The 288,358-nt window shown below is 42.9% G+C and overlaps 3 protein-coding genes and 1 long non-coding RNA gene across 7 annotated transcripts in view; 3 read left to right on the top strand and 1 right to left on the bottom strand.

Annotated features, from left to right (window-relative positions):
* The window catches only part of Atp2b1 (ATPase plasma membrane Ca2+ transporting 1), a 104,866-nt gene extending 26,936 nt beyond the window's left edge, over positions 1–77,930 (top strand). For 2 of the 3 annotated variants that reach the window (XM_052165986.1, XM_052165987.1), the window contains exons 2-21: positions 24,367–24,795; positions 34,877–35,074; positions 41,875–42,129; positions 42,227–42,352; positions 45,706–45,846; positions 48,534–48,572; positions 49,317–49,478; positions 50,794–51,008; positions 52,886–53,128; positions 54,414–54,655; positions 56,305–56,542; positions 62,469–62,648; positions 63,263–63,350; positions 63,721–63,827; positions 67,244–67,435; positions 67,656–67,869; positions 68,256–68,467; positions 69,682–69,789; positions 71,465–71,647; positions 74,619–77,930. In XM_052165986.1, the coding sequence (XP_052021946.1) occupies positions 24,588–24,795; positions 34,877–35,074; positions 41,875–42,129; positions 42,227–42,352; positions 45,706–45,846; positions 48,534–48,572; positions 49,317–49,478; positions 50,794–51,008; positions 52,886–53,128; positions 54,414–54,655; positions 56,305–56,542; positions 62,469–62,648; positions 63,263–63,350; positions 63,721–63,827; positions 67,244–67,435; positions 67,656–67,869; positions 68,256–68,467; positions 69,682–69,789; positions 71,465–71,647; positions 74,619–74,930 (3,663 nt within the window). In that variant the 5' untranslated portion in view covers positions 24,367–24,587 and the 3' untranslated portion in view covers positions 74,931–77,930. Of the gene's footprint in view, positions 1–24,366; positions 24,796–34,876; positions 35,075–41,874; positions 42,130–42,226; positions 42,353–45,705; positions 45,847–48,533; positions 48,573–49,316; positions 49,479–50,793; positions 51,009–52,885; positions 53,129–54,413; positions 54,656–56,304; positions 56,543–62,468; positions 62,649–63,262; positions 63,351–63,720; positions 63,828–67,243; positions 67,436–67,655; positions 67,870–68,255; positions 68,468–69,681; positions 69,790–71,464; positions 71,648–72,003; positions 72,118–74,618 lie in introns of all 3 variants that reach the window. The other variant, XM_052165988.1, reaches the window with a different exon arrangement.
* A 53,950-nt stretch (positions 77,931–131,880) lies between these two features.
* LOC127671354 (uncharacterized) lies at positions 131,881–146,410 on the bottom strand. The gene is made up of 3 exons (XR_007974723.1): positions 146,130–146,410; positions 142,831–143,020; positions 131,881–132,290 (listed from the first exon to the last, which is right to left on the bottom strand). It is a non-coding gene; the product is annotated as an uncharacterized LOC127671354 (long non-coding RNA).
* Positions 145,760–251,789, top strand: Poc1b (POC1 centriolar protein B). Of its 2 annotated transcripts, XM_052166065.1 has the most exons (12): positions 145,760–145,875; positions 146,405–146,489; positions 161,040–161,211; positions 165,238–165,417; positions 184,445–184,552; positions 184,682–184,797; positions 192,831–192,964; positions 195,228–195,296; positions 196,130–196,279; positions 206,315–206,395; positions 245,445–245,660; positions 250,745–251,789. In XM_052166065.1, the coding sequence occupies exons 1-12, from the start codon at positions 145,861–145,863 to the stop codon at positions 250,847–250,849; spliced, it is 1,431 nt and encodes a 476-aa protein (XP_052022025.1). In that variant the 5' UTR covers positions 145,760–145,860; the 3' UTR covers positions 250,850–251,789. The 2 variants fall into 2 exon arrangements, with proteins under 2 accessions (XP_052022025.1, XP_052022026.1); XM_052166066.1 differs by lacking the exon at positions 206,315–206,395.
* On the top strand, positions 146,752–152,140 carry Galnt4 (polypeptide N-acetylgalactosaminyltransferase 4). Its single transcript, XM_052166064.1, has one exon. It carries the CDS (start codon positions 147,020–147,022, stop codon positions 148,754–148,756), a length of 1,737 nt encoding a protein of 578 aa, XP_052022024.1. The 5' UTR covers positions 146,752–147,019; the 3' UTR covers positions 148,757–152,140.
* Positions 251,790–288,358: the final 36,569 nt, after the last annotated feature.

Raw genomic sequence — 288,358 nt, 5'->3', positions numbered from 1 at the left:
GATTTTTTTTTTCCTCTGTGAGTGACTTCATCTGGTTTGTGTCATTTAGTCTCATTTCACAAGATTTCTTGAGCCTCTCTTCTCCCGTGAAAGGTGCCACAGACTCGGGGTGGCATGTGATTAGTGGCCCACAGACTCATGGAGGGTGGGGGCCCTGGTGGTTTGTGGTGTTTATTATGCACAGTCATTCGAAGTCTGATATTCTCCTTATAATATTGGAAGCTATGTGTGGCTTTGCACTTCCTGTGGTTTTAAGCTTTGAGAAGGAGAGATTGGGATTTAGGGTTCTGCAATTTATCCTCCTGGCTCAGAAGTGGTAAAGGAACCTTTCATAATTAAGGTTTTCAGATACTTTCCTCATGGAAGGCTTTGTGTCTGAGTCTTTGCATTTCGTATGCATATGCATATGCACGAATGCAGATGTAGACATTGAGTTGATATAGAGTTAGTTTGACAAATGGTTTACCATAGGCCAAGGATAGGCAGACTCCTCTTTGGAAGGTCATTTGTTACGGAAACCAGATAATCTTTGTGAAATGCTTGCTCCTCCCTGTCCTCCTTTCCCCTCCCTTAGAAAGAAAGAAAAAGACAAATACGATGTGCGATTTGGACCAGCTTCTGCCATTTGCTGTCTACGAAAGTTTTGATTATTTAGTTGGGATTAATGTTACATTTACTTCCGGTGATTTAAAATAATGTTTTTAATGTTTCTAATAGCCTTAGACCAACTCTGGCTACAAATCACTAAAAACAAGCCAAAAAAACAACTGTAAATGCAGGTGTTAGCTGCTTATGCAGCCAAGGACCTGTCTAGGATTCCTAGACAACAGCTTAGTTTACAAACCCTCGGTTTAAATGGACGCCTTGCATAGTGACCGGACAACACTGAGAATCTGCTGTCCTTGCAATGCAAACGTGACAATTTTTTAGAGAATTATGTGTGAGTATCCTTCCAGAGTTTTTTATTTGAAGTTTAAGACTATACCAAAATGATGATATTTTACTTTCATATGGCAGAAATTGAACTTTTCTGACAGCACACAGATCCCATTGTTTCTTAGTTAACTCTTAGTTGTGTTATCCAGACATACAGACAGACAACACCCAGTAGGCTCCTCTTTCCCTTAGCTAAAAGGCATGAGTCTAAAAGCTCAAGCAAATTGTCTTTTCAGTGTACTGACCGGGGCGGTGAGGGCAGTGTGACACTTCCTTGGGGTCATAGCTTCTAACAGATTGGAAGAGGAAACCCCGTGAATAACCATAGAGATGGGAACAAATAAGGCTCGGTTAACAGATCCACATGAAATCGTCCACCCACAAGTTCTTACTATACCCACTAGAGGAAAACAAGCGGAAGCCAAACGGTCAATCTGCAGTGTAATTCTTCTGTATTTCATGAAGGGATTGATTTCCATGGTGGCATCGCTGTGGTTTGAATGTGCTTTGTTTTCCCCCCCCCCTTGTGTTAGTCACCTCTATTTTTGGTCACTAGTCATCCTATTTTTCATGATTCACTGATGTCCACGTTTGAAAGTTTTTACACAGACTGGCTTGCACTGGGAGTAGGAAGGCAGTGGATTAGAGTTTCGGTTGTCCTAGGTCACCTGCTAAGAGTGCTTACTGCTGAATCATGGTGACCCTAGGACTGATCACAAAATCCGCACAAGCCAGGTGCAAAGTACCTGCAACTCCAGCACTAGGGGAACAGACTCTGTCTCTACTTTCATATACACCTGCTCATACCAGTCGTGCTCACCTGCTTCTACACATATAGGAATAAACCAAGCAATCTTGCTTCTAAGTTAAACTTCCAAGTCTACGGAATACTTCTACCCTCCCTTACTCTCACAGAAGCCATAATAATCATAGCCCCAAATTGAACTGGACATAGCAGAACAGCAGTCAAATTCCTTGTTGTTTTCTGTGAGCTCCTCCATGTCTGGGCCTTTCTAACTCACCAACTAATTGGCAGGTGGCTTTTGCTTTATGTGTTAGTAGTATTGTAGCCTTATTCTTACCTTTGGGACCTTGTTAAATTTTTCTGCTAAGAGTGCATTGCATCCATGTCTTCTTGAGGGGGCTTCTTTTTCTGAAGATGAAAAGCCTCATCTTCTCATTGAGAGCCCTTGGCTTACTAGTATACTTCTTATACTCTTCATAACTATTTGTGTTCTTTGAAATTATAGGGAGGAGACAGACAAATTAATGGAATTTTAAGGCTTCTTTAAGCCAGGGGCATGGCTACCGTGTTGACCACTGTTCTGTGTTTTTCCCCTCTGTATTTTTTAGCTTTGGTTATTTCATTTCCTATGGATAAAATATGAATAATACTGAGGCCCCCTCAGAGTAATCCCACATATCTTCATGGAAGTTAATGGGTCGTTGGTCTCAGTTTGGAGCCTTACCTGGTGATCTCTCTTAATGTGCTGATCTGTAGACTTGAGGGACAAGACTTCCTTAAGGTTTAAGGTGGACACATGGTTGTGTACTTATAGTAATTTATTATAACCAGGAAGGTTGTAGTTAGCTACCATAAGAGTAATTGATGTTCTGTGACTTAGAGTACTACGCATGCGTGTACTTCATTTTGAATGACCGGAAATTCAAGTGTTCTTTGTTTTTAAGCAGAATGATTTATCCTGTGGTCCTCCCATCCCTGTCCCCACCCCCATGTGCACCACACACACACACACACACACACTCACCCCACAATCCTCTCAATTGTACTTTCTCTAGGAATGATTTCCCCTCCCGCTGGCTGCCTTAAGCATTGACCCATTGCAGAAAGGGAGGGGTTGGTTGGGTTGGTTGGGTTGGTTGGTTGGTTTTGTTTTTGGTTTTTGGTACTTTCAAATATTGTATTCAACCTCCAAGGTTGGCCAGGTTTTCCTGGTATCAGAGACATCTTCCAGCAGAGTGCTTTTCCTTAATTAATCATGGGGGGGGGGGGGGCAACAGTTTGGTGTCCTTACTGCCTTTCATACTTAAAGTAGTTTATTATACAGTCAAGCTTAGATTTGACTTGGTGGTAATCTGCAAGCCCTTCATTTTATTGAGATGACTCTATTTCATATTTATATACTCCACCCTTCTAAGGAGTCCAAATACAGAGATTAATATTTTAAAATTTCCATCCCCTGTCTTTTTTTGTGCAGTCTTTGAACATATAATCCACCATTTGGCATATAAACTCTCTTCCTTGCCATACTCTTGTTTTTTATATTAAAGAGGATAGCTATAGATGTAGGTATAGATATTACCACGGTGAAATTCTGAATAGCTACACCTGAGGGTTTGATGCTGTAGAAAAGAAAGAATACTCATCTATGGTTTGGAACCCGGAGGTAGGAATCCCCACAGAGTTGAAGGAATTGGTCTGTGCATTTCAGGGAGTAAGTGGCTTTCCGTCACCATCATATTCTTTTGAAGAGTGTGTGTGTGTGTGTGTGGGGGGGTGTGTGTACATTGGTTCTGTGGCATTTTCAGGTTTAAAATGAGTGAAGCGTAAGTTCCACTGTAAGCTTGGTCTGTGAACTTCCATTTAAAGTGTGGTGGATCAGTGATTGCCATTGGAAAATTAAAAGGAGAATATTTGCTAGACAAATTAATCTCAGTTGGAGACTATTCCTTAAAATATTCATTAATGTGCTGGAAAGATTTGGGGAAGGTATAATCACTGCCTCCCACTCCCCTCCACACAATTGAAATTAAACTCCTGTGGATAAATCACTCAAAACAGCTGGGCTCTGCACAGGAGCGTCTCAGAAGCTAGGCCCAAGATCCATGTAAAATACAAGGTGTTTAATGTCCTGCAGAGTCTGTATTCACTATCATTTGGCAGTGATTAGGAAAGTTGCTCTCTGCCCTCATATACTTTCTTGGAACTACTGGATATGTAAGGCCGTTAATATTTTAAAAATCTGAAATAACTTTCAGAGTCGCACTGTGATTTGGGGGAGATTTCCTCCTCCTCCTCCTCCTTCTCTTCTTCCTCCTCTTCCTCCTCTTTTGTTAAGAGAATGACTTGAATTTAAAATTCGTATAGATAATAGTTCTACAGAATTCTATGGAGAGAATGATTTGCCTCTTTGTGGTAGGGGTGGGGATGGTGCTTTTCTTTGGTCTTGTAATAATAACAGTTTTAATTTTTGCTTTTTAAATCTGGGAATTTGGGAATTAGAATTGTTTCAGAAATGGCAAATTAGAAGGGTAATTATGTTGTATAAATGTAGGGCTCTGGAAGTTTTGTTTTGTGTGAATGTGGCAACAGCTGTCAAATGAATGAGTTGTTTCTAGTTGCAACTTTATACCTTTGGTTAAGTAACAGTCTCAGGCAGGGAAGACTATATTACACCAGCTTTGCCGGTGACTTTATCCTGTAATGCCAATAATATATACATAGTTACCCATGGTCAGATCACTCTTGTTTAAAGCTTAAAATACAGTGTTTATATTTTAAACCTTATCCAGGAGGCTGTGGTCTTAGGGAGTGCTGCAAGCAACCAGATGGCAGCTGTAGCTGACACCACCACAGGACTATCACCACAAGAGCATGCATCACCAGGAGATCTGCGGCCATCCGATGTGAAAGCTTGCCTTGATTTCTTTTGTAATAAATACCTTCTGTGGTTTAGTACATTCACAATAACTACAGCAATAAATTGTTGAGAATACACTGAAAACCATCGTCTTTAAGTGCATACTTGTTATGATTGGGAGAGACTGGGAAGTTCTCTGTCATTGCCTCTCCCCCAGCTGCCACCACCTAATGATTCTTATGTGTAAAATGTCAAAAATCTAAGCTCCGGGGTTTTGCGACTTAGATAGCAAGTCGCCTCTTCCTTGTGAAGGAATATTTTATATGTAACAACATTAATCTGAGATTACTAAATTATATTCTTCTGCTTAAATAGATTTCTATATTAGTTATTCTTAAAGAGCAAAACAAACACCTAAACAAAAATCAACCAACCAAACAAACAAAACCCAAAGAAACCAGGGCTTCCCATCAGCCAGACAGGCTTTGAACTCATGTTTTTCCCAGTCTATACATGAATGTAGGGCAGTCCTCCCTGAGCCTTAGACACCTGCATGCAAATGACCCAGCATATTTTTCAACATTGTTTTCAAAACTTTCTGTTCTTTAATTTGGGAAATACTGACACCTAAAATTTAGCCCTGCCATGTCATAACTTTCAGGTAAAGCAGTCTTCTTTTCCATACTGAAATTACCCTGGTGACTAGGGCAGTAGAAAGGGTTCTTTTCTAATATTTATCACAGTGTTTGAAGCAGAGGAATCAACTGATAGACGAGGTGTAGAGGCCACTTCTCCAGAATGCAGTTACAAGGACATCATTGCTTCAGCTCTACGTTAGGTGATAGTCACACACTAGAGAGGTTGCAAAAATCTACATTTGTGGTTCTGTTGATTCATTTGGCAGGTGTATGTCAGTCTCGTGCTATACTACACTCTCCAGGGGTCTACTGCTGATCAAGCAATAGCAGAAATGTTCTTAGAGTTCAGAATCATAATTTATAAGACTAAACAGTAGTGCTGCCTTCAGAATAGGCGAGTTAGCATGGCAGAGATGTTTTGACACTGAACGACATAAATTGCTGCATACATGTTTTATGAAAAGCATGAACATAGACTTATTGCTAGAACAAACTGATGCTTCCTAATCCATTTTTAATGAAGGATTCTGTTCTTGGACTGTAAACTTAATAGGACTTTTACCCTCTGCCTCTTCTTGTTTCTATAATGTAATATGATGCCTTTTACCTAATGAGTTTCAGTGTAAATATTGATGATAACAAAAGTCTCTTATTTTTAAAATGGAGATGCTTCAAGATTAGAACTCTATGAATTTTAGTATCTGCTTTTAAAATAAATATTAGCCCTCCCTCTGTGTAGCTAGGGTTTCTGTAATACCTGTAAAAGCATTGCAGATTTGGGGTTATTATAGCATTTGACCATTTTTTTAAGTGCTCAGATATCTGATTCGAGTAAGTATGCTTTCTGTAATAGCATTTCCAGTAATGCAGGGCAATATTTCACATTAATGGTAGGCTATTTTTATTTTAGTGAATTGCTGTCTTTCCAAATAGATGTTCATCTCAGAGAGGTCAAGTGTCCTTTTAAATACATGCAAAGACCATAGAGATGTGGAGGGATATGTCACAGGAACCGAATGTGAATCCCAGCTCTGCCCTGTGTGACCTTGCAAGGATTAATTAGCCTACCTATCTGTACTTTCATAAAACACATGGTGCTGATTGAGTCTCCTTTATCTGGAATGCCTGGGGCCAGAACTGTTACAGTTTTTGGTGTTTTTTTATATTTTATATTTTGTGTTCAGTAGACAGAATATCCCTAACTTGAAAATTATAAATGCTGCAGAATCCAACGTGACCCTCAAAATGTTCAGACTTAAGAACATTTCAGAACTTTGTACTATATGTTCATCCTATGGTACCAACCAAATAAGGCAAATTGAAGACCATGTGAGTGTTAGCTATTGTTATTATAGTGTCGTTATTATAATTATTATATTAGTGTCCTTATTATAATTATTTGTTATATAATAAACTGAGAGGTTTTTCTTACCTCAGTAAGCCAAAGGAATGTAACACAAGATATCTTTGCTATGGCAGGAACAGTTCTTAAGAATTTTCTTCTAATTCTGACTTGTGCTCACAGTTTACCTCTCCCTATGTTCATTCAAATTCCTTGCATTTTCTTGCCAGTCCCCAAAGACTCTAATCAGAAAGGTGGTATTACCATCACCACTACCCCCTTATTCCCTTTCAATTTTATGGAACTGTAAATAACCATGAAGAGAAGGAAGGAAGGAAGGAAGGAAGGAAGGAAGGAAGGAAGGAAGGAAGGAATCAGGATATGCATCTGGGCTGGGCTGAGACAGGAGGATTATGGGTTCCAGGACAGCCTGCCATGCTTAGTGAAATCCTATCTAAAGCAAACACTACAAACAATTATATACTTACTATACCTATAGTAGGAGGCAGTTGTTCTGGGTAACTTTTTTGGGGGGTGGGGGTGTCTTCCTCTCTGCCCACAATACCTGGGACTAAAGAGATAATATTTAAAGATCTGTGCTCTTCTTGTGTTAATATGCATTCATAGTTTAACACTAAATGGGCATGATGGTCTTGAAATATATACACTAGTTGAAAGAGGCACTATATTGTAATAAAGTATTAGGAACATTCAGCATTAAATATTTGATAAATGAAAAACTACCTGTAAATTGTTATCTTCTATGTATTTTCTTACTGCGTTCTAGTCACCTTGCTTGCTTACCTATTTATAAATAACATCAGCACTGGCTGCTTCGTGTAAATAGAAATCCTTGTGCTCTCGGAATGGCATTTGCCATAACAAGAAGGATTTTTAACTGCATCACACAGAAATGATGTCCCATTCAGTTCTACTCCTTACGGCACCCCTGAAGTGCTGATAGCCACGTATTTAGTGGACAGGACCTATAACTCTTATATAGGAGATAATATGAAATTTCAATAGTTCTAGACAGAATGTACAGAGGAGAATTTGATGGGCCAGGGAAATGTGCTCAGCAAGTTCAGATTCTGAGGGCATACGTAAAAGGTTGGGTCGGGCAGCACACATCTGTAGACTCAGCACTGGGAGTAGTCAGGACAATCTCTGTGGCTTGCTGGCCAGGCAGTCTCTAGCCAAGTGACGAGTTCTGGGTTCCGTGAGATACTGTGCCTCACAAGTAAGGTAGAGAGTTAGAGAGCAGTGGTCCTTGACCTTCCTAACGCTAAGAGCTTTTAAAATGGTTCCTTGTGTTGTGGTGTCCAGCAATCATAAGATTATTTTATTGCTACTTCAACTGAAATTTCACTACTGTTATGAATCATAATCCAAATATCTGATGTGACCCCCTTACACGCCCAAGGCTTGTGACCCACAGGTTGAGAGCCACTGTTATAGACGGACTGGACTGGCTGAATATTGAGTAGATAGAGCAGGAGATCCAAGAGTTGCTTTTGCTGGTAAGTGTTAGTAGATACATTGCCTGGAGGAGCATTTCTGAAATATTCTATGAGACACTGGCTCCAGAGTATATTGTTGATAGGGGAGGGGGGGTGTTAAAAATAAACTCTGGAAATGCAACATGTACTGGGCTGGTAGAAACTCTCTCTGCTAGAGTGCCATGCATTACTCCCTCTTTAGGACAACCAGAATCGGCTACTGGAATGAATTGAGGCTTAGAGTTTGAAATTTTAGTGTCAAGCAAGTGAAAGCAACAGACAGAACTTGGAAAGGAAAATAGCAGTGTGTAGTTGCAGTGTGAACTTAGCACTGACACACACTCTTACGTGGAGTGTAGAGGTGTGCACTAGCCTTTAATACCCTGCATGTGCAGAGATACACACGACTATATTCCACAGTGCATATAGAGTAGGGTAGGAATCTAAGAAAGTCCTAAGTGGGTACTGAACCTTGGACTCTACTGAGGAAGTATAGAGGTAGTGGTTGGGAGAGAGAGAAAGTGGTAGGGAAGCCAGTCAGACGCAGAGAAGGAATTGCCCACGGGATGCGGAAGGAGTTGAACCTGAGAAGTGTAGGTCAGGAGGGGAAGATAGTTCGTCTTATTTGCACACACATAAGAAAACTGAGGCCTGCAAATGTGACCTGCTAAGGATTAAGGGCCAGGATAGCCTAGCTGAAAATCTTGTTCCTCTGATGTTCATTTCTACACTCAGATTTGGAGAAGGAACACACAGCAGATGATGGTGTGAACGTGTCTCATCTTGGGAAGGAGAGGACTAGCTGTCCCTGAGAGGATTTCACAGGATGGGAATTATCATATCCTGTAGTAGATTTACCCTGTAATGAGTCAGACTGGGAGGCGCTGTAGCTTGGGGCAACTGTATTCTAGATGCCTCACTCTGACTCGTCCTGACAGCATCGGTGAGATGGATATAAAAATCAGAATGCCAGTTACCTGATTTATGGTGTTTAAATTCCATTTATGCATGTGTTTGTGTGTGTGTGTCGGTCTGTCTATCGGTCTGTCTGTCTGTCTGTGTTATATGAGTATGCCTGTACTCGTGGTTTTGACTGGGCACATGTATGGAGTGGAGGCCAGGTGTCAGCATTGGGTGTTTTCTCTGTCACTTTTCACCCATTTTTTTGAGACAGGGTTGCTCACTGCACCAAGAGCTCCCATGTCAGATGGACTGACTGACCAGCAAACATCTGAGATCCTTTTTAATGGTGGGCAGTTTGAAAGGGAGGATTACAAATGGTGCCTCCACCCCTGGCTTTCACATAGCACTGAATATCCTGGGTATCTGGACCCAGGTGCCCATGGTTTCACTGCACACACACTACCCACTGTCCCATCTCGGCAGTCCCACTTGAAGTTTTTTTTAAAGGTCATCATCAGAAACTCTCCATTCCTTCCTATTTTTTCACTACAGACAGCTTACATAGACAAAAGAGTAAGAAATTACTAAAGAACATATTGGAATATATAATATTGCACCTTGTGCATGGGGGTTGGGAGGATCACCTAGCATGAGCCATATTATGTGTGTACCACAAATGACTTAGCACACAGTACCTGCTCAGGTGTACGCTTTAAATCTGGTAACTACTGTTAGTGATTCACCTCTTTCCATCTGTGGCACAAAGACTACCAAACCTCACTGTGTGCTTAGATTGCTTCGCGCTGAATGACTAAGGCTGGGTTTTCCTTCTCCAGCCTAACCAGTCTTGGCTTGCTTTGCTCTGGTTGACCAGCCCTATGTGATGCATCCCCCATCGAGTTAAACTAATTTATTCAGTGTATCTAATAATCATAGATCTTGGGCTCTATTTTATTCTTTTGAGGACATTTGTGCAAAGTGTTCTTTCTGTTCCCCTCCATGTACTGCGTTCAACCTCGTGAAACTGCTGCTGTTGTACTGGTTTTCATCTCTAGAAGTGGCGCTGTCACTTGGCTTGACCTAATACAAGGATTTTACTTTTTAATTCCTCCTAGATGTTGCTGCCAAGACAGACTAAGTCGATCGAAGTCTGAAGCTTTTTCTCTTCTTCCCTAAAAAGACCTGGACGTTTATACTTGGTGTTCTGTGTTCAGATTCTAAGAAGGTTTTTCTGAAGGCCGTGTGTCCCATTTTCCATTTTCCTTTCCTTGCTCAGACAGGCAAGGCTCTTGGTTTATTCGTAAGTGTATGGGAGATGTTACTCAGTACTTGCTGTTCATCACTAAAGTGGCCACAGGACATACGATTAGGACATTGATGCCATTGTACATGGCATTTTAGTAAACTGTTAGTAGATTAAAATCAGAATGCCAAGCAGTTAATAAATACAGGATTTTGACTTTGTGTGGTACAGATGACATTTGAAACATTAGGGAACTGTGCTTACTGTTTATTTTTAAATGTATTCATCTTTCATTTGTTATTTAAAATGCCACCTGGAAGTTGCTGCTCAGTGCTTCCTAGGGTTTGCCAGTTCTTGTCTCTTTACACATTTGGTTATAATTGTTGGGTGCCTATATTTCTGTGCTTCCTCCCTAAATATTGTGCAGCAAAGAGTTTTCCAGGTTTTGGTCTTAGTTTTCTTTAATGGTTATTTTTTTTTCAAGAATCGTAAATATTTAATAATTTAAATATCTGATTTTGACCACAGGAAGGAAACTTTTCTTCCCCCTTTAGGTGATCATTTACTGTTCTTTCAAATATGAACCAGCCTAGTTTGGAAATTAGCTGTTATAAAATTCTTCAACTTTTTGAAATTTTTAAATTTTATTTGGAGTCACTGTATAAAAGGACTTCACCTTCAAAGACCAAAATTAACACATTTGTCTGTTTAATAAATGTATAATATGCACGCTCCATAGTACAGGGTTAATATTAAATGTATAGTAGGAAACTAGTTAGAATATTTCGTTGCTAGTCAAAATCCTCACAATAGCTTGAGCTCACTAAGTATTCACTATTCTGTATCTGCGCTGGCTCTAATAGCAAGCTAAGTCCAGAGAGTTAAAATGAACAATTTGCTCACGTTTTAAAAATTAAGAATGTACAACAGTATTTATTAAGGTCACTCTGCTAGTTCAAGAAAATGTGACATGGGGTCTGTGAAGCTGTGGAGTAACCATCATTCCTGTTCTGGTTAGCTGGTGGCCCACATGGCCTTGTGAGTGGTGAAGGAATCCTGGCTTCTGTGAACTGTAGGCCGTCCTGCTGGCACCGGAATGAACTTCATAAAGGGCCGTGCTGTCTTTATTGGTGTCGCCACGTGTGTGCCAGTCCAGTTTAATTAGCCTGTGTTGAACAGTTTCTATGGACAAAGGACTGTTGCTGGAGTGGTCACTAGGAGATGCAGAAATGAATGACTCTGCCTTCAGACCTTCGTGGGGTTTAACAAGGAAAAATGCAGTCTGCACACGAGGTTGCAGTGTGCGCTGCATGTGTTACCGAGACCCTGGAAGACCATGGGGGCACATAAATGGATTGCTTCTGTGTTTTTAGGCCAGAGAAGGGGGGCAATGCAAGCATCCCTTGAAGGAGAAGCCAATTAATGGGAAAGGAATAGGTCAGCTTTCATTAGGTCAGCATGCACCAGTGTGGTAGTGGGGGCCCTTCGCTAGCATGTAGGTCTGTTAGACCTCTAGAGGGCTTCCCAGTTTCTGTCACTGTCCTCAAGGTAATCCTCATCTTCCTTGTTCATTCACTTCATGTTCTTTACTGCTAAGAAGGGAAATGAAACTTGGTTTTGGTCTTCTCAAAAGATGGCACACAAATATCTTTAGTCTTATAAAGTGATTTCACTTGTCTTTATTAATAGCAGAGAACCACAGAGTCAGCAAATTAGAGGATTATGTGCTTTCTCATTGGTTCTATGTTAACCCACAGTTTCAGTTATTTTTCTTTATGTTAACCTAAATGTGTGTGCCTCTGTGTGGGGGATGGGTGGAGTATGCTCCCACTTGCAAACCAGAGACTCCAAGATCCCCTGGAACTAGAGTCGTGGGCAGTTACAGGTGTGGGTGGGTCCTGGGAACTGAACCCTGGTCCTTTGGAACAACTGCTACAGCTCTTAACTGCAGAGCCATCTCCTCCACCCTTATCTTCCTTTTTATGTGAGTGCTGCTGTTATTTTAGCATTCTGTAATGGAAGCTCAGGTTGTACTTTAAGAGAGAAGATTAATTTCTGTGAAATTCTTTGGAGATAGAAATAATTCTTTTTATCACAAGACCAGCTGTTTCTTGTGCCACCTCCTTGTTGGCATGCTCCCGATGGCATCAGAGTGTCATGGCTGTTTTTTATCTGACTACCCTGCACTCCTGGTTCAAGTGAGCTATATATTCTAGACAGTGAAGCCGGAAGTTGTTCTTGAAGTCACGTGCTCATTAATATTTTGTTGTTTGTTCACCATTTCCTTTGTGAGTCCTTGGGTCATGTTTGTACTTGCTTGTACACATGTCTTTTTCCTTTGTAGACTGTGAACAACCGTCAGGTTGCATTGAGCACAGATGTTTCTAGTAGGTGTGGTAGAAGGAGGTGGAACTGGATAGCTTGTGGGTTAAGAGAATCCAGGAGAGGTAATGCTTCTTAAGGGAAGAAAAATAAATGGTCTTTCATGGGGTAGAGTGTTTGTGACTATTGGACATAGGGATTTCTCAGATGTCTTTGGGACCGATATAGAAACTTTAGGAAGAAACTGTTTAGATGAGACAGGGTTAAGTATAATATTTGTGATTTCACTTGAAGTGCTGCAAAATATTTAGATGTGGGTCCACAGCCGTAATGTAACCTGGAGCAAGAGGGCAAGGTAGCAGACGGAGGCCATGTTGTTATATGAGTTGCCTAGAGAGTCCTGCAGATGGATGCAGTCAAGCCTTTATTTAGGATGCTGTAAAGATTGAAAAAGCCAGTGAATCTGGTTAGAGACGTATGAGATCTGAGTGATACAGTGAATAGAAGAGAGGAATGCTGGGTAATGAGACAGCTCGGTAGAGAACGGTAGGGCCTGGAAAGCAACCTGAGATCATTAATCACTGTAATCTTATCTCAGTAGTATATGCTTAGGGATGGATCCCGTTGCCAGTCTCAAGGAGAGAATCAGGGATGAAGTTGCATTGAGGACAGATGTTTCTAGTAGGTGTGGTAGGAGGAGATGAAACTGGATAGCATGTGGGTTAAGAAAATCCAGGAGAGGGATGCTTCTTAAGGGAAGAGGAAGAAATGGTCTTTCCTAGGGTAGAATGTGTGTGACTGTTGGCAAACCGAGTGAGAAACCTAACTGAAAAGGCTTTGAGACGCTGGCCTGCAATGGCAGTTAAGGAAACAGGCTTACTCCAGGAGTGCCAATAACATAAGGGAGTCGTGAACTCAGAATAGGACTATTCTGGGGAGATAAGATGTCAGTCGGTTGTCTATTACGGTGACTCATTTAAGTTATTAATGAAATAAAACCTGATTCTTTGTGTGTGTGTGGGGGGGTGTATTTTAAATTTAGTTTGGGTTTGGTTTTGTGGTTTGGTTTTCTTTGGTTTGGTTTGAGACAAGGTCTCATACAGCCCTAGCTGGCCTAGAACCTGTTGTGTAGACCAGAACTCAGAACAGTTGGCTTTCCTCTGTTTCCCCTGCTTCCTGAAAGCCAGGATTAAAGGCGTATCGCTATGTCTAGCCTTAAGAAGTGTTTTATTTTGGTTTTCAGTGGGTATGGTTGGTGTGAGCAAACCAGAGACAGAAACAGGAGGATTATTACATCAAGTCCAAGTCCAGCCAATATCTAGATATGCATACTGAGACCTTTCTACACACACACACACACACTCTCTCTCTCTCTCTCTCTCTCTCTCTCTCCCTCCCTCCCTCCCTTTCCCTCTCTCTCCCTCTCTCTTTCTTCACCTACCTCAATTAAAGATATCTTTTATTATAATAATAATAATTATTATTTATTATTATTATTATTCCTTATTCAGATGGTTTGTGTCTTCAAGGAGTCATTAATTAACCAGATGGGCATAGTAGAAAGATCAGAGAAAGCCATATATTAAGACACTGGGACATTAGCTTTTGAGGGAAGCTAGTATTGCTAAGGAGTCTGGTGGCCTAAGAAGTCAGAATGTGTGACAAGATATGGTAAACTAATGAGAAAAGTTGTGCCAGAGAGGAAATCTGAAAAATAGAGCAGTTCTAAGTGATGACCTTACTGGGTGGCACTGGCCTTTAGTTACAGTCAGAACAAAGGAAGGCCAGGAATTGATGGGGGTGGGGGAGTAAAAGGAGAAAGATTCGGAAGAGCTTAGAGGACCATTGGGGATGTGATGGAGGGCACCACAGTTAACACATTCCTTTGCACTTTATTGAGGTAACCATGAATCAATCAAACGCTGCCTATTATCTTCTCAAAATATAGCTTATTTTTCAAGCTCCTCTTCAGTACCTATAGCTAGAAATTGCAAAAAGGCCATCTACAAACTTCATAAATACAATAGAAATGACATGGGCAAGTGCCTCGCCCTCTTAGCTTGGTGCTCAGTTTTGAAGTGCTGGGCCAGATCTTTGAAATACAGAATTTTCAGTTAATAAAACAGAAAGCTCATATTTACAGAAAAGAGTTAGCCTCCCTCAGCACTGCCAGCTTTATTTCTGTGAGGCTGTCCAGTGACATAATGAGCATCCTGTTTCCTTAAGCATGTAAGTGTAGGTTCTTGTGAATTGACAGGCTAGAAGCTCCTAAGCACTGAGTAGGCCGGCGCAGCAGCTGGCGTGACATTCAAGCGATCATGGTGCCTCTTAGCTTCTGAGCAGAAGGGAAAAACACTGTTTTAAATTAGAAATCTCTTCCTTGACTGTAGCTAAAAATCTCAACACCAGAGAGACTAGAAAATGATAGAACATTTGGTTCTCATATTTAACCGGAGATATAGTATGTTCTTATATTTGTTAAATTGCACAGGATTATATAAAATTAACCTTATTTTGGAGCTTTTCAGAAGCACCCTTCCCCAACCAGAAATCTTTGCAACCAAGAATGTTACTGTAAAAATGAAAGGTTTAAAATGCCTAAGTAGATCAATAGAATGGGGGGGGGAAAGTATAGTTTGTCTTAGCGATATGAATGAGGTAGCTATATCTAAATTAGAACATTTCTTAAATTTGTTAAAATCGGTGCCTTAAGGTATTTAAATTTTTTTAGTTTGAAGTAGAAAAGTATTCACAGTACTTGTGAAATATGAGACTTAAGTAGAAAAATATCAGTTGTACTTAGTATTAAAACCAAAAAAGTCCAAAGTACCAGCTCACAAAATATTTTTAGAAAATAATCTGCCTTGACTTATTGATGCAAATTAAGACTAGCACCATGTGGAATTCATGAGTAATTTGCCTATTATGCCCAGGAACTTTTGGTTCAAGATGGACATACAACAGTTAATTCATGAGTCAAAAGTTCAGGGCACAGTCTCATAAAATAGTGACTTACCAGCGTGACAGCAGGATTCCATCCTCAGCATCCCAGAAGTAAGAAATGTAAATTTTCTTACTGTGTGCTGCATCAACTGAAGACATTTCTGAGGTGGAGCCCTACTAACGTTACCAATAAGTAGGCAGTGTGACTGAGAAGCATAGATTTGCAGGACATAGGAGCATTAACCTTAAAAGTGTATCGTGGTTAGTTAAATTGAGAGGGTGTGGTTTGTTGATTTCGTAGGTACGTCCTTGCAAGATTAGGCTAATCTCCTCTATATCTATATCATAGATATAGATGTCACCTGTCCACTGGATAAGATTCTACCAACTTACCTGATCATAAGGCAAACGGGTCTCTAGTTATCATTAAGATATCTGTGCTTTGGTTCATTGACTTTGAAAATTTCATTGTATACACTAAGTGTTGTGTTGTTGTGAACATGTAGTCTTAGTATGTGCTGGAAAGCAGTTATCAAAAGCCCAGAAGCGTGGTTAAGTGGCCAGCCTGTGCCTTGCCTTGTTGAGGCTGGCATACACTTTTATAGATGAAAAGTTGGTGGGAACAAGATGTGCTAAGGGGAGATAAAGATGCTTTTTCAATACTTTCTCTGAGCCAGACTCGTGTGTGTTTTAATTTATTTGTGAAATTCTGAAATAAGAGGAAAAACAAACGAAATTCTTACACTTGCACTTGCAAATACATTTTGATTATCTAAAAGCCAATCTCATTTTCTGTGACTAAAACCAGATGAAAACAGTTACTATCACCCAACCCTGCCCCACTGACTGACTTTCTTGAAGTCAAAGAAGCAAAGCAAGCTGTGGAAAGTGAAACCGTGAAGCCAGAGAGAGAACTGCAGTGGAAGGATTAAAACAGAGACTTCAGGAATGGGGAGGGGGGCGTGGCAGAGAGTAGCAAAGGTTGCCGGGAAGTCAAAGAAGGACTGTGTGCTTTTCAGGTTCAGGAACATGGGAATCACCGGTCACTGAGGAAGTGCTTTCTCCTGCAGAGAAGCTGGAATTTGATTAAATAGCCTTTACTAGATGGGAGTTGGGAGTATCATAAGGAGCCCTTGCTAAGTTAATTCCTCTACTGATTTGATATATTTCTATTTGGCACGGTTAACTTTAACAGCTTATTCCTCAAATGAGCGTGCCATATCCTCCAAGGTTTATGAAATGGGAAGGCTCAGAATTGTTGTTTGGCCGGCTCTCAGTGATCTAGGACAATTGTTCAAAATGGTTGTCAGTAGGGGCTGGAGAGATGGCTCAGTGGGTAAGAACACCGACTGCTCTTCCAAAGGTCATGAGTTCAAATCCCAGCTCACAACCATTCATAAAGAGATCTGATGCCCTCTCCTGGTGCATCTGAAGACAACTACAGTATACTTACATATAATAAAATGGTTGTCAGTAGTGTATAATTCATTTGAGACTCTCTGAAATGTATGTATGTATGTATGTATGTATGTATGTACATGTATACATGCTTGTTTGTTAAGCCGGGTCTCACTATGAAGCCTTAGTGAAGCCTTAGCTGGCCACTCACTGTGTAGATGAGGCTGGTCTTGAACTCCTAGAGATCCTACGTCCTCGTTGCTGGACTTAAAGGCATGTGTCACCAAGCCTGGAGTACTTTTTATTTTTTACTGTCTAAAAGGATTCAAAGGGAAGTAAAAGCGATTCATTTTTAATACCAAGATGGTTTGAAAACTCATCAGATGCTAACCTTCTCAGGAATTAGAATATATTTTAAACATGTTGTAAGGTTTTTTTTTTGTTGTTGTTGTTGTTCTGTTATTGAATTGCCATTACTTTATGCAGAGCTGCCTTTTCAAATAGATTACAGCTCAAGGCACAAACTAAAAGCATTTCTACTCAATAAACATTGAACCCTCACTATATCCCAGACACAGATGAGGGTTAAAAATCAATAGGACAGATCCTATCCTGAGGTCACAGTTCACTGGGAAAGACACAGAGAGGTGACTCAAATCGTTAGAGATTTGAGAAAACAGCTGAGATGAGAGAGCAGGTTAGATCCTCTTCTGTTCAGAGAATCCGCCCCCGCGCCCACCCTCGCCCACCCCCACACATTTGCCGGAGCATTCATGCTGGGCTTACTGTTTGACACAGCTGCAACTACTTTTACAGTACTCAGTCTCTGCCTGGAATAGTCTTCTAGGAGATAAGTAAGTTACTGAGGGAGTGAGAATGGTAGGCATGAATCTATTGAGATTGATTAATCAGGCATTGTGAACAGTGCTTGTATTCTGCTGTATCAGTTCTGTATAGATGATATCTTGCTTGGGTGGGTAGGTGTGTGTGTGTGTGTGTATGACAGAGAGAGAACATGCATTTAATAGGAATTAACGTCTAAATAAGCTGTGTAGACCATGTTCTTTTAGATGAATAGGTTTTCCTTAAGTTCTTTTAAAAGTATAAAAACAGAAGTTCTGAGTCATATTAAATTTAATTTTTCCTTTGGCTTCCTAATTCCTAACCCAATTTCTAACTGATTTAATGAAATAATTTGGATGCACTGTAATTTGTAAAGGAAGCTCCCACCAATCGTGATTTTTAAATCATATGCTGTCTGAAACTATAGTGTCAGATCACATGTTCTTCCCACTGTTAGAATTATATCTCCTAGTTAGCAGTAAGGAGGTACTATCACTTCTTAAGAAATATTTCAGTTGTTGATAGATTTCAGGGTTTTAGGGCAGGAATCCGATGAAAGGTGTTTTGCACTCCTGCTGTGGAAGCATCGTGAAGAATTATAGTTTTCTTGTTGAGACGCAAGTCAGCATAGAGCATTTCTTTCCTTTTTGTAATTTTTCAGTGAGGTAGGCACTTGGTCTGGTCTAACATGTGGTGATTATCTGCCCACCCCCTCAAGGTACCTTTAAGGCTGCAGTTGTGATCATCTAAGTCAAAGCCCTTTTGGTCATTGAATGACCCTTTCACAGGAGTCGCTTAAGACCATTGGAAAACCGAGATCTTTATATGTTGATGAATACTAGTAGCAAAATTACAGTTATATAATAGCAATGAAAATCATTTTATGGCTGGGGATCACCACCACCTGAGGAATTCTTGTATTAAAGACTCCCAGCATTAGGAAGGTTGAGAGCCTCAGCTCTGGGGGCTGAAGTTCAGGTTGTCCACACTAACTTGAATGTAATTGAGGAAGACTTGCCGGGGCAGGTTGGTTCTCTAAGCTACAAAGCAGCTATGGATAAAAGGCTGGTCACAAAGAGAAACAGTTACAGAGGTTAGTGATCCGACTCTTAACTGCTTGTCTGGGTACAAAGGAAATGGAATTGATTTTATGCTGATACACTCATGGGCACGCATATTCCACACATGCTGAGGTAGGAGAGTGTTCAGAAGAAGGAGTTCTCTCTACATGTTCTTTTGTGAGAAAGCTGTAATCCCAAACTATTTTTGAGTTCTTTGATCTATCTACTGGTTAAGTTTACAGTGTAGTGACAGTTATTTCACTGGATGGCAGGTAGACCTTAATTAATATCAGCATATTGTTAGGACATGTACCCTGATTTCAGGGTTAGTCATTGACTTTTGTTTTAGTGATTTGGTGTTTAATACTTGGTGATCAAGAGTGTTTAGCTTCAGTATCTGTAAAATGGGAAATTGGATTTTATCTTTCATATCCTTTAAATTATATGACTCCTTTATAACTGTTACTTAACAGAGTGAGGGCTGTGCTTATTGTTAATATTATGTTTAAATTCGTTTTACAAAATGTAATATTATTCCAGAAAATTGGTGATTTTGTGATTAAGGTTGACACCTTACCATTAACTTGATAAAGCCAAGTAATATCAATTTAACACATATTTAGCTTTGATAAATTTGGCCTTTGTTGTTCATATATGCTGACACATTTTTATACATATTTGTAAAGTTGTGTTTTGGAATTAAATATAAGATGATCATACATGTGTGCCAATTAAATTTAGCCTCATTCCCATCTGTCTGTTTGGATCCTGATCCATTATCTAACATATTTTCCGATTACTCAGCTTTAAATTTTGATAGATTGAATAAGCACACTTCTCACATCTTCAACTCACTAGCTTACGTTTAGAATCATCAAAGAGCTGGGAAGCCCATTTGAAAGGTAGTCTTATTGCTGATGTTCTTAGTAATAAATAACAGCCTATGGTTTTGGCTGTAGGACTCTTATGTTGGTATATGTATTAAAATCACTTCATCGAATGCTGTATATGACTCCATGTTTCATTTCATGAATTACTCGGCTCTTGCCTTATCTTTCTTTTAGTTCATGTAAAAGATTCTTGAAATCTGGAGTTACCAGTATTAGCCATTTACTGATTCTAGACAACTTTCTTAAAACTTCCCCTGCGGTCTCTAAGTCAGTCCACCTTGTGAAAGAAAGAAGGAATTGAGATTGTGTTATTAACAGCAGAGTCTCTTAGCTTACTTAGCAAGTGGACTAAACAATCATCCTCTGTGTTCTCCTGTTTCTCTGTTTCCCATTCCTGGGAAAGCTTGTGTGTGGGAAGAATCCACCTAAATTTCTCCATTTGAAGATTATGGCTATTCTTGCCCTATGTTGGGCAGCAGCTGTCTATTTCCATAAAACCTCAGACAACGAACAGTGTTTTAGTTAGAAGTGTCATTTGTTCTGGGATATATTTTATAGGCTAAGTGTCCTAAATAGACTTGTGTGTCTTCTTTAAGACATCACCTTTCTGAGGTCTCAGCTTCCACTTGAAAGTTTTTTCTTAAAACCTTTAAAAGGGAAGGTGAAATTTCTTTGAAGAACAACGAGGATCAAAATAGACGATCTGGTTTCTAGTTTGTATTTTATTGGAATCCAAAATGAGTTTGTCTCTTACATGACTATAACTTTAAGGCTAACAAATAAAGCATTTTGGTTGTTGCCCTGGGCGTTGTTGTTCAGGCTTAGAGTGAAGACGGTAACAGCAGCAGGTGGTACTGGATGATCTAGAAGAGAACCGGCGCAGCTGCTGTGTAATTAGTAGGTCATTGGTGAGCCAGGTAGTAGACTTTGGAGAACGAACGAACGGCTGCTCTGTGTTTCGGGGCTTCTCCTGAACAGCCTCTTCTCAAGCTGTTTCCTCAGTGTAATGAAACTGAACTTAATCGTGTACGAAACCAAAGCTCTGGACTCATGCAGTAATAGAAAACTCAACTTCTAAAATCAATTTCTTGATAAATTGTTGGAAAGATCAAGGACAGGACAGACTTCACTCATTGTTTAAGCCAGGGCCTTAGACGATGCCTAGGGAGGCCTGGGAGGCAGGCCCAGGCCCAGCCATGCCCATCCGTTCATGCACTCACCTGTCATCAGCCCTCCTGAAGGCCTGCCCTGTTGGATCACCTAGTGCTAGGTGATCACAGTCCCTCTTCGTGGTCCTCACAGATTTAAACACAGTAAGATGAAACAAGCTGGTAGAACAGAAGTCTCATTCACACTTCCGAAGTAGGAAGGGCATGGGGGGGGGGGGCAGTGGTTTCTTCTCAGGCAGGAAGACCATGGGGCCAATGGTTTTCTGTGGAACTCAGTTCAGATTTAGTAAGGGGGGCGGGGGGGAGGCTGTTGAGGTGACAACCAAAATCCACAACAGTTTCTTTTTAGTATTGATTTGATTGTAAAGATCATGTATTTGGTGTTATTTGGCTGCTTTTTGACCAACAGAAATGTCCGTGGTGACCTAGTAAATAGGAAAACTCGGTGGAGGCCATATTATAGTGGTAGGAGCGTGGTATAGCACTTCCACTCCTAGGTCAGCTGTTATCCCTTAAGATACTTAAGAACATCCAGTGAATAGCGTTCTTTTATCTTATTGAAATCTGTTCAGAGAAATGACACATATTGGTACCTATAAAGAAAAAAATGTGAGTGCTACCGTTGCTTCCCTAAATAATAAACAAGTTAGCAAACTGCCTTCCGTAGGCCAGCTTCCACAGTGCAGCTCGCAGCCTGGGACAGAGAAGTTCCTTTTTTGCAGAGACAGTTAATGCAAACATACCTCATATATGGTCAGTGTTGAAAATAAATGACTCATACACACTCAGCTTTAGATGGAACATGTATATCACCACACACACACACACACACAAACATTACAAAAGAGTGTCATGAATCACTGCCATCAATATAATGACGTTGTCATTGCAACCATGAAAACAGCAGCTGTGGACAGCTGCACAAGATCAGTCCCTCTAACTTTCACCATGGATAGAGGGGATGACAGCGAGGCTATGAACACAAATGCTGATGGCTCCTGAGGTGGAGAGAGGCCATTGTATTCTAATAGAGGAAGTAGTCGCTGGGGGACCTGGTGAGAGAAAGAATTCAGAGGGGAACCAGAGGCTAATAGGGAGTGACTAAAAGTACAGTGTGTGTGTGTGTGTGTGTGTGTGTGTAACTCAAAAAAGAATAACAATGTTGTTACTGACTAAAGCTAAAGGGAAGATGATTTTGTGCTACTGAAATAACATTGGTCCCCGAGCACCGCTTTCCCTTCATTCCAGGCACCTTAAACAACAGGGTTCTTTCTTGATAACTTGTAAGTCTCTTCATTAAATCTCAGTCTAGAATATACAGGACTTACAGCCATGCTGTTCCTTAAAAAAAAAAAAAAAAAAGCAGTCAAGTGAAGAAACCTCTCTGTAGCAAATACCTTAGACAAATCATCACATTCGTGATGATTGATGGGGGTAGCAGGCCAGCAGTTAAATGGACACACGTACCCTTGTCACAACACAGACAAGAATCTTAACTTTATCTCTTACAGTAAGTCATCTATATATTAGGGCTAATGTGATGTTCTAGCGAACAGATTTTGAGTATGGAAACTGAAGATTTTCAAACAACTGCACTCTTGGGGGGGGGTTGTTGTTGTTTGCTTGTTTTTGTTTTTAAGTTGCTTGTTATAATAATTGGTATGAGTAGGTGGGAACTCCCTTGGCCTAGGAGATGAGTAAAATGGAAGTGATTGGGCAAGTGTAGGATTTATGAAGTGAGAGGAAGAATGCAGTGAAGGAAACAGCCGTATAGAATCTTTCTCTGTATCCTCATGGATTTAACACAAGGCCAGGAAGCGTTTCTTAGGCAGGCATCCTCAGCACAGCAGATGGATATAAATGTTTACCTCGCCTTTACAACCAGCTTCCATTCCATGCCAGGAGTTGTCAGATGCTCCCTGAACACATAGCACTTGTATTGTCTGGAAATGTAATAGAAATGTAAGTCATGGAGTATATACTTAGTTCTACTGAACTTAACACTCTGGAAGGCGTAGGTCCTTCCAGATGACTTTGATGACTGCTGGTGTCTATGACCACAAACTGTGGTATACATACATACATCCTTCTAGCAGTTTTATAGGTAAAAAGTAATTGTATTTGCCAGGGTCTTTTCCAGGTGCCAGACACTTTTAGATTGTTTGAGAGGCAGCAAGGTTGATTCAGTTAACTGAAGCTTGACCTTGAATGCCTTTAAGAACAATGCAGGGGCAAAGTATGCAAGGGACTGAATGGATGCAAGAGGTGCTGTCATGGAAGACCTCACCAGACTCGAAGATTGAAACGGTCAAGGGTCAAAGATGATATGAGTTCAAACCCAGGAATCTAGGATAATGACGATCATGGAAGACTGCAGTTATCAGGGAATATTATACATCTGATCTTTAGCATGTTAGATGAAGGCTTGACAGGTCAGTTTTAGGTACTCTTACAGGGATGAATTGAAAAAAAATAGTGAAGAAATTAAAATAGTATATTCGTTCCTCAAACTTCTATTATCTATTTCATTTTTTACACTTTTATAGTTTATTATACTCATTTTTTTATTATCTGTCATAGTCTGCCATAACTCTTGATTCTAAGGATAGAGTAACATGCAGACTAATTAGATAATCGGTGAGAAAATGAAGAAACAAAAGATGAAGGCATAGGAAGCAACTTTAGGTAGATAAAAGTCCGGAGGTGGTGACATGAGGGAACTGAACGAAGATAGCTTTAGAGTCATAGGATGACGGAGTCAAGGAGTAATGCAGGAACACGCTTACTCGGTTTCTGAGGCTCGTGCCCTTTGACAGACAGTTCCATATGAAAAGGTTTAGCAAGCTAAGTGAAGCCAATGTATGGCAAGGAGTTCTGGCTTTGAGACCAGCTATTTCCATCCATCGAGTTAGCTGAAAACTCAATTTATCTAGGCCTTAGTGTTCTGGATAGAGTAAGAGATAGTATTATTTAATTTTAATACTTAAATGAGAAGATGGGTTTAAGGCAACTAACAGAGTTGGAACTAAGCACTTTATAACTGAATAATGGTAATACAACACACATACACATGTTCAGTAACGATGCACTTTCATTTGAGACTGAGTTCTAATTACTAGATAAACCCTTTTTCTTTTTTTCTTTTTCTTTTTCTTTTTTTCTTTTCTTTTCTTTCTTTCTTTCTTTCTTTTTTTTTTTTTTGTTATTGTTCTTTTAGAAGTTATACCATTGGCTGGAGAGATGGCTCAGCAGTTAAGAGCACTGACTACTCTTCCAAAGGTCCTGAGTTCAATTCCCAGCAAGCATATGGTGGGTTACAACCATATGTAATGAGATCACATACCCTTTTCTGGTCTGTCTGAAGACAACCAAAATGTATTCACATAAAATAAATAAATAAATCTTCTTTAAAAGAAAAAAGAAGTTATACTATGATCCAAATTCATAGTTCATGAATATTTGTAACTAGTGTACTTTGTTTAGCTACCTGGTAGCATTTAAAAAGTACACTTGCGAGCATGGGTAATCAACATTGTTGAGAATGAACTATTAACACCTAAATCTTTTCTTCTTACAGATGTATACATCTCAAGATTGAGAGGAAGAAACAAGTCATGGGCCAGTGGTCAAGATACTTCTCTGGGAATTGTTGCTGCTAATACTGCTTTACAGAGTCAGACAATGAGTGTTTGGCTTAAGGAAGATTTTCATATTTAAAAGATTTTCATCTTGGAAATATATCAAGTGAAAATTTCATTCTTTTGGGAAACATTTTCCTCCTAATAAATTATCCTTGTAATGGGCGACATGGCAAACAACTCAGTTGCTTATAGTGGTGTGAAAAACTCTTTGAAAGAAGCTAATCATGATGGAGACTTTGGAATCACGCTCACAGAGCTGCGGGCTCTCATGGAGCTCAGGTCCACAGATGCATTACGAAAGATACAGGAAAGCTATGGAGATGTCTATGGAATTTGCACCAAGTTGAAAACATCTCCCAATGAAGGTAAGTCTTGGGTTGATTAGTCACTGGAGCGGAGAATAGTGTTTATCCAGCTCAGATGAAAACATGTCTTGGCTATTGTATGATCATGTCATGATTTTAGTTATCAGCTTGCTACAGTTCGAGTCAGTTAACTTACTGTTTTCAGAATGGTAAGCTGAACTATTTTGTCCTTTTGTCTGCAATAGTGTTCCAGTTTACAATAACAACATTGCCCTTCACTGGCAGTGTAGAAGACAGAACTGAGAGTGGCACCCCCCAGGGGATTCAGTGGAAATAAACTGCTCACTAGCCTTCAATTTGCCCAGGTCTTAAAATAGTTCTCACTTCCAGTAGCCATCAAAGTTGTTTTTGCTCATGGGACTTAATCTAAACTTTTAATAATCAGTCAGCTGAGGTCTGGATGCAGATTTTTAGATTAGATGGCCCTAAGCCTCTCACTAAATAAACATTTATGTGGTCAGATTATGTCAAATTTCCCTATGTTTGAAAAGGCGTTAGTTTCATGGAATCCCTTGTTTTATAGCATGGACTTCCCTGTGCTATGGCCTTTGAAATGGTCTGACAAAGTTAGTCTTCCTGTTCGTAAAACTAAGGGTACAAAGTTTTCCTTATTAAACTGTTTTCTCAACATTTTCATACCATTACTGCTGGTGGCATATGTTATGTAACAGCAAAAGATGATTTCCAGAATTATTCAGGAATTTTAACTCAGATCAGCAAAGTTCTTTGAAAGTATTTATGTAGCCGTATGTGAGTGTGCTTACTGCTGGCTGTAACAGTAGGCCCTTGGCGTTCTCTGACGGCCACAGTGCTGAGGATCCCAGAACCCCTAAAATGACATCATCTCACTGCATGATAGCTTAAGATTTATTTGTATCTTTTCAAGTCAGAACTGCTAACATTGTGGACTTTTGGTTACGCCTTAGTAATGTGATAAAGCTTGAGACTTGTGCATTTGTAAACATGCTTTGAGATCGCCCTACTTTTTGACATGGTAGATGTATACCTGCATGTGCTGTTTTCTGTCATTAGGTTTATGGTTTCCTTTACTCATATGTACTGTATTGCATCTAAAACCCAGCTGAATGCTTCATGATCACCAAATCAATAGGAAATAATAGCATTGAAGAACCCTCCTTGTCACGTATGTTTATTCATAAAAGGAATAGTGAGTGGCTAGGGACATAGCCCCGTAGCAGAGAGCTTACCTAACACACATGATCCATAGGTTGGATGTTCAGTACTGCAGAAGGTGTATATTGAACTTCAGTTTCATATCTGAAACTGAAGTTCAATATATACATAGAAAACTATGGCCCTACACCCAGCCATAGTTTTCTATATTGTTGCTCTCAGTAACTAGAGTCTTTTTTCCCAATTTCTGGATATACCTCTCCTACATCTTGTGTGTGATTTCTCATTAATTTGTAGTACAGATTCCTTTATTATTTTGAGTAGTTTGTTAACATTGATTTTGAATTTCAGTTAATGAATTAATTGGAAATTTTGCTTCTAGAAATTCTGGGAAGAAGAGATTATTTACTCTTGACAACATGGTAGAAGCCATGAATGGTCTGTGGAGAACTGACTTAGTTATTTTATCTTTATTGTGTGTGTTTTGAGGCAGTAAGTGAAATTACACACTGTTTTCCCCTCTTCTAATTTTGCAAAGTTCTTGATCATGTTCTTCACAATACTGTGAATTAATGTTTCCTAAAATGTGTGTGAATTGATCTTTATAGTTTACATATAAATAATTTTTCACCTTGAAATACTCTTTTAAAAGATTACAAAACAAAACAATTACATTGTACACATATTTGTGTTTATAGTCACTGAAATATAACCAAAATGGCAGCAAACTTCATAGAAATATTTCCAAAGGACTCTTTAAACTTTCACTTATTAGGAATATTTCACTCCAAAATCTTAACATTTTGTCACTGATCAACCAGGCAGATCATAAGTGAATCAGGATCAAAAATAAGCAGTTGGGGTTTGTGTGGCCAGGGATGTGTCTAGACAGTAAATACATGCCTTTTTGTTACAGTAATCTGTATTCAGGGAACGTGAGAACTGAAGTGGTTCTTCACAGTACATGGGTTTTATTGCCTAAAGTAAAGGGGTCCCCTGTCCCTTCAGTGCATTTGTTTATGAGTCACTCCCCACACGGCCTTTGATCTGATTCTGTGCTTCCTGTGTTCCATAGATTCCATATATCTCCCTAAGACGAAAGGGTATTGGCAATTGTTGGAGGAAATTCTGAGTCTTAAATTAAGTTACATCTGGCACTCAGAAATTTTACTGCAATATGTGTGCCTTAGAAAGTGTCTGCTACGTGACGGGTGCTCTCTGGGCCCTGGGCACGTACCCATGAGTAAAGCAAAGATCTCTGCTTTATTCTCAGAGGAGCGTGACAGTTCGCCATGTTAAATGCATAGTGTCTGAATTAAGTACACAGTGTTAGTGTATTAGACTTAAGAGAAAAATGAGTGGAGAAGAGAAATTGTGTTGGAGGTGCCTGTCTTAGATTGTGTAATGTCTGAAGGAGCAGCTCAAGATTTTTCTTAGGAATAGCAACAACAAAAACATTGACACTTACATTACGTAACTTTTTTGTCCTAGATTGGTTATTAGTGATTTCTTACATATGTAAGCCCATTTTATCCTTAAAATTCCTTTATCCTATTTTATAGGCAAAAAAGGTTAAACAGCTTCTCCAGAGTGAGACTTCAGCTGTTGTATCTCTGAGTAGATGCTTTTAACTGGCACAGGGGACTGCTCTTTATAAAAGTTCAGTCCGTATATCTTACAGAAGGCTTGAGATACCGAGAAAAGAGCTGCTTTGTTCTGTCTCTTAGTTTTTCCCTCGTTGGGAAAATAGACTTATTTTTGGAGTTACATGGTGGATAAATGGTTTTGTGTGTCAACTTTCTGTCAGTTGACAAAATACCTGAGATGTCAACACTGAAAGGAAGAAAAGGTTTTAAGGACGTTTATCATGATTACTTGGCCCATTGGCTTGGGGCTGGAAGGAAACAGAAATTATTAGCAAAGAGTATACAGCCAGGAACTTCAGGGAAGGGCCCTTTGGGAGGCATTCAGTAGCCAGGCTGGGACGCTCTTCTTAGCACTGTGGCCTTTAGAAGCAGGCCCTTCCGCCCGGGCAGCTGGGTTCCTGGCTTCCCTACTCTTCCCACAGCTTGCTACCTGGTCTCTAAAAAGGTACAATTTGAGCTTGTTCTCAGGAATATTACAAATGTGTTGTAGAACATGTCTGGGCCAGATGAGATTTTCCCATCTTTTTGATTATCATAATTCCTAAAGGGGATTGAAATTAAAAGTTTGAGGTAAAATGAAGGTATGACTTGGAATGTCATATTTTTAGCTGTATCTTTTAGAACAAGCATCTCATATCCCCTCAGAGCTTTAGATCGGTTTATGCCAAAATAATCTGTTTATAACATCCTAACACCTAAAATTATTTTAAACTGTTTTTCTTTCGTGTTTTTCTTTCCCACGTTGACTCTTTTATTCCTACTCTAAGTCCCATTTCTCGGTCCGCTAACTTTCACAATGGCTTCGGGTCCCTGTCATCTTTCTTGTGCTTTGATTGGGTAGCAGAGAAGACTCTGCTGTAGATTTCTGGATGCATGCCTCTTGCTCCGGTATCATATTTGTTTGCACTAATACTGTACCGACCATATAAACGTGAATTAATACAAGTTAAAGACAGATGCTGAGGTACCAGGCGTGGCTTCGTGCACCACAGAGGGAAGAAGTCAGGTAAAGCTGAGTTTTGTGAGTGATGATTATCAAAATGAGGCAAAAGAGGAGCTCGGGTAAAACCGGCAGAGGAAGGGAAAGATGGCGATAGGAACCATAGAGGTGCATGATGGGAAGCAGGAGAGGCTCAGTAGCTGTCATTGGTTGCCTAGTTTCCATGTGTTAAGTGACAGCTTATATTTGCACTCCCTTGAAATAAGTCCCTGGTCCTGGTGTACTTTGACCTTGCCTCCATGTGGTGAGATAGCTTAACTCTTTAGGAAATCGACCTTTTCCCAGGGATCAATCATTATTGACTTAGGGGCTCGTACAGAAATGCTCCCATGCCCCATGGCTTGTGCTTGGCTTCGCAGATTAGCACAGATGTTCAGCCAGTGTTTGCACGGCTATGGTGTGTTAGCATGTACGGCTTCAAGCTTCCAGGTTCTGTGTTGCTCCTGCATGACCTCGTCCAAGAAATGTATTGCCACTGCAGTAGAGACTTAAGTGCTATTTGGATTCCTGCTGGTCACTTGCTTTCATTGCTTAGAGATTTTTTTTAAAGCTGTTTTAACTAGTTCTCCGACTCTGTGGCGTGTATATGATTTTAAAAGCCATACTTGAAAACCTGAAGTAGTATGTCATTGGCTTTCTGTTGTGCGTCTAAGTTTCATTGTTAGGTAACCACTGAGTTCCCTTTCAAAATACTCCCTTTCTGTCTTCCTAACATACTTCTGGAGTTCTCTTTCTTGTTACTGGACATTCCTCTTCTCCTGTACTTTCCTGGGCTGTTACTGGTCTGCGAGTTTCTGGTGGTTGGTACACCCTTCTGGGCAATGCCATCCAAAAGACAGTGACTTCACAAGCCATCACCTGGGTGCTGGTAGTTTCCATATTAACAGATCCAACCCAGGATTCCCCTCAGCCTTGAGAGTGAAGCCTCATTCTTTTCCTACTGCTCTGCTCCTGAACCTCTCCAGCCCTTTCTGCTGAAACTATTAACCCAAGTAGGAAACTTGAATGGCTTTGACTTATATATGGGTTGTTTTTAACCCATTCTCATGTGGTTGTTAAGCCCTGGGAATTCTAACTCCTTTTTTACCAGCAGTGTCTCTTTCATTGTGCCCTGTGGGTAGGAACCACTGTCTTGTCTTTGAAAAATTCAGCTGGGGTAGTAATTGGTGTCTTTTCCACACACTGCCTGTCGTGTTTCTAGTCTTAAAGCCACCTCTCACTTGGCATTGCTTAGAGATGAAGCTTAGTCCTCTCCAGTAGACCTGGAACTCTCCTTGTGATCAGAGTCTAGGTTGATACCTGTTCCTATGTCTGGTTCTTAATGTTTGAAGCAGCGAATCTTTCGTTTTTCTTAAAAATAGTGTGCCATGTTAGCTCCTGTTTCTAGTCTTTTTAGTCTCTAGCACACTTTACCTCCACCTACAACACTGTGTAAGGAGAGTATCAATATTGAGATACCAAAAATTAGTATATTGGAATTCCTTTGCCTACCACACCCCTTTACATGTGGAGTCCGTTTCTTTGTGTATATTCTGGTAGTATCCCTCCACTGCCATTTACTGTGTATACACAGGGTGTGTCTGAGTGGTTGCTTATTAGTCATCCCTACCAAACTCTGAGTCCTTTAAGGTCAAGAACCAGAGAAAGGCATCCTGCCTGTCCATGTGTGTGTGCCGTGCCTTCCCACAGGGCCTGGCACATGGTGGCATATGGGAATGAGTATTTAAGTCTGACTTTGGATGGATGGATGGATGGATGGATGGATGGATGGATGGATGGATGGATGGGTGAATAGAAGAAGGAAGGAAAGAAGGAAAGCTTGAGGGCCAATGAAGAAGGAGGGTGTACATGAACACACTTCCATATACTCCTCAGTCTGTGTCCTTCTGTCCTACATAGGAAAGTCACTTTAGCTGCTACTCCCACCCCGCTACCGCACGCATGTACACATATCCACATCCATAGTCACACGGTTCCCAGTGGTATGTAGAATGGATTATCCTTGATTCTCAGCTAAATCTACCTGCACCAAACACTCCAGTGAACCTCCTCTGCCTTTCCTAAGTTAGTAGCAACGATTGAGATGCCACATTGAAAGTCACAGTGGCTTGATATAATTGGTTTTGATTCTCTCTCTGTCTCTGTCTCTCTCTTTCTCTCCCCCTCTCCTGCCCTCCCCATCCTCCCCCGAATCAAGTATAAGATTGTGCTATTACTCTATCTTACCTGTTCATAGGATCGGTTTCAGGCTATTTTTTTCTCCCGACCTTGGCAGATGCAGACATGGAGAGTATGTAAAGTTGGAGCTTTCTGCGGATCGTGGTTTTATTTTCTCTTTATGAAGCTGACTGTGCTTGACTTTGACCAGTGTGCTGTAATCAGCCAAGCTCACAGGGCTCCACAGAATTTTCATTATATTTCTTGATATGTTATCAGTAATAATTTGCTATTTCTCTAATTTAAAACCCCAGAGCAGGTAGGTTCTTCCCTATCTGGACTCTGCTTGGCAGTGGCAGCATCTTCCTGGTGTCCATCAGACTGACACCCTCACGTGGATTGCATCCCCTTCACAGGTCTTCCTCTAATAATATCCACCAGTCCTATATCATCCTGTCATCTCTCCGTTCTCCTCATTTCCTTTGGTAGGTAACCTGCTTTAATATCTGCCACCCATCTTTGAGAAAACAAACCCTACCCTCTGTAACTCACCTTCACTAAGTTGTTTCTCCCCACTCTATTACATTTCTGGAAAAAAACGAGATGATTTCTACTCATTCCTTGCCATTGTCTCTTCAGTGCTTTCTAACCAGACTTTCTTCCACACGTGCAGGAAGGGTCTCATCAAGGTCATCATCTTTTGTATAGTGAGAGAAAATGGGCCATTTTCTACCTGTATCCTACTCAGCCCTCACACTACCCCAGCATTTCCTGTCGTCAGCAGTATCAACTTTTAAACCTCTTTCTTATGGAAGCTTCTGTAGTACTATAAGCATTCTGTCCTGGGTTCTGTCATAGTGCATCCTTCATGGTATCCTTCCTGCCTGCTCTAAGGAAGCTCTCATCTAGCTGGTGTCTCCAGAATCCTTACATGTTGCTAACCCTCTGACTCAGGCTTTGCAGAGAATTCTGAACATGACTAGCAGTCAGCTTACTAGACATTACCCCTTGTTTGCTCAGATCTACAAAACAGAACTATTAATTCCTCACCCCCCTTCCACCAGCCCTGTGGTTCCCAAAGCCTGCCCTTTCTTGGTAATTAACTACCATCTATCCACCCACTCGAGTGCACACACGTTAGCTGTGATTTTCAGTTAAACCCACCTGCTTCAGACATTCCAGTAAACCACCCCTACTCAAGTCCTTGTACCAAAAAAAGAAAAACAGTTAAAAGTTAAGGCTAGATGCCATCCTCTCTTGGCCGCTCTCCCTTTCCTCCTGCATCCCGTCAGTCCCGGTGTCTGTCTGATCTCCTTCCAGGGTACCTGGCAGATCCAGTTACTCCTCTCTCTGCCTCGCCATCGAAAACCCAGAATCCAGTGCTTCTGTTCTCTGCACAGCAGCCTCTTGACTGGTCTTTCCCCTGCAGCACTCCTGCACAGCTGTGTAAATGACCTTTCTAAATTACACATTAGTTATCACTTCCCTACTTTAAAACCATCAGGTAGTTTCCATCACAGTTAAGGTGAATAACGATTATCTTTTCTATCCTCCTACAACCTTGTCTTTTTTTTTTTTTTTTTGACCCATTCTTCTTTCTTTCTTCCTCAGTCCCTGGACCCTAGCCACACTGCTTTGCTTCTTGGTTACTAAATCTTGTAACCTTGTGTTGATCTCTGGCTTTTGTGGTTACTCTGTTGGAAGCACCCCCTCGGGTCTTCTTGTCACTGACTCCTCCTCCAGACTCATTCCGATGGTAGTTTGTTACAAAGGCTGATGCAGTCTACTCTGAATTCTGGGGGCCTCTGGAAGGTCATTTGCCCTGACTTCCAGGTATCTTTAAATTTCTTAAACATATCAGTTTGTGTCTCTCGGATATAATTTACACTTGCCGAGTGTAGGACTGGCCTCCAGCATATAGAGCAGTGTCTGCTGTCTTCAAGCTATTTGATGATCAGTAAATAACATCTTTGGGCAGCTCACAAAACTCTTCGCTTCATAATACCAAGATTATTAAATCTCTAATTAAAGTTTGTGTTCCAAGTGGGCTTGACACTTCTAGCATTCAGATTTGTACCTTGTCCTCCCTGACTTAATGAACATTAAGTCATTTTTTTATCTTCAGAGTTAATGCTTTCTGCTTTTTTTCTTCAACCTTGTCAGTTATTCCAACAAATAGTACTGCTGCTTCCTCCAGGACGAAAAGTAAAATAAGATTTCAGTATGGCACCTGCATCTGAGGTCTTCTAATTCTCCAGCAGCTCCAGTCTTGTATGGTGTGAGCATGTGCTTTGCAGCACATGATGTTTAGAAAAATCACAGAAAGCCTTACAGCTACCTGCTTCTCTTGATCTCTTTAATTATGTGTCTTTTCTTTTCAGTATTAACATGAAACATCATAGCTCATAAAAGATCAAATGTGAGATGGGAAATGGTGGTGCATGCCTTTAATCCTAGCACTTGGGAGGCAGAGGCAGGAGGATTTCTGAGTTCGAGGCCAGCCTGATCTATAGAGTGAGTTCCAGGACAGAGAAACCCTGTCTCGAAAAAAGCAAATAAAATAAAATAAAATAAAATAAAATAATAAAGTTGTGACCTATTTTGTGATTAGCATGATAATGTTGAAGGTTATCAGGTCTAAGTTGTGTGATCAATGGTAATCTCCATTAGGGAAGACTTTAGAACTGTATTCCCATTTCTAAGAAAGTGGAGAGCAGCATGGAGCAGACTACCACTCTGCCTTCTTCCTCCTTAATGTGAGGTCACCGAAGCATATTAAACAGTCACCCAGACTTCCCTCTTTATTGCTGTAGTCTTGTCTTATCTTCGTTCTGGTGGCTCTGTCTGAGTAGGTTGATTTGTCTCTAAGGCTTCAGAAAGCCTGTTACATAGTTACGATGTCTCCGCAGTCTTCCTTTGGTGCATTCAGCAGTGGTGACCTCGGGCCTGTGTGTTTGTATCTTGTTCTGGCGATGTAGGCAGAGATGCACGGGAGCACTGAAAACAAGAGCCTTCGCTTCTAGTAGTGCAGTCCTTTCCTGATTTCTTTCTGGACTCTTACCGGATTTGAAAAATAAAATAAAAAATTTTAAAAAGTTTTGAATTAAGGTCTAATTTGACACATTAGAGGTAGTATTTTGGTTCCCCTGCACCTTCACCGTTCTTAAATAACTAAGAAAAGCTGAGCTCTGTGGGCGCTCTGACGCAGTCCATGCTCGCTCGCCGGCTCCACCGGCCATGTCCGTGCGGTCTTCGTTAGAGGATGCTTTATATGTCTGTGTTACATGTCTGGATGGATAAGATCAGAGTGGGCTGAGATGTGGTTGATACAGTGAAGGAGAGGAAAGGTGGAGTTTATCAACTCTCTCAGGCTTTCCCTCCTGTCTATCACATCCCACGGCCTAAACAACGAATGTGCCATCCTGTGATCCCCAACCCCACCCCACCCCCGAACCCCCCACAGCAGTCGCAGCTCTAGTTCCCTTTCCTGAGAGGCCCTTGGGAATCTTCTGCTTCATGACACAAACATCCCACCAGTCTACTTAAAACCAGCATCTTAGTAGAGATGCTTTCAGAGGTGGTGTTAACTCTTTGTTCCTCCATAAATAAGCATTTTGCTCATTTGCAGATTAGCAAGCCAGTGTTCGCTACCTAAGCAAATCTGCCTTGTATCTTTTTACTGAAATTTCCCCGTTTTAAAGGGAAGCATTCCTAAACCAGGGAAGCGATTAATTTTAACATTAAAAAAACCTATCAAACTGGCATAAGTGGTTCTGACGTCTTGGTGTCTATAAAATGTATGGCCATGGGAGGCAAGGTAAGTAAGGTAAAGGTGAAAACTGTAAAGCCATTGGAAAAGGGTTTCTTGCAATGCTGTTCATCGGGGAGCCTTCCCTTGTGACCCACACTTTAGTTAGCTACTTAGAAATGTGTACTTCAAGTAAACCTCCCTATGTTTCTCCCTGACTTAAACTCTATGTGTTTAGACTGAAAAGAAGAAAGGTAAACATTCCGATACAGCCTTGGGACTTAACAATCTGAAGTGGAACAAATTAATATGCTCTGGGTAAAGTGGGTGCTTTCACTTACAAGTCCTCAGGCGTCACCCGAACTTGTTTTCTTTTCTTTTTCTTTTTTTCATCAGGTTTAAGTGGAAATCCTGCAGATTTAGAAAGAAGAGAAGCAGTGTTTGGAAAGAACTTTATACCTCCTAAGAAGCCAAAAACCTTTCTTCAGTTAGTATGGGAAGCATTACAAGATGTCACTTTAATTATACTAGAAATTGCAGCCATAGTATCATTGGGCCTTTCTTTTTATCAACCTCCAGAAGGGGATAACACACGTAAGTAAATACAAGGGGTTGGGATTCTGTGTGATGCTAGCTCAGCCTATTTAATATGTTGTTGTAGTAGCAGTAGTAGTGTGGTAGTAAGGCCAGAGATCATTTATTACTGCCATGTGATAGGCTCTGTCTTAAGCACTTCAAGGATATCATCCCAAATGATTTTCACAGTAACTCATGAGTTTCAGTGTTGCCTATGTCATATAGGGAGACAAACTTTAATTGTTCTTCCATGTATGTATACTGAGTGGACATAGTTATGCATCTGGCCACTACACGTGTATGATACAGCCTGGTAGCAGGAGTTTCTCAAGTCTTTAAATTTTATTTTACTTTATATAGAAATGCTTACACATAGGTTTAACACCCTTCATCCTGCAGTGCTTGAGACCTAGGTGTTGGATTTCATGTCTTTGAATTCAGGAGTATTTGCAAAATGCATATATAATGAGATTCCTGGGGAAGGGGCCTGGCCAAGTGCTGCATGTATTTATGGCTCAGATAGACATTCCCTGAAGGTAATTTTATACAACATTTTAAAGAATTTTCTGCGTAATTTACTGGCTAGAGTTTTCCAGCGTGGCATGGTGTCTATGCTCAAAACGTTTCAGATATTTGAGTGTTTTGGATTTGGGGGAGGGGTGTTCAGTCTGTGGGAGCGTGGTGACCCAAGAGCACATGTAGCACATAGAGAGAGCAGACCGGCCTTCATGTCTATCCACAGGCGGTTTGGGTGTGCTCTGAACGTTCTCTGCTTTTCCTTTACCCTTCCAACGTCCTCTTTGCCTTTGTAGAGGCTCTGTTAAAGTGAGGATTAGGATTCCTATAGTCTATATACTCGTGAGTCTAGCCTGGTCATTTGGATACTATATTTAAGTCATCCTATAGTAGTTTGTGTCAAAAGACTGACCCTTCCAGGTCTTTGAGTTCATGGAAGTTTCATTCTTATGCATTCCACACTGTGAAGAGTTTAAAAGAGAAATATATTGGTAGCTTTAGAAGCTGTTTATGTAATGATACAAAGACATTTCACAAAGGTGTGCGTAGGACTTGTGTGGACATCTGATTTCTAAGCAAGTCAGTCAGAGAATGTGTGTGTTTATCTTACATAATGCAGAACAGAGCTTCCGAGCAGTTAAAGCTTGATCAAAACCAGGTCTCGTGGTTCACTGGGCAGTTCCTCCAACAGAGGCACCAAGGAAATGCATCCAGATTTTGCATTATGTCTCAGAGGGACATAAAATTGTCTTACTGGTACATACAGCAAGTACTTTGATGATATACTTATCAATATTTGTACACCATAAACAATTTTTATTTAAGTAAATAATGTATTCTTTTCTATGGAAAATATAGAGGGAGACAAGGTAGTAAGAAAATAATAGCCATGTTTTTTGACTCTTGGTAAATCTAAATATTTTGTTAGTGAAATTTAGAATATAAGCCTATTGCAGTTGGTACATTTCATGGAAATTCAGTAACTCCCCCATCTCTACATAAATAGTTTTGAATGAAATAATGAGAAGAGTGGGACTTTCTGCTCTTAAACATTCCTGCTGTGTAGCTCAGACTGGCCTCAGTCTTGCCCTCTTCCTGCTTTTGCCTCTCAGTGCTGGGATTACAGACACACCCTGCCACATTCTCATTTTAGTATGTCTTTTATGTCTGGCTTAAAGAGAGCTTGAGATCTCATGTTTGTGTCTGTGTCCACTGTGTCTCAGCCCATGTGATATGATCTTTGATAAAATAAGTCTTTAAAGAGTATTAAATAGGGGCTGGAGAGGTGGCTCAGTGTTTAAGAGACTGGCTGCTCATCCAGAGGTCCTGAGTTCAATTCCAAGCCCCCACATGGTGGCTCACAACCATCTGTAATGGGGATCTAATACCCTCTTCTGGTGTGTCTGAAGACAGCAACAATGTCCTCATATACATAAATAAATATATCTTTTTAAAAATCATTATTAAATAAAGAGTTTTTAAATGAAATACTTGTCTTGAGGTAGATAGATGGATGAAATGTAGACTGCATGTCTATCATATGAATATATTTCCAGGAGAACACTTTTGGTAAAATGTATTTACAGTAGGACTGAAAGCATTAAACTCTTTGCATTTTTGATCATGTATTTACTCTCTTTGCTCTTAGAGCCTCCAAAAAGTTTGCAGTGGTCAGCAGCTGGTCAGCAGCTGGCAAAGGTCTCAGCTTTTTGGGATACTGTACTACTTCCTCTCTGTCAACAATCATTATGATCTTAGCTAATGTCGAGTGGGGCCATATGTGAAGCAAAATATGTCACTGTTTCATGTTTTCTGTGAAATACTCAGTAGTTTAGAGATAAAGATGTTTCAGTTAAAACTGATAATTATATAATTGTTTCACAGTTCCTTCCCCTTACCCTCTATTGTCTGTAATTTTTTTTTGTGGTTACTCTTTCAGGAAAAAATTGAACACATACCTCTAAGTGGTAAATTTAATTATATGTATTTGCAACTGTATCTTTATAATGTATAATTTCAGAAGTAGAAATTTGAGGAATAAAATGAAAAGAAAGGTTAAATTTTTATTTTATTTTTATTTTTTTATTATATAGTAGTAACTGTAAGACTTCATTGACTTAATTCTGGCCTATTTATTTATTTATTTATTTATTTATTTATTTCCATGGTTTTACTTGGTGGAGTTATATTGGAAAAACATATTTACCAAGTCTATATTGAGTCTCAGTCCTTTCTGTCGATTACACAGAGGCTTTGTTGAAATAATGATGCCATCTTTTACTTTTATGCTTTTTTAATAAATAAATGAAAGCTAATTAAGGTATTTCATTTAGGCTGAAAGTGTTCAGCGTAGTATTCTGACCTTCATGTGTCCTTGAATCCATACTGGAACTGATTCCGAGAGTCTGTCTCTTACTATCGGTGTGTGGGAGCTATCTTACATGTATAAATCATAAATTCATTCAGTTGGTTATTGTATATAATACAATTTCTTCAGCTTAACAATTATCAAAATGTAAGTTCTGATAACTGAGTCAGGGCAGGCTCAACACAGCACCGAATAAATCCTTCTGCTTCCATGTCATCTTACAAAAATGCTTTGCGCCCTCTGAGAGCTGAGTTCTAATGGCTTTCAAAATACTTCCTGCCCTTCCTAATTTCAGCCAGGTAGATCTGACTCTCACTCTTCTTCCTGAGCATTTTACATGTTCCTCTCCAAGACTGATCATTATCCAGTAACCTCACACTCCAGATTCTTTGCTCTCTGCACATGTCTGGAATATGCTCAGTCATTTCTGGAATTACTCATTTATTCAGTTTTATTTTCAGTATTGTTCTCAACTTTATCCAACCAGTAGCTTTGGGCATTTCAGTTCAGCTCAGAAGACGTAATTTTATGTAATATTCCAAAGAATATATCCCTTTTGGTGAACTTGTAAATGCCCAAAGCAAAGCTTCAGGAAAGGATGTTGACAGTGGCAGCGTTGAGCACACACCTGTAACCCTGACTCCTGGGGACACTGAGCAGGAAGATAGAGAGCTAGAAGCCTACTGGAGCTCTGTAGCAACACAGAAACAAGACAAGCAAAGCTGAGACTCCCCGAATGTGTGTTCTGTTTCTCATTTCTTAGATCCTCACCATGGGCTCCTGAATCCGTTTTAGACTTGAGTAGAATACAGCTCGAAATAATAAGGACTAGCTCTGAGACCTCTCTGTGGTTTTAGGGACTTGAGGAATCCCACCGCAACCTCTTCAGACTGCTTTTTTTCTGCGTTGGAGCATTACTACTGACTTCAGTTTCTCCCTGGAATTCTCTTCCTTTCAGTCTCTATGCTGGTGGCCCCGTGACCATGTGACTTGTCGTGGGGACCTTAGAGCAGCTTCCTTGGCTCATTTAACCTCATTTTATTTTGTAATATACAGATATGTTTGATTTTTCTTCATCAACTTATGAAATCTTTTTTCTTTTTCTTTTTTTTTTTTTTTTTGGTTTGGTTTTTTGGATTTTGGTTTTTTCTCTATAGTCCTAGCTGTGCTAGAACTCACTCGGTAGACCAGGCTGGCCTTGAACTCAGAAATCCTGCCTCTGCCTCCCAAGTGCTGGGATTAAAGGTGTGCACAACCAACGCCCTACTTATGAAATCTTAACGGTTGATGTCTTATCTGAAATTCTGTATTTCATCCCTAACTACCTTGGATTCCTAAAGCAGCGTCTGCCACCCAGTCGTTGTTGATACCGTGGAACAGACCGTGGAACAGACCGGTAGCAGTTAGCTTAAACGTGCATGCTACAGAAGCTAAACTGTGGCCACATTGTAATAGCATGGATTATGAATAATGGAGTGTATTTTCTCCTTAACGTTTTACTTATATCTTGTCTGCCATCTGTAATAATAGCAGGCAGCCTCTTGACACTAAACAGTCACATTGTAAATGCAAAAGAAAGTTTCTTAAGGGGAAACTGCAAAATGCTGCTATAGTGAACACAGATAATCACAAAGTGGAACTGTTTTAGTGCTGATACGGAGAAAGTTTCAGTGGTCTGGATAGAAGATCAAGCCTCCCACAGCATTCTTGTCAGTCAAAGTGTAATCCAGAGCAAGGCCCTAATTCTTAATCCTGTGAGGACTGAGAGAAGTAAGGAAGAAAACCTTGAAACTCGCTGAGGTTCGTTCATGAGACTTAAAGGGCCCGTCTCGATGTGTCACAGCCTGGAGCTCAAGACCTGAGTACAGAGTCTGAGGCACACTGTCCCAAAGGCAGAGCTGATGTCGTGTGATGAGAGTGACTGCGTCTGCTGCTGTACATGAAGCAGCTTGAGTTAGAAGGAACTGCTGTTGCAGACTGGCAGCTGGAGAAGGTTTCAGTGCCGCCTTCTTAGGGCAGGCTCCTTCTTGTGGGAGGTTAATGCAGTCGGTGGGAGCCAGCGCTCTTTTACCATTCCCCAGGGAGCTCAGTGTACTCTACCTGCATTCTGTAAATGCAAGAGCAAAACTTGGATCACAGCGCATCTGTTCCAGCGTGTTTTACAGAGTTTTAAGCCCACCGTTGAGGTTTGCTGTGCCTACTGTTTTATATGCGCATGGACATTAGCTATCAGCAACACTCCACCACACAGAACAGGAGCTGCTCAAGACTCAGATGATCATTGACAGTTTAGCATAAAGGAACCTATTTTTAGACTACATATATAAATAAATCACACACATATATATATACATACTATTTTATTTGTATTTTATATTATATAAAAATTATACACACACATACACACACTCACACACACACATACACATACACACACACACACTATTAGCAACAATGCGCCTGTTCACCCAAGTGCTCCAATGGATGCTGAAATGAACATTCTCACATCTGCTTACATACCATCTATTTTACAGCCGATGGACTCAGGAAGTAATATTGTCTTTTGGGTATCTTTATTCAAGAAATACATTTCCTAAGGCTATGGATACCGTAGGCGATTTAACAGGAAAAGTGAACTGAAAACCTAAGGAAAGAACTTACACGAAGAATCCATCACCGCATTCATTCACTCCATCACCGCATTCATTCACCGCGGTCCGTAAGCTCAGCTTCTGCTGTGTGGATGGCTGCGTGGTCCTTGACCTTAGAGGACGTAACTGGGCAGAATGTGACTGACTGGCTTAGGACCACCAGCCCGAACATGTCACTCAGTTGCTGCCTGTGGATGAGCAGAGAGAGCAAGTGTGGTGAGGCGGGATCGGCTTGTAGAGTTAGAGCGTTGTGTGTATCCAGTGATAAAGAATGAGAGGATTGGCTTCAACCTCCAAAGTGACTCTTCTGTTGAGAACATGGTCCCAAGCAGGCTAGCATGCTCCAGGAAACTCATCTGATGGGACACGCCTCATTTTGGGCCTTTTTTTTTTTAAAACTTACCATTTTTTTATTATTTATAATTACATTCTTTGTCTAGTCCATTTCCTCCCTCCAGACCCTTCCATATATCTGTTCTCTCTCAAATTCATGACCTCTTCTGTTATTGTGACATGCATGCATGTATCTGCATTTATATCCTAAATAATACAACCTTTAATCACAGCACCAGGAACACATAGAGAGAGGCAGGTGGATCTCTGTGAGTTGGGGCCAGCCTGGTCTACATAGTGAGTTTCAGGCCAGCCTGCACTAGATACTAAAACCCTGCCCTTTATTTATTTGTTTATTTATTTGTCTTTATTTTCGTATGGCTTCTTTATGGAAGTTGCGTTCTCCCTGTCCCTTCAGCACCCACTACCCTGATGGGACAGCAGCCACTGTTGGCAGAACAGCACACATCCCACCACCACCACCAAAAGTTAAGAGTTGCTATAGGCTCAGATGATCTTTGGCAGTCTCAGCTACGAGGCTGTTTATGATGATGGAGTGTGCCCTTTAGATGTCACATTCTTGCATACTTTATAAACTGTAGTATGGATATAGCTGACAGGCACTTGAAAGCTGAAAATCTGTATAAGTAGAGATACTGACTTCATTGGATTTGCCAGGAATGAAGCCCTAGAATTGTAGAGGTATGCGTGTAACTTCTTTTCAGGCTGAAGTCTGGTTTTCTCCGCATGTTCACTCGTAAACGGCAACCTGGACTGCCTTATTAAAGAGCCTGAGTTTGTAAATCCTAAAGGCGGGGAACCTGGAATTGGCAGAGTGTGGTTCTGTACCTTAGTAGAAGGGTCAAAGTGTTGAGTAAAATTGATCAAGTAAAAAACTGAAAACATCCACTCGGTTTTTTTAAATTGCCATTTTGTTTCTTTCCGAATAGTTTGTGGAGAAGTTTCTGTCGGGGAAGAAGAGGGTGAAGGAGAAACGGGGTGGATTGAAGGAGCGGCCATCCTCTTGTCGGTGGTGTGTGTGGTGTTAGTGACAGCTTTCAATGACTGGAGTAAGGAGAAACAGTTCCGAGGCTTGCAGAGTCGAATCGAGCAGGAACAGAAGTTCACCGTCATCAGGGGCGGGCAGGTCATCCAGATCCCTGTAGCTGACATTACTGTTGGAGACATTGCCCAAGTGAAGTACGGTAAGCCAGGCAGAGCCCCGCATCCTCGTGCAGGATTCAGAGCTGGGCCGAACGCGTGGACGGGTGGCTCAGCCTATATCGCTGCCTTCTCTTTCAGGTGATCTTCTTCCAGCTGACGGCATACTGATTCAAGGCAATGACCTTAAAATTGATGAGAGCTCACTGACAGGTGAATCCGATCATGTTAAGAAGTCTCTAGACAAGGATCCCTTACTTCTTTCAGGTACGGATTTATAAACTTAGGACATTTGACTAAAAGCCAAGAAGACCTTACAGACCTTACAGGCCTTAGAGATTTGTATTAAAATGACAGGCATATTGCAGATCTTGGAAAACAGAGCCGTATTCCGTGAATGAGGACAGAGTCCAAAAAGTGAAGAAAATTGAAAGGTGGTGTTAATGTCAAAACTTAAATATATGACTAGTGGTATCTTTTCAACTTTTTTTAATTTAACCTTTAACATTTTTATGGCCTGTTAAAGTAAAACATTAATGATTATAGGTTTAAGACAAAGAAATAAACTCTGTGGTGATTGACTTTAAATACAGCTTTAAGTTTGCACAGTCAGCTCCGTCACTGAACTGGTAAAGAATTAGTGGGAACCGGGTGACAGTGGGAACCGGGTGCCGGGTGATGTGAGTGATGGGCAGGATACTGGAGTAACGTTCCTCTCCCCAGGTTGGGAATAAATCTGAATCTTCATGTCACAGGAAGGGTTTGCACAGGCGAGCGTGCTATTAGGAAGATAGTGTAGACAGACGTCTGCTTCGGACACTGGAGTAATCATGTCAATTCAGGTTTTTTGGGAATGAAGTTGAAAAGGATGATACAAAAAAGACAATCTGCTTTCTGAAACACTAAATGAAAACAACAACAACAACAAAACCAAAAAAAAAAAAAAAACAGTCATGCCACATGTTGCCTCTAGAAGCATGGTCATTCGTTAGGTTTAAATTTCTGAGACTCCCTACTCTTAATTTTATAGTAGTCTCTAAAGCATTTATGAAATTATTTGTCAGAATTATATTGTTAGATTAAGTTTTCTCTTGGTGCTCAGGAAGCTGAATGTTAGCCGATTTCTCTTCCGTTATCATTATCAAATGTTCACGGAATGCTAATATTTTATAAGTCGAAGATCCCTGCTGACTTAATAGTTAATGACTATTTAATAGCTTTGCAGTGATTTTTTTTTTTCAGGCCTTGATGAGCTCTGTATTTGAAAAGATTGAATGTGACTTTACTGAACCAAAGTCAGACCAGTATCACCTACAGAAATTAATGACAGCTTTAGACCAGAATCTAAAATTAACCATTATCTTTTTGAAATTTGTAACTGTGATGAAAAAAACTTAATATTAAAAAAAACTAATCAGTAACCAAGAATAACTAATTATAACATGAATTTCTTATTTAAAAAAATGGAGATTTGTATGTTGTTTGTTAATTCCCTAAGGCAATTAGAGTGCTCATCCTTGTTTGAGTGTTACTGTTGATGTACTGACAATTCATACTGAGGGTGTATATTTTGGATGTATAAGGATAATGCCTATAAATAATTATTTTACTACTTTGCCATGTTTCTAAAAAGCTAAAATCAGAGTTAACCAGTTAAGACCCCTAGTCCTTCCAAAGGGGAGAGGAGGTATCCCAATCATAGTCTTATCACCATAGACTCATTGGCCATCATATTGGCTAACTAGGGATAGCATTGTGGAGCCTTTTGGTATATGTGCCTCCTGGACATCTGTGTACATGTAGTTTGTTTACATAGTGCTTAGCTGTTTCAGGATGGTCCCTTTAACTAAGCTTTAGTCCTCCGACAAAAATGACTGGCAGACTTTACATACACTCGCTATCCTAACATGCCAAGATACCAAGAGAACTCTATAAATTTTCCATGTTCAAACAAAGATGGAAATAAACTTTGCACGGTCCCTTATCATAGTACGGGTGGGAAAGTTTCTCTGCATTTATTTCCCTGTTCCAAAAATGTACTGAAAACCATGACATGCATTTATTTTTAAATTTACTCTCATGATGCCATCTCTCACTGCTGTTCTTGGCTTCTTAAAATTAGATTTTTAAAAGCAGTGTTCGGTTAGTGGTGGGATAGGACCTGAACCAAACTGTTTACTTTTCCTGAGTGCATTGACTGAACGTTTGAGCAGACTTGGACTAAGGAAAAACAGACCCTAAAAACTGAAATCTGAAGAAAGCCAGAACTGTACAAAGAAATTGTCTTTTATACATACTTAATAAATATTATTCTCCTGAATTTCATGTGTTTACTTTGTATCTTCACTGACAAATAATGCAATAATTAGTAAAACACTAAGAATGTAGAGGTTTCTTACTGTCAGAAAAATCAAAGACTTTAATAGTGTGCATTAGATAAGTTGCCCCCCAGTAATTTGTAGCAAAAGTGATTCCTAGTGACTGAAGTAAATGCATAGTCTTATTTAGCAAATTACCCTTGGCATAGAAGATGGTAATAAATGCTGTAGACCCTGGCCTGCAGAAGTTTGTGCACTGAGAGACGAAATACAAATGATAGCTGTAAAGAACAACTAATACAGAGTCAAAAAGAGAAAACTCAGTTCACACAACTGCTTAAAATGTACATAGTAGCAGTATGGAAAGAGTTGCAGAAATACTCATACAGAAACTAGAGAGCAGTACTAAGCAGATTGCTTGTTGTAAGTATCCGCTATCTTGACAGCTGAATTAAATCCTTACTTTGTAATAGTTGTATAACTTCAGCCACATTTCTAGAAAATAATAATAATAATAATGATATTTGTCAACTTGAAAGATTATTTATAATGGGCATGGCCCTAATGTAGTCTTCCTTGTCTGTGTTTACTGGCTGACTGGATTGGAATTTTACAGTAGAATTGGGGACAAGAAAATCAAGATAGTTGGTTGGTCTCAAGACCAGCCTTGATTCAGTAGGCAGTATGTAGAGTCTGAAATTATTGAGCCCCAAGAGGGCTCAATAATTTAAATCACATGGTACGAATATTCAAACGTACCAGAACAAATGGGGAGGCGGGAAAACTAGTTAGGGAGCTCGGCAGTAATCTCAGCAGACTGAGTTGAAAGCTGGTTACAGGTTGTGAGGTTAAGTATGGGAATTTGTGTGCTGTGAACTTTTCCAGGTTATACTTGAATCTCCGTATGATCAGTGTGTTTATTAAATGCTCTCCCTCATGTCCTGCATGTTTGTACCTAATAGTGACTTTACTGAATGCATACACATTCTAAGCAGTGTGCTAATTTTTCATTTATACACCTTTTGGGAAATGTTATTTATAATGAATTTATGAAATATGGGTACTCTAATCTATATTTTATACAAGAAGTTGATACATTATTATTTGCCTTTTTATTGTTACTTGGTGATAAAAGTTTGCAGCTCATATATGACAGTCTGCAGACTGTTTAAATCTTAAGACTCAATGTTGGTCTGCTCTATTAAATACTGAGTTTATTTTTAAAAACTATTACTGAACTCTGAAATCGGGTAGCTGGAAGGAAACCTGTTAGAAGTTTTATAGAGTTCTCTGCTGTTCTAGGTACTCATGTAATGGAAGGTTCTGGAAGAATGGTGGTCACTGCTGTAGGGGTGAATTCTCAGACTGGGATCATCTTCACCTTGCTTGGAGCTGGAGGTGAAGAAGAAGAAAAGAAAGATGAGAAGAAGAAAGAAAAGAAAAGTAGGTGTGGCGGTTCACTGTAAGAATTGGTATTTGGAAAGAACAGCATCTGGGGATCTTGAAAACTAGTACCAAAATAGGTTTCCTTCCTGAGACTGTGATACAAAAGTGTCTGTAAGATGTTAATTACCCAATTCACTTTTAAGTAACACAGTAGTAGTCCTTGGGGGGTTTCGTTAGTATGTCAGTCCCCGCCACCACGGGGAGGGACAGTCAGCATATACCTAGTACTTCAGCCTGGCCTCAATCCTGATTTTCCCTGGTCGTTTGATCAACACCATGAACTGAGCTCTGGTTTCCTGGTTGTGTTTTTCTCCTTCGCTGGTAGCTTTCCATTCCAGCCAGAGCTGCATTGCACTCTTCCTTGGTTTTCAGTCTTCACACTTTGTCCTTCCGTGTTCTCCACTGTGTGCATACATGCTGAAGTGTGTGCACACAGTCAACAGCTATGCTTTGACATGCGTGCTTGTGTCTCTGTGTAGACCCCATGGTTACATGTCCATATCTTCCATTTGACTGTTCCTGCTATCCCTATAAGTGATGCATCTTTCAGCAGACTTCCATAGTGTAGAGTTTATCCACAAAGATCTTAGAGCAAACTGACCTACACAGTTTGCTTATATTCTCAGATTGTAAGTTCAGCATTTGGTCTGCCGAAAGCCCCCCGGCACCGTTTGCTGGTATCTTCTGCACTGTCCAGCTTACTGAGAGACGCCTGTCAGGACCCTTTCTTCGTCACCTGACCGCAGTTTGCTGTCCTATAATCATTTGGACTTGTTTAATTTTCTTCAGGTTGTAAGCCTATATTTTGTTTTCTCAATGAGAATATTTTAAGATCTTCTAAAATAAATGCCTGGCTGAAACTTTGGCTTGCCATAAGTCTATCATTGTTTTCTTTTGTTGAGTTTTTTCCCCTCTCGGGGTGTGGGGTTGTTGTGGTTTTCAATGCTGGGCATAAACCCTGAATCGGGCCCACAGTAGTGTTTGCTTCGACAGTTTTTAAGGCAGAGGCTCACATCCTGCCTCAGGCTAGTCTTGAATTCAGTGGGTAGCCCCGGCTGGCTTGAACTTGAGACAGTTATCCCTCTTCAAAGTATTGGTAGTACAGGCTAACACCTGGCTTACAGCAGAACTAGGGACTACCTCTTTAATCCCAGCACTAGGGAGGCAGAGGCAAGCAGGATCTCTGTGAGTTCAAAGCCAGCCTGATCTACAGGGTGAGTTATAGGTCAGCCAGGGCCACACAGAAACCCTATGTTGAAAACCAACAGAAAGGTTGGGTGGATTGTTTGTTCTTTGTGCATTATTTTTCCATATGAAGTTCTCATTTCAAACCAAATGCATTTGAGATTTCTTTGGTTGGGAGTGTAGCTCGGTGGTAGAGAGCTTCCTCGCATCCCCAGCCTCTGGGTCCACTTCTTAACACAGAGGGTGGGCAGATAGAAAGTTGTGGCTGAAGTTGAAGGTGGCTCACGTAGGACTCTGGACTGCTCCGTTCAGCATCGGAGGCAGCCCTTGAGAAGCCACCATAGGCTTCTTGAAATGTGGTGCTTGCAGGTTTCAAAGCTTGAAGCAACCGCTTTGTCATCTGCCTTCCTTCTTACTCTCAGGAAAGGGAACCTCACGAGGTTGTATAACTCGATCGGGTAGCAAGTATCTGATCAAAGCCTCTCTGCTCTTGTCCTAAGATACAGGAGTCTGGAAACCTATGAACACAACAAGTGCACTGGTGACACTGACCTACAGTAACTGTTCTAATAAGCACCGCTCCTAAGGTCTTACCCAACTGTCTATCAGTCCAGCCTGGACCAGCCTTAGGAATTACCTTCAAAACCATTATCCAGCTTTTCTTATGTTTTACTTCTTTCTCCGCTCTCCCTCCAGCCCTTCTTGTATCTTGCCTTCTCTGGCGTCTGGTCAGACACAGGCCGACCTGTCTCCATGGCTCGTGCATTGGCTTGCCAGCCTGGAATGTGCTTTTCTGGTCTCCAAACCTGAGCTCCCTGGAAGGAGCCAGGTATCCTTTTACTATCGCCTGCCTCATCTTTCCCAAGCTTCTGTTCTTTCCTGCCCATATTTGTTCCAGGTCTCCCAGCTTGAAGATGCTCTTCCTGATAGAGAAGCTGGAAGAAAATAGGCTGGCTGGCTTGCTCCGAGCAGCGGAGCCTGCCCCTCCTTGGTTGCTGCTTCAGATGTGTGCTTTCTGTGCCCCGTGAACCTGATGTGGGGCGTTGCTCTGACTGCTCACCATCCCGCTCGCTCGCTAATGCTTTACCCATTTACCCCCTCGCCTTCTGCACTCTCCATTCCCACTCCCACCAGAGCGCTCCTGGATGCCTGTTTTCTTTTTATAGCATCTCCTCCCTCCCTCCATCCTCCTTTTCTGCTTTCTCAGGGTTATGTCTGTATTTAGCTTGACCATCTCTTGCACCATATTCGGGCTTATTATGACTTAAAAAGCCTCAGGCAGAAATACAGTATGCATACCCTACACTGTTTTGGAGTATTCTTCCATGGTAAGACCTAGGAAGTGATTGCCGGGGTCAGCAAGCTGCAGTTTTCTGTTTGCACACCTATACACTGTTGTGTAACAATTCTCCTATAGAAATGTGAACTGCCTCTGCATAATTCAGCATGCCCGGATTCAGTTCTTTTGGAAAGCTTTAATTCCCATTTTGTTCCTACAGATAAGAAACAAGATGGAGCTATTGAGAATCGCAACAAAGGTAAATTCGGGAAGATTAAAAAGTACAGTTAGCTTGTTTTCTTTTACCTCCAAAAATAGATCTGCTGTGTACTATATTTATCCAAAATTAGGGACCATGTGACAGGGAGCATACACAGTGTTAACGTGGGCTACCCTCTCTGGCCAGTGCTGTAGTCATGCCACCCCTACAGTCCTAAGAGGGTGTTAACTGTGTGATTTGTGCTACATGCTTAGGTAGCGTTTCACAGAAGCGTTTCACTGTGCTTTAACATACCCGAGATGAAATGGTTGGTAGCAAAAATCTGTATAGTGTAAATTAAATTTAAAAGTCTATCAACATACATGTTTTTCTACGTGTAATCATTTGTAATATTCTGCCTTTGATCATAAATTACATGAGAGGGATCTGTAATGTTTATGTAACCTTGTACCAAACATCACATGAAAAGAAAGAAATTTAGTATTCTTAGCTCTTAGTTTAAGGACTATGTATGCTTCATTCTTGTCACTGAATGTGACATCCTTAAATCTAGAACAATACCACAGACTAATGTCACTGTTGTCTTATTCCCTCTGTGTAGCCACCCCCCAAAATACACACACACACACACACACACACACTTGAATGTTTTAGTTCAGCCTTTTTCTATCAAAAACTGATTTTGTGTAAAAGGGATGGAGGGAGGGAGAGAAAGAGAGAGACGTTTCAAAATGTTTGTCGTGCCTTTAAAATACAACCAAATTGTGTTTTCTCTGAATTTAGCAAAAGCCCAAGATGGCGCAGCCATGGAAATGCAGCCTCTGAAGAGTGAAGAAGGAGGGGATGGTGATGAGAAAGACAAGAAGAAAGCAAATCTGCCAAAAAAGGAAAAGTCTGTGTTACAGGGGAAACTTACGAAACTGGCTGTCCAGATTGGCAAAGCAGGTACGGCCCGGGAGAGAGGACAGGAGAGAGCGGTGTTTTCACATACCTGCATCTGCTCTAAAAGTGTCTTTGCCACAGTGAGGCCTGGAAATCGTCATTTTGCGAGAGTACGGGATATTAGAAGAATGTTTTAAACTTAGTACAGGGCCTTTTGAATTACTGTAAACTCATCACATGATTGCAGCATACAGGCCCTGCCTCCTTCTGCCGTGGTCAGGTTAAAATCAGTGCCGGATTTGCTTAACTTACAAGTCCATGCAGTCATCTCTCGTTTTCTAGGGTTAAAAGTAAAAAAGGGCTGTCGGGGAGATTGTTAACTACAGATTATTGGACCCTAAAAGCTCCTTAGCACACATTCTGCTCAGCCTTTTATTGACTGTGTGAAAAAAATGTATTTTTCTGAACATAATTTTGTTCATCTGAAAACACTTAAAATTGTGAAGCTGATTGACTAAAATGCTGCCTTCACTGGACAGCACCTATGGAACCAACACTGCTTTTCAGAGGAGCAGTAAAGGAGAGCCCTGGTTAGGCCGTATTCCCCAGCAGGGCTGCCTTTCAGCAGACACTGTATGTAATGCACATGCATTCTGAGTCACGCAGACAGCACTGCATCATTGAATGGCTAGGAGTGTAATCAGTGAAGTGGCCTGTACTCTATACTCAATAGGCTTGTTCCCTAGTAGCAGATTTGTATATTAATTGACTCCTACTGTTGCAAAGGGTAGACTTGCGTAGTGATAGCTAGCATTGAGTAGCTACTAGGTAGGATATTAGACCTAGATGTTTAGACTTGCTTTGTTTTAATACTCATTTGTAAGAAGCTATCTAACACACCTCATGGGGGCTCAATGGTTACTAATACATAGTGAACATCGCTTTTGGCGAGTTAATGAATCAGTGACGATAGACCAAAAATAAATTAGGAAATGATCCAGGAGGTGTAATTTTATGTGTATACTTTAAAATGTGGAGTTAATTTAACTTCAAGATTCTGTAGTCAACCCGGTCTTCCCAGCATCTTCTGAATGTTGAAGTTAACGAGCGGCACCCTAATTTTTTTCTCCACTTTAAACAAGGTGCAGTTACCACAGAATCACAGAAGTTTGTCTCAGTCCTCTGGGGTCAGGGTTTAAGTCTGAAGGGTGTCAGGTGTGATCAGTCAGTACACCCTGGGGATAACAGCTGCTTGGGAAAATTGAAAAAGAAATAATTTGGCTAGTTGTAAGGATAGCCTTACTGTGCGGTTGCCAAGTTGCAGTGGGTAGTGGCAGCAGCCATGGTTAAACAATTGTCCCGTTTCCTGCCTTTATAGGTCTGCTGATGTCTGCCATCACAGTTATCATCCTAGTGTTATATTTTGTGATCGACACCTTCTGGGTTCAGAAAAGACCATGGCTGGCAGAGTGCACGCCCATCTACATCCAGTACTTCGTGAAGTTCTTCATTATTGGCGTCACAGTTCTCGTGGTCGCGGTGCCGGAAGGTCTCCCGCTGGCGGTCACCATCTCACTGGCTTACTCAGTCAAGGTTAGTGAGGGATAGTTAAGTAGCCGTGCTGTTTAAAGCCTCGGCTGGGGTAGAAAACGCACGCCTGGGTGTCCTTCTCTGGCCTGGAAAGTGGAGGGTTTCCATTTCCATAAAGAAGCAGGCAGTGATTGCAGGATTCCTGTGCATAGAGCTGTTATTTCATGAGGAGCCTTGCGAGGCCTCATCACATCCTCTCCCATTCATGAAGCTGAGGTCAGGGTGTGTGCAGATGAGTATTTGGCCCAAGAAGAAGGATGCTGTGCTTGGGCCAGTCCCTGCACCCTCTTCTTTCCGCTTTGCTGTTCCTACAAGGAAGTCTTCCATGTGGGGGCAGATTTATATTTCCAGAAACAATTCACATACTATTTGCATGTGTAAAATCTCTTGGCTCCCTTCCCGTGGCTCGCAAAGTCCTCCTCATTCTGCCCTTTGCTCACTGTGCCCATCTGCCCCACCCACTCCCTCTGTCCAGCCTTCCCTGCTCGTCTTGAGACATTCCATCTAGGATTTGCCTTTTCTACTGGGTTTGCAGGTTACTCTAACAGAAGAATGCTGCTCTTGTAACTTGTGAAGTCAGTTACCATCTCTCCTTAAATAACATTTCTGACCGTGAGAAATCTGACAGGCATAGCTTCTGTGCTGACATTTTCCCTTCAGTGTTCCAAGTGGTTTACGAACGGCCAATCATAAGAACGTGTTCAGCTTACTCTTTGAGGGGTTTGTTTTTTTTTTTTTTGTTTTTCGTTTTTTTAACGTATTGTGTCTGCGTGTTTGTGTGTCACATGGTGTGCATGTGAAGTCAAGGGACAACTTGCAGAAGTGGATTCTCTCTGTCCCCTGTGCGGGACCCAGAAATCCACGCCCAGTCAGCCACTGAGCCACCCTGCCAGTCGGCATTTAACACAGATTTTATCATTGAAACCTTTGAATATAGTAAGGTGTTACAGAACACAGTTTAACCATGTTTATATTTTTTAATGCTTTAAAATGATTAGAAATAATTAGAATATAGGTTTTTTTTTAGGCAGTCATTCATTTTGTCAAAATTATCATTATGCGTAATCTTTAATGATGTTAATTTTTCAGCTGGTTAGGAAGATTTGTGTTCCTTGAATAGAGAAGTGAGATCATTGTTCCTAAAGTCCTTTAAGCTTGCATTCAATGTCTATTTGGTCATAATGGAAACCACATCTGTTCCTTTCACTATGGTGTGGTCCTTAAACATCCAGGCGGTGTTTTGTAAAATTGAACATGCTTCCTTATCTGCAGATTTCATTTTTTTATGGTCTCACCTTCTGATCATAATTTAGGAAGTACATATTTCTCTTTTCCACATGTATACAAAAACTGAATTTTTATTCTCTTGGGAATTGGTTATGAATTTGTGTAATTTATACCATGTATAATTTAAATGCCTTTGTCACTGTTGTGAAAACTCTTGGCATGTCTGCACACCTCTTTTCATTGCAAAGGAAGCAGTGAGGTACACTTGGATCCTAAGAGTGAAAACTTCCAGCATTTGGATTAGTGAGAACAGATCCGGTTAAGTCTTTGCACGTTAACTTAGCCTGGGAAAGCAGAGGGAAGCAGCCGCCACCCAGACAGCTTCCGAGTCAGTCACAGGTTCCATTCTGTCTGACTAAAGCTCTGTTTTTGTTGGAAATCAATAAAGGGTCTTCTTATTTGCTGCTTAGTAAAGCTTACTCCTTTATTTTGCATTACCATAATTATCACTACACCTGTAGTAAGATTGCCATAAGACATTTAACTAAGCACATCAGAGAGGCTTGTGGTACCTAATATCATGAAGTAATTGTCTTTCTGTGTAGTTTAACTGTCTTGGGTTGTGGTTTCGTTTTATTTTCTTGCCTCTGTAGAAAATGATGAAGGATAACAACTTAGTGAGACATCTGGATGCTTGTGAGACCATGGGGAATGCTACAGCTATCTGTTCGGATAAAACGGGAACCCTGACAATGAACAGGATGACGGTCGTTCAAGCTTACATAAATGAAAAGCATTATAAAAAGGTTCCAGAACCGGAAGCCATCCCACCAAATATCCTATCCTATCTGGTAACAGGGATTTCTGTGAATTGTGCTTACACATCAAAAATATTGGTAAGGTTCCTCTAATTTATATGCACGAAAATACTACTGTTCATAGTATGCTGACTACAAGATCTGTTTACTTGTTTATTATCATTGTGTTTGTGTGGGGGCACGAACACCATGGGGCACCCATGGAGGTCAGAGGTTAACTTTATGGAAGTGGTTCTCTCCTACGTTTCCATGTGTTCGGGGTTCTAGCATGCACGCAGTGCCATAGCCCCTAAGCCATCTTCTAGCCCACACCTGTAGGGTTTATTATCTTTAATTTCTGGTGTTCAGAAACTTTGAAGCCTTACAGTCAGAATGCCTGGCTATGTTCTTAATTTTATTATTATTTGCAGGGGGGGATCTACAGCAAAGGGCCCTGTACCTGTTAGGTCAGTGTTCTCCCCCCCTTCTACATTACTCATGTACTTCCCATATACTCATACTAAATTATCATTACTATGTTCATTTTGTAAAACACTGGGCTTACTCACAGAGAACATCCGTGTCCATTTTTAGAAGCCATTGAGAACTGCTGTCAGTGCATACTTTATATATGCTGTCCTGCTGGGTTTTTTTTTTTTTAAACATATAAAGTTGTCTTTGGGCATTTTAAAGGCTTATAAAGTAATCATAGATTTTGTGAGAACTTTATTAAGTTATTTTCGACTTTGCAAGCTTTAAATTTTTATTTAAGCAGAAAGTGTAACATGTATGTTTGACTTTTTATTGTCTAGTGACTTAATAAACCTGTGGGCAAAAATTATATTGCAAGTTGGCTAATGAAAACATGGGTGGGTGGGATAGAAAGCCAGACAGTGTGAGCCTAGGCCTGACCTTGCCATTTACTATCAAAAGTCTGATCTGGTGCTTTCTATAAATAAGGACCTTGTTGTGAATTACTTAATGTAAAAATATACCATGAAAGTGGGAAGGGAAAATGGACTGAAGATTAAGAAAATGGACTGTGTATGAGGAATCAACTGTAAGATCCATGCATCTTGTATCATTTAATTAGAAGGTTGTAAGTATACCTGTTTATAGCTACTGAACTCACCACCATAGCAGTTGGAAAACTTGACAGAAGGTCACTTGACTAGCAACTAGCTGGGTGTAGGCTAAAGTTACGTCACCCTTCCCCAAAATTCTTTCTCCCTTACCTGTTCCCTTCTTGGAAATTCTCATAGAAGACATTTTCTACATCATTTTCTTTCAGAATGCTATGATCTGTATTGCATTTTAAAGTTAATTTTTTTAAAGGGAAGCAAGATAAATGTAGCTTTTAATGTTTATTTATTGTTTTTTACAGCCACCAGAGAAAGAGGGTGGATTACCTCGTCATGTGGGTAATAAAACAGAATGTGCCTTGTTGGGATTTCTCTTGGATTTAAAGCGGGATTATCAAGATGTTAGAAATGAAATACCCGAAGAAGCATTGTACAAAGTCTATACCTTCAATTCTGTTAGGAAATCCATGAGCACAGTCCTGAAAAACTCAGATGGAAGTTTCCGGATCTTCAGCAAGGGTGCCTCTGAGATAATTCTGAAAAAGTAAGCATGAAGGGCTCAGAGGAGTGACTGTCGCATCGGGACACCTGTATGGTGGTTATGAGCATACATTTCGATGGCATCACAGAGCTCTGTAGCATCCTTTCTGGTGTTCTGCCTCGTGCACTCTAGCTTCTTAAGTCTCAGCGGTTTGCTCTAGGGAAAATAAGCCCATCATATTTAGTGTGGTAATTTCAATAGGCTAAGCTTTCATGGTTTTGTAAGACCTAGATTGCAAAGCTTTCTCTCATCCGCATCACAGTTACGTCGTTTCAGTGAGACAGGTTAGACTCCTGTTGTATCTCTGGCTTCCTTGGTAGCAGATAAATGGCAAAGTCAATCAGGCATTGACTTCTACCGTCAACTGAGTAGTAGCTGTGGAGTCTGAGGCAGAATTTTTTTCCTCCTTACTTTCCATTTTCCTTCATTAGAAAAGAATGGCAGATAGTAGCTCTTGAGAGTGAAGCAAAGCAATGTGTGTACGTATTTTTGTAGAGGCTGATTGGAGGTAGGTATACAGGAACTCACTGTAATGTTTACATTCAGCTTTGAGACCGAGCAGGTAAGGATGAATAAACCAGGTAATACCATTAAAACATTTCGTCGTCTAAGCTCCACGTCCAGAAAGCTACTTATGGTGGTATATGCATATTACCTCAGCATTTGAAAGTCATGGGGATGACTTTCAAATTCATTGACTTCAATGAATTCAAGCTAGACACCAGGCCAGATGGCATAATGAAACCTTATTTTAAAAACCTTGTTTAGAAGGCAGAAGCACAAAAGGTGTGACTGAACGTAATTCTTGAATGAGGAAGTAAGGTGGGTAGGGTGAGTGGAGTGCCTGGTCCAGGGACTGCTGAAGCTGTTGCTGTGACAGTAGCCCCTGGCTGGGAGTGGAGCAGTACCCTTGAGAGGAGGGATGGGGGCTTAGGCGATGATGGTACCTTGCGGGTGAAGAAGCAAGTGTTCAGGCCACACTGTTAGTTACCAAAAGCACTTGGGGTGGCACTGATGCCAAATGCGCGGTACGTGGGCAGCATTTGGTGTTGTGCACTAAGCGTCTGGTAGAAGGCTTCAGCCCTGATGGGAAGCCTCAGAAATCAAACCAGAAGGGGTGGGTCTAACAGGCACCCCCATGGAACCACGCAGAAGTGCATCCCCGAGAGAGGCGGATAGTGAGTACAGCCATTTACTGCAGGGAAGCTTGGGGTTAGCGTCACTAAAAATTAAAATATTTTGATGTAATGCTTCTCATAGAACACATGTTTTCTTATTTTAACAAAAAGGTTTCTTTTTTCTTTTATGGCTAAAACAGTATAGGTGATGAAATGACCTCGCAGGTAAGGGGTTGGTTGAACTTGAACTGTTTATTTAAAAGGGTAAATATTTTTGACCACTTGTGAATATGTTTTAAGAATAACGTTCCCAAAAGAGAAAGTTTAGAGGTGCCCCGATGTGTGAATAAGAGGCACGCGGAGGAGGAGGGTTTCAGAATGGGAGAGGGAAGAAGTCTAGAGAAAAACATGGACCGTTCCTGGTTTCCAGAAACCAGATCCCAGCATTTCCCTCCTGCCCTTGCCCTGGGCAGAAATGGCATTATCTCCTACTTTTGCTAATTATTAATGTTTTCGTTCAATGTTTCCTTTTAGGTGTTTCAAAATCTTGAGTGCTAATGGTGAAGCAAAAGTGTTCAGACCCAGAGACCGCGATGACATTGTGAAAACGGTGATCGAGCCCATGGCATCAGAAGGCCTAAGAACCATATGTCTGGCGTTCCGAGACTTCCCAGCTGGGGAGCCAGAGCCGGAGTGGGAGAATGAGAATGACGTCGTCACCGGTCTTACCTGCATCGCGGTTGTGGGCATTGAAGACCCCGTGAGGCCTGAGGTAGGGAAACGCCCGTTCCGATTGTGCAGAGTCCCGTGCCGTATGGATCTAGGCAGTAACCCAACAGTCAGTCTTCCGCAGAACTCCTGGTGCTGGTGATCTTTTTACTCTGAACCAATGACATAACAGCAATGTGACAATAATAGAGTTAACCTATAGCCTTTATGCTGTTCAGTGTGGCAGCTTCCCTGGCTTACTGTGGGTTTATAACACCATAGCCTAGCACGGTACCTTAGCTTGTTGATGATTATTAACTTAGTAGTGAATGCCTTTAGATGATTAGGCTGCATTCTCCAGAACAGGACCATCCAGAGCATTGAGGGAAAACAGAAATGCCTCATTTTTCTCAGTACAGAAGCCACTGCCTGTGTGCATCTGTTGTATTCTTGAGATGTGACTAGTACAGTCAGAAACCTTTAACTTCTTAAAAAGATCTATTCAATTTTATTTTATGTACATTGGCAGTCTGCCTGCATGTATGATGTCTCTGTGAGGGTGTCAGATCCCCTGGAACTAGAACTATAGACAGTTGTGAGCTGCCATGTGAGTGCTAAGAATTGAACCTGGGTCCTCCGGAAGAGCAGCCAGTGCTCTTGACCTCTGAGCCATCTCTCCAGGCCCAGAAAACTGAATTTTTAACTTAAATTCAAACATCATAACTGGTAGCAGAAGTGCTAGACTTTGTGCTTTTAAATTGATTGAAATTTGTGTTCACTTGCTGGCTTTTTGGTTTTGAGGTATATCCCAGGTACTATTGTAGGTACTAGAGACAGAAAGAGTTTAGAAATCTGGTCCTTGGCTTCAAAGAATTCAGTGTCTTAGGTAACAATGGACACAGTATTTAATGTTAGTCCATTGTCAGTTATGCAGAGGCCATGGGGTATCAACCTAATTTAAAGCAATAGTATCCTTTTATTAAGTTTTCTCTGGCTAGATACGTGTTAAGAGCATTTTACTCGTAACTTTATTTAGTGTTTACTCAGTGACTGGAATATTAATTGCTCTGATTTGACAGAGGGAAAATTTGAGATGTGCAGTGGAACTATAGGCAATTCACGTAGTATGTTCAAACCCCAGTTCTGTAAAACAAACATTAGAAAGACCACTAAGCTGTACTCCTGTCTGCAGGGCTCAAATAAGACTTTTTAAACATTGATTACTTGTCTGGGTCTTAAAACTCAGAGGCTATGGGCTAAGGAGAGGGGCGCGGGAACTTAGAGAACACGGTAAGTAGTGCATCTACGCCAAAAGGGAACAACACAAGAGCTGCTTTTGTTTAATGATTGTGTCACGTTATTTACTCAGCCTGTGATGCTGGGCAGCCATCTGAGAACAGGAAATACTGATCTCAGTGAGCAAAACAGTCAGAGAGTTTGTATTCTGGAAGAAAACACCCAACTTGTATAAGAAGAGATGCCTAGATAGACAGCCAGTGGGAAGGAAACACCCAAACAGGTACGAGGGTAGATTCCAAGGCAGTATCCAGTGGGAAGGAAAGGATTTGGGAGGAACACTACTAGTCCCTGTACTCATAACCCTCACATTTTAAATGGGTGGGGGTGGGCAGCTATGGGGATGGAAAGGTGACGTTAAATGGGACTTGTAAGAGTGTAAGAGTTGTAAAGGATATGCCCAGGGTCATAAAATAAGGTAGTCGAGGAAGACCATATTAAGAATTTGAGCTGAAATGAAATATGGTGGCACGCTATGAGCCAGGCATATAAATAGCTACAAGAAGAACATTCCAGGCTGTGTTAGTCATGGTTCTCTAAAGGAACAGAACTTACACAATGAATCTATATCTACATAGAAAGGACATTTTAGACCGGCATACAGGCTGTGCTCTGTCTAGTCCAACAATGGCTGCCTATTCAGCAGTCCAGGAGTCAGTCCATTAGCTCTTCAGTCCATGAGCCTGGCTCCCTCAGCTAATCTTCAGCATACTCCAGAATCCTGAAGAAGGAATTCGCTCTAATGCCAGTGAAGGGGTGAATTTGCCAGGGGGACAGGGAGAACAAGTAGGCAAGGCAGTCTTCTTTCTCCTCTGTCCTTTAGATGGGCTGCCAGCCAGAGGTGTGGCCCTCATGAAAGGTGGCTCTTCTCAACAGAAAAGATCCAGGTTAAAAGCTGGTCTTCCCACTATGAATGATACAGTTAAGAAAAATATCCCTCACAGGTGCGCTCAGCCATGTAGGTTTTGTTAATTCCATATGTAGTCAAGTTAACAACCAAGAATAGCCATTATACAGGCAAACAGCAAAATGTGCAGAGGACTACAGGTGAGAAAATAGTACTGAGCTATTTTAAAGACAGGGAGGAAGCAGCATGGGGCTAAGGGTAAAGCACTGGGAGATAAACCCCTCTGTGCCTTAACTAGACTGGAGACCCTCTGAAGTTTGTTTGTTTGTTTGTTTGTTTGTTTGTTTGTTTTCTAAAATTTAGGCATTATAGCATTACTTATGTGCAAAAATATTTTGAAGACTAGAAAGAGAGATATAGAAGGAGAAAACCAGTGAGACGTGTAACACCCATCTCCAGTAATACTTAGACATGACGGCAGAGAAGATGAACCTAAGGATAGTGTCAGGGGTGGACCAATAGGGATGTTGGCTTTGTGTGTGCTGGGTGAGGTGTCTGAGACATCCTGTGTGCATCACGTGAGCATTTAGACCTAGAAGCCACAAAATAGTTGAAGCTGGAGAAATCATGAGACAGAGACCTGGGGAATGTGTATAGCCAGAGAAACAGGTAGAAGCAGAGAGCCAATCAGAAGCCTTACAGAGGAAGAGGAGCCAGTCTCTACCTTGCATAATGTGATGGGTGGTAGAGGCTATTGCCATGTCCGAAGAGTGAAACAAAGCTGCAGTTTGAGAGACCAAGTTAAATTTAGCTTGGTTTTTGCCATTTTCTGGGCTTCCAGACCTTTGCCAGCCTTTGGTCATAGGAAGACCACTCAAAGTTCTGTGGATTGACCTGCAGCTTAAATTTTATCTAATAGAATACTAAGTCAGGATGTCTGTAACTTTGTCTGTTGGAGAAACTTAAGTCTTAACTCCATCATATTCTTGGTATTTTAGTTGATGGAAGGATTTGTTTTGTTTTGTTTTGTTTTGTTTTGTTTTGTTTTGTTTTGTTTTTAAACCAGTGGTTCTCAACCTCCATAATGCTATGACCCTTTAATATAGTTCCTCATGTTGTGGTGACCCTCAACCATAAAATTATTTTCATTGCTACTTTGTAACTTTAGTTTTGCTACTGTTATGAATTGTAATGTAAATATCTGTGTTTTCCGATGGTCTTAGGCGACCCTGTGAATGGGTTATTCTACGCGCCCCAAAGGGCTTGCCACCTACAGGTTGAGAACCACTAAGCTTATGATACATTAATTGGCCTTTCTTCACAAGACAAGATGGGTGCGGGAGAGATGGGATGGGCGGGTGTGAGCCAGCTGCTCTGATGTCTGGCCTGTGCAGTTCTGAACTGGGAATCAAAACAAATGTAGTTTTCCGGTAGCTGCTTGGGAACTCGAACAATATGCTTAAATCACCTTAAATACCTTACTTTTAAAAATGGAGGTACTGTGTGAGTTGCAACTTTGAAATGTTTTCTGTTTGCTGGGTAGAAAATAAACACTAGTTTATCATTATTAATCAGCTTAATTAAGATAATATTTCCTGTGTCATACAATTCTAAGTCTAATGGTCCTTCTCTTGCTTACTGACAGTTGGGCAGATATCAGGACAGTGAGAATAGTTTCATCACCTGAGAGAAACTTCATAATCACTGGTCCCCATCCCTCATTCTCCCTATCCTGCATTCTGTGGTGCCGGGCAGTCGCTTGTCTGCTGTATATGTCTACATTTACCTACCTGGAACTTTAAAAAACAAATTCTTTAGCTCATTATAATTAAATATTGACTGGCCTATATCTAGCCGTGCCGTCTACCCCTTAACTCTCAAGTTACGGGAACCAGCTTCCACTCCACCCTTCCTAAATACGACTCACACGTAGTTTTAAGCCAATTCCAATCTCTTCTTACCCCATCTAAGTGATCCTAGATACATTTTCAGCCAGAGATTGCCTAGATGTTTGAGATAAAACGTGCCTTAACCTTGGATGAGATATAAGGTATGTAATATTTAAACAACTGTCCGATGTTTTATAAATCAAGTTCTGATTTAAAAATAGATACTCCAAACAGTGCCGCTCCATTACTGTATCATCCGAATGGTACCTGGCACTTAGTAAATATTAGCGACGGTGAGTGTGGAGAACGTTTCCTTCCAGTGATATGGGTAAGGCCAGTGTGGGGAATAAGCCTTTCCGCTTAGATATAAACTGAAGTTGTTTGTAGTTATGTATCCTGCTGTTTGTGCCACCCTGGAAAAACATCCCTGTGGTAATTATTTCCCTAGAAATATCTAATTTAATAATGCAATAAGTACTAAGCTCTAGTTACTTACCAGGTCTTTAAATGTGTAAATAATGAAAGAAATTGCATTGGTGATTCAAACATAAAGACCCTGCCTTGAGAAAAGGATTGACTTGGCAGAAGACGTGAATAGGCAAGTATTTGTAATATGATAGGGTAGTCAATAATAGAGATGTGTAATAATAAATAAATGAAGGCCGAATGTTCAGCTAGGAACTCAGTTCAGTGGAGCTCCAGAGAAGTTACATTTAAGCTGGGTGTAATAGAAGTCACAGGCACACAGCTAGGGCACTAACTGAACACTCTCTCCTCTGTGTGCATGTGTGTGAAGTGTGGCACATTAAGAGATTACACACATAAGAGTTTTCCCTTTCTCTTGAAATCGTAATTGTGTTGACATTGGACTCTTCACATTCCGCCATGAAAACCAAGCCAGACAAGAGTTGAGTGACACTTGCATGAAGTGTTTCTCTTGGGCGTGTCGTTACCAGCATGTTGCCCTCACTGTTACTCTCGCATGGCCCTGAAGCCATTTGAATTTTTACCCCAGTAAGATCCCTGTGGATTTTTCCTCTAGAGGAGCAAGGAAGATTTTCTGAGCAAACTACCGTGGCGGAAGCACACCCCGCCGTGTCAGTCTATATGTGGTAAGAACAGTCTAGGAAACTGTTCTGAGACCGTCTGTTACTCCGTAGCCCGAGAGCGCCCTGCATTGTGTGTAACAGCTGAGGAGCCATTGTGTAAAAGAATTTTATCAGAAAGCATATCAGATGTTCTAAAGACTAAATGGCATAGAGAATAGAACTGACGCAGAAGTTTGAGGTAAAATATGTTGAGACATGCTGGTCCTTTCTGAAGCCTGGGGGGAGAAGTGAGTCCTAGGCTTTGATGGACACTGAGGTTTAAAAAGCGTGATGAACTGAACCGTGATGCCCTTGTGTAGACAAAACCTGGAATGTAGTTCTCCATGTGAGAAGGAAGGGTGATTGGGTGTTAAAGATGGATGACAACGGCGTTCCTCAGCCTTCCCAATGCTGTGACCCTTTAGTGAGTGCGGTTCCTCGTGGTGTGGTGACTCACAACCATAGAACTATTCCGTTGCTACTTCATAACTAATATTGCCACTGTTATGAATCGTAATGTAAATATCTGACATGCAGGATGTCTGATATACAACCCCGCCCCCCTAAGGTAACTAAACTCAGCTTGCCTCTGGCCTAGAATGGTAGAAAAATGCCGCTTAAGAACTGCCTGATGGTTTGCAGAGAGAAAGAGACCTTAAATCGTTTTGAGAAGCTAGTATACACAGCAAGGACTAAAAAGGACCAGCAGTAATAGAAACAAAGATGTTACCGGTGGTGATCGAAAAAATTTTGGACATCTTGAGATACATTTGTCCGTTGTGGTCTATGAAGTCATGTTTGTTCAATGAGATATTTTTCTTTGGAAAAAAATTTCCATCCTAATGATTTTTTTTTTCCTGTGTAAACCAGGTACCAGATGCAATAAAGAAATGCCAAAGGGCTGGAATTACTGTGCGCATGGTCACTGGTGATAACATTAACACAGCTCGGGCCATCGCTACCAAATGTGGTATTTTACACCCAGGGGAAGATTTCCTTTGCTTAGAAGGTAAAGATTTTAACCGAAGAATACGAAATGAAAAAGGAGAGGTAAGTTTTTTTTTTTCCTTTAAGTTTTAAATTGATACTCCAAATGAATCAGTAATTTCTTCAACCAATACGTATTGAATATACATTGGGACCATGCCTCAGTAATGCTGTTCAGAAGCAACACAGTCCTGCACTGTAGGGGACAAGAACAGAGGTTCTGGAAAGGCTTTTGTCTTGCAAGAATGTTTTATGAAAGGAGTTAACTGTATGTGTATGAGTACAGGACTGTGAGACTAGTTAGGTGAGCTGAGAGAAGGAGATTTCAGGAGACTGTAGTCTCAGAATTCTCATGCTAAGGAAGCTCATTTTCATAGACAATATGGCGGGGGTTCACAATTTAACATTATGGTACAGATAACAGTGTATTTTCAAACTTGTACAGAAATCAGAGCCACCAAGACAGTGTGTGACCACATAGATCGATGCATCCCACTCAAGAATATGTACTGTTTGGCCTGAGGCCACGCCCAAAAAACTTATAAATGTTGACAAGTTCCAAGGCATGTCTGTTACTCTTTGGACCATGAGTAAGGGACCTCTGGTCAATATGGCAGCTAGCTAATTTGGAATTGAGACTAGTTTTGGCACATTTTAACCTTGATAAAAATTTATAGATTGAACAAGAGAGGATAGACAAGATTTGGCCAAAGCTTCGAGTACTTGCAAGATCATCTCCCACTGACAAGCATACACTGGTTAAAGGTGAGTGCATTGTACAAGCTTCTCAGTTTCCTGACACAGAAACTAGTTCTGCTTCCTTAAGTTAAAACAAATCCTGAGTATTAAAGTGAGTTACAAATAGCATTTTTCTAGTAAAATGTAGAAATATTTCTTTCTGATATATTGGGCAAATTGCGTTTATCTTCAATGAGTACCATAAGATATTACTTCCAGGCAGCCTTAGTTGCTAGAATTGATTTTTGCTCCGTAGCGAAACAGTTTATATTTTTACATTTGTTGAAATGTCTATTTTTAACTTTGAGTCTATAAACCAGGCTAATGGGGATATTGTACAGAATCACTTTATCCATTCCTAAGGATTTTGATAGCAGTATATGTCCTTCTATTTAAGGTATAATTGACAGCACAGTCTCAGAGCAACGCCAGGTCGTAGCTGTGACGGGTGATGGTACAAATGACGGACCTGCACTGAAGAAAGCGGACGTTGGCTTTGCGATGGTAGGAGACCACGCTAATGTGTACACATAGCTTGTTCTCTGGCTTGTCTGCTTGTTTGTTTGTTTGTTGCCAAAATTACTATCAGATTTGAAACAATGTTCCTCAAAATTAGTTTTAAGAGATAGTGGATAAGCCTAAGTGAGTTTATAGATCTAATTATTTTATGTGATACCTTTATTAGATACTGTAAAGTCTGGCCAGAAGATGATTTCTTTGAACAGCTGTAACAGTGTCCATTTGCTTTGTACTCTGAGACATGTTTAAATATTAGTCAACTCACCTGCATCTTAGAACCACTTTCTTAAACAGACTTATAACAATGATGACCTAATGGCTTTTAGAGGATAGTGGAGTGTCATCGTTTTATATAGTGATACAGTCTCCTTCGTGTACAAGATACCATGTTTCTTTATGACATCCTCACACGTGCATATGACGCTCTCTGCTCATATCCACAGTTACCACCTTCTCTCACTGTCCCCCCTCCCCCCCCCCCGCCCGCTCAGCCTGTACCCTCCACAGTTTGCTCTTCTACTCGAATGCCTTACATAATTTTTCTATCTAGATTACACATACAAGAGATTTGCTTTAAGTGGGGGGAGGTGTCTGCTTTTCACAAAATCCTCAACTGTTCTGAATAGTTGCATGTTCCCCTAAAGTGACTGTTCATGGTCATTGTAGAAATATTAACATGTTCTAGAGGTGCTGAATTTGTCTCCTTATCCTACAGTGCGGGAGACACTGAATTCTGAAACACAGTGTGGCCCTACGGGCTTTGGGTGTGAGGATGCTTCTGTGTCCCGGGCTGTACTTGCATTATTACCCTCCAGTAGTTTCTTGCTAAAATGGAGCTATAGAAGACTGACTCTTGGTGATAGGATTTAATTAAGAGAGGTGGTAAGAAGAAATTCCCCTCAAGCAAAAATAGAGATTCCGAGGACTCACCCTACCCCACCCCACCCCACCCCACCTCACTCCTCTACCCTACCCCACCCCACCTCACTCCACTCCACCCCACCCCACTCTACCCTATCCCATCCCACCTTACTCTACCCTACCCCACCCCACCCCACTCTACCCTACCCTACCCACCCCTAGACAACTGTATTGACATGTAATGTTGAAACTTGTGAAGAGTCCCTTCTTGGACTGAGGAATACTTGAGGGTTCTGCCTTGTTCTTTAAGCAAGAGCCCTCATCCTCTTTGGGAACACTGCAGTCAGTAATTGTTGTTCCTCAGCATGTAGCAGGTTCTGGCTACTTCTGTGACCCTGATGCTTAGCCAGAATGGCAAAGCTAGGACCATGGAACAAACTGTTCTTTTCCTCAAAAATTGGGCACAAGACAGCTACTGAGGGTTTTAAGTAAATGTTACCAAAACTCACCAATCCAGGCCAAAAAAATATAGGACATAATCTATGTTGGTAGTGGGTTTTGTTTCTAGAGTTTTGCATAATTGGAAATTAAATTAGATTCCAAACATTAAATTTATTTCAAAAGTACAGTGAAGGGGTAAGCCTGGGCGGCTGGGACTCAAAACCAGATTTTGCTCAAACTTGACTTCTGGGAAAGCACAGACCGACTCAGAGACACGTGTGCAGGTGTCAGTCACACTAAGGAACGCAAGTGCCCACACTAAGTAACCTAACCATTTCTTAAATGTGTACGGCTTTGAGCAAAGCTGTGAAGGTTTGCATTCATAGCCGATAACATAAAACTAAGGCGATTGCATAGAGGCTGAAAGAGAGCGCCATGGCTTGTAAGTGAGTATTTCGAGTTAAAGCCCCACCTCAGCTTTCAGGGCTGATCCACAGAGAACATGCAACATTTATCAGATGTTCCTGCCATGTGCCATTTAGTTTTTGACTCCCAAAAGAAAACTTGACCATGTTAGCTGTTGTTTGGGGTTTTTTTTGTTTTGTTTTTCCCATACCGTAACAATCCGGGTGCTTTGTCACTGTAAGAAGCATTGTCGACTGGCTTTTCCTCAAGGAAGGAGAGGCCTTGACTCTCACGCAGATCACGGGAGCACAGGCACAGGTTGCCTCTGCTCCACGTGCTCGCTCGTGCCCGCGCCCACTCGTGCCCGCACTCCCGTCCTCCCAGTGGGGAAGTGTCGTCATTTTGGTTAGACCAGCCTTTCTAGATTGTGTCTGTATTGTGACTGTCAGCGCCATTCCACCCTGAGCCACGTGGTCTCCTACAGTTATTTTTACTTTTCTGGACAACTTTTTTTTTTTTTATTTCTTGCAACATATGTTTTTCTTATATAATTAATTTTTTTCCTAATTTTTAACGTACTTGGCACACACTCATTCCCAGATTCTCTTTGCAAGGACTCAGAGACAGTCAGTGCTCTTACCCAATTCATCTTACAGACCTCCTTCCCCACCTCTCCACCTTCTGTGCTCTGGCCTTGGATAGAAGTGACAGGTTACCTGACAGAATGAATTTGAGAAGGAACTCTGAGGATCTAGCTGCCTCGTGTTTTAGTTTTATTAACCTGTAGGACACCTAATAGAGAAGCATCTAAGTCATAAATACAGAAACCGCACTCAAGTACACACCCTTTTATGTGGGACAGGAAGTGCATGCACCAGTGACTCCTGGAGCTGTCTGCTTTAACCTATACCAAGTCATGTGCACTGCGCTAGCGTCAGTATATGAGCATTATCTATGATGTTTATAGTTACAATTAACTTGTTTTGATTAACCCACAGTCTCTTAACCTACCACCCTGCTGTTGACTGTCTCACTAGCCTGAGGCCTCCCATTGCCTCCTGTGTCTTCCATGTCTTCAAGAGTGCCTCTCTTTTGTTTCCAAATGTTCCCTGAAACTGCAGGGCCTGAGCCAGTTAGAAATGCTATGGGGGGTGGGGGGTGGAGCTTTCCGTTCCTTTGGTCTCCTGAGTTATTTGCCAGTCGTCATCGGCTTCCAGCCCGCCCGTACGGTTTTCCTGCAAGCACCCCCTTCCCTCACGTTCATCCCTTCAGATCTTCCCTCATTTCTCAATACTATTTCAAAGTCGAGAATCCATACACTTGCACGCGTGTGCTAATCATCTCCACCTCCTCCATCTCCTGCCTCCTGCCTCCCCAGGCCCTCCAACACGCCCCTGCCACCCTCACGGCCAGGGTTGCTCCAGTAGTATTTTTAATATATATATACTCTTTGCGCAACCTTGGAAGAGACATCTTTTTATTTGCAGCAGGATTTGCATTTTGCTTTGCATGCTTCATTCTTTATGCATAGTGTCAACTACCCCTGAATGTCCTCCTCGGTGCCATCTTAAAAGTGACAGTATTGTCTTCTTTTAGCATAAATGTTATTCTTTTTATTAAGTGTAATGGTGCACATTTGCATATGTAAATTGATATTTTAAACCTATAGTCTAATTCACAGACTTTTTTAACAGGGCATTGCTGGAACTGATGTGGCTAAAGAAGCATCTGATATTATTCTCACAGATGACAACTTTACAAGCATTGTTAAAGCAGTTATGTGGGGACGAAATGTCTATGACAGCATCTCAAAATTCCTTCAGTTCCAGCTTACTGTTAATGTAGTAGCAGTGATTGTTGCTTTCACGGGCGCTTGTATTACTCAAGTAGGTGACTGTTAATATTTATTTTAAAGCAAAAATTATATGCTCTACCTTTTTAAAGTCCTTAAGTATTTAAATAAGATGACGCTTTATATTGTAGGCTAATTAACATAAAATGTAATCTGTTCTGCTCCTTAAGTCTTTGTAACCCTAAAGGCTTTCCGAAAGTTGCTGCCCTCCCTGAGCAGTTGTGAGTGTCTATTAGGAAGCCTGTCTTTTCTAGGACTCGCCCCTGAAGGCGGTGCAGATGCTGTGGGTGAACCTCATCATGGACACGCTGGCTTCCCTGGCTCTGGCTACGGAACCACCCACTGAGTCGCTCCTGCTTCGGAAGCCGTACGGCAGAAACAAGCCTCTCATCTCTCGCACGATGATGAAGAACATCTTGGGCCATGCCTTCTATCAGCTCGTAGTGGTCTTCACACTCTTGTTTGCTGGTAAGAGTTCACGGTAGTCACGCTTCAGTCAAACCGTGCCTGTTGCACATTAATGTCACTCGTAAGCTTTAGTGTGACAGAATTTCAGAAGCATAAGTCTGTCCCTGACTCTACTGTCTAGCTTTAAATTTCACTTGCTTGGGTGGACAGTGGGGGAACTCTAGAGGCTTGGCTTCCATCTTGGATTCACTGCACTTAGATCTGTGGTCCTGACATGAGCCCATAGTGTTGGGGGCTACACCAGATAACCCCAGGGTCCACTCCAGCTCTCTCTGTGTGGTTATTGCACACCACACCCTGGCCAAGCTTTGTCACTATGCACTTTGTTAAGTTACATGTCGTGTGACTTCAGTGATAATTAACAAAATGGTGGCGTCTCGTTTCAGGAGAGAAGTTTTTCGATATCGATAGTGGAAGGAACGCCCCTCTGCACGCTCCCCCGTCAGAACACTACACCATTGTCTTCAATACCTTTGTACTGATGCAGCTCTTCAATGAAATAAACGCCCGGAAAATTCATGGGGAAAGAAACGTGTTTGAAGGAATCTTCAATAACGCCATCTTCTGCACAATTGTCTTGGGCACCTTTGTAGTGCAGGTGAGTAGATGGAAAGGTAGTTTAGATTTGATTACTATACAAGACATATTTCTTTTAACTATAAAGAATTATTTCACCGGGCGGTGGTGGTGCATGCCTGTAATCCCAGCACTCTGGGAGGCAGAGGCAGGCGGATTGCTGAGTTCGAGGCCAGCCTGGTCTACAGAGTGAGTTCCAGGACAGCCAGGGCTATACAGAGAAACCCTGTCTCGAAAAAACAAACAAACAAACAAACAAAAAAAGAGAATTATTTCTAATGAGACCACATGAACCAGTGACGTAATTATTGGTTTTCCCCAGTATCTTAATGACTTTCTTTCACACCTTAATTCCACCAAAACAAAAAATGTCTTTTACTTAAAAAAAAAAATCTAAAAACACTCAGCATTTTCTCATCCCTGTTTTCTTGATATACAAAAGAACAATTTAGTTTCATGCCTTTCTGGAAAGTCCAGACCTCATTACCACATCACCTGTGAGGAAACTGAATACAAGACTCCTAGCAAGCCAGTGACAGCTCCTGGATAAATACACAAATATTCTTGACATTTAAAAATGAAATTAACAAATAAATGCAAAGAGTGAGGTTTATAATGCTTTTAAAATATAAAAAATAATGATAACTACTGTCACATACCAAATTACTTTTTTTTTTCATTTCAATATTACAGCTACTTATATCAGAAAGAATTGTCATACTCAGACAAAGGTGAATACTTTGTTACTTAATACCTATTATTCCTAGGGATGCTATTATAGGACAACTAAAAACCAAGAAGGACTCACGGTATGGATTTTATGTATGTATGTATGTATGTCATTGGACCTCAGGTTCACTCCAGAGCTAGCCCACACCTCATAGAGCGAGACCAGGTTGCGTTTCTTCCGTTGCAGAGTATGTAGTTGGCCTAACATCTAAATGTAAAGTAGGAATGAATGCAAGGTGGATGAGAAGGCAAGGTGGTATTCTCTCCGTCCGTGTCTCCATGACACAAAGCACTCCCTGCCTTTCCTGAAGGCATAAACAATTCAAAGCATAGCCAGGAATGGCGCTCTATGGGAGAGAGAGAGAGAGAGAGAGAGAGAGCATACAGGTGTTCCTTTGGTCATGAGATTTTTATTTTTTGTGAACATATATATTTAAACCTTGGGGCCAAGATTTTACTTTATTTTAGTTGTCATTTAAATCAATTTACTCTTGATTATTCCTCCAGATAATAATTGTGCAGTTTGGCGGGAAGCCTTTCAGCTGCTCAGAACTTTCAATAGAACAATGGCTGTGGTCAATATTCCTGGGAATGGGAACCTTACTCTGGGGCCAGGTAAAAATCTCACTGTTTTTGTGTTTTGTTTTTTTTTTTAAACATGCACCTGTTTCTGTTACTATTCTGGTTACTACTTGAGTCACAAATGGGGAGACAGTGTGACACAGGATTTGTCTCCCTTCCCTAGGAGGCTTGTCCAGAATGACTGTTGTCTGTTGTGCTCTGGTCTTTTGCCGGTTAATAACGATTTTAAACCAGGTTACTGCAGTTACAAAGGGTGTATACATGACTGGTTAGGATGCCAACGCCTTTGTCTTTATCACCTACTTTTACATTTTCAGAATAAACATACTTCTGTTATTTCACTATGTAAGTTAATATTTTTAAAAGCCTAGGAGAAGTTTTGAGTCCTACCTAGCAAACAGTTCTTTAAAATCATGGTATTTGGAAAACATGACCACTTAAAAGGGATCTTCGGGCACTGGGATGGTTTTAACAGTGCGTCTGTCAATGAAAAGGCCAGAGGAGCTCTCCACAGCACTCCTGGGAGCCGGCTGACTCGAAGTCGCGTGCCCGTCTTCTTCTAAAGAAGAGTAGTAGCGCCAGGAGCAGTGCTCACCTCTGGGCTGTCGTCACTGGTGTCACACCACTGCTGGAGAATCAGTACTGACTGACACGACCATGAGCAAAGGGTAGTGAGTGACTGTGGAGCTGTGTGAGCTCCGCCATTGTGCAGGGCAAACCAAACTCAGGTTATGTTTGGCTCAGTCTTCCTTATTATCTTTTTCTTAGTAGTGTCTCTGGGTTCTATGTGTCTTCTTACTACCTTAAAATTTTCCTTCTCTGTGATCTATGATTGGTCCACGTTTCTTTTTTGATTTCCAGTTTAATTATTTTGCAATGTTCTCTGATAGGCAGAGCCCAAGCCTACAATCTAAAAATCTGCCTAATGTTGAGAAGAAGAAGAAGAAGCTGAGTGATGTGTAGCAGCGGGCTCTCTGTTAATTTTGTCTGTTGATTTTAATTGTGTACTACTAAAAAAAATCTTGGCTTTGGTCCCAGGAGACCTGGCATCTTAGCCAATCATGAGCAAGTCACTTCACATATCTGAGTCCGTTTTGCCTCTGTGGACTCAGGAGGCAGGAGTAGAAGAGCTACAGCCTCCCTTGGTAAATTGCTCCATACATACTGCCTGCTAACCCTCAGTTGCTAAGACGTACTGTTGATGTTTCTGATGCTCTTTTTTTTGTCTTAACGGGGGCATTCCTTGCTGGGTACCGATATTATCAATCAGTGTTGATCCAATTTTAAAAAGCTAATTTTTCTAAAAAGTAATTAAACTATTTCAGTGTAACCGTAATGATTTTTCTGAATTCTGATGTTTTCATTTGTTGAATTTTTATAGCACTAATGGATTACAAGCTTGTTTTGCATCCAGTAAGACCACTTTTTATTTGAAGCAAATATAATTAATAAGAACTCAAGTGGAAATTTTATATCCTTACACATGGTTGTGCAAGTCGCCGTCGTGAATGTCTCAGATATGAGGAATACAAGCAAGTTAACTCATATTCAGAAAACATTTTGTCCTTGCAAACTTATGTCTTTTGTATAACTGAATAATTTTTGTTCCGGGAAAATCTGACTGCCAAGATCTCATTGCTTCTCTGGTAAAGATAAACGAATACTCGTGCAGTTTTTAATACCTTAAGTTCTTTCCCCTGTGTTTTAGCTTATTTCAACCATTCCAACCAGCCGCTTAAAGTTTCTAAAAGAAGCTGGTCATGGGACGCAGAAGGAGGAGATACCTGAGGAGGAATTAGCAGAGGATGTTGAAGAGATTGACCATGCCGAAAGGGAGTTGCGGCGTGGCCAGATCTTATGGTTTAGAGGCCTGAACAGAATCCAAACACAGGTATGGGTCTGGTAGAGAGGTAGGAGAGCTAATGGGGGTAAGGACGTTCACGTGGGAGAGGTCCGCCTGTGCCTTTCCAGCCTTCCCGACCCACAAAATGTATTCTTTTGAAAAATACTACCGGTGGCTGAACTGAGTGAACCTCTTAACTGATTACGAAAGAAGTCTCTTATATGCCCTCAGCTTCTCTTCCCTAGCTTTTATTTACCCCTCTCATCTCAAAATGCTACATCTTGCCTATTTATCTGCTCTGTAAAAGTGCCTTTTCCTTGACGTTGTAAATGTTGGTTGATGGAACGGTCCTCTCTGTTCTCTCTCTTGCTGAGCAAGCTGTCACGATCTCTGATTCCTTGCAGATGGATGTAGTGAATGCTTTCCAGAGTGGAACTTCCATTCAGGGGGCTCTAAGGCGACAGCCCTCCATCGCCAGCCAGCACCATGATGTAACAAATATTTCTACCCCTACACATGTAGTGTTTTCCTCTTCTACTGCTTCTACTACTGTGGGGTGTGAGTGTGTGTTCCTAAGTGCATGAAATTAACATTTCCTACTCCACACACCTAACGTTTCTCATTCTCTCCTTACTGTTTAAACTCATTGTTTGGGCTTTTCATAAAGCTTTCTTTTTGTAAAGTGGACTGAGACCTCAAGTGTTACCATTGTTATTGTTTCGTAGAGGGTTAGAGGAAAGGTGGGTCAGTTGCAACCAAAGATTACACAGGAAATCTGGGAGCTTGTCTCTGTGCTGACTCTTAGAGTTCATACGGGGAATAAAACGACAGCTTAGCATTTATGAAACGACTATACATTTTTGAGTATATGCCTTTCAACGTGTGCATACTGCATGGTTCCCAGAAGCATGTGATCTGAAACTGAGTGAACAGAACCAGAAAATTTATATTTATAATGCACAAGAATGAATTTGGTGTTTCCGCTTTTCCACTGTCCATTTAGAAAGTAAGTTAGCAGCATGAAGTTAAAGCTCTTGCGTAACTAGCCAGTTGCTTGCCTTCCTAACTTGAACTCTGTCAGCCTTGATCCTGTGAGCCACTGAACAAGCTGTCATTATTTTTATGCTCTCTCTATCTGTTGGTTTCTTGGGCTCTTCCCTTTTGTACAACCAGTTCAGCTTGAAAGTGCGTCATAGATAATATTCTGATGTTACAAATGTGACGGTATGTTCACTGCTGAATTCCAGTCAGTCTGTCGAGTTAACATAGAAACGCATGATGAAGGAGAATTATAAAAGAAATATGTAAATAGGTACATTTCTGGCTACATTTGTGGTGTGTGTGTGTGTGTAAGCATGAGCGTGTAAGCACGCACACGCACATGCATGCAGAAATGCAGACTGTAGGACCTCTTCCAGGGCAGTCTGTCTTTCCCAGAATCCTCAGTCAGGTGAAATGCACATGAGACTCTGAGGTCTTGGGGTTGATTACATATGCTAACACTGCACACATCCCCGTCACAACCCCATGGAGTGTAGGGGCATTACATCTGGTGTACAGGAAAGAAGTCCAATTTGGCTACACCTCCTGGTCCTCTAGTAGGTGTGAGGGGAATTAATTTTGTGCCTCCCTTTCTCACTCAGCTGTATTTACACTCTGTGTAAAGGGCCAAGTTAATTTAGAGATGTGGTTCTCAATCTCGCTAATGTGTGATGTGCAGGATATCTGATACAGGATTCCTTCCCTAACACACCCAATAGAATTTGGGACCATCAGGTTGAGAACCACAGATTTAGACCAACACAGCATTCAGATGGGGTGGGAAATCCAGAAAGACAAACATGAAGAAAGATGGGAATTTGAAGGGACACGTGACCTAACCATACAATTTTTAAATATACATTCAGTTGTCTATTTGAATAAATGTCCTAGCCATCATGATAATTTTAGTGATTATAATTTTCTTCCAGAATATTGGTATCAGGTCTCAACTTTAAGAGTAAATGGTGCCTTCATTCTTAAAGTTATTGAAACTAAGGTGAACATTTGTGTTATAAAAACATTTATATTTTAACTAATGTAAGTGCTCAGCTGAATTGATTTTATCCTCCTAAAAAATTTTTTGGAATGACAACGGTTTATTGAGCCCAATTATTGACACTACAGTGACATTTTTATGCTTGTCTTTTAACCTAGTTTCCTGTATACAGCATACACCCAAGAGAAAAAGTAAATTGTTAGGCCATATAGGTCTAAATAGTTACTAGAAAGAAAACTTTGAAACTTGGTGTCTTTTCCTTGAATTTTTTTTTTTTTTCAGAGAGTGTGTGTTTGGAATCTGTTTTTTCCAGAAAACTGTAGTGATTAAGTTACGGTCTTTTATACAGAAAAACAAAGCACTAACACTTTTGTAGAAAAATGGCATATACTCAAATATTTATAGCTGTTTAATAGCATTTTATAGATACATATTTGGGTTCGTCTTTATTTTTAATTGAGGAAGGAGTGGGGCAGATGTGACTTCATTGTGGCATTCAGCTTCTATTGCTTGGCTTGTTCATAGTTGGTGACGCCCTAATTCCTAGCATGATAAATAGAACCCTTTGTGCCTGACATTGTGTAGCTTGAGTTGTTTTGAGAAGTATGTGCTTTTTGATTTAAAGATAATTCAAGTAAGCTTGTGTATGGCTAAGTTCTCATTTTGTTTTGTTTTTGTTTTTGTCTTCTTAGGGAAAAAAAAATCCTACACAATGGCTATTAAATTTTTAGCCAATGACAATGAGATTTTGTTAGTTTTTCTTTGAGTGTATACCTCTCAATTAGAGTATGTGGTTTTGTTGTTCTGTAGTGTCCTACTAAAATTTTCATTTTTTTACAGTGTATTGCAAGTTCCACTGCATTACATGCAAATACGATTCACTCATACCTAGCTGTTTGTGGATTCAAACTCATAAGTGAGCCATTCCTGTGCTTAAGTCCCTGTGTTCTGACATCTTCCTGTGTTTTGTGCTGTCCACAGATCCGAGTGGTGAATGCATTTCGTAGTTCTCTATACGAAGGTTTAGAGAAGCCAGAATCAAGAAGTTCAATCCACAACTTTATGACACACCCTGAGTTTAGGATAGAAGATTCAGAGCCGCACATCCCCCTTATCGATGATACTGATGCTGAAGATGATGCTCCTACAAAGCGCAACTCCAGTCCTCCGCCCTCTCCTAACAAAAACAACAATGCTGTTGACAGCGGGATTCACCTTACAATAGAAATGAACAAGTCCGCTACCTCTTCATCCCCAGGAAGCCCACTACACAGCTTGGAAACGTCACTCTGATTGTAAGCTGAATGTTAACACACTAGCCGCATCGTAAAAGAAACAAATCGAAACTGAGTCTTTTCACATATTGTGACGGACAAGATAGTATTCTTGTCTCCGGACTTCAACAGAAGACACACTTGTACGAATGTAGATTTATTTTTTTAAAAAAAAAAAAAAGCAAAGCTTTCTGCCAGACTGAGGGTGCTTTTTTGGGGTGTGGGAGAAATGAACTGACAGATAAACAACGGTGGCTCTGGCATGAGCGGCCTGTGGGTCGTCAGTGGTACCTAATGCTGTCCCGACCGACCGCATTCCAGCAGAGCTGTGGTTTATCTCAGTACTTGATGGGAGGGAGGAAGGAGGAGTGATGCTGGATGAGACAGAGAGCCCTGGATCATTGAGTGAATACTTTAATTTCTGCTGTTGGCTGTTAATAATTTGGATTATTTATGTTTATAAATGATACAGATCTGTTTACAAGGTTTGTAGATACTTTTTTTGTTCTTCATAGATGGGAAGCTTCCTTATAACTAATGCAGAGAAAAATTAGTCCTTCAAATACTGCTGTATTTTCAGGAAAAAAAGGGGGGGGTGTTTCTATTGAAACTGTACTAAATTTTTGCCTACAATTTATCTTGTTAAATATGTAGATAAATTGCTAATACTAATAGCCAAATAGATAACACTAATGCTTTGTTTAAAAAACAAAAAAGAAAAAAGAAAACAAGACAAAAAAAAAAAAAACAAAACCATGAGCAGTGGTGTTCTAATGAAGTTATGGCATCTGTCCTAATTAGTTTCTTAAATACATTTACTACTTAATGGTTTTGAAAGAACTGTTTAATTTTTAAATTTTTTGAAAACTTGCTAATAACCTTTTGTTCAGAATTTAGTAGATTGTTTATTGCAGGACATCAAATACACAATGAAAGATGCTTGAAATGCCTTTCTTATTTCAGGCCAATCAAATTAAACTATCAAAGTACAAGAGAACCTTTAGTCTTTTTTGTTTTTGTCTGAATATGTTAGTTCAGTGATGTCTTAGTGAACTGTGAGTGACTGTATTGATTTTTCTAACAACTCCGTAGAGCCCTTCACCCAGCGGAGGAGGGCTGTTGACATTTTGAGAAAGGTTAATAGGTAGAGGCATACATGTTTCCCTTTTGTTTTTGAAACTTGTTTGTAAACATAAATAAATATGCCCTTTTATTAAGTAAATACATGGCAGTGGTTCTTCAGACAGCTCAGCTCCTTGATTCTGTATGTGGGCCGCATCGGCCCGTCCCCTCTAACCACGACTAGAATAAATTTCAAGCTGGTGATAGCCCCAGGAAGGGCTGTTTGAATTCTTTCGTGGTCACTCCATAGAGTCGGGCTGAGACAGCAGTTTTGCCACCTAGCATACCCTTCGTAGAACCTAGTTTTATCTAAAGTAAAATAGTCTCACCATTCTATATGAAGTAATGACCACCTTTGTCTATTTGTTTTTGTTAAGTGGCCCAGTAACAGATTAGATTAAAGGGATAGCACATGAAAATATGAGGAAGTTTCTAAACGTGATCTATGGAGATGTAATAACCAACTCTACGCTGAAATGCACATCTCTGAGACAATTGAATTTCCGGGCTCTCTGCTTCTTTTCTGTGTACCTTCTTCCTTTGTTTGTCTCTTGTCTTGACCCTTTAGAAAGTGGCATTGTTTCAGGGCGCAGATCTCGCCAGATAAACAGTCCTCAGGCTGACATAAAGCTTACGAGGACTACTGCATCTGAGAATGCTGACCTAGCAAAGAAACATCTAGTTGATGGTGCTTGATATATATATATATTATTTTTTTTTGGACGGGTGGGAGGAATCTTTCTCTCCATCAGTTGCCTGCAGTAACTCTCTGCAAGTCTTAGAAACACATCGGCTCTGTCACATCGATCACTGTACATTTTTACTCATCGGGTATTTGTAGTTATTCATACTGTACAAAGAGGTAGCATGAGATGCTGGGAAGCATATTTAGACCAGGAGCCCACGCTGGGCTCCTTGTCTTGAATTTGCCATTAATGTGCTGCATGATTTTGGGGAATGACTCACCCTGAAGGAGGGTGCGGGGCTAGACTCCTCTTGAAGAACCCTTTCAACTCTAAAAATTGACCCTATCCACTGAAGAAGCCTGTGAGGCATAGGGAATAGGGAAAAGGGAAATGTCCTCGGCTTTCTTTTTTATTTTGGTTATGCTTAGATATGAATGTAATTACCAAGAGATTTACACGTGCATGTGCTTCGGAGGATTTGTGTCCAGCCTTTCCGGTCTTCATTTTTTTTCAAAACTCAAGGCAATGGCTTTTCACTCCACCTCTAAATCCATAAACGGGTCTCAGGACGTCTGTGAAGTAAAGCAAGACACGCTCGTTGTGCGTTTCTCTCGTTGAGACACTGTAATTTCTACCAGAAATTTCCAGAGCATTATGTAAGTAGGAAAAATTACAAGCAAGCTATTAAAGATCTTGGATCCCATTATATAGTGTGTATAGCTAAATCAACATCTGTAATTCACATTTTCTCTTTTATTCTCTAACCAAAATCAGAAAAAAAAAAACAAAAACTTGTTTAATTTTGCATCCCAAATGTTTTTAATCTTTGTATATTTTTTAGAATCCCTTTTCTCCTCATCATTGCCTTTCCGTGGTTGTAAATACTTGTCGCACTCTGAGGATGAGTTACTTCTTGTCATCTTAAATATGTGATATGGTAATTTTCATAACAGATTATCAGTTTTGAACCAAGAAATGGTGATTTGTTTATAAGAGGAAAAAAAAAACCTGGCTTCATTTCTGTGAAATTGCTCTTTGAAACTTTGATTTCCACATGTAAGCCAACTGAGATACTACCGTGATGGTGTTGATTTCTTTTAATGATGCTTACCATCTCTTTTAGCCACTGAGCCTTCTTTTATTATTTGTCTATTTGTAAAGTTTATTTGTCTTAACTCATTTAATAAATATACTGTTTATCTGTTTCTGAATGGGGACTGAACTTTTTGAAACTTGGGATGGTTTGAACATCATATTTCGGCATTCCTTTTTTTTTTCTACTCGAGATTTTTTTTAAATCTACATAATGCAGATTCTATAAAATACTTGGAATGTTATGACCGATACAGTGACTCCGTGTTCTCACGTACTTACCTGATTTCCCCTCTAGAAGGGAAGTGGGTGTAGTACCTCACTCAGCTCCTGCCCACAATGTCAGCCCTCAGCCGCAGTCTCAGTTCTGCAGTGCAGGGAGTGCAGTGTTTTAGTTTAGAACTTGTTTCCTACGTGATTAAGAACACTTTTATTAAATAGTCCAAACTTTTTAGTAGCAATTATCTTTAACTCTGTGATGGAAAAAAATAATAGCAATGAAAGTTACACTTTGGTGGTTTTCATAGTAAATGATTATCATCAATACACAGAAAGATGCCGAACCAGCAAAGTAATTCTGGATACCGTATTTTGATGTGCAACAGAAAGGGTATTTCTCATCCTGTCAGATTGGGAACTTATATATGTGTTAACTGTCAGAATTGAATTTTTAATTATGTTCTATTTGTAAAGCTAAACTAAATAAGAACAGGCAGGATTTTTAGCCTTTGTTTCTTGGCATTTTCCCCCTTAGAGACCTTGGTTTCTTGAACCTGTTCAGTCTCTTAACCTGGGCTGCTCTAGAACCATGCCTTAAGTGCAGGACACATTCCATTTTCAATGATTCTTACAAATACATGAGTGTCCGTGTTGCTATACTGCTCTCTCGGGTATGTGTCAATAAGAAAATTGCCTTCAACCAAATAATTTATCGACAAATCCTTAAACCCTTAATCCTATAAATTTTTGCCATGAGAATGATTTCTTTTCCACTTTTCATATTTGTTTCTAAAAAATACAAAAATAAGTTTCTGGTCACATGTAGTCCAAGCAGCCTTGTCTCTCTGGTTTCTCTGAGTTTGAATTGTCTTTATTGGACAGTTACATTCATGGCTGCAGAATAGGGGCTCCCAGTTAATGTGTGTTTATACAGCATTGGTTTCCATAACAGCACTGCACGACGAAAAGCACTATGTGCTTTTGGATTTGGGTTCAACTCAAGACTAAGCTTCTCTTAATTTAAATCAAAGTTTAAAGGTCATATAGGGTTTTTTTTTTTTCCCCATGCTAGCAATGGGGTTTTGGCCTGTGAGCTAGTAATTACGAAGTATTTTCGGTATGCCAAGCGGTTTATATGGATCATGTAAATAATATCCTGTGAACTCCCATTGTGCTTACGGAAAAACTGAGGCTTAGAAAGCTTACATCTCTTGCTTTGGCACAATGTCGGCCTCACCCTTGAGACAGCATTGACGCGCCCCAGCTGGTAGCACCTGAGTCAAATGTGTTATCAAAAAACTCCACTGCAGAAGCCTGGTGCTGCCTTTGCTGCTGCTCTTTCCTGGTAACAACAGATGCTTCCGAGATACCTTCTAAACACCAGCAGCTCACAGACTGAGGCAGAGAACCGCTGCTTAAGATGTAAGTAGGCCAAGCGTTCCTCATGGGTCAGAGGAAGATGGGACGGTGGTGCTCATCATAGACTTCCGTTACAGTTTCTGAGATGGGTGTTTTTGAAGTTTCATAGATAGCATTATAAGGTCAGCACTTTTATTAATCACGTGGGATAAAAATTGTCACATTAATCGATGAGTACTCTTATCTCTGTAAAGAAGAAAAACTGGAACTACAGAATGTACTACTTAACGCACACCTCACTCTTTTGTTCTGTTTTATATAGCCTTTGAAATTTTCATAGCTGTATTTGAGATTCCTAGCCACCCCTCAACCCCCCTGAATTTATTTTTACTGAGTTATTTTGTATCTCGACAGTATTTTCCTTGATGAAAATTCTCAATGCTTTCATATTTAGCCCACTTGACAGACACTATCGCACATTAGATTTCAGTGAGTCAATTCTAAGTAAATCACAACCCAGTCTTAGTACCATCTGTGGCCATGCAGTTTGTGAGTACATCCTTTTGTATTGTAAAAAGGAGCTGCTGCTAGCTGACTTCTATGGCCATTACGGTATCTTCATTGAGATAAACAGTACTAAAAGTCTTTTTCGGTTTTTCAAGACAGGGTTTCTCTGTATAGCCTTGGCTGTCCTGGAACTCACTCTGTAGAGCAGGCTGGCCTTAAACTCAGAAATCCGCCTGCCTCTGCCTCCCAAGTTCTGGGACTAAAGCTGTGCACCGCCACCGCCCGGCTCAGGATCTTTTTCTTAATAAGCTCGCTCTGAGGTGATTCCACTGCGAGTCAGAGGGTCTTTCATGGTTTGTTTTCCTGCTGTAGAATCGAGGGAAGAGTTCTTCTCCACTTCTGAAGTGCAGTAGGGGCAAGGACCATCAAAACAGAACAGCCACTCCAACTGTAAGGGGTTGGACCCTGCCGCACCATCTTAATATCACTGCCTGGGAATTAGCTGCTGTCTTCCTTCCTGCTAAATGAGCTGCTAACTGCTTTGATGGTTTTTTATTTTGTTCAAATCTACTCCTCTGGCATTCATTCATCAAATACTTGGTACCTGTGAGGAAGAATTCCTGCCTCTCTGACCCTAAGCAGAATCAAACAGGATCAGATTGGGAAGGGTGGGGGAGGGGGTGGGGAGAATGCTGTATTACATAGCCTGTTCACAGACACCCTCACAGGTGCCTAACTGGACTCGGGGAACCAGCCGCTATGCTATCAGGAAGTTCCTTTCACACAGCCTCTAGTAGGTCAATGTTTGTCAAGTTAGAGGGCCAGTGTAGCTGGAAGGGGGTAGGCCAATGGGAGAGTTTTCTAAAAGTTTGGATAGAGCCAGGCAATGGTGGTTTGACCCTTTAATCCCAGCGCTTCAGGGGCTGAGACAGGCAGATCTCTGTGAGATCCAGGCCCGCCTAGACTTCAGAGTGAGTTTCAGGCCAGCCAAGGCTACACAGTGAAATTCTGTCTCAAACAAAGGCTTGGCTAGGCAGTAGACAACCACTGAACGTCACACCTGGGGAGAACTAAGCTAATGAACCAGTTAGGTGGAGAGCAACTCAACAGAGCTGCTCCACTCCAGTTGTCTTCTCTGTCTTTATTGCCCCCTAGGAAAGGTCTTCCTTTGCCCGTTTTTCTTATTTGTGTTCCTTTACACTTGCCCTGCCCATCCAGTTGGCACCAGGCTGGTGGTACCATTTTTAAGCATCTCACTTCTTTCCGTTTGCTTCATCCCGTGTGGGTGTTTCCTGTGGATGGCAGTAACCATTCTCTTAGCTGCTTTTCATTATGGAAACAGATGCTCCTTCCCAGCACTCTGGTCTAACTAACATCCTCCAACCGCCCTTTGTTTGACTTCTTTTAAAAAAACCCTTTGCACCTCTGGTCGTATTTATCTATCCGTGACCACCATCTCTCATTCCTCGTCTTGCCTACCAACCTTGTTGACTTCATCTTTACCACGTGTTTGAGCTGCCTCCCTCATCCTGTTCCGTCATTGACCTGGGAGGCGTTGCCGCCTTGATGAACTTGAACTCCCTTCAGCGCCACACCTCGTCCCAACATTACAGCACACTCAGTCTTGACAGAGATGGAAGTGCACTCATCTCCTTGTTTCTTGACTGACACTCAGGCCAACTTTTTGTTACCCTTGGCTCCAGCATCCCAAGTCTGTCTGTGTCCTGAAAAATTGTGTCCAATCCATTTTGTACCATTCTGTCTATCATCTTGCTGTTGGCCTCTGGCCTTCACGTTTGAACAGACATCTGCTGCTCATTCTCACTGTGTTAGACTTTAGTCCAAAGCAACGTTTTATATCTGTCTGTATTAAGCCATATTAAGGGTTGCTCCTTTGCTGAAAACTACCGCTTTCCTGGGACGGGGAGTGGGGGAGGCGTAAGCAAGCAGGACCTTCAAACAAGCCTGGGCCTGATTTAAAAAAATAAAATAAAATAAAATAAAAACCTATCTACCAAGCTGATGATTAGAGACCCAATCATTGATTAGAGATCATCTGATTAATTATTCCATTATGTCACATGTCAGTAGCCATTGAATCCAACAGTAGATAGTGATTTATCTTTCTCAGCTGCTTTTCCTTTAGTTTCAATTCTTTTCTGTCAGTATCCTCATTTTTTGTTATTATTGCCCTAAATTCCTCGTATCTTGAGTCCCTATAAGGTAGTTTCTTGACTTTGTTGTCCCCTACCCTGTTAAATCCATTCCTTACCCCAAAAATTCCCCATTATCATGAGCTTCCGGGCTTTCCCTCCTTTGAGAAATAGTTATATAGATGGTCCCCAAGAAGCTTTGAATAGCCCTCACCTCCAGTCTCTGTTCCCCTTTGCTGGAGGCAATGTGTTATTCGTGTGTTCTCCAGCACCCCCACACTCCATGCTTGCTGGGCCCTTTCGCATTTTGTACCTCTTGGCGATGCACATCCTTCACACAGGACAGCGACAAGAGACAAACGGTCTCAAGTGAGGTATTTTTTTCAGAGTGTGGCAGCACTCAGAGTCAGAGGCAGGAGACACACACACTTAGTCGGATGCCCTTAACAAGACCCTTTCTTAGAGGCCTGGGACGTGGTCCAGCAGTAGAGCACTTTGGTAGCACCATGGGTTAGGTCCCCAGCATCACCCAAGATAGAAGCATCTATTGGGGGAGAATCACCTGGAAGAGGATGCCCAGGCTCTGCCTGTGAGAGTAGGACAAGGTAGCCAACTGCACCTGAAAAGAGCGATTACCCAGCAGTCCACAGACCTGGCTCTGGCCTCGACTCTGCTTAGCTCTGACAACCTCTGAATCCCCCAGTTTTCTCAGCAGGAACAGAGTCCAGGCCCCGCCCTTTGATGCTCACTTGAAATTGGGAGTCTTGCAAGCTCTTTAATGATTCCAAGAAGAGTGCACAAAGGCAGGGAGAGTTCTACCAGCAGTCAAGCCCTGCAAGGAGCTGTTCCTGCCTCCCTTGATTTACTTTAAATGAAAAAGTTGGAACTGCAAAGAATTTGCAGATTCTGACAGGGTCATAAACTACCAAGGAGATGGATCAGAGAAGCTTCCGTTCCTACTCTGCTGTGCAGTCAACAACAGAAACTTCTTGAAAATGGTATAGTGATTGTGTTGCACATCTGGGAAGTGAGGAGCCAATGAGTGCCAGTAGCCTAGTCAGGTTTTCCCATTTATCCTGTAACTAAATGGCACTGGATGCTCTGATTTGTTGGGTCTGTTACCCAGGTTTTATGGCCCAGGTATGTGATGAGATATGCCTCTGTTCCCCAAGTTTTAAAATGCTGTTGTTAGTTCCACCTCCAGTAGTCAATAGTGAGGCCAGGGCTTTGGCAACTTTTTAAAAAAAATTCCCACATGATTCAAGTATGTAGCAAAAGGTTGAGAACTTGGAAACATTGAGAATGGTAGTCCCCAGATGCAGATAGTAGCACGGAAGGGAAATGGTAAACTCACCCCAGGCCCTAGATGGATGCTTGGTGCCAGAAATACAGTTTGTGCACTTACGATGCTCTTTTAAAAATGAAAATGTCTTTAGTGCTCTTTAAAAAGTGTACAGGTTATAAGTTATGAAACTTAGCAGTTTGTGGTTAATGGTGCATATAAACTAACCTGATACCTGTATCGGGTGGAGATACGCTAGTAGCAAGTTTAGAATCTCTCAAATACAAATAACTTTAAATTTACTTCGTTACATGAAAACAAAGGCACTTTTAAAATTCAAGTCCTTTGTCGTCGGGGCTGGAGAGATGGTGCAGCAGTGTCACTCTTCAGGGGATAACGGCTTTGATTTCCAGCACGTAAATCCAGCAGCACACAACCACCCAAAACTCCAGCTCTAAGGAGATGTGATGCCTCTGACATTTTGGCACGCGCGCGCGCACACACACACACACACACACACACACACACCAGCACACACAAACACACACATTTTAAAATAATAATAAAGTTTAAAATAAAGATGCAGTCTGAAGCAATCTAAACTTCTAAAATTGACTTCTACAATGTTTCCTCTAACTAAGAGCAAACGGCAGTTACCCCTTGATGGGTATATTTTAAAGTTCATGGTTGTTAGTAAACACTAAGGATGATCAAACTATAAAGACAATGTACTTCATTGAAACAAGAGTAAAATGTAAAAATTCTTTTCCTTTCCAAGAAAAAAAAAATATTTGAATTTTTCTTTCTGCCTCGAGGGCAATTTCTTTTTTTCTTTTTCTTTTCTTTTTTCTTTTTTCTTTTTTATTTATTTATTTATTTATTTATTTATTGGATTTGGTTTTTTTCTAGACAGGGTTTCTCTGTGCCCTGGCTGTCCTGGAACTCAGTCTGTAGATCAGGCTGTCCTGGAACTCAGAAATCCACCTGCCTCTGCCTCCCAGAGTGCTGGGGTTACAGGCGTGCGACACCACCGCCCAACTTCGAAGGATGATTTCTAAGTCACTTTAATCTAAAAAGTCTGGCTCCGCTGTCCACTCAGTTAACAGCTGAACTCTCCCACAGCATCCTGCGCTGAGGGTGTGTTCCTTCCTTGTTCCTAAAGTGCACAACAGGTTCTTACCATGCTATGTTCCGTATCCCTCAGTGAGTGAGTCTTACCAGGCTAACTGAGACGCATCAGCTGTTTGAACATCCATTGCATCCTGTGAGGCCTCTTCAGTTTGGTCAGTATCATTGCACTAAAATGAGAATCCCATCAGCCACCTCATCAAGCCGACTTTTCAGATTCATGAAGGCACGTGTCCCCCAGTCCTGATCGCTAGCCTCACGTGTTCATCCCACACTCACGGATCCAGTACCAAGACCTCTGCCTCACAATGCAGTACCATCTGTCCCAATTTGCCAATGTGGTTCTGCTCCATAAGCCTGCCATCTCGGTGTGATTACTAATACACCCACCCTCCCCACCAAATCATTCTTGTTTGAATGATTAAAAGTTACCTTCCCAGGTTTCTTCATTGTCTTGCTCTGGCTGCCCCAGTAAGTGAGTGTGTGTGTGTATGTGTGTGTGTGTGTGTTTGTGATCTATATCTTCAACCTGTGTGTTGTGTATGTGTTTGTGTGCATGTATGTGCATGTTCTATGTCTTCAGCCTTTGTGTATGTGTGTGTGTGTTTGTGATCTATATCTTCAACCTGTGTGTTGTGTATGTGTTTGTGTGCATGTGTGTGTGTGTTTGTGATCTATATCTTCAACCTGTGTGTTGTGTATGTGTTTGTGTGCATGTGTGTGCATGTTCTATGTCTTCAGCCTTTGTGTATGTGTGTGTGTATGTTTGTGATCTATATCTTCAACCCGTGTGTTGTATATGTGTTTGTGTGCATGTGTGTAGTCTGTGTGGTTTGTGATCTATATCTTCAACCTGTGTGTTGTGTATGTGTTTGTGTGCATGTGTGTGCATGTTCTATGTCTTCAGCCTTTGTGTATGTGTGTGTGTGTGTTTGTGATCTATATCTTCAACCTGTGTGTTGTGTATGTGTTTGTGTGCACGTGTGTGTGTATGTGTATGTTCTATGTCTTCAGCCTTTGTGTGTGTGTATTTGTGTGTGTGTGTGTGTGTGTGTGTGTGTGTGTGTGTTGCAGATGGGAAGAGAAGGAAAAGAAGCTCGACAGTATTCTCAACCCACAGGTTGAGAAACCCTACTCTAATACTATGAAATTTGGGGCAATGAAACACTATGTAATTTGGGTCATTCCAGAAGTATGTTTTCTGACAGCTTCAAGGAGCTATCTAGCTTATTCTTAAGCTTTAGCTTTGTTGCAGTATTCATGTAGAGCCTATAATCTATACCATTAAGACCATAGGAGGAGCTAGCTCTTTGGGTCAGATAGATATCCATGCTTCCCTCATATGGATGAGGGAGTTAGTCTTGGAATGACTATACCTTTTTGCCCCAAGATCTAGTTAGAAACAAAGTGGAAGGTAATTATTTAAGGTACAGTAGTGTTTATATTTATATTTATGTTTATTGCCCTTTAAAGGGGCTTTCCTTTTTAAGTTTGATGTAGTGGTATACTTGTAATCCTGATATCAAGAGGCTAAGATAGAAGGATTACAAATGCAAGGCTAGCCTGGGCTCAATAGTGAGACTTTGCCTAAAACAAAAGTCTTGCAAATGTTTGCCTTCATTTTAAGTTACAGAATTGGTATGGGCTAATTCTCTATAGAACAAACTAGCCCTCTAATGTAGTAGTACTCAACCTTCCTACTGCTTCAACTCATTAATACAGTTCTTTATTTGGGGGTTTCCCCCAACCATATTTTCATAACTGTAAGTTTGCTACTGTTATGAATCATAATGTAAATACCTGTTTTTTCCAATGGTCTTAGATGACCCTTATGAAAGAGTCTTTTAATACCTTCCCCCAGAAGGGTCATGACCCACAGGTTGAGAAACACTACTCTAATACTATGAAATTTGGGGCACTGAAACACTATGTAATTTGGGTCATTCCAGAAGTATGTTTTCTGACAGCTTCAAGGAGCTATCTAGCTTATTCTTAAGCTTTAGCTTTGTTGCAGCGTTCCTGACCAAGGTGAGCCCTTGAGTCCCTGGTCTCCCTGTCTCAGCAGTGACTTGCTGAAGATACACTTGCCTAGTGGAGGCGCACAGCCATGATTGTAAGTGTGAGGTGCTTGAAGGCGTGGAGGCGTGATAGCGGTGGTGTGGTTATAGGTGTGGGGTGGTTGTAGTGTGAGATGATTGTGGGTGGGATGGTTGTAGGTGGGGTGGTCTTAGGTGTAAGTTGATTGTAGTTATAGGGTGGTTGGAGGTGTGAGTAGTTCTGGAGTGGTTGTAAGTAGGAAGTGATTGTCAATAATACATTACATCTAGTACATCAGGAAAAGCATGGTGGCTAACGACTTTCTGTGGATTGAGAGGCCTATAAATAACAGATCCACCTCCGCCTCTCATTTCAACTTTCTTCTCTAAAAGCTTGATGGAAGCAGATAGCAGTGACTGGATTGCTGCTTTATTCTTGCACACCATGACGTAGTTTCAGCCCAGAGAGATTGGGAAACTGGCGAGAGGAGCAGGTCACAGGTGGATCTCTAGCAAAGACACAAGCTGTTATTCTCATGTATAAAATACAAAGCTCCAGGACATGAAATAGTTCCGTATAATAATTTATATTATTATGTGTTATGATATATAAGGTGTATAATGCAAATATAACATAACATAATAATACATAATTACATTTATTAAATATTTTATTACTATTAAATAATTAAAACTCAAAGACCTTCTGAAATCTGTCATGAAAATATTGGAAGATATAACTTTAAAGAATGCTAAGAGTTTCATTAAGGAAAGATCTTTTACACTTTCTCTTTGGAGAAAACTTTCACGTGTAAGGAGATCTTTTACACTCTCTCTCTGATTTCTTTTATCATAAGACTGGAAGCGTAACCTAAACCTCCCCCCACACCCGCATCCCCCTCCCCTGCACATATGCAGCACATGTGCAGCTTGGTCTTCCTGTGGGTCCTGAACAACTGGAACAGGGCCTATCCCAAAAGCTGCTGCCTTTATGTGGGAAATGTTCTTCTACCTGAGCTGTCTTGTCTGGCCTCTGGAAGAGGAAGCACCTCACCTCACAGAGACTTGAAGTGCCAGGGTAAGGGAGATAACCAGGGGGCCCACCTGCTCAGAGAGAAGGGAAGGGGGGATGGGGGAAGGATTGTGGGAGGGGTGACCGGATGGGGGACAGCAGGATGTAAAGCAAATAAGTAAAAAATAAGTTAAAGAAATAAAAAGTACAACAAAAGAAAAATGGGAGAAAAAGTAAATACAATAAATTGAGAAAATATAGAGCATATTAAAAACAATAACAAAAAAGTTAAAGCATTTAAGGATTTGATCACACAAATATTTAATAAATAAGTCAAAACTAAAAAAAAAAAAGGGACTGGAAACATTTTTGGAGGAGATTTTCTATTCCATATAGGCTTAAAGGCGTCACTCATCAACCCTATTGATCAGGCCATCTCAGGGGAAGAGATCAAATGCTATCTGTGAGAAAGAATGAATAAATGTGTTGTGTCGTGTGATGCAAATTTTAGCAATCAGTCTGAAGAAACTGCTTCAGTCCTCAGGGGACTGTCAAAGAAAGCAAGGCCTTTCCCTGCAGCCCACCCCACTCTTCTGCAGGGTCCTTCTAAGAAAAGGAACATAAATAACCAGGGAGAGGAGATGAGGCAGGCGGCAGAAGCAGGCCAAACCAAAGGGCTTAGAGTTCAACCGTCCTAACGTGCAAGTTGGCAGAGGCACCCCTGAGCGAGCCCTTCGAGTCCACAGCACGAGAGCCACAAGCTGTCTCCTTACACGGAACCCTCGAAGTGGAACTTTTAACTCTGGGAAATGTGCACAGTGCTCTATCCTTTGCAGGAACATAAACCTCCTGTGTCCTAGGCAGGAGGAAGTACAATACTGTTCTAAAAGCCATGAGTGTTCCAAGCCAGAGCATTAGCAGGACGAAGTCCAATAAGGAGGAAGAGTCAGGCTTAAAGAGTTCTCGGGAGAGACATCCTCTAATGAGACAGAGACAGAGATACAGAGACAGAGAGACACAGAGAAACAGAGAGAGATGGGAGTCCGGACAGGAAATGGCTGATGCAAAGGATCAGAAAGCGATGATGTTCTGTTCATGGACGACGGCAGTACTGGGTTTACTTACCACCCTTAGGACTTACTGAATCACAACATGCTTAAAAGATAACAAAGACACCAAAGGCCGTATCGATTAACTAGATTCTCAGAGACACAGCGCTGAACTCTGTACAGACAGAAACCAGCATTCCGATGAGAATATGAGCTAGATGATAAAACCTTTGGAATCTGGCAATAAAATGCCGCCAGCTTGCTTGTAGGTGTGTGCCTCTGGCATTCAGCATTTATATGTGTTGTTTTGTAGGGTTCCGAGTTTCCCTCTTACTTTCATAACAAAGCTACGAATTCCTTCCGGTCACCTCCCTTCTGCTTCCATCCTCATGAAAGGCCGATTCCGATGAATATGTACTGTGCCATGTTGCACAAAATAATAATAGAAAGTAGATTGACCACCAAGAGAGTGCCTTCCTTCAAAAAGAATACTACATGTTGTAAATATTTTGTCACGCACGGCTTTGGCTCCAGAAATGACAAGAAGGCTTGCAGATAAGTATCTCTGAAGCTATGCCTTTAATGTCAGCTAAGCAACATCGTGTCAAGACCTAAAATAACTAGAAAAAGAATTCTCTGTCTTACTCGAACACAACTAAGTCCACGTAGTTCAGCTAAGCACAACTTGGTTTGGAATCCCTTTTCAACTGCGTTTTGCTCCGTTCTCATTCGTTCGTGGAATGTGGAGGCACATCTGATTTAATATTTTTATTCGGGCTGTTTACTTTGTAGTCAAACATTCTTCAAAAACATTAGAGTCTGCCCATATTTTCCATCCAAGGCTGTCAGTTCCTATTTGGAAAGGTTAATTGAGGCCCAGAGTCTCAAAGTCCCCGATACAGAAGCAACTGCTTCCGGCTTTAATAGGCATCTTTGAATTTGCTGCCAGGGCTGATTCTGCATGTAAATATTTAACTGACTTCTCTTTAATTTTTTTTTAACCAGAGACAGAGAACGCAGTTATGATAATGCAATGTGTGAGGTCGGGGAGGCAACTGTTTCTCCGTCTTTGTTTTGTGCTAATCTCTTGGTGTGGTGTCACATTTACAGATGTCTTAACCATTCTTTGTGACACCTTTGACATCCTTTCGAACTGCTGAGTGGAGCTGGAGACTTCGCAGCCTATCAGCCCCTCTGTGTGCCGCAGCTGAAGAGGATTGAACAGACACTTTGCCTTGGCTCCTGGTTTGAGGACCCAACATCTCTTTGGGAAATCTGCCTTTGATCTGTGTGTCTAGGCTGCTGACAGCAGTCTTTTAAGAACCTTCCCAAAGAACCCAGACTGCCTGGAATGTAATAGAACAACCCTCTGCAGAAGAAAAAATCACCCATGAGCTGAAGAACTCCCTGCAAGTGCTGTCTTTGCCATAGCTTCCTGCTGGGGAGGAAGAAAGTTTGTCCCTTCCCACTGTCTCTTCCTCTTTCCAGCCAGGGGCAGTGAATGTGGATGGGAAGGCAGCTAGCAGGAGAGCCAGGCCCAAGATGGCTGCTCTGTGCCCGAGGTATCTACTAATCATGACGCAAACCAAGCACACAACTTAAGGGTTCAAGTAGGCTCATTTCTAAAACTAAAAAGAAGGGACTAATTTGAATAGTATATCTTGACACAGAATATCAAAAATATTTAATATGCACTCTAAACTTGGGTACAATGGCACACCTGTAATTTCAGCTCTCAAGAAGTAGGTGTAGGAGGATCAAGAATTCAAGGTTATCTTCAACCACATGGTGTGTTCAAGACCAATTTGGGCTACAGGGTTCTGTCTTACCACCACCCCCCAGAAAAGAAACCCCAAGAAATTTTATCAGTGAGATATTTTAAGTATAATTATTTACAAACTAAGTGATCAAAATATGGTGTTTACTTTATACTTCAAATATATCTCAATTCAGATATTAAATTTTCATTGAGAACATGGATTTTGTTATTTGGATCTCATAAAATTAACAATTGAAACAATAGATACAAAACAAACCTTGTTCTGAATATGTTGAAATCTGGTTACAAGTAACAAATACAAATATCAGATTGTTTGTTGGTTTGTTAGATTAATTAAAATTTGGTAAAAGTAGAAATTTTATTTTTTAGATTCTCTACATATCACAGAATTCCATTCCAATGGCGGTTTTAAATATAGAAGACAAAAGCCATTAAGAGAAAAGGCAGATTTAGACCTGACACTGTTCTGATCCCTGTAACCTACAGGCCCATCTCACAGAATGGAGACTAGGTAATTCCCATAGTGTAAAATAGCTAATAAAGGCCACAGGGTTAAGAACACGAGATTTAAATCCCAGCCTGACTTCAAAGCTTAAGATTTTAATTACCCTGTTGCACAATCGATTCATAGAAAATGCAAAATTGGTAATAAAGACTGGTTTCATTTCATTTGTGTTGCAGGTAGTGGGCAGAGTGCGTGCCTGCTAGGATGTACGTACGTACATAGGTCAGTGGTCAAGCTGGGGGCGTCAGTTCAGGTCGGCCACCACGTAGGTCTTGGGATCAAACTCAGGTCATCAGACTCTGGCCGCCGGCTCCATTACCCACTGAGCCATTTCTCCTGGGACGATTCAACTTTTTATGCCTGACCACTAAAGGCTTTAGGTTCCAACTCTCCTCCTTCTCCTCCTCCTCCTCTTCTCCCTCCTCCTATTCCTCTTCCTCCTCCTTCCACTGTTTTCAGTGCATGCCATCACCAAGCTATATCCACAGCCCAAATCGATGAATCTTATTCTTGCATTTGCAAAGTATTTGGTTACAACCTTGTCTAATTATTGTGACTAGTATTGGTACTGGAAGTATCTTTATTTTTCTCTTCTTTGCAAATGTGTCTCAGCTTTTCTCTAGGCCACATCCCAGCTCCAGGGTACCGAGGCTGGTAATTTATTGGGTGTGTTCCTAAAGCTCACAGGGTGATTCTCAGGCATATGAAAGTTAATCCGTGCACCAAACACTCACCAGAACATTTGTATGTGTATATATGTGTAAGTATGTGTGTATGTGTGTGTGTATGTCTATATGTATATAAGTATGTGTGTATGTGTATATGTGTATAAGCATGTGTGTGTATGTGTGTGTATGTGTGTGTATGTGTGTGTGTATGTCAGGGGTAAGTGCACATGTAGGTGTATGTGCACATTTAAGAAGGACAGAGGTCAACACTGAGAGTCTTTTTTTTTTATTAGATATATTCTTTATTCACATTTCAAATGTCCCCTTTCCTGATCCGCCCCCCCCCCCAAATCCCATAAGCCATCTCCCTTCCCCTTGTTCCCCAATCAACTCTCTCCCACTTCCCTGTCCTGGTATTTCTCTACACTGAGGCATTGAGCCTTTCCAGGACCAAGGGCTTCCCCTCCCTTTGATGTCCAACAAGGCCATCCTCTGCTGCTGATGTGTCTGGAGCCATGGGTAACTCCATGTGTACTATCTGGTTAAGAGAAACTTCTTCAGTCACTCTCCATCTTAGTTTTTGAGACATGGTGTCAATGAACTCAGTAAGCCAAGGAACAAGCATTTGATTTAATAACATGGAGGTCACAGTTTCTCTGATAGCACAAAGATCTTAGTTTGGCTTCCCCAGTATCCACCTAAAAGGTCCGAGGCCTGGTGCTGCATGCCTGTGATCCAAATGCTGAGACCAGATCCTTGGGGCTCACAGGCCAGCCAGTCTTACTGGGGAGCTCTGGGTTCATGGGGAACTTACAGTGCAGGCTATGGGCAGCGGCCTTATGCTCAGCCTGCATTTTAGAGGCCAAAAGGCAGTAATCTCATACCTTTTCAGAATCATCAGGAAGTCCTTATAGCTCTCCTGGGTAACCATGACCCCTGAGTCACACAGCTTTTCATCAATACAGACATGGTTGTGAGGAGCTTGCTACAGAGCAGATACGCCAGACTCTGGGCTTATTACCCTTGCTGGCTGCAGGCATGGGCGCCCTCCCTAAGGCATGCCACTGCCTAAGACACACAGCTCCTGCTTGACATGGCCGCTCAAGCTCAGCAGCCTGCCATATTCCAGGGACAGCAACAGGAACCTTTCCGTCAAGACTGGTAGCCAGGCGAACTGAATACAGTGTTGAGTCTGTGGCTGTGGCAGAGTGGGCTCTAGGGCACAAAGAAGAGCCCTGCTGAGCAGTCCAGTCTATATCTTTCCATTTAAATCCTCAGGGTCTTCTAGGCCTTGTATAATCTACCTGCATCCTTTCCCTCTCCTTACCCATCTCTCTGGGCTACTCCTTCCATTGGCTTCCCCCACCCTACCCCCCCAGGACATTCCATGTAGCATCACACGCATGCTTTGTCCTGTTACTTTGCACAGAACACTTGTTACACAGACAACCACATAGATGATCAGCACCACCTGAGTCTTATTCAAACTTCACTCCCTCATTGAGACATCCATTCTTGGTGCCAACAGTGGTTGTGTTTCCCAAATATTCATAATAATATCTCTCAACCTGAGGCCTTTTTAAGAATGACCTCTGTCGTGGTTTGAAGTTGAAACAGGTCCATAGGCTCATATAGTTAAACACTTAGCCCCCGTCTGTTGGTGCTGTTGGAGAAGGTTGGAACCTTTAGGAGGTGGAGCCACCCTGGATGAGGTAGGTTCTCTGGGGTGGGCTTTGAAGCTTTGGATCCTAGCCTCACTTCCTCTTCATGCTCGGCCTCTGGGGTGTGGAGGCAATGAAACCAGCCAGCCTCCTAATCCTGCCACTGTGCTCACTCTGCCTATGACATGGTAGACTTAACCCTGCTAGGCCTATCGGCCAAACCTCTTCTCCCTTAAGTGGCCTTTGTCAGGGCACTTTATTGCAGCAACTGCAGAGGTGATCTTTTTGTGCATCATGTAAAGATTGCCATTGTATACAACTGTATTACCATTGGTATTGCTACTCATGTGGCTACATCATGTTTTGTGAACACTCTCACTCTCTCACCTCCTAATGGGTTTAATAAAAAGCTGATGGTCTATAGCATAGGAGGAGACAATAGGAGGGCGAAGAGTAAGGCATGAGAGAATTCTCTAGCTAGATACCCAGGAAGAAGCAGGCCACTGTGACTGAAAGAGAGATAGCTAACAAGCCATGTGGCAGAACTTAGATTAGAACAAATGGGTTAATTAGATTATAAGAGCTAGTTAGGAACAATAATAAACAAAGGCCTCAAGCATTCATAATAAATATAAGTCTTTGTATCTTTATTCGGAGCTGGGGCAGGCATAGAAAGGCCTTATGGTATAAACAAAAGAAGGGAGGAGGAGGAAGAAAGAGGAGGAGGAGGAGGAGGAGGAGGAGGAGGAGGAGGAGGAGAGCCTGGCATGTATGCCTTTATGCCTTTAATCCCAGCACTTGGGAGGCAGAGGCAGGCAGATTTTCTGAGTTTGAGGCCAGCCTGGTCTACAGAGTAAATTCCAGGTCAGCCAGGGCTACACAGAGAAACCCTGTCTTGAAAAAAACAAGAATAAGAAGAGGAGGGGGAGGAGGAGGAGGAGGAGGAGGGAGAGGAGGAGGAGGAAGAAACATCACCAGCTGCTGTACCATCTTTACACTGTACCCTTTGGTGGACCTCTGAAACTCTTAACCAGGAGCGTTTCTGTGCCGTCTGGCACTAGGTGTTATAATGTCATTACTCCATTTAAAGAAAAACAGAGAGGTGGGGACTTCAGATGGCTCAGTGGATGAAAGTTCTGGATGATACTTACAATGTGAGTTCAATCCCAGAACACACGGTGGAAGGAGAGAACTGATTTCCAATGGTTACCCTCTGATCTCTGGGTGCATGCTGAGATATGCACATCTGCATGCACGTGAGACACACACAAACACAACAGATGGCGGTGATGATGGTGATAAAGAAAAACAAAACTTTATAAATGCTTTGTAAAAAAATGCCTGACTTTGGAGGGCGTATAGAGAAAATTCAAGAGAAGTTAGAACCTCCTGAAGTGCCAGAATATAAGGCAATGGATGAAAAATTGAAATTTGAGATTATGTAAAGGGATCTCAGTTTAGTTCCAAACTAAAGGAAGCTTTGGTGCTCAAAACTGGAAATTTTTGAACTATAGAATAAATCACACAGTATTGGATTATCACTTAAATATACATGAATCCATAGTGATATAAATAAATGGAAGAAAAGACAAATCTTCCCTGTAGAAGAATTTCAAACAAGTTGTGTAGATGTCCCTTCTGCAGGAGGGAGGAAAGCCTTCCCTTTCTTTCCCTTTCAATCTTGCTTAGACTTAACAACTTGTTTCTAGGATACAGAGCATGGAGAGGAGAAATATACAGCAACTTTACTGATTGACAATGGTTCACAACATCATTGTAACCAGCAGATCAGTGTAACCAGCAAGGGCACCATAATGTTATGCCTCGCAGGTGAGATGTCCTAAGAGGGCCATGGAATAGACAAAAAACAGTGACTGATGATGTCTGAAGCACAGGAGCCAATGTCACACGAAGGAGAAAGTGATGCAGAGGAGAGATGGGGAAGATGTAGAAGCATGCACTGGAAAAGTACACCACAATGAATGCGGTACTTACAGATGAAAGGGCTATTCGGGCTCGACTTGCTTCCTTGTGCATTCTCTGTCTCTCTCTGTCTCAGTCTCTCTGTCTCTGTCTCTCTGTCTCTGTCTCTGCCTCTCTCTGTCTCTGTCTCTCTCTGTCTCTCTCTGTCTCTGTCTCTCTCTCTGTCTCTCTCTCTGTCTCTGTCTCTCTCTGTCTCTGTCTCTCTCTATCTTTCTGTCTCTGTCTCTCTGTCTCTATCTCTGTCTCTCTGTCTCTGTCTCTCTCTGTCTCTCTGTCTCTGTCTGTCTCTGTCTGTCTGTCTGTCTGTCTCTCTCTCTCTCTCTCTCTCTCTCACACACACACACACACACACACATACACACTGCTCTCATCCAGTGTCAACCTCTTAAAGCACTTGCTCTCAAAACAGGATACTGTTTAGGCAGTATGATGGACACACACACACCTGTCAAAGAATGCCAGCCTTGGATCCTGCTGACAGCCATATGATGGCCAGCATCAGTCGCCATGCTCGAATGAAAATGCCTTTGAAAGAACCCCAGGCTCTGAGCATGAACCTTCTAATGAGGCCAGTCAGTGCTCGGAATTACTAGACAGCATCAATGGTGAGAAACTGTTTTGTGCTTCTGTTGGGATGGTTCACAGATACCATCCCCAGAACTCTCAGTTGAGTTTCACCTTGTTCTTTTCCATCTCTGCTGTAACAGCCAGGCACTCATAATATTTGGGTAGATGACAGTGCTTCTTGTGCATTTCCACGAGGACATAGCAGAAGAGAATTCACTTCTACTTTGAGCTGTAGCTTCACACTAACGTTGGCTTATGCCAAATAGGCTTGAATTGGAGAAATATTAAGCATCTATTACATAGCAATCATTCTACTGTTTTCCATGTGTATAGCCCAACGGAAGACTAGTTCAAAGGCAATTCTGGCATGTTAAGCATGTCTGGGTTGTAGCGTACCACATAACCCTCATAATTCATCAAACTCCTCACCCTGCACAAACCTTCCTCGTGTCTGAGGACCAGGAGCTGCGGCTTATCTGATGTCGTGAAATTTGCCTATCTTCTGTACACTGTGGACTATACAAAGGCATCATTTAAAGTTTTCCTCAAATAAGTTTACCATCAGCTTTACCAATCCAATAAAAGATTGTACACAGTGAAGAATTCTTGGGATTTTGTTGTTTCCTGAGAAAAGATAAGAAACCTTTTTCTGGCTGAAATAATGATATCGAACCAGCTGAGATGGTTTGTTTGTTTGCTTTCGTCTTGTTTGTGTGAGCAGAAAAGTTATGCTTTGCTTGGTACATCTGTGAAATGCAGAGTGCTTTATAAATTGGTAATAAAGAGAATTCCGTTTATGTTCTTCTCAAAAGTCCAACATCCAAAGAGGAGTGGCAGCATTTAGGATGCAGATGAGTAAAATAATTGATTTTTAAGAAGTCCAACACCAAAGATTTACATCAAAATTTATCAATGCAAAATCTTAATCTTTTAGGTCACACTATGCTCTTGCATTCATTTCCTAATGCTTGAACTTAAATTTTGAATAAAGCCAGAAACAATGAAACCATCTCCACCATTCATCCAACACGAAGTTTCTCAGCATTCAGTCTACCTCTGTGGCTTTTGAAAGGCTCTCCTTGTAGCAGTGTGTCTTGGTCTGTGTGTATATGTGGGTATTTGGGGGAGCTAACAAACAACAGGCAGAAACATATTTTCTATTTCTAATACACACACATACACACACACACACACTCACACACACACCCTCCATTCATTTGCATTCAGTTTTTTTTTTCTGAAGAAAGGAGAATAGGAACTAGGAAAGGACAACTGTGTGAGTAATGTCACAGTGGCTATTGTGACTTGTGTTCTTTTGGCACTGGAGGGAGAATAGTGTGTGTGGCTAGATCACTAAGCTCCCCCCCCCATAGAAAATGACAGTATGCATAGGCCACACTAGAATTGATGAAATGAGATGGTTTGTAAGCAGATGACAGGATTCCATGCATCCAGTACCCACCAAACTGTCCCAGGAGCCAAGGTACCCCAGTAACGTTAGTGGCACATTAATTAATGTACCACTAATGGTACATATTGTGTACACAATTGAGACACTCTGGCTGTAAGTCATCAATCTTACTGGGAGGCATTATATAAACATTAGCCACCTGGAAAATTGCTAAATAGCTCTGTGGAACAGGGTGAAAAATAAAACATACTCCTTATCTCTTTGTCAACATCAGGGGTGTTTGAGCACCCCAAGAACTAAAATACTTTGAAGTGTTTCCAGGCAGTAGATATTGGAATGTAGATTTTTATCTTTGTGTGTGTGTGTGTGTGTGTGTGTGTGTGTGGTTTGCAGTGCCATTTACAAGTAAAGTCGTTAGCAAGCTAAAAAGAATAGGTTGAGCCTGGCACTAGTTTTTCAGAGACTATGAACATTTGGGGACACCCAGAAAAAAAAAAGAGAAACACTTAAAAAGATTTATTGGGAGGAAACTTTATGCCAAAAAGATATGAGTCATAGGAAAACATCTTAGAACAGTTAAAAAGATTGGGCAGGCTAAATCATGGGAAGTCTGGACCACAGCAAGTACTTCAAGAGTGGCTGCTGAGATTATGTGTATAAGGTCTCGTACTCATTAAAACTCCAGCTACAAGCAAAAGAATAACTCAAATGTGGTTAGAAGAATAGAAGAATTCTGTGGGGTATATATATATTTATATTAGTTAGGGTTTTACTGCTGTGAAGAGACACCATGACCAAGGCGACTCTTATAAGGACAACATTTAATTGGGGCTGGTTTACAGGGTCAGAGGTTCAGTCCATTATCATCAAGACAGGAACATGGCAGCATCCAGGCAGGCCTGGTGCAGAAGGAGCTGAGAGTTCTACACCCTTTATCTGAAGGCTGCTAGGAGAAGACTGGCTTCCAGACAACTAGGATAAGGGTCTTAAAGCACACACCCACAGTAACACACCCACTCCAACAAGGCCACACCTACTCCAACAAGGCCACACCTTCTAAAAGTGCCACCCCCTTGCCAAGCATGCATAAACCATCACAATATATATTATTCATTGTGAGAAAACAGTTACTGGCTGGTATTTACTGGGTGTCCAGGGGGAGCTGGCTCAAAGGACTTAAAATATCTTACATTTAGACAACTTAAACAGCAGTATTTCTCAAGATTAACTTCCTTTACTGCTCAGCCCACTTAGAGGAGAAATACGAATCTAGTTCCTGAGTTCTTCTCCTCTCAGACTCATATGGGAGATTTCTTTTTCTCCTTCCTTGGTGTCTGTTTTGTTGTTTGAGACAGAGTCTCATTCTCTCAATCAGTTTGACCTGGGATTCTTGACAATCCTCCTCCTCCATCCTCCTGAGTACAGGGATTACAGGTATGAGCCACTACAGTAGGCCATAGAGAATTTATTTAAATATTTTCCATTATCGTGTATTAATTATATAAAGTAATGGGTTTCACTATACCATTTCATACATGCACATAATGTATTTTAGACATATTCATCCCCATGCCTTCTTCCCACTAGTTCATCTCCCTTCCTCTTTTTCTGTGTGCATGTGCATATGTTCTTGTGTGTGCTTGTGTGCATGTATGTATTATGTGAGTGTGTGCATGTATGCATACATGTGCATGTGTGTGTGAGTTTTGCATATATGTGCATGTGTGTGCATGTATATATGTATGTATGTTGTAGGAGTGTGCATGTTCATGGGTGTATGTGCATGGGTAGGGGTGTGTGCATGTGTGTGTGTACAAATGCATGTGTGTGTGCATGTGTGTATCCCAATGAGTTTCACTAGAGCCGTTTATAGGAGCAGAAGAGACACTGATAAAAAAATGTTTCTCCCTCCATCAACAACCATTAGCTACCTTCAGATCCTCAGGGAAGGGCAGAACTTTATGAGTCATTCCACTTCTTATGACTGGACATTAATGGGTTAAACCTGGGCAGATGGCCACTGCTGCTGTGACCCTAGGAATGCCACATACATACGTCTGGAAGACCTATTCTGCAACATGCCAACCTGTCTTCCAGGTCTTATGTCCCTTCTGCGCCCTTTTCTACAATGACACGTAAAGTTTTTGAAGGAAATCTCAAAAATGAGTATCTGAACAGCCTAATTTAGATCGGGTATTCAAACAGTCTTCCGTGTCCTATCCGCTGGCCTGTGTGATTCCAAAGATGCTGCTTCCAGGATGGAAGTAGTGTGATACCTGTTGCTTCTCTGAACCAGGCCTGATAGACTGCCCACTCCAACTTGAGGAAGGCTTAATAAAGGAGGACAGATTTATAAAGAACTTCATACAGACGCGTGCCAGAATATGGGGAAAGCTAAGCGATGACTGTCCTGTGCCCACCAGAAAAGGAGCAAGACATGTTACCAAAAAAACAAAGCCAGAGAGAAGTTTTGAAATTCTCATCTGGGCTGCAACAGCCCAAAATGACCCTGAGTAGGCACCTAGAAAAATGATTCCTATCTCCTAGAGTTTACACCACTGGCTAAATCAAAGGGTGAAGACCCCTGATAACGCAGTCAGTACAGACCTGACAGCCAAGGAGGGGGGGTGGGAAGTGTATGTGAGCATTGAGTGTTCTACCTGATAACGTTCCTTTAATAATATGCAAGGGAACTGCCCCTTTGCCTAGTTTTTGATGGCTCCCTTTAGAAAGCATTCCAGTGTGTTTGAAGCAGCACACTGCCATGAGACACCCAATGCCTTCATTTCCCGTCAGCCAATACAGGCTGGTAGTAAACCATTCCACTCTTCTGAAGGCCCATTCCTTGCCCCAGCCTTGCTGCCCTACCGAACCTTCTAAGACCAAGTTTAATCCCGCACAGTCCCTGGGGCCATCAGAGTACAAGGCTCTTGCTCCTCCTGTGTGAATTTTGTGTGCACCTACCAGCAAATCACCAACCTAAGTGTAGTAACATTTATTTGCCCAGGTTAATGTCCAGTTACCTCTGTATCCCTCTGGAGACCCTGATAAAACCATTACCCATTGTGGATGCTGAGGAATGTTCGTGAAGCTCTTTGTGGCAGAAAGAATTTTGTAGATCTCATATTTTCTAGGGTGGTGTTCAGTGTTTCTCAAAGATTGCTTAACAGGCCCTGTAAGGTTCTAACTTGGAAATACATACTGTTCGGCAAGTTGAAACACTTACGAAAGGAATAATGCTTACCCCACAGACTGGAACGGCTCAGCTCCTGCCTGAGGGTTACTTTTGAAGAACTTTTATTTGTATTCCGACTATTCCTGAGAAAGGATTGGCTGGTATTAAATAACACAGAAATGACTCACTCTTCTATTTTGAGATAAGTTCTTTTACATAAATTTATTAGAACCCAGTGGATTTCACTGAATGGAATGAGATGTTTTGAACCATATAAAATAAAGTCACAAAAAAATAAGTATTGGAACCGAGTATAAGAAATACGAACAATATTCCATTGTATAGCTCCCTAATATTAGTCTAAAAATTCTTTTGAGGGTAGGGGGATCTAAAAAGTGTTCAGCTTCTCAAAAGAAAGACCAGAATAAGTAAAAAAAACAATCCAACATTTTTAGCCTTGTACTCTCCAAAGCTTCTCCAGGACTTCTGTGCTTGTGTGAAGGGACCCACCTCTGGATACATAGTTGCTATTTAAGTGCAAAGTATTAAAATCAAAGCTGTCCGCCATTCTCTTTGTTCAACCTGCTTCTTCTTATCCTTGCAATCACAACTTTAAACTTGTTATCATAGGTTCTCTGTACACTTCTCTGATCATCTATTCAGACAAACTCCACACCACGTCTCTCATAGCTGTATACAAATCACTCTTTAAAAAAAGATTCCCCCCGCCAAAGTTATCCTTAATAACAAAATACCAGGAAATCATAAAAGAACTTAGTAATAGGGATAATAAGACCTAGAACATGCCTTGGCATTTTAAATAAACTGACCCGCATAGGGCAGGGGGCCTGGAAGCTTGGAGTGACAGAGTAGACTTCAGTTTGAAGGCAGAGAAATCATGAGAAGAGTATTTACCCTGCTGCCCCCAACAGTATCCACCTTGAGAGATCAGACACCATACCAGCGTGGCATGCAAAAAATGCTGGACTCTGCACCGCGCCCCTGCTGGCTTCGGTACAGGACTTGCTTGCTGGTGGGATGAACACACTTGGAAGGGAATGACCTTGGGCTAGGTGAGATCATCTCTCCTACATCACCCGTGATAGCATCTAGAGAACAAGAGTGCAGTCTCCTACACATCCCACACCAACGCTAAGCGTTTCATTAACAGATCTCATCTCTCGCAGGCTTCCAAATTCTCAGCCTTCTAAGGTCAAGCTCCTGCGGCGGTTCCCCACCTCTGCACTTTAACATCCAAGAAGAGAATGTGTACAGAGAAAATGACCTCAATAGCCAAGGTAACTAGGATTAGAGGGTGGGGTATGAGGTGTGTGTGTGTGGTGGGGTGTGGATAACAAACAATGCAGAAAATCCAATGTTAAATTCTCTTCTTGATATGCACAAATTTTGCCTTTTAATCTCCACTTGTCATCAAGTATACTAATGAACTCATCCGTCTGTCCAACCCCAAAAACTTTACAGAAAATGATGATAATGGCAATACCACCAATTACCCTCTGGCAAGCCTTGCACCCATGGTCCTACTTGGTCCTCCAATTAACTCTGTGTAACATCAGTGCTAATATTACGCCCACTTTACAGTTGGCTCCTAAAGAGTAAGGAAGCTAGTTTCTCAAATTCAAATCACCAGTAAAGATGAAAGCAATATGTAAATCCATTTGTGAACCAAATCCAGTTCTTCAGTAAGACCTCGGGGCCTTCTCCACTCTATTTGGCATCCTCACCTAACCAAGACCGGATGATGCTTTCTTTGGATGATACTCACTTAAGTATCTTTCTTCTGTCATTAGCTTAGCTGCATGTTGAACTCAGTTCAACGCTATGGTGGGCCGTCTAATAGATACAAAGATTACTGCTTTAATGTTCCTGAACTTTAGCTTTCTCCAGCCAAAGGTTGATTCATGCCCCCTGAATTAACTATCCCAACTTCATCATCTAAACAAAATCAGAAAGCACATAGCAAAGTACCTGGCACAAGGCATCCATCTTTTGGTTCTTTTGTCTGATCACTCTATGAAAAGACCACTAAAGTAACCTCCTAGTCACTAGAAACCATGTTCATGTTATTGTTTATGTACCCAGGAAGAGTGGCTTCTTGGTAGACTCTTAATCATATCCTCAAAGAACTTCAGAGGTAGATACCTGTTGGACTTAAAAAGCACGTGTTACAATGACATTTTCAGCATGGGGGATCTGATTTGGATTGTCCCAGTTCTGTGATGTAATGATTGGGAGCTGGCAAGTTCAGCATGGCCTGGATTTTGAGGTGACTCTTGATGAGTGTCCCTTCGATAAGCAATTTGGTACCCAGCTGAATATCTTGTGAAGGTATATGAATTTTTTGAAATGAACATTTTACTGCTTTATCTTCATAACCCGAAATTACCCAAAAAAGAAAAGATATGCTGGATATCCCATCTTAGCTCGTGTAGATACAAGCACTTTTCATTCAGTATTCATGTCTCTTATCTGCAAATGGAGATGACTAAAAAGACTTGGAGAGACACCGTAAGATTTAATGAGTTAATTGACCTCTTAGAAGGTGGTGAGCACACAGAAAACTCTCTGGATACATTCAGTGTCTTGTCTACAACTCAATGGGTGTAGTCTTACCACAGACAGACCAAGGCCAAATTTTCTCTGATAAATCAATGGATTGTGGATGGAATCATGTTGCCTCAAATGTGTATGTGTTGGAGTCCTAACTTGAAATGTGACTTACTTAAGGACAGAGCTTCTACAGAGATAATTAAGGTTAAATGAGATAATCAGATTGGGGCTCTGAAGCAAAGGAACTGGTGTCCTTATAAGAAGAGTAGGAAATCCTAGACAGACCTTTCTCTTCATAGACAAGCAAAAATAACCATATAAGGTCATAAATAAGGTACCTATAAACCCATGAGAGTCCCCCACATTGCTTTGAGTTTAAGCCATTTTGAACAAATAAAACCTGGAAAGTTTACATCTTTGTCTCCACTGCAAAGGCTCAGTTACATTGCAGTGGCACCCCCTTACATTCTCCGAAGCTCACCTTGAAGTTCCCAAAGTTGTTCCCAATCAAAATGGAAGCCAAAAGGATCTCTGAATCCTCCCCTTACCCATCCACTCCCCTCCTGTCCACTCAGACTACTGTCCAAGGTCTCAATCATAGAGCAGTCGTCAACTGGGTATCTGTTATCTCCCAGGTATCTCTCCCACTTACATGGTGACAAACACAGGGACCTTTTCCACAAGAACCCATGGAGTTCAGGGACAGATGGATCATACATCTAAAGTTTCAGTTGACACATGAGCTGGGGAGGTGCACAAATGCAGGTGTGTCTTAAGAACTGAGCCTGCCTACAGCCACATTCCTCAGTTTAGGGTAAGGATAGATGCCACCTACATCACCATGACTTCATAACTATTTGTTCCTGTCAATCTTGCTCAGGGAGGTAAGGCCATCAACACCTTTATTGTTTGTTTTAAGAACTTTCTCCATATCTATCTAACTGTATCTTCTCAAACAGCCAATTCCTCAGGACAGAAGCCCATGTAACTCACTTATCCAATAGCTTTTCGCATATCAAGATTTGCTTCAGAATTCTCATCTCAGTCTGTTTCTAAGTTTTATCAGCTCCCCTTCAAATGGGTACCTGAATCTAGCCTTCAAAACTGTAGGAATATTGATTTCTGGCTACACCCTCCCCCTCTTTGAAATACTTTTCTATTTACCTGATCAACCAGCTTGAGGTGCTCTGTGGATAACCAATCACTGGACACCCTGATGGGTGCTAAAAAATCAAAGCACAGGGCAAGAGTGGATTTCAAAGACCAGATTTAAAATCTAAAAGGAGAGTAGATAAAGGCGGGGCTTCAGAGGAAGTAGATTTTTTAAAAAGTAGATCTAAAAGCAGAGTGGCAGGATATGGCTCCTGTGGTGAGAAGTTTAGAAGAATTCTGCTCTTTATGTCTTTATATCTATATAAGATCAGTGATCAAGGGATGGAATGAGAAAGCCATGCCTTCATCCACAGAATAAACAAGGTGGCTAACAGAAATCCAGGAAAAATCCCCTGACAAGAAACGTACACTTCCCTGAGAGCGTGTAGAAGGTAAGACAGGACAGGATTTTGACTGGCTCATGTATGGGATCTACGCATTTTTGTTTCGCCTGATCTTGATGTAGGATTCTGCCTTGTCCTAGACATAGTGTCCACTCCTGGGGTTGGAGTCGAGCTGTCAGACATCCTGAACCATGCACACTAAGCCATATTTCCATGGAATAATGCATGGGATCATTAGACCCCCAAAGTAGTGGCAGAACCAACCACAGCATGCCTGAAATAATTACACTGTACAGGTGTATATATCCAAATGATGCTCCACCATCCTATAAAGACACTTGCTCGAAATATGTTCACAGCAGCTTTACTCACAACAGCCAGAAACTGGAAACAACCCAGATGTCCCTCCACTAAAGACTGGATAAAGAGAATGTGGTTCATTTATACTATGGAATACTCTTCACTTATTAAAAACAAAGACATCATTAATTCTGTAGGCAAATGAATGGATACTGAGAAATATCATCCTGAGTAAGGTAACCGAGTCCCAGCAAGACATACGTGCATGGTGTGTATTCACTCAGTGGATATTAGCTGTAAAATACAGGGTGCCCACGGTACACTACACAGACCCAAGGATGCTGGATAGGAAGGAGGGCACAGGCAAGGATGCTTGAGTCTCACTGGGAAGGTGGAATGGAATAGTTGAGGAAAGCAGATAGAGGGAGGGAACTGGGTGGCACAGGGAATCAGAAGGGGAGCTGGGCAGGGGATGGATGGCCACCAAATTGATTTCCAACGTGGCTGTACAAGTTTTCACTCCCACCAGCAGTGGAGGAGTGTTCCTCTTAATCTGATGAAGATGCAATGGAAAATGGTGGTGAGAATTTAGACTGTCCACTGTGCAATAATAGGAAGGGGGGAGGAGACAATGAGAACATGAAGGAAGGAATTTAGCTGTTAATTCAAATGTAAATTAGCATAATCATTATGGAAAAGTATGGAAGTTGAAAAATATTTCTGTTAACAGGATCCAGCTAGCCCACTTCTGCATGTGTCCGAAATAAGCACAGTAAAGAGATGGCACACTCAAGTGTATTATGACCCAACGGCAAAGGCATGGAATCCAACAGGGCAATACCCAAATAGTAAGTGGATGCAGAAATACATATACAATTAAATACTGTTCAGTAATAAAGAATAAAATACCATCTAAATAAAAGTACACAAAATTGCAGAACATTATACTAAGTAAAATAAGCCAAACACAGAAATGTGAGTATTACATATTTTTTTCTCTCATGTGCAGAAGTTAAGAAAAATGATCATTGCTAGGGGTTAGTAAGGAGTTTGAGCTGTGTATGATGATGGCATGTGCTGAGCTGCCACACTGCATTTAGGCGTACATGTGATGGGAAATGGTCAAAAGTGTAAAGTAAACACTACTGAAAAGAAAGAAAATCACTGGGAAAAAAATACATGAGGAGGAAGAATAAAACCTAGGAAGAGGTCTGCTGTGGTGGTGCTCGCCTTTAGTCCTAGCACCAGAGAGGCAGAGAGGCACATGGAACTCTGAGTTCAAGGCCAACCTCATCTACAGAGTGAGTCCCAGGACGTCCAAGGCTGCGCAGAGAAACTTGACAAACAAAGCAAAATAGAACAAAAAAACCTAGAAAGGGACTTTAGTCTCGAGACAGGATGCTTCATCCTTTGGTATGAGAAATAAAGAGTTTGGGTGGGTATTGTAGAAAATATTTAATCTCAGTCAGGGATTTCTACCCTGATTGCCTTTGGTCATTCAGTTCCCAGATAAAAGATACAATGCTTTTATAGTTATATATTTATATTTTATATTTATGTAAAAGCCTTTAAAGCACTAGAGCTGGGCAGATAGCTCCCTCTATGTTATTATGCCTACTTCCCTGCCAGTAACCCCTAGATATGACTTGACATATTCCATCTGCCCTGTTTCATTATTTACCTACTGCATGGTGTCTAAAGTATATTATCATCTATCATATTTTGGTGAGTTCAGGGTTCTGTATCTAAATCAATTTCTATTCTAACTTGTATTATTAACTTAAAAACATCTTAAATCCTAAACAATTTAAGCTTATAGCAAGATTATGACTATCTAGTCTTCAACCTCATCAAAGAATTGAGAAGAAATATTACCTGACTACATCAAAAGTGTAGGAAGGCAGCTTCCAAAAACTATAGAAATGACAGAGACAGCTGATCACATAGATAGTCCCCAATATTCTCTGTTATGTTAGAGCATCTACCTTCAGCCTTTTGGCCCAGGATATCTGATGGACCTTATATGAAGCAGGAATTATGAAGACTTGCTTACTCTGTCTTGGCAGAGCTTGGCAGTTGCCTATCCCGTGTCCATTGTACTTTTGGGGCTACATTTTGTCTGCAGATGATGTTAGGGCATTTTCTTTGCCTAGTGGTTCACTTGCCACAATTGGAGCAATTCCATATGGAGGTATGTGACGCTCGTCATCCTTTCCCAAGTCAGATGGAGGTACTTCCAGAAGTTGACATGTCCCAATGTAAAAAGTAAATAAATAAATAATCTTAAATTTATAAAATTATATTTAAATGCCATATTCTGTAAGTTCCTGGGGTTTTTTGAAGACCATCTAGTAATTTATAGTATATCTGAACATGCAAATGTTGCCTGTTTCCAGCTACCTATTAGCCATTCAACCCAAGATGTATATTTCTGTGATAATTCTAGACTACTATCTAACACATCTATAAGTTTGATTGATTAACCCTTAATGTGTTTCACTTAATTATCCTAATCAGGTTGTGATAGCAGCTATTAAAAGGACTAGAACTAAACCTTGTATTTTGGAATGCACTGCATAGGCATAATATCTATATAAGAGTTGAAATATATAACATTGTAACAAAATTAACCTCAAATTTCAAATCAATATACAAAGATTCATATCAATGAAAACCTTAAACTCAAATATATATCAAAATCTCTACCAATATAAGATTATGGCTATAAAATGTTTATTGGTTTAGAATAGATTCAATATTCTACCTCTATTAATTTCTTATAATATTTCTATATTCCCTCTTTTTCTTTTCAACCACCTTCCCCTTACCTAAGGAAGAAAAAAGATAGAAAAAAAGGAAAGAGAAAAGAAATCTCTGAGTCTAACTTCCTATTTAGTTTTTTTCCTGTCCAAGACCATAATTACTTGTAAACCTCCCCTAAAATGACAACATATCTATGATTCATAAAATGACCAAAACCATCTACCACAACTTAAGAGACTGGGATGACAGCCTTCTTATAGGTGGGTGTAACTGTATCATATTTTCATTCCATTTAGTTTTGAGCATAGCTTGTTTTCCCATTAAAATGTTTCTTGTACAGGAATAATGTTAGCATTTGTCTTCCTTTCTCGTTGCTATAACAAAATGCCTGATGAAGCAATTTAAGGAAGAAAGGATGCATTTGGCTCACTAAGAGTCTAGTTCATCCCAGGTGGGGGCAGGAAGATATCCCTCACTGAGGGAAGCCAAGACAGGGTCTCTGACAGGAACCTGGAAGCAGGAGCTGGGACCTAATTCAGAGACCATGGAGGGATGCTGCTTACTGACTTGCTTTCCATAGCTCGCTCAACTTGATTTCTTATACAACCCAGGATCACCTGTGCAAAGATGCAGGCACTACCTACAGTAAAGTGAGCCCTCCCATATCAATCAGTAATCAAGAAAATGCCTGACAGATTTGACCACAGACCAACCCAATGAAGGTCATTCCTCACTTCGGTTCTCTCTTTCCAATGTATTTCTATTTTGTATTAAGTTGGTAAGGAAAATCCAGAGCAGAAGGCATGGCAGACTCCACGGCAATCTATGACAGCATTTAAAACCTCATGTTTGATAAGACCAGGAAACAGGAAGTGGAATATGTTAGCAGTACCCTTTCCATTTTTATTCTGCCCAAGACTCAAACCCATAGGATGGTGACACCCCCACTGAGGGTGGGCAGTGTTTCCTCAGTTAAACTTCTCTGTAAACACTTTCACAGACATAGCCAGAGCCGTGTTTTCTGTGTACTTCTAAGCCTCATCAGGCTGACGATCAAGACTAACTATTATAGCATTGTTCTATAGTTTTAATTACAGCATCTGTCCTTAGTTTACACAATACAAGAGTGTTCACTACATTGTAGAGTTGGTGCAATTTACCTGGGAGCTATGTCTGTAATCTGGGTGCTTTTGTGTTAGACCATCTGCATGCTCTGGTCTTCTAAGGGAATCAGTGGATGGGGTGAAGTAGTTTGCCAATAGATATTGGGTTGGACTTTGGATTCAGCTAGTATAGAGTCCCTTCTCTGTCTTGACCTTCAGTGCCACCAGTTACTAGGATGGTAAGCGTACTGGCTTGTTTTGTGTGTCAAGTTGACACAGGCTGGAGTTATCACAGAGAAAGGAGCTTCAGTTGGGGAAATGCCTCCATGAGATCCAACTGTGAGGCATTTTCTCAATTAGTGATCAAGGGGGAGGGCCCCTTGTGGGTGGTTCCACCCCTGGACTGGTAGTCTTGGGTTCTATAAGAAAGCAGGCTGAGCAAGCCAGAGCAAGCAAGCCAGTAAGAAATATCCCTCCATGGCCTCTGCATCAGCTCCTACTTCCTGACCTGCTTGAGTTCCAGTCCTGACTTCCTTTTGTGATGAACAGCAATGCAGAAGTGTAAGCTGAATAAACCCTTTCCTCCCCAACTTACTTCTTGGTCGTGATGTTTGTGCAGGAATAGAAACCCTGATAAGACAGTAAGCTACACAGAGTATAGCTGGGTTTTCGGTATCTATAAAACAGTCCTAGCTCAAACATTTGCTCATGCGTGTGTCAAGTGGGATCCATGTATTAGGGAAAATGTTGGGCCATAGAATGAACACATCTTAGCTCTGTCTCTTTTATTGTTGCTGCTGCTGTTTTGGTTTTTATGTTTAAGTGTGGGGTGACAGTCTGGAGTTGAGAGTAAGGCAAGGGAAGGTAGATGAGAGAGTGGGTGAAGAACCGTGCTGAGAACCCATCAGAAGGGTGAGAGAGCCCAGACCCAACAGTGCCACAGCCAACCTGATCCTCAACCTGATGGGGTGAGTTCCTCCCACAGGGCCGGGCTGATCAGGGACAGCTGTGGCCATAGCAGCTTGTGGCATCAGACGTTTGGCTGGGGGAGTGCAGCAACATGCCAATCATTCTGCTGCAGCTGGACCCTTGCTTGGGCTGTTCTCGTGCCCCAAACATCTTTCATCATAGCCATCACCTTCATCATCGTTCACCCTCACCCACACTTCAAATGCCACATCCCCGGGGACGTCTCCCTGACCATCCTAACCTAAAATAGCACTGTCTACCTCCCCTGCTTGACACCTCGTTAGTCAATGATGACACTATTGTACATTTTTGTTGGTACGTCTGCTGCCTGGACTGTTGGTGAGTTGAGGGGTGATGATTTAGCCTACCTCCCTCCAGGTCTGTGTGCAGCATATGCACAGAAATGATGACTGAGAAGACAAATCCATAAACAAAACCAAAGAGCGAGAGGACGTTAAGCGGGGTGATTATTAAAAGTTGAGCTTGCAGGAAAAGAAAAGAAAACTACAAGGAGCTAATGGCCTCTCATTTCCCCACATGTTTACCAAACTTGATTTTTATTTTTCACCTACTGCTCCCCTGTGCTGAAGGCAGGTCAATGAAGAAGACACAGATCTCCAATTCTCTAGGAGTTGTACTCAACTCCTGGAGACAGACAATAAACAAGATCAATAATTAATTATGCGCCGTGCTAGAGGAGATATGCCTCATGGAAAAGTAGAACAGGGTGACGATCAAGAACAGAGACTGAGCCGTTACAGGTTAAGCTGAGCAGCTGGAGACAGACAGTATGTTCCAGATCAGGCCTGCAAGACAGCAGAACGACTTTTAATAGCTATCAAAGGGAAGATTCTTCTGGGAGGAAGGCACAGCCAGCGAGCACAGAGTCTACGTTTGGGACATGACTGGCATCAGTGCATGGGGAAGAACCCAGGAGCTGGTGTGTCTGTAGCAGAGCCAGGAAGGAGGAAAAGGCCAGGGAAATGAGGCCAGTGGAAGTGTTGACGTAAGCATCTGGGATTTCCTTCCGAGCATTGGGAAGCTGCCTGCACCTGACGTTACGCAACAAAGTAACAAGATTTTGAGTTAAATATACTCAGAGAACTGATCCTGGCTTTATACCTAATAAAACTGACATTTAGATGGTTAGTATATGTTGAAAATTGCAAATCCATGTAGCTATGCCCTGGTTGGCACATCATTCATATCCTAAACCTACACCTCTTGGCCAAGAACTCTTTCCAAAAGACCTGTGGAGAACAAGACTCCCCAAATGCCAGGATAGCGGAGTCCATTTCTGTGTGGGAGGTCAGATTTCTCGGCCAAGGCCAACAATAAAAGCTCTGTCAAAGTCCTTCCTTTACAGATGAGTCCTTCCAGCTTAAAGAGAGCCTCTGCCCTCACCCACCCCGCCACCGGCGGGCTGTGTAATATAAGTGACTAAGAAGTGTGTCACCAAAGAACTAGTCGGCCAGAACTTAAAAATCTAGAGATTCTGTCCTGAGCATGCCAGTGTCTGGCCTTCGTGATCCTTAAGCAGGGAAGTGCCTTTTCTTAGTGCCCAACAGATAGTGTGCCCATGTGGTCACGTGTAAGTGCAGGTTTACTACTGCCATGGTACCAATGTAGAGATCAGATGGCATCTGTGGTTGTCGGTCTCTTGCTCTGCCTGGACCTTTCCATGCCTCCCTTCCCATCATGCTTACGGTATTGTTCTCATGTGTTGTGGGCAAAGGAAAACCAACCTAGTCAAGTCGAAGCTAGTCCCAGATCACTCCATCTTTTCAAACAATTTTCTTCTCCTGACTGTGACACAGGGAGTCAGTCCCTGACTCTTCCACTCCCTGAGTCTCTCCTCTGGACAGAAGAATCAAGCCTGGCTCTACCCACACGTCCCCCTTTCTGCCCTGGAAGACAGGATTCTAACATCTAAGACTTCTTCACCACCACCCATTTTGTTTGTTTGTTTGTTTGTTTTGTTACTGTCCTACTCTGCTTTTACTACGATTACTAGTCCACTTTATAAGCAGGGATCCTAAAACACAATGTTAACCAATTAAAGACACTTTTTAATAACCAATTATAATCTCCGAAGTCTTAACTGAACTTAATATCATTTCATCCTGGGCACCAAAGACAACTCTGCACAAGGCAGATAAATCCTTGAGAATCCTCAAGTTCTGAAAAAATAAAAATAAATGAATGAAACTGCACACCCCAAGTCTTACTTCGCCCTCAGTAGCATGTGCTTCTGTTGTCCAGAGAACTCTTTTTTGAGGAACGTCGGAAGGTAATAGTCTCTCTTTGCTATGAGCCTACGAGGTTGAAGTTGGTCATTTGCTGACCTAACAAACACTTGGAACGGCTTGCGGGAAAGCTGATTAAAAGTAAAGTGTGCCTCCCTGTCTCCCAGGCAGAATGCTTCCATTAAGGTTTGAATATCCTTCTTGTTCCTTTAAGCCATGGCGTGCAGCCAAGTCATTAACTTTCTGATAGCCTGTCCGCTCCGCGCTATCTGCTCCAGATCTGGACTTGGTGACTCAGGTTGCAGAGCTGCCTTGATGGAGACAGGAACGAGTGACCATGTAGAGTGCTAAGTCTGAAAGGCCTAAGCAGTTCCCTACCTCAGAAAACAAACAAACAAACAAACAACAACAAAAAAAAAATGAAGGAGGAAGACCTCACAAAGCTATTGTCCACTTTTGTCAAATGCCTGGACATTTCTGCATTGTCTTCCTACCCCAATTTTTACACTGTAGCCAACAAAACAACAGCAAAAAATGACCTTTTCTGTGCTCCGCACAGTAAGTTTGGACATGTGTATAAATTCATGTAGTTCCCATTACAACCAACATCATGAAAATACACATTTCTGGGCTGGGTGAGATGGCTCACATCTGTAATCCCAGGAGTCCAAAGGCTCAGGCTGGTGCATCAACAGTTTAGGCTAGACACAGTGAGACCCTGGTTCCAAACCAAAAACCAAACAAGCCGGACAAAGGCTTCCTTTGAGCCTTCCCCTCTGATGGGGGAATCCACTTCCATCTACTGCCTAGCTGTACTGTTCCGACTTCCAGAGACACTTTCCTAAGTGGAATCCACCCCCGAGACTGGCCCCTTTCACTGGGTCTAATGACTTTGAGACTCATCCAAGTTTCTGCGTGATTCAAGAGCTGGTTCTGCACAGTGCAGAAGAGAATTCCATTGTTGAGATGTTCCACTGTTTGTCTCTCCATTCTACTCGGAGGACATCTATATTTACCTCGTTTCCTATTGGGGTGACTATAAATAGAAGCAGTTATAAACATTTATGAACAGTTTCTTTTGGGGTGTACTTTTGGTAACATTTGTTTCTAGATGTGGTGATGGATACATGTTTAAGATAACTTTACTTAATAACTGTGAGGCCTTGTTTTTCCCTAGAGCCTGGATACTTTGCACTCCCGGCAGCAGAGCACTAAGTTCCAGCCAATACTCACTGACACTGACGCTATTTGACATTTCAGTAGTCTTTATTTTTTACCACCCCTACGGATGTGTTGTGATTTTAACTTACCTTTCCTTAACGACTAATGAAATTGTGTATCTTTTCATGAGCTATTCTTTCTTCCACTTTACAATTTGACTATTCTTTACTGCTCAAGTTTGAGGGATCATCACACCTTCTGGATCAGGGTCTTTTGTTTGAAATATGACTTTTAAATCATATTTTTATCCCCATATCAAGCTCATTTTTCCATGCTCCAAAAAGTCTGACTAGACACTTTTTCATTAGATGAATCCTATAAATTTCTTCTTTTACAGTTCTGAATTTTACTCTTCAAAATTTTTCACCTTGAATTAATAATGCAACAAACTGGGCAAAAAAATTTTTTTTCACCTTTATGTGTGAGATGCATGCCTGTTTGCATGTGTGCGGGCACATGTGTGCAGGTTTCATGTGTGCATGCTTGTGGAGGCCTTAGGTTGATTTTCAGTGTCTTCCTTGACTGACTTCCACATTAGTTATTGAGGCAGTACCTCTCTTTAGACCCCAGAGCTCACCCTACTCCCCAAGACCAGCTAGCCACCTTGCCCTGGGGCCAACTGTGCCCTCCCACTGTGAGGTGCTGAAATGGAGCCGCATTTAAGAGGGTGCTGGAGATCTGAAGCACAGGTCTCCTGCTCACACACCAAGCTCCGAATCCCCCGGGCCTTCCCCCATCTCCTGGCTCAAGCTTTCTGTATCACAGCAAGACTCTTTCCTTAACTTCAAGTCATGATGCTCTTCAGATTCGTTTTCTTCTAAAGGCGTTACAAGTGCATGTTAAATAAATTTTTGTTTGTTTTATTTGCTGTTGTCTTGGAGAGGATCTCACAAGGTATCCCAAGTGGGCCCGAAACTTGTGATCCTCCTGCCTCAGCCTTCCAAGTATAACAGGGATATACCACATTCACACACATTTATAAATTTTGTGATTGTGTCTATAATCTATGTGTTGTTTGTTTTATACTTTAGATGAATAACATGGTGGATTACACTGGATGGTATTTGGTGGTGATCAAGTTTCGTAGTCCCAGGATGATGTGTAAACTGGTTGGGTGTTGTTTGTTTTGGGGGTGTTGTTAGTTTTTTTTCAATTTGACACTTGCTAGAATGAATTATCCGAGGGGAAGGAAACATTTGAGACAATGCCTCCCTCCTATAAGCCTGACCTGTAGACAAGCTTGTGGGGCACTTCCTTAATTAGCAATTGAAGGGGGCGGACCCAGCCCATTGTGGGTGGTGCCAACCTGGGTATTGGAAGAAAGCAGGCTGAGAAACCTATGAGGAATAAGCAGTAGTCCTCCATCTTCTGCTGTAATTGCTTCTTTGAGTGCCTGCCTTGGTTTCCCCCAGTGGACTGAAGCCCAGAATATATAATCCAAAGAAACCTTCTTCTTTTTACAAGTGCATGTTAAATATATTTTAAGCACAAGCTGCTTTTGGCTATAGTCTTAGTTAGGGATTTAAGGCTGTGAAGAGACACCATGACCAAGGCAACTAACTCATAAGGACAACATTTAATTGTGCCTGGCTTACAGCTTCAGAGGTTCAGTCCATTACCATCAAGGTGGGAGCATGGCAGCATCCAGGCAGGCATGGTGCAGGAGGAGCTGAGGATTCTACATCTTCATCTGAAGGCTGCCAGCACAATACTGACTTGCAGGCAGCTAGGGGGAGGGTCTTAAAGCCCACGTCCACAGTGACACACCTACTCCAACAGGGCCACGCCTCCAAAGAGTGCCACTTCCTGGGCCAAGCATATTCAAACCCAAACCATGACTGTGTTTTTCACAACAGGAAACCCTAACCAAGACAGTGCAGCATACTCTTACTGTGTATTGTTGGATTTGATCTTCTGAAGGAGCTGGATCTATGTTTTCATCATGAATACCAGTCTATAGGTTTTCTCGAAGTCTTTTTTTTTAATATTTTTATTTTCTATATTCTTTGTTTACATTCCAAATGATTTCCCCTTTCCTGGATCCTCCCTCCCCATATGTCCCATAAACCTTCTTCTCTCCATCCATTCTCCAATCACCTCCCTCCTTTTTCTCTGTTTTTATATTCCCCTCCAATGCTAGATCAATCCTTTCCAGGATCAGGACCCTCTCCATACTTCTTCATGGGAGACATTTGTTATGCGATTTGTGCCTTGGGTATTCAGGGCTTCTGGGCTAATTAATATCCACTTATCAGAGATTGCATTCCATGTGTATTCTTTTGTGACTGGGTTACCTCACTTAGGATGATATTTTCCATATCAAACCATTTGCCTAAAAATTTTGTGAATTCATTGTTTCTAATTGCTGAGTAGTATTCCATTGTGTAAATATACCACATTTTCTGTATCCATTCCTCCTTTGAGGGGCATCTGGGTTCTTTCCAGCTTCTGGCTATTATAAATAAGGCTGCTGTGAACATAATGGAGCATGTGTCTTTATTGCATGCCGGGGAATCCTCTGGGTATATGCCCAGGAAAGGTATAGCAGGGTCCTCCGGAAGTGTCATGTCCAGTTTTCTGAGGAACCGCCAGACTGATTTCCAAAGTGGTTGTACCATCTTACAACCCCACCAGCAGTGGAGGAGTGTTCCTCTTTCTCCACATCCTCGCCAACACCTGCTGTCTCCTGAGTTTTTGACCTTAGCCATTCTGACTGGTGTAAGGTGAAATCTCAGGGTTGTTTTGATTTGCATTTCCCTAATGACTAATGATGTTGAGCACTTCTTAAGGTGCCTCTCGGCCATCCGAATTTCTTTAGGTGAAAATTCTTTCCTGAAGTCTTTAGTTTCCATATCAAGGTAATGGTGGCCCCTCTAATGGGTTGCTGGACAATATTTTTTACTCTCCTGTTTTACAGAAAAGAGTTTGTAAAGTTGGGTTATTTCTTCTGTATTACAGGTTTGGTAGACTTTACCAATAAAACCATTTATACCTAGAAACCCCCTGAATTTTTTTAGGTTTATTAACTAAGAATTAAATTTTCTTTAAATGTTATAAGACCCCTTATGTTATCTGTCTCATCTTAAAAAGTTGTTGATTGTTTGTTTGTACAAACTGATATATCTTTATGTCATATAAATATTTATAGTATTCTGTTATTATTCTAATATTAAAATCTATGGCATTTGTAGCAGTATTTCATTTCATATATTATATTGGCAATTGCTGTGCTCTTTTCAGTCTACCATTTATGGATTAAAAATGTTCCAGATCTATTGACTTCTGTGGCTTTTCTGTTTGCAGTTTCACCAGTTGTACCACCCCCACCCCCACCCCCACCCCACCTCCACCCCGCCGTTTCTTATTTCTTCATTCTAATTGTTTTGAGCCTATTTTAATCTTTTTTTGGTAGCCTCTTGAATTAGACATTTAGATAATTGATCTGAAACTTTTTCTATTATAAGTTTTCAGCATCATCAACACCCTCTAAGTGCTACTCCATCCAACGCTCACACGTTTCAACACACAGACTAACTTTTCAGATTGACTTAGAATCAATATTTTATCCATTGAAGTGGAATCCAGAAGCCTCACCCCACTTTTGTAGTTTCCTATCTATTACATCTGTGGTCACTAAAAACCCCATTATCTTTCATTCCTGCTGACAATCATGGAGCAAGCTCCCTACCAGGGCAGCAGAAGGCGCTCTGAGGTGTTCGCCACGCCTGTTCCCCTTGCTTACAAATGTCTTTCTAGTTTCCTTTCACGCCTGTCCCAACAACTCTCCCAGCCATTCTTTTGCTTGAGTACAGTGAATCTTCTCAGTTATTCTTTTCATGAAAAATGCCTGTATTTTTTCTTAATTCCCAAATGATATATTTATTGATTATAGATTTCTTTTTAGTCAGTTCCCCCCCCCCCCAGGAAATGTGTTTTAAATGTTTTTCTTGGGTGGGAGCTAGCTTAGTCAGGAAAGCACTTGCCCTGCCAGCAGAAAGATCCACAACTTATCCCAACGCCGCTTGAAGGAGTCAGGCATGCTGCTGTGTGTTATAACCCAAGTTGGCATTCCTTAGTGGCTCGCAATCACTCGGTCTTTACATGCTGCATTCTGGTTATTTTCAATCTTTTTCAAAGTTGTTTATCATTTATTATTGTTATTATTTATCATCATTATCATTATCACCACCACCATCATCATCGTGTGTGTGTATGTGTGTGTGTGTGTGTGTGTGTTATATGCGAATATGAGCATGCGTGTGTGAATGTCACGGGACAAGTTTCAGGAGTCAGTTCTCTCCTTCCACCGATGGGATCCTGGAATCAAACTCAGGTCCCAGGCTTTCACAGCGAACACCTTTCCCCACTGAGCCATTTCACCAGTCTGACTTGATGTTTTCAATTTTATATTATGAAATTTTAGACCTTATGTAAGCCCCACGAAGAATATTGATGGCTTTGTTTTAACAGGCAATAGACACTGAATGTACACGTTCCAGCCAGCCAACTAGGAATATGATTCCAATGTCAACCTACATTTCAAACCCTACCGAGCCCTATTCAGTTCTATCGTTAGCCAATGTGCAGGCAATGATCTTGGCTGTCCAGCATCCAGGCCATGGTCCTGTTGCTCAGCAATCAATGTCCATGTGATTTAACATCAAATCAAGGGCGAGATCACAAGTTCACGAACAGTTTAAAGGAGCAGCGATCCAAGCTCCTAGTCTCTGATTGGATTGGCGACGCCTACCATCCCATCCCCAGGGTTCTCTCTTCATGCTCCTGGTTGAGAAGCCGCGGTTTGCTAGACGTGTGTTATTTTGCATTTCCTGCAATTCTCTCCGCATCTCATGCCAAGTGCTGAGAGAACACAGAGTGAGAAAAGAAGCAGGCGTTTGTGAAGTCTCTTGTTGCCACGGCTACTCCGGCCAAAGATGGCCTCTCGCAGAACTTTGGCTCCTAGAGCGGCCACAGCGGTAGAGCTTCTTGGGAAACCAAAGTAAATTAGAGGGAAGGGAAGATACATGCAATCGTTTCCACTGGCCACTCTGGGTACCTGGAGTTGACTTTCCCATCCTTTTGAGCCAGCGCGCCTGATCCCTACTTATGCCTTAGAGTTCACTTCCGGCTCCATGAATCCTTCAGTTCATTCCAAGAAATGCCGGGAGGTTTTAACTGGTCATTTTGGTTTTCTTTTCAACCTTCCTGTTATTATTTACTTATTCTCTTTATTCTCTTCCTTTTTAAAATTTTTGTTTGTTCGTTTGTTTGTTTATTAAGGCAGAATCTTGCTATATATCCCAGACTGGCCCAGAACTCACTATGTAACCCAGATTAGATTCAAACTGGCCATGTCCCTGATTCAGCCTCCAGAGTTATAAGATTAGAGGAATGTGCCACCACACCTCACTTGGTATTAACATTTTAGAGTCCTCAAGTGTCCCACACATTTCTGCCCAGTTCTAGTGCTCTACTTAATGGGAGAAACGATGGAGTGCCTTGTGCTAATCCACTGTAGTAGAGTCAGAAACCCTACCACAAAAAATGAAATCCCATTAAGAGAAAAAAAGGGGGGAGGAGGAGGTAGGAACAGTTTCTTAGTCTAGATTTCCCCCCTAAACGGAGGTTTAGACTTATTAATGCTCAGAAGAGAAGAAGAAATATATATGTGGGTGGATGAGGTGGGACTATCATGTAGTCACACAGAACATTTTGGAGTCAAAGAAGAAGAGAAAGTCTTTTTGAGCATTACTTTCACAGGCTTCTGTTTTACCCAGTACCATCTGTGGCAGAGGAAATCGGAAGCGAAAGTCAAAAATTAAAATAAGTTGTGGAATCAGGAAAAGACTAAAGAGAGTTTGGGCAAGCTAACACAGACCTCGGGAATGGGAGAAACACAGTTCGCTTGCTGAGAGACTTTGTCCCATCTCCAAGACGGGGTTGGAGGAATTTCCCTTTTCCATTTACCCTGCTCACAGCCTACCACAAAGAGCAAGACTTGAGTTTGCCTAAGCCTACGCTTGAGACAGAAATAGAATCCTTTTAAGTACTAAGAGGACCGAGATACGCCACTCTGCAGGCTTCTTTCTTGCTTGTTTTTGTGGGGGTTTCGTTGTTTGTTTGTCTACAGCCGTCTTTGAGAACCCCTCATGTGGGTTCTTGAGTTTCTGCGTTCACAGGCTTAAGGTCACCGGAGAACCTGACCTCCACACAATGTGCTACTGTGTTAGCTGGCTTCTGTCTAAATGTATTAATTTGGCAGTGGGTGGGGAGGGCGGGAGGGAGGGATGTGTTTGGGGACATTTTCAAAGTCAACCTTTGATTAAAATAATAATAATACAAAGCCTCACATAGAGACTCTTTTGAGAATCTCGGTTTCACAGGTCCTTTCCACGTCTTTTTAAAGGAAACCTGACCTATTTCCAGTGAGGTGAGAAACACTGTTTTTCCCACTCCTTCAAGGCTATGCAGTGAGGAGAGGATTGCTGGGTACAATTTTTAAGAGAAGACAGAATATTAATCCTACACGAGAAACTATACTTACTTTGAAATCATTCATTTGTTGTTTGTTTGTTTTTTGCCTGGAGCTGACCCTCCTTGAAAGCACAACAGAATCACCTAGCAAGAAGGTGATGTTTGCCCAAGGTACAAAGTCCCTCCTGTCCAGAGCCTGGCACAGCACAGAAGTTTGAACTTGGGGAGCTGAACTCCGGTCAGCCTAACAGCCCACCAGAGAGCAGGCATTTTGTGAGCTGCACATCAATTGTTCTTTGCTTTGCTTCACACTGAGTACTAACCTCATTCATTTCAATTACTAAATTAACTGGTGTCTTTATCAGACCTGAGGAACTTGACTCATTCCTAGCCAGCATGTATTGAGCTGCCTGTTCTGGTCAAGGCATTTTTTCTGGACCTATATACCAGGGATAGAGAAAGAACAGGAGAACTCCCTGCTTCAATGCATTTTTAAAGAGGAGTCAAAGAGTAACCACCCTGGCAGAAAAACATGATGCAGTGACAGGAAGCAGTAAGGAGCATCCAGAAGACCATAAATACGGAGGAGAGGGAAGTCGTTGAGGATGACATGGTGGTCTTTATGTAGAGGCATTACTGAAATGCAGTGAATCCAGCACGGCAACTCATCCACTTAATTCAAGCCCTTGGGAAGACAAGAGGATTGTAACTTTGAGGCCAGCCTAGTGCCAGGCTATTCCAGACCTAAAAGAGCAGTGGGCTACTCAAAGTAGACCGACAGTGAAGGCTCATAGAAGGCAGAGATATGCTGCCTCACAACAAAGGAGTTGATCGGGGTGGATGGCGTTGGTGAGAGAGAAGGGACATGCGCAGTGCGTGTAGATTGCTGGGCTCCAGTGTCAGCTCAAATAGAAGCTTCCTTGCTGCCTCTAGGCCCCAGGAATCCTTGAGCATCCAGATGGGAGATTTCAGGTACTGGGAACCTCTAATAAGAACTCAAACGATAAGAGATTTGGCCAGCCCCCAGAAACTTGAAAACAACTCACTCAACAATTTGCAATAATTAGGAAGGGACAGGTACTGTACAATTACTCATAATTGTGTCCTGGCATGGAACCTGGAAAAATGTCCTTGGACTTATGTTCCTAGGAGAAAATTATTACAGCAGTGAATGCTGTTACATCAACCACTCTTGTAGCCAGTCTGGAATACCCTGGCACAGGACTGGCTGACCTCTCTTTGTGAAGCATTGAGTGCTCTTTTTGTTGTTGTTGTTGTTTGGTGTGGTTGGTTTGGTTTTGTTATGTTTTTTCAAGACAGGATCTTTCTGTGTAGCCCTGGCTGAACTGGCACTCACTCTGTAGACCAGGCTAGCCTTAAACCCAGAGATTCAGCCCCCTACTCCCAGGGTGCTGGGATTAAAAGCAGGTGCCACCATGCTTGGCTGGGTGTTCTTCTTAAAGTCCTGTGGGCCTTATTCCTTGATTCTCTTCCTGTCTTCATACTCTCCTCTTGGTTCCACTTTATCAAGCTTCTTCTAAGTCGAACAAAAATAGTCTCGGTAACTCTTGATGGGAAGTTGGCATCGGCAACCACATACTGATCCTGAATTCTAAGCTCATTAATTCCAACCTAACTGACTCTTTGTCTTCTTCACAGAAAGGACAGACATCACAAACCCAATGTATCCAAACCTCAGTTTCTAGTCTCCCTCACCTAAGCCAATGACAGCTTCAGCTGTTTAGGGCTAGAATCAGAAATCATGTGCTGTTCCTCTCTCTGCCAATCTCATGCGGTTGTTAGAACAGGAATGGCTCCCATAGGCCTCCATAGATTGGATGCTTGGTCACCAGGCAGTGGCATGATTAGGAGGTGTGGCCTTGTTGCTGTACATGGGGACCTGTTGGAGGAAGTGTGTCACTGGAGGATGGCTTTGAGGTTTCAGAAGCCTAAGCCAAACTCAGTCTCTCTCCCTCTCCCTCTTCTCTATCTCTCCCCCCTCTCTCCTCTCTCCCTTTCCTCTTTCCCTCTTCCTCTCCCAATTCCTCTCCCTCCATCTCTTTCTCTCCTCTTCCTCCTTCTCCTCCTCCTCCTTCCTCTCTCATTCTCTCTCTCTCTCTCTCTCTCTCTCTCTCTCTCTCTCTCTCTCTCTCTCTCTCTCTCTCTCTCTCTCTCCTTCCTGCAGATCTTGATGTAGAACTCATAGCACCTTCTCTAGCTCCATGTCTGCCTGCACGCTGCCATGCTTCCTACCATGATGATAATGGACTGAACCTCTGAACTGTAAGCCAGCCCCAATTAAATGCTTTCCTTTATAAGAGTTACCAAGGTGTCTCTTGACAGCAATAGAACATGCACTGTGATATCTCCTTTAGAATCTTTCAACAAATATCATTGGCTCAATCTTAAATTTCCTCACTCTACTGTTGGCATGCTCCCTGGCACAGAGTTATACAGATAATTAAAACAGCCTCCTTGGGGTTGGTGAGATGGCTCATCAGTTAAGAGTATCTGCTGCTTTTGCAAAGGAAGTGGATGAAACCCACAAGATGCTTCATAACCATCTGTAAGTCCAGTGTTAAGGGATCTGATGACCTTTACAGGCCTCCGTGGGCACCAGGCACACACATGGTGCATAGTATTCATGAACATAAAATCAAAATTTTAAATCTCGAAAAATAATAAAAATCAGCCTCTTGTCTGGAATGTCTTGCTCTTCTGGGATCTGTTTACAAATTTCCCCCCAGGGATACAAGCATCCATTGATGGATACATGTATCCTTATGTATCCTTCAACAGATACAGGTATTGTTCAACGGATACATGCATCCTTCAATGGATACATGCATCCTTCAACAGATACATGCATCCTTCAATGGATACATGCATCCGTCAATGGATACATTCATCCTTCAACAGATACATGCATCCTTCAATGGACACAGGCATCCTTCAATGGATACATGATTTCACACCACTCCTTCGCTTAGATTTCTGCTATGGTGACTTTATTAGCAATTTTTCTCATATCTTTTCCTCAATACCTGACAAAAAGCCACCTAAGGGAAGGAGGATTTCTTCTGGTTTGCAGTTTAAGAAGAGCTGCATTCGGTCACGGCATGGCAGGGATGGCAGCAGAAACGGGAGGCAGCTGGGCACATTTCCTCAGGAAGCAGAGAGAAGACAGGAAGTGATACCGCACTATACAACCTCAATGCCCCACCCTAGTGACCCACTTCCTGCAACCGGGCTCCACCCCCTAAAGGTTCCATCACCTTCTGAAATAGTACTACCAGCTGGAGAGCAAGTGTTCAGACATTTGAGTTAAAGATAAAAACTGACTAGTTAAGGCAGCCTACAATTGTCTTCTCCTTTATTGGGTGTCTGACATCATATCAGTTCCACCCCCTTTGCTGACTTGCCCTAATCATACCAGCCCATTTGCCTTAACATAACCTTGGTCTCCCGCCTCCCCATTCATTCTTCTTTGGCCACACCCATGGTTCATTTACTCTCCATCACATCTTTGCCTAAGAATCACTTCTAGGTGACAGCTGCCTGAACATTGTATTTAAAACCGCAACCTGTATCTCTGTTGCCTGCTTTATTTTCCTGACTGGCTCTTATTCCCTTCTAATGTATCTTGTAATGTTGTTGGTTGCTGTTAATTGACAGTCTCCTTTCCCAAGGGATTGACTCCACATGATGAGGAGCTCTGTCTGTATTGCTCACTCATGGACTCTCAAGTGTCTAGATGACTGTCTAGTGAATACATCTTTGACTTTTTTAAAGATCCATTTATTTATCATATATATATATATACATATATATATAATATTTGTATATGTGTATGTATATGTATGTGTGTGTGTATGTGTGTATGTGTGTGTGCGCTCTATCTGTATGTATACATGCATGCCTGAAGAGGGCATCAGATCCCAGTATAGATGGCTATGAGCCACCATGTGAGTGCTGGGAATTGAACTCAGAAACTTTGGAAAAGCAGACAGTGCTGTTAACGACCAAGCCATCTCTTCCAACCATATGAATAATTGTTTTGAGAATGGATTGATTGTTTTTATACTTCACCCCCCTGCTGTATAGCTAGGTGGTATTTAAAGCAAGTCCTTGTGTTCTAGTCAATAAGTAGCTCTGGCAGACTTGGTGATTCAGCTTTAAGAATGCAGTACTTTGTGCAGTCTTCCATGAAATTTTTCTCATCTAGTTTCTGTCTTATGGAAACATTTAAAGAAAGGTCATCATCAGAGAATATACTTCATTATTTCATATGGAATACTTATATACAAAATCATACATATCGTAAATGTACAACTTGTAATTTCAGAAAATAAAGTCACTCATAACTTCTCAGGGAGAAATACATTGCCACCTCCCGACACCTCCTCTTGCTTAATATCTTGATTTATAATTTCACATATTAGGCACATTTTATTTTATTCCTACTAGGTATCTGATAGTTTCATAACTCCTGGCATAAAGCCAGTCTTATAAAAATAGTGTGAATTTTCCCACCTTATTGACAAAATATAAAAATGGAAGTTTTTTTGTTTTTAAATTTTATCTTTACAGTTTCTATTAATATTATATTACAAAATATATTATGTCCTACATTATTTATGTTTTATAGATGTATGTGTGTTGCCTGCATGTATGCATGTACACCACATATATGCAGTGTCTGCAGAAGCCAGAAGAGGATGTTGGATCTTCTTGACCTAGTAGGGTTACAGACTAGTGTGTGTGTGTGTGTGTGTGTGTGTGTGTGTGTGCATCATATGTGTGCCCATGTCTGAGGAGGCCAGAAAAGGATGTTGGATCCTCTAGGACAGTTGCCTATCAGCTGCCTGGAATGGCTGCTAAGAGCCAAACTCAGGTCCTCTGGAGGAGCAAAAGTGCCTTTAACACTGAACTGTCTCTCTGGGCCCCCATGGAGTCTTTTTATAAGCCAAAGGAATTTATCAAAAGCTCACACTGAAAGGCAGGTTTCCCGGGGGATGGAGAGATGGCTCTGTTAGTAAAACACTTGCTGTAGAAGCATGAGGGGCTGAGCTCTAGTCCAAGCATCCACAGAAAAATATAGGCATGCTGGTGTGTGGTTGTCATCCCAGTGTGTGTGGGAGGGAGTGGTGGGGGGAGGAGAAAGTGGGTGGGGGTATGGGGGAGGGGGGAGGGAGGAGGGGTTTGCAGGTTGCAGAGTGGGGGATGGGAAAGAGCAAAGACAGGAAGTTCTTACTAGATAGCCAGCCTACCCTAATGGGTGAGCTCTATACCAGCAATAGATCTTGTTTCAAAATACAAGGCAGCTAGCTGATAAGAAACAAAGCCAAGGTTGGACTTGTATGCATGCTTGCCAACTGATCAAACATGAACACACACACACACACACACACACACACACAAACAGACAAAATATTAAAGACTTCCTAGCAAAATTCAGTCAAACACAGATCTTAGATATGTCTACTTCTTGACCTCTGGTTTATTTAATAAAGACTTGTAAGATATTTATCTGAAATATGTCAAGGTACGCTAAGATAATCCCTCATTGCCTTGTTGGCATCTTAAAAAAAATGTTTGAGGCTTTTATGTACGTGAGGATTTTTCTCAGTGAAAAGGAGGCTTGCTAAGGAATCGTTTCCCTTTAACTTAAGGGTAAGGAACTGCACATGTGTGGGCGGGCGAGCTGTTGCCCCGCCTCCCCTCACCTCTCCCGCTCTATTTTCGGCACTTCTCTGCATAAGCAGATGAATGACTCAGGCTCCTTGCTGCTTCCCAACGTTCCCTCCAACTATGACTCTGATGTCATGGGGAATTTCCCATGACCACTTGATGAGGACGAGGGGGGGGGGGGCACGGCTGGATTTCAAAAGGTGTCTCTCTGGGTTAGTCCTGAAAGTCTAAGGGAACCCTGGTCATGGACAGAATTTGGGGAAATGCACATAGTTAGTCACATAAGAGATGATTTGTGGTTTCCTGAGATAGGGACATTTACAGAGAGTGGCTAGTGAGTTGGTTGGTTTATCCAAGGCTAGCAAGATCGCTATCAAGATCATCTGAAAGCAAGGGTGATGACCCTCTAAGAGGCTGTTTGAGGTTCCTCCTAGTCTGCCAGAGGACATATACACAGAAGGCTAAAGAAGGTGGCAGCCATGATGACCTCTTGACTTGCCAGTGAGTCTCTCCCGGCTTTCATATTCTGAACAGTTGTAGACTCAAGATTCTCTCTCTCTTTCTCTCTCTCTCTCTCTCTCTCTCTCTCTCTCTCTCTCTCTCTCAATTTTATTTATTTAATCTGAGAGTTCTGCTGCATATACATCTACAGGCCAGAAGAGGTCATCAGATCCCCTTATAGGTGGTTGTGAGCCACCACATGGTTGCTGGGAATTGAACTAAGGGCTTCTTCTGGAAGAGTAGCCAATGCTCTTAACCACTGAACCATCTCACTCAAGACTCTTATGCTGAGACTTAATCATCAGTAAGGTGGCATAAGAGGTGGTGCTGTCAGAAAATGATTCATTCAGGAAGGAATTCCCCTCCCAGAAATAGGGGTATGACAACAGACTCCCCAACACTCAAGGTGACTGCACTGTCTGAAGGGCAAGGTCCCTCTCTACACACACTCTACCAGCATCACCATCTTTGTGGACTGGTTGGCTTAGTCACCCCACAGCATCACCAGCACCATTGCTGGTGGTCCAGGAACTCATTCACTGTTAAACTGTTAAACTAGAATCAGGCTCGTGCCATGGAAGTTTATTGTTCCGACATCGTGTAGAAGTCTATGGTAGAATGGCATAGTGAACTCTCTTGATATGTCTCTGAGAGATGACATCTCAGGATGTCAGGCCTGTCTTCTGAAGTGGTCAGATCAATGGTCAATATAGACTCTGGAAACCCAGGCATGGGTATGGGAGCAGTTTCCCTCACCATTACGCTTAACATTTTACTTGAAGATCACTGTTTACTTCTTGGAACCCTCGCCTTGCGGGGCTGAGGTTCTTGTACAACATGGAGACTCTCCACCAGGAGACCGGAGGCTGTTCCTACCCTCTCTGTTAGCAAGGGCAAACAATGGTCCATCTGAATACGCTAATGTGTTTGCCTTTTCTTATGGAGAAAGTGGAATTGCTGCTACAAAATAGGTGTGGCACTATTTAAACTCATTATACTGAGTGCCCAATATACAGAAGGAATAGCCAACTGCAGAACCGATGGAGATTTCTGGGGGCGGGGTGGGGGCGTGGTCAGCAATTCTTGGCTGAGTCGGAATCCAGGGCACTCCGCTTAGACCTGCATCTACAGAGTTGTGGCTTCTGGTGTGTTATTTTATTTCAGCTGTTTCTTTCCCTCTCTTGCCGCCTTACACCCTGCTAAACGACTGTTCAGGTTCCACAAAAGGGTCTGACTGGCCTCCATCCCCATCGGTGTTGGGAGAAGACGAAGCCGTTTGCCTTGTATTTGGGACCTGTGTTTCTATAGCTAAACAAGAGACCAGAATGGCGGCTGAGGGGCCGGAGCTTAGCCTGAGATTGTTATTCTTAGACGTGTTCTCTGCGTTGTCCTGTCGAGCTCTGTGGCCTGGGACCCTGACCTCCATTAGGGCTGCTGTTCCATTTGCCTTTTCTCTTTCTCTGCCAGGAGACCCTGGCACAGGGCCAGCCTGGTATTTGATGCCCTCCTCCTCTGTCATGCCGTCCCCCACCCCCTCCCAGAGTCCCTGCCGCAGACCTTCAGTGGTCAGGACTTATCCCTATGTGACGCAGCAAATGCTGCTTCTGCACTAACGGGGCCCATGGCTCTGTAAGCTGTCCCTGTGTGAAATGCTCTTCAGCTAGGTGCCTTGAGGGCTGCATGTTTCGTTCCAATCCTTCACAGGTCAGCAGGTAAAGCAGTGGAGAGGAGGGTAGGAGGTCAGTTGTTGTGGAGATCTGAAGAAGTCTGAATTCTTCGGGGTAAGATGCATGTTCACATGCTGAAACTGCCCAAGGCAAAACCGATGATCATTATTGATCAGATCTCACTTTTTCATCTCATAAGATCAGTGTGAAAAAATCTTATGCAATTGGCTCATAGGCACCAAAGTTCAGGGAGTTTCTAGGATGCAGTCGATCTGTGCTAAAATTGGAACAAACTAGAACTGCTACCTTCATCTGTAGCTATTATCAGGACCTTGTAGTCCTGCCCTGCTATTGCAGTGGAGGGAACATTCTAAGTAAAAGAATGCTGGTCTGACACCAGGTTCCTCCCTTATCCATCCCAATCAATGGCTGACGTCATTTGTCCCAGCATTCTTTAAGCCCATCCTTGCAATCTGAGAGTCTCTTTTTAACACATCTATCATATATCTTTTAACTATCAATTGATCAGTTAGAAGACCCAGTGGGAACCTCTTTGTCATTCTCGAATTGGAACTTTGGCCTCAAGTTCAGAAACTGAATTGGACCAAGTGAAACTTCCAGAACCTGTCTTGCTCCTACAGCCGTGGCCTTTGCTGACATATTTGTAGGTAGCCTTCTGGGTTCCCTTGGGCTTGGCTAAACCCCTGATTTGGGTGCTCTGTCTCCTGCCGAAAGAGCGTCCAAGGCTGGCAGTGTGTCAGAAGAAATACAGCACGCACCTCTGCACGTGAACAATCTGCTTGGCTCTTTGTACATTTTTGTTGTTGTTGTTGTTGTAGGTATTTCCTACAGATACTGTCCTGACTTTGTTGAGCCTTTGGCCCGACTGACTAACTCAATAGCATGGGGGTGACACAGTACAGGGCACAACCGTCCATTTGCGGACATTCATGATTGCAGGCTTGTAATTATTTTCTACCTACTTCAATGACTTGTACTTAGCAGAAGGCAGGAACTTAGCAAATAGCAGACACTTTTGTTCTGGCTTTGTTTATTACACATCAATCCCAGTGTGGTGAATATAAGTGCGAAGGGGGACCGTCTCTAGCCCAGACCTCAATCCCTTTATTCTTTTCCTCCAGACTCCATTGCCTAGGCAAAAGCTCCTTCCTTAAGCCCATAGCAATCTAGGGTCGCCTCCTGAAGGAGTAAAGTCCGGGAGCGCCCTCTAGAGGACAGCGGAGCTCAAAACCCCTGCTACATTACCACTCATAGCATGGGCGCTGTTATTTTGTTTGTTCCTCCAAAGGTTGGTACCTCCTGCCGTGCTGTGTTCTGTTTGCTCTTCGAGATCTATTTCCATTTCTCTCTACTTTGTTCTGGACCTCAGGATGATGACCTTCCTTTGCCTCCACCTCTTAGCTTGATTTTAACCAGTTAAAGTCACCCGTATTGACAAGAGAGGCATCGTTGGGAATATTATTTCTCTCAACTCCAGCAAGCCGGGCTGTTAGTGGTAGGTAGGCAGTGCTCCTACACCAAACCCCACAGCCGCTCCCATGCAAACCCATGGTGTCGGCTCCACGGACACAGAAGTGACTTCCTGGTGAGGCTAGCTAGCTCCGTGGAGGAAGTCCTGTCCCCAGCCTTGTGTCCCGTAATCCTGACTGTGCCCTTCTTTGTAAAGAGCCGGTGGATCAAGCTCTCCCCGATAGCCAGTCTGAGTAGGATTTATTTTCTGGTTCCTGCTGGGTTCCACTGATAACTGTATCCAAAATCTTTGACCTCCTACCTCCCCAATACCCTGTGAGCAATAAAGCAATTACTGAAGTTTGCACAATGTAAGCATGCTGCTTATATCATAGGAGTCTCTCCAGAATACCTCCGGCAGTCAGGCCATAGTGTCTCTTGTTCAATTCCTACATAGCCGGCTCTCTCTCTGGCCCCTATTCACCTTCGATCTAAAAGCCCTCCATTGAAAGGCTGTTTCTAACCAGGTCTTCCTAACCTTTGGTACACATTTCTTTCCTTGTGTGATTGACATCTATGCAGTTTCTATCCTATTAAGTAGCTGTCTTATATTTGGATGGTTTCACCTCTTCTTTAGTGTCTAGGAAGATCTTGGGTGGTTTCGTTACATTCTGTGACTAGATTAATTAATAATGCCTAATTCAACCCACACACATCTCCCGAGCCTTGGGGATTTCTTCACAGGTGTTCTGCTCGGCACTTTTGTTATAAGGTTGTGGGAAGGGATGTTGTCCCCTCCAATGTGAGGGGGCACATCCAGTTGCACCTGTCATTGGGAGCCACCTTGTCACTAAGGAGACTGCTGTGTGGGAAGGAAACTAGAAAAGAGGGAGGGTGGACTACAGAGGATCGTAGAAAGCAGAGTTGTGCCCTGGATCAAACTGTGTCCAACTGTCTTGCAAGCTGGTCTGTCTGGGATGGGAGTTTTGTTCATAACCAAGTAAATACATAACATCTGTGGTTAATTATTGTGGTGGTTTGAATGAAATTAGCCCCCAAAGGGTGACAGGAAGTGGCACTGAGTCTCACATACTCAAGCCAGGCTCAGTGTCTCCTTCCTCCTGTGGCCTGCCAATCCAGATGGCGAACTCCCTGCTACCTGTACATCACCATGTCTATTTGCATGCCAGCATGCTTCTTGCCATGAAGAATAATGAATAATGATAATGGACTGAACCTCTAAACTGTAAGCCAACCCCAATGAAAAATTTTCCTTTATAAGAGTTGTTGTGGCGTCTCTTCACAGCTATGGAACCCCTAAGACAATGAGGAAACATATACAACACACGATTACCAAGACGAAGGAGAACGCAGGTCGCTCGGCTGCGTGTTTGCCCAGAGTGTTCAGAGCTCTGGGTTCTGCCTCCAGCAGTGTACAGTGTAGTCCTGCAAAACTCATATCCCAGCACTTGGGACGTTGAGGTGGGAGAATCAGGGGTTCAGGGTCATTCTTGTCAGCTTAAGGAGTTCAAAGCTTAAGCTGGGGGGTGGTGGCGCACGCCTCTAATCCCAGCACTTGGGAGGCAGAGGCAGGTAGATTTCTGAGTTCAAGGCCAGCCTGGTCTACAGAGTGAGTTCTAGGACAGCCAGGGCTACACAGAGAAACCCTGTCTCGAAAAACAAAACAAAAAAAAACAAAAAAAAAAAAAAAAAAAGGAGTTCAAAGCTTGCCTAGGATGCATAAGATCCTATTTGAAGAAAAGGCCAACTCGATTACTGATTATTTTCTTCCTGCTTTCAGGAGCACTAGGTGAGATCTTGGCTGGGTATATGGGGGTAAGGAAGAAGACCTAAGCTTTAGGTAGGTTTTTGCTGATAGTAAGATATCCTCCTGATGCCTGTAATCTTTTTAAAAATTGGTTTGTCTGTAATTAAAATATTCATCTCAAGTGCATGCCTTTAATCCCAGCACTTGGGAGGCAGAAGCAGGCAGATTCCTGAGTTCGAGGCCAGCCTGGTCTACAGAGTCAGTTCCAGGACAGCCAGGACTACACAGAGAAACCCTGTCTGGGGGGGGGGGAATCATCTCAGGACACCCCATGTGTACATACCCTGTGCCACAACCAAAGGTCAGACTGATAAGTTGGCACAGCTGTCTCCAATGCCATGCTGGGTTCTTCTTCATTTTTTTATTATGTTCATAGGTGTTGTTTGCCACATGCATATGTGAAAACATCAAATCCTCCGGAACTGGTGTCACAAATGTGAGCTGACATGTGAGTGCTAGGAATTGAACCTTGGTCCTCTGAAAGAGCAGCGCGTGCTTGTAACCACTAGGCCATCTCTCCAACCCCACACCACCCCCATGTCGGGCGTATCAGCCATGAAGAAGGTGTTTCTGCAGCTCTGGTTGGAGGCTGAGCTCAACCACGGGCAGGTATCCCAGGCAGCTACAGACTTGAAACAGTTCTGTCTGCAGAAAGCGCAGCACGACCTTGTGCTTGGAGTGTCTTCAAATTCAGATGCCTTCAGATCCCAAAGACTGCTCCTTTCTGTAGTCATAATTCTTGAGGTTTCTCAAACCACTTCTTATGAACCAGAAAATATCAAGAGGACTAAGTTTCTCTGTAATACATGCCATTATATATATAATCTTCTACTTGCCAGTCCTTAACATCTACCTCTCTGAACTGTCATAGATTTCTCTTTCACAAGGTTTAACTATTTTATATCCACCAGCTGTGGCACATGATAAAACAGCATACACATTAAAAAAAAAAATCCATCTTTATGAGTTCTCAGACACTTGTAATCGTCTCAACAGATAAAGCAGTCACAGAGAGCAATCGATTTGCTGCTTCTTGCTCGGGATCTCTGCGTGGTGTTTCATCTCTTTCCCTCAGAACTGCGGAACAAGCCGCCTATTGTCTTGAGACCTCAGCAGACACCCAGAAAAGAAAAGGCAGGAAGAGTTCCTAATGCACAAATGTGCCTTGCAGCTGGTGGCATTCTCTATTGAAGCCACTGTCCCTACCCTCAACCCTCCCTGCCCCCCACTGCCACCCCCCTGCCCCTCACTGCCACCCCTCAAGCCCCCTCCCCCGCTGCACAGATGTCCCTTGGAGAGCCAGAAGCACACTGATACTGATGTCTTTGACTGATTTCATCAATCCCTCTGTTGAACGGCAGATGCTGAAAGCCAGAGTCTGAGACAGGTGGTGGAAAAAACAAACCTGAAGGGTCCAAGAATGAAGTTCGACTGACTTTAGGAAGCAACTGATTCCTATCCAGTTCTGGTTTCGGCATAGAAGGATGTCCTCCTAGAAGCTGACTTGAGTGACCTAGAGGCTCACCTTTTGCCTTTCTTCTCCCACGTGAAAAGCCTTTGGAGAGTTTGGAAGGAGTCGTGTATACTTGGCTCAACCAGGTGTGTCTGTTTCTGTCTTCAGAGAGGTGCTATCTGGTTTGCTCTCCTCGATGTAAGGTAACTTCCGTCTTGCTGTGGTCAGGGACTGGATTCAGGAAAAAGAGGTATTTTTAGTTCAACTCAAGAATCTACTAGCAAGCCTGTTTGGTGGTAAGGAAACCAAGTTTGTTGCTATTATAGAAATACTACCAAAGCCATGATGTGTGTGGCTCAAAAGTACTCAATATATTGGTTGGAAAAAAAAGCATTTATTGAAACCCACAGGCATCCTGTTGTTTTTAAATTTTCTTCTACAACCCAGTTTTTAAAAAAAGTTCCCCAACCCTACCCATACCTTTTACTAATAGTAATATGCTAAGGGTAGGAAGGTGTTTGAGTAAAGTTTGGCTTCCGATCTTATCAAAATTTCAACAATCTGCTATCATCAGGGCTGAATATCCTCTTAGAAATACTTTCTGAGGGCTGGAGAAATGGCTCAGAGGTTAAGAGCACAGACTGCTCTTCCAAAGATCCTGAGTTCAAATCCCAGCAACCACATAGTGGTTCACAACCATCCGTTAAGATCTGACTCCCTCTCCTGGAGTGTCTGAAGACAGCTACAGTGTACTTACATATAATAAATAAATAAATCTTAAAAAATAAAAAAAGGAAATACTTTCTGAGAGTGCACAGAAGTTGCCCCTTGTAAAAAAAAAGGGGGGGGTGCTTTCCAGCTATCCTTGTTCCAAGCCAGTCAAGAGTTGCCAGATTTGGCAAAATATAAACAGGCATCCAGTAAACCTGAGGTTGTTTTGCAGGGATTCCATTATTAGTAGAACAGGAACAGTATAACTATATCTGAGATAGTTCATGCAATTGAGTTAGGGCACACAAATTGCCTCTGGAAACTCTGCCTCACTTTTTATTCACATGGGCTACAAAAATGGATTGTCTATGTGCATCCACACTTACGAGTATTCAGTGCCTAATTTAACTGTGTGGCCCACTTTTGGAAAGAAAATATCAGTACCGGCCGAGAGTAAAAACTGTAATCTGAAAGAAACACCGGTGATCCAAAAAGATAAGCCAAAAGTAATTCCCTTTAGTGAGCTCAGGCTGGGTACAGTTGCATCTTTGTGACTGAGGGTCCAGCCTGGAGGCTCTGGACTGTCCCTGCCAGGCTGAACAGAGCTGGGTAAGTCAGTCAATGAGCCTCCCTGGACCCCTGGTTTCCTATCTCTGAAAGGATCTGAAATGCTTGCTCACCAAAGCTAGTATGTGTGTGTGTGTGTGTGTGTGTGTGTGTGTGTGTGTGTGTCTGTGTGTATGTATTGAAAATTCATCAGAAAGATCAGCATGTAACAGCATGCAATGTAACAGCAACATTGTTCAGCAGTGGGAGGAGGAAAGTCAGTTATTAATTATGTAACTGGTGGAACATATCAGCTTGTATCAATAGGTTCCTCTCCCACATCCCCAGGCAGTGTTTCAAACTATTCCCGATCTGATAACAGGAACAGATGCAAAGTAGCTTTGAGCAAGATACTGTGGAAGCCTTGCGGAGTTTGCAGGTGCCTTGCTAACAGCTCAGGATGCCAAGGCCCCCGGGATATGTGTGCCATGCTTGATAACCGCATCTTAGGGGGAAAGGCCGCACAGAATCACATCTTATGCCAATTTAAGAAATGATTGTTAAGACCTAGAGATCTCAGGAATACTAGGAAATCAACCAATAGTGAACTGACTTACAGTGAATCTGACAGATGTCAGGCTGGTAGCGAGTGCTGTCCTGTAAATCCAGATATCTCAAACCCACCACCATTGACACCTGAGGCTGGGCAGATCTGGATATGCTGTGCATTTGGTGTTCCACAATATCTGTGATCTCTGTTCCCCAGATGCCAGTAGCACCCATGCAGTAGTGATAAACAAAGTTTTCCAGACATTGACAAATATTCCCTGTGGGGGAGGTTGTCTCTAGTTAAGACCCATTGATTTAATTCATCCAAGGGAATTGGGCAAGTCCCAGCAACTCAGTCAGGACTCTGAAGCCTTGTCTGTGACAGAATGCACGGGCTGGGAGGGCCTTGCAGGTCCTCTTCTGTCCTCACTCCGCTTCTGACCTTGGCCATCAAACGCCTTCTGCCGCTGTTTCCTCTGCTCCCTCTCCTACAGGGCTCTTCACCCTGTTCTGGTGAACCCAGGTGTTGTAGTGGAAAGTTACTTTCTTTCCTCCAGTAACAATGTTTCCCTGGGGCACGAGATGGCTCAGCTGCTTACAGGCACCTTCTGCCAAGTAGGTAACCTGAGTTTGAGCCTCAGGACTCCAGAGGAAGACCCCCATAAGTTGTATTCTGACCCACATACATATGTGGGGCATGCACTGGGATCCGTGCTGTGGATCCTGATCTTTATGAGGAATACTCACAAAAATAAACGTTTCTTGTAATGTTTAAGCAAACATTAGTATGTCAGGAAATGAAAGGATAAAAAAAACAACTCCTGATAAACACTAACTACTGGGATGGTATGCGTTCTCCTTCCTGAAATGGGGACAGGCTCTTTGGAAGCCATCCTTACTTAGGATGTAGTCTATGATAATAATCCGCAATAGAAACAGTGTACCTTCCGCAGGAGGTAACAAGCAACAGGGTCCAGCAGTGTTTCCCAGAGAGGAAAGGTGAGCTAACTCCTGCCTACAGTGGGGTTTAATTTCCACCTTCTTCATACTTCCTAAAAGGGATCATATTTTAATGAGAGTCTGTGTGTGTGTGTGGGGGTAACATTCAAGACCCAAAGCAGATTAAGATCCTGGGTTTACACTCTAGCACTGATTCTTGACATGTTTTGAATCTAAAATGTCCCCTATGGGTTTATTTTGAACATGTTTCCCCTCTGATAGGACTATTCTGGAAGACCATGAAGCCTTTCAGAAGTGACATCTAACCTGAAAAAGTAGGTTAGCAGGGGAGGGCCTTTGATGGTTACACTTGCCTCTACTTCTGGCTTCACTCTCTGCATCCTGATCCAAGGAGACACAGTTACTCTGAGATAGAGACACAGTTACTCCGCGATACTGAGATGTATCTCTTAGAGCTGTGGTTCTCAACCTTCCTAATGCTGAGACCCTTTAATACAGTTTCCTCCTCACCTTGTGCTGACCCCCAACCCTAAAATTATTTTCATTGCTACTTCATAATTGTAACTTTGTGACTGTTATGGATAGTAATGCAAGTATCTGTGTTTTCCAATGCTCTCAAGCAATTCCTGTGAAAGGGGTTTGACGACACCCCCTGCAGGGTATCCAGACTCACAGGTTGAGAATACATTTTTAGAGTTTCTAATCACATAATAAGCTGGAAACCAAGTCATTATATTCCAGATCTAATAAATAACTCAAAGCATATATTCTAGAAAGAAACAAGCGATTGTATTTGCTTATTTTGAAGAAAGTCATATTTTATTTCCTTAAGTGTTAGAATCAGCAGTTTCTAGTACACTCAACCAAGCTACAAGACCATCTCTATGAGTTTTAAAATATTTTTAGCATCCCAGCAGGAAACCTCCTTCATTGTATTATATATATATATATATATAAAAGGGATTTATTAGAATGACTTACAGACTGTGGTCCAGCTAATCCAACAGTACCTGCCAATGAATATAAGGTTCTAAAGTTCAGTAGTTGTTCAGCGTTCAAGTTCAACATTGGATGTCTTAGCTGATCCTCAGTATACTCTGGGATGCCAAAAAAGTAGTCTCTAATGCTAATGAAATGAAAGCAGGCAGGCAAGGAGCAAAAGCTTCCTTCCTCTGTGTTCTTATATAGGCTTCCGGCAGAAGGTGTGGCTCAGATGAAGAGGTGGGTTTCCCCAGTGGCTCTTCTCACTCCAAATTAAGCAACAATTTCCTCACATTTTTGTGTTTTGTTAATTCCAGATATAGTCAAGTTGATGACGAAGAAGAGAGATCACAAAGAGTCTCCCTATTCCTTTCTTCCTTTGACTGGGACAACCACCAATCCACTTTCTGTCTGTGGTTCTCTGTATTCTAAACATTTCATACGGGTAGAATTACATATTGTTATCAACTTTATTATTCTATTAAATTTTTAAAAAAAGATTTACTTTATGTATATGAGCACTCTATATGTACACATGCATGCCAGAAGAGGGCATCAGATCCCATTACAGATGGTTGTGAGCCACCATGTGGTTGCTGGGTATTGAACTCAGGACCTCTAGAAGTCTTAACTGCTGAGCCGTCTCTCTAGTCCACTCTCAGTTTAACATGATGTTCTTGAGCTCCATTCACATTCACATTCAGCATTAGCAAGTGCTTCATTTCCTTTTATTCCCCAGATAGTATTCCCGTCTGCACGTGCCACCCCATGTTTGCTTCTCCCTCAGGGTAGGCGGCCCATCGTCCATCGAGCTGGGCTGAAGGAGGATGCTTAGCCGGGCCTGGGCTGGTATAGTACGGGATCTATGTCCTCAGTGAGTGTGTGAGCAACAATTTTCAACTTAAAGTACCAATAACTAGGCATTATAAATCTACTAAGCCTCTAATCTAATCTGCTATCTCTAAGCCAAACCCTTGAGATACTTGCATTTTTAGATTGGTCTGGCTCTTTGGGTTTCAGGAGTGTTCTCCCTTGATGTCTCTCCCTACCCCTTCCTCTTAGTGAATCCTCTCTTCCTCCCCTCTCTCCCTCTGCCTCCCCTGGCTGGTGGAATTCCTGCCCTATTCTCTCTATTGCCTAGTTATTGGCTTTTCCAGCTTTTATTGACAAGGCAGAGAGTAAATGGTGAGCACTGTTTACACAAACAGGAGACAGACATACACATTACAAGGCCGAGTCTGGATTGAATCCAGATAGTGTGATTGAGCAATGAGCACTTGAATAACACATGAGTAAACTTTACACTGTGCACAATAACATTATGCCTACAACTGGGGGCGGGGTGTGTTTAGACTCCTGAGGAGATGGCCAGGGTTCCTGGGATAAGGTTTCTGGGGCTGTGCCCACTGCCCTGGCAGGGGTGTTGGAAGATACATCATTTACAGACGAAGGGGCAGTAGGGTTGGTGGGGACCTTGTAAAGTCAAACAGGGAGTGAAGTCTGATAATGGTCGGGGACTGAATTTCTGCTGGGTTGATGGTGGGCAGCCAACTTCATGGCACCGGGTTGGCAGTGGGGAGGCAGCCAACTCTGCTGTCCTCACGTTTGAGGTATCTGGCCCCTTCTTCCATACATAACCCTAGGCTGTTACGTCCCACATGCGTGAACCTCACTTGCTTACTCCCCATCAGTTGAAAGACATCTGAGTTATTTCCAGCTGTTTTGAGTAATGTTGCTATGAACAAGCGTCTGTTTCCAGATGTTGGGATGTGTCCAATTGTCACAAAGAGAAACCAGGGAGTGGGAGTGCTTACTTATCTGCTACCTAACTTTTCTAATGTTTGAACACTTTTAGTGACCAAGGACAACAGACTATGGGCTTGCAACTGTTGCAGCAAAGTTAAACATGTTCCCATGGGGCCCAGACATCCATTCCGAACTACAGTCACTGCACCGTTCTGCACCCACAAAGCAACTTCCCCAGCTCGTTCACTTCCCCACCAGCTTTGGTTGTCAACTCTTTGTGATCATCACTCCGACATTGGATGTGATGCAGTATCTCATTGTGGTTTTGATTTACATCACCCCAATAGCTAAGATGGGAGTTGTCCTCTGTGCTTATTGGTCATTTATGTATCTTCTTTGGTGAAAAGTCCATAATTTGCCATTTTTTTTTATGCTGGGAGGCACAAACTTTTGAATAAAAATGGAAGAACAGAGAGAGAATGAGGCACTCCATTTAGAACAGGTGTAAGAGCCAAAGCAGAGGGAGTTGGGCACCAGCTGTGCAGACAGGCATTAGAGGACCAAAACTTCCTGGGACAGAAAGCCCAAGTAAACTGCAGGCTCCGAGAAGCCTCTTTTAGCACAGACTTGCCAGTCACCCCATTCCATCTTCACCCCTATGTCTTCTATATAGTCATTTGAGATGTCCTACTGATGCTTCACCAACAACAATGCCTTGTCCTCATTAAGATGAAAAGGAAAGGCAGGTATGATTTTCTAGTTGGAAAAGGGAGATCATCCCTTAAGTAGGAGACTATTGAAACTGCTAAATGCCACATGCACACACACACACACACACACACACACACACACACACACTTGCTGCCAAGCCTGATAACCTGAGTTTGATCCCGAGAACTCACAAAGGATAGAACTAATTCTCACAATTTGCTTTGACTTTTATATGCAAACACACAGACAGACAGACAGACACACACACACACATGCACATCTACACAAGAATATATAAAAATACTTAAATCAAATTGATTAAGTAAAACGTAGCTCTATCGTTTCTGACATATTAAAAAGCTACAGTGTCTTTATTAATGGGCTTAAACATCAAAACTAGAAGCCTTATTGAGGCGTTTTACATTATAAAAATTAGAAGTTGGCAAAGAAAAAGTTACTAATTTATCAGGACAGACGAGAGTCATTTGCAGGGAGGTGTTATTGGTTCAGGACCAAGGACAGCAATTCGATCCTTCCGCCCCAGCTTCATTTCTATTCACACCTGCACAATTATGTCTCCTGGTTATTAATTTCTCTCTTTTCTTCACACTCCTCCTACCACTGCTACAGCAGAGCAGAATCTCAGCCCTCTGTTCTCCGCAGCTCCTCCTCAGAATCTCTGTTCTCCGCAGTAATGAAGTTCATCCCGTGACTAACATGTCTGTTCTTCTAGCACCCTCTTGTTGGGTTTGTTTTTTGATTTAGTTTATTTTATATGGGTAAATATTTTTGTGTGTTCTTCTAGCACCCCCTTGTTGGGTTTGTTTTTTGATTTAGTTTATTTTATATGGGTAAATGTTTTTGTCTGCATGCATTTCTAAGCACAGAGTATATGCCTGGTGCCTACAAAGATGAGGTGTAGGCACAGGATTCCCTGGAAATGGCGTTACAGATGGCTGTGAACTACCACAGAATGGTGGGCAATAGAATCCCAGATCCTCTGCAGGAACACTAAGTGCTTGAGACATTGAGCCATCTCTCCAGTCGGCTTTCTTCTTCATGGTAGTAAAAGACATACAATATTTTCAACCAATTCTGTGATTACATCTCAGTGACATAAAGTGTAGGTATACAAGCGCCACTACGCATCTACAGAATGGTTTCTCCTCCAGACTGAATCTCTATGCCCATTAAGCAATGGCCTCCTTCCCACTTTCTCCTGCTCCCGGAAAATGCTATTTTATTTGGTTTCCTTTACCCCTACTTTCTGTTTAGCCCACTGTTCTCGCTGGAAGTGTCACATGCACCTTAAGCATTCCATTTGAGGATCTGCGCAGGTGTTAAGTGCAAAATACTGAGTGCCTTATTCCAGACCCACTAAAATAGAAGCTGGGTAGAACTCCAAAAATCTATTGCAACTAATCATTAGGAAGATTCTAATCTGGGAGTTGTGGTACATGCCTTTATTCCTAATTTGGAATCAGGTAGACAATTTTCTGAGTTCAAGGCCAGTCTGGTCTACAGCATGAGTTCCAAGACAGTCAGGGCTACACAGAGAAACCATCTCAAAAAGATAAAAAGACTCTAAAATTCACTAAGTATTTTTAGGATATTCATCTAATTCCAGATCACTAGCATCCCTAAATGAAGTTCCTTTCTCCTCAGGAATCATTCCTCAGGTGTTTACAATCTAACTCTTGTCAGGCATGACTTTTTAAATGATTATTGGAAAAACCCTTCTCTGATAAGATCTTTTCGAAGAACATCTCCAGAGACCAGTGTGTCTTCAGTACATCTGAGGCTATAAAGCAATATGATCACTGCATAGATAATTTGTGTCATTCCAATGATTACTATAGACTGTTCACAGCTTTACATAATTTAATTTCGTACTGACTGGTTTCCCATTAATCATTTCATGTAACCTCTCTCTTGGAATGATGCTAAGGCCTCTACTGTTTTTCAGGGGCCGAGAGTGTGCAGAAGGATACCAGAATGGACGCAGCCCAGCTGTCTGCCCTGGCCCTTCACTACGACAGCAGCCAGTGGATACATAACATAATACAGGCAGAATGCAGCAATGTAAACAATGCCCCGTGGAGCCGTACATAACATAGTACGGGAACACAGCAGAAGTGGGTAGAGGTGGTGTGTTATAGTGGGAACAGGCTAAGAGACCGTCATTTCATATAAGCACATGGGTCTCATTGTGTGTCCCGTTGGAAAGAGAGACTCGGGCATCTTCGACTTCAGGGAGTGTCTAGCAAAGCTTCCAGAGTCCGGGTGTGCATACTGAGAAGCAATGGCTTATGTATGGCCCCAGGGTACATGTGGCTAGATAGGAAAGAAAAGGAGCTAGTCCAGGTTACTTTTTAAAGACCTATATCCCAGCACATGCAGAGTTCCCAAATGACATTGCAACTTATAAATGGTCAAAAAAGCGTGTAAGTTTGGGGGACTCACACCAGAATCTTTGGTGGGGAGGCTCAGGGACCCATGCTTTGAGCAAGCTGTACTTATTTGTCATTAGTAAGTAAACAAGGTGGACAGAGAGAGGAAGCCTTGAAGTCAGGAAGCACGTTAGGGTTGCGAAAATACTCCAGGAAACAGAAAATGAAACCTGTCTAATTCCAAAGCATTTAATCATCTCTGTGGCAGGAACCAGAGGGACAGAAAATAGGGTTAACTAGAATATCTATGAGGACATAATCAGTCAGATTTAGAGGCTGAATTTTGATTGAAATAAATCATCCTCAGCCTTTCCAAGTGTTGCCAGTGCTTTCTTTAATGATGACATTTATCTCACGTTCTTCCCTTCTATGCAGTGTCCTACACTTTGGGAGCCCTTGTACCAAGAAGGCAGTGCCTATAAACAGCTAGTTAACGCACGTGCCATCCCATACTCTGAACAGTAGGTGGCACCACTTAAGCGCCTGAATTTCCAAAGTGCAACACCATTAACCTAGGAATGATCTGTGCTAAAAAAACAAACCTTTATCGGGCTGAAGCAGACATTTAATATCTATTCTGAGGGAGATGTGGAAAAAGAAGAGAAAACTAAAGACTACTTAGCCCTACCTAATAGGTCTCCAGTGACACGTTGTAGATTTACAAATATTGATCTGCCCTGCCGGTGGCTACTTCCATTCCAGTGCTAAAAGGGACATTTTGTCAAGTGCAAAATAATCACTATAGCAAGTGAGTTTCAGGAACTCATGCAGGTTTGAGTGGGGTTTCCGGGTATCTGCCTGTGAGCTTTTGCTGCTGGCAGAAAGGGTAGGAAGGGAAAAACCAAACACAAGAAGGGCCACAGGAGGAGCTTAGAGGCATAAGTGAGGGCTGTGTCAGGACGCTGGTGTGGTCAGAGGACAGCCAGCAGGGAGTGGCTTCTCTCCTGCCACTCAGGCTGTCAGGCTCGGCGGCAAGAGCCTTTGTGTTCTAAGCCATCATGCCGGCCTCATAGGAGGCAATATTTTGGATATTTTCAACATACACGTAATTGTGAGGCTAGGCACGATGGACATTCCAGCATTTGGGAGACGGAATCGAGAGAATCTGGCTATAGAGAGCATGGGCTATAAACTGAGGCCCTATTGCATTCATATAAGAAACATCAGAACTTTGTGATTAGAAGATGGTGGTTGAGCAGGGCGGTGGTGGCGCACACCTGTAATCCCAGCACTCTGGGAGGCAGAGGCAGGCGGGATTTCTGAGTTCGAGGCCAGCCTGGTCTACAGAGTGAGTTCCAGGACAGCCAGGGCTATACAGAGAAACCCTGTCTCGAAAAAACCAAATCCAAAAAACAAAAAACAAAAAACAAAAAACAAAAAACAAAAAAAAAAAAGAAGAAGAAGAAGACGACGACGACAACGATGATTGAGTGTCTAAAATGTTTTCTCCCTCCCTTTTCTGAGCTCTGTGCATCAGGAAACTATGTCTTCGTACTTCAAATGGGAAGATAAGAATTTCTAAAATGATTATTAAGATGATTAAATGTCAAAATGTAAGCAGGTACTTAGAAGCGTATCTAGCTGTAGAGAGCACATTATAGGATGTGACAGTCTCTTGTCTGCTTTTGTTCCTGGGAATATGACAAAGGTTTCAAGGTCAATTTTAGGTGATGAGACCATAATAACTCTTACCTCCACCTCTTATTTTTAGTATATTTTTACTCTGTAAGGAAATCATGCATGTATACAATGAACCATATCCACCCCTCACTGTGCCCTCGAACTTCCCCTAGAAGCTCCCCTGTGGCCCCCTTTTCCAACTTCCCATCTTCTTTAACAGTCCAGCGGGAGCGAGCTGCCCTATTTGCTCTATGTGCACAGCCTGGGGCCATCCACTGGAGGGTGGGAAAACAACTAGTAGTTAGAATGATCCCTCCTTCCTGGTAGCTACCAACAGCCAATAGCTCCTCAGTTTAGGGGTGGAGTCTAGAGGGTCCCGCCCACATCCACCCTAGAATTTTAGCCAGCTAGATCTTGTGCAGGTTACCACAGCTACTACGCATGTGCAACAGCCACATCCGGGCCAAAAGCCTGCTTTTCGCAGCACTCCTCCTTACCCTCTGGTTGCTCTTTTGCGAGGTTCCTCCACACTTAGGGTGGGGTGGCATGTGATAAAGATGTCCTGCTTACGGCTAAGCACTCATAGACTCTGAAGCCTCAGCACTTTGACCAGTTATGGGTCTCTGCATTGACTGCTGCCAACTGCGAAAGGCTGCTCCTCTGATCAATGCTGCAAGTAGCTCAGGCCTATGGGTATAGACATACATGCTTAGAAGGCAACTGGACAATGTGCACAGTTAGTAAAGTAACAGTAGCAAGCTACATCTCAGAGCCCACCTCTTCTATTTCATTTAAAGCAAGTCTTGTCTACGAATGAACTAAATAACAGCCCAGTTTGATGTGTCACTGACACTTACAGCCTACACAACATTATCAGGGCAACAGATGACTGATACAGGGGAACTCAGTAAGTAGCTATTGAATATCTACCACAGGTATAGGGGTGGTTTACAGTGGTAAAGGAGGATGCTTTGGGGGCTGGAGAGATGGCTCAGCAGTTAAGAGCACTGACTGCTCTTTCGAAGGTCCTGAGTTCAAATCCCAGCAATCACATGGTAGCTCACAACCATCTGTAATGAGATCTGATACCCTCTTCTGCCTATCTTTAACAACTCGTTTGTGATAACTGAAGACTTCAAAATCGTACTCAATTAGAAAAACCTCTGTTTGTAACCTCTTTGACTTAATCTCTCCAACCTCCAGTCTTTGAATCGGCTGTGCCCAATATTAGACATAGCTACGAGAGATACTGCAGCCTTCATTTCTGGTTCTAACATTAGAGTATTTCCCTGTGATCAAATATACAAGAAATAGACATCCACTTATTCTGCTAATCTAATGCAAATCTAGTCACATAACATGGTGTGTGTGTGTGTGTGTTTGTGTGTATAGCCTATTTACTTGCAATTATCATATAACTTGCATATATCAAAATTTCATCTGCTTTTACGACCAAGTGATATTTCTTTTATGCATATTCTATTTACTCACTCATTTGCTGGATACTAGTTGTCTCTAGTTTTTTGGCTGCTGTTTATAATGCTGCAAACTCTGGTGAATACAGAGGTTTGGTCCCTGTTTGGCTGGATCATGAGTAAATTATTTCATTTCTGAGTAAATGTCATATTGTTTTCCACAATGCAACACCATTTTTATGTTTCCATCAGCTTCCAAATCTAAACATTTTTTCAAAAGTGACCATAGAAGTGCAAAGTCACAGGTTGCTGGTACTGATTCTCATCTCATATTCTCTCTCTCTCTCTCTCTCTCTCTCTCTCTCTCTCTCACACACACACACACACACACACACACACATAAGGGATGGAAACTGACTTTATATTCTATTTCAAGAGATCAAATCCATGTTCTTCTATATTAACCAGATGTTCTTTCCCTGACCTACACCACTGCCCTGTCACAGAAAGATGCTTAACACATCACTTCCTCTATTAGAACAACATTCTTCAGGTACACAGCCAAGGCTCCTATAGCAACCACCTATGCAGTTTGTTATACCTGTAGGGCTCTAGGTTCTGCCCCATGTATGCTGAATCAGCATCTTTGGCAACTAAATGCACCAATCTTAACAAAGAAACATGAGACTCCTTAAGCTAGAATACAGAGGGGTTGTTGTCTGGTTTTGTTATTTGCATAACAAAGTCCATGTAGCTTAGACTGGCATCAAACTCACAGTATAGCCAAGGACAACCTTGAGTCTCTGATTCTCCTGCCTCTACCGCTCCAGGGCTAATAGTTACTGACACCAGGTTGGGTTGATGGGGTGCTGGGAATACAAGCAAAGGCTTAGTTCCTGCTAATCAGGCACTCTCAGGCTGAGCTGCATCCCAGCGCCAAGTTCTTAAGGGCAGGAAAGTATGTTGGCATTTAGGGGTTTGTTTTGTTTATAACAAAGGTTAGCCCTTGGGGTCAAACGTATATCAGATATTTAACAACCACCCATGTGTCAAACTAATACCGTATTGCACTTACATAATTACTATATAGTGGTTAAGGCTACATGCAAATACAGCCAGAGAACCTGTAATTAAGACACTTTTTCATTTACATACAACATGTGCCTTACCAGTCATCACAACACTCTGTTGCCAAGAACTTTTGCTCCATGTGTAATTTTCAGCTGCGTCCTTTATGCTTCAGGGCAGAGTTTGTTGCTGTTGCTTGTTGTCGAGGGCTGTGAGGAACCAGCAAAATGTGGCCGCCCTTGTGCAAACTGCCACTGACAACAGTCTGTAGCTTTCAAACTGTTTCTAAAGCACAAATGACAGTATGTGTGGAAAAAAAAAAGTCTAGCGTGGAAACCGTTATTGTACTCACGTGGTCTAGTAACTTTAAAGCATATGTTTCCAAGTCTACAGACCACTTCAGGTGTGTATGAGTTTAATAAAGTGCATGCAAATAAGCGGTTGAGAATAAAATAGAATACATGAATAAAAAACAGGTTGAGCATGTGAATAAAATATTATCCATCATGTGCTGCCAGCATTTATATCTACTATATGCAAAAACCATAATTAAACACAGGGAACTTAGTTCCTCTCAATGCCCTGCTACTGTCTTGCCTGTGCACCCTAGCTCCCTCTCCGGTCTTCACAAGGTGTAGCAAATTTGGGCGCTGTCTCTTTAAGGTGTAATAGATTCCTGATTGCATCGATCACAGACTCTGATCCGCCTCACCACCACTGATCGCATTTCTCTCCAGGTTACTACCCGCTTCCCGACACCAACTCGGGGAGTCCGCTACATCGGATGCACGCGGGATCCGCGGTGTGCGCGCGCGGTGGAGCCCCGTGGCGCGCTCCCGCCAGGCCCTCGGCTGTCAGCGGCGCGGGCGACCGCTCGGGGCTCGTCTGGCCACGCCTGGAGAGCGGGCTTTGATTGGGCCGCCGTTGTTGTAGTGACCGGGAAGCGCCCGCACTCCGGGCTGACGGTTCCGGGCGCCGCACGGTCCCCCCTCGTCCCCACCCCTCCCTGTTCCCCCGAGGCCCCGGGCTCCGTCCGCTCCCCTCATGGCCTCCGGCCTGGTAAGGTCCCCGCCGCTACCGGAGCCCACCCTTGGGCGGCGGGACCGGGGGAGGGGGAACCATGCCGGGCCTGGCAGGCCTGGGAGGTAGCCCCGGACCCTGAGCTCCGCAGCTGGCTCAGCTCCCCGGAGCCGGCCGCCGTGCCCGGGTTGAGCGGTGGGCGCTGCTCCCGGGGATCCCGGCAATCGGGGCTGAGCCGGAGCTGGCTCCGGGACCTGCGGCTGGGTTCGGCGGCGCGCCTGCGTCAGAATCACCTGGGAGGTTTAAAGGGCGCGGGAGGCTCGGCGCGGTAGGCGGGTCACCCCCTCGGCGGCTCGCACCGGAGCTCGGAGGCTGGGGGGTTCCTCTCGATGGGGACCTCTCCGGATGGGAGCTGGGGCAGTGCCCGGGTCGTGATGCCCGCGCCTCCCTTGCTGCCCGCCGAAGCTGCGGGGTCCTCTTCGGTCCCGGGGGACAAGCAACGTTGACCTCTGATCCCGAGAGCTCGAATTCTGCACCTGCTTTCAAACCTAACAACTTTCCATCCTAGGAGGATCCGATTCTGGAACGTTATTTTAAAGGTCACAAAGCTGCGATCACCTCCGCTGACTTCAGCCCCAACTGCAAACAAATAGGTAAGTTGTTCTTTTTTTTCTTTTTCTTTCCTTTTTATCCCGACAGTAACCAAAGCTCACTTAGCTGAAAGCCTTTCTTTCTTCCCTGCCTGGGAGAGCCAGGCGCGATGGGGTACACCGGGTCACTCCGAGTGCCTGGGTCCTTGCTCGGCAGGGACTCAGCTGGTCTGGGCCTGACAGACAACTTTCGTGAACTAACCACCAGGAGGAGTGAGTGGGAAGGGGAGGGGTTTGTGATCGGCCTGGGGAGGGTGGAGTATTGGCTGGAGAGTTTGTGAAAAGTTCTGAGAGAGCAGGAGGAAGTGGGCACCGACTGGTTGAGCTGCACCAGAGGCCGGGGAGCGACGGGGTCTTAAGTGATCCCTGGGAAACCTCCGTGTCGGGAAGGAGCCGAGCGCCTACATGAAAGGAGGGACCTTCTTGAAAGTTCGCCCCTACCTGAGCCGGGAAGTCCAGCTTCAGGATCCGCCGCACTTCCCCCGCGTGCTGGCTCGGTGGCCGAGTCTACACAAGACCCGTGGAGGATCCGGATGGCCGTGAGGTGGACCTGGGCGGGCAAGAGCTGCCTGCTGCTGGCGCTTTTAACACTGGCTTATATCCTGGTGGAGTTCTCAGTGTCCACTTTGTATGCCTCCCCAGGAGCCGGTCGTGCCAGGGAGCTGGGGCCAAGGCGGCTCTCAGACCTAGAGGCAAGCGAAGAGGATTTGTCTCAGCCTCTTTATAGAAAGCCCCCTGCAGATTCCCATGCTCTCGGGGAATGGGGGAGAGCCAGCAAACTCCAGCTCAACGAGGGTGAACTGAAGCAACAAGAAGAACTCATTGAGAGATATGCCATCAACATTTACCTCAGTGACAGGATCTCCCTGCACCGCCACATAGAGGATAAAAGAATGTATGAGTGTAAAACCAAGAAGTTTTCCTACAGGTCGCTCCCTACAACCTCCGTTATCATCGCCTTCTATAACGAAGCCTGGTCCACTCTGCTGCGAACCATTCACAGTGTTTTAGAAACGTCCCCAGCTGTGCTTTTAAAGGAAATCATCTTGGTGGATGACTTGAGTGACAGAATTTATTTGAAGGCGCAACTTGAAACTTACATCAGCAACCTCGATAGAGTTCGCTTGATCAGAACCACTAAGAGAGAGGGGCTGGTCCGGGCCCGTCTAATTGGGGCCACTTTTGCCACCGGGGATGTCCTCACTTTCCTGGATTGTCACTGTGAGTGTAACTCTGGTTGGTTGGAACCACTTTTGGAAAGGATCAGTGAAGATGAAACAGCAATTGTGTGTCCTGTTATCGACACTATTGACTGGAATACTTTCGAGTTCTACATGCAGACTGGGGAGCCCATGATAGGTGGTTTTGACTGGCGTCTGACCTTCCAGTGGCATTCTGTCCCCAAACATGAAAGGGACAGGCGGACCTCAAGAATTGACCCCATCAGGTCACCCACCATGGCCGGAGGACTGTTTGCTGTCAGCAAGAAGTATTTTCAGTACCTGGGAACGTATGACACCGGCATGGAAGTCTGGGGAGGTGAAAACCTTGAGCTGTCTTTCAGGGTTTGGCAGTGCGGGGGCAAGCTGGAGATCCACCCGTGCTCTCACGTGGGCCACGTGTTTCCCAAGCGCGCGCCCTACGCTCGCCCCAACTTCCTGCAGAATACTGCCAGGGCGGCCGAAGTGTGGATGGATGAATACAAAGACCATTTCTATAACCGCAACCCCCCAGCTCGGAAAGAGGCCTATGGCGATATTTCTGAAAGGAAGTTACTGAGGGAACAGCTGAAATGTAAGAGCTTCGACTGGTATCTGAAAAATGTGTTCTCTAACTTACACGTCCCCGAGGACAGACCTGGCTGGCACGGAGCAATCCGCAGTATGGGCATCGCTTCTGAGTGCTTAGATTATAATGCTCCTGACAACAACCCCACGGGCGCTAACCTTTCCTTGTTTGGATGCCACGGTCAAGGAGGCAATCAGTTCTTTGAATATACTTCAAACAAAGAAATCAGATTCAATTCCGTGACGGAATTATGTGCAGAGGTTCCCCAACAAAAAGATCATGTAGGGATGCAAAACTGCCCCAAAGATGGGCTCCCTGTCCCAGTAAACATCATTTGGCATTTTAAAGAAGACGGAACGATCTTTCACCCTCACACACAACTGTGTCTTAGTGCTTACCGGACAGCCGATGGGCGACCTAGTGTACAGATGAAAACCTGTGATGCCCTTGATAAAAACCAGATCTGGAGGTTTGAGAAATAGACAATCAGAACAACACCACCTCTTCAGGAGCTGACTGTCACGTCTGGAAAGTCACTGTGCCCCGTGATGATTGTATTTTACCAGAAGTCACCTGGCAGCTGTCTAGAAGAACACTGGAAAGCCATGGTTCGTCTGGGGATATCACTGAAGCTGGGTACACGGAGCACCGCTTCCCAATCTCCCAAAGTGCCTTCCTTCTCTGCTCTTGGGTTGTTTCATTTAAAAGCTTTGTCAATATAGTCTCCTGCAACTCCTTAAAGAAAGCTGCTGTGAACTGAGCTGCACAAAACTCTTGAGTGTGGGCTGAGGGTGTAGCTTAGCAGTAGAATGCTTAGCTAGCATGTGCAAGACCCCGAGTCTGACCCACAGCACCACAAAATATGTGCAAGACTTAATGATTAGAACATAAAAGCCCAGGCAAAATGGGGTATGATTCATTCTGATTGTTAAATTCATTGCATGTTCTTTTCTTTCTTTTTTATTTTTTTATCAAAACTTGTGAATGTGTAATTAGAGCTATTACTTTTTGATTACGTTCTTTTAGTCAGCACATTACATTTTAGGTTTTTAAAACTCACTTGTCTTTGATGAAATAATAGTTGAAGAAATTTGATCTTGAGGAAAAGGCCGGGGGTGGATATGTGCTTCATTGGAAGAGGGTCCTAGTCTGAATGCAAGTTTGGAGGTCTTTTTTATTTTATTTTATTTTATTTTATTTTATTTTATTTTATTTTATTTTACTTTATTTTATTAAGACAGATCTTAGGTATCACAGGCTTGCCTTGAAATCCTGAGTCTTGCTTCCAGCTCCCAAGTACTGGGATTACAGGTGTGTGCCACCGCAGGTGGTTTGGAAGTCTTGTTTGACAGACAGACAGAAATCTCAGAAAGATAGTGAGACATTCACCTTCTGTTCTTTGTAACTGTGAGCTGTTGGAGCAAACTGACCTATATCTCAATACCTCACATCACTCTGCTCTGTAAGCTGCATTCTCTGTGACCTTTTTTTGTGAGTAATAGGGCATTTTCTGATTGCACCTCCTTAAGTTGTGAATGTACTGGAATAGAGTTCATTCAGAAGACTGTACCTCCCTTTGTTAATGCCTAATCTTATGAAGTAAACACAATTGAGATCTCCCTGAAGTCCACTGCAAATACCTTTACTGAAATGTGTGAAACTGAAAGTGGGCCCAGTTCTGCAGAGAGTTTTCAACTCCCCCCAGAGTTTGTGCTGACCTGGGAATTTAGAGGCTTCATCTTAAGATTGCAAGGGGAAAAAGGCTGTCCTGGTCATTGTTGATGGGTGCCTTGCGGCTCCTTGAAAGCGTGAGGCAACCTGGCAATTGGGCAGCTCTGACTGTGTGAGCAAATGTCTCAGCAGAAGGGTTGGTTTGTCCTGCTTGGGTCTCAGTTTCCTCTTTGCGTTGCTGGATGGGTTGTTGAGGATCCCTTTCAGTTTAATGGTCAGTTGTCCATCCCTCAGGTCACTCACACACACACACACACACACACACACACACGGTGTGACTTCGAGAAACATTTTTGTCTTTACTTTGAGCATAGGCAGTGTTGAGTAGCTAGGCAGCGTTTAGTTTTGGTTTTGGTTTTGTTTTTTATTTTTTTGGTTTTTTTTTTTTTTGGATTTGGTTTTTCGAGACAGGGTTTCTCTGTGTAGCCCTGGCTGTCCTGGAACTCACTCTGTAGACCAGGCTGGCCTCGAACTCAGAAATCCGCCTGCCTCTGGCCTCCCAGAGTGCTGGGATTACAGGTGTGCGCCACCACTGCCCGCCCTAGCGTTCAGTTTTGAAGATGGAAAAGCAAGGTTTAAACTTCTGTGAGCTGAGCACACCTGAAGGACTGTGTGATCTGAAGGGCTCTGAGAGAGGATATGATTAAGAGTTTGTTTTCCAATCATTTTTATTTTGACAACTGTTGAACTGATTTTGCTTTTTTAAAGTATTAGACTTTCAAATCAATTCTTTCACTGTGAATATAAATATTTTCCAAACTAAATTATTTCATAAGTACACGCACATTACCACATTTTTACTAGTTCCCTACTAGCGTTTTATCCAGAAAGCACAGGCCAAATTTGGGAGTGAGTCTCAGTTTCTTGACTTTGATAAGAAAAGTGGGTGCTCCGCAGAGAACCAGCCCACAGGAATTCACAAGGAAACCGTTTTCAGTGTTCACTTGACAGTTAGGATGGACTGGGGACTTTTGTAAGCTCTGAATTTAAGTAAATTGTTTAGAGTGACCATTTGAAAGCATAAAGTCTGTGTGTGCATGTGACTGTTTTGTTTCTCACTGATTCTTAGAATGAAGATCTCTTACTAATTTTTGTAAGTTATCCAGTATCCTTAAAGTTTATGGACAACCTGTCTCGATTCCATGAGTAATGGTTGACCCTGGGTTTCATTTGAGGAAATTATATAAATATGCACATTCAGGAGGGCATTCTCCAGCATGCGTTCCCTCCTCGCCCTGTTTGCTGTTTATTCTGGCTAGCCCTGTGTCACAGAAGAGAATTAAATGGATGCAATTCAGAAGTGACTATTGAAAATACTTTTACTTAGTATCTCTGTGCCCCTAGCAAAAGAGAGAAGAGGCTTTTAGACTAGAGTGTTTCCTCCCGTGCCACCTGCCTCTCTGTATTGGCCGTCATGGCCCCTCCGTCCTTCTTAGGCTGGTAGTTTATTTCTATCCACAATGCCGAAGAATATAACTCACAATTGTGTACACAACGAAGGACACTGGAGTTGTACTTTTGTTTGCAGACATGTTCCAGTTTCGTTCCAAAAGCACACCATAGTGAGACATGCAGAAGACTCCTTCACTTATTTCCAGATTTTTGGCCAGCCACCCGTTTCTCCATGTTGCTGTAGAATTTACATGTTTAGATGTTAGAAAAGTATTTGATGAGCAAGGAGTCTCCCGTTTTGTTGTTTACCTGACCAGTCCTGTAACTAGATTAGCTACCTAAGCGGCTTAGTGCTTGTCTTTATTTTTAAAATGGTAATGTAGTCATCAGAAGCATTTCTCTAACCTTAAATACCTTGTTTGTAAGGGAAAGTGTGTTTACTCAGCCAATAAATAGTAGGCTTTTGCCTGGGTATTGATGTTAGTTAGCAGGTTGAAATATTCCAGGAAAAGGATTTATTTTTAAGTTGTATAGTCTCCGTTATTTTATTGTCTCAGATTTAATGATTAAAATTTAGATTTGACTTGTCTTTTGGAATTGCTGTTTTAACAAGATTTCTGAATGAGGACATAGCTGAGTTTCAGATTTATGTCTTTTGAGCATTGTTTGTTTCCTTTTGTTAACAGAGTCTGTAATATCGGTGAAGACATGCAATAAAATGTATGCCTAATTATTTTTGCAAACCAATTCTGATGATTCTAATCTATGGAATTAATGTTTCTATGTACACATTTATGGTGGTAGTATGGTGGTTACATAAATGTGATTGTTTTACTTACTTGAAAGTTCAGACAAAGTATAAGTCGGGCTTCCTGCTTGACCATGTATGATGCCATCAGCCTGTAAGGAAGTGGTGTCAGGGCTATTTTGAATTATAAGCAAACTGGAAATGATAAGGATCTGGAACCCATTTTGTTGACTAGTCAAGGAAATAAGTGGGTCTCTGAACACATGGGCACTCCTTTGAAAATCTTGGGCTAAATAGAAAACATTTGTCCCCTAAGTCATGCAGCTGCACCCCCTTCCCCTGTCTATAAGTGCAGTCCCTTTCCACCACCAGTAGCATGAGTGACTTTTTTTTCTTCTGAGACAGGGTCCCATGAACCCTGGACTGCCTGCAGACCTGCTATGCAACCAAGGGTGACCTTAAACTTCTGACCCTCTTGCTCCACCTCTTAACAAAGACCTTGTATGCTCGCCTCTCTCCCTTGAGATGTGTTATCCTGAAGGTGTTTATGCTGTGTACCCTGCTTGTGTCAGATATATTGGGGCCGCATTTAAGGACAAGTATTAGATATTTTAAGCATTTTTCTTGTTATACTTTATAAATGGAAGATTGATACTTCAATTTTTCTTGTTAGTCAGGTTGTGTCTCCGTCTTTCAGTTTCATGAAAAGGAAGACTGGACAAAGTGTACCCAGGGCCTGGGAAATCCCAGACATTCCAAAGAGGAGATTTTGTAATACATACTGCAGCTTAGTATTAGGTCAAAGGGGAAAAGTAAGTTTATATCATTATTTCCTAGAAATTCTGAGAAGCTATGGTCCATCCTTTTGGCTAGAAGACAGTACAAAAGAGGGGTGAATGCCTTAGTCACATTGCTGAACACATGGCAGAAAGATCCTTATGATTCGCTAATAATAATCACATACACCTTTATCCTTCTGCTTAGTTTTATGACTTGCCCAGGCTAGGTGGGGCACGATAACTCTTAACAGCTAAGAGGTGTCCCAGGCTGTCTGCTTCCGATTTGAAGTCATTTATTTGCAGTTTTCTAATCTATTCAAAACGGGGACGGGAGGGACTGTTGATTTAATAGTCCTTTGGTTCATGCTTCCGTGAACCAAATACACGTGTACAAGAGAACAAAACAGAAGGGTTTCTAAAATGATATGAAGAGTTCATAGTCCAGTAGGAAAGACAAATATGCGAAGTAAACCCACAAATTTGTATAACTAACTGCTGTGATGGAACAGAAAAACAGTCAGTACTGAGGAAAAGGAGCAGCCTGCAGGTGGCAATCCAAATGGAGTAGGAGATAAAGGAAGTAATATGGAACGCAAGTCCTAACGAGAGAGTCGGCTGTGGAAAGGAAGGCAGTGCAGGAAGAGACCAGGGGTGGGAAAGACCTTCCTAGTGCTGAGATTTAGATCAAAAGAGATAGGCAAAAAGTCAGAAAGCCTGGAAGATCATCACTGCACAGGATAACCCAGGAGGTACCATGGGAGTGTAGGTGGACTCCATGATTAATGAGCGAAGAGACTTAAGCTTAGCTTCCGGTCATACCTGGAGGAAGCCAAGCAAGGAGCATGAAGGAAGGGGTGTTTGTATCCTCCAGTTCTCCAGCAGCCTTCTGTGTGTCTGGCTGACTCTCTCTCTCTCTGTCTCTGTCTCTCTATCCCTCCTTTCCTCCCTTCCTCCTTCCCTCTCTCCCTTTCCAGATTGTCTTTATTGAAGTTTATTTTTTTAAAGCGCCCATAGATCCTTTACACAAAGAATTTTTGTTTTTGCTTTTCCTTATCCTGGGCAGAGAAAATTTAAATTAGGGTCAGTCCTTAATGAAAGTGTGGCTCAGTGCTCAGGTGGTACAAACAGCCCGAGCCTATTAGGCTGTTTACATTTGCAGTCAAAGTTAGAATACTGTGAGTTTACAGAACACCCCTCATCCATTTGGGTTTATAAATGTGTGTACTCAAGGATTACATCTTATTTTTTTAATGATTGACGGAGAAAGCCTTATCATTTCCTTGTTTATTTTTCCCTAAGGAGGGCAATCTGTCGCTCTCCACTGTGGCCCGGAGACCCCTGAGCTGCTGAAATGCAGGAGCAGCTCTGAGTGTGGGCCAGCAGACTTGTACTAGCAACGAGCAGAGGCAGAAAACAGAGAAGGGCTTCGAAATCATTGTGCAAGGGTTCTGGCCTTCGAGACGAAGGCGACTGGAATCACCTGGCTCCTCCTGACTGTGAGATGAAAAGGCCCGTGAGACCACACAATTCAATTTATACAGATAGACATGGGTCACGGGTGAAGTGACATGACACAGCAAGCCTGACAAACCTGAGTTCCAGTCCTGTGACCCACATGATGGTGGTGGTGGTGGTGGTGGTGATGTTAAAGCTATGTCTGGATGTGGACCTCTTAAGAAGAGTCTAGTGTCTGTCCTCTCACTTCCACCCAGCAATAACTGTTTTACAGATTTATCAGGATGATGTGTTTCTGTGATAATAATGCCGTTTACTCAGTGGCATCTATATAAAAGCAACAAGACTGCAATGAACCTAACTAAAATAGGGTCCTTTCAGTACACAGTATGCCCTTTTTGGACATCAATCCAGGGGGTAAAGCCCTGGCCTTTGTAGAATGAGTGTCACACAAGGTGAGCCCCACACCTTGGCTTTCTTCCTAGCCACCCACTCCCTGAGGGACAGCAGAGAAATAGTACAGCAGCAGCAGGCCCACTGACCGAGCAGTTCCAGATGTGCAATTGGAGAGGCTGGGGTCCTGAGAAGTTACTGAGCACAGCCTCTAGCTAGTGTCTGTCTACGGCCTAACTTCCTAGATAACAGATGCCCTCTGAGGTTAGAAGCCACAGGACTCAAATGCTTCTTAAAGCCCCGCCATCATGAACCTTGGGACCAGACTGCAGCTGGAGTGTCAGCAGGGGCTGAGCAGTTGGCCATGAGGGACTAACTTCCTACTTGATTGCAAATCATTCAGGGAAAAAGATGTATTTAAAGGTATTTTTATGGAGACAAAACAACACGTGGACATGGCAAAGTCTGCAGTGGGAAAGAAGGTGCGAGGGACTCTCGTACTGGCTTCGGATCTTTTGGTAGACTTGGAATTATCAACATTCAAATGTACCAAGACCAGAAAAGGGAGCAGAATGAGCTATTTCTAGATATTAATAAAAGCTCCAGCATGTACTGAGGAGGAGGGGAAGGGCGAGGCAGAGTGCAGAGGAGCAAACGTTTGTCCTTCCTCACATGCAGAGTGCATGAGAACAACACATGATGTCTGTGAACACACAGAATTCCCTGGTGTTGCCCTCCAGGAGAGGAACCCCGTGGCCAAGGTGAGGGAAGTTCCTTAGGGACACTTTCATAGTATTCCAGTTCTGTATCAGGTACTGATTTGACCAACCAAAAGTACACATGAGATAATGTTTAAACTGTACAAAAATGGAAGAAAATGCCATCTAGTTTTAGAAAGTAGAATCTTTATTTCACCTTTGGCTTTCTGAGATGGGATCTTGTGATATAGCTCTGGCTAGCCTTGAGGTCAAAGTCCCCCTGCCTCAGGCCCACGTGCTAAAAGATTGTAAGTGTATGTCACTATACACCTAGCTCTAGAAAGCAGTTCTTCTGACAGATAAACTTGTAAGTTTTTTGTCAAATCAATGACAGGTTGACATTGTCAACGCAGGTTGACAATGATAGTTTTGCTTCAGGTGACAAGCACACTACAGCGACAAGAGCTCCTGCCAACCCTCCAGTTAGTATGAAGAAAAGAAAGCACTTGCTAGTAGGTCTGTGATCTCACCCCCAGAGACACAGCAGGGCTGGAGATAGCAGAGCTTGCACAGTCTAGCGTCACCTGGAAGAGAGAGGCTCAGTTGAAGATCAGCCTCTATCAGGTTGGCCTGTCCGTATGGCTGTGGGGCATTTTCTTGCTTGGTGGTTGATATGGGAGAATGTGTGGCCAGGGCCACTCCTGGGCAGGTGGTCCCGGGTACGGGAAAGGTCGAACTGAACAAGCCCTAAGTGGCCCTCCTGCGTGGCCTCTGCTTCCGCTTGTGCCTCTGGGTTCCCGCTTGAGTTCCTGCCCTGAATTCCCACAGGGATGGACTGTGACCTGGGAGTAGTAAGATGAAATAAACTCTCTCCTCTGCTAACTTGTTTTAGGTTAGTGTTATCCAACAGCAACAGAGAAACCTAACTGGGACAACAGAGTGTGTTCATCTGTGTCCTAACAAGGACTTCCTCAAACAATGAATTGCCATTTTGATAATGTATTTTATACTTGTGTGTGTGTGTGTGTGTGTGTAAGTTTTGCTTAGATTAGTAGATTTACTAGCTAACATTTTTTTAAACATCCTTCCTTGGGCATTTTATCTTAAAATAGAGCAGTAGCATGTTGAATACTGTAAGCTCTGACATTTTAAGGGATGTTTACCTAGGGTGTGGACCCATAGAAATATATGAAAGCTAATTCTACGGTCACAGTGATAGTCATACTTGCAAACTATTTTTTATATTGGTGCTTAAGTTTACTAGGACAGTTGTTAATTAAGAAAGAAGATTAAGAGCTGGGTGAGACTGCACACACCCATAATCCCAATACTTTAGAGCAACCGGGAAGCAGGAGGGTCTGGAACGGAAGGTCATTGGCTCATGGCAAACTTGTGGCCAACTTGGGCCAGCTGCAACCCCAGGAGGGAGGGGTGGGGATGGAAGAAAGAAGGGAGAGAAGTTAGGAGACAGATCCAATGCCGGTTTACAAGTTGTTAGGAATATTCTTAGTTTTGTTTGTTTTTTTCAAGACAAGGGTTCTCTGTGTAACAATCCTGGCTATCCTGGAACTTGCTATGTAGACCAGGCTGGCCTCAAACTCACAGGGCTCCTCTTGCCTCTGCCTCCATAGTTCTGGGATAAAGGCATGCACCACCACGCTTTGCTTTGCTTTGCTTTCTTTTTAAATGGTTTATCATTTACTTTTACTGTGTTTGCACTGGCGTTTTGCCTGCCTATGTGCATGTGGGGCAGCATGGAATCCTCTGGAACTGGAGTTCACAGGCAGTTGTGATCCGTCATGTGGGTGCTGGGAATTGAACCCAGGTCCTCTGGAGGAGCAGCCAGTGCTCTTGATGACTGAACCATCTCTGTCACCTGATTAAAAAAAATACCTTAGTAGTTTTTATGTTTTGTTTTCCTAAAATGTTGGAGAAAACATAAAGTCTGCCACGCCACACTTGTACTGAGGCATCTCTGTGGCTGGCGTGTTATAAACGGTAGCCCTCACTTAGAGCTGACTCTGAAGCTTAATCTCTTGGCCCCCTTACTGAGGTTAAACCATCTTTCTGCTCTCTCCCTGACTCTCCGCTTATGTCTCATTAGCTTCTCTGGTTTACCGTACCTGAAGAAACCCTTGCTTTCTTTCCACCCTGTCCCGTCTCTAGACCAGTGGTTCTCAACCTGCCAGTCACAACCAGTTGGCAAACTTCTGTCTCCAAAAATAACCAAAATTACATTATGATTCATAACAGTATGAAACTACAGGTATGAAGTAGCAACAGCACACCATGAGGAGCTGTATTAAAGGGTCCCAGCCTTAGGAAGGGTGTGAAGCACTGCTCTAGGCCCCTCTTATCATGGTCTTTCCCATCTCATTAGACAGCCTTTGAGTTTTCCTGGGGCCATGGACCCAGGATCCTTCTGCTTCTCTTCATCAAATCCGCTAACAAACCCCATAGTTTCTTTCCCTCCAGTTTCCACAGCCTCAGACCTTTGAAGATCACGGTCCCTCCAAACTGCATAATGGCCAGTCTAGAGCCGATGTCTTTCTCTGCTCTCACTCTGTTTTCTGTGTGATATGTCTGTTAAAGTAACCCCAGAGGCCAGAAGCTTCACCTGCAGGAAATCCTTGTCAGCGCTGAGTTACTCTAAAACTTACTTGAGATTAGCAATTCAAGGAGAAAAAGTGTGCAATTCAAGGAGAAAAAGTGTGCTTGGCCTTCTAGTTGTGGAGGGTTCTGTTGGTGGCCATGTTCCCTCTGTCACTTTGGGGCCTGTGCTAATGCGGTATGTCACAGCAGCAGCCAGATAGAGAAGGCTGCTCCCCCTTTGGTGACTGGGAAACCGACAGGAAACCGACAGGAAAGTCTGGGTCCTAATGCCCTTCAGTCTTCCCCTTAACCCACTGGGACCCACCTTGTAAAGATCCACTACCACCTAATAATAACCACAAACTGCTGACTAAGTCTTGACTGAATGGGCCTGGCTGACATTTCTTAGAGCATTCTTCAAGTCCGTCTGTTTATGGTTGATAATCTTAATTCCTATGTAAGCCAACTTTGCTGTGTTCTCTTCTAAAAGCTCCTTGTCGTCTATTCATTCTGTTTTCACAAGTATTAACTCCCTAAGTTAATTCACTTTTTAAGCATTATATAAGTGAGACTTAGTGATACAAGAGCTACAGCACGGCCGCATTTACATTGTTTGATGGGTTTCTAGGTTGGGGTACTGTGAACAGTACTGCTGCAAACACCGACATGCTATTCCTGAAATGTACATAGTTCTGTTTGCTGTGCCGGTTGGAGTAGAGCTGCTGAGTTAGAGGATAGCTGTCTATTCCACTTCTGATAGCAGCTCTGGCCGGTGCGTGTCCCTGTCTCAGTGTCTCCTTCAGCGTGAACGTGTGTGCGTGTGTGTGTGTGTGCGTGTGTGTATGTGTGTGTGTGCGTGTGTGTGTGTGAACGTGTATGCATGTGTGTATGCGTGTGTGTGTGCATGTGTGTGTGCGTGTGTGTGCGTGCGTGTGTGCGTGTGTGCGTGTGAACGTGTATGCGTGTGTGTGTGTGTGCGTGTATGTGCGTGTGCGTGTGTGCATACGTGTGTGCATGTGTGTGTGCGTGTGTGTGTGAACGTGTGTGCGTGTGTGTGCATGTGTGCGTGTGTGTGTGCGTGTGCGTGTGTGTGCGTGTGTGTGTGCGCGTGTGTGTATGTGAACGTGTATGCGTGTGTGTGTGAACGTGTATGCGTGTGTGTGCGTGTGCGCATACGTGTGCGCGTACGTGTGTGCGTGTGTGTGCGTGTGTGTGAACGTGTGTGCGTGTGTGTGCGCGTGTGTGTGCGTGTGCGTGTGTGCGTGTGTGTACGCGCGTGCGTGTGTGTGTGCGCGTGTGTGTGTGTGCGTGTGTGTGTGTGTGTGTGTGTGTGTGTGTGTGTGTTTTTAGATAGGGACTTCCTATATAACTCAGTCTGACCTGTAATTTACTCTTTGTAGCCCAGGCTGTACTCTATGTGTAGTCTTTCTGTGTCCACTTCCTGAGTGCTGGGATTGCAGACATGATTAACCATGCTCAGCAAAGTAGTGGGCTTTTGTTTTGGGGTTCTCTCTCTCTCTCTCTCTTTCCCTCTTTTTCTCTCTTTCTTTCTCTCTCTCTCCCTTCCTTCCTTCCTTCCAACAGAGGTCTCCCTATGCAGCCTTGGCAGGCCTGAAACTACGTGGGTCAGGCTATCCTTGAACTCATAAAGACTGGCCTGCTTTTTCCTCCAGGCTCTGGGATTTGAAGGCATGCACTGCCACTCGCTGCTTACAGTGATTTTTTTTTTGTTTTTGTTTTTTTGTTTTTTTTTTTAAGGAACATTTTTTTTTCATTTAACTGTAGCACAAAATGTCATTCTCTTTATGATGAACATTTTATGTGGTTTAAGCAAACTTAGCTTCCCTCGGTCAGAAAGCTACTCTAGGTTCTCTCAAAGCTTATTGTCTTACCATGAGATTTTATCTGTACTACCTACAGAATAGATACGTGTGAAAAAGGAAATCTCTTCTCTGCTGTCAGTGACAGTTTCCTCTCCTAGAGCATGAGGTACTCTCCTTTCCAAACCCAAGTGCAGCTTCCTACTGCACATGGACTGAGGCGTGTGTGTATGTCTCGCCATGCCCTCTTAGCCCTGTGAGGCCCTGTTTTGGGGCCCATTTTGGGATATGTGTATAAGAGAACTTGTTTTTGTAGGCATGAGTTAAATCTACCTTTGTCAAGGAATTTATTTCCACTGTTGATCACATTCATTTTTCCTCTACTTAAAGATTTTTAAGCTAACATCTGACATAGTTCTTTTGATTAATCACCAACTGTCATAAAATTACAGAGCAGAAACAGATTTTGAAGGTCATCTCACCGGCTTCAGAGCATTTCTGGGTCAGTTGACAGACGTAGGGTGCCTTGGGTGGGTGGTAGTTTCCTGAGCTCACCCGCACTGTGGCTGTGTGGGAGAAGAGCCACATTCTTAGGGCAGGCACACGGAAACTTTTAGGACTAAAGATACTATGATTTACACAACACATCTTCAAATGGTTCAAAAATAAGTCTCTGCATACACACATGTTCATGTACAAAGAGGAGAGCCAAAGACATACAGACAAATTATTAACAGGTAGGATTGGGCAAAGGGGATATTAGTGCTATTTAAGGTATGACGTCAGTGTGAGCTCATGACCACATCGTTTTTTTAAGTACCTCATCTGCCCTCTGAAACACTGAGGGAGGGTGACTAATACACTTTACTCCAGTGTGCCCCTTCTTATAGGGCACAGTCCCTGAACCCTCCTAGACACTGTGGCTAATACCCTGCTGTGTGGCAGGACACTCCCAACTTAGAAGATTCATAACACAATTTAAATATTTTTAAATAATGAAATATTTTTGTCGTTACCCGGCCAGCTCCAGGACCCCTGGCTTCTCTGTCTTCTTGTTATTGATCAGGTGTGTCTTGTTATTGATCAGGTGTGTCTTGTTATTGATCAGGTGTGTATGCACGTGCATCTCAACACCGGTCTCTTCTTTTTCCTGATAGCTACTGCCTCATGGGACACCTTTCTCATGCTATGGAGTTTGAAGCCACACGCTAGAGCTTACAGATACGTAGGCCACAAGGATGTTGTGACCAGCCTGCAGTTCTCTCCACAAGGAAACTTACTAGCCTCCGCCTCCAGGGACAGAACTGTTAGACTCTGGGTTCTTGATAGGTAAGAGGAGCAAGCACTGGTGGGTCTGGGTTGGAGCTGTGGGAGGCGCTGAGACCTGACTGCTCCTAATGTGCCCCTTGGAGATGCTTCAACTCCCCAGTGACCTGTACACATCGGGGTCACAGACACACTGCCCTGGTTTTAAAGTCAAACAATTTCATTCAAGTTTCTCAAAATTCAACTCAAAATTATGTCCTCTTTTTGAAAAAAATCATTTGTAACCTGGAGATATGCACAGTATGTCAGAAGCTTTGGGAGATGGCTAGAAGAATTATCTATGTAAATCCGAAAGAAATGCAGTGGCATGTATCAGAAGTCTATGTGACCCCACAGTGCCCACCCAGTCACAGTGTCCGCCCATCCAGGCTTTTTAAGGGCCCTTGGGACCCTGCTGACACCCCTGTGCCTAGAGCATCCTTCAATTGTTATCATTCATTTTGGAGCTCAAGAATCTTGTTTAAAACATTCCCCACAAATACATAAATCATTGTTAGGTGTGGTGATGTATACCTGTAATCTTAGCACTCAGGAGGAGACAGACAAGTTCTGAATTCAAGGCCAACCTGGTACACAGAGTGAGTTCCAGGACACCCAGGGCTATAAAGAGAAGCCCTGTCTTGAAAAGCCATGTATGTATGTATGTATGTATGTACATGTATGTGTACATGTACATACATACATACACTATAGTAATGCATTTGTTGAAGTTATATTATTTGATAATAGATCTTCTGTGAGATACTCTTCAGACATGAGCTGATAGCCTGTCGATTGTAAAAGTATTGTAGTTAGGATATCTTTTAAGTTTTAAATTCTAAATATATAAAGTTTCAAATATCCATAAAAAATGGCCGGCCCCACTGCCTCACCGCACCCACCGACAGCTTCAGCAGCTGACCCGCTCAGCCGTCCTCCTGTCATGTCGCTACCTCCAACTTTCTAGAGCTTTTCTAGTGACCCCTGCATGTCCTGTCCCTTTCCTCTGTCCTGTACCAGGGGATCGGAGTGATTCCCCGTGAGTCCACTGTGGCAGGATGTGATTTGCAGGGTGTAACTATGGGCCGGGCACCTACTGAAGAAGAACGCTCACAAGCGATCGCCTGCCGCTAGGAGCTTGATTCTGCCACCACCCAAGGGATTCTGCTCTGAAAGTCTGAGTTATGGCTAACAGGAATGAAGGCTCTTGACACAAATTGACACAGAAGTGTGGGAGGACTGTCGGGAAATTCAGAGGAGGAAGGGAGGGCTTAGAGTTCAGGCAGAAACACTGCTGTGAAATCCTTAGCCTTGGAAGTCTAGGACAGCCCATTGTTTAAAGAGTTGCAGCCTTTGGTGAGTTACTGACTTGGGACATCTCAGGAAGCAAAGTTTAGCAGGGTAGGTGTGCTAAAATCCCAGAACATTAACGTGGTGTGGATAGCTACAGATTGCATGTTTGTACCTTGGTTTCTTTCTAAATAATGTCACAGTCAGGCCAGGGCAGTACTGAATTGTGGCAACGTGGAATCATATATATCAGTGATCAGTTATCTATTACTGTTTTAAATCCCCCGTAGTGAGTGCCTTCATGCCAAAACTATCACCTCTCTTTATTCTGTGGGTATCTGGGGTGTTTTTCTCCTCATTTGTGTTGGCTGAGGTTACGCATACAGCCTCTCAGGAGCTGGCCGCTGATAGAAACTTGTGTGCCTCAGTCACCAGTCCAGGACCTTGACTTTCCCTGTGCCTGCTCCTCCAGTAGGATAGCCTAGACTTTCCCACAGCGTGGCAGTCAGCTCCGGGGCTGGAGCTGCTGGACCTGGTGAGGACTTGGCCCTCCACTGCTCAGTACCACGTGTGCCAGACAGTAAGTCACAAAAATCAGACTGGATTCAGAAGAGAGGAGTGAGGCAGCAGCCCGGCTGATAGCACAAGAACTCTGCTGCGCTGGCATCTGCTGAGCCTCGTGTATAGCAGAGCCCAGGTCGGGCCGCCCAGCTGGGGAGGCCCCAGAAAGGACGTGTGTAGTCCCCGCAGTCTGAAGGGGGGGGGTGTAGACTGAAGTTTTTTATGATATTGACTGTAGCTGTGCCTTCTTGGTCACTGTAGAGGACAAGCCTTCCCTTTTTTGTCTCTAGGATTGAATGAGCACAAGCTAAGATGTCCCCGATTCCTTCTCACAAGAGTTCCCCCTTGAAAATGAACTGAAATGTAGCCCCTGAGTATACTGCTCTGGATCGATAATCCCAGTCATTACATATGTATTATATGCCTGGTGATAGACATTAATGATAAAGTGATATTTGCCTCTACAGCAAATAATGGGCGAACCAGACTGAATCTAAGAAGCCTTAAAGTATTGAGTCCTCCCAGTAAAATTCAACAGTGTTATTGAACTCTTTCTGTGTGGCTGACATATGTGAAATGGTGGTCTAGAGAGAGTAATGCCATCCCTGTCCTCAGAGCACTCACTGCTTAGTAGAAGAGAACTCATTGTATCTTTAAAAGTCAGGATAGACTGCAGGAGTTCATCTCCTTGTTGCAGGCCAGGCGCCGTGTGGTGCAGTCAGAGGTCCGCCACTGGCCAACAGTCTCCTAAGCGTGCTGCAGAGGCACAGCTGTGTTTGAAGCACTGTGACCACTCTGGGGACAAAGTTCACCTCAGTGGCAGGATATCCTGCCAGTGAGCGTAAGGCATTGTACTTTACCGTGAGGGAGCCAGTTACATGTTTACACTGGGATTTTATGAGCTTGGCATTACCTTTCAACAAGTGACAAGCACAGTATGTAGGTGACGGGGTGGGGTGGATGGGTAGAGAGGATTAGAGCCAGGAGGCTGTTTAAGAGGCTTTCACAGTAATCTAGGTGAAGGGTGCCAAGGCTATAAGTTCCTGACGGCAAGCAGACCTGGTGTAGTAAGGAGGCTATTCAGGGGATGGGCAGGGAGAGGGAGCCACTGGATTTGTCTCCCAAGGCAGCAAAAACAGGGTGAGCTATAGGTGTTCGGATGTCATGTGAGCATCTGAGATCTGAGAACCCAAGACAGGCGTCTGGGTGAATTCTGTTGTCTTTTCTTTTTCAAGAAAACATCGTGGCAGACTCCCTGTGTACTGTGTAGGAAATGATTTTCTAAATGCCAAAGTGACCAGGTCCTCGTTAGAGTGCAGAGTGGCCATGCCTCGAAACCGTAATGCTGACCGTTTCCCAGCATTCCCCTTGGAACGGCTGATTCTTCTTCTTTGAAGTGAAGAGGAACAGGGGTGATTTTAACTCAGCACTTGTTAGGCTCTGAGCTGCTTGGGAAGAAGAGCCTGCACTCACCTGTGGGCGTGGCTTCTCCAGAACTCCCTGCCCGCACCTCCTCTTTAGAAGGTTTTGCTCCTGTACAATGCTCACATTGTGTTCTCCACTGCTTGGTTATCTTTTCTCATTCCCCAGGCAAGAAAATAACAAGGACGTGTAATTGCGGAGTACCTTTGTTTGTTCATGAGTATACGATTGCAGCCATGAGGTTAGCAAGGCCACCGGTCCACACCGGGCCTCAGTAATTGGTGCTGGTCAGTATAGGCCTGGGGAGCAGGGAAAGGGAGAGTCTCAGGAGACGGTCTCTATAAAAACATGGAGCACAGAAAATACCTTCTCCCAGTCACACTGTTAGCCCACAGAGCTCCAAGCAGCTCCGGTCAAAGCTTCGCCTTGGGGCTATCAGTTTGAGTCAACCTTGCTCCTCTGAATTGAAACTTTTTAAACTACAGATTGCTGTTTCTAAAGTAACACAAAGTGCAGTGTAGCTGCTGGTTCCAAATGCACGTTTCCCAGCTTCTCCGCAGCTGTGCATGTTAGAGGCAGGGTAAGGCACCCTCAAGTCAAGTGTCAGCTGTGATTTCCATGACGAGGCCCGCAGGCACAGCGGAAGTGAAGGGTGCAGCACCACGTGGCCGTCACGGACTTTCTTACGGTTTTGTATGCATTAGCTGTTTGCATTTGTGTTTCTTCACGGTGACTGAGTGTTAAATTAAGTAATGTATCACTGTTCTATTTTTTCAGGAAAGGGAAGTCTTCAGAATTTAAAGCACACACAGCCCCAGTTCGAAGTGTGGACTTTTCAGCCGATGGGCAGTTTTTGGTTACAGCATCTGAAGACAAATCCATTAAAATATGGAGTATGTACCGTCAGCGCTTCCTCTACTCCCTGTACCGCCACACCCACTGGGTCCGCTGCGCTAAGTAAGTACAAATGTTCTTCACGCGGTCGGTCCTCCTGGTCCACCCGCAGCGCAGCTGCCAGCAGGGAACTGGGGTCATGCTCATCCCTCCACTCAGCAAACGTGTATTCTGTGACGACGCTGTGCTGGGGTCACTTACATATAGACAACACTGTGCTGGGGTCACTTACATATAGACGACGCTGTGCTGGGGTCACTTACATACCAAGCCTCAGAATCTGGTCCCCATGAAGCTTGCACTCTTAGACTTTGTGTGTGTGTGTGTTCTATGATGTTATATATATGTGTGTGCATATGTGTATCTATAAAATATATATATATGTACATATATATAGATGACAGCAGTAAGTCTGTGATGTTTTAAATAGATCTTTAAATAGATCTTGAGTGAAATGAACTCAAAAGTAATGGGCTGATTTGTCTGTGAGAGAAATGGGTGTGGAATGACCACTGCACATGGTCTACTCACGTCTGCAGTCAGAGAGTCACGGGAGGAAAGCTTGGTGCGGAGAGTCATGTGGACACCGTTAACGTTGCAGACGAGGAGAGCATAGACAGAGCATCTGTAACTGAGAGATGAGCCCTGTCCTGGGACAGTAGGCAAGGAACCCCCAGGGCACAGCTCCGCCACTGATGGCTGCAGCTTGTAAAACTGAAAAATCACTGGAGTAGAGAACCGAGCTGAGAACTGGAGGAAGGGGTTCCGGGCTGGATAAGAACTGCCCAGGCGCACGGCAAGGGGTGCACACTACATCTCCAGTGTCGTCAGTCAGCACGGCACTGCTCCTCTGGGGAATGAAAGAGCGGAGAGCTCACAGAGCTCTTCTGAAGTTCCAGAGTCTGCCAAGGCCAAGCCATGGGAGGCAGGGTTGCTTTGGCTGTGGGCAGAGGAAGGCGCGATTTGCTTCCCCGTTTGACCGATGAGGCTATGGAGAGTTAAAGCTGAGACTCCTTTAATAGAAAGTGCCAGAAGCCCACCTGCGGTTGTGTCTCCTCCTCAGCCGTTGGCCAGCTGCCTGGAGTGTTTAATTTCGTTGCACTGAGCAGGGACAAGCAGATCAGGGAGGGTTCTGGGCCTCGGCACCCACCTGACACCCACCTTTGTTCTTTCAAGCACGTGCGGGCGCTGCAGAGACTACAGCTAGCTCCCACCTTGAATCCTCACAGCTTAGAGGGTCCGCAGGAAAAGTCCCTCCCTCCCTAATTCTGTTAGGAAAAAGCCAGGGGTGACTCAGGCCCAAGGAGAGTCCTATGCCTCGTGGTGAGAAATGGTGGGTCCCTCACGCCAACCTTGTACTTGTAAAAATGGTTGCTTTGGCCAGAAGCCGACTCACACCGTGCTGTCCATTCTAGCCGGGAACAGAAGAGCTGGCCCGCAGAAATGGCGGTACAGATGTGCTCACTGGGAAGCCATGCTCCCAGCCAGGCTACAGTGGAGAGGGATTTTGAGTCTAGCTGTCTTTGTGACCCAACAGCTCCCAGTCTTACTGCTGCTATGGTCTTAATAGGATGTTACCACTCAAATGTGGTGGATTATAATCTATGATAATAGATCTAACATAAATAATGGAATAAAAGGGTGGGAGGTCATATTTTTAGTGAATTGTGTTTTCTTCAGAAGAGCTCAGTTACCTTTGCACTGCAGCCCTCACAGTGTCATTTCTCTCTCCACACCTGTAATGTTAGGAACAACTGATCTCAGCCAGGAGGAGTGGTACACACCTTAATCCCAGCAGGCAGGCAGACCTGAGTGTGTTTGAGGACAGCCAAGGCTACAAAAACAAACAAACAAACAAACAAAACCAAAAAGCGGTCTTGAAAAGCCAAACATGAATGAATGAATGAATGAATGAGGTTGTGGCTAGTATGACAGAAAAAGTCAAGGGCACTTACACGTGAATGACTGTCCGCACTGGGAGCACAGAAGTGTGCCGGGGAGAACTGGCTAAGTGTGTACTCTTGAACTGGGTAACAAGATCCACTTACTCCCTGTGTTGAGAAGGTGCTTCTGTGGGGCCGTGCATGAACTCTGGTGTCTTGTCAGGCAGAGGGCGAGGCACTAGCGGGGACACGTGACTTTCCCTGGGAGGGGGAAATAGAATAGACTTTCTGGGTAGACTGGAGCAGGAAGGAGAGGAGGGCGTGAGCACAGGAGGATCGAGGGGGAAGCAGGAAGGGCCGTGGGCTTGGGGGGGGGGGGAAACAGCTAGAACTGAGGGGCAGTGCAGTAAAACTTCCTATAACATATGAGGGTACGCCTAGGGAGGTCTCCCAAGTAATGAGAGAGATGGAACCCCAAGAGCCACCTCTTGTCACGAAACAAAGCTTCTGGTATGGGGCCTGGGTTTTATCCAGTGGAGCTGTTGGCCAAAAGGGTCCCAGGGAAAGCCCCAGCAACCCCGTTGACGTGTAACTTCAGTGTGATGGGTTTTATTTTATCTTAGTATATTCTGTTTTTTATACTTTGTTGTTACCTCTTCGAAGCCTGTTCTTTTCCAATGAGAGACAGAGGAGGGCGGATCTGGATGGGGGAGGAGGCGCTGGGAGGAGTAGAGGGACAGGAAACTATTCTGGTTATATTATATGAGAAAAGAACATACTTAGCAAAGGGAAACTAAGGCCTTTTTACACAATATATTCTAATCATCTCTTGTCTCCTTCAGATGCCCTCCCCCACCTCTCCACCTAGCCAATTCTGTGCCTTATTTCTCTCTCTTCAGAAAGCAAATAGGCAAGTAGAAAGAACAAATAAGAATAAAACAAAGAAAAAAACATGAGAAACACGCACATATTCACACACACCCCAAAACTTATGAAAACACAAAACCAGAACCCAGAATACACAAACAAAAGACCTCTACGGTAAAATATATCCAAGCAAAGCAATATGAGAAACATGCATACTCACACAAAATCTCCAAAACTACGTTCGAGTTCCAGAAACGAAATTGTGACTTAAAGGAGAATGAGACAAGGGGAGGGGGGGATGAGGAGGCACCCCTGTGTAAAGTCAAGACAAGAGAGAGCAGGAGAAGCTCCGGGCGCAGAGCTGAGGGAGGGAGGGGCAGAGGCGAGCGTAGTGTGTTCACAGATGGGAAGAGGGCAGAGGACACCAGCGGAGGTGCAGGAGGAACCCGTGTACTCTAGGGAGTGCTATTAAAGAGGTGCTTAGAACACAGTGGTTAGGTGGGACAAGGCACCCCAGGGTTTCTACGCCTCTCTAAACCCATGGACATCCTGCCTTCGGACACAGTGATGGCACCTCTTTCCAGGCCATCGTAAGAGTGAGGAGCAGAAGCCACTGTTAGACAGGCTCGCTCCAGCTGGGCAAGACCGCAGGAACCTGGGAAAACGCTGGTCCCCTCTCCAGGAGGAAAAGGGACCATGGTGGAAGACCGAGCTTCTTCCTGTTCCTGGAAGCAGTGCTGAGCCGTCCTTCCTTTATCTGGGCAGCACAGCATCTCCCGCCATCTCCCGTCCACAGAAGAGAGCCGTGCTTGAAGTGAGCGCACACCTTTTTAGGGTCAGGTCTGTAGTTGCTGAGAGATGCCATGGACAGAGATGACTTCAAACTGCTGATTCAGAGGTGGGCAGACAGACAGACAGACAGGTGACTTCCTCTCTAATCACATGCTCTGCTCTCTGCAGACAATCATCCCTGAGAGAGAGGATGAGACGGAGGAAGTGCTGGAATACTCCTCTTTGCTTTTGTGCTTGTGCATCTGAGTTGCTTCTGTGGGAGATGACACTGAGACAAGAGTCTAGGAGTAGAGACTGTTTCCAGGGAACCTGCCTGTTTGCCCCATCCAACCCTACTGCTTTAGTTGGCCCTTGTGGAGACTAAGGTCATCTTTTAAATGTCCTCTGTGCTACAGAATCTTCTGTGTATATGCGCGCGCACACACACACACACACACATACACTCATAATATGCACATACTACACACACATACTACACATACAAACACACATACACATTCACATGTACACACCATAATATCTCCTTACACATATGCATACACACATACATGTGCATGCATACTCACATACATGCTCACATATACAGACACGCACACACACACCTCTACACCTGTTACTGCTTCTGTAAAAGGCAGATCTGACCATGCTGGTTTCCAGCTTGGACCTCTGGGTGACTCCTTACCCAGGCTTTTTCCTTCTATGCAAACTGTCACTTGTGTCCCTTTCCCCACTCAGTTGCCTTCCCACAGCTGTGCAGGGCTCCTCCACAGCATAGCTGTGTCCTGAGTTTCTGCACCTGCTGCAAGCCCTGCCCTCTGATCCTGCTCTGCCAAGCCTCCTCCAACAGCCGGAGCCTGCTGATGTCACAGTGCCTCGGAGGTCCGTTAGCACAGGTCTCCTTCCCGGTCAGATTTTGAGTATTTTATCTTGCAGTGCTGTCTTGCCAGGCACTGTTCTATCTCCTGTGGGTATAAAGGAAACAGAAACAGGGAAATCCTGTACTGGTAGGGCCCTTCTGCCAAGGGGAAACAAATAACAAATAAATTCACACACACACACACACACACACACACAGAGAGGTTGGAGAAATTGTGTTTACTAATGTGACACTGGAGCCAAGACCTGACTGAGCAGAGGAAGCTAGTGACGTGGGTTCCTGGAGAGGGCGTTGGAGAGGGCCCCATGCAGTACAGAGCCCCGGTTTCTGGCTAGGAGGGCTCAGGGTAATTGCCCGGACGTGTGATGGGTGAGTCAGGTAGAGGCAGAGGCTGATCTGTGCTTTCAGGTAACTTCGGTGGCAGGATTCAAGAGTTTCTTCATGGCAAGGTTATTTCTGTGAGCCTTTAGTAGGAACTCGGGACTATCTATCATCTGTTCATGGTAACCAAGGATTTACACTGCTCCACCTCTTCCTTGAACCTTTGGCCGAGTCTTGCTCAGACTGGCTGTGTTTACTCACACATCCAACTGTGGCGGATCACCTGTCTCGCTGGTACCTGTGGCTCTGAGGGACCTCAGCACCACTGTTTGCATGCTTCCCGGAGTGACTTGTGAGACCGCAGAGCCCTCGCCACCCCAAGGAATAGTCCTTGATAAATAATTTGGTGAAAGTTAATGAATTTCACCTCTGGGCAATTTTCCACGTCTATGCTCTCCAGCACTCTTACAGTCTTTTTATACCTGTTGTTACTGTTGAATCATCTTATTGCAGTTAGAACAAAACTGTTAAGAGGATTATCTAGGTGGCCATTCAGCCCCAGACGGCTCAGTATATCTTCTTGGAGAACATAGCCTTGACGAGATTGTCCTAAAGCAGAACTGTAAAGGTCTCTAAGGCTTAAGGTCCTTATTTCAGTGTGTGTCCAGGGGCGAGGGCTCAGCAGGAACTGAGTCATGCTTAAACATTGAGCAGAGTCTGGAACAGAAGCAGCTTACGTAGTTGTAATGCACTGCCAGCTACCAAAGGGTCTAGACCTTTCACATGCCAACAAAGTCAGAATACTGTACAGAAGGCTGCCTACTGAACCCGGGACTAAAGCAAGAGGGGTTCATTGGGAAGGTCTCCAGGGATAGTTTTCTCATTCAGAGAGTGAGTCTCACGTGTCCAAGCTCCACTCGTCGTGTAGCCAAGGTGCAGACACGCGGCTGCTGTTCCTCTCTGCCTCTTGCTGTTGCTGGGCGCATTCTTTCTGTTGAAGTGGACGCCTCCCCCAGGGATGCACTCCCAACAGCTGGTCTGAGCAGACACACAGAGCAGTTACAAGAGAGAGCTTGCGAGTAAGCAGTGATCCCAGGCATACAACTGAACGTCCCTGGGCCTCGGGCTGCTGCTCCGTAGATGAATACAGTTGAGGTAGCTCCTTCATGTAGTGAGGAATCAGCAAGTGGCAGCCGTCAGGTGCCCCGTGCCCCCTTACTTACACTGTCCAAAACAAGAAAGGAGTGTGCCCCATTCTTGGGAGTGGGTGCCGAGTCTAGTTGTCAGCTTGAGGGAACTTTGTGACAAATATCCATGTGGTTATGGCACACGCCTGTGTCTGAGGGCTGGTCCAGCGAGAGTTAATCAAGGGAGGACATCTGTCCAACCACGGTGTCCTTCTGTGCTCTGGGGGCTTGGGCTGAGTCAAAAAGGAAAGGGATGAAGAAAGGGGGAAAGGAAAAAGCCAGCTGAGTGAAACCCCGACTTTGAAAAGTAAACAGAAAATTTAAACATTTTTGTAATAATTGCTTTACAGTCCTTGTCTATTAATTCTAACATTTATACAATATCTCATAAATTCTTTTTCATTATATATTCTGTGATTTTTTCTGTATTTTCAAACATAGCCTACAGTTTCTTCACAGAGATTATGTCATCATATAGCAGTGTTTCTCAATCTTCCTCATGCTGTGACCCTTTAATATACATAGTTCCTCATGTTGTGGTGACCCCCCCAACCATAGAATTATTTTTGCTGCTATGTCATAACTGTAGGTTTGCTAATGTTATGAATCACAATATAAATATCTGATATGCAGGATATCTGATATCTGACCTTCATGAAAGATGAGATCCCAAAGGGGTCATGACCCACAGGTTGAGAACCACTGATAGGGAGACAGTGGCAGAGGCTGTATTGCTTTTGCAGAAGACCCCACTTCAGCATGTAATACCAGTGTTGGGGTGGCTCACAAATGCTTTTATCTCCAGCTCTAGAGGATCTGATGCCCTCTTCTGGCCGCTACAGACATCTGCATTCATGTGTGTAATTTATACACACACATACATACACACACACACACACATACACACACACATACACACACACACACACACGTACACACACATACACACACACACACATACACACACACACATACACACACACACACATACACACACACACACATACACACACACACATACACACACACATACACACACACACATACACACACACATACACACACACACGTACACACACACATACACATACACACACATATACACATACACACACATACACACACACATATACACACATACACATACATACACACACATACACATACACACACACACATACACACACACATACACATACACACACACATACACACACACACATACACACACACATACACACACATACACACACACACACATACACACACACACACACACACACACACACACACATATGCGCACGTGCATATATGCACACAGAACAAGGGAGACAGGGAAGGAGAGAGTTAAAGTTTTTTGTCGCAGTGATTTTCTAACTAGAAGTTTACCTAGAATAAATACACTTTTATACTAAGAAGTGTTGCTGGATGTGGTGGCACGGCCCTGTAATCTCATCAGGAGTCAAAGTTAGACAGACTGAAAGTTCCAGACCATTCTATAGGGAGTTTGAAGTACAGGCTATGTAGTGAGACCCTGTCTCAAAAAGCAAATAACTAATAATAAAACCACCACCATATTTTTTTTAAAGTTATATTAAGAAGTTAGAAATAGCTAACTTTTCCCAATTCCCAATCTTAAAAACTAGTTAAGGTTAGGTTTTTTTTATCTAGCCATTAAAATAGGAATATATTCAAGTTATAGCATAAAATTATGTTCAAATGGAAGTAGCAAAATTCAAAACCCACGGTTATAATTGGCCTGTGCCTGAAGCAGTATAAGAGAATCCATTCTGTACAAAATGTTATCTGATTGTGCTTAAATGATAAGATTCAGTTCCTCAAATTTTGTTTAAATTTCTTAATTTAAAATATTTATTGGGCTGGTGAGATGACTAGGTGGTTAAGAGCGCTGACTGCTCTTCTTAAGGTCCTGACTTTAAATCTCAGCAACCACATGGTGGCTCACAACCATCTGTAATGAGATCTGATGCCCTCTTCTGGTGTGTCTAAAGACATCTACAATGTACTTACATATAATAATAATAATAATAATAATAATAATAATAATAATAATATAAATCTTTGGGCCAGAGCGAGCAGAGGTCTTGAGTTCAGTTCCCAGCAACCACATGATGGCTCATAACCATCTGTAAAGCTACAGTATACTCATATACATAAAATAAATAAATCTTTACAAATATTTATTAATGAAGTCATGATTTTAAACATATCTAGGTAAGAAATACTAACTCTTTTTTTTTCTTTTTTTTTTTTTTTTTTGGTTTTTGGAGACAGGGTTTCTCTGTGTAGCCCTGACTGTCCTGGAACTCACTCTGTAGAGGTGACCTTGAACTCAGAAATCAACCTGTCTCTGCCTCCTAAGTGCTGGGATTAAAGGTGTGTGCCACCACTGCCCAGAAATACTAACTCTTGAAAAGGAATAGTTTCATTCCTGATACATATTATAAAGTGATTTAGGGTCCTTTATGGTTTGTACCCACAGTAAGCAAAATAAGTAGAGGTTAAGAATGGGTGAAGATTTCTAACATTACTGCCTTCTAGCATTAATTTTAGCAGGAAAGGAATCTGCCTTTAATTTTTAGTTGTTGCTATTCTGCATACTCATTTGAGCTTATGAATTGTAAAATAAAATCAATCTGTCCATGTGTATGTGCAATGTGTGCATGTATATGGTGCACGTATATGGCTGTGTTCCTGTATGCCTCTGTATGCCAAAGGTTGCTGTCCACCATCTTCCTCTGCGCTCTCCACCTCCCTCTATGAGACAAGGTCTCTCAACATCTGTGTAGTCAGGATGAAATGCCCCAGAGCCCATAGGAAATGGCACTATTAGGAGGGGTGGCCTTGCTGGAGGAATTGTGTCTCAGTTCTTTTGTCTGCTTGCTGCCTGTGGATACAGATGTAGAACTCTCACCTCCTTCTCCAGCACCATGTCTGCTTGCATGCCACCATGCTTCCTGGCATGATGATAGTGGACTAAAGTTCTGAAACTGTAAGCCAGCCTGTGGTCATAATGTCTCTTCATAGCAGTAAAACCCTAACTAAGACACCATCTCCAGGATTACCGATCATGTAAGCACTTTACCAACTGAGCCATCTCCCTAGTCCCAAATTGTGTGTGTGTGTGTGTGTGTGTGTGTGTGTAGGTAATATTGTACCTAGTCCACTGGACACCCTTATCAGACAATACACTGTAGTCTGCCTTGTTTCCCCTGGGTCGCTGGCTCACTGAGAGTCGCTGTTCCTTGCACTACCCAGAACTGGCACGGAACTTGTGCCTTCTTTCACAAGCCAGGGTGAGGTAGAACTTTGAGGTTCCAATCTCACCAAACACATAATACATCTTCAATTTTGGAAAAAATTTATCTCGCCATTTTGCATACACACAGTCCCATGGCATTGGGTACAGTTAGCATTTTTATACAATGAATTGAAAATATTTTAACCGTCACCTCTCATTGACTATATATGACATTAAATTTGTCGCAATTCTTTATTTTTTGTTTTCCTAGGTACTCACTGGGGAGTACTCAGTGAAGCAATATGTGGGGTTAGAATGATGGGGTAGATTCCTCTTATATTATGTTAAGAAAGGAGACATGAAACTCTTACTGGGTGTAGTGCAAATGGAAATATGTTCCCCTGTAAGACTGTCCCCTGGGAAGATAAATAGTTTGAAAAGATATATAAAAGTTCTTTCTCTCTCTCTCTCTCTCTCTCTCTCTCTCTCTCTCTCTCTCTCTCTCTCTGTGTGTGTGTGTGTGTGTGTGTGTGTGTGTGTGAACTGATTTTTTTTCATATAGCATACTGATTATGGTTTCCCCTCCCACTCCTCCTCCCAGGCCCTCTCCACTCCTCTCCCATCCAGATCCACACCCTGTCTGTCTCTGTTATAAAATGAACAGCCATCTAAGGAATTATAATAAAATAAAACAAATAGCAAATCAGAATATGACAAAACAAACAACCACATAAGAAAATGAGCCAAAGAAAATGTATTTAAATGTTGTCATATTTAGGGTTTTACTGCTGTGAACAGACACCATGACCAAAGTAACTCTTATAAGGACAACATTGAGTTGAAGCTGCCCCACAGATTCAGAGGTTCAGTCCATTATCATCACAGTGGGAGCATGGCATGGTTCAGGAGGAGCTGAGAGTTCTACATCTTCATCTGAAGGCTGCTAGCACCTAGGATGAGAGTCTTAAAGGCCACACCCACAGTCACACCTACTCCAGCAGTAGCACACCTTCTAATAGTGCCTCTCCCTGGGCTGAGCATATACAAACCTCTAACAGATATAGACACACACTCACACACTCAGAAATTCCCCCATATAAAACCCAAACTGGAAGCCATATTATGTGTGCCAAGGACCTGTAAAGTTGGAGAGGAAAAAAAAAAAAGGAACTTAGCATTATGAGCCAAGACCCTTTTGTGTTGACCATCTACTATTGGGCATGAGACCTACCCTTACGAGTGATTTGTTTCCCTGGAAAGAATCTATTGGAGAAAAGTATTAATTTGCAAGTAGCTATCTGTTAGAGACAGCTTCTGGGTTAGGGGTTGGGGGTGTATGTCGACTTGTACTGTCAGCTCTGAGACACCATCAGGTACAGACCTGTGCGGGCCCTGTGCATACTACACAGCCACTGAGTTCATATGTGTGCGAGCCCTGCTGTGTCTAAAAGGCTTTGATTCCTTGACAACTTTCTTCCTCTCTGTCTGTCAGGCTCTTTCTGCCTCCTCTTCTGCAGACTTCCCTGTGCCCTGAGGCAAGGGATTTGAAGATATTCCTCTCACAGTTGAGAGTTCCAAGGGCTTTCACTCATTCACTTATTGTCTGGCTGTAGATCTCCTATTTGTTCCCATTTGCTACAGGAGGACATTTCTTTGGTGCAAGACACAGATCTGTGATTACAGCAGAATGACCTTAGGAGTCATTTTATTGCTATGTTCCTTTAGTAGAACAGTAGTATTCCTCTTACCCTGGCCTATCTAGTCTCAGGTTCTTGACCACCCAAGCAAAGTGGATATGGGTTCTGTTTGAGTTAAGTGGACCTTAACTCAACATCAAGTTGTGATTGGTTATTCCCACAGGCTTTGTACCACTAGTGCACCAGCATGTCTTACAGGCAGACCACACTTGTAGACTGAAGGGTTGGTAGCTGGGTTGATGTCTACCTTTCTCCTTTGATAGCAGGCAGTGCACCTAATAGTACCATGAATACTAGTCCGTAGGGTGAAGGCTCTGGGCAGCAGCAGATCGACTTCTTTGTGTTTAACGATAGGGGATTACTGTCAGTTTGCTGAGAGCCAACAGTAGCCTCGGCCTGGGTTCTTTGGGAGTTCCTTGAGACCTATTTGACCAGGAATTCAGATGTAAGCCATTCCTGGTACTGAAAGCTTTATTTGGTGACAAGAGGTGGCCCCTTGTGGGTCTGTCTCCCACATTATAAACATTCAGGTGTGTTTCATCACTATCTTGGGCTTTTTGTGTTTTCATACGAAGCTGAAAATTGTCGTTTGAAGTTCTGTAAAAGAGTTACGTTGGAAATTTGATGGGAATTTGAATCTGTAGATGGTTTCTGGTGGGATGGCCATATTTACTATATTACCCTAGTGAGCTATTGTTCCTAGGAGCTCTTTTCATCTTCTTCAATTTCTTGCTCCAAGGGCTTGAAGGATTTCTTTTCTTTTTTTTTTTAAGATTTATTTACTTTGTGTGTGTGTGTGTGTAAGTACACAGTAGCTGTCTTCAGACACTCCAGAAGAGGGCATCAGATCACATTACAGATGTTTATCAGCCACCATGTGGTTGCTGGGATTTGAACTCAGGACCTTCGAAAGAGCAGTCAGTGCTCTTCACCCCTGAGCCATCTCTCCAGCCCGTAGGATTTCATCATACAAGTCTTTCACTTGCATGGTTAGAGTTACCCCCAAGGTTTTTATTTTGTTGGAAGCTATCATGAAAAGTGTTCTTTTCCTGATTTCTTTCTCAGTCTGTTTGTCATTTGTATATACTAGGGCTACTGATTGTGTGTGTGTGTGTGTGTGTGTGTGTGTGTGTGTGTGTGTGTGTGATTTGCTGGTCTGATATTTATTCCTTGTGTTAGGTATGGTTATAGCCTCTTCAAGTTGAAGTTTTCCTTCTAGTGCCTTCTATAGGACTAGATTTGTAGATAGATACTGCTTAAATGTGGTTTTATCATGGAGTGTCTTTCTTTCTTCATCTACTGTGATTGGAAATTTGCTAGGTATAGTAGTCTGGGCTGGCATCTGCAGTCTCTTAGTGTCTGTAGACATTTGTTCAGTCTTCTGGCTTTTAGAGTCTCCATTGGAAAATCAGATGTTATCCTACTAGGTCTGATTTTATTTGTAATTTGGTATTTTTCCCTTGCAGCTTTTAATATTCTTTCTTCTTTTCTATAGGTTTAGTGTTTTATTTATTATGTGTCAAGAGGATTTTCTTTTCTGGTCCAGTTTATTTGGTATCTGTATGTTTCTTTTACCCTTCATAGGGATCTCCTTTAGGGTAAAGAAATTTTCTTCTATGATTTTCTTGAAAATATTTTCTGGGCCATTGACCTGGATTTCTTCTCTTTCCTCTATTCCTGTTTTGTGTGGATTTTGTCTTTTCACCGTGTCCCCAATTTCCTAGTTATTTTTCCCCAGGAATTTTTTAGATTTAATGTTTTCTTTGCCCAGGATATCCATTTCTTCTAGCTTATCTTCAATGACTGAAATTCTCTCTTCCATTTCTCATTGTTAGTGAGGTTTGCCTCTGAGTTTCCTGTTCAAGTTCTTAAAATTTTTCATTTTCAGTTTTTCCTCAGTTTGAGGTTTCTTTATTGATTCTATTTCTACCTGCAAGCTTTAAACTATTTTCTTCATTTGACTTTTCATAGATTTCTTATTTTAATTGAATATCATCTTCATTTACATTGCCAATGGTAAAACCTTTCCGGATATCCCCCCTCCCCTAAGACCCCCAATCCCTCCCCCTCCTCCTTCCCCCTGCCTCCACATATAGGCCTCTCCACCCAACACACTCCCTCCTCCTCTGCCTCGGTTTCCCTTTTTTGGGGCCCTCTGTTATGCCTTTACCTGACCAAGGACCATTCCTCCCACTGATGCCCAATAAGGCCTTCCTCTGCCACATTTTTGGCTGGAACCATGTGTGCCCCTTGGTTGATGGTTCAGTCCCTGGGAGTCTTGGGGTATCTGGGTGGCTGAAATCATTGTTCTTCCCATGGGACTGTAAACCCCTTCAGCTCCTCTGGACCATCCTCCAGCTCCTCCATTGGGGACCCCATGCCCAGTCCAATAGTTGGTTGTTAGCATCTGCCTCTGTATTTGTAAGATATAGATTTCTGTATTTCTTGCTTACGAACCTTTAATATATTCATAAAGGCTATTTTACGGTCTTTTATTTTTCAGGGCCTACTGTAGTAGAGTTGCTGGGCTTCAGTGGAGACGTATTGTCCTGCTGTTATTGATTGGTTTTATGCTGGCTTCTAGGCATCTGGATTTGGGATGGTTGTAATTCTACATGCTGATATCTTGTCTTGTTTTATTGGATAGGTGTTCAGTTCTTTAGTTTCTGTTGTCCTTTCTAATTCTTAGGCGACTGTGGTAGCCGTAGGCTGCCTGGTGTGGAAGGCTTCTGAGATCCTTCCAGGTATGGTCACTGGCTTGCTTCTGAGTGGAATAGATTTCCTGTTGTTGGGAGCTGACTCCTAGAGGCTGAGATGGGCTAGAAGGGAGGGTCTAAGGGAGTCCCTTCCATTGCAGAGAAGAAAGCAGAATGTGCCGCCAGAATCTACTTAGTCCCCTGGGAATGGGGGCAGAGAGGGAGGGGAGGCCACAGCTGGTAGTCTGCTGCAGAGCTGCGGATGAGAATGAGCTGAGTTAGTTCAGAGAAGAAGGAGAGGGAGGAGCATCTGATGCTTCCCTGGTTTGCTGGTGTGCCTGCGTTCTGGCTGGAATGGTGGCCAGCTTTTGGGTTCCCATGGAGAGCCCACAGAAGGCAGCGGCTGAGATTCAGGAAGGGAGTGGTGAGGGAGGCTGTGGGAGAAGATCCCAGTGATCTGCTGGAGATGAGAATGGAGAGGAAGACCACAGCAGGTGACCTGCTACAGAACTGAGGCTGGAACTGGGCCATTAGATTAGAAGGAAAGAAGGGGCGTGAATGAAGATCACCTACTCGGCTCCCCAGCCCCCAATGGCTTTTTTTTTAATGAGGTAAAAATAAAAGTTATGAGTAGGGCATCAGCACAGCTTGTGAGGAAGAGCAAGGCCCTAAGAGAAGACGCTGCAGTGAGTGCCAGGAAGACCTCACTTATGCAGATGGAGGGGCATAGTCCTGGGGACTTCCAGTCAGCAAGCAGGACGTCAGACTTCGGCCCACAGCCCGTGTAAAGCCACCGAACATCTTGAAGGGGAAAGTGGCCCGCTTTGATTTCAGTTTCAGGTTCACTGCTGTTGCTCCTAGACCATGAGAGAGCGAAGTGCCAGGTGCAGTTGGGGAAGGTAATGAAGGGCAAGGAAAGGCAGAAGGACTGGAAGTCAGCCCTGGGACAGATGACTCGGGAAGGGCGCGGTGCAGAGCTCAGCGGTGCAGGTGCTTTCAGGGTCTCAGAGCGGATGCCCTGAAGACAGCTGTATTTATAGTAAAGATCCCGGTTCAGGCATGTAAGCGGTAAAGTGATTTAACGATTAATTACTGTTTGATGCCACACTCTGTTTATAAGCTTCACTTGGCTTCTGTTTCTCAATAGTTGCAGGGATGGATTCTAATAATACAGTCGACAGATGGCTTCTCTTCTTACCACTTAAGGAAGCATAAATGTTTTCTTTGTTCCCCTAACCTTCACCCTCAGAATGTAAGCATAAAACCTATCTAAAAGAAGTCTGACAGTGGTTAGTAATGCATGCGTGAGAGTATTAAATCTCATTGTAATCTACAGTCACTACACCAAGAGAAAACTTGATCCCATGTGTAGTGAATTTCATAGGGTTACATAGCTGGGGTGGGGGCTGGAGGGGGGGATAGAGTGTTGGTGGGAGAAATGTGGAAATTGTCCTGAATCAGGCCTGTAGTGGGCATTTCATTATTTTGGGTGTCTTCCTTCTGCTGCTCCTGCTAGGGACATATTGCTTACCAGTCAAAAAACAGGACCCCACCTTGTTTGATCATAGAGCACTAAATGCTGAAAGTGTGGTTTTATTAAAAACGAAATACATAGACTAATAAGAAACCGTCAAAGGAGGACCATGGCTATAACTCAGTCATCACGTATTTGTCCAGCATGCATTGTGTCCCCACCCCACTGAAATGAGAAAGAAATAATGCAGAGGAAAACAGCACTTGAGTCTACGGACATACAACTTTATATAGATTCCAAGATGCGGGGCTCTTGTTATTTAACTGAGGATACTCTCAAGACCTCTAAAACAGTTTTTCTTGCAAAAAGTTTTTAAATGTCTTCATTGTTTTGGTGCTCCAGTGATCCTTAAGGGATTCAACAGTAATTTGGGTTGGACTTGTCAACTGTTATTCAGAGAACCCATTAGTCACAACTGACTAATTCCCGGAGTCTTAAAAGGTGGTTGGGTGGAACTAAATCAAGAGAATCAGCAGTCTATTAGTTTTCAGTATAAACTTCAGATACTCCTAACCTTTTAAAAATTAACAGTTCTGCTAGATATTGTTTGAACCTTGACAATAAACGTCTTGACTTTTCCTCATGAAAGTCATGACAAAGAGGAACCTGTCTTTTGGGTGCTAACACTTTTTTTTCTGATGTATCTAATGAATGTATAAATCAACATGCCCATGTCTAGCCTCTCAAGGGAGAGGCATGAGCAGGAATCACAGGGGGGAGGGGAAAGAGAAAGAGCCTTCCCAGCCTCCACCTCCCCTTCTGCTAACCTGAGGTGCACAACCCCTTCATATCTTTAGTACTAGGAAGTTATTTCCAGGACTGAGCTTCCTGCTTATGGTAAATTTTTGCTACTGAAGAGAACCCGCTTTTTCTTACTGATGGGTCTCTTTAAACCCAATTTCCTCCCCAAGAAGCCTCACAAGGGAAGAGACCATGCTTGTCTTACTTAACAGCTAGTAGCAACCCATGGCAGTGCATGTAATTGTTCTCTGTATTCATTTTTATTGAAGTTTCCTGTATGCATGTAATGTGCGTTGATCAAATCTAAACCTCATCCCCTTCCTTCTAATTTTGTCCCTAACCCCCAACATAGATATTGTTGCTCTTAGTGCTCACAAGAACATTACCTTGTCTTTACTTCCATTTTAAACTTTAGGGCTGGAAGATCACTCAGTAAAGTGCTTGATACACAAGTAAGAGGACCTGAGTTTGATTCCCAGCACCCATGTAAAAGCCACATGCACACTTGTAATCCTATCACTGAATACCCGGATCCAGGGGCTATCCCTGGAACTCATTAGCTAGCCAGCTCCTAGTAGGGTAGCCTTAGGCTATGCTTACAGATTCAAATGCATTGCTAGTTCAAAGTTCCAGAACCTTTTAATATTTCTCCAAAAGGTCAACACGGTCAAGGTGTAAACAATGATACTTATGGTACCAAACTCTATACTAGTTACTTTGCTGTTGTGGTTAAAACACCACGACCAAGGCTGCTTACAGGAGGAGTTTGGACTTACAGGTGCATAGGGTTAAGAGCCAATGATGGCAGGGAGGATGTGCAGCAGGCAATGATGTGGCAGCTACAGCAGCGAACTGAGAGCTCACATTTGAACAGGCTGAAGCAGAGAAAGCCAACTGGAAATGGCACGAGTCTTTAGACTCTCAAAACCCACCTCCAACAAGCCCATACCTACTTCATAAACACCCGTACGCAGCACCGCCAACTGGTGATGGAGTAAATACATGAGACTGTGAATCTGGGTTTTTAATTTTGAAATTTCAAATTTTTCATTCAAACCACCATACTCCTTTGTGTGGCTCAGTTTACTCTCTGCATGTGGAGGCAAGCAATAATATCTGTTTATGGGATGGTTCTGAATATTAAATTAGTTTCCATAAGTGAAATGTTAAAAACCATTCTATGATATATGGGATCAATAAATATTGATAAGGCGATGTTGTGATAATAGTGGTAGGTTTGACCAATTATGTAAACAAGATGTAGTTGAGTGGAAGAGTGTCTGTTCAGCGTAACAAAGCCCAGGATTTGATCTCCAGCACTGCAATAATAACAATAACAATAGTAGTAGTAGTACAAATAATAATACAGTTATTTGCAATTGGATCATTCCAGTTGACTAAATGTTTTATCATTACTTCCTCAAAATGTTAGAGTAACTCCATCTCTTAAAATTATTTTTGTTATTTAAGATTTTCATATTAAGTAATTTTTCAAAAATAAGGCTTATTAAGAAGTAATGAGAATAATACAGAAGCCGGGTGTGATGCATAGTCCCAGCTCTCTAGAGACAGAGGCAGGTGGATCTCTGGGAGTTGAAGGCTAGCCTGGTCTACATATAGTTCTACGGCAGCCAGGATACATAGTAAGATCGTCTCTCAGCAGCAGCAGGAGGAGGAAGCAATGTAAATTGCAAGTCTATATTTATTTTGAAGTTTATTTCCATGGAGATAATGAGTAAGTTTTCTCTCCCAAGTCCATGGCAAGTACATTTTGGGGGAGATTTACATTTTGTGGGGGTTTTGAGGGGTTTGGATAGGTTGGTTTTTTGGTGGGGTTTTATTTGGTTTTGTAATTTAGGTTTGTAATATTAATACTACTCTCCATATTTGAATACCTCTCATGTATTTTCTGGATGAAAAGATTAGTAAAATATTACTTGTCATTTTAAAATCATGGACGACTAATAAGAGCAGAAGGTTTTCTCCTTGAAGGATTTTCCTGCACTTTAAGAACTCACACAGAGTTAATGACATTTCTGTATGTTTTGTGTTTCTACATGATGAATTCAGAAGTGTAGTATTCAACTTTCAGGCATAAAGAATCCTTTCTAGGTCTCGATAATGAGGTAGGGGGCTGGAGAGATGGCTCAGCAGTTAAGAGCACTGGCTGCTCTTTCAAGAGAAGCTGGGTTCAAGTCTCAGCACCCACCTGGCAGCTCCCAACTGTCTGTGACTCCAGCTCCAGGGTTTCTGGCACTCTCCCACGGACATACACACAGGCAAGAATAAAGGAATAAGTTAGAAAACAAAGTAAAACCTTTAATTACATTCCACACAAAACTGAAAACTCAACAGAAATCTGGACTCTGGGCTGCAGGGAAACTTTACACAACACACTCGTAATCATGGTCATTGGGCTCATTTTGTCCTTTCTGGCCTTTTCTGCTCCTACAATATAACTAGTAAAAAAAAAAAAAAAAAGCTGTCTGGAGTTTCCTAACTACCGAAACTTCATTTTCTGTTGGGTTTCCAGCTCTTCTGACTTTAAAAGGCAATTAACATTACCAACAAAGAATAAATGTGGAAATCAGTTGTACAAGAAGCAGTAGACAGGGTGTCTCCCGCCCCCTCTCAGTTGGGCACTCTGGGGAAAGGCTAGAGCAGGAAAGAGCAGCTGTTCTGAATGACCTGTCCTGCTTTTAGTCTAAGTCCAGAAAGCCTCTGGCCTCGGGAATTAGGTCAATGCTCATAAACTTTTTTTCAACCCATCAGTCTGGGAAAAAACAAAAACAAAAAAAGTTCCACTGGTGGGATGAGTAGGAAAAAAAAAAAAAACTCTTGGGGTTTTGGTAGAAATACATCTCCTAGATAATGGTAGAAAATAAAAATTGAAAATTAAAAAAATAAGAAATAGAGAGGACTTTTAAAAATACAAGGTATGTAGCTTGGAAGGCATACAGAGTTGAACCAAAACCCTCCAGGAAAGCCACAAAACTAAATTATTTAATTGAAACAGAAACAGTAAAAAGGAACCTAGTTTACATAACATGCTTTGCCTTTCAAGGGTCTCCAGTGTGTGTCATCGAGATATGTAGCTGCAAAGGTATCATTTGCCCGTGTTAGCCTTGCTGCATCGTCCATGCAGTGTGCTGGCCTCTGCTGTCTCATCTGTTTAGCCTGACTTGTGTGTGGTGGTGACTGTCCAGACTCATCTAGAATCTTCTGCTTTTTAGATTTTCACCTGACGGTAGATTGATCGTCTCATGTAGTGAGGATAAAACTATTAAAATTTGGGACACTACCAATAAGCAGTGCATCAATAACTTCTCGGACTCTGTAGGGTAAGTCTGTTCCCTCTGTACATTTATATAGCTCTGTATGCTAAGGAGATATTTCATTATAAATAATTAAAACTGTAAAAGGAAGGGAAAGAGATTGAAATGTCAAGCCATCATATTCTTTTTTCCTAGATTTGCAAATTTTGTGGACTTTAACCCTAATGGTACATGCATAGCTTCAGCAGGTTCTGATCACGCTGTGAGAATCTGGGATATAAGAATGAACAAATTACTGCAGCACTACAAAGGTAACCGTTCCCCTGCCAGAGGAATCGTCACTGTCAAATGGCTACTATGGGAAGGTCCTGTGGTTTGGTTTAGGTCACTACGTGCGGGGTAATAGGTTATCCTTGACCTGGCTAAAGAGCAGAGTAGTTGGCTTGTCAACAGAAGAAACAAGAGGAGAAAGAAAGGTAGAAAGACTTTTTTGGGTTTTTTGTTTTGTTTGTTTTTTGGGGTTTTTTTTTGTTGTTGTTGTTGTTGTTTTGGTTTTGGTTTTGTTTTTGAGACAGGGTTTCTCTGTATAGCCCTGGCTGTCCTAAGGCATTTTTTTTTTTTTTAATTTTACATGTTAATGAAAAGCAGAGAGAGCAAATGTAGTCAGAGTGGCCGTGTTGGGTAGTGAAACAGATAAAGGACCAGTTACCCTCATACCTGTCTTAGCGCAGTGAGGAGAGTTTTCAGACTTTAAAGGAAGCAGTACGGCAGGGTGCAAGGACGAGTGCATACTTAAGCAGTCCTGGCCAGGGTTTTCTTGTCAGTCCTTGGTTCTGATTGTATAAAGTAGGTTGGGAAAGTCCTTTTTATTCCCTTGCTGAGGGGATGAGTCTGCTTCCCACACTCCGTCATTTCTGCCCCGTGGTAAAGCCTATCTTCAGGGATGATCATCTTCATCGGGGGAACTGGTCTGTCCTGAGAGGTTGTTTTTCCAGGGATCTAAGGTGACTACAGGTTTAGGACATGTATGTGTTCATGTGTTCATGTGTGTGTGTTTAGCTATAGTTAAGGAGACAGACAGACAGACAGACAATATGCAAATTATCCTGCTTTCAGTTGCTTGTGGCCCAAATAAGGAGTGGACATTTTAGCGAAAGCAGTTCCTAAGTGTCCATTTCAGTTTTCCCTTGTGTTTAGGTATTGCTCAGCTTTGTGGGAATTAGTGTGTCTGCCAATCTGGCTTTGTCGGTTTTCTTAGCTCGGTAATAAAGTAGAACTTGAGAGGAGAACAGGCTGTAATGACCAGGGCATCTACGTGAGATGAGCCATATGCTGACAGCTAAACATTGAAATCCCAGTATAAAGTAAAATGCTCGGATCCAAGGCCAAAATAAATCTAATTAAATCAAGTCTCTGGGGAGTCTCTTCCCTGCTGATTGCTTGCCTCGCCTGAAGGAGAGTGGATTACTAAGAATGGACTCTAGTGAGAGGGAGGTGGTGGCAGGGGACCAGGCCTGAGACCCATATCTCTGTGATCCATTGGTTTTAGTTGCTTTTGGAAAGGCTCAATTGTGTCTTAATTTTGGTTGCTCATTTTCAGAGGTCTTTGTATATAGCCCAGGCTAGCCACAATCATGGGCACTCAGCTTTGCCATCCCAAGGGCTAGGACTATAAGTATGTACCTCCATGCTTGACATGACTTTATTTTGACTCTGAAGTCATCCCCCATTGTCTATGAACAATTTTCTCTGAAGGCATAGCTGATTAATCATCTAGTAATTTGATCTTAACTGTCCCTAGTCTTTGGAATGAGAGCTGTCCCCATTGATCTGATCTGATCCAGTATCAGGTAGGAGAGGGGAGATAGCATATGACACGGAGCCAGTATCAAGAAGACTCCCTAAATGTCATCCTTCCTCTTTGAGGCCAAATTCAAGCATAGGAAATCCTTAGGGTAGAACACATTCTTCAGTTTTATTCTATCTGTCCTGTGGGTGATATCCTACTGCCTTGAAATTGCTTAAGGCATTTTGTTAGAAGCTGTATTTATGCAAAATATTAGCAGACAGCAATCAAAGAATTTACAAGTTAAATTTAAATCACTACCAACAAGGGTAAATATTTAAAGAGATATGGAATTTAAAAATAAGAACATGTTGGGGTCATTTTTCTTGAGTTTGACAACTTTGGACAAGGATCAAAACTGAGGGAACCAAAAGTCTTAGAATATGCATATTTAGAATTTCTCAAGAAGCTGAATTTTTGAGGCCATGGCTCGGTGATTAAGAGCACTTGCTGATTGTTCCAAAGGAGCTGGGGGCAGGTCCCAACACCCACGTGGCACTCACAAGGAGAGCCCAGCGTACCTAGTCTCCTCCTCTGACATTCTGCCCCTTACTTACACACAAGTATAAAACTTTACACATAAAATTTTAAAATAAATAAATAAATCTTTTTATAAAAAAGGGAGTCGAACAACTGGCAAAATGGCCTCAATAATTTCATTGTATTCAGTGTCATGATTGACAGCATTGTGTTCACCCAGCCACCATAGTTCTCCTCTCAGAAATACATTAACATTTGTTTCCACTGAAAGAATGCTGCAGTTTGTCAATAATAGGCTACTTTTATATACAAGTTCCATTTAATTTTTGTCTTTTTTAGAAATGATTTTTTGACATTATAATAAAGTTACATTAATTCCCCCTTCCCTGCCTCCAATCCCAAACTTTCCTATGAAATTTCCACCCCACCCCACCCATCCTCTCTTTTAAATCCATGGCTGTGTGTTTGTTCCTAAAATCGTCAACACAACCTGCTCAGTTGTACAATGTTACCTGTATAGATATAACACATCCCCTCCACCTAAGGCTCAGGGATCACTGAGAACAGGGAGTGGAGAGATTTTTGTGAGAGGATCAGGGAGTTTGTTGTGAGATTGTGTCTCCTGGAAACATCCCATGAATCTCATACACATGGCAGCCTAAACATGACCTGAACAAGAATGACTCCGATGGCCACACTGACATGAAGAGGAAAAGCTACACAAAGAACTACAGGCAACTAAGGAATTTGAGACCACAGGAAATAGTTTCCCCAAGGAATGAGCACACCAACTGATTGCCAGCCTTGAAAAACACATACACACAAATTATGTTCCCTTTTATGAATAAACAAATTTTCTAAATAAAGTAGATGGGCTTATTTGGAGATGTACCCATGATGGGCCCATCGTCCATTCTTTTAATTACTAGGGAATCGGAAGGAATTACTTCCCTGCTTGATGGATATAATGTGAGGCACTCTAGTTAACTTTGCATGGAAATGATAGGCAAGATACGATTGGCAACTCCTGAATACAAGCCTGGGAAGAATTAGTATCACTAGCGACTTTAGCAGAGAGAGTGGAGATGGCTCAGTGGATACAGTGCAAGCCTGAGGACCCAGTTCAGATCTCTTCAACTCAGAAAACCACATGCAGCAACGTACATACATAACCCCAGTTCTGTGTGGGCAGACGTGGAGAACCCAGCCTCTTGTTCACTAGTCACTCTAGCCAAAATGATATGCCACGGTTCAGAGGAAAACTTCCTTTCAAAAACTAATACAGACAGTGGTAAAGGAAGACTGGCCATATAACGTCAACCTCCGGCCAGTCACACTCGCCGAGAGACCACGCACAGCTCAACTTAATAGAGTGGTCTCTTCTCTTAAGATTTACATTCTAAGCCTGGGTGGTACACACCTTTAAAATCCCACCAGTCAGAAGGCAGAGGTAGGCAGAGCTCTGTGAGTTAGTTCAAGGTCAGCCTCATCTACAAAGCCTGTTCCAGGGCATCCAGGACTATATAGAGTAACACTGACTCAACAAAATAAAACAGGAAGTCCAGGAAACATATATATTCGAGGAACATAAATATATTTTACAAACCAAAGGGCTCATAACCACCAGCACCACAGGTACACATTTCATGAATAGAAGTTTCTCTTCTCATTTTGAAGCAAAAGTTTGAAATTCTTGACTTACTAAGATAATAGATCTTTGGGCAAAGTGTAAAATTTTAGATTGCTTACAAAATTAGGGCCCAGTGCTAATGACACATATAAACTTAATCTTCTGATGTCAATGTGCATCTAATATATTAAAAAATGCTTACTTGCTCAAGCCAAACATGTTTATTAAAGGAGCAGGTACTAGTCACTTTGCATGTTTTTTAATTGACTTTGCATGTTTTTAAGTCTGCAGTTTTCACATAATATGCTGATGAAATCCTAACCTGGACCCTCTCCATTTCCAGACGCAGACATGTAAGGTTCGAAAATGTAATAGGGTTGCTTTTAAATAGTAGTTTGTAAAGCAGTCACATTGAGGGCTTTAACCATAACTCTTAACCTTGAGTTTGTTTAGACGGTTCTCAGCAGAAATCCCAGTGATCTGAATGAAAGCATCTTTGTCCTCTATTCCAATTCTTTCAAACGTTACTAAGAGCAGAACAACAGCTGTGTTCTGTTGTGTTGTTCAGTCTCACTGCTTCCAATTTGGTTCTGTTCTTTCAACAGTACATTAATGTTTGACCTTAGGAAATCCTTTAGATAAATTTATATTTCAAAGCACCTTTTCCAATGCTCTTTGAAGTTATGATTTTTTTTTTTTAGTACTGAGGGCCGTGTAACTCTACCACATTTCCAGTCCAAAAAATTACTTCTTGATAGAGTAAAATACCTCTGTCTTTAATAGTTTTTTTATTGATATGTCGTAAATTCTTTTGTATTTCCTGGATATAGAATTCCATATATTAATTAAAATTTTAACTCTTAATAATCTTTTCTCAGCAAAGATTCCGGAAGAAAACAATCTTCATCTATTTCTCTATACGTTGGCAATTTTACGGTGTGGCTTTTGTTTTTCTTTTAATAACTTTTTGTTGATTCTTTGTGAGTTTCACATCCTATACCCCAGTCAGCTCATCTCCCCACCCCTTCACATCTGTACTTTGCAGATTTCTCCCCAAAATTAAAAACATAAACAACAACAAAGCACAGAAAACATCTCATCGCGGAAGCTGTACTGTGTCACAGTGTGTCCCACAGTATGTCCCTCTGTCCACACATCTTCACTTGCAAATGTGCATTGCAGTGAGTCATTGGTCTGGTGTGAGATTTCTGGTCTCTGTGTCACCATCAATATCGGTTCCTCATCAGGACTCCTCCCAGCTATCCCATTGTTGCCCGTGTCTTGGCGATCCTGCAGTTTGGACAGCAGGACCTGCCCTTTCACATGCCCCAACAGTTCACAAATGATAGAGATTTTGGGGCGGGCCATCTCTGAGCCCTAGACCTGGGCCTGAGTGGCTTCTGAGCTGCTCAGCCCAGCAGCTCTCCCTTATCCACACCACCAGGGCAAGCCTGCAGCACTGTCCAGCTAGGCCTCCCAGTGCTGCCATCGGCAGGGGGCGGCATCAGCTCTCCTGCCCTTGAGGCAGGCTCACCTCCACAGCCTGCTCCACTGTGCTGCCCAGTCAATGTTCAGGGCCCACACTCCCAAGTGCTGCAGTCTACGAGGGGCTGGGCCAGCTCTCCCACTCTCCCACCCTCCAGGCTCGATCACCCCTGGCTTCACCATCAGGACCAGCTCCACTGTCCACTGCACTGCACTGCGAGGTGCAGGACTGCTCTCTCAGTTCTACAGCCAGCGGGGGAGGGAGGAGAGAAGAACTAACTCTCCTGGACACTGTAGGTGCAAGTGGGAAGGGGAAGGGCATCACCCCACAGCCATAGTCTGTGGCTTTTTTGGTTTGGTTTGGTTTGGTTTTTTGCAGTCATAAGCTTGAATTGGTCATAGACTTGCTACTCCTATTTAGGAACCCAAAATCAGATGAAATTTTGTCCCTGTTTTCTTAATAATCATTTGACTGGAGACCCATCTGGATAGCCAAAGCAAGAATGGATACTAAGCAAGAGTTTTGGACTAGTGAGATGTAATGTTTAATGCTGATTCCTTCTGAGAGCACTCCAGTGAGCTAGTTGTCCCCTTTGACATGTGTCAGAAAGCCACAACACCAAGGAGTAGTTCAGGATAAGCACCCCTTGGTTGAACTGTTGGAAACCTTCCAAGCAAAGAATTGGCTTTGTGGTTCCCTGTGAAACCTCAGGACAGCATATAACCAGACACCTCATTAAGACTCTAGTCACCCAGCTGGGCGGTGGTGGTGCACGCCTGTAATCCCAGCATTCTGGGAGGCAGAGGCAGGTGGATTTCTGAGTTCGAGGCCAGCCTGGTCTACAGAGTGACTTCCAGGACAGCCAGGGCTACACAGAGAAACCCTGTCTCCAAAAAACCAAATCCAAAAAAACAAAACAAACAAACAAACAAACAAACAAAAAACCAAGACTCTAGTCACCCAAAGCAGGCGGGAGGGAGAATGTCTCTTCCATTCAATCAGTTTCTAACTGTACTGTTACAATAGCCATCCGTCAAGCCAGTTATCATAGACTTTAATATAGAGTAAAGATAACAGCTTACAGACTCATTGCGCAACCTTAGACAATTCACCAAAAGTCTCAAAAGACAAATGAGAATACTCCCTAAGAGTTCCAAAATAACACAAGCTTTACTTCCCATTACTCTACAAGCTACAGCGAGATATCCCAAACACTGCTACTTTTCTGTATGCCTTCTATCCATTTCCTACAGTTACTAACACACAAGTAAAGAACTCAACCATTCTTGTCATACTGGCAAATCCCCAAATGGTTTAAAGACTCCATAGTGGCTCAGAAGACAAGGCACATCAGAGCTGAAGAAAGGGCCGGGCTCAGGCGCACTGACTGCAAGAGCTTGAAGCTTGGCTTTCGGGGCCTGAAGAGGCCAAGCGCTCACTCCTTTCTCCACATCACCAAACCTAAGCAGAAAGCTGCAGGACACAGCCAGCGCGAAGAGATAAGAAACGTTCCCGGAGTAAAAGTGTTTCAGCAGCTGTGTGGAGCCACCAGCCTGTCCTCTCTCCATCCGGGCTTGGCTAACTTGAATGGCTGAGGCCAAAAAAGCATCTTTGATCCTGGTTCAGCTCGTTGTAATGAGAGATTTTTTTTTTCCTAGACCTTTAAAGAGCAATTTTTAATAAAAAGCATTTGGTAACCCTAACAAATTTGTCCATAAATTGAAATGATAGTAACTGAATCCATTGTTGCCTACAAATTAAATTTTAAGCAAAGTGACCTCAGTGACCAATGCCTTTCATCATTTATTTAGATGCTGAAGCTCTCAAACTAAGTTTTTACAAGCTGGTGAACACTGTAATGAGAAATTTTAGGGTAAAAGTTTGGGCTCCTAATAGCTCCTTTTGGCCACACATTCCCAGTATCCAATTAAAGAGAGGAAGAGTGCTAAAAATCTGAGTGAGGATTGTTCAGTGTGACCACACTGGGACGAGGAATAGATACAGGCTCTGGGGCTGTGCCTCCCACTCCACCCGTCTTTCCAAAGGGACTTCAGAGCTGACTTGGAAACTGTGAAAAACAAAGTTTCTGTGGGAGTTTTCAGTCTCTGGTTGTCTGCACGATGTGAGAATCAGAAGTTAATGTAAGCCCAAATGGAGAGGAATAACTGAAGTGGAGGAAACAACTTCCTTCCGCGTGGCGTACGGAAGCCAAAAGAGATGGTTCTCCTGGTTTATGTTAGAGATATATTAAAACCGCATTGTCACACGTAAAAATACCAATCAGTTCTTCCATGCATTCCATGATTCTGTGTAGCAAATAAGTTAGTAAATCTGCACACTAGTCCTAATAGGTATCATTAGTTCTTTCATTTTAAAGATAAGAAAACTGACAGAACCAATTAAGACGTTGGGACAGCGTGGTGTGTAAACACATAATCCTTTAACCGTTGTGCTGGACTGCCTCCTACTGGAAGGACGGTGGCCGAAAAGCAAATCCTTCACACTCGACACTCCTTAAATGAGCTGATAGTAATTAGCTGTTTCTTTGATAATATAGACAAAACCTTTATAGCTGTGCCCAGTGAGATTCTCTGTATGAGACACATTTTCATTGCTGAAGTAATTCCATCTAAGTTTCTGCAATGCCGTGTCAGAAGACAGAGCTTGCTTTGGTGAACCATGCTGCCTTTGCTCATAGGGAAGATTCTGCCTCTGACTGATTCTTGTTTTCACAGTAATGCTACTGACAAAAGGATGGGTTCAAATTCAAGAATTATTGTCTGAAAATTAATGGGGTCATAAAGATGGCCAATGATGTTAAATTATAATTATGATGTTGAAGGTCCCTTGACATACAGAAACCATCGTTTTCTGATTTTGTGTTTTTTTTTCTATAAATTAGTTCACAGCTGCGGTGTGAACTGTCTGTCCTTCCATCCGCTGGGAAATAGCCTTGTCACTGCCTCTTCTGATGGAACAGTTAAGATTCTGGATCTTATAGAGGGAAGACTCATATACACACTTCAAGGACATACGGTATCAATACTGAGATTTCTGTTTCCTAAATGATATATATTTCAATGTTCAGTTCATTTATTGGATATCTTTGTTATTTTTTAGTAATGATGTACATTTTTTTTTGCTACTCCTGTAATTTGATTTTATTTTACTTCTAAGTTTTTAATCTCTAGAAGCAATTCTTAAAAATATTATTTACTGTAACTCTTCAAGACCAATGACTGTAGCTATTCATTTACAAAATACTGCTGCAATCCCAGTACTACAGACTGCACTACTTGGAAGGTGGATACTTCTTATCTTTCCCCTCAGGCCTATGCTGGTTTTTCTCTGGTAATTCCTGTGCAGAGACTCACTCAGTGTTACCTGTACCAAGACACTCACTCCTGGCTCATTCCAAATATTATTTCTAGAACACCCATTTGTCTTCCAGATAAGCCATATTCTGTTTTAACAAACTTAGTGGAAAGCAAGATGGCGGTGTGGTTCTCATGTTCCGTATTCTTTTGTATTATTCCTCATTGGTTTAGGACTAAGGGAAAGGAGATGGGTGCATTTTAAGTCTGTAAACCCTTCTCTTGTGGGTAAATGTTCAGACTTATAAACTTTTTAGAACAAATTGTTTTTTCCCGCTTTAGGTGCCACTGGGAATTTTCTTTTAGGTGAGTTCAAGCTCTTCATACCTCAGAATAGAATGGGCTTTGTGGTCTTTCTGCCCGTCTGTCTGTCTGTCTGTCTACTGCAGGGTTAGGGTGAAGCACAACCAGCTCAGTCCCACGAAGACACATGCATTCAGTGCAAATAAACACAATCGCTCACCGTGGCCAAGATATCAAGTAATACTACATAATTAGGAAAAATGACAGAGCAACATGTAGGAAAAACATTTAGCAGCACTTAGAAAAACACTGCACATAGATTTCTCATCTAGAGGTAAAGTAACTGTGAAGCTACAACAACCTGAGTCAGTAACGGGGTCCTGGTTACCTTCGCTGTGATGAGAAGCCCTGAAAAGCAGCTAGAGAGAGAAAGGACTTATTTCTGGTACAGGTCCAGGGCACAGTCTCCATGGAAGGGAGGTCAGGCGGCCTGAGCTGAGGCCAGCCTGTCACTGTGCATTGGTTGTCTGGAAGCAGGAAGAGAGTCAAATAGAGAAATAGAGCAACAGAGACACAGACACAGAGAGAAGGGCATACAGACAAGAGACAGAGAGAGGAAAGAGAGACAGAGAGAGAAGAGGAGAGCAGAGAGAACCTGCATGGAACCAGGTTATAAAACTGAAGCACACGCAGAGCGAGGGAAAGCCTTCACAGGCCTCCATGGAGCAGTCCCAGGCCTCCACAGGCCTCCATGGGGCAGTCACAGGCCTCCACAGGCCTCCATGGGGCAGTCCCAGGCCTCCACAGGCCTCCATGGGGCAGTCCCAGGCCTCCACAGGCCTCCACGGAGCAGTCACAGGCCTCCACAGGCCTCCATGGGGCAGTCCCAGGCCTTTCCAGAGAGCACTGCCAACAGGGGCGAAGTGTTCAAAGATCGGAGCCGCTGAGGGCTTTCACATTCAAAGCCTAACACAGGGTCTACTTGAATAAAGCAAAAATGTTTTCTCCAAAACTTTGTATCCCCATCTTAAAAAATGAACAAGTGTTACTGTTTCAAGATGAGAAACAATTTCTGGTATCTTGGTGGACTGAGAGGTTATATATATACCTTGATTCTGTGCAAAGTACGGATAACCAAGTTCTCAGGAGTCATTTCATTATAAGTGTCTATCTCAGGGCATTTCACTAACTTCTCCACAGGCCTGCAACTCTTCTGTGTATCCCAGCTGCTCATCCCCATGGTTGCAGTGCTGTCTATTTTACTCAACAGCTCTCCTCCTGTGCCTTGTCTCCCTGCGGCCTGTATCAGAAGAGCTCTCCGTAGAGCCTGTTAAGGCAGCAAATGACCTGCATTTGTATATTGTTGAGTTAATATTAGTAATTGGTTAAATACAAGCCAGGACGCTAGAGAAGGGTTAACAAACTCTCGTCAGCTTACACCTGAGCAGGCTTTCTCTTGGAAGAAGAAAGGGGCCGTTCCTTCTTTTGCTTATCGTCACTTGATGGCCTTCTCAGAGACCTGGGCTGGCTTTCCAGCAATTCTCAGTCGCCATTCCCTGTTAGCGACTGGGTGTGTCCATCAGACAGTAGTCCCAGCATGGGCAGCAGAGGGAGCACTCAGTCCTGTTGGCCAAGAGGAAGCAGCTCTCAATACTTTCCCCTTTATCTCCCTCATGTCTCAGGGGCCTGTCTTTACTGTTTCATTCTCAAAGGACGGAGAGCTGTTTACATCAGGCGGTGCAGATGCACAGGTTAGTACACCTTTGACTGGACTGCAAGACCTGATTTGTGTAAAGAAGGCTTTGGTCTTCTAGGATGCTTATTGCTAGCTACTTTGTTTGTGCTGAGATGATTACTGGTGGGGTTTTTTTATGTTAACTTAGTCACAGGTCTGTTGTCACATGGTTCCAGTTGAATAGATTTAAGAATTTCTTTCTTGCTATGTTTTATAATAAATACTTCATTTAGTTGACACTGGATGCCCAGTTTCAGTGTCTTTTTACCTGAGTTAGTGCCTAAGAGTCTGTCTGTATGTCTTTTCCTCAAATATTGAGCCTCCTGAGGTAAATCTGTGTTTACACAAGATGACCAAACATCATTCATAGCCAGATTATTAAATAAAATGAATGGTTAAATCAAAAGCACAGTATGCGGCTTTGTTGAGAAGCAGGGAGAAATATTTGAATTTGTAAATTATTTACCTAATAAGAATTTGGGGATTTTGGGTTTGCTTTGGGCTTGGGGGATATTTTGAGTCGGATCTCACTGTGTCTCAGTGACTGGCCTGGAAGTCACCGTGCAGACCACACTGGCTCCAAACATACAATGTCCCACCTGCCTCTGCCTCCCAATACGTGTCCTGCCACTTACAGCTCAAAATGGGAATTTTAAGTTGGGCATAAAGACAGTTCAGAATGCTGAATCTCCCTGACATGCTTGAAATATTGAAGCCAGTGACAGGCATGTGTGTCGCTACACACAGCCATTCTGACTGTTCGGGGCAGTTCTAGATTTTGATTTTTTAAAAGTCAGTTCTGTTATTTTTATGTGCAAGTCAGTAACTTCGACATTCTTGGCTCTACAGGTGTTAATATGGAGGACCAACTTCACTCAATTGAATTATAAAGATCCTAAAAGAAACCTCAAAAGACTGCATTTTGAGGCCTCCCCACACCTTCTTGACATCTACCCGCGATCACCACATTCCCATGAAGACAAGAAGGAGACCATTGAAGTATGTTGTGTGCATGTATCCTACATTTTTATGGTCGTGGTAGGGCTGTTAGTGAGCCCTGTGCTTAAAATTACACTGATGTACATAAAACCCAGCCCCGCACCCGAATGGCAGCAGTTAGAGAAAGTCTGTTATTTTCACCCATAAAATAAAGCCGTTAAGTGTGCAGTAGTGTGTGCTAATGTGACTCTCTGTTAGATTCATTTCTAGATGGCTTGGAAATAGAGCTTAAAGTTATGTTGGCAGTAACAGAAATGAGAAATTAAATCCAAGGCTGCAGAGTGAGTGTGTTTCCCAGCTGGTCACTTTGGGGAGGTGGCTTGATGGCCATCATGAGAGTGGGGCCAAAAGGCAAAGAAATATCCTTATAACAACTGTTGCAACAGGTTTCCAGAGACCTTCTAGAGCCAAACACGCAAACCCACCTTGAACATTTTAAAGAAGTATTTATTATTACATTTAATAATTGAAACCATTTTATTGCATATAACTATATGCAAATGTATATACTTACCTTTACAGGCCTGCCAGATGGCTCCCTGGGTAAAGGCATTGCCACACTAACCCTGACACGATCAAAGCTCAGTCCCTGGATCCCACGTGGTGGAAGGAGAGAACTGACTGCCACACATTGTCGTCCGACACAAATACACACAGGCACACAAGTACACGTTCTCACACACACACACACACATGTGCACACACATGCCTAAATGAATAATTTTTTAATAGTTTATCTTTCTGGGAATGGTTTAATTGGAGTCTCACTTATATAGTACAGTGGCCTTGATCTCAATAACACTCCTCCTGCCTCAGTTTCCCTAGTATGAGGATCACAGCACAAGCCACTATTGGGGTTCTTTTACAGTTATCAGATGGAAGACCTGTGTTGATGAATTACCTCATTTCAGTTTTAAGTTTTCTCCCTTCAAAGAAAAATTCATTTTGCTTGGTCCTTAGCTCATGTTAGGCTCTTAGTCTGCCGCATATGATTCTTTTTTAAGTCTGCTTCTGTTCTAAAAGCTAATACCATAAATCAACAATTTTCCTGCTCATTTGAGGTTGCTTTTTTGTCATTACAGAGCTTTGATTTTAGAATAATTATTTTGATTTCTTCTTTTTCTTTTTCCCCATTAATTTATTTATTCATTTTACATCCTGATCATTGTATTTTCTTGGTTTGGTTTTTGCAACAAGGTCTCGTATACTTAGACTGGCCTTGAACCCCCTGTGTTTTGGGGGATGACCTTGAACAACTCGTCTTCCTGCCACTGCTTGCCAGGTGCTCTGATAACAGGCTTCTGCCACCAGTACCCCCACCCAGGTGCTGACGGAGCACAGGGCACAGCCTACATCACTCCGGTCCACCCTCTCCCCACCCCCATCGCTTCCGTGGCTTTGGTTTCATCACTCTCAGTCTTTCTCAGGTCTTTCTACTCCTCTCACTTGAAACAAGCATACCTATGGGTGTTTCACTTTCTTTGCTGGTTTTTGAAGTAGGCCTCTCAGTCCTAACTCAAACTGGCCTCAAACTCCTTATGCCCAAGTGCTGGGACTTACATGGGGTCGCCCTCACACCTGGGAGAGAGTTCTTAAATTGTGTCTAATCCAGCTATATTGGGGAATTTCTACTGTTGCTTCTTGTTAGTGGCTGATTTTCAATTATTTTTTTTATAATTTTTATCCTTTTGGATAACCGTTGGAGTATTAAACCACCTTGCTTTATTAAATGCTCACACTTATGTGCCCTCATCTGTGAGTGCATATGTGAGTGTGTGCCTGCGTGCATATGTGCAGTCATATGTGCATGTATGTATACATGTGTGTGATGCTGGAGATCCAGCCCAAGGCTTACTCTTACATGCCACAGTGACCCTCCCCCCACAGAGCTCCATTCCTAGCCCTCAATTATTCTTTCTTTCTTTGAACAAAAGAATACAATTTTTAAAAATTATTATGATTTCATGTGTATGGGTGTGTTAACTGCATGTGTCTGTGCACCATGCAGTGCCCTTAGAAGCCAGAAGAGGGTATCACATCCCTTGTGACTGGACTTAACAAATGGTTGTGAGCCAGAATGTGGGCACTGGGAATGGAAGGTCCTCTGGAAGAACAACCAGTGCTCTTAACCATTGAGCCATCTCTCTAGCCCAAGAAGAAATTTTTTTTCTCAGTTATAGTTGTTAAGTGTATTTGTTGGCCTTTTATGATCATATAGTCATACAAAGTAAATATATGTTTATTTTTATATTTACTTATTTATTATATTTATTTTTATATTTTTATTAAATCTATTATATTATTATATTTATTATATATTTTTTTCTTGACTATCCTTTTCTTGTGTTACCAAGTAGTGTGTTGATTTTTACTTTAGCATTTCTATAACTCAGCTGGGCTTGATCCATGTGAATTGACCACCCCCTGCCCTGTCATTTACCTGGCTCCCGGCCAAGTGCTGTGTAGTAGAGCTACAGGTTCTCAGTTGAGTGGGATTTCCCTGGCCTGGTGCTGTCCAGGCCCAGAGACTCAAGCCATTTCCTCTGTGATTTACCTTCAGCTGTGGTCCATTTTCGAGAGCTAGACTTTAAAATGTCAACAAGTTGACTAAATAGCTTGCTCTGACTCTTTAGCTGAGGGCCCCCAAACCAGCTCCTTTGTGTAGTTGGGTCAGGATGACCCAGGCTGCGCAAAGACACTCTTGGCTGTGCTTTTCACAAGTGCACTTACATTGCTATTAAAAGCTACCTTTTCATTATGGAACTAGAGGGCAGTTTTATGGCACATAATTCAGAGAATATGCCTGAACATTTTGCATGGCCCTGAGGAGGTTGACCTTGGGCCCAGTTTAAATCACCTGCAGGTACTCATAGCTGTCTGAGTTAACTGTCTGGTATGACTGACTTAGGAAAATACTTAGAGATGCTGAGCCAGAGAAGTAAAAGGATTCTGAGTGTAAACTGCCAATCATCTCGTTTTAAAAGAAGCTCACAAAAAAGCAAGATATAATGTTTTTTGTACAAAGCATAGTTTAGCATTATAAAAAAAAATCATTGCATGTTAAGTTATTTCTAAAGTCTTCATGTTAGCAAATATAGATCCCCTGAAGGAAGAAAAAACTTCTTAACTTAAAACTGAAACTGTCACATAGATGTGATATAGTTTAAGAGAGAAATAATGTGCTCACTTATGATAAATTATAATTTAAAATAGATCTTTTTCCATGCTTTAGGAATCTGCACTTCCATTAAAACTAAAAGTATTCTGTGTTCAAAATTTTTAAAAAATATATAAAATTATTTCTTTTTAACAAATAGTATTGAGGTAATTTCTCTTCTTTTTGTAGTAGCCATGAGTTTTAAGTTTAGAGAAGTATAGACTCCCTATGATTCATATCCTAATGTTTTTTTAACCTTCTGCATGAAATTGTTTGCCCTTTGCCAAGCCCATTGGCTTGCTAGCCATAACTGTTTTGCTTGTATGAAAGCATAAAGCCCATTAGAGTCTCTGCTGCTGCCAACCAGATGTAGAAATCCTTCCGTGACTAGAGGGATGGCAGCCAGATTGTTCTGCAAATCCACCAGAGGAAGCCACCAGAAAAAAGACACAGAGCATAGAAGCCCTGCTATGTGAACCCCCTCCGGTGTCCCCTCCTTGGTCTACGGACAGACATGTTGCTGAAGTCCTCCATCCTCATTACACTTAAGCGTGAGAACGCTGTCTTTCCTTGTTGTTGGAAAGGCCACGCCTATTTGCATGAATAGTAGTAGTTTGTGTCTACTTCTTCAGCCTGCCACAGAGAGAACTGCACCATGTGCTCCAGGAAGCAATGCTTTCCCTTCAAAGGGCATTCATACTACATGTGAATGGGGCTGGCCAGTGTAGTCCAGTCCACTTCTCTTTTGCATGTTTGGAGGGTGTGGTGGTTTGGCCCAGGGAGTGGCACTATTTGGAGGTGTTGCCTTGTTGGTAGGTGTGGCCTTGTTGGAGGATGTGTGTCACTGTGGGGATGGTCTTTGAGACCCTCCTCCTAGCTGCCTGTGAACCAGTCTTCTCCTGTCTGCCTTTGGAACAAGATGTAGCACTCTGGGCTCCTCCAGCACCATGCCTGCCTGGACTCTGCCATGCTTCCCACCATGATGATAATGGACTGAACCTCAGAATCTATAAGCCAGCCCAGTTAAATGTTGCCCCTTTTTAAGATTTGCCTTGGTCATAGTGTCTCTTTAGAGCAATGGAAGCCCTAACTAAGACAGAAATTGGTGCCAGGGACTGTGGTGGTGCTATGACAGGCTTGACCATGTTTTTATTTGGAAGAATGTGGATTTGGGGGACATTGGATTTAGAAAGCAGAGGAATGCTTTAAGTTGGGCTTAATGGGCCATCCTGGTAAGAATATGGACAACATTGGTGCTGAGGGATTTAGACTGTGGGGCACTTGCTCAAGAATTTTCAAAAGGAGAAGAGTGTTAGTATGTGCCTAGAATCTGTTCTTGTGATATTTTGGTGAAGAACGTGGCTGCTTTTTGCCCTTGTCTGAAGCTAAAGTGAAAAGATTTAGATTAATTGCATTGACAAAGGAAGTCTCAAAAAAGCCTAGTCTATACTTTATCCCGTGGTTCAGTCTTATAAGGAGTGTTTTGATCAAGCATAGCAAGTTTATAAAGGAAAAGTGCAAAATGTATATTTCAAGTAATAAAAGGGCACCAGAAAGTACAACGGAGCTAAATCCTGTGTTTGGGCAGATTAAGGGAGTAGCAGTTTTCAGGCAAGATTCCACCCAGCTAAACTTATTGTTTACTTGATTATTGTTTTCATCTGGACTCCTAATCTGAAATGAACTACAATCTAGAAATGGAAGATTTTCATCTGTATCTTGAGGAACCATGCCTGTGAAAAGCTTAGTCCCCGGCCTGGTGGTACACACATTTAATCCCAAGAGACAGAGGCAAGCAGATCTCTGAGTTCAAGGCCAGCCTGATACAGAGCAGGTTCCAAGTAGAAAAAGCTTAGGTCCAGGTGGTTGATACACACTTTTAATCCTAGAACTCTGGAGACAGAGGCATACAGATCTAAATTCCAGGTCAGCTTACACAGCAAGTTCCAGGACAGCCAAGCTTAAGCATAGAAAGATATAATGGAACAAAGGGAGCTGTGTTCCAGCTCCAACAAGCAGCAGAACTCACAGCTTTGGACATGTGGATCTGGCTTTAGAGTCAAGAATAGAAGAGACTACCGGGACAATTGATGCTAGTTAGCTGGCACTAAGAAATTAGCAGTGAGTAAGAAAAAAATCAGCATCATTGAAGTGACATCTTCTGGGAAGTGTTTTCTGAAAGAACAACGAAGCTGTGTTCCAGAGATATCCAAGGTTGTACCGCATGCTGCAGCTGGACTTGGTAATATGTAAGTATTATCCAGGTGGTACTGGTTTTGAAGATATGAAGGGGTCATGAAGAGCAGCTAAGGTTTGGCACTCTGAGAGGCCATGAAGGTGCAGTGCAGCCTCAGTTGCAGTTGATAGCCCAAGACTGAAGGGGTCATGCAAAGAAGTTGAGGCTTGGCACCATGAAGAGAGCCTATGGTAGGCTATTGGTGAAGCCTAGTTGCAGCATAAGACCCCAGTGTACTGGAGATGCCAGTACCATGGGATGACCACCAAGAAAATCAGCAGGAGTGGAGTAGATCATCCTGAGCTTAGAGTGCTACAGAGGGCAGAACTGGAAAAGTAACCCAAGTCCATTGGAGGAGCCCAGAAGATCATGTGTGGATTCCAGGCATTGGAACAAGAAGCTGTAAAGTTGATTCTGCCTTGAATACTCCAAAATGTCAGAGACATCAGAGCTGGAGACTACTTGGCATGGAAAGCTGCTAACAGGGAGTGGAACCAACCCAAGAAGTTTGTTGCAGTCATCGAAGCTGAAAGAAGTTGGAGGTCTGAAGGGCACTTTGGCATCAGACATGGAGACAGAGTTCAGAGTTTGCCCAGTTAGCTCTTCAACTTGCTTATGTCCAGTATTTCCTCACTATAACATTATGAAATGGTAATGTATATCCTGTGATATTGAAGGTATGTTATCAGCTTTTTATTTTGATTTTATAGAGGATTATAATTAAGCGATTAGATGAATCGCAGAAGAGTCTTGGAACTTTGGAGTTTTAGCATTGTTGAGATTCCTATAAACTATGGGATTTTTGGGGTTGGACTAAATGTATTGTGTATTATACTATGTTTAGGCATGCCCCCCCCCCAGACTCATATGTTTGAATAAACCTATGGGAGCCAGGGAGTACAATGTGGTGGTTTGAAAATGCTTGGCCCATGGAGTGGCGCTATTTGGAGGTGTTGCCTTGTTGGTAGGTATGGCCTTGTTGGAGGATGTGTGTCATGGTGGAGGTGGCCTTTGAGACCCTCCTCCTAGCTGCCTGTGAACCAGTCTTCTCCTGCTTGCCTTTGGAACAAGATGTAGCACTCTCAGTTCCTCCTGCACCATGTCTGCCTGATACTACCATGTTCCCACCATGATGATTAATGAACTGAACCTCAGAACCAGTAAGCCAGCCCAGTTAATTGTTGTCTTTATAAGAGTTGCCTTGGTCATGGTGTCTCTTTACAGCAGTGGAAACTCTAAGTCAGTAGGAAAACCAGAAAGCCTCCTAAGGAACCATAATAGATCCTTGTAAGACTAGGGAATCAGATAGTTATTCTAGACTTACCTTACAGAATATTAGCAGGGATAGCAGTTAAGTCAAAATCATTAATGAAATAATTATCTTGATTGCTTTCAGCTTCAAAATGGTCACCTGAATAGCAACATCATCTATAAATTACATATGAAATTCTATGTTACTTAGCAAGATAGAACAATCCTTTTATATAACTATTTTATGATAGCCTGACTATGATTTATTGGTGAAAATTCTGTCATGATGAATAGAAATCTTCAAATCTTCGATCATGATTTTACCTTAATCTGCTAATAAGGTTAAAAGCATTACCATTGAGGATGAAAATATCATTCATTGCCTGTCTACCAATTCTATATTTTAATTCTAGCTGAACGTATACTTATATTGTTTTGAGGTGCTTGCATGACACTAAGAAGAAGAAGAATACCTAAGCCTATACAGTATTTTTTCCATGACTTTACATCAGTTATTTAATAGCGCTACATTAAGTCAGTAATGTTTTTATACACATGAGAATTCAGGCAAGTAGATGTGGAAGCTAGTAGCTGGCAGTGCCCGAGCTGCAGCCCTGGCACCCTGGCTCATGCACAGCTCTGCCCATGTATTGCAGTGCTCCAGTTTAATAAGAGTTCAAATCTGGCCCGGTCAGCAGACACCGACATGTCTTTGCTGGAGGTCCTAGCTTTGAGGGCTCATTCCCTGCCCTTTGATAATGTATAGTCTAGGGAAACATTTCAGACTGTGTTAGAGGTGTTCTCCATCTCCTTGTGATGTAGGCCCTTAGGTCTGGGTGTGTGGGAGGAAGAGGGAGCTTCAAGATTCTATACAACCTTCTTGTTTCTAACTCTCCACTGGCCCCCTGTTCGGTAATGAGAGCCCAGCTCTCAAGCCGTTCCATTTCAAGGCCACTTGGTTTATGAGGCAGTGATTGTGTTTCAGCATAATAAAACACTATTAGCTTCATAAATTCCACACTTGTGGAACGTCGAAGATTTCCGACAGGAGGGGCCTATTCTTTCAACCTTTAGGTCTTAAACTTTCTGAGCAGTTTGTTTCAGGAGCAAAGCTAAGTTGGTGAGCTTCTTTATCCTGCACTAGGTGGCAGTAGAGACTACCATGTCTCTCTGGCCCCTCACCTAAGGCTATAGCAAGAACTCAGCCCAGGTGCCTCCTCTTCACAGGTTGCATGAGGAGGCGTTGGTTTTCTGCTGGAAAACGGCCGGAAGGAAGAGATGCTGGCCAAGAGGGCCAGCTGTGCGCCATCCTTCCAGTACACAGATCTGTCCCCCTTACTGTGTCTTATAGTTGGGCACCTCCACTGTCACACAGCAGGCTGGAGAATTATAAGATGTATTTCTGAAAGGACAGCTAGGGGACTGAGCATGGTGGCACACGCGCCTGTAATCCCAACACTTGGGAGTCAAGGGCAAGGGGACCGAGGGTGAGGCCAGCTTGCGCTGCATAGCCGTGGCGAGACTGGGCCCACAGTCAGAGCAGTGTCCAGTGTCTGTCCCAGACGGGTCTCTCTAAAGCACTTCAGATTCCAGCCTCATGGTTTTCCCAAATTTCTTTGTGATCTGGCCTTGTCAGCTCCAGTCTCTGTGTCGGTCATTTGCATCATGGCGGTACCTGGCCGGTGTGGAGGGAGCTGTCTATCTCACCCTGTCTCTCTGACTTGTTTTCAGAAGTGTATTTTGTTTTTATTTTTGTGTTGAGAAGCTGTGTTAAGCTGGCTTTCCTTTCTAAAGTCCTTTATGCTGAGTTTTCTTCTGGCCCTGAGTGTACCAAGAGCTGTCCCATCAGTCCTACAGTCTGGGTTCTCTTTGGCGCTCTCCTTTGAACTGAGGATGACTGCGTTTTATTTGGTTTGCCTTGGGGCCTTTGAATTTAGAAATAACTTCTCTCGGAGGTGGTCACCGATCCAGGAAATCATTCCCCTTTCTCTGTAATTTTACTACATACGTATTTTCAAATATATAATTAAATACTGTGTAGCTTTGAATGGTCAGAAAGTCTTGGGTAAATGGCGTTGTACTGAGTATGTTTTCCTGTAACTTGCCTTTCTATTTCATATAAGAAGCCTGAGATGTGTATATAACATTCACATGGTGTACGGAGCTGTGTTGTGTCTCAGTGACTCTACCTCACAGGCAGTCCCTACCTAGTGGAATTTATTATTGGTCACAAAGCGCCGTGCGCACTGCTGATGGTCTAGAGCTCTCCTGTATTTTCAGGGGTGCTTCTTGCCATTTTCACTTTTCCTGTGAAAGGAGCTACAGAGCACCTTCATGATGACTGTCGAAGGCTAACCCACTCGCCTATTAGGGTTTCACATCTGTAGATTTTTTTTTTTTAATGGGCTTTCTGTTTTCTACATTTCTGTGTATAAGCTTGTGTTCAGACTTTACATATCCGGCCCTTCCTGTATCCGGCATCATGATGAGCCTCACGGCGACACAGCTTTCCCACAGAGCCGTGATCACAGGCTCATTTCCCCGGTTTTTCAGATGCTGTTCTCTACCTCTGGATGGGATAATGACCGTAATTATTTGTTCTTGCTGCTTTTTGCTATTTGATCATCAAGTGTGGGTTATGCTTATATCCTGCCAACCCTTCCTAGCTGGGATCCGTGTACCTAGCCAGTTTTTAAAATGCTCCGTCATCCTTGTCTGTAGACAGATTCCATAGAATCTGACCATGTTTGTTTCCCACCTACACCTGGTCCTGCTTCCCAACCATCCACAGTACACTTTCTGTTTATTTGAAACTCTCATGGCAATGAAGACTTAGTCTTTCCCGGGAATTCCTGGTGGATTTTCTTCCGTTTTATAGTATTATAGTGTTCTTTTGAAACTGTCCATGTTTTAACTCCATGTTGAAATCTACTTGGGTTTGTGTGTTGAATGGGGCTCTTTGGTTCTCTTAGTGGGACTGAGGACTCAGAAGTTACTCTGTTTAGTTCTCCATTGGTAATCACTGCATTTTAAAATGAAAGTTTATTATTTCCTCTCTAATTCTTACATCTTAACATTCTATTTCTTTTTTTGTTTTAATGTACTGGCTAGGATATTTTCCTCATCTCTTGAGGTGGGTCTTTCTATTTTAATATTCCTCCGTAGGTGAATTTACATTGCTTTTAAACTGTAAAAATGACCATTTCTTGATTAAGGTCAACATTGTCAATATCGTGTACGTTGGACGGTTTAGTGAATTCATATTTTGCCAATATTTATGCCCTTGTCAATGAGTATATACTTTATTTTTAGAATATATTAGTTTTTACAGATAGTATGGGTTCCTTATGATAGAGGATGTCACATTAATGTATTTTATGTGTGCACACAGATTAATCCAAAACTTGAAGTAATGGATTTGCAGAGTTCTTCTCCCCCAGTTGTGGATGTCATTTCTTTTGATTCAACCACAGTAAGTTATTTTTCTTTAACTTAAGCAACGTTAAACCATTTATCACAGTCTATTTCCTTAAGAGTCAGGGATAAAACATGAGCTCCCTGGCCTAACATTTCAGCACAGCAGGGTTGTATTCAGTCATTTCTAAGTTTCTAAAAAAAAAAACCACCAGGGGGAGCAGCGACCATTTCCAGAACTGTTTTACCTTTGAGGACCTTAAACTCAGTAGAATTCACCCTCCCTGCTCCTTGCTTCTAGCCCCTTACCCCTGCCTCCTGCCCCCCACCCCTGCCTCCTGCCCCCCACCCCTGCCTCCTGCCCCCTACCCCCTGCCCTCTACCCCCTGCCCTCTACCCCCTGCCCTCTACCCTCTTACCCCCTGCCCCCACCCTTTACCCTTTACCTCCTGTCCCCCCTACCCCCTCCTCCCCTTCCCCATGGCCCTGCCCCCTGCTCCTTGCCCGCTGCTGCCTGCTCTCCTCTCCCTGCTCCCTGCCCCCTAACTCGTGCCTACCTCGGCCCTGCTCCCTGCTCCCTGCCCCGGGTACTGCACTGCTGTCACAGAGCAGACTCGGTTTCACTGCTCTAGAACGGCAGCTCCTCTTTGTTTTGTTAATCTCCTGGTGGATTATCCAGGATCCCTAATACTTACAATTTTTTATAAAAATTATCTATATATTTTATATTTTGAGCATCTAAAGGATTCAGAACCAGCTCAAGCCTTCTACCTTCTGCGTCTGCCCTCTCTTCTACACAAATCACAGTCACCCTGCTGATTAGCACAAGCTCTGCTCTGAGGGCAGGAAGAGCAGCGTTGCCTTTGGCAACACTGCTGCTAAGCTGTCCATTAAGTTCAGTGCTGTGGTAAATTTTTAAAGAAACACAGCCTGATATATAGACTCGGGTAGATGCCAAGTAAGAGTCTAGTGCAAAGGAGTTCTGCCTGTACCCAGGAAATGCTCCAGTTACGAAGTGTCCTTTCAGCGTTAGTGCCACCAGAGTATGTTCTTCTCTGAGAAGATGCAGTAAAGAGCCACATGGTCGCACGCAGGCACTCACTGTCTGTGGTGGAGCTGGTCTGTGCACGTCCCAGGCTCACATCTATAACCCATCAGCATTTTTGCACGAATGAGTGACTTGTCAATTAAAGTTAACTAAACATTAGCTAGCTAGCTAAAACTTGGCACAATGTTCTGCCTATAGTTAGTCTTCAATGAATTTGACCCAGCCCATGCTGTTGATTTATATATTCCGGTGAGCTGACTTTGTAGCTTGGCTAAACGCTAGTGCTCCTGACCTAGAAACTATCTCAGAATTTTGTTCTACTTTTTGAGACACACTCTCCCTGCTAGTACCCTTTAAGCTTTGCAAAAACGCATAACTTGGAACTGAAGAGGTGGCTCTTCAATTAAGAGCACTGACTTCTCTTCCAAAGGTACTGAGTTCAATTCCCAGCAACCACATGGTGGCTTACAACCATCTGGAATGGGATTGATGCCTTTGTGGTGTGTCTGAAGAGAGCAACAGAATGCCCACATTAAAAAATAAGACAAAACTCAAGATTTGAAGACACTAAGCATTCTCAAGAGTTTGCTGTGAAAGTGGGCCTGTCACCAGCTAGAGCAAAAGGGTACTTATCCCTTGAAGATAACCCAGAGCAAACAGAATCAGCTAGTTATGTGGTATTTGTGGGACTTTGATGGAGTGCCATCCACAAGAGGGAGCACTGAATAGAACATTCAGTCATCCACAAGAGGGAGCACTGAATAGAACAGTTAGTCATTCACAAGAGGGGAGGACTACATAGAACGGATCCACAAGAGGGAGCACTGAATAGAACAGTTAGTCATCCACAAGAGGGGAGGACTACATAGAACAGATCCACAAGAGGGGAGCACCAGTCAGTGACTTCACTTCACAAGAAAGATTCCAAGGAATGATTTTAAAAGTAGCGATGCCAAACACCATAGCACATTCTGATTTACAGTTCAGGAGTTAGGTTGAGTTAGGGTTGAGTTTGAGGCTACCATGAATTAACCAGTAAGGCTGCAAAAGACAGGGGCTGGGAATGTGTGCCTGTAGCAATTTGGATAGCACATAGAAGCTACACTAAAGTGAGCCTTAGCTGTCCTCTAGTGTCTCACTATAGAGAAGAAAATAAGGCATGCAGTGTAACAGTTGGTATCTTTGTGACTCACACTTCTGTCTCTAATGCCTGACAGAAATTTTGTTATAATATTTGGGTATCAAAATCAGTTGTTACCAAAAAAAAAAAAAAAAAAGAAAAAAGAAAAAAGAAAAAATCAGTTGTTACCAATCTGTATTTATAAAGCTTAGTTGTATCCACTCCCAAATGATTCTCTGCAAAAGTGTTGACTATCATGTAGACATGGTTTTAAAATGTTTATCTTCTCAATGACTTAATCTTTATTTTGATTATATCAAGTCACTTATAGGTTTCATTTGTTTGTTTGTTTGTTTGTCTGTTTGTTTGTTTTTTGACTTTTTAAAGAATCTTTTCTTTAGGATTCTGGTTTGAGTCTTAAATTTTTCATAGAAATATACCATGGTTCTGCCATCAAATTTTGAATCAGAAATGGCTAGGACATAGCTTAGTAACTGAGGCTTGGCTAGCATGCTGGAAACCCTGAGTTCCATTGCTGACATGGGCATTTATACACAGGCATTTAGCATTTAGCATCTATGGTGTGGATTAAAAAGCTACAAAAGTGAAGAAAAGCACTCTGGGCAACAGCAAGAGGCTGCAGGACACCTGTCACGTGGCAGGTGCAGCCTGAGTAGCTGGCGCAGTGGGGGCAAGGACCTGGAAAACTAAGGAACTCATGGACCTCAGGCAGCGGTGGCTTGACACCGGCAGGGGCAAGAGAGGAGGTCAGAGATGGCAGGCTTCTGAAGATATTTGGAAGGCAGAGCCAAGAGGATTTCCTGACAGATTGGATGTCAGCTGTGGGATTCCCTATCTCCTCTCCCAGGGGACAATAAGGTGTAGCCCTGAATAATCTCAGGGCAGCTGGGAATATCTTCTGGCTCAGCCTCATTTTGACAAAGAGCCATGGACAGAAGAATAATTGTAGTTTTCTTGTCTTAAGTTCTAGAATCAGGAGAAGGAAATTCTCTGCCTTTTCTGTGACTTTGGGAAGTGCCCTGCTAAATGTCATTTAGATTCATGTTTCTCAGCAAAGCACATTTGGTTTCTCTTTTGCAAGAGATTTTTACATCAGCCTATTTGAGGGAAGAGAACGGTTGCCCACTTTCATGGACCATATGGTCCATACTACCTACAAAATAATGTTGTGTTGACACATCTGCGGACACAGGGAAAGTAGACTTGCAGACAGAATATTTCCACGGGTGTTGTGGCAACAGTACATCCTGGTTACTAGACAACATTGTGTAACTAGTTCAGAGTTATTTCAGCTCTGAACTGCTTATGTAAGCAAAGATTTGGAAGGACTTATTTGAAAGAACACAGTGTCTTCAAATTCAAATGTCTCTAAACTAAAATGTATAACGTTGACAGCTTAAAATGCACGTGCAGAGCATGTTAATAAGAGCACTGGGTTCTCTTCCCAAGTCCATGGGTTCAATTCCCCGCACCCACATTGACCGCCAACAACTATCTGTAACTTCTGTTACAGGGCACCACATACCCTCTTCTGCATGCAGAGTGAACATCCGCACAGATAATATAAATAAATAAATGTTTTCTAAGAATAATTCAGGAGCGCCCCTAAGTTGTGGGCGCTGGCAGCAGCCTCCTTCCCTCTCCCTGTACTAATGTCCCCGGGCTCACTCACTCACAATCATTTAGAGAAGGTCAGGTTCTTTTGAAGGTTTTTAAAGTTTGCAACAGCATATAAGGTTCCATTTGACTTATAAGTTTAGCACATATGATTTCTAAACACCAGATATGTTGTTGGCTTATAGTAAACAGGCAGGTTGGTATGTTTTCGAGCACTGTCTAGGTGGTTCTGCAGTATCTGTCTGGGTGGCTCTGCGGTGTCTGTCTGGGTGGCTCTGCGGTGTCTGTCAGGGTGGCTCTGCGGTGTCTGTCAGGGTGGCTCTGCGGTGTCTGTCAGGGTGGCTCTGCGGTGTCTGTCTGGGTGCTCTGCAGGGTCTGTCTGAGTGATCTGCAGTGTGTGTCAGGGTGGCTCTGTGGTGTCTGTCAGGGTGGCTCTGTGGTGTCTGTCAGGGTGGCTCTGCGGTGTCTGTCAGGGTGGCTCTGCGGTGTCTGTCAGGGTGGCTCTGCAGTGTCTGTCAGGGTGGCTCTGCGGTGTCTGTCTGGGTGGCTCTGCGGTGTCTGTCTGGGTGGCTCTGCGGTGTCTGTCAGGGTGGCTCTGCGGTGTCTGTCAGGGTGGCTCTGCGGTGTCTGTCTGGGTGCTCTGCAGGGTCTGTCTGAGTGATCTGCAGTGTGTGTCAGGGTGGCTCTGTGGTGTCTGTCAGGGTGGCTCTGCAGTGTGTGTCAGGGTGGCTCTGTGGTGTCTGTCAGGGTGGCTCTGTGGTGTCTGTCAGGGTGGCTCTGCGGTGTCTGTCAGGGTGGCTCTGCGGTGTCTGTCAGGGTGGCTCTGCGGTGTCTGTCAGGGTGGCTCTGCAGTGTCTGTCAGGGTGGCTCTGCGGTGTCTGTCTGGGTGCTCTGCGGTGTCTGTCTGAGTGATCTGCAGTGTGTGTCAGGGTGGCTCTGTGGTGTCTGTCAGGGTGGCTCTGCAGTGTCTGTCAGGGTGGCTCTGCGGTGTCTGTCTGGGTGCTCTGCAGGGTCTGTCCTGCTCCTGCACTGCATCTCCACAGGCCTCCTTCAGTGTAGGAAACATTTTTTTCCAGATCCAGTGTTTAAAGCAGAAGAAACAGAGATGGGTAACTTTGCAGATCAGCTAGGTCCTTGCTCTTAACGCACAGCTCTGCCGTGTTGTGTTGTGTGAACTGCTAAAGCTTGCTGTGCAGGCCTGGCCCTTCCCTCGGCCACTTTGAACCTGACTTTGAAGCAGATGGACAGGAGTATCTGGTGTGCTGAGGGAACATGGCATCCTTCTCTGCGCAGAGCTCCCATTATCTTTTGTTCCGTTTCTCTGTGTGAAGGAAAATGGCGTAGGCCAAGAGTGCCATTTTTCCACCTACAGTAATTGCTCTGCAGTAAAAATCATGACAGGAAGTCTAAGTTGTGTGATTGAGGTATATTTCCCTCCCCACAAAAATTGCTAACTTGAGTTTGTTTAACTTTCAAACTCACAGGGAAGGAAAATTCAATGAATTTACCAAAAATTGTATACAAATCAGATTTTTATAAATTGTCCTGGTTAGCTAATGCTTTGTTTTGTTTCTTTACTCCTGTGACAAGAGAGGTTTCTTTCTCTATGTTCAATGTATGTTTTAAAACAGGAAACTCTACAAAAGATTTTTTTGTAATATGCTGTTGGCCACCTAACAAAGTAAATAAATGTTGCAAATCCCTTTAGAAAATGCACATTTCTTGGCCCTGGAGGCGTTGAAGCTGCAGATCTCATTTCTGCCTCTAACTTGCAGCTGAACTGTGTTTCTAAGCTGCGCCTCTGCCCCAGACACTCCAGCAGCCTCCTCTCTGGCCAGGAATCCAAGCTGCATCCCCAGTTCCCACAGCTGAGGCAAAGGTATGCGGAAAATGCCCGCAGTCCTCGGCCCACACATCCAGTGACAACTGGTTCCTTCCTCTTCCTGTGGAAAAGCAACATCCTCTGAGATGAGAGGACGCGCACCCTGAGGAATGCAAGGGCAGCAGTGAGCTTTCACACAGGACATTGATTACCCGGGAGTAGCACTTGAAAACGCTTGTCTCCTGGAGGATGTCAGGGAGAAGAGCTTCCTGCCCACCCAGAGGAATGCTGGCCATCTGCAGGGCTGTGCAATAAAGGACCTGACTTTTTGCCCTTCTCTGCATGGTACCCATTAGGGTTTGAGTTTTGGGGGGCTGTTCAGCTAGGCCAAACCCTTGCTTGACAGTGAGTTCCGGGGGGGGTGGGGGTGGGGGTGCGGAGGGGGAGAGTGCTCTGCCCAAGCACACTTTCTGTTTATCCTTAGTTCTGTTTTATGACTCAAGCCTATGAAATCGGGCCTTCCGAGAGATTTACAACCTCGTTATCTTGGCTACTGAGGCCAACACTAGACATTGCCTAGTTCTGTCTCTTGTCACTTCCCTTCTTTTACTTTTGGGACAGTCAGACATCATAGATCTCGTCCATGGTACATACATCCTCAAACAGATAAAGAACAGTATTGCTGAGTCAAGCAGCCAGGCCTAATACTTAAACTTCAGACTGATTTGATTTGACTTTTACACTTGACAGATATTTCAGAGTAATTTCATTTCATTTTTTTCTAATTCCTATAGCATTTCCTTTTTCTTCCCTTGAGATAACAATGAGGCTTGGGTTTTATATGCACTTTTAAGCTTTTTCCAAATTACTACAATTTTTTGGTGGGTTTCTGTGGTTCTGGTAGTACAGTTCTTTACTTGTTTGTTTTAAGTTGAAGAGGAGATGGAGAAGGAATGCCAGGCATTTCCTCTTCTCTCCAAAATGTCTTTTTAATGAGCATTCCTCCTCTCTCCTTAGGAACACAGTGTTTTGGTTCACAGGGTCCCTCTGAACGTCTAGGATCTGAGAGCGCAATCTTTTCCTTTGTTCCCGAGCCTTACAAAGGTCATTGGTCAGTGGACTTACTATCATCTTATTTCCAAGTTTCTCTCATCTTAAAAGAAAAACAAAAACCAAAAACAACAACAAAAAAACCTTCTAAACCTCTAAAGGGAGTTCCTCATGTTAAAGTAAACATTACAGCTAATGCTGTTCAGTTAGAATGTAAACCATACCTAGTGAATACCCTAGGTATTCTAACCATACCCTAAAGAATGAATAGGCTTGAAATACAAAGACCCCTATAAAGGACTGCTCATCCCAGCATCATTTATAACAAAACCAACAAGAAAGGAGTATAAAACAAGTGTCCTTTAAAAGGTGTTTGCTACATGGAAGGGTAGTATGTCAGTAGATGGAATATTATATGGAATTCTGTGTTTAATCACAACTAAATGCAGGGTAATGCAGTGTAATTTTCTGTTCGATTCTGGTCATGTGGAAAACTCTTTCTCCAGAACACTACGACATACAGTATTTGGTTGACAATGGCCTGTCTTACTTGAGGAGTGGTTTCAACCTCACCACCAAGAGGTGAAAATTGACAAAAATTCAATGGAGACTAAATTTTAGATGAGACTACCGATGCTAAGTTTACTGGTTTTCATAGTGATACCATAGTTACGTCAGGGGATGTCCTTTTTCTTAGAATACAGTATTGCAATAATCCAGATAAAAGGGCACAGTGCCAGCAAACCTGTCAGAAGATTGGGATAACTAGCTAGATGGCAATCATAACAAATTACAGAATCTACATTATTAGTATAATTGTTGTTATTGTGGGTTTTTTTCATTTGGGTTTTTTGTTTTTTGGGGGTTTTTTTTGTTTTGTTTTTTTGTTTTTTTGTTTTTTTGAGACAGGGTTTCTCTATGTAGCCCTGGCTGGCTGACCTGGAACTCACTTGTAGACCAGGCTGGTGCCTGCCTTTGCCTCCCAAGTGCTGGGATTAAAGGCGTGCCCCACCACTGCCCAGCCTATTGTGTTGTTTTTATAGCAACATTTCTCTAATTTGAAGCAGTTACAAAATAAAGTTTAAGGAACAAAAATTAATATTTTTCTGTGTCACAGTGGAAATCCTCTAAATGCCATATGAAAAGAATTTGTAAAAATATATATTATTTTAATTTTGTAATGGGGAAAAGTATGTTTATCCGGTCAAAATAATTTCCTCTCTGTGCCTTCAGAACATCATTCTACCCTCATTAGTACATTTTTCTCAAGTCTATCTGGTCATCGAATAATGAAAGTAGTAGACTTGACTTCAGAATCTGTGGTTTTAGTTGTGTGTAACATACGCTTCTACAACAGCAAATTTTGTATTCTATAAAGAATAAATGATACCTGAAAAACGTAGAAGGAAAGACAAATGTGCTGTATCTTGCCAGAAACAGACGTTGTTCACCCATTGATGTCAGATCGTGCAGGCAGAGGCTGGAGTTAATAGAATCTGGAATCCTGAGACCAGCACCTCCGGGCTCAGGGGCTGGGGAAGTGAGTCTCCACTCCACTGACCTGGGCTCTCCATCCCAAAGCCTGCAGGGAATCCACTGTCAGACACCATGATGTGAAGAAGTGCCAGTCTGCTTCACAGCACAGTTCCAAAGATGTCCATGCTACCAAGAAATCCTCTCTATGCTAATGAGGAACTCTTGGACCAGAGGATAGGAACTTTTAAAAAGAGCATCAGAGCATTGATTTTACTCAGAAACATGAATAGAAATATTTGTTCTCTGAAATAATATATAGGATTTCCTGGAAAGATGGCTGAGTAGTTAGGAGGAAGGCAGAATTCAGCTCCCAGCATGCACACCCTCCCTCGACACTCTCCCATGTACCTCATGCCCTCTTTTACGATTATCCCATGTGTGTATGTGTGGGATATATCCATATATCCCCATATATCCATAATCTCACCTGCTCGGTCCATGCCATGGTGCTTGGATGTGGGTTTTCAGGGCTGACCTTTGACCCTGGGTGCCTAAGTGGTGTGCTTTTCCTTGCACCACCACTCTCTGCTCCCAGCATTCCTCAGTTGCCGACGTGCTTTGTGTAGGACAGTGGCCTCCTGGACATTTCCCTGTCCATTTTGACATGTCCCTGTTCAGCTTACGCTGGGGCAGTCCTGTTGGTGTGACTTCCTGGGTGTCACTTCTGACATTACTAGGGGATTTGTTTGTCTCCCAACAAACTCCATTACATTTCTGTGTTGGCGGTCAGACCGTGCACATGCGCATAAGGAAGTCAGAGGACACCGAGTGGGAGACAGTTCTCTCTTCCCATCCTGTGCCTTCTGGGGCTCAGAGAAACTCAGGTTGTCAGGCTTGGTGGCAAGTGCCTGTACCTGCTGAGCCGACTTCCTGGCCTTATGCTTATTTCTGATTATTAGAAATTTTTAAAGCACTAACAAGTTTGATAAACAAAATATTACCAAGTTCATTTCACTTTTAGGGATTTCTGTAGCTCCTCTATGCTTTTCAGCCTGTCTTGTGTGTACATTTTGTATACATTTCTCATTTTCCTATTGTATTGTTCATTTAAAAATTGATCTATAAACTGGGCGGTGGTGGCTCATGGCTTTAATCCCAGCACTTGGGAGGCAGAGGCAGATGGATTACTGAGTTCAAAGCCAGTCTGATCTACTAAGTAAGTTCAGGGCAGCCAGGGTTACACAGAGAAACCCTGTCTCAAAAAAAACCAAAAAATAAAAAAAAATGATTGATCTGTAAGTTATTTTAATTGAAAAGATTGACCTTTTGGTGGAAGCTACCAATAAGTTCCCCTCATTTATCATTTTTGTCTTAACTCTTGATAGCTGTGTTGACATCTGAAAAAAAATGATTCTTCTGTCTTTATCATTTGTTTTAATTATTTATAAAAATCCCTCAGAAACTCCAGGATATATCTCTAGGTATTCTTTTTTAAGTTTTATTTCTAACAGTAGATTTTTGCTTTTAAAGATATTAGTTTAATTATCAGATACAGTTTTATAATGTAAAGCATGCCCTCAATCCACGTTGTTTCTTACCTCCGTGGAACTACACTCACTAAGACATCTCTTCCCTTTGACGGCCTTCTGTTCCGTTTTATTTTTCTGTTTGCTCTTCTCCAGTACCTTGTTAATTGTTTGGCTTTAAAATGCCCTTTCTCCCTCTTTATCTATATAAACCTTAGGATTATTCAGCCAGTTCCCAGAAAACCACCCACTGGAGCACTCCATGGCTGAGTGTTAGCGTATAAGATAATTTGAGAGTAATTACCAACGCCGATAGCTTGTGTCACTCACCAAGGAGTGCGGTAATACAGATGAGTATTTAATAGCTTTGCTGAATCAGATTTATGGGTATCCTTAGCACATTCCTGTGGTCTCCATAAACACAGCCACCATTCCTCACGTACGACTTAGCATGTTCCCTGCTTGCTGAAGCTTCCCATAGATTCTCTCCTTGCACAGAGCAGCCTTAGAGAGGCTAGGCTGCTTGCCCAGAGCTACACAGCTCGGAGGTGTAGACGGCAAGCAAGGCCTGGTCTGGACAAAGACCCTCCCTGGTCACCTATCTTGTCACTTAGAATCCTAGTTTTAGTGTCCTTCCCCACATTGTTTAAACCAAGGCCATGTGTCACTGTAGTAGAGTAAAAAGAAGGCTGACTTAGTAATTCTGGGTAGGAATAAAAGGAAGAAAGAAAGGGAGGAGAAAACATATTGAAGATGATTTCTGGCGTAGTCACTGATTCAGTCATTGGTCGTGGAGGCCACCTAGGATTTTACCTGTTGCCTGTACACCCTTGCAGAGGATGTAGGTCTTTGTCCTGTGCTGTCATACGCTGTACTGGGTGTCACACATCTTTAGCTTAAAGCTCCACCGTCATTGTAAAGGACTGTGCGCAACACCCATGCATCTCTCTCTGGCTGTGTTTAGAAGTAGCGTGTGGCTGTGGCTTCCTGACCTGCCCTCCTTTCATTGTCATGGGTCCACTTGCCTGTCACCAACTCTCGCTTGTGTTTTTGAGGGAGGGTATTCTTGGGGTTTGTTGCTCTTGTTGTTTCAGTGTTACTGCCGCCTCTGGGTACAGATGCTATTTCCTTTGTTGAGTAGATGTGAGTATGATTTTAGTTTAGAGCAATTTTCCTCAGCTTGTTGGGAGGAAGATCTTGTGAGCAAGGCCATGGTGTTTGCTGGGTGTCATCATGCCGTCCATCGTCGTGAGGCACTCTCAGAAAATACAGCTATTTGCAGAGTACCGGCTGTCTCTTCCACTGCTGCCCCTCAGATCACGAGGAGCCACAGTTCCTAGGGACTCTGACTCAGTTTCTCTCCTGTGTGGACTGCAGGAGTGCTGTGTGTTCCAGTGTCCTTTCTTTGTCCCGTGGTGGAACAGTCTTCTCCTGTGTTTCCTTGAGTTCTGCTGTAAAGTCAGGAAGGATGCCCTACTTCGTTCACTGTCTCAGGCTGACGACATCACATCCATCCTCCCTGAGGGTCATGTAGCATCAGGCACTGGCTAATGTCCACTAAATGATACTCAAAATTTGGAAATATGTACTGGAGATAATAACATATAGCCGGGCGGTGGTGGTGCACGCCTGTAATCCCAGCACTTGGGAGGCAGAAGCAGGTGGATGTTTGAGTTCAAGGCCAATCTGGTCTACAGAGTAAGTTCCAGGACAGCCAGGGCTACACAGAGAAACCCTGCCTCTAGAAACAAAAAACAAAACAAAAAAAAGAAATGTTGAAGTCATGTATAATTAAAATAATTCCTTGTTTTTAATGGAACTATAAATTCATCATTAAGATAAAGCAAAGACAGTTGTGTGTTTAGAGTATCAGGTGAAGAAGAATTTGTCTAAAAAATAGTCTTCCAGATTTGTACTTTCAGAAAAAAAAATCTATGTATGGTTGTACAGTTCAGTTCGATACATACTGATATTAACATGTAAATATTTCGTGTGTGTGTGTATGTGTTTAGGCCAGAGGATAACTTGCAGGAATTTGTAGGCTTGGCAGCAAATACTTTTACTGAACTTTCTTGCTGGTTTCTATTGACAGTGTTTTAAAGTTTATTTTGTTCTATACATCATGTATTCTCATATTTTGGTCACTAATGGGATGTGAGCTTTCTCCCATTCCTATCCTGAGAAAAAGAATCTCATTGGCACACAAATAAATTACATAAGTTCAAACACACAGATTTTGTCTAAAAAAATGTTTTGAAGATATTTTTTAATGTGTACGGGTGTTTTGTCTGCATATATGTTTGTGCCTGTGTGGCCGGCAGAGAGCATCAGATCCTCTGCAGCTAGAGTTGGGATGGCGAGGAGTCACTGTGAGCCCCGTGAGCTGACCCTGGGTCTTCTGGGAGAGCGGCCAGCAGTGCTCTTGAACAACCGAACCATCTCCAGTCCCAGTCCAAATGGATTTTTTGATCAAACATGTCAACAAGTTTACTGAATTGTTAGAGTATAAGAGGTTGTTTTCATTTTAATTTCAAAGTAAGCCAGGACCCGCTAGGATATATTTAAATCTTCTCATTTAGAGACCCATCATGTTTTCTCAGAAAAGTATTGTTATATTTGATTAAGTGTTAAGAGCTGTTCCTGTCTGCTACTAAGTGTGACGACTATTATTAGTCATTTATTAGTCAAAGAAAATGACAAATCTGGGCTTTACATCCAAGCCCTGAGCGTGTCTGTGAACGTGCTTGGTAATTTTTAGCATTCCCTTTAGCACTCCTTGCAGGCAGTTCTCTGGGCAACAGTGATGTTGCTTTTCCTGGACCTGTGCTTTGGACTTAAGAGCTTTTATTATATCCCTCTACTGCAACTTATTTTATACAAAAGCTCTAGTCTTTCTGTTCAGCTATTAACATATAATTTTTCTACAGCATTTTCCTATAAGAAAAATGAATTTACTGAGAATTTAAGCAATGATTTTTTTATTTAAATTGGGCTTTTTTTTTTTTATTCGTATGTTTGTTGTTGTTATTAGAAGAGTCTCATTGTATAGATTTGACTGCCTGGAGCTTGCTATGGTGAAGCAAGCTGAACTTGAACTCAGAGACATTCACCTGCTTCTGCCTTTTAAGTGCTGAGATCAAAGGCACGCGCCACCACACCTGGCTTATAAGTAAGAGTATACTAAAATAACCATCTCTTTCTCCTGCCTCGCTGCTCTCCTCTGAGCCATTCTTCATGCTAAGGCGGTGATTTGGATCTGACAGTAGTGACTGGCTTTTGCTTAGGTATGTTTATTTGTCTTGTTTTTTGTTTGCTTGTTTTCCTGCTTTTCCTATGCACAAAAGACTCTGGAGTACTAGTAGACTTTACTAATGCCAGCCAGTCTGTGAGGATTAAAAAGGTCAATACATAGCAAATCGATTGTCAATTCATATCAAATCAAATGGACCTCTGGCCACTGCAGAGCAAACCCCAACTGGGTGTGCTACAGCAGACTTAGAAAGGCCCCAGTGTTAACCGAAGATGAGCTGGATTTCTGTGGCAGTTAGTTAGCTTTAGGGCAGTGACCTCTACAGTGTCAGTCAGCATCATGAAGGAAGGAGACTAAGTCAGTGGCTCATTCGGTGAGTAATAGTCCTCTCACAAGAAACAAATGTGCCTGGGTCGGTGTGGGGGTTAGGAGACTGCAGGTTACAGTGCTGAGCAAAAGCTACTGGGAAATGTTTCACAAACAAACAGGAAGCTGTCTCTGGAACATCAGCCAAACCACTAGCGTTTGTGAGGTGAAATCAGAGACGGTCTCCTGAGAGGTAGGCCTGAGATCTAAAGCCTTGTTCCTCCAAACTGACCCCTGGGTAGCTTACCTGAGCATCTTGTGGGTTCTTAGGGAAGAGGCAGTCTCCGGTCTCACCCCAGGTTTTGAGTTTGAGAAGTGCTTGTGGAAGCTTTGAAGTTTCGGTGGGAGTTGGAGTGAGAAGTGGGATACAGAAGCTAATGTAAAGACTGGGGGGGGGGGAGGGGGGAGAGAAGAACAAAAAGACTGGAGCCTAGAGAGATTGGGCGGCTTAAGATGCCATTATGAACCCAGTCTGGAGAAGATCATAAGGGCCAATCATGCATTTTGTCCTTTGCAAGTGGAAAATAATCTTCTCAGTGACTGAACAGAGATATTAAACACAGGAGCATAAGTCAGTAATCCAGACAAAAATAGACTATAACTGGAATGACACATACTATTGGGGGGTCAAGAGACTGGAATTCATTTGAGAACTTTATGGTACAATTGATAAGGTTTGGAATGGGTTGGAAGATTCAATTGTCAGGTATCAATTCCAGATTTCTAGTAAAATGTGAAGTGATCAATTGATTGATGGAGGCAAGGGACTTTGCAGGTTTTGATATGGACACTTTAAGTGTGATGTGTCTCAATCATTCGATAATGTTAATGCATAGCAAATGTACAAGATCACACATACATGTACTTAGAGGAAAGGGTAGTGTGGAAGCAAGGTTGTGTAGCTATTCTGCATGTGTGTAGTAATGGAGCAGCAAGCTCAGAGAAGATTTCTAGAGAACACAGTAAAACAGAGAGTTTAGTAACACAAACGATACATGCCCCAAGGTGACAGATACAGCTACCCTGACCTGATACATTATAGACAGGTGTGACAGTGCCATACTATGCCCTCAGAATATGTACAAGCACTGTGCGAACTCGAATATGGACAGTCCATTAAAACTTTAAATAGAGCTGGGCCTTGAGACATTTAATGAAATAATTGGATAAAGATCAGCTAACCCGCCAGGGAGTCAGGAAAAGACCTAGAAGGAAAAGAACAGCGAATGGTGTAGAGATGACACAGCAGACAAGAATGACATCCCAAAAGAGAGTCAGTCAGTCAGTCAGCGCATCTGAAACCCAGGAAAGGCGTCTCCCGCAAATGCAGGAGAGATTACCGGTAACCCTCTGAGCCCTGTTTGATGAAGTGATACCGAGAGGAACCACTATGAATGAAGAGATTTCTTGAAGAGTAGATAGAGGGAGGTGTGAGCAGAAGCTCAGTCGTGAATACCTATTCATACTTATGAATATCAATACTTAAGAATATGAATAATATTCATATATACCAAGCAATAGATGTGTGCAAAGGAAAGGCTAGTTCTAGTGAAGGATTCCTGAACTGCTGCGGGAGTAATTACAGAGAATACGATATATACGTGCGTGAGGTGAGTGAGCAAGTGTGCACAAGCATGGCCCCTAAACAGTTAAACGGGTGACAGGAGAGTTAAATCCGGAGCTGGAGAGATGGCTCAGTGATTAGGAACACTGACTGCTCTTCCGAAGGTCCTGAGTTCTAATCCCAACAACCACATGGTGGCTCACAACCATCCGTAATGAGACCTGACATTCTCTTATGGAATGTCTGAAGATAGCTACAGTGTACTTAAATATAACAAGTAAGTAAATCTTAAAAAAGAAAAACTAAATAAAACAACAAACAAAAGAAACTTGTTCTTTAAAAAAAAAAATCAGAGACATGTCTCAGAAGTCTCCGGTACTCAAGCTGAAGCCATAGGACTTATGTATATAATAGCAGCAATAGGAACAGTGAGTGCATGCGCAGCAGATTCAAAGGCCAGGGGGCTGGAGAAGGAGATGGGCTCAGAGAACTGAACACCACGGCTTGGCCACAGCATGTGGATAGAGCTGAGGAATCATAGATGAGGCCGGAAGGAGAAGATGTGTCAGTCAGGCATCATGAGGCAGTCATGAGTGCCAGACGGATCACTCTAGGTTATTAAATTATCACCCTAGGAATTCTGGGGGAACCTGTGCAAGGCTCTCTGTCAGGACAGCCAGAGCAGTTTTGAGCTTCAGAATTATCTCACCCTAGTAAGAACAGCGGCCTGAGAGAATGAGACCGTGGGCATGGAGAAGGCGGTGGCAGCAGCAGCAGCAGTCCCAGTACACACAGTGCCAAGTGCCTGATCTGCAGCACACGGAGTCAGCAGTGAAGAAGAAATGGCGGGACATGGGAGGATAGGCCCGGGCTCTGCTACTTCTTAGTGGCACTCTGCACTAAGGCAAGAAGAAGCAGATTTGGGGCATGGGGAATACAGTTAAGTCTAGAAATACAGTTAAGACAGTCTTTTTTTTAAAGGATTTATTGATTGTTATATGAAAGTACACTGTAGCTGTCTTCAGACATCCCAGAAGAGGGCGTCAGAGCTCAGTAAGGATGGTTGTGAGCCACCATGTGGTTGCTGGGATTTGAACTCAGGACCTTCGGAAGAGTAGTCAGTGTTCTTAACCTCTAAGCCATCTCTCCAGCCCGGGAGTGTTATTGACCAGTCAAGTGGTAAAGCTCCCAAAAGGATACCCTACACCACACCTCCATAATCGACGTGGCGTGCGATATGATGCGATATGCCTGCTCAGTCATATCTCATGCCCTAAGGGAATGACAGCGGCTTTGAGTACTACTGTCATGTAATAGATTCTGGAACTGAAATGTGAAATAAAAAGTATGTGCTTGGCAATACTTTTGGGCATAAGGAAGATGCTTTGTGGAGGCAGACTTCCTCTTAGAACTTCCTGCCCGGCCATCTGTGTGTGAGTGTCTGCACGTGACTGAAGAGGGAAAGCCGTTCCCTTTAAAACACGATGTCTGTGCAGAGACCTGAGTTCTATGTTTTCTTAAAATGTGCTGTTTCCTGGGCCATTTTCCTCCTAGTTATTATGAAGAAAAACTTTGTGAAAATTTTTAATTTGTCTTGGTTTCCAGCAGTTTACACTCACACACACAAATGTATTACAATACACTGCCTTAGTGTCCTACGAGAATCCAGTTCTTCCTGAGACTTTTAGACTTTTTTTTTCCAACTATTCCTAGTTACATGATCTTTGCTTTGTTCTGATCTGATTTCATTTTGTTTTGTTTGGGGTGGTGCTTGTTTCTCTTTTGAGATGGGTTTCTCTGCGTAGCTGTGTCTGTACTGGGACTCACTCTGTAGACAAGGTAGCCTTGAGCTCACAGAGATGTGCCTGCCTCTGCCTCCGGAGTGCTGGGATTGAAGCTGTCTGCCACCAGCAGTGTCTGCCGTTCTTTGTTCCTTCAAACAGTCTTTTGCTAATTCAGTCCGGCCTCCCACTAACTCTATTCCTGGACTTTCTCGAACTTAGAATGATCTTCCTGTCTTAGTCTCCCAAGGGCTAGAATTCCAGGCCTGTGCACTAGGCCCAGGTCAGGTATACAATAATCTTCCGTGCTGACAGACTGGTAGGGATTTGAGCTGAGGTCAATAGAATTAATAACCTAATTTTAGTTTGGTTCCCTTACTTGTGTTAGAAAATTTTTGTCTGCTAAAATAATGGGAAGAGGACTTTAAAAACATTTTAAAAGTACTATATATACTTCAAAAAATATTATATACTTCCATTTGACTGGAATTGGAAGCTTTTTTAATTACTCCATCACGCAATCTCTTATTGTTATTTTTGACAGTTTCATACATATTTACAGCACGTGATGGCCATTCTCCCACATTCTCTCTTTTCCTCCCCTTTTTGTGAACCCCGTGCTCTACCTGTGCTATAATAATCCATTTCCTAGACTCATGACGTAGTCATGTTGTGTGAGCCGTCTGATTTAACCAGAGTCGTCTTTGTGTACGATAACAATCCACGGGAGCTTGGTGTGCCATCCTGGGCACACCATCGAAGCTGATGACAATACCATCCCTTAAATCCATCCATAGAAAACAGTGCATCAGTGAGGGTGGGGCTCCCTGGATCCCCCAATAGAGCATCAGTGAGGGGTGGGATTCCCTGGATCCCCCAATAGTGTATCAGTGAGGGTGGGATTCCCTGGGTCCCCCAATAGTGTATCAGTGAGGGTGGGATTCCCTGGGTCCCCCAATAGAGCATCAGTGAGGGGTGGGGCTCCCTGGGTCCCCCAATAGAGCATCAGTGAGGGGTGGGGCTCCCTGGGTCCCCAATAGAGCATCAGTGAGGGTGGGTCTCAATCTTTCTCCCCATCTTCTGCAGAATCCCCTAAGTCTTGGAAAGGATGCTAAGAAATGTCTTGTTTAGGGTTGAGCACTCATCTATCTCTGAATTCTCAGAACCTTGTATGCCATAGACTCTGATTTGATCTGAATTCTCTAGAAATGGAGGCTCCTTTAAGGCTAAAAGTGGTCATTGTCTCTGGATAGTAATAAATATATATGTACATATGGTGATTTGAATTTGTCAATTTAGCAAACAATGGTATTTAGTTCCCATCCTCTAGGTCCTATATCTTCCCCCCCTCATGGGCTATGAATCCATATGAGGATTATTTCCTGTGAAGTAGACTTCAAATCTAATCAGACAATAATTGGCTACCCCTGTACCAATCAGGCCACTATTACACAGTGGGCACATCTTGCCTGGAAGGTTGGTGCTGTAGACTTTTCTCCCTCAGCAGACTATAGAGCACCTTCTGGCCCTCTGAAAGTGAGGTGTGGGGTGGGGCTCTGGCTCTGTTACAGCTTGATTTCTCCATATCATGCAGCCAGGGTGTGGTATATTCAGTGTTAGGATCTTGCCATTGGTGGGCACCACAAGCATTGGCCAAAGACTGTACTCTTTTGAGTTTTTAGGACTTCCTTGACCAATACCTCATAAGGAATTATCTCATACCTAGCCTTGGAGATTTGTTTAATAACCATGGTTCCAATGGGGAAATGTTTTGCTGGCCTTGCAAGATATCTGGCTCCTGACATGTTTCATCTTAGTTTAGTTGAAAGAGTGTAAGCTCGCAGCTGGCTTTCCCACAGCCCTGTCATTTCATCGGCTCTCCCCACGCCACCCATCACTCCCATATCCCACGCGTGCCCACTCAAGCCTTTCCACTCCGTTTTCATAGTCTTCTTTCCTAGTACCTGTGAGTTACCAGTCACCCTCCCTAAGACATCCTCCTACCAAAGACCTCTTTTAAAATGCTTGCCCTCAACAAGAGCCCTGAGTTGAACACCCAAAATTAAGTGTATTTGAAGGTAGGCTCCACATGTGAGAGAGCATGTTTGTCTGTAACAAGCATATTATTAAAACGTCTTCACTTAGGTCTGGAAAATTTTCATCATATATATATATTTGTGATTCCCTTATTTAATTTGGTCCATTAGCTTAACTATTGAACTCTCACATGCCGTTTAATAGCCTGTGATTTAATGAGGGGGAAATGAGCATAATGAATAAAGAAATATTTAATTCATTCAAGTAATTATTTAATTCAAGAACTTTCATTAGTTGCTTTGTGTGCCTTCCACAGTAGTATTTACAATGTTGTCAACTCTCTGAAAGAAGTAAGGTTACAACATCCTCTTTCTATAAAGGTTCAGTCTTAGAAGGGGTGGGGCATGATGGTACTGGTGGTTATATATCTTAATACAAACTGCAGAATAAACCTAAATTCTCACAACAGCCACGTGATGTATCCCAATATTATCATTTCTACTTCAGCTGTGAGGACACTGAGACTTAAGAGGTCAAGTGATTCTAGGTCATTCATGGTTTAGATCATTTATTTATTAAGCCATAGAAGACAAAAGGATCAAAATCCAATGTATGAATTAATGGTCCATATATATAAGCATCATGTTATATGATGTCACATACAATTAGGTGACACCACCATTAGCAGAAATGCCAGCAAAAGCTACTAATTGTCTTAAGAAAAATGGAGTTACTGTAATGGCGGAATAAGGGCTGGGTGTATCTCTTTTGGAAAATGGGAAAAGACTTCATTGTTTTATAAATGCAAATTAAATTGGATAATACAATGTACACTGTGTATACTGCAGCCACATAGAATGCTTTCACTCTCTGTGTGACCTAATGGGAATAAATAGACTGAAGGATGGATTTCAGTACCACACTCTGCATATATGTTACTGTTACAGTCAGAGCAGAGTTGTTAATCCTGCTAGAATGTTCACATTGTGCCTAATGATGAATAGAACAAAAATAAAATGTTTGTCCTATAAATGGCGAGCCTCACAGCTTGCTGGCTTTGAATGTGGCCCTGTTAAATGACTGGATAAATTCCTGCCTTAAAATTGCCTCTTTGTAGACATCTTCTACAGTCTAGAAGATGAAGACTTATTCAAGTGAGCAGAGCCTGGTTTAGTTGCTACATATGGCTTTTAAGAATTACTTTTAACTAACAACTCATTTCTGCTGATTTTTTGCACGGGAAGTTTTAAGAAAGAGCAAATAGTGGCTTGTAAGAACCACCAAGGAATATTACTTTTCTCAGAGAAGTAAGCCTTCAAAATATTTTTTCAAAAATGCATTTTTAGTAAACTTTACAATGTGTAAGATGGGGGTCTCTCTGTCTGTCTGTCTGTCTCTCTCTCTCCCTCCCTCCCTCCCTCCCTTCCTCCATCCATCCATTCCTTCCTCCCTCCTTTTAAGACCTGCTTTGACCTGTTGCTTGGATGGCCTTCTGTAGTAGGATAAAAACAATTGACGATGGCTTGCTCAAGTCTGCAGGCCTGTTTGAAATTATTCAGAGACCACTAGGATGGCTGCCATGTCAGGATAACATGAGATTTTCTATTGATTAATTCCTTAAGGAGTAATTATGTTTATAGATAGGGAGGTTCAGTAGAGCGTAACTGTCAGTCCCCTCCAAATGAGTCTATAAACTTTAAGCAATTCTAATAAGCAGACCAGTAAGAGTTTTGAAGAATCTTCAAAAGTAGGTTTTAATGTGGACACGCAAAATACCCAAAACACCCAGAAATTGTGAAAGGCTTGTTGAGCTGTGAGCGTGGTGCTGATGCAGGGAAAGTGACCAATCCACAATGGACGCACGGATGTACACCCACACAAGTGGGCACAGCCACCACATTACAGACTTTGATGGACTTTGAACCTCTATGAGGATGGGCTCTTCCCTGGACAGTCTGCTCCTAAATGTGGGAATGATTGTCAATATGATAAATAAAAACAGGGCAAGAGAGATGTCACAGTAGTTAAAAACACTGTCTGCTCCCCCAGAGGTCCTGAGTTCAATTCCTATCAACCACATGGTGGCTCACAACCATCTATGGATCCAATGCCCTCTTGTGACATGTAGGTGTACATTTAGCTAGAACATTCATATAGATAAAATATGTAAATCTCTTTTTAAAAAAAAGAAAAAGAAAAATAGGTACTGGCTTTTAACCACAAACAATACCAGTACCAGATAGGTTAAAGACTTTAATATGAAAAGCAATACTAGCTTAAAAGCTCTTTAAAAAAAAATCAGAAAAAAATGTTTATACATTCAGAGTAGCAAGGATTTCTATAAAAGAAAAGCATAAATAGACAAATAATAAATGGTCAATAGATTTGGCTGCATTCAAAACAAATACTTGGTACCAGGCATGATGCCTGTGCTTGGAATCATAACTTGAACAAGTTCATTCCACAGGAAAAGATCTTAACTCAGAAACACTCACAGAAAAAAATAAAAGTAAGCCAGAGTAATAAGTGCATTAATACAGAACAGAGGATCAATATCCAGAATACAGAGAGCTCTTAAACCTGTGTTGGAAAAGATAAAAACAAGCCAATTAAAGTCCTGGCAAACCCCTCGGCAATGAAATGCAACAGAGACCAGTAGAGAAAACCACATCCAATCAAAACGCACAGAACAAGTGCAGATCATGTGATGCCAAGACCTGGTACATCAACAACACAACTGCCCAAAGGATCAGAGCAGAAGACGGAGCAGAGAAGTTGTCAGAACCAAAGGAACAAGGCATTTGCTGTGAGAGTTCTCCTTCTAAAACTGTTAGAGAAGAAGCTACACCTTTGAAGCTCACCTACATGGCTGCCTAAATATGACCTACACAAGGATGAGGCCAGTAGACGTGCTAACAGGGAAGAGGCAGAGCTCACGAGACCTGAACTCTCTTAGAGATAACTAAGAAAATGGTCCGCTCTGGGAAGAGCCCCCCTCTTGGCTGTCCCAACACCAAGAGGTCAGCCCTGAAATCACATACAGACGAGTGACTTTATACAGGCCAGGCAGGCCATATTTACATATTTACATGTAGATATGTAACAACAGCTAAAGACGGGTATGAACTGAGAGCAAGGGGGGGGAAGTGCGTGGGGAAGCTGGGGGAAGAAACAATGAGGAAAACCAGGGAATTAGATTTCATTTCAAAAAACATTAAAATAGAAACATCCCTCCGGGCAGCGGCGGCGGCGGCGGCGGTAGCAGTGGCTGCTCCAGCTGAAGGGCCATCAGCAGTGGAACCAAGGCGACACAGGGTCCAGTTAGGCCCTGCGCCCACGACCACTGACCTTCGCTGCCCAGCCGGGCGGCAAGCAACTGCGGTTCTGCGGAGCCTTTCGCTGCACGGAAGCCACTTCAGAACTCGGCTGCCCACCAGTCAGGAGAGACTCACCGCCATCTTGATCCCGGGCTCCAGAGATCGGTCAGACTGAGGTACACAAACATAATCCTAGGCCCAACACCGCAGGGGTCTGATCCTGACGGGCGTTGGCCTGCACCCAGGCCCTGGGCTGTTCGAGTGGCCATCGGGGCGCCAACCCAGCCAGGAGTTTTTTTTTTTTGCCCCGGCCAGTGCACGCGCCGCCATTTTGCCTACAGGAGCCAGAGTGCTCGGGAGGGCAGAGACTGCTAACAAGCGTAGCCTGAGGCTAACAAAACGGGGGTCTAGGCCCCAAAAGGCACAGGACTGACCCCAAGAACTGGGCGGCTTGGTGGGCCATCTGTGTGTCAACCAGCCCAGGAGGTTATTAGCACAACAGACTCTCCCAGTGCTTTCGCGGAGCGCGGACGCGCACGCCCGCCATCCGGGTCACCTGGCGGACCCAAATAACAGACATAGCCCTAGGGGAACTTTGCTCGGACCTTGGCCTCCCAGGCGTTTGCCTGGACTCAGGGCCCAGGCGACAAGGCTAACCTAATGTGCGCCAGCCCGGTTGGGGAAATCGGCTGCCCAGCGGAGTGAGCGGAGCACAGGGGAGGTCACAGCAACATTCACCTTCGGAGCTCCCTGGGGGTGCACACGGGTTCCACCTGGTCCACAGACACAATCTGGGGCAAGGCCTCAGGCAGAAGCCCCCAGCTCAACTCTCTCCGCTTCAGATCAGCCTGGGTGGCCGCCACATCTCCAGGTCCCTCAAGAGGCTAGTGGGGGCTTCCGGGCGGCCAGCTGGGAGAAGTCGGTGTGCTCCAATAAATCCTGCGGGCCCCAGCGGGAGCCTTCAGGTGCCTGCTTCAGGATCTGAACAGCCTGGACAACAGCACCCTGTCTATAGGCAGTGCAGAGTGTAAGCTGTGCACCAGAGGCCAACGGGGAAGGGGCAGCTTGCACTGGTGAGTCCAGCACTGACAAGACCAAGTAACACCAGTGAGAGCTAGATGGCAAAAGGCAAACGCAGAAACGTCACTAACAGAAATCAAGGCAATATGGCAACATCTGAACCAAATTCTCCTCTACCAGCAAGTCCTGGATACCCCATCACACCAGTAAAACAAGATTTGGATTTAAAATCACTGGTCATGATGCTGGTACAGGAACACATGAAGGACATTGAGGAGAAAATGGATCAAAAGTTAGAAGCCCTTGCAAGGGAAACACAAAAATCATTGAAAGAAATCCAGGAGAATACAAAAGCCAACAAGGAGGAAATGCAAAAAACACTTAAAGAAATACAGGAGAACTTTGATCAACAGGCTGAGGTCATGAAAGACGAAACACAAAAATCTCTTAAAGAAATACAGGAGAACTTTGGTCAACAGGCTGAGCTCATGAAAGAGGAAACACAAAAATCTCTTAAAGAATTACAGGAAAACACAAACATGCAAGGGAAGGAGCTAAGCAAAACCATCCAGGATCTAAAATCAGAAGTAGAAACAACTAAGAAAACTCAAAGGGAGACAACTTTGGAGATAGAAAGCCTTGGGAAGAAATCAGGGGACAGAGATGCAAATATCAACAACAGAATACAAGAGATAGAAGAAAGAATCTCAGATGCTGAAGATTCCATAGAAACCATGGACTCAACAGTTAAAGAAAATGCAAAGTGCAAAAAGCTTGTAACCCAAAATATCCAGGAAATCCAGGACACAATGAGAAGACCAAACCTAAGGATTATAGGCATAGATGAGAGTGAAGATTTACAACTTAAAGGGCCAGCAAATATCTTCAATAAAATTATGGAAGAAAACTTCCCTAACCTAAAGAGAGAGATGCCCATGAATATACAAGAAGCCTACAGAACTCCAAACAGACTGGACCAGAACAGAAATACTTCCCGTCACATAATAATCAAAACACCAAATGTTCTAAACAAAGAAAGAATACTAAAGGCAGTAAGAGAAAAAGGCCAAGTAACATATAAAGGAAGACCTATCAGAATCACAGCAGACTTTTCACCTGAGACTATGAAGGCTAGAAGGTCCTGGGCAGATCTCATGCAGACTCTAAGAGAACACAAATGCCAACCAAAACTACTATATCCAGCAAAACTCTCAATCACCATAGATGGAGAAACTAAGATATTTCACGACAAAACCAAGTTCACCCAATATCTATCCACAAACCCAGCCCTAAAAAGGATAATAGGAGGACAACACCAATACAAGGAGGGAAACTCCACCCTGAAAAAAGCAAGATAGTAACCTTTCATCAAACCCAAATAAGTTAAGCAATCAAATTTAAAAAATAACGTCAAAAATGATAGGAAGTAACAATCACTATTCCTTAATATCTCTTAACATCAATGGACTCAATGCCCCAATAAAAAGACACAGACTAACTGACTGGATACGTAAACAGGACCCTACATTTTGCTGCTTACAGGAAACACACCTCAGGGTCAAAGACAAACACTACCTTAGAGTAAAAGGCTGGAAGACAATTTTACAAGCAAATGGTCTCAGGAAACAAGCTGGAGTAGCCATTTTAATATCAGATAAAATTGACTTTCAACCCAAAGTCATCAAAAGAGACTCTGAGGGACACTTCTTGCTGGTCAAAGGAAAAATACAACGAGAAGAACTCTCAATCCTGAACATCTATGCTCCAAATGCAAGGGCACCCTCTTTCATAAAAGAAACTTTATTAAAACTAAAAGCACACATTGCACCTAACACAATAATTGTGGGTGACTTCAACACTGCACTTTCCTCAATGGACCGATCAGGAAAACAGAAACTAAACAAGGACACAATGAAACTAATTGAAGCTTTGGACCAATTAGATTTAACTGATATATATAGAACATTCTATCCTAAAACAAAAGAGTATACCTTTTTTTCAGCACCTCATGGTACCTTCTCCAAAATCGACCATATAATTGGTCACAAGACAGACCTCAACAAATATAAAAAGATAGAACTAATCCCATGCCTCCTATCTGATCACTATGGAATAAAAGTGGTCTTCAATAGCAACAGAAACAACAGAAAACCCACAAACACGTGGAGATTGAACAATACTCTACTCAATGACACCTTGGTCAAGGAAGAAATAAAGAAAGAAATTAAAGACTTTTTAGAACACAATGAAAATGAAAACACAACATACCCAAATCTATGGGACACAATGAAAGCAGTGCTAAGAGGAAAACTCATAGCCCTGAGTGCCTCCAAAAAGAAAATGGAGAGAGCATACATTACCAACTTAATGACACACCTGAAAGCCCTAGAACAAAAAGAAGCTATTTCACCCAGGAGGAGTAGAAGGCAGGAAATCATCAAACTCAGGGCCGAAATCAATCAAGTAGAAACAAAGAGAACCATACAAAAAATCAACAAAACTAGGAGCTGGTTCTTTGAGAAAATCAACAAGATAGATAAACCCTTAGCCAGACTGACCAAAGGGCACAGAGAAAGTATCCAAATTAACAAACTTAGAAATGAAAAGGGAGACATAACAACGGAAACTGAGGAAATCCAAAAAATCATCAGATCCTACTACAAGAGCCTGTACTCAACACAACTGGAGAATCTGGAGGAAATGGACAATTTCCTTGACAGATACCAAATACCAAAATTAAATCAGGACCAACTAGACCATCTAAACAGTCCCATAAAGCCTAAAGAAATAGAAGGAGTCATAGAAAGTCTTCCAACCAAAAAAAGCACAGGACCAGATGGTTTCAGTGCAGAATTCTACCAGACCTTCAAAGAAGAGTTAACACCAATACTCTTCAAACTATTCCACAAAATAGAAACAGAAGGAACACTACCCAATTCCTTCTACGAAGCCACAATTACGCTGATACCAAAGCCACACAAAGATCCAACAAAGAAAGAGAACTTCAGACCAATTTCCCTTATGAACATCGATGCAAAAATACTCAACAAAATTCTTGCCAACCGAATCCAAGAACACATCAAAACGATCATCCACCATGATCAAGTAGGCTTTATCCCGGGAATGCAGGGTTGGTTCAATATACGGAAATCCATCAATACAATCCACTACATAAACAAACTCAAAGAACAAAACCACATGGTCATTTCATTGGATGCTGAAAAAGCATTTGACAAAATTCAGCATCCTTTCATGCTTAATGTCTTGGAGAGAACAGGAATTCAAGGCCCATACCTAAACATAGTAAAAGCAATATACAGCAAACCGGTAGCCAGCATCAAACTAAACGGAGAGAAACTTGAAGCAATCCCACTGAAATCAGGGACCAGACAAGGCTGCCCCCTTTCTCCTTATCTTTTCAATATTGTACTTGAGGTACTAGCTCGGGCAATTCGACAACATAAGGAGGTCAAAGGGATACAAATTGGAAAGGAGGAAGTCAAACTATCATTATTTGCAGACGACATGATCGTCTACCTAAGTGACCCAAAGAACTCCACTAGAGAGCTCCTACAGCTGATAAACAACTTCAGCAAAGTGGCAGGTTACAAAATCAACTCAAGCAAATCAGTGGCCTTCCTATACTCAAAGGATAAGCAGGCTGAGAAAGAAATTAGGGAAATGACCCCCTTTACAATAGCCACAAACAGTATAAAGTATCTTGGGGTGACTCTTACCAAACATGCGAAAGATCTGTATGGCAAGAACTTCAAGACTCTGAAGAAGGAAATGGAAGAAGACCTCAAAAAATGGGAAAACCTCCCATGCTCATGGATCGGTAGAATCAATATAGTTAAAATGGCCATTTTGCCTAAAGCACTATACAGATTCAATGCAATACCCATCAAAATCCCAACTCAATTCTTCACAGAGTTAGAAAGAGCAATTATCAAATTCATCTGGAACAACAAAAAACCCAGGATAGCTAAAACTATTCTCAGCAACAAAAGAAAATCTGGGGGAATCAGTATCCCTGACCTCAAGCAATACTACAGAGCAATAGTGTTAAAAACTGCATGGTATTGGTACAGTGACAGGCAGGAGGATCAATGGAACAGGATTGAAGATCCAGAAATGAACCCACACACCTATGGCCACTTGATCCTCGACAAAGAGGCTGAAAACATCCAATGGAAAAAAGATAGCCTTTTCAACAAATGGTGCTGGTTCAACTGGAGGTCAGCATGCAGAAGAATGCGAATTGATCCATCCTTGTCTCCTTGTACTAAGCTCAAATCCAAATGGATCAAGGACCTCCACATAAAGCCAGACACTCTGAAGCTAATAGAAAAGAAACTGGGGAAGACCCTTGAGGACATCGGTACAGGGAGAAAGTTTCTGAACAGAACACCAATAGCGTATGCTCTAAGAGCAAGAATTGACAAATGGGACCTCATAAGGTTACAGAGTTTCTGTAAGGCAAAGGACACCATCAAGAGGACAGATCGGCAACCAACAAATTGGGAAAAGATCTTCACCAATCCTACATCAGATAGAGGGCTAATATCCAATATATATAAAGAACTCAAGAAGTTAGACTCCAGAAAACCGAACAACCCTATTAAAAAATGGGGTACAGAGTTAAACAAAGAATTCTCACCTGAAGAACTTCGGATGGCGGAGAAGCATCTTAAAAAATGCTCCACTTCATTAGTCATTAGGGAAATGCAAATCAAAACAACCCTAAGATTTCATCTTACACCAGTCAGAATGGCTAAGATTAAAAATTCAGGAGACAGCAGGTGTTGGAGAGGGTGCGGAGAAAGAGGAACACTCCTCCACTGCTGGTGGGGTTGCAAATTGGTACAACCACTCTGGAAAGCAGTCTGGCGGTTCCTCCGAAAACTGGGCACCTCACTTCCAGAAGATCCTGCTATACCACTCCTGGGCATATACCCAGAGGATTCCCCACCATGTAATAAGGATACATGCTCTACTATGTTCATAGCAGCCCTATTTATAATTGCCAGATGCTGGAAAGAACCCAGGTATCCCTCAACAGAAGAGTGGATACAAAAAATGTGGTTTATCTACACAATGGAGTACTATTCAGCCATTAGAAACAATGAATTCATGAAATTCTTAGGCAAATGGATGGAGCTAGAGAACATCATACTAAGTGAGGTAACCCAGACTCAAAAGGTGAATCATGGTATGCACTCACTAATAAGTGGTTATTAACCTAGAAAACTGGAATACCCAAAACATAATCCACACATCAAATGAGATACAAAAAGAAAGCAGGAGTGGTCCCTGGTTCTGGAAAGACTCAGTGAAACAGTATTTGGCAAAACCAGAACAGGGAACTGGGAAGGGGTGGGAGGGAGGACAGGGGAAGAGAAGGGGGCTTACGGGACTTTCGGGGAGGGGGGGGGGCTAGAAAAGGGGAAATCATTTGAAATGTAAATAAATTATATCAAATAAAAAAAAAACATTAAAATATTTTTAAAAACTTAGCCAAAGATTAAATTAGACTGTTTATTGATATATTTTGTCCAACTAACAGTAACCAAAGAAATACAGTGATATTTCCTGGCCATGTTGGGCAGAATTTTACACATGTAACAATTAAGTGTCTTTGTAAATGAGAGGCTGTGGAAGGGCAAGCTAATCTCACTGCTCTGAGCAGCCTTGGCTAAAACTGACACCTGTTTCACTCAGGAAACACCAGAATGCTCATGCTAGCATTTGTTGTTGGTTAGCAACTATTAGACAGGGAACTCTCTGCGCTTGCCTTAGTCAACGGAATACTGTTGATGGTAATATGGAGAAGAATGGCCCCTCGGGCTCACATGCTTGGAAACCTGGTCCCCAGCTGGTGGAACTTTTTGAGAGGAATCAGGAGGTGTGCCTTTGTTGAAGGGGGTGTGTCACTTGGGATGGCTTTGACATTTAAAAAGAGTCACCCCATTCCCAGTGTGCCCCATCTCTGCTTGTGGATCCCCTTCGTGGATCAAGATGTGAGATTTCAGCTGCTAGCATAACACCATGCCTGCCTGCCTGCCTGCCTGCTGTCATGAGAGCAATAGGAAAACTCTTGCTTCTATAAGTTGCCTTGGTCATTTTGTCACAGCAATAAAAAAAAAGCAACTAAGACAGATAGTGATAGAGTTGTATTTGTTGCTGTGGACAGTATAACAGTGGTAACTAATAGAAAGCACCAAAACTAATAGAAATCCCTGTGTCATAGGATACTGTGTGGAGTTCTGATAGCACTGCCTTCATGAGGGACAGAAGTAACAGGACTGAGTTAGAATTGTAGGATGGTGTGGTAATGTGAGGGGAAGGATAGGATCGGAAAGGTGTGCATTGTTTTCTGTGCGAGGAGAGACTCTTGCTTTGTTATCCCATGTGATTTTCATTGGGTTTTGAAAAGCACAGTTGGGAAAAGAAATCTATTACCTGTTAGAGCACAGCGAGGATCTGTATTGCCTTGGGGATGTTGGCACTACCATGGGGGCACTCATGACTCAGTCTCTTGAATTAATTTTGTTTGATTGCTGTTTGTATGAATTCCCTAAGATGAACGTGATAGGAGTGCAACTAAATAGCTGTGTCTTTCCAGCCCCCCACCTCTGCCCCACTGCTGCCACCACCACCACCATTTTTTCCTAGTATGTAACTATTTGAATATAAAATATCTTTGTGATGATTTATCATTTTAAATACACGGGTTTTTTTTAATTATGCATATGTGCACGCACCAGCAAAAGACAAGAGTATAAGACCTTCTGGAGCCAGAGTTACAGATGGTTTTGAGTCTTGACTTGAGCAATGAGGCCTGACCTCAGATCTCCTGGTAAAACAGCAAGCACCCTACTTTTAATCTGAATTTTTTTTTACAGTGGTGGGAATCAAATCTAAAACTTCAGTATTTCTAGGCAAGCGCTCCACCACAGTGCATGCATATATACCTTTTAAAGACAGTGAAAGATTACTATCCATTAGCATACTATATATACATACACACACACACACACACACACACACACACACACACATACACATATACATATATACACATACACACAGGATTTTTGGGTAATGCTCCATGAAAGAGAGACTAAGTATGCCTTTGTTACTCTGAATGCCCTTTGAAGTGTAACAATAGGACTTACAGAAAGTAACGGTCATCCCTCTGCCCTGTTGGGCTGGCAGGAAGCTACACTAGTGTCATGTTTGCACAGCAGATTGAGAGAGTGTCCATTTGCTGCCCTTTTAGTTCAGGGCTGATTCAGAAGAGAGAGCACTGATTCCTGTGTCCCAATCCCCAGACGGTTGCAGTCAGTGCTTAAATCATTAACTAAGGGATGTCTACTGTAGCGCAGGTTTCCAGATCAGGTGGGGATTAGAATCTTCCATTAAAGACTTGGTAACAGAGTCTGTGTTTACTTAATCATGTAGTGGTAAGTGAAAGCACAGGGGATTTTTACATAAATCTCATTTGTCCAGTATTCTACCCATTCATACCTTCAAAACACATCAGTCTCTAATCTGAAAATCACAATAAGAAACAATGGTAATTCTGTTTTGTGTCCTCAGCTGTTGTTTCCAAAGAAACAAACTCATTCAGCTATCCTACTTGACAGCTCCAAAGGAGGTTGTTTTTCAAGACTCTATATAATTTTATACCAAAGGTTTTTGCATTTTTCTGCTTTTGTGTATGTGCTTATTTGGATAATTGGTTGCTTGCTTGCTTGCTTGCTTGCTTGCTTGGTTTGGTTGGTTGGTTAGTTGGTTGGTTGGTTGGTTGGTTGGTTCTGTTGGTTTGTTGGTTGTTTTTTTTTTTTTGGTTGGTTGGTTGGTTTGGTTGGTTGATTGGTTGGTTGGTTGGTTGTTTGGTTGGTTGTTTTGGTTGGTTGGTTGGTTGGTTGGTTGGTTTTATTGGCTGGTTGGTTGGAGGGTGGGTGGGTGGTTTTGTTGGTTGATTGGTTGGTTGCTTGCTTGCTTGGTTTTGTTGGTATACTTTCTTAGTTTACTTGTTTTGTTTCAACAAAGTATCTGACAGAAAGTTTATTTTGTCTTTGAGTTTGAAGTACAGTCTATCATGTAGGGCAGTCATGATGGAAGGAGTATGAGAGAGCTTCATGGACTGCATGAAATATTGAGAAATTGCACACCTGCAGCCCCTCTAGTTGAGTATTGATTCAGGAGTGAGCGCTGAAGTAGGAAACACCAAGTATGGGTGATTAGTTCACTTTCTCCTTATAGTTCAGTTCAGAACTCCGCCTGTCAAACGCTGTCCCCAAAGTGGACAGGTCTTCTCACCTCAACTAACATCATCTAGATAAGCCCTCACATTATTGCTCAGAGGCCCATTTCTAGGTGATTCTAGATCCTATGAAGTTATTATTCCAAACTGACCATTGTGGTTGGGTATGGTTTGTTTAGTTAGGTGATTAGTTTATTTGTTTATTTGATGGGTGCATGCATGGTGGTGTATACCTTTAATTCCAGTACTTGTAAGTCCAGCCTTGTCAACAGAGCTAGTTCTGGGACAGCCAGAGCTATACAAATGCCTAGGGTGGGGATAGGGAAAGAAGAACACAGGGAGGAAAAAGAGGAAAGACTTTCTGAACTTAGTTTTGGAGGGGAAAAAATTTATATAACACTTTCCTAATTTTTAATCCTAGAAATGCATTGAAGTCCATCAAACTTGATCAGATGGGTAGTTTTCACAAGATTATATAATATGCCAGGTAATATGAAGCATATAAATCATGTGGGTTTTCATTCTAAGTGAACAGTCTAATGTTGTAAGAATGTAGAAATGAGAAATCTTTGCAGTAGCCCTGTGACAGATTCATCAGGGGAGGCTGTTGCTCTTTTTCTTGTTTCCCATCTACTCTGTCAACGTGGCTTTGATCTTAGGAAAAAGCACCAAATACAGAGCAATACAGTCACCTATGAGGACGTCAGCCTGCCTTTGTCAGGGTCCTCCGAGGAATTCCGTGACAGGCCACATTCTTAGCGCCTGATGGAAACTCTGCATAATTCCTCCCACTCTGTTCCTCCCATTTGATGACTTGTAAAGCCCAGAAGAGACTCCGGCCACCAGGCTTTCTGCCCTGTCATTGCTGACCCCCCATGTCTCCATCTCTCTTTGGGTAGCTTAGGTCACTTGGTCCCTTTACATCTACCTTCTTTACCCTTTGTCCATCTGTCCTGCTTACCCACAACAACTCCAGCTGTGTTCATTGTTTCTCTGTCAATTCTCCCAACACCAGAGCAGCCCAGTTTGTTGACTAGATAGCTGAGCTGCTGCTCTCACTTAGCAGTTACTTCTTTAAAGCCCCAGGGAGGTCTGCTCTTGCCGACCTTGCCTATGTAATGAGTTGGTACACCCTTGCCATCCTGTGTTCTGTACGCTTTCCTTCTGTTTAATACTTCCTATCAGGGCAGGGGAGGTGGCCCCAGAGTTAAAACATCAAGACCAGAGTTTGGATCCCTAGAACCCACATAAATGCCAGGTGGGTGTGATGGCCCACCTATATAATGCCAGCACGTAGAACACAGAGATGGCCCCAGAACAAGTTGGCTAAGTCAGAATTGCCTTAACAGCAAATCTCAGTTCGAATGGGAGTCCCCACCTCAATGAGTAAGGTAAAGAGTGACGAGGCAGACTCCCGATGCCACCTTCAAGCCAACTAAAATTAAAATATATTTGGGGCTATAGAGCTGTCTCAGCATTTAGGACTGTTTACTGTTCATGCAGGGGACCCAGATTCGCAGTCATCTATAAGCCCTGTTCTGAGAGATTGAAGTCGTCTTCTGGCCTCCGCTGGCTTCTGCATTCATAGCATACATAAACCCACGCATGCACACACACATGCACATAAATAGAATATTTAAAAATTAAATGTTTTTAAAATTGTATCCTTTAATGTAAATGAAAATAATTTACACATAAAATTAACATGATATTCAGAGACTTGGTTGGCTCACTTGTCTGAAGAGTGTGACTTTCAGAGTTGTTGGCAGTAAGCAGCTTTGGTCTTTTACTCTATTTTCATTACGTGAAAAATCGGACCTTTTAGCCTACAGTGATCATTCAGCTACTGCAGTTTGTCTGGGACCTTGTCTGGCCTGCATTGTTTCTCCAGTTGTTTTGTTTTTAAGATTTATTTATGTGAGTACACTGTAGCTGTCTTCAGACACACCAGAAGAGGGCATTGGATCTTATTGCAAATGGTTGTGAGCCACCATGTGGTTGCTGGGAATTGAACTCAGGACCTCTGGAAGAACAGTCAGTGCTCTTAAGTCCTGAGCCATCTCTCCAGCCCTCTCCAGTTGTTCTGATATCAATGGTAGATGTGTTATTTGACAGCGAAGAAGTTAGATGGAGACTGCCCTGGTGTCTTCTTCAGTAAAGTGGTTCCCAGGAGAATTGTAGATGTCACCAAGGAAGCACTGTGTATGGCATGGTCCTTGCGGCAGCTCGGATGATGGCCACCATAGGAAGATCTTGTTTTCTGAATAAACAAATGTGTCACTGTTCTCTGCTGTTCGAGTGTCAGCAGTACAAGAAGTGTGCCATCTTCCTTTTGGAACCTACCAGGTCTAAAGTCCTCTGTCTCCCGTGTTTTCTGCTCAGTTAGCACCAGCTGTGTCTGTAGTTCTCCCAGCATGGCAGAGAGCCCTTGAGTACAAGCACTGCATCATCTGCATGGTTGGCATTAGAACATGCTCAGGATGGTGTAGGGCCCCGAACCCCTTTACTGCAAACACTGACATCAGTGTTGGAAAGAAGTGGTACTGTAGACTCATCTGGTAAACTTCGTCAGCACAGAATCTTAAACATTTCTTTACGATTTTAAGATAATATGATTTCTTTTTAATTTTATAATGTGCGCATCTCATGTTTCTTCTCTCCAGACAGGAAGCAAAGGTAGGATTGGTTGGCAGAAATGCCTCAGACAAATGTAGGTGCTAATCCCTTTGAGAGAACGACACCAGTTGGCTGATGCTTTGGGTAGGGGTGGGTCATTTTCTCTTCCTGCCTTCATGCTTCCTTTTCTTATCATGTCTGTGAGTTCTATGATGGTAATCAGTTTGTCTCCAAACAAGAAAAGTATTATTAAGACTTTATTGGAGTTCTTTTTTGACTTTGGCTTCTGATGTTCCTAATCTTTTGCCCCTCTGTTTTCTTCTTAATAACCAGTGTGACTGCATAGCGCAAGTTCATTGATTGAGCTGCTGTATTGACTAAGTTGGGACCTGTTACCATGAAGGGTTGGGCTTGTTATTATCATGATTATTTCTGGCTAAGTGGTAAACACTTCAATGTGTTATTTATGACTCCTGTTTTCTAAAAAAAAAAAAAAAAATGGGGGTAGGGAGCTTGGTTATAGAGAGCTTGCTTCCCACGTGTGATGGTAACACTGAAAACTTCGTATGATAAGTTAACACCGTCAGAGGTCAAGAACTGCTAGTGTTAGAAACAATGCCAGCTCCAGAAGAGAGAGTAATGGGAGAGATCTGCTGAGAAGAAAAGTAATGGACAAGCCATACTCGAAAGGACTTACAGAAATGGAGCAGGAAAAGACGCCATGCTGGTGCACGGAAGGCCTGGCTTTCACAGGGCTCACAGGTGTTTCTAAGAACAGGACAGTCACGCAGAAAGCTGCAGTCCAAAAAGGACTTAGCCTTGCGTGATAGCAGAGGAGGTTGCGGATGAGCAGAAGCATTGGAACAAGAGAGGCCATCTTTGAGTAGGAATTATTTTCAGGTGGGGATCGGTGTGAATATACAGAAATACCTGCTCAGAAAACAGACTCTGGGCAGCAAGGTCTCTGGAGCCCAGTGGATTACAAAGGTGTGTTTCATACATATGTTCAAAATTAGTTTGAATTAAGAGTAGTGACCTGGGGCTAGAAAGATGGCTTAGAGGTTAAAGAGCACTGGCTGTTCTTCCAAAGGATCCAGGTTCAATTCCTAGCACCCACAAGGCAGGTTACAATTGTCAGTAATTCCTGTTCCAGGGGATGCAATCCCTCACACTTGCAGGCAAAACACTAATGTACAATAGCTATCCCTCTGTCTTAGTCAGGGTTTCTATTCCTGCACAAAACATGACCAAGAAGCAAGTTGGGGAGGAAAGGGTTTATTCAGCTTACACTTTCACGTTGCAGTTCATCACTAAAGGAAGTCATGACTGGAACTCAAGCAGATCAGGAAGCAGGAGCTGATGCAGAGTCCATGGAGGGATGTTTCTTACTGGCTTGCTTTCCCCTGGCTTGCTCAGTTTGCTTTCTTATAGAACCCAACACTACCAGCCCAGGGTTGGCAACCCCCACAAGGGGCCCTCTCCCCTTGATCCCTAATTGAGAAAATGCCCCACAGCTGGATCTCATGGAGGCACCTCCCAATTGAAGCTCCTTGCCCTGTGATAACTCCAGCCTGTGTCAAGTTGACACACAAAACCAGCCAGGACAAATAAATTAAGGTAAAAAGAGTTGTGACCTAGAGCTGAGGACAAAGTTAAGTGCACACAGCCCTCGGCTTCACTTTAGCTGATAGGAACAGTGGATTTTCGGTTTGTTTTCAGTATTTTTGAATTATTATATCTGAGGGGGGTTTGAAAGTAAACCTCACCCTCCTAAAAACTGGCAGAGTATCAGGGAAAGCAGGGGCCTCAGCCCACAGCTTTGCATGGAAAGCTCCAGTGTCTTCTAGAGTTGACATCGGTTCTTTCCTATGTGCAGCATGGATGTCCTTGGGCAGGCTGCTTTTGCTCAGTGTCTGTCTCCTCGTTTGAAAACCGAGAGCAGAAAGGGTTGAGGAGGCCATGGAAGCCAGCAGTCTACCTGTGGAATCTGTGAGAAGACAGAGTCAGCTAGTGTGTGGAAAGCTTGCGGCAGGCTCCACGTGCTGCCGTGTCAGCAGAACAAAACCCCTCTGAGGCATGTATTTATTTGTACCCTATTTTCATAATAACTTTAATGAGAAATTTTACATACTATAAATTTGACCTATTTGATGTGTGCACTTCACTAGTATTTAACCCAAAGTTTTACTTACTATGACCGATTTTTTAAACGTGCATACAGTGCCGGCGCTGGGTCCCCAGGGACAGGACTTAGAGGTGGTTGTGCACCACCGTGTGGGTGCCAGGAATTGAACTGAGTCCTCTTGCAGCCAGTGAGTGCTCTTAACTGCCGAATCATCTCTTGAGTTCCTAAAGAACATTTTGTCACTCCTGAGGGACATTTAAAACATTTCCTCACCCCCAGCTGCATTCCCAGTGTAATCAGCCCCTGGCAGCGTCTGACTTTAGTATATTACCATATTTTCTCATTTTGATTTTTTTTTTGCAGAAATAGATATTATTTAGCCTTTGATGTCTAGCTTCTTTAATGTAGTTTGATGCTTAGAATGTTCAACCGAGTTGTAAAATTCATCAGTGTCCCATTTTTATGAATCATAGCGAAGATTGTTGTTTTGTGTTTCTTCATTGTCATGGAATTGGGCATTTGGATTGTTCCTAACTTCTGGGACATTATGGCCAATGCTGCCGTGAACATGTTGACACAGCTTGAGTGGATAGGTGTTTACTCTCGTGGGTTTATATCTAGAGTGGGTTTGCTAAGTCATGCTGATTCTGTGTTCCATATTCAGTGTCTCCCGGCGTCTGCATTTGCCAGCTCACCAGCAGTGTCTGAGGGCTCTGGGTTCTCAGCATCCCGCTGACACTGGTTACCGTGCGTTGTTCTTCTCTGCCATCTCAGTGCAAGTGAAGCAACGGTCCTTGCAGTTTTGACTTGCTATTGCTGACGATGTTCAACATATGCTTGTGAGCTTATTGGCCATGTGTGTGTCATTAGGTAAATATCTTCCAACCTTCTGTCTATCTTAAATTACATTATGTATCTGTAATCCTTAAATTGCAAGTTTTTGTGTCTGTGTGTTTGTGTCAACTTTTTGATTCAAAGAGATTTTCTTCCATTTATTTTCGCTTATCTTGATGGTCTCTCTTTTATTATACAGATTATTACATCCAATTTCTTTATTACCTTGTCATCTTGATCTTGATGTTATGCATAGGTAAATTTTGTATAGTTCAGGAATATCTAACCGAGGCCACATGAATCTCAGACAGCCATGAATGTGGCAGAATACAGTCACCATGTTGTATCAACAGGTTGGACACACCCGGGTCCAGTTCAGGAAAAATTAACCCTGGTTCTTCTAAAGTTTTATAGTCTTAGCTCTTCTCTTTAAGTCTCTGACCCTTTTTGAATTAATATTGTATGTGGCATGAAGTCAGAGCACAAGTTTATTTTCTCAAGTGTATCTAGGTTCCCCTGCGTCTTTTGTTGAAACAATTATGTTTTCCAAATTAAATTTCCTTGACAGTCTTGCCCAAAGTCAATTGAGCATGTTTTATATGGGTTTCTTTCTGACCTGTCAACCCTGCCATATTGATCTATAAGTCTGTTGAAGGTTCTAGGGATCAAACGTAGGGATAGGCACAGAGTAGGCAATGGCTGTATCAGTTCCACACTGTGCTGGTTACTATAACTTGCTGGTAGATTTTGCAGTTTGGACTACATTGTTTGTTTTTGTTTTGTTTTTCTCGTGTTATTTTAGTTGTCTGGGTTCTTTGCACTTCTGTGTGAATTTTAAGGTCAATTTAAACTGTCTATAAAAGAAAACAGCTGGAAGTTTGGTAAGAACTGCTCTGAGTACGTTAGTCAGGGTTGGGGCTACTGATATCTTTTTTATGACAGCCCCAATACATAGACAGTCCAGGCTGCCGTGGAACTCAGGGTCCTCCTGCCTCGGCCTTCCAGGTTCTGGCATCACAGGCATTTGCCACCATTCCCAGCAAGAACTGTCATCTTAACAATGTCGGTGTTCTGATTGAAGACCGTAGGAATAACCTACTTTTCCAGTTGGTCAGAGTTTTAATTCCATTTGTAGTTCTCACTGTACAAGTCTGACACTGTTAATTTTATTCCCAAACATTTTGATTTTTTGATGCTATTATAAATGGAATTTTCTTAAAGTTATGCTCTAACAGTTCCTATTTAATTGGAGGATTTTTTCTATTGTAAAATATATGTAACAAAGAAGTTACCTCATTTTAAAAATCACTTTGAAGTATATAATTTACTTGTGGATTTATTCACAAAACTTAAAATGTTCTGTACCATTGTTTATTTCTATAACTTTTTAGCATTCCAAATAGAAACATTTTTACCAACTAAGCAATTAATTTTCATTACCCTTCTACGTATACATTATAATCCTCACATTTCCCTCCCTGAATCTATGTGAAGAATGACGTGTAAGCAGGATCATTGCACGGCTAGTTACTTCAGTTAGCATGAGATTTTCAAGGTTCTCCCATTAGTGAAATGTATATAGTATCAGGTATAATAGCAACGTCATTTTGAAATGACATTTCATTATAAGTTTATACTGTATTTTGTTTGCACACTTATCTGCTGATAGATACAGCTTCATTTTAAGCTACTCTGAGGAAGGCCACAATGGATATTGGTGTCTGTACTTCTCTGCACCAGAACCTTCAGGAGTGGGATTGCTAGATTATATGGTTCTTCTGTGATTACTTCTGCGAGGAAGTTCCAAACTTTTCTGATAGTAGCTTCAGCATTTTACACATTAATCAGCAAAGCATGATAATTTACATTTTCTACATTTTCATCAGGACTTCTTATTTTCCTTTTGGAGGGATTAATAGTCATCTTAATAGAGACAAATGGCAGATGTTTATTTTGAATCGAAAAATAAACTTCATTCAGCAATCTTTTTAAATGGTAAAACTCCTGGTCAAATAGGCATATAGGAAGTATTTTGCAAAAAATTAAGACACTTTGTAAATTTTTCTCTACCTTTTGTTAGCTTTGTTTTGCATTGTAATTATAACTTATGTATTTTGTTATATAAAGAAGATAAAGTGATTCAGTGTACATCTGGAACTGTTAGATATATATTTATATATGCATATGTGTTTATATACTATTTAAGTTTGCAAACTTTGCTTCTGTCTTTTCCATGACATTAAAGACGACGGATTCCACCTGTCGAGCTGTGCCAAACAAGGGTGAGGACATCTGTAGGTATTTCTTGAACCCTTTGTTAATGCCAGAATCTTCATCGACAACTGTGAGAAAGAAACCAGAGGATGTAAGTGACGTGCCCTCCGAAAGCCAGAGAAGCATGCCGCTGGCCGTGGCTGACGCTCTGCAGCATGTCATGGAGCAGCTCAACATCCTAACACAGGTGGGTGGACCGGCCGCATGGGTCAGATGGGGGGCAGCCCTGGGCATTGTGGGTCAGATGGGGCAGGCCTGGGCATCGTGGGTCAGATGGGGGGCAGGCCTGGGTATTGTGGGTGAGATGGGGGCAGCCCTGGGCATCGCGGGTCAGATGGGAGCAGGCCTGGACATCGTGGGTCAGATGGGGGAAGGCCTGGGCATTGCAGGTCAGATGGGGGCAGGACTGAGCATCGTGGGTCAGATGGGGGCAGCCCTGGGCATCGTGGGTCAGATGGGGGCAGGCCTGGGCATCGTGGGTCAGATGGGGGCAGCCCTGGGCATCGCGGGTCAGATGGGGGCAGCCCTGGGCATCGCGGGTCAGATGGGGGCAGGCCTGGGCATCGCGGGTCAGATGGGGGCAGCCCTGGGCATTGCGGGTCAGATGGGGGCAGGCCTGGGCATCGCGGGTCAGATGGGGGCAGGCCTGGGCATCGCGGGTCAGATGGGGGCAGCCCTGGGCATCGTGGGTCAGATGGGGGCAGGCCTGGGCATCGCCTGGTGTGAGACTAAAGGAACAGGGGAGCTCCTGGCAAGGCAAACTTAGTCATTAGCAAGGCACTTAGGGCAACATAGTCTGAGTACCACTCTCTCTGTTCAGTGTGTTCAGTGCGTGTGTGTGTGTCTGTGTGTATGCATATCTATGTGTGTGTGCTTGTGTGTATGTGTGCATCTGTGTGCATGTGTGTGCTTGTGTGTGTTTATGTGTGTGCATCTGTGTGCTGTGTTTGTGTGTGCGCATCTGTGTGCTGTGTGTGTATGTGTGTACGTGTATGTGTGTGCTTCTGTGTGCATGTGTGTGCTTGTGTGTGTGTGCATCTGTGTGCTGTGTGTGTGTATGTGTGTACGTACGTGTGTGTGTGTGTGTGTGTGTGTGTGTGTGCACGCGCATTTGTACACATGTACTTTGTTTTCTTTTCTCTGGCATTTGTGTCATCTGTGCAGACAGCAGGGTAGTACTCTATACTATAAATGCCCGTTGGTCCTAAGTAGTAATGTTGTGTCCTTTGATTTTGTGATGTAGTATATTTATATTACATCACATCTAAAGAAATATTTAGGGGCTAGAGAGATGGTTAAGCAGTTAAGAGCACCGACTGCTCTTCCAGAGGTCCTGAGTTCAATTCCCAGCAACCACATGGTGGCTCACAGTCATCTGTAGTGGGATCCAATGCCCTCTTCTGGTGTGTCTGAAGAGAGCAATGGTGTACTCACATACATAAAATTAATCTTTTTTTTAAAAAAAGGAAATATTTAATAGCATAAGAAAAATGTATTGTACATAATAACTCCTTTATAGTTTATACTCTGAAAATTATTGCCAAAGTTTATAGTCGTCACTGAAACTACTCTGCCAGTTCAGTGTGCAATGGCTCTCTCCACAATTTCTTCTAGAGGAGGAGAGGCTTGTCTTCCTATTATAAAACCTTAGCCAGGCTCTTTTTTTTTTTGGTTTTTTGGTTTTTTCAAGACAGGGTTTCTCTGTGTAGCCCTGGCTGTCCTGGAACTCACTGTGTAGACCAGGCTGGCCTCGAACTGCCTGCCTCTGCCTCCCTGGGATTAAAGGTGTGCGCCACCACTGCCAGGCTGGGCCAGGCTCTTAGGACCATTTTACCAAAACAAAGAAGAATAGACCTGTAATCTTGTACTGAAATATACCCAGGTCTTGGGCGGGTGTGGACTTAAGGTAAGGGAGGTCTTGCATGGGAATGGAAACAGCCGTGCTTGCTCTGCCAATGGCATCCTACAGAGACATCATCTGTGGTCCTCTTTGCTCTGAACACTGACGCTTTGCTGGGTACAGCGTTGTTAAGTGCACACACTGCCACACTGCTACGAGTTACACAGAGCAAGAACTGAACATAGGAGAAGAGCAGGGTCAGGTTCCTGCCCAGTGTGAACATTTCACTGTCAGATGCTCCTGCGTAGACATCACTCCGGGCTCAACACTAGCTATGCACCTGTTCCTGGGGTGCTGGAACTTATGCAGGGCCCAGGTCTCATTTCCACAGGCTCCATGTCCCTTCTCCCTAGAGAAGTCCCACATCTCTACTGTCACCGGTATGTAGAACCAGTAATTAAGTACTGATTTTCTCCTGTACACGTCACCACGGGCTCTGTGGTTTGGGAGTTCTGGCATACATTGAGAAAGAACCATGTGAGATTTGGAATCATATTTGCTCACTAAAAAAAATTACACTAAACTCACTTTCTAAACTCACATTTTCACTTTGTGTGCTACAGGTGACCCACCTGTGTTTACCAGCTGTCTTAGTCAGGGTTTCTATTCCTGCACAGACATCATGACCAAGAAGCAAGTTGGGGAGGAAAGGGTTTATTGAGCTTACACTTCCACATTGCTGTTCATCACAAAAGGAAGTCAGGACTGGAACTCAAGCAGGTCAGGAAGCAGGAGCTGATGCAGAGGCCATGGAGGGATGTTCCTTACTGGCTTGCTTCCCCTGGCTTACTCAGCCTGCTCTCTTATAGAACCCAAGAGCACCAGCCCAGAGATGGTGCCACCCACAAGGGGCCCTCCCCCCTTGATCACTAGTTGAGAAAATGCCCCACAGCTGGATCTCATGGAGGCACTTCCCCAAGTGAAACTCCTTTCTCTGTGATAACTCCAGCCTGTGTCAAGTTGACACACAAAACCAGCCAGTACACCAGCCATCCCTCCCTTTAGAAACGACAATTTTAGTTGACAGGACTTCCTTCCCTGTCACCAGTCAGTCAAATCCTCTTTAGGACTCTCCAAATGAGTCCTTCCCTCCTCAACCCCCTCCCCATTCCCCCTCCCTACCCACCCTTCCCCCTCCCCCATCCCTCCCCTCCCCCCCCTCCCCTTTTTACCTGGTTCACAGTTAATGGACCCCTTTCTGTCTTACTCAGTTCCCCTCTGGGTGTGTTATGGTTACCCTTAAAAGTTCCTTTCCTTTTATATATTAAGGGGTGAAGGCAAGGCAGAGCATGCCTGCAGAAGGGAAGGCATGAGTCTAGGCAGGTCACAAGCAAAGTAAAGACGTTCCAAGCATCGGCTAAGCTGCGGGATGTATAATTATATTACAGAGATTGGAGAGAGGCAAAGTCGAGAGGACTCGGGGGCTGATAGAGGAAGTAGTATCAAAGATATTATAATGCACACATCAACAACTTTAGCGTGGATAACTGTAATAACTGTGTGTATACTATCTGGCAAGTTACTTGGTACATAAGACATTTAAGAAAATATCAGCATCATAATTATCTTCATTCAAGATAAAGATGAATTGTTCTATGGAATATGAAACCAAAAGTTTCTGAATGATGACTGTTACCTTCAAGAAGGAAGGACAGTCACCTCCTTGTCTTAACATTTATCTTGTTTGTCTTTCCTGTATGAACTCTATTACTGGATGACTAAGTAGTCAGTCAGTAGGGGAATTCTCTCGCTCTCCCTCTCCCTCTGCCTCTCTTTTTCCCTCTCCTTCTGTCTCTCCCTCTCCCTCTCTCTCTCTAACCCCCTTTCTCCCTCCCCATCGCCTTCTTCCTCCCTCCCTCCCCCTCTCCCTCCCCCTTTTAAGAATGCTCACTATGCTGGGCAGTGTTGGTGAACACCTTTGATCCCAGAACTCAGGAGGCAGAGGCAGGCAGATCTCTGTGAGCTTGAAGCCAGCTTGGTCTACAGAGTGAGTTCCAGGACAGCCAGGGCCACACAGAGAAACCCTGTCTCAAACAAACAAACAAACAAACAACAAAACTAAAAAGCCCTCTTCCTTATAAAGCATAAGAATCTTAGTGATAAGTTATCATATCCACTCCTCACTGACTAGTCTCTGACCGTCCCTGAGGAGAGTTACCCGGCATGCCACTGTGCCCGCTCATGAGGAAATAGATCAGCAGCAGCTCCGCTTTATGCTCCTGCTGCCACTTCAGAGGACGTAGTAGGCTGAGCTGTGTGCTAACTGGGTAGTCCCTGCAGTACAGAGCAGTCTGAATGTCACGGACAGACAAACGGCAAGCCTGCTGACGGATGAGAAGAGAAAAAGAAAGAGAGAGGTGTGAACATTTGGGAATTAAAACCATAGGGGAGTGTAAGAGCGTGATTTAAAATTTGGCATAAAGAAAGGCTGGTGTAGGAGGGTCAGGGCCGAAACCATCAGATACCCAGAGAGTTCTGGATGGTGGCTGGTAATGGCTGCCAGTCTCTTAGGAAGACTTACTATGCAGCATGCAAGCTTCCTGTGGCTTCCTGGTCCACATTTCAGTTTATAATAAAAAGGGTTTTGTTTTGTTTTGTTTTGTTTGTTTTTTAAAGAAAATCTAGGGCTGGAGAGTTGCTCAGAGGTTAAGAGCACCAGCTGTTCCTTCCCGAGGTCCTGAGTTCCATTCCCAGCACCTACAGGGTGACTGGTAACCATCTATGATTAGTTCTGATGTGCTCTTCTGGTGTGCAGGTGTACATGCAGATAGAGCACTTATAAAATAAGTAAATAAATCTTTTCTAAAGCTATAAAAGTCTGGACAATATCACAATTATTTTTCCCAACTTTAACGTCTACGTGTGACTATATTATTATGAGCACATGGAGTTCTGTGCTGAAGGAGTTAGGAGAGCTTCGCTCCACGAGTCCTGTGGGCCCAGCAGCAGCATGGGACATTCTTCACCCTTCGGTCCTCCCGCCAAGCTTGGGATTGGTGGCGGCCATGGCGTTTGTATAGCAGTCTCCCTGTAGTCTGTCTGTAATTCTATAGGGATGGTCACTACAGGGTGGACCTGGACAACGTGACCAGTGGTAAGGTGTCAGTAGTGCCTGAGCTAGGAATGTGTCCTCTGACCCGAGCCTGCGGATTTCCCAGAGGCCTGGCTTTAGGCCCCTCCCTCTTCATATGCTTGAGGTGTTTGTTTGGGGTTTTGTTTGGCTTGGGTTGGGTGGCTTTCTTTTAGTTTCCTCCCTGTGCTCTTCTCTGCAGGCGGGCTCATTCTTTCGCCAGTTTGGGGACTGTCCTCCCAGTCACCAGGCTACCAGGCCCTGACGCTGATATCTTTTTTTATTTTTTTTTTTTTTGCAGACTGTTTCCATTTTGGAGCAGCGACTGTCTCTGACAGAGGATAAGCTGAAAGACTGCCTTGAGAATCAGCAAAAGCTTTTCAGTGTCATCCAACAGAAGAGCTGAGCAGGGAGTCTGAGCTCAGGCCAGTCCTGAAGAGGCGTCCACACACTCAGGAGGGAGGAGAGGCCCTCCACACCCCGCCATGCCCTAATCAATTCTTCAGAGGGTGAGCAACAGAACAAAAAAGTTCAAGTCCTGTTCAAGGACTGACTGGAACACACAAATCAATGTCAAGGATCAAGTTAAGCCCCTCCCAGATATAATTGCATTAATAAAGTTATGAACATTTAAATCACCCCCTCCCCCCTCCCCCATATTGTTTGAAATGGTCAGCTTTTATTTAACATGCAAATCCCCACCAGGAAAGTAAGCAGACCTCTAGATTTTATTGTTAAATCATTTCAGAGTGACCATGTTCAGGCAGTTCCTGAAGGTAATTAATGTATTTCTTAGGCGAGCACACCCTTGAGGGGAAACCATTCGCTTGCTTTCAAATAGCATCTGAGATGTAGAAAACATGTTATTGAGCTGGCTCATATGTCTTTCAGGTAAAAAAAAAAAAAAATCTGCCTTGAAAACATGCTCCCTCAGAATTTCCACAGCAAGAATAAGCTTATTTGATTAGCAAGAGTGCTCACACGACAGAGCAGGCATTTTGCTTGTCTGGTGGGGCCCTCGTGAGGCATATGTGTCTCTGCTGTTTTTGTCTGGGTCATAATGAACCTGTGATCACGGTTTACACAGATGATGTTTGTGTGGTTTCAGTACGCTAAAAAGCCAAAATGATGAAAAATATGCAGATACACATGAATCACGTATATCATTGCTTCAGGAGATTCTGGTGGCTGAAATAAGTACAATTTTATTAAGAAAAACATTTTGCGTCATCTGTTTTAGTTTAATGAATTGTGATTTGAAAGGAAAATGGGTCAGACATTCTAAAAGAGCTTGGTTACAAGTTAAGAATGCTTCTCTATCTTAAACAAAATGGAAATCAAAGTTTTTTTTTAAAAAAAAAAAAAAAAAAAAGAAGAGGCCAATTCAAGGCGGCTGGCTCTGGTCAGGGACGCCAAAGGCCAGGCCAGGCAGGGCTGTGGAGCAGGGGCAGACGCCATCTGTGTATGGAAAATGGAGAAACAGCAGCGTGGGAATATAGGGGTTGTTCTCCATGCAGTTTCAGTTGTGTGCCTCTGAGCTGGTTTTATCTTCTGTCTCGCTGTGTGTTGAAAGTGCCTTCTCTGTCCTGTAAGTGTGACCATCTTAACATTTGTGTGACCACCAGCTCACAAAACTAAGTGGGCATGTATTTTTATACCTTCATTGAGAAGACTACATAAAAAATGAAATGTAATATCGACTTTTGTTTACTCTTTTTTATGCTTCAAACAATAAAGATGCTTCTCTTTTTTAAATAGATTAATGTGTTCTCTCTTTTTTTTTTTAATATTTACAAATATTAAAGCTGACCTTATTACTGTAGTCATGCAGGCCCCAGCGTGCATAGCAATCTCCTCAAGAGTTCCCAGCTCCCCGGAGTCTTATCTCTAGTGCTTGTGACTCACCAGCTCCACAAGGGGTCCTGTGTCTGTAACTTGTTTGTGTTTGTTTGTTTGTTTGTTTGTTTCAAGACAGTGTTTCTCTGTGTAACCCTGGATATCCTGGAACTCACTCTGTAGATCAGGCTGGCCTCAAACTCAGAAATTTCCCTGCCTCTGCCTCCCAAATGCTGGGATTAAAGGTGTTGCCCCTACCTCCCGCCCCCATTGAGAGATCACTGATCCAGCCTCCTCCACTGCTTCCGCCCCCATTGAGAGATCTCTGCTTCCGACAGCTTGAGGTGGCCACATAATTTCCTTATCATCACAGAATGGAGATAAACGTAATGATAGGATCAAAATTCCTAGCCAAGAAATGGTGATGTATGACTTTAATCCCAGAGGCAAAGACAGGCAGATCTCTTTGAGTTTGAGGGAAGCCTGGTCTCCAGGACAACCAGAGCTACACAGTGAAACCTTGGTCTCAAAAAAACCAAGGGGAAAAAGAAAGAAAGAAAAAAAAAGAAAAAACAAAACCCTGAAACTTTTTCAAGAGGACCGTTTTCTGATTTCCCTACCCCCCTTTTTCCTAGCTCTTGAGAAATCACCTACAGCAAGAGCAGCACCTTCTGCTTCCTAAATTGAGCATCTCCCCGCAGAGCTCCCAAAAGCAGCTGGGCCGCCACCACACACCACACACGTGTAATCCCAGCACTGGTGACATGGAGGCAGGAGAATTAGGACATCGAGGCCAGCCTGGGCTACGTGAGACCTATCTCAAAACCTTTTTGTGGAGCCAGAGTCTCCATTATTAGAGCCCTAGCTGGCCTGGAATTCGCCATAAAGACCTGGCTTCCCTCGAATTCAGAACATCTACGTGCCGGTGACTCCCAAGGGTTGATATTAAAAGCATGAACCATGACGCGTAGAAAAACCAAAAACCAAAACACTCTTCGCAGGCACCACCAAATGTCATCTCGGAACACCTTGTCACTAGGAGCTCCTAGTTTCCTCTCCACCGCCTCAAACGTAACCACCTTTCCTTCCATCGCTCAGATCCAACACTTAGTTGAAGTCGTTCTAACCCCTTTGGTCCTAGAAGAGCACGAGTCAACAAAGCGCCTGTCTCGCATGGTGGCCCAGACTTACAATCTGAGTGTTCACCAGGCTGAGGCAGGAGGCCAGCCGGGTTACCAAGGGAGATGTCTAAAAAGCTATTGCAACCAAGCTCGGTCCCATCTCACGCACAAAGAAAAGGCTCTAGTCTTAACTGCACATTGTCTGTCCACCCCCAACCCTTGTATCCCTTCCCTCTGGGTAAGCACCTTAAGTTTACCCCTCCTCCCAGACTGAAATAGGAACCCCCCCCCCTTATACTTCCCACACCCCAGCCTGGCTTCCTCCAGTGTGCATACTATCTGATGATCTACCAGTCTCTGGGGGACCTGTGGCCCAGGCTGGAGCCCTGTAGCTGAGAGCAAGGCCCGTTTTGTAGTGAGCCTGCCCCTCATGGACTTCAAGACGTGTGAAAGCAGCTCTTCAGTTGTAAGTTTCCCCCTCCTCTGCTCGTGTGGTGGCTTCTAAGCATACCTGAGGCTCCCATTGCAAGAATCTAAATGTTAAGTGAGTTGGTTGAGAGAGTCCTTGGGATATCTGGGGTCAAGGGAAAACACCTAAGGAAACAGCTCCTTACATCATTTGATGCTGTCACTGTCTGCTTAGTAAACTGTCCAACCAAAGACATGGCAACTCACACCCACAGGTCTCAAACCTATCTGTCTCGCTACTACATAAGATTCTCTTTTCTGGAGCACATAAATTCTTCTCTTGGATTCATTCAAGTTGTATTAACAGATGTCAAAGGGTTCCTGTTAGCTGGATGTTCCTATTAAATAATTATAGTGGAGCACAGTAAAAAAAAAAAAAACTTTTATTGGTCTTTTTTATTACTTTTTAAATTTTGTTTGTTTCAAAATAGAGTCTTGCAAAGGAGCCTCAGCTGGACTCAAATTCAGGATCCTTCTGTCCTGTCCTCCTGGGGCCTGGAATTACAAGCACGTGCCACCACGGACAACAGTATTTTTTTTTTTAAAATAAACAGATAATTATATGTATTTGTGAAGTTCTGCCTGTTTTGAAGTGATAGTCAGTACATGTGCATAATATAGAATACTCAAATCAGATTATCTTTTCCATCCCCTTAAACAGCTGTTGGTTTTTGTTTTAATTTTATTCTACATAATTACTGTTCATGACTTTATGTTATATGAGGACATTTTCATACAAGTATATATTATACGTATTCTCTATATGCCAGGTTATGCAGAGAAACCCTGTCTCATAAAAGAAAAAAAGAAAAGAAAGAAAGAAAAAAATCTGCCACTAAAGGTGGTTTCTGATTGGTTCCCCGTGATAAGAACACTCTCCCAGTTGTTCTCAGAGACGCCCAGGGTAGCAGCACTGCCTCAGTCTCATGGTCTTTCAGTTATTTCAGCCAAAGATTATAATAATCCATCTCATTTCCAGATGGATTCTTTCTCATTTCTCTCCAGGCCTTGCCTCTTGACCTAGGTTGCAGTGTGGCTGTCAGTTCTGCCTTCTCTATTCTGGTCCGATGTTCTCAGAGGCAGACATTTCCATCTGTAACATTGCCACTTGGTTCCTGGGAACAGCTCAGCTGTGGGTTGTTGAATAAGGGAGTGTTTTCACCTCAGATATTTTCTTCTCTTAGAACCCAAAGCAGTAAAAAGAGTGTGTGAACTGGAACAGCCTATGTTAATTTATATGTGTGTGTGTGTGTGTGTGTGTGTGTGTGTTTGAGAATGACTGGGCTTTACCACACCCTACTATTTGTGCCATAGCTCTGTAATGGTCTGTAGGCTTTGAAGCCAGACTCAACCTGGGCTCTTCTCTACTAGTGTGACCTGTAGAGCAATATCCACAAAGCTTAGTTTCTCTGCTTCTGAAAAGTGGAAATAATTATATACATGGTTTGCGAAATGGTCTGTCTTCACAGTAGCCATTACAGAGAAACTGTTCAATAATTGTGGGCTGTTATTTATACATCTTATCACTGGGCTCCGTTTACAAGTAATATAATTTCCACTGTCACTGGAAGGGGCACAGACTAATATTAAAGACGTGGGGGATGAAAGTGTAACAGTTAATACTATAGTAACGTTTTATTTTCTAAGTTCAACAAAAGAGAATAAATATGTAAAAGAAATTAGCATCTCATATAAAGAAAACCTTAGGGCGCTGGCCCAACGCAAGCCATTAAATAATAACTGGGCCTGAGAATGCTAATGCTGTGATTATAACTCGAGGCTTGGCAGGCCCAGGAAGTGGAGGCGGGAGCACAAATGTGAATCAAGGAAGCCTCATTATGAAAAAGATTTGCCTGGAACTCTTCTTCCTAGCCCTCTGGCTATTTGCAAAAGAAACTGTCTTAGCTGCTTGGGGGTTTTTATTTTGTTTGTTTTGGTTTTTGGTTTTTGGTTTTTGGTTTTGTTTTTTTTTTCCTCTATAAAGATAAGCCAACCCAGATTCTTACCTCACATTTCTTTCCTGGGTGGGAGAAATTTCACACATGCAAGGGAACTGGAAGATAACCACCTGTCTCTAGATAGAAGTATCATCTCAACTACCAAAAGGGTCAGGTCATCCCAGTATTTGGTGGTTTGGGACAAATTAATCATAATTAGCCCATGAGCAAATTTAATAATGAAACAGAAAGTAGTTTTGAAGTGATAATATTCCACCAGCATGTGGGTTGTTCTATTTTCCCAAGTGGCTTATGCTTTGGTAGCAAGTCACAGGTTTTGGATTTCACACAGCAGAGGGTTTATGAATGTACACTGAACATTGAACTCTAGGAACATAGTGTGATTGCCGGGCTGTCTCCAGCTATGACTCAACCAGGTAACAATGGCAGCCTGGGCTTGCTAGGAAAATAGGTCAATGGTTTACCACGAGGCAGAAGCCAAAGCGGGGACAGAGGGGGACCATGTGCGTGCCTGTATTGTAGAACTGGGTGATTTGTATTTTCCTTGGAGTCAAATCTCTAACATGTTCCTGTTAAAAACATGTATGGCAGCCCAGCCCTCAGAAGACAGGAGCAGACAGATCTCTGAATTAGAGGCCAGCCAGAGCTGCATAGGGTGAGCCCTGTTTCAAAAAGCAAATCCCGATTTGAAACTTTTTACAAACGAAAGTACATTCCAGAATCAGGCAACAAGAGAAAGGATCACTGAAAAATGTAAGCTTCAAAACCAAGAGTATGTGAATAAGAAACATGAATATATATAGTTCTTGGCAAAATAAGACTACCAATATCTAAAAAAGTAAAGTTCAGTTGGTATTTATGATATAAAACATGCAAAGCTATTTCTGTGTAAACCGATTTGGCTTTTTATCAAAGAAAATGAAGACTGCCTACTTTTTTTTTTCCTGTGCTACCCGATATAAAGTGTTAGTTAATATTCTATGAGTCATGTATTCTAGGAGTAAGTAATCAATTTTTTTCTTTAATGTTTAACAATACAAGAAATGTGAGAAAGAAAACTTAAGTTGTAGTAAATAGAAGTGTTTTAAATCAAATTAGATGGGACGTCACCAAAATATGAACCAAGTACCTCTGTAAAATTTTAGAGTAACCGTACGTGAGAAAGAAGCCTAAGAATAGTAGAGTAACTAACTTTTTGAAAGTTAGAATATAAGTCATCCGTCAGAGGAGAAAACACTTGTTTCACTTCAGGAGGTATTTTAAACGTGGTCACCTTAGAGACCAGCCATTACAGCTATCACTGAAGATTTTCAAGTGTGTGGTGACAAATTGTAAAATGTTACTGTTTCAGAAACTGTTAGTGGCTTTGTATAGTGACTAAATGTATGCTTTTCATATAATCTTAGGGAGACAGGAGATGGATGCGGCAGGCTGCCTTTCCACTGCCACACTGAGCCCCTACACACACACACACACACACACACACACACACACCTCTCTTGGACCCTTGTGCTTGCTAGGCGAGCATTCTACCACTGAGCTAACACCCTAGCCCTCCTTAACACCGGTTCTTAACCTTTATTGTCACACTTGATCCTTCTGCAGACTTCAGGCCATAAAACTAGAGCCGAGGCCAGAAGCCTCGGCAAACACACCCGCTCTCCAGTTCTTCCTCCGGGTGTATCTATGAACTGTCACTAAGAAAATTAATCCGGAACAGGAGCCGAGGAAAGGGAGGGGAGAGAGGAAGAGAAGGAGGCAGGCGGGGTGGAGAGGGTGGGGGTGTGGGTGTGGAGGGGGAAGGCCTGACTCTTTTTTCTTCAAACCAAAACATACGAAGAATTTTCTACTGCTTTTACAATCATTTCGAAAATAATTTAGTGTCCACAAAATAGTACCTGTTAAAAGTTTTGGAAATAAAAGAATACGGGGTGGGGGTCGTGTTTTCTGATGAGACTCTTCCGCTTTTTTCTGTTTGCCCCGGATTCTCCTGCTGGGGAGACAGGAAAAGGAGAGAGGCCGGGCGTGTTTCTCCTGCTGGATGCTGGATTTCGGGGAGCAGTCCAAGGTTGGGAGGAAGGACGTTTTTTGCTGAGATGGCTTCAGGATACTTTTGCCTGAATTAGTTCTAATGAAACACTATCCTACCTCAGGTTGTTTCCTCTCCTTAATCCCTGGAGGAAATCCCTTTGCTTTTCAGAGATAAAAAGTTAGTAGAACAAAGAGACAGTCAGGGAAGCGGCCGGGCCTTCGCTATAGAATTTCACTGAAGCTTTTCCAAGCCCCGGGACAGAGCCGGAGGGCTGTACTGTTTATTCCTACACCTGGATTGAATATCAAGGTCTTTGAGATGAATCATTTAGAAACCCGGTGTTGTGCGCGCGGGGGAGCGTGGGGGGGGGGGGAGGGGTGCTTCTTCGGGACTCTCTAATAATGACTGTGTCAAAGGCAGAAATCACACAGAGAGTTCAAAGTTATTAAATCCCCTCTCTGCACCACTTTCATCGAGCGAGCGAGACTCGGGAGTCTTGTTTTTTTGGTGTGACGAGGGGAGATAGATGGGGAACCAGAGTGTCAGCCTCCCCGGGTGGCGTCCTCGCACGCGCACAGCAGCACCTTCCTAAGACTTTCATCCGTTTCGTTTTCAGCCCCAACTGTGATTGAGGCAAAAGGTGCAGCAGGATTTGATGTGGCTCCAGATGTGAGCAGGGGGAAAAAATACATTTAAAAGGAGCAGGACGGCCTGACTCTTCTTTCTAAGTGACAGCTACTTTTCAGAGAGCATATCAAAGCTCAGCTCAACCGCTGAAGGAAGGCCTTGTGGGTCCAGCAGGGGAAGTAATGGCACTGCCAATACAAGAAAGAAAGAAAGAAAGAAAGAAAGAAAGAAAGAAAGAAAGAAAGAAAGAAAGAAAGAAAGAAAGAAAGAAAGAAAGAAAGAAAGAAAGAAAGAAAGAAAGAAAGAAAGAAAGAAGAAAAGAAAAGAAAAGAAAAGAAAAGAAAAGAAAAGAAAAGAAAAGAAAAGAAAAGAAAAGAAAAGAAAGAAAAGAAAAGAAAAACGGTAGAAACGAGGCTGGAGATGGCTCAAGGGTTAAGAGCGCTGACTACTCTTCCACAGGTCCTGAGTTCAATTCCCATCAGCTACAATGTGCCTTATGACCATCTGCAATGGAATCCAATGCCCTCTTCTGGTATGTCTGAAGACAGGGACAGTGTTCTCTCACATATATAAAATAAATAAATCTAAAAAAAGAAGATACTAAGATGCTAGAAATGTGAACCCCTGTACGGTGTTGGCCTTAGCACCAGGCACCTGGAAGCAACCTTTTTGACCTTCCTTCCCTACACCCCGGCCTATGCTTGACCAACCTGGCTGCTCTTACCCTCAATTACAAACTCAACAGATGGACTTGGACTCTAGAGTTCCTTTTTGTCTCTGTTTCTAAATGTGGTGCTGAGACTTCAAAAAGCACTTTACATCGAAAGCTAAATCTCTGGCTTCTGTTGAGAACCGCCGGGAGGCCAGAGTGCTACCTGTCATATTTTGCTTCGAGCTTTGTTAAGTATTAGGTAGCTGGTATCACAGGCCACACCTTCCAATTCACCTGACCTACTTGTCTCTACAACCACACCTGCATTTTTGGTCTGAATGCAGCCAGTGTGACTTTTGTGCTGGGAGGCTGGGCTTTCGCCCCCTCTCAGGGTTGACAGCGCAGAACTCTGTGTTTTAAGGAGATAGAAACTCAGCGGTGTATCAAGAAGCACCTTTGGAGAGCAAACCCGAGAAGAAGTTTTCCGCATCTTCCCCCTTACTTTAATAATTGCATATTACACTGGTATGGTGGTGCATGCCTGTGAGTTCGGCGCTCAGGAGACTAGAGCAGAAGGCTGGCCAGATCCCGTCCCCTCTCTCCCAAAAGAGCACCCATTAATTGTAATAATAAAATTTTAGGTGGTGAGAAATTCAGAACACAGCCCAAGTCACCGCGGTCCACTTCCGTTTGCCACACACCCACTTCCCTGACTCCCCTGAGGTTCAGACTGGCCATGTGCCCTTGTGCTGGCTAATAACACCTAAGGGGAAGTCTTCAAGTCAGTCAAGACTTTCAAGACCCTCGGTCTTAAACAGAGTTGTATAAAATGCCACGCAGAGTTCTAGAGGAGAGTTACAGGTTTTTAGACTGTGGTAGAGAAACCAAGAACAAAAACCCTTGCATTCATTTAAATATTATCCCCAGGGATTGAGTCCCGTGAGCTTTTCAATTATTTGCAGCTGTGTGTGTATATATTGAATATTGAATGGAGAAAAAAAAAAGAAATAAAGGGAAAGGCATGGCTGCCCTGGTGGAGGAGAATGTCTATATAGGTATGTAGGAGAGCATAGGTAGAGGCGTGGATAGAGGCCTCTGGAGGAATCCACAGTAGACATGACCAAGTAGAGGTGGGTCATGTGAGGAGGGAGGGAAAGGAAGGGAAAAGACAGGATCCAGGTGCAGCAGCCAGAGGCCAAAGGTACAAAAGGGGGGGGGGGTGGGGAAGTAACCAAAACATTTGGATCACATAGGGAAGAGCCTTTGGTGGAAGGCAGCCCAGCCAGGGTAGAGGGCTGGGGTGTGGCAGCCAAGACCTGTAACAGGTAGGGACTGAGGCATGCTGGGAGAACCTAGCAGCCAGATCTGCTTTGATATGTTAAATAGGCACCTCAGCCTTTTGTCCCAGGTTAGAAACAACGTCTCACACACACACACACACACACACACACACACATTAGTAAATGCAAACACATTAGCTTTTAGTTCTACCAGTTGCCCCCTCAATAACTTGAAACAAGAGCCAGACTTTGGATTATCTGCTCCAAAGGAAAAGGCTGTGAGAAAAATCAATAGGGAATCACACTGCTTGCCCTCTTCGGACCATGCTGATAATCATCCACTTTGTTCATTTCCCCAAGTTTGGGTCTAACGACTCCTGGTTCCCATGAGGCTGACCGAGTAGAGAAGTCTTTATTCTGATCGTTCTGAAGATAGAAACGGATGTATGTTCGATTCTACAGGCATTCTGCTGGAGAGCATGACACTGCTCAGGTTGACCTTTGATCTTCATTGGTGATGCCAATGTTACCCTCAGAGGTGAGAGAAACTTTGAAATGTGTACTGGGGAAGACCAGCGTGTGGAAGGGATGAAGGCATTGAATGTCACCTCATAAAGCTAGGCTACATGAGGCAGACCAGAAGAACAGAAGACAGTTAGACTCTGATAACTGTTAAACTCTGGTGGCTGAAGGATTAGGATGTATCTGGCTTACATCCGTGAAAGCAGGTCATTTTAAAAGTCATATGTAATGCTAAGCAAGACAAGAATCAACTATGTGAACCCAGGAAGGTGATGGGAGCTGGTTAGAAAAGTAATGAGTTATAGTCTAGGCTGAACTTCCTGAACCTAAAACCAGGATCCAGTGTGGAAACTCTTCAGAATGATTTTGGTCACCAAAGTTGCAAGTCAACTGGATCTGACCACTTTTGACAAGCTTTGGCCAGAGACAGGCTTTGAAGAGGTCACCAGTACTCAAAGGTGACGTCAAAAGCTTGTAATCCAGTTCACTCCTAGGTTAGTGTGAATACCAGTTATCAATCATGTTTTAACTTTGGGTGTTGAAAATCCTGCATTAAAAAGGTGGGAAAGGGGAGAAGGACAGAGACTCACTCTGTAAAGTGTTTGCTCTATACGCCTGAGGATCTGAGTTCAGCCTCTCAAGAGTCCACATTTAAGAAAACAAGCAAAAAAAAACCAACTGGGCACGGTGGCAAGTTCCTGTAATCCCAGCACTGGGGAGGGAGGCAGAGACCAAAGGATCTCTGGAGTTTCCTAGCCAAGCCGGGAGAGGCCAATGGAGAAACTGCAGGCCGGTGGTTAACTGTATCTCAACAAACAAGGTAGACGGCTAGATAGCTCCTTAAGCATGATATCTGAGATGAGTTAGCTTCTAGCTTTCACAACCTCCTGCACAGATGAGCACATGCTCACACACACACACACATGATGGGGGTGCAGTGATCCTGACATATAATTTGACACCTGGGACTTCCTGAAACTCTTGACTGAGTTCTAGAATCTCTCATCTACTTCCATGACCCATGTTCAAGGCCATCTAATCTAGAAAAGCTCTATTCTTGTGATATTAATATTGCCTGTTTCCCAGGAGAAGAGAGAACATTTGACTCGAATTAATTGCTGCTTACTGCCAGAATCAACCCCAAAGCTCCAATGTGATCACAGCCTGGCTGACCCCTGCAAAGTTACAAATGTCGGAGTTGGCCAAGTGGCTCTTGGACATCGATGCCAATATCATAAGGATGGCATTGTTCAGGTCTCAGCACTTTGTGGGGAACCTGCCCTGAGAAGGATTTTACTTCAGAATTATGAGGCAAAAGGTTAAGATGAAGACTTCAGGAAAATAACCTTTGGAATTCAAGCTCAAAGGAGGGAAGCTGTGAGAAAATACAGTTCCTTCTAGAAGTGCCCTTAAAGGAGGTCAGCCTAAAATGGTGTGTGCCAAAGCCAGGATTACAGGAAATCCTGGGTGGGGACAGAGAAAGGAAAACCCAAGTGTGTGAAACGAGTGAGTAAGAGAGAGGAGGAGCGGCCAAGGAAAGACTGATAGCGCTTCCTGCTGGATTTTCTGTCTTTTTCTTTCCCTTCGTGTGCAGTGGTGGAGCGAACTCTGAGGTCACACACGGGCTGCACAATTGCCTTGTCTCTAAGGCACATCTCCTCAGTGCTCGGCTTCTGGGCTTCCCATTGCCCCGCCAGGGCGGCCAGCCCCAGTTCTCCACCCTCCATCCCAAAAGAGGAAGGGATTGTATTCACAGCACCACTTCCACGTCCCAGATCAGATTGTCAGAGGCAAAATGCAATGCAGAGCGCCCTGGCTCCACCTCCTGGTTCTGAGGATATTCTACAGAAACCTTCCACCCATTGTGAGGTATACAACTGGGTCCCTGGAGGCCACTGGAATGAGCCCAGAGGAGCTCGGGCAAGTGGGTGGCCCTACGACCCTCCATCAGGTGATTTGATACTCTGAGTGGAATACGAATGTGGTCCAGGATTGGTTGTGAAGGGAGAAGCTTTTCCTATTACAGTCCGTTGGCGCCTATAGTCTCAGGAGGAAACGTTCCCCTCTGCAGATAAAGAGTGCACTTGGAGCACAGCACACGGATGCAGGTCTGAGGGCAACTTGCAAGAGTCGGTGCTCTCCTCGGTGTTGTAGCTGTGAATTAATTAACCGCTTTATGCTCCGGATCGTCACACGTGTGCACCTGCCCAAGAGCTCTCTGGATTCACAAATGAAACACACACACACACATCAGTTCACTTTGATATGCCTTGGCTGGCTCAAGGGCTGGGCTGCTTCTAATCCTTCCTGGGGCTAGCATACACTCCCTTCTGGTATTCTGGGGTTAACATCCTTTAAAATCTGTCTCTGCCACCCTAGACCCAATGTGGGAAGTGGCCACTAGGGCCACTTACCCAAACTCTTACATTGCTAGTCCATCCTCATGGTGATTTTCTGTCTTCCCTTTTCCTTCTCCTCCCTTTGTCCCACCCCCTACCTCCCAACCTAGAAGTCCTGTTTCTCGATCTCCATTTATTTGATCAATCAAACACCAGTTGGGGACAAGGACCTTCGAGTTTGGACATGCAGATTCCTGATTTGGGGGGCCAAATCAAGACAAAGTATTAGAACTAATTCCCAACACGGTATGATCTGGGGATCGAAGCCAGGTCATTGAATCTAGTGGAAAATGGTTTTAAAGCCCTTTATAAACATATGTAGCTTATAAATTCAGCCACCAGGAGCCTGTTGTGAAGTGAAGCGTTATATAGACTTATTTAACCCAGGACTCACAAGAGGTTTCCTGTTTCTGTCTTCATGAAATACATTACTGTTTCTTTAGGAGCAGAGTTTGCAAAGCCACATTAGATTGTTGCTACTATACCCTCATGGGAAAAGCAGCAAGAGATCCTGGGATTAGAACGTGAGAAGAAAGCAAGGACAGGAAGTAGAATTTCCTTTCTCCCAGACGCGCTCCTGAGCTCTGGTACTTAGAAGACTGTCGTGGAGGGTGGCTTGCCGGGCTGGCACTCACACTGCTATTCCTCCAGAGCCACAGCCCAGCTCAGCGAGGCCTGCAGATGGATATGATACCTATAGGTGTCTGAGATGGAAGTGTTACCATATAATTTACTCAGCTATAATTTTGTGCAGGAGGTCTGTCTCTGTGGATTTTATGCAGTGGGTTTTATGAACACAGTGAGCACACTCTTTATATCATCAGTTAAGTCACTTAATTACTTGTGTTTAAGATACAGTTAATAGCCCGCTGTGGAGTCCCACATCTTTGATCCTAGCGTTTTGGAGGCAGAGGCAGGCAGATCTCTTTGAGTGCAAGGCCAGCCTAGTATGCAAAGTAAGTTGCAGGACAGCCAGGGCTACACAGATAAACCCTTTCTTGGAAAACAAAACAAAAATAAAAGATACGCCTAATAGCTTGGTGGTGAAGGCACACGCCTTTGATCCCAGCCCTTGGCAGGCAGATTCTCTAAGTTCAAGGCCAGCCTGGTCTACAAAAAGAGTTCCAGGACAGCCAGAACTACAATGAGATCCCTTACTTCAAAACACCAAACCAAACTAAACCAAACAAAAATATATTTAATAGTTCTACTCTCTTTTCTTTCTATTTTTAAATTCCAAACTTACAAAAAAGATGGAAAATAATACAAAGGATTGCTATACAGCTTTTACCCAACAACATCCTGCCCCCTAGGCTAAGGTTTTGTCAGTGTTCATTGATCACCACCAATGATCTGTCAATCATCATCTTCCTGAAACAATTGAATATTAGAGACATGGTGCTTTGGGGCACTGGAACTGCCAATATGAATTTCTAATCGACCGGACATTCTAAACAACCACGGTTCGGTTACAAAAGCAAAAAGTTCAGGCTCGATGTTGAATAACTTCTCAACTGACGTAATAAATGAAATTGAACTGAATTTATAATTTAAAAAAAGGCAGGTTTGTTGGGGTTGCTCTCAGAGTGGCTTCATGGACCTGGGGGGGCGGGGGTGTCAGTGAAGTCACAAGGTCAGGCTGAGGTAGGGGCTTCTTAAAGGGGAGTGGAGGGGGGCAGAGTTATGACTTGATGCTGAGGAACTAGGGTTATAGCCTTATTTGGTGAGTTTAGGGACCTGTAGGTGGGTCCGTCAGTCACTTTAGACTCTGGAACTAGGAGCTGGCTTTGTCCAGTGTTTTGTGAGGCTTTTGCAAGCATGGACTCCTGGTCAGAAGATAGAGCAGGGACCTCTTGGTCTAGGCCATCTTGCCTTTGTCCCAAAACTTCTGAATTAACAGATGTGGCTCTGTTGGTAGAATGCCTACAGGACATAAACCAGATGTGGTGCCATGCCTTTAATCCCAGCAATTGGGGGGCAGAGGTGTGAGCGTGCACAGTTGTCCTCCACTACAAAGTGTGAAGGTCAAAAGCAAGTCAAGGAGAGCAGAAGTTGATACTTGCGTGGTATCGCCTTTAACCTGCCCATTTCATTCAGATTCACCTACTGGTGTGAGACACACAGAAAAATGAGCTTCCCTTTGGTTTCTGGGACGCCGTCTGAGACTCTGTGTTTCATTTGCTTGCGATGTCTCCTCAGCCTGCAATGCTGCAATGGCTCTATAGTTGCTTTTTGTTGGCGGTGTTGTTTGTTTGTTTGTTGTTGTTTATTTTTGGTTTGTTTTTTGTTTTTGTTTTTGGTTTTTCGAGACAGGGTTTCTCTGTATAGCTGGCTGTCCTAGAACTCACTCTGTAGACCACTTTACTTTCAGGACCTCTGTACTTTCAAAGATTTGATCCACTAGTTGGTAGAGTTTGGATTTGCGTGCTATGTCCTTTGATGGATATATGCATCTGGTCAGCTATGTGGTAAATGTCATGCTCCTTCTGAATGTCCTACCAGGGAATCCGCAAGGTCAATTTATCCCAGCATTGGTGGTATTTACTTTCTCAACAAAACCAAGCAGATATGCTTAACACAATGAAGTAGAGGTTAAATGTTACCACTTCAGAATAATAGTCCGTGGTCCAGCGCTGCGCAGGCACCACAACAAATACACCCAGAACAACAAATACACCCAAGAAAGCACAGTACCGAAGTGACCAGAGTTCCTCAGCTTCCCATTCCTAATCATTTCCTTTATCAGGCAAGGGAAGAAAAGGTCGAATTTTTTTCTTTCCTAATAGAAAAGGGTATGTTACGACTGTTTGACCAACACATTCAGGAAGTACCACGCTTGCTGTTACATTTTATAACGCAGTTGTGCAATACCAAACCTTGTGTTTGCTCTGGGCCATGTGTCTACTGCCTCTTCTTATAGCCATTGATCCACCCTGATTATTGCAGCTGTGCCTAACCCTGATCCTAGATGAGGTTTAACGCCAGATGTGCCCAGTGGTATACACACTTTAGTAGCAGTTAAGAGGGCACCAGAGAGATATTTGGGTGGTGCTGTAACTCTGAATTCTAGGGGAGCTGTTTCCAATGGAAATGGCTAACCGGAAGCAAGCCCACGGCTTCCAGCAGACCCCTAAGACTCCTGTGGAAGGGGCTGCACCAGAAGCAATGGAGTGGAGCCTCAGGAACCAATTGATTTAAAAGAGAGATAGTTAAGGGCTGTTAAAAGCAAAGTCAGAGGTGACCCAGATTTTTAACTTAAATTATGAAACTACAGATCAACAAAAGCAAAATTCTTTGTGATTTTATAACCATGTCACTTATTATTTGTTTAGAGAATCATTGTTTTATGCTTTCTAATTTTGTTTTTGATCTTTGAAAGGGGCAGGGTGTTATTTCAAGACAGGGTTTCTCTGTATAGCTCAGGCTGTCCTGGAACTCATCTGTACACTAGACTGGCCTGGAACTAAGAAGTCTGCCTGCCTCTGCCTTCTGGGTGCTGGAATTAAAGGTGTGAACCACCATGCTATTTTAAGTCAGAGTCTCATATAGCCCAGGCAGACTTCAAATGTCTGTGTAACTCCTAATCCTCTTACCTCTTCTTCCCAAATGCTGAAAAACCAATGCTAGTTTTACGTCTACTTCATATGCTATGGACACATGTGGTGACTGGTCAATAGAAAATTATAATGTTCTTTCCAGTAAAATTTGGTAGTTCCCTCTAATAGACCAGTAAGTGTGATTGGATTAAAAGTAGCTGGGTGTTGAAATTCAAGTTAAGCCTTCAATAATAAACCTGGGAGCTCATGTCAGGAAGAGCCAGGCCCAGCCGGTCATGATTGCAAACTGCTTGATCCTGGTCACCAGTTACCCCTTCCGACATCTTCCAGCAGAAGCCCACAGAGAACCTGATCCCTTTCCATCCTCACCACAGGATCTGCAGGCAACGTTTGAGCTGGATCTAGACAAAGGAAGATCGCTAGACTCCAGGAAGCCAGGCTTAGGAGCCACCAGACCCAAGTGAGCTTGAAATGTCAGACTCAGCCAGTTCCTAATGCTGTCCGTGAGGGAGCTTTGGGCCCTGCCTCCCCCATGCCAAAGCACCATTTCTAACATTTCTTTATTATTACTACCTTCAGGAGTTGGTTCCTGTAAGTCTGTTGCATATGCTAAAATAATTTAATGCAAAAGTCGATTTTGAGTTGGTCACCTTATATATTAATAAATCACCCCCTGAGTTGATAATTAGATCGAATGCCAAAACACAGGTGGGAGATATGGAATATTTCTTTATTTCTAGCATTGATTAAAAACAGAATATATAAATAAAAAATAAAAAGCTTGTGGCCTGGAAGGCTGAGATAGCATTTCAATCTTCTTTATTTGGGTTGGGTTTTTGGTTGTTTGAGGCAAGGTCCCTCTATGTAACCCTGCCTGTCCTAGAACTCTCTACGTAGGCTGGCCTTGAACTCACAGAGATCCACCTGTCTCTGCCTCCTGAATGCTGGTATTAAAGGTATGTACTACCACTGTGTTCAGTCCATCTTCTTGAATGCACAAACCCAAATGTAGAATTTTACACACATGCATGCATACGTGCTAGCACACACACACACACACACACACACACACACACATTCCAATTAATAATTTAGTATTACAGGCAGAAAATTAATAATACTGATGATATGAATTATTTCTCTAAATCCAGGGACAGTTTCTTAGAGTTCTTTATAATACCAATATATTGTCACTTCTCTTTGCCAAATCTTGGCTTCCTCAGTCTTCTAGATACAGTTAATATAGGAAAAATACCTTAACAAGGTGTGTGAGAAAGAACTATTTTTGGCTTTTGAGACAGAGTCTCCCTCTTAAGTCCAGGATGGCTTCAGACTCATAGTAATCCTCCTGCTTCAGCTTCAAAAGCTCTGGAATCATAAGGGTGATATATATTGTATGACATATACGTTATATATAATATATACATTACCTATTATTCCTTTTGCTAGTATGGTGGTATTTGTGCAGCTGGTAACATTATAGCATCACTAGGCTGCTTTGACCTTAAGGAAGCTCAGAAGAGGCACAAGAGAGGCATCTCCAGAATTCCCACACGTTAAAGAAATGGAAGCTTTTTTTAGTGTTATCTCATTATACATTTCCATTCTGTTTATCAGAAGGAAACGCAGTCACCAAAAAAAGAAAAAGAAGAAAATAAAGAAAAAAAATGGGCATTCCATCATCCATGCTAAGAAATATGAACACATTTAAGCACAGAGACACTTTTTTTTTACAGGGCAGTGGTGGTGCACTCCTTTAATCTCAGCACACAAGAAATAGAGGCAGGCAAATCTTTGAGAATGGGGCCAGCCTGGTCTACAGAGTGAGTTTCCAGGATAGCCAGGGCTACACGGAGAAACCGTGAAAAATAAATAAATAAATAAATAAATAAATAAATAAATAAATAAATAAAATTTCTTTTTCTTTTAAGCATATGGTCAGTTTTCTCTCCTTTTCTTTTACACTTAAGATTGAGCCAGGGCGCATGTGCCAGGCAGTTGCTCTGCCCCTAGCTTCAGCCCCGTGTCCTGTTTAGTTTTTGAGACAGGCTTTACTAGGGTGTCCTGGCTGTCCTTACACTCACTGTGTAGCTCAGATGCCTTGAAGTTGTCATCTTGCCTCAGCCTCCCCAGTGGCTGGGATGATAGGTCCTCGGCAACAGCCTTTGACATCCATGTCCACTGCCTGTGGTGGAGAGCCTGCACTGACAAATTAACTGATTGCCAGAGTCAACGGTTCCAAACCTATCCTCCTGTGAACAAATGCTGCGAGAGAACAACTTGGCAAAGAGTCTCGATTATTTCCCTAAGAAAAATTCCCAGATGTAGCAAAGCCAAGTGAAAGTTCATACGTATTTTTCTTTCTATTCTTTTTTTCTTTGCCTTGTCCGGAATAATATCTGTTTCCCTCTTTCAAACTTCCCAGTAATCATATCATATTTCCTTAGGCAGCTCCTTCTGCCTGTCCAGTCTTCGGACTCTCAGTTGATAGCAATGCTTCCTATTTCTGTGAGAAAATAGATGTTACTGGAAGTTTCCACAGCTCACTTTCCACTCTCCGAGGCCAAGTCCTTAACCCAGCCCCCTGGAGGCAGAAGAGCCGGCTTCTCTTTGGCTCTGACCCGTTGTTCTCCAGACCTGTCCAATCACACTGCTGTACTGAATTTCTTTTATGTCTCCTCCATTATCGCTTTCCTCCTGTATTTCTGGTGGATCATTTTCATTAGCCTTCCAACGACTCTCACTTCTTCCTTAAAAACGGGAAGACAGTTTTCTACTGTTGCTCCCATTTCTACTTGCACAGCAAGGATTTACTCTTCTCGGATAGCAAAACTCTGGGAAGGAGAAGTCTCTGTTCACTGTTTCCTGTATCTTCCATCCTTTGTTAAACAGAGTCCATTGCAGAGAGAATCTCTTAGAAGCATCACCTGTCAATAAAGAAGCCTATAGCCAATGAGGTGAGGCAGGAAACGGGAGGTGGGACTCTGTCAGGAAGAGAGGATTCTGGGAAATAGAGAATAAAAGGAGAAGCAGGGAGGCCCAAGGAGAGAGTTTTGAGCAAATAGCTAAGGTAGACCCTAAGAAGACATGAAGAAAGAGGTGGGCAGGGACTGAAGAGAGGTGAGACATAGAATACTTTAAATGGATTAAATACGTTTTGAGCTAGTCAGGGAATGAGCCAAAGCTTTGGCGTAGGTATTATTAGTAAATAGTCTCAGAGTCATTCTGGGAGCAGGGGCTGAAAGAACGGAATATCATTTTTCAGTGTTGACCATGTAAGGAATGATCTTTACCAATTACTGTACATCATCGCATCCCGGGATCTTGGCTTTAATATCACACGTAAGTCCCTGCACTGCAGAGCCCAGCGTGTATCTGCTGCAGTATACACGCTGTATTTACATGTGACTTTGGAGAAGTCTGACTATATATAATTTTTAAAGCCACTTCCAGGTTATTTTTTAATGTATATTATCATTTATATTTTGCACACTCATCCTCACACACCCATTTAAATAGCCTTGCAAAAATACCATGGCTTGCCATCAGTCTATGATCGTGATATTTTGACCCCTTTGATAGCAGTCTTGACTTTCTCAGGCTCCTGAATTTTTCCTGTCCTCCTATCTACTTGTCTGAATATACACACATCTTCTTGCTTAACAATGGTAGGAATTCAAAATTACGAGGAACAACAAAAAAAAAATCTCCTAGTCAGTAAATGACTGGTCATATTTACTAGAGAAGCTTCCTGAATGTGCAAAGGCAGGTTGTTAAAACTCAGAAAGCCTAGTGCTTTGGTCTGGATTTGTGAATTAGCCAGCTGTGGATACAGGCTACTATTTGCTAGGGGATGGCTATGTCCCTAGTTGGCTCTGCACTGTATGACTTAAGGGCTGCCTTGAGAAAATAGCCTCCAGACAGGGTTAGCTGAATGAATTGAGTTTTAGCAATCATTTGTAAGATATTTTCTTCTTCTTCCTCTACCCTTCTTCCCCAGAGTTAGCCATCTGCCCAAAGATAGCAAACTCATGATAATCAGATTTTGGATCATCCTTTGGGGACCTTGCTGTGACAGATGAAGCAAGTAGCAGTGGGGAGTTGGGTAGGGTGTGAAGGGGGGTGTGGAGGCGGAGTGGGGTGGGAGGGGGGTGTTATACAAGCCATTTGTTCAAGTAAAACAACCAGACATGTCAAATGAGTTTGCTGACGGCTCTGGAGAGGACAGCCGGGAAGAAAACAGACAGCTAAGCTCTGCAGTGGTTAAGTCACTTGGGAAACTGAGCGTCCGCCTCCGTATCTTCTGGGGCTAGCCTCGACCATTCTGTTTGTTCACTTGGAGCCCTGTGGTGTTTGCCATGGGCTTTGGGTTTTTCAGTCTCATCTTCCATCTTGATTGCAATATTTTAAACATTTTGTAAACTTGAAACCTCATTTTCTTTTTTCTTCCCAGCAAGAAAGACCACAGAGGCCTATGATATGCTAGCAAAGATGAAAGCCTTGCTGTCCTGTGGGCCTTTTGCAAACAAAGCTCAAAGGGCTGGCATCTCTGCTGGGCACACCTAAGTGACACCTTTCCACCCCGTCCCTAAGTGCGGCTCCTCTAAAGCTCTTGGAGAAGAGTGAGGCCTTTGTTCAAGGTTCAAGTTAGTGTTATACTAATAAACTTTAAACTTTATTATATAAATAAACATAAAACACTAATGCATGTGAAATAAAATAAATGCATTAAAAAAGAATTGTGTTTAAAAAAAAAAAACCCTGCAAATAAAAATCCCTGAAGTCTTCCCATCTCGTTGAGCTCCTATGTAATTAGAATAGCCATTCTGAAGCTGAGGAACTTCCCAGTGGGCCTGACTCTTTCACTCTATGCACGAACCTACCACCAAAAATGAGAACTCCACAATGGAGTTACAACTAGGAAAACAACTGGCTTTATATCCTCTGTCATGCTCTTTGCCTGTATTCAGTCTTTCTTTACCCACTAACTTTTAGTGTTTTTTTTGCTTGTGTGGTGTTTTGAGACTGAGTTTCTCTGTGTATCCCTGGCTATTCTGGATCTCCCTTCATAGACCAGGTTGGCCTTGAACTCACAGAGGTCTACCTGCCTCTGGTTCCAGAGTGCTGGGATGAAAGGCATGCGCAACCACTGCCTGGCTTATAGTTAGCCTTTTTCATTCTCTTTATCACACCCACGGGTATATTGTTTACACATATATGTATATATTGTGACTAGTTTCTGCATATGATAGAAAACGTGCAAAATTTATTTTTGAGACGGTGTGACCTCATTCAGTATTATATGTTCTAAGTTCATCCATTCTCTGCAGGGGGTTGGTCTGGGGCTGCTTTGTATCCAAAATGCTAAATCCTGGCCCCAAGATCTGGATGCTCAGATGAGGCTATCGAAACCTTGTCCCCACGCCCCCAACCCCCAAGTTATTGCTGATTGGTTAATAAAGATGGCTACAGCCTGGCCTGGACTAGGCAGAAGGGAGGGAACAGAGCAAAAATCGGGGGCTTGAGGTCTGAGGTTGGAACCAGGAGGGGAGAGGAGGAGAGAGGAGGAAGAAAGGAAGTCGCCATGGGGTAGGTGGATGGTGGCCACGTGACCACAAAGGCTGGCCTGACAGAGTAGGAGCAGTCCAGGAAGAACACGGCAAAAGAAAAAAATCCAGCAAGACTGATGCTATTTGTATTGGGGAACTATTACTTGATTCTTGAGTTATCAGTGCCTGTTCAAATTTTGGACTCAAAGTGACTAATTTACTCTCTACCAGGGTCTTGGCTCTGGGTCCATCGGTCTAAATTGTTACACAGCTAGGCTGTCTTCTGTTTCTCATTGCGTCCCCTGTACGCTCCCTAGCGTAGGGAATCATGTTTGTCTTTGTCTCTCAGACACACTAAGGATGTAATAGACATTTAATTATACTCTTCTCAGAAGCAGAGTCATCACACTGTAGACCATCAGAAGTAGGTACATCCAACCAACCCGGCCATGTGACCTTGGGCAGATCACAACTGCACCGCTTTTACTTTGTTTACTCGAGAAGTGGAAGATTGGGTAATTTTGAACACCCTGTGTCTGTCTGCAGGATGCAGCTCTCCTGAAAACTTCAAGTCTTCCCAAACTTTCCCTGTTTGGTGTTTGATGGTATCAATGAAGCCTCTGCAAGACTGCTGGTGTTTTGCAACAGATTAAAGGATTGTTGTTTTTTTCTTTTTTTTTTAACAAAACCATAAAGTTATCTGTAAAATCCACCCTTGGCTGGATAATCACTTTGAACTTGGATTTATCCAAGGGTGTGCTTCAAAAGGCACTCAGAAGGTACTCTCCCCCATGACGTTCTTCTGGTTGAGAAATTCAGGCATTGTCCTGTAATTATCTCAACATGTGTTGGGAAATCACCCTCCTGCTTCTGGATCCATCCCTTCTGTCTTCAAAGGTGGGAAAGGCCACTGACACCTGGAAAGGCATTTCAGGTGTCCCCGACGTTCCATGATGTGACAGAGGGGGAGGAAAGGCTGAGAAAGATTGAAGCAGTTCACTGAAGGTACAGAAGCGAGTATGGATTGAGCACCGACCTATACAAAGCAGTCTGTGGTGGGAAAACCATCATGGCCGCCAAGGGTTTCTACCTTCCATGAGTACTCCAGAACCTTCCAGAAAGGAAAACATGAACAGGGAAATACCCTGAGTGAGTTATATAGTAACTATGAAGACAGTAAGGAAATGATACTTACCCAAAGTATTCACATACTTCTAAGATTTTCAAAAGTGATTGCTTCTCCTAGTTACTAAAGATAAGGAGTCTTCTCACGCTTCAGTGATAGAGCTTTGAGCTTAGATAGCTTCTTCTCTTCTTTATTTTTTTATTGGATATTTTATTTATTTACATTTCAAGTGTTATCCAAGCAGCGTCTTCTCAAGCATCTCATCATGGGATATTTGCTCATTAAGATACCACCAAGGTTTGGAAACAAGTAGGAGTGTTTAAAACAGGTCAATAGCATCCTTCTCACAGTACAGTATTATTTAGGTCTTTCCTTGTTCCCAAGTTTGCTGTTTGAGAATTTTAAAGCATTGGACTCAACGGCCAAAATGTCCTACTTGGCTGTCTGGCTTTCAGCTCCAGGCTTCTTATGTCTTCTCTCCAAAGACAGCCCCCACTCTCACCCCCACTCTCACCCCCACCCCCACCCCCACTGTCTCCAAGGAATAGATGAGGCAGAAAGTAATCTCTCTCTGTGTGTCTCTCTGTCTCTCTGTCTCTCTCTCTCTGTCTGTCTCTCTCTCTCTCTCTCTCTCTCTCTCTCTCTCTCTCTCTCTCTCTCTCTCTCTGTGTGTGTGTATGTGTGATTTTTAACGTTGCAACTTTGAACTGTTTTGGAACAGCTGAACCCACAAATTGCCCAGTGCTGGTTTCTGTCTCTTTTTGTTTTGTTTGAATCTGCCCTGTTTTCCTAGCTCTCTTCCCTCCCTCCACTCCTGACCCCAGGCATGGGGGAAGACACTTGGGACTCAACTAAGCATAACCAATGGCAATTCAGCAGCAGTGAGATAGCTGGAGTCTGTTTAACGTTTACTTAGGTGACAGGAAACCAAAGGGCCGGGAGGTGCACACATGCCTGAGCCTTCATTTCAGGAGCCCAGCCCACAGAGACTCAGCAGGACTCTGAAAAGGCTCGGACCATGGACCACACTGCCTATTGCCAGCAAAATCTTCCCATCTTTAAAGTCAGATGAATCTAGGCAAAACAGTGACTCACCCAATGTTGGTTGGCAATGTTGGAGTTAAGACCCATATCAATAAAATATATCCACCGCACTAATTTTCAAACCTTAATTAAAAAAGTGATTACTTCCTATCTGTAGGATGACTAGAACTCCTACTCTATACTTACTTGGTATATTATTGCCCAATGAAATATTAATAGAAATATTATATTGGTAAGTGGGGTTTTAAATTCAAAGTGTAAACCATCATAACAAAGCTAAAACACAAAAGTAGTAGAAAGATTGTGGGGACACGTAGAATTTTTGTGTGATCTTAGGATGATGGTTTTTCCACTTGAGCATACATGTGTGTGCTGACTCAGAACCTCATGAGGTCTCGGCTCCACCTGACAGCTGATCGGAGCCTTGCAGCTGAAAGGATGATACATTTTTTCCGTCTAGAAGCTTGAGGGCAACGGTGGGTAATGTGGCAGAAGGTGGGTCAGTGAGCTGGCAAAGCGCTTCTTGGAATGGTATGACACATTCATTCCTTGAAAAATAGGGTCGAATAGATCCACAGAGAAAAAGACAGAAAAATAAAGACAAACAAACACAGGTGATAGGAGAGTTCCTTTCATTCAACTGTTGGAAAAGACAGCCACATTCAGAGTCACCCTCATAAAGCGAAAGTTCCAGACGCCAGCACAATATGGCCTCCAGGTCATCCTGCCTGTTGCTAATTTACATTCCTCGGGACACATTCTGTATATGTATTACCACCTTCCTTCACCTGCTCAATGTTTCCTCTTCCCAGAAATCTCAGCTCTGGCATCGGTCTTTCTGGCAAGCCTTCTGACACCCGGGAGGATAACTACCTTCCACATGCCTGTCTTGACCTTTGCCCTTTCGTATTTGATTAGGATCCTTCTCCACATGAGCTGTGACCTCTGTGAGGGCAGTGACTCAAATTTACCTATGTATCCCAGAACCAAGTCCAGTGCCAGGCACAAGTCAACACACAGTCAGAGTGAACACAGAGTTGACAGATAACTACTGCTGACAGTCTGATATAACTAGGACCAGTCCATGAGGTCTCAGGAAAAGATGACTTGGGAGTTATAAAGACTGAAAGTAGAACGAATATGTTGGTGGGGAAAGGACCGAGTATATCACTTATAGGAGATGTTAGGGTCTGCACTGGCTGGCCCTCACAGCACGTAGTATGGGGGATTAGTGACAAATAGGGTTAATAACAGAAAGATAGATAGCTTAAGGGCTGGATGCCCTGGATTCTGGTTTGGATACCCAGAGTATGTAATTCTTCTCCCAACTGCTGATGAGAGGAAAAGCTGATGGAACTCTGACCAGATTCCACCCGAAGAGGCTCTCTTCTGCACTTCCAAATCCTTCCGTTTCCATCTGATGCAGTATTTCCTCCATTTCCTGTCTGTGATCTCTACACACATCTCAGTTGGTGCTGTGGGTTATTTCCATAACCTACAGTAAACCCATACCCACAGTGGTCCACAGCAACTCAGTCCGGTGTTTCCCTGGAGATACTGCTCCCTGGTCTTCAAGCACCTTCCCGTGACCTAAGCATCGCTCCTGTGTCTTTTTGTGCCCTGTGAAGAGCTTTTACTTGAGGCCTGCACTGGCAGGAAAGGGAAATGAACAGGTCATTAAACAGAACACACTGTACCTTTTTAAACATTAACCATTGTTCAGGTCTGAGGTTCTGGCTGCTGAAGGCAGTGGGGGAAAATCAAGAACTCTACGCCAGAACTCTTACCTATGGAAAATTTTAGAATTCCCTAGTCTGCTGTGGCTCTTAAAGTTGTATCAAATCAAAATGTATAGACAGTTGTTTGGGTTTGTTTTTTTGTTTTTTTGTTTGTTTGTTTGTTTGTTTGTTTCCTTCCAGAAATAGACATGTAGCAAGCCTGACAGCTCTTACCTGGAAATGGCTCTGTCTGACCCAAGCTATACAGAAGAGCAAAGTTATTCTGCCTAAAGCCATCTAAGCAGCAGTCACACTGTATCCTTAAAATTGACCTCAGGGGTTTCTGTTCTTAGGGACTGGAGGGAATCTGATAGTCTTTGCTACATGTTGGCACAGCGACTTTTTTTTTTTTTATTATTTATAATGAGCTTTTTGTTGTTCTCTTGGTTTTATTTTCCTGTGAATATGAATCATAGAGAAACCCATTTCCATGACCCTACCAGAAATGAGCTAGCTGAAATCATCAACATTTTGTTATTGGGTTCTTATGAGATACCACACCCAGTGAAAACGATTTTTGTACATTAGTTCCCTGGGCCTGGAACTGCCTTCTAGAAGGTCAATCAAACTATACCGCATTGCCACAATTAGTGGCAGTGTGCCTAAGTTCAGGTCCTGTATCTGATTCCTTGGGTATCTCTGCACCCTACATATATGAAACTTTAGAAGTTATGACTGGTTCTTCCTCCCAGCCCCATGCTCCCAGAAACAAGATTCAGACTTAAAATATATTTACAGATACCTTGGCCATATAGCTAGGCTCTTCTCTGACTAGATTATAACTAAAGGTACTCATTTATTTTAACCTATGTTCTGCCACTCGGCTGCTTACCTGTGCTCCATGTGTCCATCTAGTCACATCTTCTTGGCAAATTGCCCTGTGCCTCAGTTTATCACAGAATTCTTTCTTTCTCCTTCCAACACCCCACCTCTCTTTCCTGCCTAAGCCATAGGCTATATAGGCTTTTTAATTGACAGATGATGCATCCATTCAATATACAAGATATTCTCTCTACATGAAACAGTCAAAAATGTCTATTATATACAGAGAAACAATTGAATATGAACAAAATCGTGCTATCTCCAGGACTGGTATCAGCAACAGGGGCCTACTGTTTCCAATTGCTTGGTCTCTTACTGAAAGAATCAAAAGAAAGGCTTAGGTAGACTTGCAAGGGAACTTTATTCATAAAACAGCAAGACAAAAAAATATCAAAAGTTGGCAGTCAGCCACACAAGGGAGAGCACTCAAAGCTTGGGCCTTCCGTTTATGGTATTCAACAGAAAGAGAAGTTTTATCACTAGGGACTTAGTTTGGATGGCTCTCTATTTTGATTGACAGATCATTATATAACCATTTCCTCCCATGCATGTATCCTTTCCCATGATGCATCTGACTTCCATTATATACCCAATTACTCACTGAGATAAGACAGCAAACAGATTCTGCCTAAAAGTTCACTTTGGGACATAGTTTTATCTTATTTTATATGCACTGAAAACTAATTCAGGCTCGACTGGCCTCTTATTCTTAGACCTTTACCTACCCAGAGTATAAATGAATAGAATCTAAGTTAGATAGTCACTAAAAGGAATAGAAACATAGTCCATTGTTCAGAGGACTGCGACTCAGTGAAGAGAGGGGTCCTGGGCTGTACATAGGTTGCTGGGTACACTCTTCAGAGAGTCTTGTCTTGTCAAGACAAGGAGCCTGGGTTTCAAAGGGCAACGTTAGAAGAGGACTGTGCTCATAGTCCAAACCAAGCAGAGTTCCACGTTGCTAAACTATTTTCTATGCTGCCTCAGAATAATATTTAAAAGGGTTACAGCAGCACTATGGACACATTGCTATTTGAAATAACAAAATCTTGAAATATACTAAAGCCCAATTGCCAAGGAATATAGGAACAGTATAACTGGTCTTTATGATTTTAGCTTCAGACTCAAAATGAAAAATTTTAAAGGGAAATCTTTATTTTGTGACAATGTCAGATGAATGTGTCCCAATATTAAATCGCAGATGTAGTGTGGATAACTGTGGCATGAATGTCAGATGAATGTGTCCCAATATTAAATTTCATATACAGTGTGTATAACTGTGGCATGGAAGGAATATTATTTATAGAGACAGAGAAATATACCAAAATTCTGATGGTAAAGAAGAAAATAATTTATAAATAATGTTTCCTATTTTTCACATTTCCTATTATGCTTTTTCTTTTCAGTTCTGGGGGTGGAAGGTTCTGAGAGTCTTTTATATCCAAGGCAAGTACTTAGCCAGTGGGTCATATTCCTTACCCACCAGTCCCCCTTAATTTCTCAAGGTAGAATCTCATGCAGCTCAGGCTGACTTTGAACTTGCTGTATATCTAATGCTAGCCTTGAACTCATGGTCTCCGTGGCTTTACCTCCCAAGTACTGGAATTACAGATATGAGGCACCATTATGAGAACTTTTATTTCATCTTTAAAACACTGCTCTGAGAGAGACAAGTCTCCGAAATAGCACAGCAAAGACTACTTTTAGTGTTCCCTGCTCTCTATGCCCTCCCATACTCCCACTTGCTCCCCCCACCCCATCTCATTTTGTTGAGATCATTTTGTGTCTAACATTGAAAGAGCCCAAAGAATTGCTCTGTCAGGCTACACTATAAGGCCCAGTTGAACAGACACTTGGTCTACTTGCTGTGGTTGAAGCACCCTTCCTATAAAAGCTGCTGTCTTTCACACACCCAAAGGGCAGAGTTGGGAAAGATACCCCCCCTCCCCAGGGTTTCATACCGGAACCTCGCCAGCCTTTTCCCTCCGGGCCCTCTCTGTGGTGAGGGGTTCTTCTCTTCCTGTTCTTTCTTCTGCTTCTTCCTGTCCTGCCTTTCTCTATCTGCCTCTTGTTCTCTCTGGATAGGAAGTGTCTTGCTTCTTGCTTGATGTGGTTGTTCCCACAGAGGTGTTGAGACCTGCTGGCACCATTCCCTGCCTGCCATACGATAGGCAAATGGTTCCTTTCTTATTTTAAGCCATCTTTTAGTATCTAATTGATTAACTCTTGGGTTCTGTCAAACTTAGTTATGGCAAGAGAACCACCTAGAAAATTCCTAGGATGGAAAAGTTAAGAGACAGTCCCATTGAAAACAACAAAACAAGTGTATATCCTAAGATGCTTGAAGTTACACACATAAGAGATTATTTGCAAACCCTGGGTTTAATAACCAATGGACGGGAAACATTTCTGATCCTGTCAGACATGCTTCTGTCATGAGGGCATTCATGAAGAGCTATGCAAGCTGTGCCTGACCCCTCTGCCCAAGCTGTGTGAGAAAGGAAGGGAGGAGGGGCAGGTGGAAGGGAGAACATTGACCTGTATTCCAGATATCTTCAGTGGCTAATTCTCTTGATGACTTCACAGCAATCCACTTTTATTGTCCCTCCTGGAAAACCTAAAGATCAGAAAAAAATTCATTAGCCATACCCAGGTCACCCAGCTAGGAAATAACAGACTTGGGAGTGAGAACTTGAACTCAGGACTTTATGAGTCCGAAGGTTGCTGTGATGGCTCATGGCAGCCACTGGGGAGCTGGTTGAGGTAGCTGGCGGTAGTACCGGCTCTGGTTATTAAAGGCCAAAGGGAAGGTTTGAGTCATCTCTCTCAGAGCCTGGCTCCGGCTCTCACAAACATGCTCCACGGGTCATTCTAACACTGACTCTATCTCATTATCTCATACCTTTGAAAAGAGGAGATATTCCTGAATCACTTCAGAGTGTCATAATCTCAAGAATCAGAATTTATGGCCACTGCCCTAATATTATCTGGCCTCGTGTCACATGAGAAGCAGGTGGCCTGAGGGGCGCAGTAGGCTTGGGCACAAACATCGATTATATATCTCAGCTGCCTCTTTCCTGGAAACACCATTCAGTACCCTAGTCAAATGCAGAAACCCTGAACAAAACCACACTTGAAATTCCTCTGTTCTCTGGTACCGTGTGGAGAGAGTCGGACACCAGCACACAGGCCCCGAGACCTAGAATGTATAGCCAGGTGGAGAAGACCTAGAAGCCATTCTCTTCGTTGCTTTGCCCTTCTTTTCCTCATACCAAGCCTATCCTTATGTTCCAGTTCTCCTCTTGGAAAATTCCATGACTTCGCAGACCCTGGGAATTAGACGCTATCCTGACCTAAATTGAAATTGAAATGAACTCACATGATTGGTTTTACAGAAGCACGAGACAAAACAGTGGTGCACATTTGCTGTCTGAGAAGCCATGTTTAAGATAGTTTTGATTTGTAGAAAAAAACTAAAGCTGGTAAGGTTCTCCTAGAGAGCACACTCTCCCCTATCGTCAGTATTTTACCTGAATGTCTACAGTTGCTACCACTTAAGGAAACAAAATTGACAGCAAGCCGTGGACCCAGACTTCCATGGCTTGGTTTCCTAAGGTCCTCCCTAGACCCCATCCAGACGCCTTGTCCTGACTTGCTGGCCCCCCTCAGGCTTCTCAGCACTGTGGTGGTTCTTCTGACTGCCCTGTATGCTAGGTTACTTGCAGAATACTGGTGAGGATTGGAGGATTCGTTTCCTGGACAAGCTCATCGGCTATTTTTCTCAAGGTTAGACTAGGGTCGTGGGTTTTTGGAAAGAAACATCCAAGGTGACTGAAGTGCCCTTCCCAGCACTCTGTACCAGGCATTCATGACTGATTGCTGTTGATTTAACATTTATGTTTTAAAGAAAACAAATCCTGTGAAAAGCCACCCCCAAGGAGACCTGCATAATCTCTAAACTGATTGCGCTGATGCAGATGAGCTTGCCAAACTCTTGAAGCAAACACAACGTGACGTGGTGTTTAGTCCGGGTCCCCAGTTATAAGGTTTAAGCTAGCTCCTTTCCTTAACAGAAATGCTGGCCTTAAATATAGACTGTAGCGAGGACGCTGTATATGAAGCAATTTGCCGCAATGAGAACCCGCGCATGCTCAGTTATTACACAACAGCAGCTGTGGAGCCCTGCTGTTCAACCTTCAGGCCTACGATCCCCGGAAGACAACATTAGCAATGAACTAGACTTCCACATTTCCTGCCTCTCTTGAATTCATAACATTTCCAAATGGCTGGAGCGCGCCTAAGCGCCTGCACCATTCATTTAAGGAAAGAAAACATTGGCGGAGTGGCTGGCTGTTCATTTGTTGCATAAGAACGCCGTCTTCGTTTCAGTGATTTAGCCCTGATTAAATTTAGCTGTCAGCTTTTAAAGTTCTCAGAAAAGCATTCCGACCGAGACAGGGTAGAGGCAGGCACCCCTTTTCTCCTCCTACCTTTGTGCAAATTCCATTTCAAACAGCTGGCCAGACACCATTCTGAGTGCAGACCTTTGCCGGGCTCCAGGTGCCTGGTTTGAAAGGCTCTGCACACAGTCGCAGCTCTGCTCCCCGGGTACGGATCGCTCTTGCATGCTTCAATTGAAACTGCTCTTTTGCCTTTGGGGGCGGGGAGGGTCTTTGGTATTTGATTTTCGTGTTTAAATTTGGCAAGTGGAAATTTTTATTTTATTTTATTTTATTTTATTTTTGCTTTTTTTTTTTTTTTTTTTTTTTTGCCTAAGCGATCCGACTCTTCCTGTTTTGGGGTCCAGCCCCAGTATTTTAACTGAACAATCAAGGTTAGACACTAGGACAGGAAGCGCTGTTTCCCTCAATGAGCTGTCTTTTTAAATGCACTTCCCGTTGTTTTCCTGTGGCTAGGAGACAGTTGTCCTGCATCCTTCCAGAGAGATGTCTGAGCAGGCTTGGGGGGATGGGGGTGGGGATGGGGGAAGGGGATGTGGGGGCAGAGCCGTCAGTGGGCGGTAGGGTGGGGGTAGCAAGGAGAGTTCCACAGACCTCACACACCCATTTGGGTATGTTCTAATAACCTCAGGATTCTCACAGATGCAAATTCAACCCCAGCGTTCACATTTTATGCTCTCTCTGGGTTGCACCCTATCCAGAAACCAAGCAAGAGCAAATGATCTGAAGAGGCCCTCCAATGCCTGAACTGGATTACAGCTGTTACTGACAGGCTCCGGCCTATCCCGACAGAGTAGCCAGGTTGTTTTGTAATCAGGACCATATGCTGTAGGCTTGATTGATTATCAGGGCCCGTCTTAGATGCGCCATCATCAACCGCTTTGATCTTCTCTTTCCTGGCCACCATACCCAGCTGTATAAATAATATTAGTCCAAGCACAACTTCCTGAACAAATGGTAAAAAGGAAAAAAAAAGTTGATAATGTCCTATGTTTCTAGAAGCACAGGTGCTTCGGATCAGTGGGGCTAATCTTGTGGAAACAGCCGAGGCTAAGCCTTTTCCTAAAACAGAGAGCTTTTGTGCTTACAGGTTCAGATTTGGGAAGGAACGGGAATTTTCTTGGAGCTAAAAATGTTTCCCTTAGAGCTAATAAATTACTAACATTCTGTGTGTGGGGGGTTCCTTTTTCTTTTCTATTTTCTTTTCGAGCCATTAAAAAAAATAATCAAAATGAAAGTACCAAAAGCTGAACTATTATGATTAGCATATTAAAACAATTAACTTCCTGCTTATGAGGTTTTCAGAGCGACTCCCTTGAAAGCCTGAGGCAACACATAATTATAAAACAGTCCTTCCCTGTGGCCACTTTCACCAAGTGACCCATCTGGGATTGGAGATTCCTAGAAAATGGCCCATTTTGGCTTCCTTCAAAAATACCTCTTATAAGCCAGGCAGTGGTGGCGCACGCCTTTAATCCTAACACTTGGGAGGCAGAGGCAGGCAGATCTCTGAGTTTGAAGCCAGCCTGGTTTACAGAAGTGAGTTCCAGGACAGCCAGGGCTACACAGAGAAAGCCTGTCTCAAACAAAAAACAAAACAAAACAAAACAAAAAACCCAAAAACCAAAACAAAACAACAACAAAAAAAACAACAAAAACACCACCACCACCACCAACAACAACAAAATGCCTCTTATGACTGAGAAGATAACCTCATAGCTGAGTTATTAGCACAAGATTGTCAAGATTCCTCTCTATGTGACACAGGTATTCCTATCCAAACTCTCAAAAGATATTCTTTTATAAATTTCTAGGCAAATACCAAAAGACCTATTCTAGCCTTTTTCCACGTGAGAGGTAACAACATAGTAGCATATCTGAGAGCAGTTGTGGGAATGGAACCTGGTGCTTTAACCAGATCCCAGGCTGTTCGGACCCTTGATCTTTCTCATCTAAACAGGGAACCGAACTAGGATCTAACTCAACTTATCTGTTCCTCCAATAAAATAACAGAGTGGTGATGACGATGGCAATGATGATGATGATGATGATGATAGTAACTAGAAAAGAGAATTCTAGAGATAGAAGGGACTGGTTCTTCCACTGTGTTGGCTGTCTGTGTTGGTACAGACTTGTTAACCATTTGGACCCTTGATGTTAGACCTCATCTATAAAATGGTTATAGCACTAGAGCTGTATGTATATGAAAAAGCAGGGTAGAGGATTAGATGAGCTAATCTTATGAAACTTTGAGCATGCCTCTTGGCTTTATAGTGTACGTTAGAAAAACATTAGCTTCTGTTGGCAAAGGCAGCAGTTTTGTCATGGTTTCTGTGAGTTCCATCCCATTCTCTCTAAGCTGATCAATTTTATAAATCCGAATGAATCCAGAAAGTAGGTAGGAAAAGTAGAGAATATTTTTAACGTTCCATTGACTGGTGTAATGAGTACGTCATCAATATTTCTGCTTCCAGTGTTTTTATCTAAAATGTTAATTAGATGTACGTGTCCTCTTTGGTTCATTTCCTGTGACGACCCATAAATGAGCAAAGTGTAGTGAAAACTCGGATGCTTCAGGAATAGTCTCTGAGTCATGCTTCCCCCAAAATATATGTGACTAACAAATAATAATTTTTTACATGCCATAGTAGCAAAGTTCAGGCGTGTGTGTGTGTGTATGTGTGTGTGTGTTTTCAATAGAGATGCATGATACTAGGGAGGGGTAGACTGGGCTCCAATCAGAATATGATAGTTAATCACACATTAACAGAACCCACAGCATCAAAGCACTTTATGATAGATAAAAAAAAAAAAAAAAAAAAAAAAAACAGAGACAAGACAGGGACAGGCCTGAGAGCCATGGCATTGACTAGGAAAGCAAGGACCCGCCTTCTGATCACATTTGAAGTAACTGACTGCAGTTGACGACGTTATTTGAGCCTTAGTTCTCTAACCTGCAACATCAGGAAAATTCCTGGTCACTGCTTCTCACAAAACCAAGTAATATTATTGTAAAAAGACTCTCCCTGTTGTCAGAGGACATTCCACAAATACAAGGTACTTATGACAGGGTCCTCACCCAGAAGCACTAAGAACCCCTGAAATAAGTCCATGGAACTAAAGGTTCCCCTGATAAGTTTTTGCCTCTCTGCGTTCCTTTGAAAACAGCAAATTTCCATTTCTTACATTTTCCTTGGCTTGAGATTCTGTCACATATTCATTGCTAATTTACACAAGTATCCATTTCCCCTTGGAAAAGCATCTAAACCCCAAGCAGTCTAGACTCACTTTCTCCCCGTAGGCCAAGCAGATCTGTCAGGCTCTCCTGTTGGCTTCCACCTCCCTCCACTGTAATAGAAACTCAAACAGCCAAGGATGCACCCTGCTTCATTCCCCAGTGCCTCAGACAGGATATGGCGCCTGGCCTGAATGGGTAGCCAGTAAATGTTTGCTGAACGAAGGAACACACAGATGTCACTTCCCCCACATGCTGCCAACAGGCACTCAGAGGAAAAAATGAAGTAGGAAGGGATGGAGGGAAAAAGAAAGGAGAGAGAGAGAGAGAGAGAGAGAGAGAGAGAGAGAGAGAGAACATTTGGACACATTGGAAAGAATTTTGACAAACGTTTCATGTATTTTCTATAAGTACTCTGTTTTCTCCTTTCAAGATGCATCTTGTTGGTCTAATTTCAGTGGCTGCCCCCCCCCCCCATCATAACCGGCTATGCAATGAGTGTGTGACTTTGTCATTGTCTCTTGTAATGCTGAATGAAACTTGCTCCATAGACCAACACCACTGATATCTCCCTAAATGAGAGAGAGAGGAGGAGAGAGAGAGAGAGAGGAGGGGGGCTGATTATTACTGATCAGAGGTTCTTTTCTCATACCAAAGCTTAAAATAACCCAAAACATAGTAAAAAGTTATAGGAATACAAAGGACTATGACCTTGAAATGCTGCTTAAGGTAATCTGGCCCTCACAGAGACAGGGGACTTGCTGCGAAGAGTGAGTTCCTAATGAAGAGGGTTTGAAAGCATCCCCACACAGTGATTTTACAGAAGGCATGTTGGTCTAACCTCAGTGACTGCTCCCTCATCATAACCGTTTTGGTTACATTATGTCTGTGTGACTTTGTCATTGTTGCTTGTAAGTCTGAATGACGCTTGCTCCATAGCACCACTGACATTCCCACAGGATCTCTAGGGCTCGTGATTGGCAGAACTAGGAAGCCTGGTAGTTGTGATCAAGTTGACTCCAGGAAATTCAGCTCCAGGATCTCTGCCTCCATGGGCTTGCGTAGTTGTCATTCTCTAAGGGACACTGGAAAGTCACCATTTGGAAGATGAATGGCCTGAAAAAAAAAAAAAGAAAGAAAGAAATTGATCTTGGTGGCTTAGTAAATATTTGACCCCATGACTCCACCTCCCACCCCCAGAGTTTAACCTTTAGCCTTGCATGCTGGAGCCTGGAACATGTGAGGAGCTATTTTGGTCAGAATTCTGGGATGTGGGTAACAGAAGCTGACACAGGATATGCTAAGCAAACAAACAAATGTATTAGAAGAATCTAGAATAGCTCACAGTAAAGAAGAAAAAGTTGAAGAATCTGGCGTCTTTAAAAAAAAAAAATCTAAGCCAGGCTAGGAATTTAACTTTGAGGAATCATGCAGTTTCCTGTGTTCTGAGACGACAGGGTGAACTTATCGGATCCATTCTGTTTGGGTGTCACTGCTCTGGACACTTGAATTCCAGGTCAAGAGCATGTGACAGGTCTAGCTTCCGCTGGGTGACCACCTTCACTCTGTTCCAGATGGGCGAATTTCTGTGATTGTTTCCTTGTAGAAAATCCAATCTGTTTGCACATCATGTTGTGTTACAGGAGCTTCGTTAGCAGGAAGAGATTCAGAGCTGTACTGGGGAGCTACATAGAAGTTGTCCTCAGCATGGTCCGCTCACATCTCCAGCTCCGGCTCATTCCTTTGCTTTCTTCCAAATTCCGAATCAGCTTGCTGGACATCTCCATACCAGGTTCTCTCTGTCTCTCTGTCTCTGTCTCTCTCTGTCTCTCTCTCTCTCTCTCTCTCTCCTCTCTCTCCCCAGAAGCAAGCAGGGGTGTGTGCGTGTTCAGCTTAAAATGTTGGAGAAGGGAAGATGGGTAAAGGGACTGACACTGGCTTCAAGCATGGCGGTTGCCATGGGTTCTTGAGGAGATAAACTGCAGTTTTCCCAAAAGTTGCAGAGTTTTGACTTAATTTGAGCAAACCTGACGTCAGTTTCTGCAGCAGCGCATTGGATTGAGCTTGCGCTGTTGTGACACAAAAGGAAGGGCACACATACAGTGTCAGCAATGTTCTCTCTCCTTCCATTTTCTAGAACTGACTGCACTGGGTGTTTTATTACATCATACGGCTTGTAACAAAGGTAGCACATTCTTTTATTGATCGATTCTCTTATTGATTCTTTTATTGAACCAAAACACTGGAGAGGTGCTGAAGGAATGGAGAAAGGCCGATGGGTCAGCCTTTTTCAAGGAGGCAGAGGCCCAACCCTCTGGGATTAAAGATTGCCTGTGTCCCTCCGTCTCCATACAGGTAACTCCTTAGACGGTAAGTCATCAGGCTGTAGTACAAGATTCTGCCAAGTGTAACCCAGATGGAACAAAGCAACCCTGCTGCAAAAGAGAGCTCTACAATTAAATAATACATTTGCCCAGATTCATGGCTAAAGGCCCGTGATGCCAACACTGAGGAGTCTGAGGCAGGAGGAGCAAATAGCTTGGACTAGGCTGTGGGTTCCAGGCTAGCCTAGGATACACAGTGGAGGCCTATTTAAAGAAGACAAAATAGATTCAGTGAGTAGTCCAACAAATCAAAGGCACTTGCCACCAGGCAGTGACCCGATTTCCATCCCTGGGTCTCACACGCTAGCAGGAGAGAGATCCTGCTTCTCCAAGTTAACCTTTGGCCTCCACAAGCACACTTGCACACGTGTGTGTATGTGTCTGCATGTGTGCATCAGGTGGAGAGAGTTTAAAACAACAAAATAAGCTGTTGAAGCATATTTTATCTTGAGAAATAACCAAGCCTTTAGGCAATATATGGTCTAATATTTTTTTCCTTAATGGTATTTGTTATAGTCTTTAAAATATCTGTTTTTACAAACTTCGTTTTTATGGAGTACATAAAAAGCTAATGATTGACTTTGGTTCACCTTGGAGCAGCTCATTATTGGAATTCTTTCTTATTCTTCCTGTCTCATGCTGATGATCTTCCCTCGTGTCTCTACCGCTCCAGCCATGAGGCACTAAAGCACGATGGAGCTGACATTTGTGGACACACATCACATGTCAGGCATCTTCACAAGTGTCTTTGTTTCTGTCATTTCATTCACACTTGTAGGGCTGGGCTCTCTGTGGACATCGTCCAAAATCCAGGGAGGTTTTTAAAAGTGCCCCAGATCACAAAGCTAGTAATTGGTGGGTTTATATTGGAGCCCACACCTACCAGATTTCAAAGCATGATCTGTTTATTATGTTAGATATAATGTTAGATGTTAGTTATTAAGAAGTATGAAGCACTAGTGTTGTGCAAAGAGTTCATGAAGGGCTAAAAAGGAAGCTGGGAGAGGCGTATGGAAGTCAAAGAGAGACCTTGTCTCAAGGTTCCCAACTTCTGTAAGGGGCACATGG

The sequence above is a fragment of the Apodemus sylvaticus genome, chromosome 20, assembly GCF_947179515.1.
Source record: "Apodemus sylvaticus chromosome 20, mApoSyl1.1, whole genome shotgun sequence".
NCBI classification, from domain to species: Eukaryota; Metazoa; Chordata; class Mammalia; order Rodentia; family Muridae; genus Apodemus; species Apodemus sylvaticus.
This window is presented reverse-complemented; position numbering and strand designations above follow the sequence as displayed.

Excerpts from the sequence above, each read along its gene's own strand:
- Poc1b (XM_052166065.1), top strand. Across the intron at positions 184,798-192,830 it reads ATTACTGCAGCACTACAAAG|TTCACAGCTGCGGTGTGAAC; the intron begins GTAACCGTTCCC and ends TCTATAAATTAG. Across the intron at positions 245,661-250,744 it reads AGCTCAACATCCTAACACAG|ACTGTTTCCATTTTGGAGCA; the intron begins GTGGGTGGACCG and ends TTTTTTTTGCAG.
- Galnt4 (XM_052166064.1), top strand. The coding sequence starts at position 147,020 with ATGGCCGTGAGGTGGACCTGGGCGGGCAAGAGCTGCCTGCTGCTGGCG.